The sequence below is a fragment of the Aythya fuligula genome, chromosome 1 (genome assembly GCF_009819795.1).
Source record: "Aythya fuligula isolate bAytFul2 chromosome 1, bAytFul2.pri, whole genome shotgun sequence".
In the NCBI taxonomy this organism is placed as follows: Eukaryota; Metazoa; Chordata; class Aves; order Anseriformes; family Anatidae; genus Aythya; species Aythya fuligula.
In genome coordinates this window covers 190,427,174-190,715,531 of record NC_045559.1, presented here as the reverse complement: position 1 = coordinate 190,715,531, position 288,358 = coordinate 190,427,174, and the positions used below count along the sequence as shown (strand labels likewise).

Sequence of the window (288,358 nt, the reverse complement as noted above, 5' to 3'; positions counted from 1 at the left end):
TCTTGGATTTTGTAAATACTTGCTCATAAAAAACATAAAAGATTTCAATGTCATGTAAGATTTCTAACTTGTAAGATTTCAATGACAAGTCTCCATTGAAGAAATCTCAAAAGCCAAATGAAACTATAGGGATGTTAATTTTGGCAAAATAAATAAATAAATAAATAAATAAATAAATAAATAAATAAATAAATAGGGTGGGATAGATGCCCCCTCTAGTGGTTTTAACGTTTTACTATAAAGAGACTATATCAGTCTTCAGGGACACTATTTAGAGGCAATCAGGAATGCTTCATGAATACTGAAGGGAAAAGAACACCTGTGAGAAAACGATGAAGTTCTAGGTAGGACATACCTGAGTGATACAAAGACCAAGTATCTTGCAGCTGAGTTGTCTTCTCTTCAGCTGTGAAAGAATGAAAAACAAAGCAACCCTAATGCCCAAACTCTGTCTCTTCCATAAATGGGGTGTTGTCCTGAAGTGCTTAGCAGCATACAAATGAAATCACTTGGAAACTTCTTGGAAATACTTCGGTTTATTGCAGGGTTAGAAGACTTCCAGAAGCCCTGGATGTCATCTCTTTGTTGTGCTACTGAGGGAGCTGTCAGTAACTCACCTTTCAAGTAGTTTCCCTTTCTCCTAAGCTGGAAGGATAACTGTGTTAAATAGCTTACAGGTGCTTTTGCAGACATCCCATATTAGCCAGATTCTGCCTGGGTAACCTGACATTCAGTTACATTTACATTTTCAGTTCTAGTAACTCAAGAGTTGCAAAACTACACACTGGAAATGTAACACAAATAGAATATGAAGAGCTACAGGCATGAAAGTAGCATCCCTGAATTGTATCTGCTATTCCAGGCTGCTTAATCTTACAGGATAGGAAAACATCAGCCCACTTCCCCCCCTTTTTCCCTGATGATATTTGTACATTTTAAAACTAAGTAACATAATATCACACAAATTATCATGCAAGCCACTTCCATTCTGACCAGTATGGCAAATCAATTTAGTGTGTTTGATACTAAAATTTGGACTGTGAGATTGTGAGCTCAAAGGCTGGTCCATGGAACTGTGGTGTCTTTACTATGTTTTCTGAACTAACTTTATAAGAAATCAGGAAGGTAGTCTTCTTTTCATGACCTAAAAAATGCTTAATGATCTGTTGAGTTACTGCTTAGCTTCTATTCTTGCACTTTGGTAAACGCATTTTATTTTCCAGTGTGTTTTTGTAATATTTATGTTGTATTGAACCTGTAACTTGCACTTACTGATAACTGTAAACATTAGGTGCAATTTTGTTTTGAATGTAGTTTTGACTGATCCCAGATGATTGATCATTTGTTGACTGATTAATTTTCTTTCTCCTTTATTGTATTTGGGGATGAATTCTTCACTCTAATTTAGACAAAACCTCTCCATCGAGGGATAAAAAGGGAGTCTGAAATTTGAACTGTTTTGGAGGCATCCATTGCTGTTCCTCCATGTCTCCTGGGTTTGGTAGGCAAAAACCAGCTCAGAAGTGTTAGCACACACCCACAACAGGAGCTGGAGAGAGGCAGAGTTCCTTCAGCACCAGGCATCGTCTCAAAGCTCTTCCCTCATCCACCTCCAGCTCTGTAAGGGCCACATCTTTAATTTCCAGATCACTGACAGTGCCTGAGCTCACTCCTCTGCTTCCCCAGTTGCCTCTGAACTTTACTGCTACCACCAGCTACACTAATCAAAGTCTGTTTTCTGTGGATATTACACCAAAACCCACATCCTAACATTTAAGAACCATTATTTTTGAAAACTGTGGATCAGCTCTTTTAGCCCATCTGTTAATCTTTCATACTGTGAGATAAATTTAAAGAGGTTCTTCAGCTTTGCATCACTTCACTTTAACCATCAGCCATCAAGGTTGAACACTGTCAATCCCTCGATACTCAGCATCTCTGGGAAGAGAATGGGAAGGATCAGGAACCAAAAACCAGTGCTCTCAGAAGTTGCTGACAATGGAAAGGTTCCATAAGGTATTCTGCAGAAATGCCAAGGCCAGCAGATCTTCAGTGATTATCTTAAGTACAGACTCTGTTATCCAATTATCCTTCAGCTCAAAGGGGAATTAATTCCTGAAATTTCTAAGGTTTCTCTCACAGGCAGAACAAAACATGAATTATATCTGTCTGGACTCCCACACAATGAGCCACATTGCCCCAGACTCATGACAAAACACCATTAAGTTGCCAGTTAGATAAAACAAATGAAAATATTATGTGGTTATTCTAACCCTCTTCAGACAGGATAGCAGCTGCAGCTGCCTAATCCCACAATAACCATGCATCCCAAAGAGCAAATCCAAGGCAGAAGTCCCTCATCAACCTGCCCCCCCTGAGTAGGTGTCTAACATGACCCAGGTCCCAGTCAGCTACTGTCCCCAACCTGGCTTCACTCACAGGCTCAAACACAAGGCTCTGCTTGCACCCTCAAAGACCTCCCTGCTCTCTTAGATCCCCCATTTGGTCTTTTTGTCAACCTGGTGCTTATTGCAACCTGGTCTAGCAAGGCAGAGATGAGTGAATGCAGGATTTCTAACTCCTTTCCAGCAGTGTTATATGTGAATTAAAGGCTCATCTTCTGTCGTCTTTCTATGTCAGCTAGAAGAAGATGTTTCACCTAGATATTCTGCATCCCCTGCTGCACTTCAAATTGAATCCCAGATAAATGAGAACCTAGGCAGGAAAAAAAAAGTTGTGCTGTTGTTGTTTGGCATTTTTTTGTTTTGTTTTGTTTGTTTGTTTTCATGGCATGAAGCTACTGCAGAAGAACTAGACTGAGCAGTTTTTGATGAAAAATAGGAAAAGTCCCTAGAGTCCACTTCACAACTAAACCTTCCTTTTCCAAAAAAAAAAGAATTTGCTACTTCATGAAGGATGCTTTTTTTCCACACTATACACTTCCTAGTCAAGCGTATGTGCTAATTATGGCTTCCAGACATACTTTTTGAGTCATCAGAATAAACTGTTTTCATGGCTGTAGCAGACTGGTTATTTAATGGGGCTTGGAGACCCTGTAGAGATTCAAGAGCAGCCAGCTGCTGCATGCTAAAAGCAGCCTACAGATGCTGGGGATGAAAAGAGTAGTATAAGTCTCAAGGAATGGACTCAAAGAGAAACCTGTAACAGACACAAGAGTGTTGTTGTCACTGTGTCTTACAGTTTTCAGGTGAAAGATATTTTCTCCCTAGGCAAAGGAAGGCCCAGAAACAGTGATACTGGTCATACTGGTGATGCTCTGCTACATGTACTTATAGACACTATTTACAGTTTTTATATCAAATTATTCTGCAGTGGCAAGTAAGAATTTCAGATGCTGACCAAAGTCTTTAAATATCTTGTCTAATAACTCACCGTAGAAATGTGTGAGGGGTAGCCACATATTAAGGGATCCTATCTCATGCAACCTCTTGAAGATATGTTTCTTTCTGGAACTTCTCATTAGGAACACAACTCTGAGTCAAAGGAAGGTCTCATTAGGAACACAACTCTGAGTCAAAGGAAGGTTTCAATGGTTCTTCACAGAGAATCAGGAAGTGTTTACTTTCTCTCACCAGCATATTTTTAGTAGTTTTACCCCTGGTTATTCCCTATTATTCTCTGTTGCATGGGGAATGTAGAGAGGCACACTGATTTCCTTGAAGTTCTTTAAACATGTCGCAGAACTCCTTGAAAACTACTGAAGAGGAATGTCAGCCGATTATTGCTCTGCATATTGGAACATACAGTTTAGAGATGTATGAAGACACACACATATATATGTATATACATAGTATATAAGGGCATTTCTGTTTCTACCCATGAATTCTATTTTTTTTTTTTAATCTCCCTACTTAATTATATTGAGTTTCTATTCAGGATGACTAGAGCAGGAAGCTTGGAAAATTCAGGATCTAGTGCATACAGGCTGTGTGAAAAAGAAAAACCGCCACAAAACACACAGACACACCGAAACAAACAAACAAACAAACAAACAAACAAACAAACAAAAAGACTTGATCTTAAAGATTTATTTATTTATTTATTTATTTATTTTCCCGGTAAAATTCTTCTAAGTGCAAAACTGAGCTGATATCTCTTGCTTCTATTTTTACTTCTCTGCCCAGACATGCAGATACTCTACCATTACTCTGCCTGGATGAAAACATTCTCTGCAGCACCCTGTTTGTGCTTTATTAAGCAAATTATGTCTAAGGAAGAATCAGAGAATTAGAGAATGAAGAACATGTCTGTATCCCTCTACCTGCAGTCAGTTTTGTTCCCATTTTCCAAGGACAACTACACTGCCAAAGACCAATCTCATGTTTTGTCTAATTTGACCAGTCATCCCAGATGACTGGTTTATTGCAACTACCGACCTGTGTGCTCTGTAAGGAGCACAAAACAAACAAACAAACAAACAAAAACTCAAGCTGTCACACTTGCAGTAGGAGAAGAGAAAGATTTTGATACAGTCCTGCCTCACTTTTCAACAAGTATTTTTGCTTTGTGTAGCAAAGTCACATCAGTTCTTTGCCATGGAAGGCTGGCATGAAATTTCTTCAAATACACAAACCAATGGGTGCCTTAATGGGAAAGTCGTTGAAAGTCCTCAGCAACTTCAGGCTCTGGTACTCTGCACTTGGCTTTAAGTTGCAGTAGTACAGGTGGGGATGGCACTGTGAGTACATGGTGCTCTCTGTGGAGAAACAGAGCTCCACTTGAGGGCATAGTAGGACTTCCTGCCATTAATAATGCCTCTTTTTGCTTATGCTCATGCTCTGATAAAAAACCCTACAGAGGGCAGCCATGCTTTTTACACTTCTTATTAAATCCTTTAGATAATATTACCTTTATTCCAATTCACTAATTTTCTATGAGCTTCTAATTTTGTATTTAACATAACTATTTCCTGTCAAAAATTTTTATTTGCCTGAGTCAGCAACATCAATAGCAAGAGAATAAGTAAATACTGCAACTTCACCCCCCGAATGGCATGTTATCTACTCTCCACAAGGCTAAATAAGGAGAACTCTGCAGAGACTTGGGGAAACTGGCATGAATAAAGGGACATAGGGGTTTGTATATTGCTCATACTGTCCGGTCACTAAACATTACCATATTTGAAGCCATCTCAGACATGCAACGTCTTCTTTTAATGAGCAAAACCCAGAATTTTCCCTTAGATCTCAGCCATATTTTCATAATAAATTCTTGAACTGGGATAATCAATGCCCAAGGGATTGCTCCAGGAAACAGATTTTCTTCCAAGATGCTCTGGGAAATAAGGGAACGTGTCCTTTGCTAATCCTCTTTACAAAATATGGCACATAGTCATTTATCTGTGACACTCCAGCTCTTTAGGCTGGTTTGGGGGAGAGTTAAATCTTTTTCTGTAAGAAAGCATGGGAGTCTGTGAGTCTTAATCAACTGACTGGTTCCCATAAATGTCCATGGTTCATATCATATATGTTTATGTATATAATCTATGTAAAGTTTGTATGTTTTCTGCCCTTTCAACCTTTTGCCCAACAGCACCATGCATGACAACATAATGCTGGCTTTCAGTGATGTATAATGAGTAAAGTTCATCCCATAGAAAACTTCATTAACAAAAAAAAAAAAAAATCAAAGCTAGGGCAACAGCTGCAGCATATTTTATCTTCTCTGTTTCTTTGCAGTTGTAAGCAGATTAGTATGATGATCTTCGGATAAGAGAATGTATAGCAGAGTTGCCCTTAAGTGCTTTTCTAATTTTGCTCCCTTCTGCTCTCCTGTGGCAACAGCATTGGTTATCACCTCTTCCCTGCCCTGCTACATGGAAGCCTGCAGCTCACAAAGGAGGGAGCTGGAGCTCTGCCTGCCCCCTGGGTAGCCTTGAGTCATCATCCTAAGCATACATAAACATGTAAGAAGTAAACAAAGTTGCTCAATGGGACTGAAAAACTAGTAAATTTTGGAGCTTGTTGAGGCTGTACAGATAAGGTCTGACAGGACACCAAAAATGGCCTGATTTGTCCAAGCTGGTAATGCTCAAGGACTCCCTGAATACATGGACAGAAGTCATGTCAGGACTTACAAACACTGGCCAAGAAAATGAAAACTCCTTCAGTCCTGAGTTCTTATCTGAATGCCAGCTATAACATGACCTGGAAAAAATTGGGGGTTCATTTTTGTTTCAAGAGTGATTGCATATTTGCAGAAGTAATAGCTGCTGGTATCCTCATGCTATGTGAATGTTTCATCTTTTTCTCTTCAAACAAACACAACAAAACACACACACACACACACAAAGTCTCAACTTTTCTAAATAACAGAGAAAAACTTAAAATGAGTGTATCCAGAAGGTGTATAATATACTAAATTTCTTATTTACTGTTTGGGCTTGTCAAAATGGAAGCTTGCATTGTTGGGCTTCAGCTTTCCCACAAGATTACAAGATTTTTATTCAGTTTCTGAACTTCTCTATGCCAACATCTCTGTACTGAAGCTGTGAATGTTATATCACAATTACAACACATATGAAAATAATTTTATGGGAATCTTTCATTCCTGTACAGGTTTCAGTCCAGATTTTAGTAGAAATTCTGGCTTTCAAACAAACAAACAAACAAAAACAAACAAACAAAAAATAAATACTTTTCTATAAATAATTTTGTTTTGTGCCAGATGACAGAGCTAAGAGAAATGAGAAACTTGCAGGAATATTTCAGTTACCAAAGAGTCATCTTATCCTTTCCAGTTCTGAGGACAGAAGAGGATTTTTTTTTCTCTTGTTGTTATTCCTTTGGAGAAAAAAAGAGGCACAGAATATGGAGACTAAACATCCTGCTTCTCTATACTGGAGATAAAAATGAACTCTTCCATCTTTTCATGAAAAAGGTCTGACTCTACATTTAAAGGAAATCAGCCTTGCTCCCTAGCAATTACCCTGAAAGCAGCACAGTGACATTTTTCTTCCGGCATTTACAATCCTCCATTACTGTGCAATACATATAGTATGTGGCTAGATTTGTACATTAACAAGAAGAACAACTGGAAGTATGGCATTTGTCTGTGCTTTCAGACATGGAGATGTTATTTTTTCTTATGAGGTTCTGATCATGGACTGAATATGGGAGGGTTCTTTCATGGTTACTGTCCGAATGTTCAGTCAATCATGCATTTTCTGGACATCAGTTCTTACATTTCTGACAAAATACCTTATGTAAGCTAAGATTAAGCTTAAAATAAATAAATCAAATAAGTTCAGCTTTTTTTTTCCTTTCTTTTATCAGGTTTTAGAATGCTGAGAACTACTGTCAAGATCTGTGACCACTTATAAACAGGAAAGCAGTGAGCATTGCAACAGCAAAGAACCAGCAAAGGTTTAATCCAAAACTCAAATTTCTTCTAATTTTGAATAAAAGAAAAGGATTGAAACAGTTTCCACCTCTAAGTCCAATTGCAACTAAAAATCTCATGAGATTTGGTAATAGTGGAAACTGTGACAGTAACTGCTCTCACAAAGTATTGTGACGCTTTGCTTATATAAGAACTACTCACTAAATTGTGTTCCTGTTGACAAGCCCAAACTTCACCAACATTGTTCCAGAAGTTCCCTTATCTCTTCATTAAACAGTAATGTGTCTAATCAGTACTCCGGTTATTTAATTTATTTATGTATTTGTTTTCTGTTCCTGGTCCCGTTGCTGTTCTTTTTATTATTTATTTATTTATTTATTTAGGAGGTCTCAGTGTGTTTCACTGTTACCTTTTGTTTATCAATTTCAGCTACCTAAAACACAGCCATCTGTCCCAGAATAGATTCTTGAGATTCATAGTATCACCGAATGGCTGAGGTAGGAAGGAATCTCTGGAGATCTAGTTCAACTTGTTCAAGCAGTGTCACATATTGCAGGTTGCTCAGGCCCATGCTGTTTGGTTTCAAATATCTCCAAGGAGGTAGTCTATAGTTGCCTCCCTCATTTATGGTAACTGACAGGAATTTTCACAGCAAGATTCCTCCCAGATGTATAAGACATTTGGAGGGAGGTTACTCACCCCTGGGAAGTGATGAATTCTCCCTGTGATTATGGAACTCTGTGATTTAGCCCTGATGAGAAGGACCTGGGGGTGTTGGTTGATGAGAAGCTCATCATGAGACAGCGATATGTGTTTGCAGTCCAGAAAGCTGATGGTGGGTTGTGACACACTGGCACGAGTTTCCCACAAAATATGGGGATGTCCCATCCCCAGAGATCTTCAAGACCAGGTTGGATAAGGCCCTGGGCAACCTGGTCTAGTGGGCAGCATCCCTGCCTATGGACAGGGGTGTTGGATGATCTTTAAGGTCCCTTCCAACCCAAGTTGTTTTATGGTTCTATAATTCTGGGGAGGGACTCATTGTCTGTGATGATAGTAATAGGACAAGGAGTAATGGTTTTAAACTAAAAATGGTAGATTTAGATTAGATATAAGGAAGTTCTTTACTCCAAGGGTGGAACGGGAACAGGTTGCCCCTCTGAGGAGCATACGCCATCCCTGGAGGTGTTCAAGGCCAGGCTGAAAGGGGCTTTGAGCAACCTGGTCTGGTGGGAGGTGTCGCTGCCAATGGCAGTGAGTTGGAACTAGGTGATTTTTGAGGTCCCTTCGAAAACAAACCTTTCTGTGATTCTGTGATTCTGTGACACTTTTAAGTGGGAGATAAATCCTACTGTAAAAACTAGGGAGAGGAGAGTGTCTGCACTTTGGCAAGACACTATCAGAAATACAAGGAGACAAAGTCTAAGCTTTACCCCTTCTGACACAGGCTTTCACTTTTTGAAATACTTTTCTTAGACTAACTATGTGACAGAGCAAAGCAAAACTAATTAAACCCATAGTGATTGACTGTTTCTTGGCTTGTGAAAGGGTCTGTTGTTTTTTGTGCCCATGAAGACCTTTACTTAGAATATTAAACAAGAACGATGGGTTTTGCTTGATCCTGAAGGTAAACAGAACATAGTTTCACTAAGGGTAGAAAAGCTAGGAAGTGAGATGAAAATGAAACAATAATTATTGATGGTAATCTGAAATCAAATTACACCAGCACCCTCAGAGTTAATTTCCAGTCATTCTGTGAGGGAGAATCATCTTTTCAACTCTTCATCTAAACTTGCAAGAGCTGCTCATTCCTGCACTCCACTCTGCTATGTACTGTCCCTGAGATGACCTTTATCACATCTCCTCCTTCCCACTCTTCCAATCTCATTTAAAAAGCTATTTAGCCATGCTTCTGCTTTTTTACTCCAGTCTGTTTCCATTATCTGTAACTACACTCCTTCTTCTGCACTATGAGTTGCTTGCCTAAAAAGCAGGAGAGAGAAATGGGTATTTATTGGGGTCACCAAACACTCCTCATCATAATTAGCCAATTTATTAAATGAATGTTGATGAATCCATCTATGCGCTGAACAGCCCACAGGTTTTGTAGGGAAAGCAACTTCTTTCAACACAATGATAATAAATGGCATTAAATCAGGCATGCTTTAGAATCACATTTGGCCAGACTACTCCAAGTTTTATAGTTAGTGAAAGAGGTATTTGTTCTTGGATTTTTCCACATTATATCTGCTTTCAGCATATTGTAAACCTTGTCGTATTCTCTGTTATGTTTCTTTGTTGGATGTTGATTGCTATTCTGTTGTTTGACATTATTTACAATACATATATTGGCAGTATGTGTCTCTGGTAGCACAAGCTGAAAGCAGCAATGTGTCTTTGTGGGGTTGATAGATATCCCCGAACTTATCACAGAATTACAGAATATCTTGGGTTGGAAAGGACCTTTGAAGATCATCTCATTCAACCCCCCTGCCATGGACAGGGACATCTTTTGCTCAGTAAGGTTGCTCAAAGCCCCATCCAACCTGACTTTGATAATGGGGAATCCCTAATGTCTTTGGACATCCGGTTCTAGTGCCTCACCACCCACTGAGTGAAAAAAATTCTTCCTTATATCCAATCTACATCTATCCTCTTTCTGTTTAACATCATTACCCCCTGTCCTATCCTTGTAAAAATCTTTCTCCAACTTTTTTATAAGCTCCCTTATATATTGAAAGTATGCAATGAGGTCTGCCCAGAACCTCCTCTTCTCATGGCTCAACAAACCTAATGCTCTCACATCTTTCTTCACAGGAGAGGTGCTCCATCACTCTGATCATTTTGTGTTCCTTATTTGGACATGCTCTAACAGGTCCTTAACTAAAATCTTATTTGTGATGTGGAGCAATGAAAATTCTAAAACCAAGGTGTACTTTCCTCCTGAATTTGATTGCTATAAACCTTATGAAACTTATTAGGAATTTCTGGTCTGCTACTCTTAATGGCTTTGTCTTTACTTGGCATATGAGTTAGAAGGTGAAACAATTTGGTCATGAAGAGTTTTCCGATCTTAGTATCTGTCATACTTGATATGCAGGCATAGCATATGTGTGAGAAGTCCCATCAAAAGTTTTTTACATAATATATATTCACCCTTTTTGCCGGATGAGCTCCATCTCATCACAATGTCTTGTAACCTGAAGAGCAAATGAGTAAAGGACCATGCAGAAATGCAAAAGGCAACATCCAGCAAAGAATGTTCTGGATACCAACTGCATCTGTGTTACTGACTGGCCTTAATATCAAGTGATGTGCTGCAATATGTTTAGAAATAAAACTATCATGTCCCATGGTAGTTAGGAAAATCAAAGCTCATTGAAAACTATTTTTAAGAATGCTTTTTATATTGTATATCCCTAATTTAAGAGTATTTGCAGTTAATTATCTCTAGTACAGCTCCTACTAGTGTTATTTGTCCAGTAATTCTGACAGTTGTGCTCGAGTTAGGCAGCTCTCAAGTGAGACTGCTTTTCATTTGCCTTAGCTTCAGTGTCTGTAAGTTGGCCATTTTAGTCAAAGAAAGCTACCCTAAAAAAAAGGAAAGCAAGTACAAGAGGACGGTTGATGAAGTTAATATGCATATGATGAACTGCTGTCTTGAACTGCTTATTTCTTTCCATGATCTATAATATTAGCATTGGAACAACATCAAAACAGACAGTGGAAACATTATTTCCCTCTCAGTATCTGTAGATGTTTACACTGAATATTCTGGAGACTCTATTTGCAAATTCATTCATAATTTTTCAAAGTTGATGGAAAAGGCAATCCATGATTTCAGTGAATGTGACTTAAAGCTTAGGTGACACCTATGAGTTTGCTACATTTGAATCCTCTGGCTAGCTCTTCTTGCTGTGAGATGGTCATTAGCATGATCATGAAAATCTTGCATTGCTAGGACTGAGATAAGCTAGGACTTCTTCAGATCCACTAAAAAGGCATTGGAGTGTTGTCCTTAGAAGAGGATCTGAAAACAAAATTTATGTTTTTCCTATTTTGGCTTTTAAATTTCAGAAATCACTCGTGGCTTCCTGTGGTCTTATACATGGTTTAGTGTCCAGCTTGCTACATCTCTGTCATTTTTCAAAAAATAATTTTAAAGTAGAGTTGGACCCAAGTTCTGATTAGAATTGCTTCCTTCAGATTAAAAGCCTTACTCTTTGCTTCTAGGGGTGCCAGTTTATGTTACCCAGGTAGCAATGTCACTCACCAGAAAACCAGTGAGCATGGTCAGGGAAAGATAGAGCATAATTTATCTTTTCTTTATATAAATATCTGAAAAAGTGCAGGAGACAGTGTATGACACAAAAATGCAAGCTTCTCTCTCTGAACTGTGCAAAAAGCTTATAATGCCCTGACATGTTCCACAGTCTCTACTTTAGGCACTGAAAGTTAAATGAGTTCACTTCCAGCATGACTGAAATATGGTTCTGCTGTCACTAGATGTGAATAGGCCTCTAGATAGTTTTCTTTGAAATGCTCCTCTTATGCCAGGGTCAGGATCTTCACTACATTCTGCTGATACTCTAAATTAATTTTACTTCTGGTAAAGTAGTGCATAAAAAGATAACACAGCAGCTCAGTGTTTGTTGCCAGCTGTCTCCAAGCTACACTGATTTGTTTTGTTACCCCTGTTTAAAGGTGCCTTTGAAGTCTGGAGCTGTCTAAATTTGACACTAATTCTAGCACCCGAGACATTCCCGCCCGTGAAGTCAAATTAGATGGTGTTTGTAATTTGTCACTGTCTTCATGAAAATGGATTCTCAGAAACATTTGCTGCTAGTCTTGGAAGTCATCAGGTATATACAACTGGAATAAAAGGAGAGGAGAAAAGCAGAAGCAGACTTGTAACACCTAGCATTGCTACTTTAATCTAAAACTAAAAATGAAAAGATGACCCAGCTTCCAGGTGCTTCTGAGCAAGAACTGTACACTTTTTATCATGGCTATAAAATTAAATCATCAATGTAAAAGATATTGTCCCTTTATTGTGGTAGGCAGACAGTATCTAATAGGGAATCAAAGATAGTTTGTACTTGATACTGTACAAATATCTGTATATTAAAAAAAAAGGTCCACCATCACTAGGCTGGCTGTCACTTTGTGTACTTTGGGCATCATTGTGTTGAAATATAAGAGTATGATAGTGTTTTAAATATTATTAATTTAACATGACACTTGTAAGTTATGTTCTGGAAGGTTTTAGCCCAAATTTGTCTAGCTGGTCATCCAGTCCTGCTGCTCCTGAATGCTACTTCCTTACTTCCTTACTGTGAACTTTGAAAAACTGCAATCAGTCCTGCAATTGGCTGAGAACAAGCAAAGTGATGATGAAGTGCTAGAGGATTTAAGGTCAAACAGAGTAACCAGTTTCTTCAAAAAGTGAAAAAAAAGAAATACAAGAAACTATAAGCCAATTAATTATTATTGATAGGTACGGTGAGGGAAAAAATAAAGACGGAATACTTGGTTTTAGTCAATAGGCAATATTGTACACAACTGCTGTCATTTTTGTTCAGCTAACAACTCTGCTTGGTGATAGGAACATTGACAACTTCTGCTAGAAATAAAAGATCAATAAAATAGGTAACAAGGGTCAAATTCCACAGTGCTTTGTAACTAAATTTGCTGTTACCCTTTTTATTCATGCAATATGTGTAAATTTTGTATACCTGAATTTCTTTATTTTAGACTTCATTATAATGAAACACAGTTGAAAAATAAAATTAATTGGGACTTTTTAAAGTTACTGCTTTAACAAACTGCAACATGTCAATTTGGTGCTGGCAGAGAATATAGGACATTTAGGTAACTATTCATGCATGATGGGATATAAGCAAAGCATTAGGGTTGGTAGACTAAGATTCAGAGAAGCCTGCATAAGGGTTCCTCAGGAGACAACTTCATATTCAGCAGCATTTACAGGTATATGAAAGCACAAAAAAAAATGAAATGAAAATGAAAGAGAAAGAGAAAAAGAAAAAGAAAAGAAGAAGAAAAAGAAGAAGAAAAAGAAAAAAAAAGAGAAAAGAAAAAAGAAAAAAGAAAAAGAAAAAGAAAAAGAAAAAGAAAAAAGAAAAAGAAAAAGAAAAAGAAAAAGAAAAAGAAAGAAAAAGAAATTGTTTAATTTCTTGATTAAAAGAAAAATGTTTATTAAAAAAAAAAAAAGAAAAAAGAAAAAGAAAATGTTTATTAATCAAGATACTGCAATAAATGCAAAATATTGTAAAGAGTTTAAACTTAGTGATCAAAACTGTTAGAAAACTGGGACACAGTCTTACTTCCTCCAGGAATGTACCAGACCAAGGGCAATACTGAGGAAAAACGTACTGAAACTGTCTCTTTCCCAGTGATCAAACTGCTGTCATAAAACTGAAGCCAAAAGATCCTATTTAATGAGCTCATGGGAGAAAATGACCCTTGTCTTATTTTTTTGATTTAGACACTCTCCTGCCTTGCCTCATTCACTTCTGGAAAGAATTCAAGTTTCTGAGTCAGTTTGTTATCTGTGGCACAATTATTATTATGAGAATATCTTTCTGGGGTTTGATATCATCAGGAATGTTGATGTGATATTTGATTTTTTCTCAGACCATCCTGTCTACTGTGATGAACAGCCCTGCATTTGACTTTGATTTCTCTATTTTTTTGTTCTTGTTTGTTTGTTTTTTTGTTTTTCAGTTTGCTTGTTGTTTTCTTTAAATAGCAAGTATTCTTTCAACTAATGTAGTAATAGCTTCAGGCAAAATGTGCCTGACCTCATATCTGGGGTTCTTTCTCCCCAACTGCATTTTGGCTACAAGATGCTACAGCCTGTACAGAGAAGAATGTGGAAGTGTCCCAGAAACATCTTAGGAGAACAACTGGCCACTGAACAACAGTGGACATACCACAGGACATGGTCCATAGCAGAGTGGAGCAGCTACCCCTGGAGCATTGCTGGGATCTGCACCAGATCTTCAGAGGCAAGAGACCAAACCTGCAAGAACAAGAGGCCATACTGGATTGAAATATATACATATCTATTAAGATATAATCCTATATCTCAATCTCTAATCCTATATATATATCTCATATATTGTATGTCATAGATGGACAATGCTGGAAACATGAGGCTTGGCAGCAGAGGACTGCAGACTGGTAGGGACAGGTTCAGTGTCGTGGGAGGTGACAGGGAGAACAATCTCAGTCATAGGAGTCTTCAGATTTGATCAAACTTGAACCAAGCATCCACACTAAAGGAAGTGGCAGGTGAGAGTGGTTAGGGATGCTCCTTTGCAGAGGACAGAGATGTTCACCCGCCATCCAAATATGCTATCACAGGAGGTGTGCATCTACATCTGGGATGCTGTGATGAGACTGACAATTTTATCCAGCCCTCAGCCTTGCCAACCATTCATGTGGGCAGTGATGATACTTCCAGAGGAAACCCTGAGAATATCATCTTTGACCAAGATGCAATTTCCTACAGAATTCTTTGCACAAAAAGCTGTTGAGGATACAGCAATACTTATTTATTAACTACAGCTGGGGCAGGAATATGAACTATGTGCATTGGTGAAGTGAGCCAGATACAGAACATTCTATGATTTTCCTTACTGTTGGTAACACCTCACAAACTACAAGCAAGCATTCCTCCCCTCTGATACTCCATCATGTTTACTGCTCACTTTGTCTTTGCAGGATAGCTTTAGACCCAGCAGAACTGGCAGTGTTTTACAAAATAAAGGCCACCCAAAGGAGTTGCATACAGTTCCATGCCAGCAGCGCATGAGACAATGCCATTCCCTGTGTCCTATGCTATATAGACAATGCAAAAAGGAGATCCAGGTCAAACAGCATGGTTCTAAAGCCACTAACAAGAAGAGATTCAATATGCCAAAGAAAAGCACTGAAAAACAACAGGTTTGGATTTTCTCTTTCCCTGTAAGGCATAGGAAATAGCAAAGAGCAACTAGAGTACAACACATGGACACAAATCTATGACAAAATTGGAGTAACTGAGCCATGGTGCAGTAAGTGCCATAAGGACGTGCTTAGACACTTAGTACTTCCACTTAATAGTATCTAGCAAATCATAACATTGAAAATAGACCCCCAAAAAAAAAAGCTATTGAAAAGGCACTGCTCCCTCCCAGCAGCATGGCACTACTGTCTCTGCAGCAAAGCTATGAGCTCCCTACCAGCTCTGTGGGTTCTGCTGCTCTTACACATGTAGGTGAATGAGGTCAATGTTGGTTAATCAATATGCTAAGTATGATTTAATTGTAACAGAGCAGGAGATGTGAGAGAGGGTTGCTTAGTTTGTGAATTCCAGGTCTGGTAAGGAAAAGAGCAAGAACCTGTATTTTTTGGCTCACTGAATACGGCAAAGTCTCTGAGCAGGCAGAGGAACATGAATTTGGGTGTAGGAATTTTAGAGCAAAAAGGCAACAAAGATGTCTTAGGCATTCAGGCAGATTAAACACCCTGTTTACAGTGTATTTAGTTAAAATAAAGTGTCTTTTTCACTAAGATGAGGTTTTCACACCTAATATCAATTTTAAGATCCAGTAACACTGGTCGGTGCATGCTATAAGTCAGATGGTGCTTTTCCATGTGTGACCAAAGAAAGTTGGTTGTGCTAGTCGTGTTGGTCGTGCAAAAGATGTGCTTCCTGAAAGGAGCTGTGTATTTCTTTCACATAAAAATGAAAATATATTCTCATAAGCAGAAGACTGTAAGCTAAAGGCCATGTCATGTCCTCTTCTTTGGCTCTCCAATGCAAAATCAGACAAATCTTATGAAACAACGCAGTGTATGTCTTGCTTTTTCAGAGTTGAAGAATGTGACTTTGCTATCAGTGCAGCCACAAGCAGAATGTACATGAGCCCTGGGAACATCTCAGAGAACAGAATTTATCAAGGGAACATAGGAGTCATAACAACTCCCACAGGACCACATCAACATTTAAGTGTTCATGTTGTGACTGGCTAGCACTGATGATGGAGTTTAAGAGTTTGCTTTTCCGTTCACAGTGCTAAGCCCTTTAAAACAAAATCAGTCTCCATATATGCCACAGGAAGATTACATCCAACTGATGTATGTTTCAGAGAAGATTCTTGAATTACCACAAAATTAGATATGGTCTAACATTCTTTGGTGCAGAAAACAATTTCTCTTCTTCTTTTATTTTCTATTCTATTTCTATTCTATTTCTTTCTTTTCTTTTCTATTTTTTTTTAATGTACCATTCTTCCCTGGAATGCTGTCCTTTGTAAACTCACAGTTTATCTGTAACCATGTAAACTCTGTTTATTTGAAATTAATATGGAAAGTGACCCAGATTATTTATCCCTTCCAGGCACATACCTTTCATAGGCTAACACTAAGAAAAGCTGATAGAATTATCTTCTCCACCATCTGGATCCTATCCAACTTTTTGTGAAGTCACTGGAAGGATTTCCACAACCCTTCAGGGCACCTGAGCTCCTGATACAAGAGCTGCGAGCTGTCTGCTCTTAGGCTTGTCCTGGTGCTCACCCAGCAAAAGCAAAACCAGACCACTGTAAATGCTTCACATACTGTCTGGAGTCTGTGATCCTCTTCAACTCCATTGCTATTTATAAGAGCCAACGATTACACTTCATTTTTTACACCCTGATGTTCCCAAAGGGCATTGCAAACGTCTGTTTGAGTAGAAATCTCTTGATCTGAAGCTGTTAAAATCCAGCTGGTACCACGCTAAGACATGGCAACTAACTGCTTAGCACTCAGAGGGGCAGAGAAAACTATGGCATCTTTACCTCTTAGACCCCTGGAAATCCACTGCTCTCTCCAGTACACTTTTCAGCATTTCAGACATCAGAGAACTTGGCTGGAACAGAAGTTCTGAAAATCAACGTCTGAAAATCACAGAAGAATCAAAAACCTGCAATGAGGCATGTCAATGCCTGTGGGCATATCAATACTGGTCATCTGCTCACCTGGAAGATTCCAGAAAAAAAATATCCTGAAGTATGCACCCAGATGGTTCTGCCCCTCCTTACTGGGACATCCTCCTGTCCACCTTTGAATTTTCTTTCCTTCTCATGTGACTTAAAATTTTATTCAGTAACTTCTGAACTCACTTCAAAACCCTTGTTTGAGGTAATGGTTATTCAGAAAGCTGTCCTGTATTGCTTTCAAGTCTTCCAGTAATGAAAACACCTCAGTAGCTGATGTTTTGTTTCAATAATTCATTATGCTGCCTTCAAGAAGACACAGCTTGCTCTTGCACTAAACTCAGTTAATGTCTTCTTTCAGCCATGAGCACACTGAATACATGGTTTTCAGATGCAGTTTATCTGCAGAAGTCTGCTTCAGCAGTAAACTTTTGACATCTGGTTTGCTTTATCTAGAGGAGAGATTAGAAAGCTGGTAAGCCTGTCTGTTCTTGGAGTCCTAGTGATAAATGAATTCAATGTTTCGAAAAAGAGGATCTTTTCTAGCTAATGATGAGTGTGATTTCTTAGATTAACTTCTGTCCAAGAATGAAGTTCCTCCCTTTCCTGGCATATTTGAACAGATTTATGGCATCTTTGTCCATGTCTGTATCAGGATCAGAAGCAAGTCCATCCTTGGGCTTGAACACTTACATGACCATCTATACTGTCAGATTTTCAGCACTCTTCTTTGCATGGGTTTGTCATGAGCAAGCTGTTTTCCCCTCACAACAGACCAACAGAGAGCAAAATTTCAGAAATCTGAGGGAGAGGAGAAGTCCACAATGCAATGCATATTAATTTTGAAAGACGCTGAGAAGCTCTCAGTGAGGCCACCCTAGTTGGACATACAGAGCTATCTGTGTGGGTGCAAGCCATGCTCAAGACAGTGGGCAGACAATGCCTTGTTATTTTATTCACGTAGTGTAAATACATCTTTTATGTAAGCCTAAGAGGTCATTATGGCACACTACTACAGTAGCATAACAATATAATGCTATTAGTCTTGCTCCGAGGGAGGTGAGGACCTCTGATACCTTTCCCATGGTGTGTGAGTCCCTGCAGCTTGTCTAGAACTGCTGGGGGAACATTTGGTAGGAGCTGTTAGATGTATGGTAGATAACAGTATGTGCACAGTTTATATTTATAACAAATGAGCAGGTTTTTTTATGCCTGCAGGACAGATCGGCCTCCCTGCTTGTGCACTCAGAGTACTTCACACTTGTATCTAGCTGGAAAATCCCAACTGCATGTGTAGTAGCCATAGGAATGCACGCAATTGTTACTGTCTATAATGCGTGTTAACATGATCAGTCAAAACATCCACTACATTTCAGTCTAATGCTTTATACATAACACTCTACTCACTTGTGTGTGGGGGATATATCCACAGAGGTATGAAGGTGCTTCACCACTTTTAGAAGACTAACTCCCCCAGTTTCAAGGGAAATAGGTACCTAAATGCCTTTGCAGAGTGAGTAGAATCCCAAAGGGTGAGTGTCTATTTTCTCTTGAACTATTCCTATTTTCTCTTTGTCCTTTCTTATTTCTATTGAATTCTTCTTAAACAAAACAAAGATTTTTTTTTTCCTGAGTTTGAATGAGTTGCAACATTATGTTGCAGTTGCAAAATATTATTGCTTTAGAGATCAATTTGGCAAGTAAAATTGCCCCTTACTTACTGTAATGAAAATATAGTACATTTTAGTATTCATCAGATATTTAATTTCTTGACAAGCTGAATATTTAAAAAAAGTTATTTCATAAAAATTAAACATAGTGCTTATTCAGTCATCTGTTGCAACCATCTGCTGCTGATATATTATTTTGGTTTATCATCCTTAGCCTGACAGGACCCAATCCTGTCCTAAGGAAGTAAATTGCAATTTTATTATTCCTTTCAGTCAAAGCAGGATAGAGACTTCATTCAACTTACTACTCAAGGTGAATTATAAGGTAATCTTCTTCCACTGCTCTTCAGTTAAGAGTTTGAAATTTCTGCAACAATCATATTGTGTGGTATTGTATTTTTTTTGCAAGGTCTGGTTAAACTTAACATCCCTGTCATTAATGTTTTCCATTCCCTCATAGGTTAATGATATTTTAAAATTCATAAGAAAAACCACCACTTCAGTATAAAAGTATTTTGAAGGGTATTATATGAAGGGAATTATAGACAATGACCTTTTTCAGGTGTCACTTTATTTGGTACATCAGTCACCAAGTTCATTAAATTTCTCCTCTCATTTGAATGTTTTTCTCAAAGAAATATAGTTGGTTTATGTTCATGCACTTTCCCTTGAGTATATTACCTTTTGTATCCTTGTATTTTATAAAGCAACCGCACATGAGATAGTAATTGGAGCTAATTGTTATTAACAAAAATGTATCTGTTATGACTATTTAAACTGAAATATTTTCCTAAAATCTTGTTTTCCCGGCTGCACTCTACAATTAGAAATGGAAACCTTGTGTTTGCAAATGCAAACTCCACATATTTCAGGTGAGATTCTTCAAGATTAGCTGCTGATTTTTCTAATAGAGCAGTGGAAGAATATTTTATATTCAAATATTTAAAAATATTTATTTATATACATATGCCTTCTTTCTATATGAAGAAAGATTATTTTTAAAAAATAAGGCAGTACTGCTTCAACTATCCATTTATATGTATGAATTCCATCCACACTGCAGACACACACACTTGCCTGCACATATGCTATCATTAGATACCTATATAAATATTTCTATTTTGACAGCAATACCTAATTTTTTTTTTTCCATGAAGTACAAATACTAAATGCCTCCTGACTTCAGAGACAGCGTTTTGAAGTATCTAACTTGAAAGAGGGCATGTTTAAACACAAATAAAACCTCAGCCATGAATACTGAACAGTTATAGGAGCTCAACCATTCCCAGAAACATTTACGGAAGTGACCAGGGTCAACAGCAATGCCATTAGCTCTCATGCAAATTTCAAAGCATTGGGTCTAGGTGAAATCAAAGCTGAGTATAAAAAATGAACACATTAAAACACACGTCTGCCCTTTATGATATTAAAAATGACTCAGTCTTCAGTATGTCACACCTTCCTACAGTAGGAAAAATGAAGATGACAGTTGTGTATAAATTAATGTTATTTCAAGTAGTTATTGTATATACACACACAGAAATTGGCTCTGCTTTAGGCTCTGAAGCACAGTTAAAAGGTACGTGACTAATGCTGCTGTTCTCTCAAGTGAAATCTGTCTGGCCTGTTAGCTACAGTCCAGATTATGCTAATAACTCCAAAATGGTTATGACCAAGTTATGGATCTCATAATGTATCTCTCACCTTGAACAGCAGAAACTGAGTGGAGCAGATTGCATTTAGATTCCGCATTTGTAAAGTCCTTGAAAGGAAGGTATCCTAGGGCAAAGAAGGCATCTGAGGTACTATAAGAAGAGGCATTACCTAACAGCGTGATCTCATATAACCTGCATAGTAACTGCTTTTATTGTGGTTAGCCAGAAGTTCAGTCTGTACTTCCAACCTCTTGGACTCTCACTGGGCAAACTATATGTATAAGTGAAATAAGTACAAAGTGTTTCTACTCTGAAGAAAAACTGAATGAGAATAATAATGGTTATGCCTCCTGGGTAAATTCATAAATTCAGACCAATGTCACTGGACATTTTGTTCGATGTATGTCCTTGATCCCAGGTTCATCTCAGGAAATGAATTTTTAATTACTTTTCCAGGCATACAGTTCCCTAGAATCAGGGAAAAAATAAGTTTGTTGGGGGAAAAACAAACAAACAAACAAAACCTTCCTATTCCTTCTACAGAGAACCTGTGTCTATCCACTGAATACAAAGAAAAGACTGATAGTCAGAAGAAGGTTGTCAACCCTAAATATGAGTCATCTGCATCTCCATATGACATGAAAAAAATCAAGTGTGACACTCAGTCACAGATTGTTGATGTCACCTCTTTGGTCAGGTTGGAAAAAAAATACTAGAGGCATTAATGGGAGAAGGTATATTTCAAGGTTCATTAATACAAAGATAAAAATTTTGATTCAGGAAACCTCTTAGCTGAAATGTGTCAGAAATTGGGAAAGTATAAAATGTTAGGTATGACTTCTTGTATTCCCCAACTCTACATTTTTCTCTAATGCCTGTTCCCTTGGAGCACGTTTCTGAGAATATGGAAGAGAGGAAGATGCCTGGGAACCATAAGCATGGATTTGCAAGAGCCAGACATGTTCAAACCAACCTTGTCTTCTGCAAAAACATAACTTGGTTGGTGAACAGGAAGAAAGCAGTGGATGTCATTTGCCTCAACTTTGGCAAGGCATTTGTTAACATCTCACAATGTTCTAGTATCCACATTTGGCACTGTGGTAAGGTTGAACTGGTAACTGCATGGGTAAGAGACTGGATAGGTATGCTGAGTATGCTGACCAGAAGAAAAAGTTCATGATGCAAAAGAAGCTAGAGAAATATATCTATATATATACATACTCACTCATATATATATCCATATATATCCACTCATATCCACTCATATATCCATATATATATCCACCAAGATTATGGCAGCTGGAGCACTGACCTTGTGAGGACAGGCTGTGGGAGCTGGTATTGTGTAGCCTAGAAAAGAATTTTTTTGGGGGAGGAACCTAACAGTAGCCCCTAGTGTCTATGAGTAGGTTTTTGATGATACAGAGCTGGGCTCATTACAGCCGTTCAGAGTGGGAGAATCAGGGACTACAAGCATTAACTGAAAAAGAGGGAGTTCAGCCTTAATATAGGGAAAACTTTTCCACAGGGGACAGTCAGGCAGAGGCACAGGTTTTGTACTTTCTGTGTCTCTGGAGGTTTTCAAGTCTCATGGATGAATCCCTGTGCTGGTTAGTCTGACCTCAGAGCTGAGCCTGCTCTGAGCAGGAGGTTGGACCAGAGACCTGAGGTCCCTCTCATCCTGAATTATCCTGCAAGCTATTGTCCCTGTCATCGTATCCAGTGTTCAAGACAGAATGCAAGGCCAAAATGACCTTTTGTCTGAGCCAACACCATCACTGAATTATTCTCCCGTAATAGATGATGACATGACGTAATAAGCAATTAATCATGAAGGTAGCTTTTCAAGAGTAATTTCCTCTCCTTGTTGGTTCTCCAATCCACATATTTTATTCCTTAGCATTATACTAAACTGAACCTAAGAACTGGAGAAAAACATGAGTTTTTGTTTTGTTTTGCTTTAGTTTTGAGTATTTTCTGTCATTTAGTCAGGAAGTTTCCAAACAAAAGGGAATTCTTGTCATGTGGTTTTCATGTACATCCTGTGTAGTGCTTACAATTTCCCCTAGAAAATAGTGTTAATAAGAATATTAATAGATGTCTTTAATTTCTCTGAGGAAAATAATTATATACATCTCTTCCAAACTGTGTGAGTAGCAAGCAGGTACATAGAAAAGGTCTACCTGAATAGCATATCTGATGACTGTGGTACCGATAATGTACTGAGATGAAGACTGAAACAATACTCTTTTCTTCTTCTGATCTCCTTCACCAGAAATTATAAGCTTTTTTGAGTTCTTTTTACTCTCTCCTTGAAATAAAATAATAACAATAAAAAATCCTTCAGGATCAAAGGAGTCACTGGTTTGCTGCTTGAATAAAAAATGTAATTAGAATTTAGCAACTGTGAATGAAGAAGGACAGGAAGAATTGAAAGCTCAAATTGCTATTTCAAATGTCAGGAAAGGCTGAGTGAATCTGAACTTTGGACACATTAGGTTTATGAGACCTGGGGGCTGTTTAACATAGACAGTGGGAGCTATAATCAGTTCTAATGTGAGCAGACGTAACTTTATTTCCATAAATGAAGCCAGAGCTGTACTTAGCTCTGTATCCCACTCACCCTCTGTGTTGTAGGCTGCACCTGTCTAATGTGCTGCGTTTTATTTCCGGCTTTCTCCACAATCTTTGGCAAGTACTTTGCCTTTATGGTTGGCAACTATTTCATCTAATTTTGTCTTTTTAAAAGTTAGGCATATATCATAAACTGCGCTCATTGTACAAACAATGGAAATTACAGCTTGAACAATTGCTTCCCCCCCCCCCCCCCCCCCCCCCCCCCACCGTAATAGCACATATCTCACCCACAGTGATTGTTAATCCTAGGGGAGCAAGAAGGACTCAGGCAAGGCACCTCAGACCCTCTGGTCTGACCTCCTTCCACCAGACGTTTGCACCAGCAGTTCCAGGGTGACCTTGCCTTGCTGCAAGCCGCTCCCCAAACTAATGTTCCAGTTCTCTGTGAGAATGCTGGTAGTGTTGACAATTAAATCAGATTACAGCTTCTTCTGCCTCTCAGATCACATGAGACTTTTCCACAGCTTTTTCATTGTCTTACCAAATGGATTCTCCTGCCCTTCATTCCCAGGCTCAATTTTTTTCCTTTCCAAAAGCATTATCTCACTCCAGGCAGTTTTAGAAATAGTTGGACTTAGGCTTTAAAAACCATTACACTTAGGACATGTTCTCCATTTTATAGCACTATTCCTATTTTAATAGAGAAAAACAAATGAACAAAAAACCCTCACAAACACAACAAAACTCTCACAAAATAAAAATCTATTAAGTCTGACCACTGTTCCTTCAGAGTTATCTCTTCTCTATATCAGGCATCAACAACAGGAGCCACAAATTTAATTTTTCCCTTCCTAGATGAGAGTCTGTGGCTCAACAACAAAAGGCAAAGGGATGTTGGGGACAATTTGTTGGGGGTCTGTGGCAGCGTGCTTGATCTAAAGGCTGAAGTAGATGAAGCTTTCATCACCATGCTTGGAGAAAGTTTCCCAGTTGCAGACTCTGGATGTTAGGGTGGATTTCAACAATCCAGGCATCTACCAGGAGGAAAGCACAGCCTCACACAAGCAACCCAGGGTGTTGCTATGCTTTGCTGGTGACAGTTTCCTGATGCAAATGTTAGCAGAGCCAATCAGGGATAAAGCTGTACTTGAACACTGCTCATGAGAAAGGTATGACCAGGTGAAAAAGAAGGGGGTGAACTGGTGATCAGAGTGGTCACAGAGAGCACTTTGGGCCGCAGTCACAATGATGTGATTTGGAGGAAAGCTGTGAAGGTCAACAGCGAAGTTAGGACTCCAGCTTCCTTAAAACAAACCTTGGCTTGTTAATGTCTTTGTTAGCATCCTTTGAGAAGCTACCATCAGAGGAAGGGTGATTAGCAGAGCTGGTCAATTTTAAACAATTAAATAGATAATGTCTTACAAAGAGATCAGGAGCAAATCAGAAAAATTTGGCAGAGGACCTTGGCTAAACAGGAAGTTTCCTCCTGAACTAAAATGAAAAAGCAAACAAGCAAAGAAACAAAAAAACAGCTACAACCCAATCTAATCCAAACCAAATAAATCAAACCAAAAGATTATGAACATCAGAAAAAAAAAAAAAAAAAAAAAAAAAAAAAAAAAAAAAGTCTGCAGAAATAACATAGTAAAGGATGATATTAACACGACTAGGATATTTCACACTTTTCTTTTTTTCTTCCTTTTTTTTTTTTTTCATAAATTACAAGCAAAATCTGGTCCCAGGACCTGGACAGCCAGTAGTAGCAGATTAACAGATTAGGATTACTACCAAATGAATGTTCTTCTCAGTTTGGTGCCTGTGATACCACAGCTAGGGTGATGTATTCTATCTTGGGCTCCTTGGTACAAGAAAGACACAGACTTAGTGGAATGAGTCCAACGGAGGCCATCAAGCTGATCAAGGCACAGGAGATCATCATACATGAGGAGAGGCTGAAAGAAATGGATTTATTCAGTTTTAAGTAGAGAAGGCTTATGAATAAGCTTATTGTTCTCTTCAGCCACTTGATGAGAGGGTACACAGAAAGTCTATCAACATGAAGGAGAAGAAATTACAGAAACAGGTTGTGACAAGAGAAATTCCAGTTAGACATGAGGAAAAACTATTGTTGCAATGGAGATGGTCAAGCACTATCACAGGTTTCCTAGGGAGGCTTTAGTATTTCCATCTTTGGAGATATTTTAGGCCTGACTGGGCATGGCCCTGAGCACAAATTTACCAAGGGAAAATAAAACTTGAGCAACCTGATGACCTTCTGTGCCTAAGGACTAGATAATATGGATGAGGAGGGTTGTGGATATGGCATACTTTGACTATAAACTGTAAGATGAGTGAGTGCACACAGGACAAACAGACTTTTGGGTGTGTTGAAAAATTGAACTACTGAGCTGAATAGTAGTAAGTCTGGCAATAGTCAGTGGCACAACATCCAGATGATATCTATTAAAAAGCTAAATAAACTGCCCAAGAGACTGATACTGGGAGAAACAATGTTTCATACCATCACGAAGAACCTATCCAGTGAAACATAATTAGCTAAGAATGATCAGAAAATACTTACCCATGGAGGGTTTTGACATGTCAAAATGTAGTGTGTCCCTCATAGCTCTATGGAATGTAAAAAAATGTGAGGACTGGGTTAACAGGAGGTCAAGCAGTTCAGCAGGTGAAATACAGAGTTCTGCACCCAGGGCAGAATAACCCTCTGCATCCGTACAAGCCTCAGCGGAGACAAGGCATTGCTATATCTGGTCAATGTTGTGACATGATGGATATCTGGGTTGGAAACATAATAAAGTTGTTTCCTACCAGCCACTTTGAAGTAGAAGCCTATTGCTTTCTCTTCGGTAGGATTTTTGGCAGTAAGCGAGTACTCTAAACCACTTATTTCACTGAAAATTACTGCATTTTTTGCATCAGCGAAGCATTTAACCAGGCTAAGAGGCATTGGCCTTTCTCTGAAGTATAGCGTTTTCCTCTTTGCTATGTGATGCAATCACCTAGAGATACAGTTATTAATGTCACAAACCTTTTTTTGAGTCAGCCACTGCCTTTTTCTTCATGTTTGCACAATAACTAGCAAAATCAGATGATGGCCTGTTTGCATCTATGGGACACTATTGTATATTGTGTGCTACATATACATGTATTATACCACGACACAGTTCTCCCTCAAAAGCTCTTTTATCTGTATTACAAGCACTTATTTTTTTCCCTCTTGCATGTTGGTTTAGTAAGTTATGGATTTAGAAGTATGAAAAATCAGACATATAAAATGACCTTTTAAAATAAAGTTTCCACTTAAAAGAGATTTTAAAATATAAAAAAGTGAAGTGTACCATTAAGCTATTACCCTTTGTGCATTGCAATTTGCTCTTTTTAAGTGTACTTTCACACTGATTGAAGTTAATGATTGAATCTTCTGCTTTAATTACATGTGTCAGAAGTAATTTATCAGCAGAGAAGTAATTAATCTATGCTTTAATAAGCAATATCTCATATGATGTGTAAAAGAATTTTTAATCTTCTTTTCTGGTCATTGGAAATCCCAAGGAATTTTTAAATGAGATTAAGTGAGAACCGTGTTTTCCTAAATTATTTGCTACAATTTTTTTTTTTCCAGCTTTAGCTTATAAAAATAAACTTGATAGAGAATCTGTAAATTTTAATGAAACTCAGATATAGATTTAATTCTTCAAAACAACATAAAAGTGTTCTAAACTTTTGAATCTTCAGCCATTCACAGGGTTCAGCAGAGCACTTTTACATGCAAAAATACAACCAGCACTGGTGCTATAGTCATCTTTGTTCATATAAATGAAATAAGAAAGAGGTTTCTTAAATTTGAGAAGATTATTCCAAGTTATAGGTCTGATTCATTAAAACATTAATGATGACGTTACATTGAAGATGCCACTCATTAGACATTCAAAGAAAGCGGATAAGATGACATAGTTTAGCATGATTACGGCTTTGTTAACCAACAACAAATAGGGCTTTTATATTGTAAAAGACCAATAAATTAAGGGTTGCTATAACACACACATGCCTTTAAAAGAGAATGTCATCCTGCTAGGAAATTCAATAGAGCTGGCTAATAACTAACTGCAATGAATAAATCAGAGATAATGAGAAATACTCATTCTGTCACACTGCTCTGCAAATCAGAAATTGCATTTCGTAGAATAACAGCATACTTGCTTAAATACTTCAGTGTTGCTCTCAAACGAAAATCTTATATTGTACTGAAGCAGTATTTTGCCAAAGCATTTCTAACAATGGGTAAACTCATAAAACATTTTTTTTGTACCATTCACTTGCAAAAAGCACCTGAAAAACATGCCTTCCTTGCATTTCCTTGTCAAAATGGGACACTGAAATTTAGAGACCACTCACTGACTGGACATCTAGGAAAGAAAAATGATGATAGAAAACATGAGTTTGGAAAAGCAGATTTCCATTTCCTGCTTTTGGACCTAATCAGACAACGTACTGTTCTAATATTCTCTTAACTGATCATACTGATTTCTGTGTATGATGTTTCATGGTGTGATAATCACTATTTCCAAATGGTTAAATGACCACCAATTTATTAATGCTTACCAAATATTTCATGAAGCTTAGCACAACTATTTATACTGGGAGAAGACTGGAAGTCAGTTTCTCTTTTGTATGCATTAGTCTCATCCTTTAAAAATGTCAGTCACAAATCATACACAGAAATTCTATGCAATTCAGAGGAAAACACAGTCAGGGGGCAGCAAGTAGGTACAGTGATTTAGTAAAAAATAAAAAAGACTTCCATAGGCTGAATTTTGTGAATAATATATCATCACACACACATGAAAGTATTTTTATTTTTTTTCCAGTTAATTATTCAAACATCAAAATCAGCACCATATAAAACATGAGTACTCCAGCTCTGTCATTAAAATTAATTTAATCTTTATGACACTCTCAAATTTCAAAAGGATATTTCTACTTCAGCTGAAGAAAGGGTACTAGTGTCAGATATACATGGATATTGACGTGGATATGGATTTGGATATGGATTTGGATATACTCTTCTTATCAGAGCTGTTAAAGATAGCCATAAAAAATCACTTAATGGTGACTATGTGGAAAGAAAGACAGCAAATCCTTACAATAGACAGAAGGAAAATGTTAACATCAGTGGTTAGTCAGCTGTAATTGGATGATAGCTATTTCATTTAATCTTTTTCTAACCAATCTGAATTATATGTGTGTGCAGAGACTGCAGGTTCACTGGCATATCATCTGCTTATGGGTTTCCTTTGTTACCCCAAAAGAGTTGATCTGTCAGTTACAGCCAAGTACAGAGCTCTCTCTCCCTGTTGTCTTCACTCACTTTGTCTGGAAAGAGATGATGCCATTTGGCAGTCATCAATCTGATCATGAGCTTGTCAAAATAATTAATTCTTGAATAGCACTCACACTCTATTTTACCTTCTCTGTTTTATGCATATTAAGTTTTCAGACACCTGCTATATTATATTTGATTATTTACTCCCTTATACGTATCCAATTCTCCCAATGCTATTTATATCATGCTTTAAATTTGTGTCTGTTCTACATCAGTGAATTACTCTGGCATCATTCAGTATTATTACTGTTATTATATCATTCAATTACATTGTTTATTGCAGTTAGATTTCGCAACTGCTACCAACTAATACTTCCTGTTCTCAGTACAAAAAGCAGCTACAACAACAATAAAAGTTCTAGCAAATATCCTATCTTGATCTTTTTTTCTTCTTGCTGTTAGTGCATTTTGATCTGATGAAATGTCAGCAAAGGTGAATAACTAAATGTGGTACTTCTAATGTCCCCCCCCAAAAAAAACCCACAGTGTTTTCCAACAGATGTGCTTTTTGTTAATGTGATTTAATTTAATTTATGGAGTTTTTTGTTTGCTACAACTAACTTGTTTGAAAGCATGGTGAATTTCATTTAATGGAGGATGAGTGGGTGAAAATGTAGGTCCTGTAAGATCTGAAGTGGGACCAAAAAGGACCAGCTTGAAGAAATAACCCTTTTACTGAGGGCATAATTGAGTTTAATTAGAGCAAAATTGTCTGAAGACAGGAATTAACAGGAGAAAGCAAGGAATTAGAGGAAACAGGTGTGTGAATAAGCAAATTAAATCTGAAAGAACAACCAAATCCTCCCTGAGAGAAAACTGTCCCGGGAGGGAAGGGTGTAAAATCTGTTTCCAGGTGCTGAAAGCACTGGGGTGCAACCCTACTTTTTAAGGGCAGTTCTGCCCCAAGATGGAGCACACAGAAACATCCATCCACATGTGGTAGCCCTGGACTATCTCAGATATCAGCTAGTTCTGGTAGCAAGTGCCAGAGCAGGGCAGTACGGGGAGATCAGGCCTGACTAACACAGAAATTGTCTCATGCTTACTAGCATGTCCCAATGTCTTGCTACAGGTCACCATGACAGATGATGGTTACTAAAGATATTTCTTTGGCTGACTTCATGAAAATTACAGCTGAGGGATTTATAGTAGATGCCTTTGTGACATGTTATTCTGTGCAGTGAGTTGCTTAAATATTATTTTTATTTCACGTAACCCACTCCATGGGTTGTGCACTCAGGGACCAGGCTGTCTCCTCACTGCAGAGTCCCCTTTAACCAACAGGTTGAAGGATACCTGGAGCCACAGAAAGCTCCTTCACTGCATGTGGTCTTTTCCACAGGGTTTCAGAGATCTACAGGATACTCAGCACTGGCCTCCAGAGCAAGATATTTCTTGAACGAGGACAGATGACAAATGGTGCCCTTCTGAGTATTCTGATGTTGGGGCTCCTCCTTTCCTCTGCCTTTTGCAGCTAAACTGTGCAACCTGCAGGTTGCCAAACTTTGGATGAAACAAGTTGGTTCTCACTTACTCTTTTCCACAGTAAAGAGCAGAAACTGAGTTCACAGCAGTCATTCATGTTCCTTAAATACGGTCTGATCACCTTAACATCAGTGATATGGATAACCAGAGAAAGAAGTTTGCTAGGAACTTCTGTTGGTTGCTTCATCATGTAACAGAGCCTTTCAGTCCCATAACTTCTTCTGTCCTGTCCTAATTCTTATGTCTGTACATGCCCTCATGCAGATAAGAAGGCATCCTTTGACTTTTAGCTTTTCCAGGTGTTCAGACAGTGAGGTTGTCTCTCTACATTCCTTCTTCCCTCCTCTTCCTATTTTACTAGAATGTTCCTTTTCTTGCCCTGTGACACCACTCAAATCAAAGGCAGTAACAACTGTCCCTCTCCACTGAAGTATTACACAGATATTACCCCTGTCAAACCCCTGCTGAAGCTCCAGAGATTTCAACACACTCATGATGTTGCCCTGAACAACCTTATCTACCCCTGTAAAGACAGTCCTGTTCTGACCAGGGGACTGGACCAGGCAACAGCCAAAGGTCCCTTCCACCCTGGAAGGATGTTCCTATCAAAAACAATGTTTCTAGTAGCCCTTGACATTGTTTTCATTTTTACTGAACTCCAATTTTAGATTTTTTTTCCCCTTGAAGATCTTTCACCAGGCCTCTTAAAACCACACACAATATATTGGCCTTAATTACCTTTTAGTGTGTCTGGATGGGATGTAAGGGGAAAATTCAGAAGATATCTCTCACTTAGAAACTCAGATTCAGAGTTATGGCAGAAGAACGTGAAAGGGACTGAAGCAGAGAACACTTTCTGTTGAAGTTTATACTTTCTAATATTTAATGCTATTCTTCTTTAGTTTAGCTGAAGATGGAAATATATTCTTGCCGCCTGGAGTGGGGAATTATTTAGATGCATGAAAAATGCTGGTGTTCATCATTGCGCCAGATGGCAGAAGTGCTGATCACATACAAAACAAGAGTTATCATTCCCATTATGCATGTTCTCATGTGAGATTAACATCACTTGGTGGCCAATCTCCCCACTGCACCCAAAAAAAAGGATTCTTTTCAAAGGCTCCAGTAAATAAACCTGTATGCACAGTAAGTCAAGCAATGGAGCAGGTTGCTGAAGGAGGTTGTGCCATCTCCATCTCCAAGCCCTGCTTGAAAACATGATGCTGCTGTGAGCAGGAGATTGGACCAGAGACCTCCTGAGATCCTTTCCAGCCTAACTATCCTATGATCCCAAGCCAACTCTTTTGCTAATAAATCCTCTCTGCTGAACCACACCTGCTTCTGCTTTTGAAGTTTGCCCCTCACTGTTCAGAAAAAAATCTCTCTTGTTATGATAACAGAGCTTCTATGAGCATGAGAGGGAGAAACATCTTGTATGCCTTCACATGTGTGAGCACTAGGTGACACAGAAAGAGAACTCAATGAAATCTGTTCCTCACCTTCTTATCACTTCATCAAAATGTTGACCCAGGATCTCTACCAGGACCAAATGCAAAACCTATTGCAGTCAATAAATTTGAGTTGGTTTCTTGTTCCTCATGCCCAGAATGTGTCAGGAGACAGGCTTTAGTCATGACAATGCTTCAGGGCTATGAGAAGGAACAGCTCAGTAGGGCTTAGCTGGTACATGTCCTGGAATAGAGATGTACCCACATTTGACATCTGAACAAAGTGAGGAGTTTGTAGAGGACAGGCTGCTTTCCCAAGGTACCCAGGAGACCTTGGTGCACTGGTTCTTTCTCCATCCTTTACTTCTGCTCCATTCAAGAAGCAATTGCTGTTGGACCTTTGTGCTCTTGCCATCACACCATCTCTCCTTGCTGCTCTAGCGTAACATCACCAATTATCTAGTTTCTGTTTTTCAGCCTTCTGCTCTAAAAGGCAAGGAATATCTAGCATGAAAAACAGTATAAAGCCGCATGCATATTTAAGACAAAAACAAAACAAAACAAAAACAAACACTCATTAGACTAACTGTCCTCTCCTATTTACTGTCTATGACTTCTGTACCACAAGACTGTAATTATTTTTTTTTAAGTGAAGATGAACATTCACCCCAGCCAGACTTGGATGCTGTTAATTTGTGATAGTTTTAAACAGGTTAAGTTATAAACTTTGCTCCATTTTATGAAACTTTTTCCCTTTCAATGGAAATATCATTCAAAGCTGATTAAAGAGAGAAAGAGAAAGAGAAAGAGAAAGAGAAAGAGAAAGAGAAAGAGAAAGAGAAAGAGAAAGAGAAAGAGAAAGAGAAAGAGAAAGAGAAAGAGAAAGAGAAAGAGAAAGAGAAAGAGAGAGAGAGAGAGAGAGAGGGGGAGAGAGAGAGGGAGAGGGAGAGGGAGAGGGAGAGGGAGAGGGAGAGGGAGAGGGAGAGGGAGAGGGAGAGGGAGAGGGAGAGGGAGAGGGAGAGGGAGAGGGAGAGGGAGAGGGAGAGGGAGAGGGAGAGAAAGAAAGAAAGAAAGAAAGAAAGAAAGAAAGAAAGAAAGAAAGAAAGAAAGAAAGAAAGAAAGAAAGAGAGAAAGAAAGAGAGAAAGAAAGAAGGAAGGAAGGAAGGAAGGAAGGAAGGAAGGAAGGAAGGAAGGAAGGAAGGAAGGAAGGAAGGAAGGAAGGAAGGAAGGAAGGAAGGAAGGAAGGAAGGAAGGAAGGAAAGAGACGGACTACCTTTTTGATGTTTTTGTTTTGTTTTCTTTATCTTGTCTTCTCACCACCACATTTAAATGGACACGCATCTTCAGATTCTCCTTCTCACTGAAACTCTCTGGGAAGTTTGGATGGGAAGAATGTGTCCTTTTTTAGGCCACAGGCTTGCAGGAGAAATAAAAGCTAGACTGGGAGGAGAGAAAAGAGTAGAATAATGAAAGGAGAGATAAGATCAAAATGAATGGCCAAAAATCCAACTGATTTTTGGATTTTAACTCTCATCTCAACCCCAAGGACATTGTGGGGCAAGGACAGCTCATCTGAATGAGTGAGGTGGGAAGAAGGGAAAAGTGAGTTGTTTTGCTGTAGGAAGAAGAGAAGGAAAAAGGACCAGGAGAAAGATTTCACATATTGGGAGAGGGGAGCATTCAGAGCTGTCTGAGAAAGGGGATGGGACAGGGAAATGGGATCTGAATAAGAACCATGAGGTGTTTGAGGGACTGGGACACATTTAGGGTGGTGGGAAAGGACAAGGATGCATTGGTGGAGGGGCTGCACAGTAAAAGTGATGAATCTCTGGGAAGAATCTCAAGACTGAAAAGAGCATTATTCAGACAGGGTGAGCCATGAGAGGGGAGATCAGGCCTGTCTGGCAAGGCAGACATAGATATGTTTTTAATTAATGTAAACTGCAGTCCCACCCCTTCCACAGAATGTATGTTTGGATATTCTGGACCCTGCTTCTTTTTGTGCCAACAGTCTCACTTATCCTCTTTTTTATGCTAGTTAAAGTAAATTCAAAATTACACATAATTAATAAGAGAAAATAACTCCACATTTTAGAAGATATGTTGTTTTATAAATATAGAAAGAATATAAATAAGGACTATCTATCTTGCCTAGACAACGTTTTGTAATTCAGAGTTGGTTGCTCTGGTAACTTTAAAAGATACTTTTTCCTCCTTAGCTGAGAAACAAGCTGAATTGTAAAGCCACACAACCAATTAGTTCAAGCAGCTGGTGAGTGACCTCAGCAAACAGGAAAAAAAATCAAACAGATTACTGAAATCATCTCAATATTAGGGCTACACCTTTCTTCCAGGTGCAATTATGCAGCACTTGTTTTATATCATTCACTGAATGCTTCTCCTCCTAAGTCAGTAATTTTGGTAAGAGACAAAGACTCCATCAGTATCTTGGTGTGGTCATATTTCAAATATCTTTCACAATCACATTGAGATTTCCCTGCACAGTACAAAATGTGGTCATTTTCCCATTTGTGAATACAATAGAGTTAGTTTTTGCGCTGATATTTCTGAGTGTTTATAAGAAGCACTGACTGAAGCTCTGGTTTTGTGCAAACATGCAGTTCTTGTGATGATTTTTAATGTAGCCCCTGTGTGTTCATGCCAGTTACATCAAAGAAGATAGGTAATATCCAGTGCATTTTGTTTTCATGGTCATTGACGTTAAAAACCTGTGAATGGCAAAGCTAATTTTGTAAGAAGTTTTGTATTTACAGCTAATGGAAGTGCAGAACTGTGAAATAATATTACTTCCTGTTTCTAACCTATTTAATGAACCTCCAAACCTCCAGAAAAGGTAGACAAATATATACATTCTGGTTTGGATGACTGTCACCTTCTCCTCATGCCTTGGCATTCAGGGTAGAAATAATTATAGATGGGTCTGAGACCTCTATTAGAAGGAAGACCTCTGTAGTAAAGAGAAACAAAACAAAAGCAATAACATCATTCAGCATTGAGTCTGGTCTTTGGATGGAGCAACAGCATCATGAAAACTCAAGAGTACTGTGTTAGATAGGAAGCTAAAACATAGAAGTGTGTGTATATGTATATACAAGTATAAAACTATATGCATATTTATAGCTACAACAAATCAGTTCATCTAGAGCTTTGCAATGTGCATGATCTTTTCAGTTTACACACTCCAACAAAGTGCCAAGGCTGAATTTTGTTTGCTATCATGCTGTCAATCACCAGTCTTGGCAGTTAGCCACCCATTTCTGTTTTTTTTTTTTTTTTTTTTTTTTTTTCTCTCTCTGTAGACAGATTCTGATCTGTGACTGCGCTGTAGTTCTCCATGACTGTTTAATTTCCTTTAGAATCTTTTTCAAGACATTTGATCTTTCTCTTTTCTGTGTTCAAATGAAGTGTGACTTTTAGCAATTTTTATTGGTGTACCCCAGACTTCTGGCAAAATAAAGCCACAAAGCATTTGTTCTCAACAGACTCTCTTGGAGTAGCTTCTCTTTTAGAAGTCATTCTGATTTATCTCCATCTCAGTAAGATATAAGAGCCTTGCCCAGCCCTGTTTTTAATATATTTTAAGACTGGATATCAAAATGTTTAAAGGACCTTTACTTAGAAACTAAGAAAAGCCTATATATAGTATCTTATCTTGTATTTTTATTGTATTCTAAGAAAGAAAGGCATAGACATTTTACCTTCTCTGTGGAAATATCCTACAAAATATTTTATGATGATATTGATATAAATTTATTGTTCAACACCCAAGGACTAGATACAGCTCCCAGCACTTGTAGTGAGTAGGAACTCTGTGCTCATCCTGTTCAGGATATGTCAATAGTAAAATGCAACTTGGTGTAAGTAATGACCTTATAATCAGGGCAAGAATAGTAAATTTTGTCAATCCAGCAATTTATTTCATATTTGTCAGAGGAAGTCAAAGACCTCACACCTTGTCAGGTCCCAGCTGTCCAATAGACCTTTCCAGTCCTTGAAAAAGTGATCTTAAGACTTGCCTTCCTGCTTCATAAAATTCTTCATTATAAATGAAATACATGAAAAAAAAAAAAAAAATTCAAATAAAAAGCTTCATAATATTCATAAAAATACTGTGTTCTGCTTTCCATTTGGTGACCTGGTGAAAGGTTTAGTTTCTACAAAAAGTCCCATCTGTCTCTGTCCATTGAGATGCAGAAAAATGCGTCTCAAACTGAAAGACATGGTCTTCAGAAACATATGAATACACCTCCATCGTTTTAGTGACTCTTAGATTATCACTAATTTAGGGTGACAATTTAATTGAAAATTAAGAAATGGGTTGCTGAAGCTAACAAAAGCATTATGTCATGTCTGGAACTGGCTTAATCACACACACAAAAAAAAATATTTCAAACTTTCAAAAGAATTCTTAATCAGACAAAAACTACATACAAGCCTTTAAAATGCATTCTTTGTACTTTTACAGTTCAGCTATGTCTGCAGACCTTTTTGTTCACTTCTCCACAAAAAGAAGCTGCAGGTAGTTCTGTGGGTTCTCAATTCGTTGGAGACAAGCTGCTCCTTGTAAGAATATCTTTTTTCTTGACTACAGACATGTAGTGATATCTTCAAGCATCAAAATGACATACAGGCAAAATTTAAGTTACTAATGTTAACAGAATAATTTTGGAAAATCATCCATACCCTGTGTTATCAGTGTATTCAGGAATCTACAAGGGGGTATAAAAAACTTTGAATTTCCTGTACCAGATTAATTCTGAATAAATGCTATATAATGAAAGAGTCACTCTTTTCTAAGCTCAGGTGTCAAAAAATTGAATAGTGGACTCAGCTGCTAATGAGCAACTGCCAGGATAAGTGCAAAAGCTGCAGTCTGTCTTTGTATTGTGTACAAGTAGGAAAGATAGACACCATGCTGGTGATGTCCTGGTCACAGATATCCCACTCTGATCTAGCACATTAGTGGTCAGCTCACTCCCATTCTTGCACACTGCTAGTCTAGCTTGCTCGTGTAAGACCTAATTTGAGGATCTCCCTCACATCAGGAGGGTAGGGCTATTTCCTCTATCCAAGGGCTTGAATTCAGGTCTTGAAGGCACACATCTATATCTCCTTGGCTGAGATTACATCAGCTGTGTAAAATACACCTAATCAAGACTGATAGTTCCAGTATTCAGATGGAAAGTCTGAATCTACAAATTTACAGCCCTGATTTAACTGTGGTTTGAAGTGTTCCTTATGATTAAGTTGGTTTTGCTCCATCTGAATTCATATATAACCAGTCTTGTATAGATGACACAAAAGTATTACAATTGCCACTTGTGTTTAGGAATATCAATGTAGGTACATACTTTTTCTCAGAAATATTGCAACAGAGTTGTTATAAGCCTCAGTGCAATTTGAAAACAAAACAAAATCAAACAAAAAACCAATAACAAACAAAACACATACACACACACACAAAAACAAACAAACAAACAAACAAACAAAAAACAACAGACAAACAACAACAAAAACAAACAAACAAACAAACAAAAATAATCCTCCTCCTTCTTTCCAAGGACTCCCCCTGATCTCCCATGGACAGTGTACAAACAACAGAACAGTTCTTACACCACCCTACCACCTTTTCTCTTTGGTGTATGAATCATGACTGGAAACATAGAAGGGCAAGGAATGGCCATGTCCCTTTACAATCTAACATATTACATGCCACTGAAGTCTGACAAAGTAATACCAAAGCCTATTTAGTCTGTCTCCATATCCAGGCATCCGTTTGGCTTAAAAGGTCTAGTGGGAAATAATCATCAAAATGCTTTTATCATTAGTTCTAAAAGTAAACTAGAAATTGGTTAATAGACTTCACTTGAATGACCACCAGAACACCCATCACAATGGCACAGGCATAACGTATTATAAATGGACTATTTCTGTCCCTCTGCCTGACCCAGAAAGTCTGTTAGAGCTCTCAATCAGGAAGGTAGTTCCTCAGTTCAAGAAGAAGACACTAAAGTTTCTTTAATCTCTGACATTGTCCAAGACTTCATTTGGAAATTGCAGACAGGAGGAATTACTTCTGCATGTAAATTTCATTTTACTGCTCCGGCAACACAAACTGGGCAGATTTGGACTCTAAGGAACACTTTGGAGATAGATATTTGGAAATGATAGGACATCTCTACAGCATGCCTTTTTGAAAAAAATCTGCATCAGCAGGCAAGGCCAGAGTTTATGACCCTTCAACCTGTTCCTGACAGTGAAACATCTCTTTGGGTTAGTGGGGAGAAGGAAGAAGGATGACAGTATTTGGCTGGGCTCCCTTCCACTGACAGCTCGCCAGACAAACACTAGGACATCCAGACACCGAAGCCATCTGTGTGTTGTAAATCTGTATATGTCTAGTGTCCACATATAACTCTTGTGTTGAGGATATGTGGCATATCTCCTTTATCTAGTATCCTTTGATAGAGCATGGAATAGCAAAGACCAATAGTCACATACACTTGTCACAGAGAAATCATTAGAAAACAACATGTCTGTCTTTATGGTTTGCACATATTCTGGGTATCCTTCTACATTATCCTTTAAAATATGAACAATATGAACACCCAAACTGGACACAGAATTTTCACTGATAAGTATACTATGCCAAGTAGAAACATACATCATATGCAAAAATAAGTGTGTGTAGTCTATCCCACATGTAAACATAGTCACATAGAAACACAGAATAGTTGGGAGAAAAATCTAGAGGTCATCTAGTCAAACTGACAGTATTTCCCTGAGCTGTCTCTTCCCCAGACTGAACAGTCCCAGTTCTATCAGCTTCTCCTCACAGGATAGATGCTCCAAGACCCCAGACATCTTAATAGCCCATCACAGTAACTCCAGTATGTCCACGTCTCTCTTGCACTGGGCAGCACAGCACTGGACCAAGCACTGCAGGTGTAGCTTCACCAGGGCTGAGCAGAAGGGAAATATTATCCTTCACTTGGCTCATGGTCAACTTGGTATTCACCCAGACCCACAGGTCATTCTCTACAAAGCTTCTTTTGATCCAGTCGGTACCCGCCTGTTCTGGTGCATAGGGTTATTCCTCCACAGAGGCAGAAGTTAGTATTTCCCTTTATTGAGCTACATGAGGTTTCTGTCAGCCCATTTCTCCATCCTGTTCAAGTCTGTCTGAAAGGCAGCACACCCATCTGGTGTATCATTCACTCCTCCCAGCTTTGTAGTCCGCGAAGTTTGTCTATGAAGATGTTATGCAAGAGTCAAAAGCTTTGCTAAAGTCAAGATATACAGCATCCATTGCTTTCTCTTCATCCTCGATGCCAGTTGTCTCATCACAGAAGGCTGTGTAGTGGGTTTACGTGGCAAGGTTTTGGTAGCAGGGAGCCATGGGGGTGGTTTCTGTGAGAAAGATCTAAAAGCTGCCCCATGTTTGGGAAGGGCCCCATTGTTTTCCAGATCTGAGCCAATAAGCGATGTTGTTTTGCGCCTCTGTGAGAGCATATTTAAGACAGGGAAAAAACGCTGCGCCAGACAGCAGCTGGGAGTGAGAAACAGCCTGCAGGTGCCAAGGTCAGTGTAGAAGGAGGGGGAGAGGTGCTCCAGGCGCCGGAGCAGAAGTCCCCTGCGGCCTGTGGTGAGGACCATGGTGAAGCAGGATGTCCCCCTGCAGCCCATGGAGTGCCACAGTGGATCAGGGTTCCACGCTGCAGCCCGTGGAGGAGACCACGGTGGAGCAGGTGGCCCTGCACTGACAGAGGCTGCCACCTGTGGAAGACCCCTGCTGGAGCAGATTCCGGGCCGGACCTGTAGCCCGTGGAGAGGAGACCACACAGGAGGAGGTGACCCGGCAGGAGCTGCTGCCCGTAGGGGAGCCAGGTTGGAGCAGTTTTCTCCTGAGGGATGGACCCCGTGGTACGGACCCATAACCGGAGCAGTTCTGAAAGAGCTGCTGCCTGTGGGAAGCCCATGTCGGATCAGTTCATCAAGGACTGCATCCCGTGGGTGGGATCCCACAGCACAGGGGACGAGAGTGACTGAGAAGGAGCGGCAGAGAAGAAGTGCTGTAGACTGACCATAACCCCCATTCCCCTGTTCCCCTGCGCCGCTCGGGGGGAGGAGGTGGAAGAGGGTGGATGGGGGGAAAGTGCTTTTGTTTTTTTTTTTCCTTTGTTTTCTCACTTCTCTCGCTTGTTAGTTGTAGGCAATAAATCTTACTATCTCCTTATGCCGAGTCTGTTTTGCCCGTTACAATAATTATTGCGTGATTTTCTCGTCCTTATCTCAATCCTTGAGCCCTTTTCACATATTTTCTCCCCATTCCTCTTTGAGGAGGGGGAGTGAGAGAGCGGCTGTGGTGGAGCTCGACTGCCCACTGGAGCAGAACCATGACAGGCTGTCAGGATAGTTACGCAATATTCTCCTTTTTTAAATCCTTGCTGACTACTCTGAAAAAAAAATCTAGTCCTTATGTTTGGAAGCAGCTTCTAGGAGGATTTGTTCCATCACCCTCCCAGGATTTGAGGTAAGGATGACTGGCCTTCTTGCCATTCTTGAAGACAGCCTCACCTGAAATACCATGTGCAGTTTTGCATACCACAATAAAAGAAAGACATACAACTATTAAAGAGTATCCAAAGGAGATCTATGAATATGGTGAAAGGTCTAGAGAGGAAGATGTATGAGGAGTGGTTGAGGTTCCTTGGTTTGTTCAGCCCAGAACAGAGCAGGCTGAGGGGAGGCCTCATGGCGGCCTGCAGCTCCTTCACGAGGGGAGTGAAGGGGGAGGCACTGAGCTCTGCTCTCTGGGGACAGCCAGAGGACCCAAGAAGTAAATAGGATCATACAAAAAAAATGTCCATCGGATGAAAATTTTACATTAACAACAGATGAAACCCAAGTATGAGTAAAAGGAAAAGATCAATACAGCAGAGCAGGGAAAATTCTTCCAAATTCACCAGCTTGTCCCTGGTTCCCTTTCTTCTTCATCATGAAACAACCACCTCTTCTGACCCCAGTGTTCAGCAGAATAACAGGTATGTCCACAGAAGTGGCAGTAGTTATGGCACCCCAACAGCCATATGAATATAAGGGACATTCCTCTCAACTTCTCAACTTCTGATGGTTCCCAGCTTAGGAGCAGTCTACCAGCCAGATGAAATGTGCAACACTTCCTTTTAGCTAGCAAATACTGCCCTGCAAGGATTGACCATCTTATTAGTTTTCCTCACAAGAACCAGCTGTAGATATTTTTTTTCTGTTGTTTACTTTATGCTTGGGCAGCTTGTTAATATCCAGCCTTCTTGCCTCTGATTTATTATAGCTTTTGAGCTTATTTTCAAGACTTCTTTAAGTCTTAAGTTTGCATTGGCTTATAGCATTGAAAATATACTCTCTATTGTCCTGAAGAATATTATTCTGACTAGAAAGCTGCACAGACTATTGCTGGTGAGCAGTACTACCTTGGAAAAGAAAAAAAAAAAGAGGAATGACTGTTTTCTCACCTATATCTACATTTATCTTAGGTTGCAGTCATGGTTGTCATGTGTGACTGATCATTTTAAATACAATACACAGTTAACTGTCTCACCAGAAATGCTTTAAAGAGATCTGATAGTCCCAGAATGTTTGTTAATTCACCTGCTGAAAATTAATCACCTCTAAGTTACCTTAGTAAGTAAGTAGGACATCAAGAAAGGGCTGCTCTGAAACACCATCTACCTTTGAATATGCCTACAGTAGCATTGCATTTTGTACTAGGATTGCACTCTGAAAGCAAATACCGTCTTGTTCCCAATTAATATGTTTTGGTTTGCCTTGTGGAATGGCCTCAGAGCATACCAAGAGCTCCTCCTGATGAAGCTGAACCAGAAGAGGAACTCACCTTGGTGTTCCATCCACCAGTGAGCCATGAACCCACAGAACAGAATCAGAGTTAGTTAGACCAAGTAAAACTTCCTGCACATAGTGCAGACTTTGGGTTCTCAAATCTGTTTGCTTCTCTAAATGGTCCCCAGTAAGCCACACTACTTCCTAGCCTAGACTTAGCTCTTGACAACATCCAAAATCTTTATAAGCTTTATAAGCTCGAAGGAGAGCTCTTTTTTTTTTTTTTTTTTTTTTTTTTTTAGGGGGGTGGGGGTGGGAAGAAAAGTTTTAAACTCAGGGACAAACTTGCTCCCAAAAATTCATCCTAGTTTTGCCTTTTGCCTTCAGGCATGGTTTAACAGTGGCTAACTAACCTAAGAGTTGACCTGGAGCATTTCCCAGCTCCAGCTATGATTGTATGCTTTGATGACATCCTGCTTTCATGTCACTGTGATACCTAGATATGCCCTATCAGGCAGAGAGGTACTGGTGGGGCACATGTATGTCACCCCCTTTGCATGAGTGGTGGCACCACCACTGCAGTGTACTCACAGTTCAGACACAGCCTTTGAGGACATGTGTACATTTCCCAGTGACACCAGCATATTAACATTTCACCACAGCTAGCTTGATCTTGATGGTGTACCCAAGTGTGAATGTGCTGTCGGTAGCGATTAACCATGTTTCACATGTAGGTACTTGGCATGCTGTTAAATGCCAGGAGTAGCTCCATGTCTGTCTGCTGCAGGGATTCAAATACTGCTAATGTTACTGGTGCTGCTCAGATGTCAGTGAGAATAGGAAACAACCCCCTGAATAAGTGAGAGTAGGAAACAACCCCCTGAATAAATAATACTTCTAAGTAGTCTCTGAGGTTTTTCATAGCATGGTTGCCCAGTGAGATGTTCGACTCCTCCACAGACCGGACTGACTAGCTGCAAGCATAGCCCGGGGAATCATCCTTTCCTCTGCAGAAGTTTGTGCTCTGCTCTGGACACTTGTTTCAGCTTTTGATGGCAGCAAAAAACAATGGTTTTATACTGTCAACTGTAGGGTCAACATTCAGAAGTAGTGTAAATTATACCACTGTAAATTAGTCCAAGTGAGTGTCAGAATATGTGTTTTAGTAGAAATGGAATATTAGAGAAGTAAAATGGCAGGGCTGAAGAAAAGGAAACAAATAAGATAAGGGGACTGTTATCCCAGAGAAGGACACAGTACTGACCCTTTAAAAAGACCCAGATATGTAGCCAGAGAATTTTATGTTGCCTCTGCAAGAGTTCACTTATTAATAAAGAAATAGGTGGTCATTAGGAATTTGTACCTTTTCCCCGTCCAACTTTTTTTCATATTCTCCCTCAAGGGAAAATATCTAACTACCTACTAACCTCCTAATTAATAATTTCCTTCTGTACCTCCATTGCTGGCAAATTTTCTTATATTCTTAGAAAATACATACTGCCTTATATCTGCATTCTAATATAGTATTTTCCTATGTAAAAGAGAACAATTAAATTAAATTTTCTACAAAGTGTATCAAAACATGAGTAGCTAATATAGGTAGGTTTCCACTAAAGAGTTTGTACTAGAACTGGTTTCTCACCCTATTTCCTCAGTAGCATTAAGCTAACAGAGATGTGAACTATTTGTACATATTTTTTTCACTGTGTAGATAAATCAAAATATGTAGGTAAGAAAAGCAGAGGGAGCTCTAAATGTCACGTTAGACTAAACAGTCAGATCCAAGCATGCATCACAGCTTTGCTTTTGTTCCATAAATCTTCCAAGTGAGAGTGTTCTCTGGAGCAGACTAATTAAAATTTCAGAGCCACATGTGTGCATATGTTTGGATATGTCACTTAGATATCCAGCTGTTGGCATATGGCACCCAGGATTTTCAGTGATCTTTGCTTGTGCTTTCAAAGGCAGAAAAACTCCTATCTTTAGCACCTCATAACACATTTTTAGCTTAGCTCAGTACCCAGACCTGACAGCATTATATATATATATATATTTTTTTATTCCAATGCATTTCTGTCAAATTCTCGTTAGCAGACAGAGAGAAATCCTGAAGAAAACCACCAAAAATCAAAATGAATATCTTACAGAATTTAGAAAAGATTTTCTGCAGTGGGAGTTCTTTATGAAGTTACTTTATGTACAGGGCAGAGCTTTGTCTATTGGTATAATTTCCTATGCTTGATCATGCAGACTTTATTTCTCTCTTGAATGTAAATAGGAGAGCTTGACACTACACAGGTTTACACTCTTTAATCAAGTAAAAATGGAAAGTATAAATCTCGTTTGAATGTTATTATGTTTCTAACATAAATTCTATTATGCATACTTAATTATTGTTAATTGAAAATTTTAACTAAAATGGATGTTCATGATCATGTTTATTTGTCTTTCTTTCAAGAAATAAAGTTTTTTATGTTTTATAAGTGTCTTTTGTAAGGATTTTATGGCTTCAGAAATAATTTTAATAATAATAAATGCAGCAATGTGCAGGGAATTTCAATAGGAAGAGTTCCTTGCTCATCTCATTTATATCAACAAGCATAAATGTACCTCATGCCTTTTATGTATACAGTATTTATATTGCATTGTTCTCTGACCTTTTCAAACATCCTGACAAGAATCATTTTCTGCTATTTTACAAATTAATGTCTGAGAAAGTGGTTTTAATAATATGCTTAAATCAGGCTAATATAAGACTCATGTAGTAGCTATACTTCCAGATTTTTCCTCTGAACATCTACAAAAAAGACATGGCAAGTTTTATATCCAGGTTGTACAGCCAATTTTGAAATCCCAGGCTTCCCTAAAAGCTCCTTGAAGTTCAAGTGATTCTTCCAGTTTACCTCTAAAGGTTTCAGAGAAAGATTTGATTGTCTCATTTGACTTGATGTCTTCACTGAAATGTTATTAAATAGGCTTACTTTAATTTGAACAGAAATTGGTGAACTTTTTGCTATGTTTAAAATCTTTTTGACTTTTAGGAAGTAGGTGACCAAACCCACAAAATTCTGTCTAGAAGCAACTTCCACTACAGATACAACTGGGGAAACAACAGAGGAGTTTGGCAGACCTTCAGTCCTGGCACCACTTCATCAGAGAATATCAAAGAACTGGAGATGAGGGAATTTTCAGGGTTATGTCTGGGGTACCTCAATGTATGAGCTCATTCCCTAAAGAAGTCAGTTCAGGACTCCTGTGTTTTATCTTCTGACCATAACTAGCCAATTCAAATGGCCACTAATACTGTTTTCCTGCCAGCAGGTGCTGAATGTTATACTGGAATAAACCAGAGTGGGGAGAAATTGCTCTAAAATTTGCTTCAAAGTTGCTAAGGAAACCATCTGCCTCCTATCATATAGGTTCAGCGTAGCTTTGTAACTCAGATTTATCTGCCAGATGTCTTAAAGAAGGGCTTTTCAGTGTCAAGGGAAGAACTGGAGAGAAGGAAAAAAACCATTTACTTACTACCAGATTACTAATTTTATTTGATTCTGGGTGAGTTCAAAGTCTAATTGGTTGTGTGAGTCATGGAGCTGTATCCTTGGATCAGACACCTATCATTTGACCCATGATTTTAGCTCCAGTTCACTGCAAAATTATTGTGAATAGGAAGACTGGAAGATTTTTTTCTTCTTCTTCTTTCCTGACCATCAAAGAGATTGCTGTTTCAAAACACAGTGAGCTTTCATTGCTTTTGTGTTCTACTTCTTGGAAACTCTACCTAAATTTTGGCAAATGCAGATAGTTATGGTGTCAGATATTTGCCTTGCACACTACCCAAAGGGCCCCCTAAAATGCTGTGAGATTTTTTCCTGAAGGAGCTTCTACAGCTCCTTCAGCTTCATTCTGAGAGAAGTGCAGAGAGAAGGAAAGGAGATTTAAAAAGTCATCTCAACCTCTTCAAATAAGATGGAAGCTTATTCTGGCTGAAGAACTGGATCCTTTTTAAAGTACCTACATGAAGCTGAACCAAAGTAACCTCTTAGGAATTCATCAAAAAAAAAAAAAAAAAAAACAAAAAAAAAAAAAAAAAAATTTTAGACTGGAGAAGTTAGATTAGTTTTCAGATGGGACTAGTAAAACACACAAAATCAAGAGATAGCGGGCTATCCATATTTAAAGCAAACAAACAAAAAACCAAAACACTTTCTTCTGGAACTCTGTTCTTGACACCAATGAATGGGTAAATATTATCATGATCCAGAAATGACAGGAGGAAATTTCACCTTTTACCTGAAATGAAGCAGGCACAGTTAGTAATAATGCACTTTCACAAAAATGTAGGTCCTGCAATGCTAGCTTCCTAAGTATCACAGACTGATCCTTCAGCCCTGGTCATAGTAAGGAAATAATGATTTATTTCTTGTCACAGAGCTGCCTGGCACACTCATGACAGTGTGATCCAAGAGGGGAGAATGAATCATATGATGAATTTGTTCTGTGAAAAACACAACTGTATCTCTCAACCAGTGTTCAACAGCAGTGAAAAAACAGCACTAGTCTTTGTTGCTTACATACTGACCTAACAGATGTTCACAGCCTCTGTTCCTTTTATTCCCCCCACTTGAATCTCTGCACCACCACATGGTAACTTGTCAGGGCATAAAGTGTTCTGTTCAGTGGCTGCCCAAAACTAAATCCTACTACTGTTCAGGATTCCTAACTGCTGTTAGAGATACTGTGAGAATGTTTCTATTTTCAGTCGCAGCCAGGAATGCTAAACAAGCACTCCTGTACTAGGCAAACAAAAGCTACTGTAGTAGACACCAGAGGAAAGAGCCTCCACAACGGTCCTGTCATCTAGAGTGTAGACACTGCTCAGCCCGTGGCAATGTCAGACAGATGAATAAATAGATAGGCGTTGGTTGGAAGGTGGGAAGATGATGTAATCAGAGATGGGTAAATTTGCGTAAATCAGTTTTAACACAGGATGTAGATGTCATGTTCTACATTAGCTCATTCACTCTAGGAAATCATGCTTCATATTGCTGAAGCCCATGTTTCACTGGTACAGATTTTGTATGCTGACTTGAGGAAATGCTAGATACAATTTCTGTATTATTTCACAGTGGTTTAAATTCTGTTGGCTATGTACCTTCATTATAAACATGCTTACTCTCATTCCTCCTTCTACCCTACTCTCAAAAGACAAAATGATCCTCATTTCTGCAAATTAAAAGTACAAAGTTGACCCCATCTAAACAGAGGCATTTTCCCAAGGTCTTTTTTGCTGCTAAATTGACATAAATGCAAATGAGCAAGCATCTGCCAAGACTTCCCATCTTTCCTAAAATCAAAGCACAGAAGCTTTGATGAAGGTGAAGGCTATTCCTGAAATCCACATCAAATATCCAAATGTTTGGGCCTATGTTTCTCATATGGCCCAAACTCTGCATGCCACAGGGGTCCGTAGGATTTATAGGCAGTTGGACCCTGAACTGTCTTTACACATTATGGTAAGGGAGAAATTGGTAGCTCAGGTACCAAGAAGGTTCCATGGGTCTATATTTGGGAGCACACTAAGAGTTGAACTAAGCTCTATCTGGACCATGTTCCCAAAGGCAGTGCATCAATAGCTCTGAAGCCGAGTTTGTTCCTAATTCAGATTAGTTTATTTATACTTATACACTTGTCCCCAAACTGTGATGGTTAAACACAGCATTAAAGCTATAATTAAGCATTCATAACCAAATGCAGTTATTAAGGCTGAGGGAGGCCTCCTTTTCTGTTTCAAGCAGTTTATCTCAGAGCCTGTGGCACCATGATACAGATTTTTTTCAAATGATTTTGAGTATAGCTCATCTTGTAAAAAAAAGGCTTTGAGTGACATGAATCATCACCAGCTAGGAGCTCCTTTCATAACACTATATTAAATTAAACAAAGGAGAACAAGGACCTGGATGAGACTTTAGAGACCACTGAATCTAATCTCCTGTTTTGCAGGTGAGAGTTTAAATGAGCTGTGCTGTCTTAATACACACTAGTAAAGACATCAACTGCAAGTTCCTAGAAAAAGATAAACCTCAGAAATTCTACCTCCTTGAAATCTGGGACTCTTGTCTTTCGGCGGGGAGTGATCCACTTGCTTGCTTTCCATTTGGAAATTAATGCAAAGGCTTATTGCAAAATTCTGAACTCAAGATGCTCATATGTCAGATCTTGTTCAGGTTTTGCTCCAGGTATTTCTGCTGCAATATTTGTTGTGGTACATGTTACACACAATATCCCATTATGGCCAAAAAGGAAACAGTGCTTATACAGAATCATATCATAGAATTATTTGTGTTAGAAAAGACCTTAAAGATCATCAAATTCCAATCCCCTGCCATTGGCAGGGACACCTTGCCTTGAATCAGAATGCTCAAATCCCCATCCAACCTGGACTGAAACACTGTTCCAGTACCTCACCACCCTTTGAGGAAATAATTTCTTCCAAAATATCTAATCTAAATCTACCCTATTTTATTTTAAAACTATTACTCCTTGTCCTGTCACTTCACCCCCTGACAAAGATTCCCTCCCCAACTTTCCTGTAGGCCCTCTTTAGGTACTGTAAGGCCACTGTTAAGCTCTCCCTGGAGCTTTCTCTTCTCCAGGCTGAACAACCCCAACTCCCTCCCAGCTCCCTCCTACGCAAAGTGCTCCAGTCCTTTGATGACCCCCCCGGCCCTCCACTGGACTGTTTCTAACAGGTCCATGTCTTTCTTGTGCTGGGGGCCCCAGAGCTGAATGCAGGGCTCCAGGTGGGATCTCACAAGAACAGAGCAGAGGGGGACAATCCCCTCCCACACCCTGCTGGCCTCGCTTCTTTTGATGCAGCCCAGGATAAGGTTGGCTTTCTGGGTTGCCAGCTCATGTTGAACTTCTTACCAGCCAGCACCCCCAGGGCCTTCTCCTCAATCCATTCTCCACCCAGCCTGTATTTGGGCTTGGGATTGCCCAAGCCCAGATGCAGGACCTTGCACTTGGTCTTGTTGAACCCCATGAGGTTCACACAGGCCCACCTCTCAAATCTGTCCAGGTCCTTCTGGATGGCATCCCTTCCCTCCAGCACGTTGACCGCAGCACACAGCTTGGTGTCATCAACAAATTTGCTGAGGGTGCACTTGTTTCCACTGTCCATGTCACTGACAAAGATGTTAAACAGTGCTGGTCCCAGTACTGAACCCTAAGGAACAACACTCACTTCTGATCTCCACTTGGACACTGAGCCATTGACTGTACCTCTTTGGGTGCTATCATCCACCGAATACCTTACCCATAGAATCATAGAATCATAGAATATCCTGAGTTGGAAGGGACCCTTAAGGATCATCAAGTCCAACTCTTGACACCGCACAGGTCTACCCAAAAGTTCAGACCATGTGCCTAAGTGCACAGTCCAATCTCTTCTTAAATTCAGATAGGCTCGGTGCAGTGATCACTTCCCTGGGGAGCCTGTTCCAGTGTGCAACCACCCTCTCTGTGAAGAACCCCCTCCTGACATCCAGCCTAAATTTCCCCTGCCTCAGCTTAACCCCGTTCCCACGGGTCCTGTCACTAGTGTTAATGGAGAAAAGGTCTCCTGCCTCTCGACACCCCCTTACGAGGAAGATGCCTCTCGACACCCCCTTACGAGATGGACCCCCATCGAGTGGTCCATCTGTCAAATCCATGTGTCTCCAATTTAGAGACAAGGATACCATGGGGGTCAATGCATCAAGAATGGTATCAAAAAATATGTATGTAATATGTAAAAAATAAAATAAAATAAAATAAAATAAAATAAAATAAAATAAAATAAAATAAAATAAAATAAAATAAAATAAAATAAAATAAAATAAAATAAAATAAAATAAAATAAATCAAATCAAATCAAATCAAGTATTTATTATCAGTGTAATTGACATCAATACAAATACAAATACAAAACAAAACACATTATTAGTCCATACCTAATTATTATATAAAAGAGAGAAAAATATAATGAGAAGTATACTATTATACAAGAAAATTGTCAGTAATGTTAACAAGACAATTAAATTTTTATACGCATTTCCTCGTTTTTATTCACCACTCCTTTTCCTGGTACTATGTTCATGTTACCACTGCCTCTCTGACTACTAAATTGATGGTTTCATTTTTGTGAGGGCAGTGGCGGTTCAGCAAATTGTCAGCATCCAGAATCCTCCACCAGGAGAAGTGGTGATGGTTTCTGTTTATTCATTTTAGGATTGACTTGGGTCATTTTTACATGAATGTTAAGTCACCCATACACTTTTTTCTTCTTCCTCATTCTGCAATGCTTTGTAACATGTGACTTTACTGTATATGGTGCATTTTATATAGGTTATATAGGTGCTTGTTTATATAGGTGCTTTTTCTTTGTTACCCTAAAACCAGTTTTGTCCAGTGTTGGATCTGCATTTCTTTAGTAGCTATTGGTGAGTTGTATATAGCCATGGGGTCTACATACTATACCCCATCTTTTTACCATCTCATGCCTACAATCCTCGCAACTTTGCTTTTCAGAGTCTCTGCTATCTTACAGATTAGAATTTCACCCCACTACGATTGACACAATGATATAAATATTTCATTCTACACAGAATGACAACCTGCTACTACTACCTATATAAATATTTTAGCTGTACTATACACAAGTAAGCAACAGTAAAGTTGGACATGACCAACTGATCATTAAAAAAATTGATGTTACAATCAAATGGAAACAAAGCTCTAGGCAGGTCAAGAAAAGTTCAGACAAAGCCCTGTCAATTCTCTGCAAACCCAGTGGCCCATTACTAGCAATGACAGTATTGCTACAGTGCTACAAATGAAACAACCGTAACATTACTTAATGATGGGCCTCTGAGCTTCATTTGCCATTTCATATAACTGCACCAATCTCTACTTCAGCTGTTAATGCTTCAACTGTTTTGGTTTTTTTTTGTTTGTTTGTTTATTTTTGTTTTCCTAATACTGTTTTTTTTTTTTTTAATTATTTTTTTCTGGCATTTTATATATATATAGATATAAAATAAATACCTGTGTAGCAGGACAGTTTTTAAACAGGAATCAAATGAATCCATTTTCAACAAAAGAGTTACATTGGGAAAGAACTTTGCAGCACGAGGTTTTAAGTTTAGCAGAATTTCTTTCCTGTTAAATCCCATGAGAAATGATATTAAAATGAAAATGAAGTAATGGATCTTGTAGAAAGATCTAAGTGGAAAATAAAATTGAATTAAGGAAAAATTAGTTGGTCCAGTTTCGATAAACACATGAACTTAATGTGATGAGCAAAGATCAGAGGCTTCAGTGTTCTCATCTGAGAACCAGAGAAAGGCTTCAAGCTATATTACATGCAAGTCAATCCAATCTGCTTATGAAAGAAAAAAACCTGTTATACCATTCTGTATGTTTCTCTGAAGCAATGGATATTAAGAATTTTTGATGTGTATGTAAGTCTTAAACACAAGACTTAAGCAAAGAATGGAAAACACAGATAAGCAATTTCTTTGGGTTTAGGTGGCTAGTTGTATTTATTTATATAAGGAGGAAGATGGGAGATGATGGGTAAAGGAGAGGATTTTTTTCTCTGCTTTAGCCTGTATGGGTGACACCCCACTCCTTGTGGACATGTTAAGGGGAGATAGGAAGAGAAGCAGCAGATCTGCTGGGTTTAGATTAAAGTAATTTGTTCCTCATCTGTTATTTCTAGCTGTGCATGATATTCACCTCAGGTTTCAGGTTTCTATTACCTGTAAGAAAATATACATAAAATAAAATATATATAAAATAAAATATAGCTTGGTATTCAAGCTATATCAGAATGCTTAAAATTAAGCACAAAAATACATCAGTTCCTATAAAAATACACAAATAAATAAATAAATAAATAAAAAGGTAACACAAGTCTTTGGCAGACTGCCTCAGGTCATTGTTACATGAAGACATAGATTCCATAATGAAATATGGATCTGCTCCAAAAAGTATCTCCTAATAAACTACAAGCTGTTCAGCAGCTTCATCCTTCTCTGAGTTGACATTTGCACAAATAAACCTTCAAAACCTCAAGTTTTTCCTGCTGGCAGAGTAGGCTGTAATCTTGTGTTTTCATAGAAATCCAGTGATCATAGAATCATTTTACTGTGGAAACCAATCAGATTGGTTAGGCATGATTTATCCTTGGCAAATCAATGCTAACTCTTCCCAGCTATCCTCTTGTCATCCATATTCTCAGCTAACATTTTCCTGTGGATTGAACTAAGGAAGACCATAGCTCTTGAGATTAATCTGTGTATTGGGTTTAAGTAGCAAGGGTTTGGTGGCAGGGGGGAGCTGCAGGGATAGCCTCTGTGAGCAGAGCCCAGGAGCTGCCCCAGGTCAGATCAGAGCCAGCTCCAGACAGCTCCAAAAGGAACCCGCTGCCGGCCAGAGCCAAGCCATGAGCGACACTGGGTGGGCCTCTGGGAGAGTGGATTGAAGGAAGGGGAAATCTGCTGTGCTACAGCAGCTGGGAGAGGTGGGAGAGAGCTGAGAGAGAAGCAGCCCTGCAGCCCCCAAGGGGAGTGCAGCAGGAGGGCAGGAGGTGCTCCAGGCACAAGGCAGCACAAGTTCCCCCTGCGGCCCGTGGAGAGGCCCCTGGTGGAGCAGGCTGTCCCCCTGCAGCCCATGGGTCCCACATGGAGCAGATCTCCACACTGCAGCCCCCCCATGGGTGGAGGAGCCGCCGGTGGAGCAGGTGGATAGGGTCTGGAGGAGGCTGCGGCCCATGGAGAGCCCCCGCAGGAGCAGGCCCCGGGCTGGAGCTGCAGCCCGTGGAGAGGAGCCCACGCAGGAGCAGGGGGTCTGGGGGGAGCTGCCGCCCACCCGTGGGGGACCCGTGCTGGAGCAGTTTGCTCCTGGGGGATGGACCCCGTGGGACAGAGCCATGTGGGAGCAGTTCCTGAAGAGCTGCAGCCTGTGGGCAGCCCCCGCAGGCTCAGTTCAGGAAGGACGGCATCCCGTGGGAGGGACCCCACAGGGAGCAGGGGCAGAGAGGGACCCTGAGGGAGCGGTGGAAACGAAGTGTCAGGGACTGACCACAGCCCCCATTCCCTGTTCCCCTGTGCTGCTCAGGGGGAGGAGGTGGAATACGATGGATGGGGGGAAGGTGTTTTTAGTTTGCTTTTAGTTCTCACCTCTCTACTTTTCCAGTAATAAGCAAAATATTACGTTAATCTCCATACACTGAGTCTAGTTTGTCCATGCCAGTGATTAACGTTATCTTCCTCTTTATATCTCAACCCTTGAGGTTGTTTTTTTTTTCCCTGTTGTATTTTCTCCCCCTTTTCCTTTCAGAGGAGGAGTAAGAGAGCTGTGTGGGTACACTTTAGCTAGCCATCAGCATGAAACCACTAGAGTTTGCTGGCCTTTTCTGAATGTGAGTGCAACGTCTGCTTTCCTCTGGTCATTGGGGAGCCTCCTCCCATCTCCATTATCTTTCAGAGATGACAGCGAGCAGCCTTGCAAGAACTGTGTCAGCAATTTCAAATCCTTGGATGTAGCCTGTCTAGTCTAGTGAATACACATTGGTCAAGTTCTTGCAAGCATTCCCTGACATAGTCTTCGTCTACTACTGGCCATCCTCCTCCTACCTGTACCCCTTCATAGGAGCTTTGGAGAAGCTGAGACAAAGAGGTCATCAAGTAATTCAGCTTTTAAAAGTTGTTTAAATGTCTACTTCAAGGTTGTTGTGTGCACTGCTACACATTCCTGTTGGTTGTGAAAACACTTAGGAAATCAGCAGTAAACATCATATTTTCAAGATAATTAACTTTGCATTATCTTAGTTCATGCATATAAATTTGTACAGATTTTTCACTGCCCAAGCACTGTGTCTGGCAGGAGAATGGATAATGACTTTGAAAGAAGCACTACAAGGTGCGGATTCATCAGTCAATATCTGTTTTCTTTGACAATATATTTTGTAGCAAAATAAATCAGAATCACAGAACGGTTGAAGCTGTCTTGTCATTGTCTGCTTGCGAAAAAAGTTGCTCTCCATTTTTTTCATAAGCCCCCTTTAAGTACTGAAAAGTTGCAATGAAGTCACCCCAGAGCCTTCTCTTCTCCAGGCCGAACAGCCCCAGCTCTCTCAGCCTTTCTTTGCAGGACAGGTGCTCCAGCCCTCTGAGCATCTTCATGGTCCTCCTCTGGACCTACTCTAACAGACCCACATCCTTCTTGTGCTGGGGGCCCCCGACCTGAACTCAGTACTCCAGGGGGGGCCTCACAAGGGCAGAGAAGAGGGGGACAATGACCTCCCTCCACCTGCTGGCTGCTCATCTGTTGATGCAGCCCAGGATGCAGCTGGCCTTCTGGGCTACAAGTGTGCACTGCTGGCTTATGTCAAGAAAAAGAAAAGAAGAAAGAAAGATCCAAACAAACAAAAAAAATATCCTTCTTTAGCTCTCTAGGTTGAAAAGCACATTTGCCAGTAGCTACAGTTTAAAATATGCACACATTTTTATTTGCTATGCTTTGGTTTTAGTCTCTTCTCATGGAAACCATTTTTAAGGGATCCCTGGAGCTATGTGAACACCACCTCTTATCGCACTGAGGGCCCACTCCACTAGTAACCTCTAAACCTGTTGGTTAAATTTAACTACAGTCAAACTGGGGGATGCATCATGTGACAACCAAGCACAAAGCAAGTTTTGTGAAAATCAACGGATGGTTGATAATGAGGGAGAGGAGAGCAGAATTCATTGTTTATCAATTTTGAGAGGTAATAGACAACTGACCATGAGTACCAGATGGCCGGTCAGTGCACTCGTCATTGCAACCTAGCTATAGGACATGGTTGTTTCTTGTCTTGAAAACAGTAAACACACATAGAAAACAGTAGTAAAGTGTATGGGTAAGGGGAATAAAAGAGATATCAGGCATATGACGAACTAGATGGAATCATGGGAATTTGGGGAATACACAGAAAATCCGAGGATATTGCCGAGGGAGCAGGTAGGAATGGATGTAAGACACAGTCCATGAGAAGCGAGTTTCAGTAGCTTCACTGCTTAGAGCAACATGCTGTCCCACACAGTACATCATGCAGTCAGCAACTGAAGTGCAATTGGCCAGGCTTCAGCCTGACAGCAAATGCCCTAATAGTTTCTGCTCTGCTATAGTGCTATAAAATCAGAATAACTCCCCCATTTGTTATTTTATTCCTAGTTATCACAAGGTGACCCATCTGTTTATATTTTCTCACGCAATACATGGTTATTGCAAATTGAAATTCTTATCAAGTCACAATATATTTCATATACTTAGTAACATGTAAGAAACCATGAGTTTCACAATGTCGTATTCCTGCTTGTCAAATAGAAGACTACCATCTGATTAACATTTTAAGTGTCAGAGTTGCTTAGATGACACATTTAGCAAGATGCAGAATAACTTCAGCCATATGTTTTAAAATACTCTAAGAGAGAAGGGAGAACTAAGCATAAGTAGAAGCCTAATCCATGGCCAAGACTTTCAAAAGATGGGTGCCTACATAAAGGTTCTGAAATCTGGAACTGATTATTTTCTTAAATGAACCAGTTTTCAGAAGAGCTGGTGAATCCAGGCTACTTCAGACCTTCAAACCTGCAAATTTATTGTAAGGAGAGCAATCTGACTTTGGATCACAACATTTTCTTAAGTTAGTTTGGCGGATGCTGGCACATGGAGACCTGGTGAAATCCCTTTGCTTTTCATTGGACAAGAAAGAGTGTTACAACTTTTCCTAACCTGTGAACTACTACGTAGGAACACATCCAGTAAGAAACACATAAAACAAATTCCATTCACTAAAGGTCAAAAACTGTCTATTCCATGTGTATCACAGAATCAGTTGTCAGTAGGTATGTTATAGGAAAAAAGTCTTGCTAGAGTCAAGACAAACAGCATCCACTGCCTTCCCCTCATTGACCAAGCTAGTCATTTAGTCATAGGACTTTATCATGTTGGTAAGGACTGATTTCTTCTGTGCCTCCATGCTGATTACTCTCAATAAAATTCTTGTTTTGCATATCTTTGAAAATGTCTTCCGGGACTATTCCATGACTGAATTGAGGTTGACCAGCCTGTAGTTCCCTGGATCATTCTTCTCATCCTTCATGAAGATACAAGTGGCATTTGCTTTCTGTCAGTCCCCAAAAACCTCCCCTGTTCACTATGACCTTTCAAAATAATTCAGAATGGCCTTGCAGTGACATCAGCTAGCTCCTTAAACACTTATGGCTGTAAACTTCAGTACTGGGTCTAGTCCTGTTTAACATTTTTAATAATGATTTGGACAATGGAGCAGAGCATACCTTCATCAGGTTGGCAGGTGACACACAACAGAGGAGCAGCTCATACACCAAATGGTCTTGTTGCCTACAGGGGGACCTCAACAGTCTGGGAAAATGGGCTGACGGGATCCTCATGAAGTTCAACAAGAAAAGTAAAAAGTTTTATACCTTTCAATCCCAGGCACTAGGACATGATGTCTGGATGGTATCCTGGGCAAGTGGTGCTAGATGGCCTTGCTTGAGCAAGAGCATTGTACCAGATGACTTCCAAAGGTCCCTTCCAATCTCTTCTTGTACCTGCACTTTTGGACAGTCTCTGTAACCCTTCAGTCTCACCTCTTCCTGCTTCAGCCTCTTGTTTGTTTTATTTTTCTTTTTAGAGTTTGTCATGAGATCCCTATTTATCTCTGCAGACCTCCCAATGATTTTGCTTGTCATTGTACACATTGGGATGGACCCTAACCAAGCCTGGAGAAAATGAGCTATATGGCATCCCTATAGCTTGATGTCTAAAATATTAACTCACAGATAACACCTTCTTGAAGAATGAAACAAGCTCCCTTCAGCCTCTTACATGTAAAGCAAGCAGACTATAGCTGCTCCAGAGTAGTAAATACTTCAGCTAACAAAAGTTTCCAAAGAGATGTTATAAAGCATGGTCTATTGGTTATTTATGTCATTTCCCTGTGAAAAGAACTAACAATTTTTCCCATCTTTTACTGAAAGAGTTGATTGTGACATAATCAGGAAAGGCTGCATCAGTAGTATTTTGTGAAAAACAATTTAGCTGCATTACTGTGTTCAGCTTTGGGTCCCTCAGTACAAGAAGGACATTGAGGCCCTGAAATGTGTCCAGAGAAGGGCTATGGAGATGGTGAAGGACCTGGAACACAAGTCCTGTGAGGAGTGGCTGAGGGAGTTGGGGATGCTTAGTCTGAGGAAGAGGAGGCTCACGGAAGACATTATTGCTCTCTACAGCTACCTGAAATGAAGATGTGGGGAGCTGGGGGTTGGCCTCTTCTCACAGGTAACAAGTGATAGGACTAAAGGGAATGGCCTCAAGTTGTGCCAGTGGAGGTTTAGGTAGGAAATAAGGAGCCATTTCTTCTCAGAAAGAGCAGTCAGGCATTGGGACAGGTTGCCCAGGGAGGTGGTGGAGTCACCATCCCTGGGGCTGTTCAAGGAGAGGTTGGAAGTGGTGCTTAGGGACATGGTTTAGTGGGTTACATTGGTGGTAGGGTGGTAGGGTGATGGTTCGACCAGATGATCTTGGAGGTCTCTTCCAATCTTAATGATACTATGATTCTATGATTAAAGCTGAAAACATCACCAACATAACTAAGGGAGTGTAATGAGGTTCTGCAGGGCATAAATTGGCCATAAGGACATAGTGAGGCCTGAATATTCTCTCAGGTGTTTGTGTAAATATTAAGTTCATCACACACTGAAGACTACTGCCAGACCAAAACCTCAATAAAGTTTCTACCTTCTGTTTTCTTCACTGTGAACTCTGCTTGCAGCTGTCAAATCTAAAAACAGCTCTGCACACTATTGATAAAAGCTGCACTGACTTCACTGGGAAAATGCAAATGAAGAAGGTTCCTTGCATGAGCAAAGGTTCAGAAAAGCAGATTTTCCCTTTAAAAAGGGAGCATAACTCTGTTTTCAGAAATATGTTCAGAAATATGTACATTTATGATGTTTTACAAATTTTGCTACCTGGAATATGCTTTTCTCATTGTTTCTTTTATTTTCTAATAGTTGTTTCAGTTGGATCTTCCACATACTTTCAACTTGGAGACACTGCAGCTAAGCTGGCTAAAGAGGAGCTAGACCTTCCTAGCATGATGGCCAGTGAAATAGCAGCTTCTCTTCCTCCTGCTAGAGAAAGCTACAGGGCTGCAGCTATTATTCCCAATACTCACATGCAACTGAGCGAAAACCTGAACTCAGAGTCATCATTTCCTAGGGACTTAGCAATTCAGTCATGTCTGGCCAGGTTTACTGAGCTCTTTGTAAAACAAATACATAAATCTGATCGAGTATTTAAATAATACCTAGAAAAATGTTCCAGAGTTCCAGGAATCAGCATAACTCCAGTAGTTTATCTGACAGTGTCATTTCTGTAGATGTGTAATACAATGTGCTTTTTTGGGCATTTGAGCAACAATATACATTACAGTGTTCTTTAGATTTTTACAAGGTTCCACTTATTCTCATTCTTTTTGTTGTCACATATTTAAGTATCCTTAACTGTAACAGACATGTTGCATCATATTACCAACATTTCTCATTATTATTTAATAAACAACCAAAAAAGAAATTTCAGCAGAATGATTATACGATTATACTTTCACATTTCACTGTACCAGTGAGGAGCAATTACACTGCAATCCAATAAAAAAGAACTATTACAATAGGTAGTTGAAAACACAAGATGACAGCCTAGGAAAAAAAAAAAAAAAAAAAAAAAAAAAAAAAAAAAAACATTGCTTTTCTGTAGCTAGTGCATACATTGTTTTTAAAATCATAATAGGATTTTTTAGCCTTCTAAAAAAAAAAAAAAAGTAGTAATAATTAAATGCATCACAGATCTGATAGGGTAACTCAAATCTGTAAGCAAAGCTCACCAACAGAAAATAGCTGTTGGCATTCAAATTGGTACAATTCTGCTTCTGGGAGAAACAAAGAAATCTGAGCCTGTGAGTAGCTCTGTGGGTAGACAGAAAAGAAAAGAAAAAAAAAAAAAAAAAGAAAGAAAGTGGGAAAAAGAAGGGATTGAATACTTTATAATTGGAAAGCAGGAAAAAAAAAAAAAAAAAGGAAATAAGAAGTGGGCAAATAAGAATATCATGTATCCACATCTTCCACATCTGGAAGGAGAGATTTGAGGGGAGAATAGAGAAAAACAGGACATTTCCAAAAATGTACCTCTTGCCATCTTAAAAATCATAAGACTGCTCAGATAGATGCTCTTGCAAAGACTCAAAAAAGGTTAACAAGTATGAAAGGCACATTCAAGAGTTGTACATTTGTTTTTTTTTTTTTTAAATGGATCTTCAGGTTTGCATTTACTTATATGCATATCTACGTACAATGATCTTTTATTTGCAATGTCTACAGATGCTGCTGAGCACAACAGCTCCTGGTCTTGGCCCGGGACTCTCCACGGTTACTGAAGAAGCCTCTTCCATATGCTCTGAAAAAAGAAGTGTTTACTGCAGAGAAATGTGTTCTTTTTTTTCAAATCTTGTATGTCAAAATGTTTATTAGATGTAAATAAAAATCAAACATATCGCTGGTTACCAAATTCAGGGGTTGGAATGCAAATTAGTTGAAGACACCTAAATTTAGATATCTGCATGCAAGACAGAAATTTAAGCTTTGATGATGGTCAATAAAGGTCTGGCCAGTAAAGAAAGAGGTTCTGGAGAGTTGTTTATCTCCTTTAGAACCAAATGCTTACTTTTGGTCAGGTAAATAGCTCTCTATACTCCACTGGCTGACTTGATTAGAGCTCTCTTGATTATAATGGGAGCTTAGATGTCTGGCTCAGAGGTTAAAGGTGTTAATAGCAGTCTTTTCACTATAATTAGTGAGAGAACAGCCATAGAACATCACAGAATTAGAACCCCCCAAGTTGTTTTCATGACTTTTCTAAAATGGCTTCCAGCTGGACCAGCACTGTGTCACATAACTGTAGGTGCCTGAACCTTGATCTGAATACTGCCCTTAAATCCACGAGTGAATGAGGATCTTGAACAATTCCTCATACAATAATAATAACAACAACAATAATAATTCTATTACCTAAGAATTTCAATTTCAAAACAAAAAAACACATGTCCAGTTCATTATGGTTGCGATTGACAGTAAGGACCTATAGTGAATGAGAAGGGGACTGAGAAAACTTACTGGATCCCCTGGAACATTGTCCTTAGGGACAAAGGAGCTGAAAGAATTGGCAGCTCCTAAGGGTGTTTTTCTTAGAACTCCCCATCCCTCTGTGTAGAAAGCAGGCAGGGAGAGCAGAAAATTGGGATGGCTGAGCAAGGACCTGCTGGTCAGACAGGCACAAGAAAGAAATGCACAGGCACAAGCAGGAACATGTGGCCTGGGAATAGCACAGGGATGGTGTTTGAATGTTCAGGGACAGGATCAGGAAAGCCAAGACACAGATGGAACTGTGCTTGGCAGGGGATGCAAAGAATAATGGGAAGGTTGTTTTCATCTGCTGAAAAACTTGACATAAGACAGCAGTGTGTGCTTGCAGCCCAGAAGGCCAACTGCATCCAACTGCATAAGCACAGGATAGGCCAGCAGGTGGAGGGAGGTGATTGTGCCCCTCTGCTCTGCCCTCATGTTCATCTGCCTGAGATGTTTAGAGGAATTTCTTCACTCAGAGGGTGGTGAGGCTCTGGAATATGTTGCCCAGGGAAGCTGCAGATGCCCCCTCCCTGGAGTTTTCCAAGACCAGGTTGGATGAGGCCCTGGACAACCTGATCTAGTGGGTTCCAACCCCATGGCAGAGGGGTTGGAACTAGGTGGTCTTTAAGGTCTCTTTTACAACCCAAGCTGTTTTATGATTCTATGATACGATTCTATGACTATGAAAAAAAAAAAAAACAACAACAAAACTTTCTAGATCCAAGGCTACTAAAAAACTTGGTAAGGCAAAATCTGTATGTTGGTGTTTTTTTTATTTTCAAATTCTCCAGTTTTATCCATTTTCAGATGTGTCTTCTAACCCGGACATGATACAAAGCTGTCAATTACACAAGGCACTAATATGTGCTAATCTTGCTGATTAGCCACAGGTCTGATGGACAGCATACATGTAAACCAGGTAGCAAAAAATGCACACAGTGCCAGGCCAGCTGCAGAACACTTCTTAAAAGCTACTGAGGCAATTCAGAGCAGTACAGTTTTACCAAGTGTCTCCTTCCTTCATTGTAATGCAAAGACTGCTGTGAATTTCTTTCAACTTACTCTAAGTCAAATGGAAAACTTTTGAAGTATCTCTACTTTAAAGCAACCTCCAATAATTTTCTGTAATTATTTTGCTGGCTGAAACAATTAGTAAATAATTAAAAATTCCTTTTTGACGCTTTTCATCATTTCAATTACAAATTCACAAACGCATTGTTAGTTCTGGCAGCTCATGATTATTTTTTCCTTCTTACTTCCTAGAAGGGCTAATGCTCCCAGAAGCAAGCAGGCACTGCATGTTAATCAGTTGTGAGCAATTGAGAATATTAATTTGTCAAAAAGTAGCATATATGAATGTGTTGGGATATAAGTGTTTATGACTGATGTAAAATCACGAGTCTTTAAATATCAGTCTTTCCCCTGACCTGTCACTAGCTGGGTGCTATTTGAGTCAGGTCCAGCTTCATCAAAAAACATCAGGCTTCTGTCACTGAAATACTTTACCAGGTGTCTGAATTAAGATCAGATGATAGGATGGTAGACAGTAATAAACATGGTACACCACAGCTCTGGTATAACTGGAACCATGTCAGATTGAATACTAAAAGAGTCACCATATTACCATAAGACCTCGGTTCTAAATGCATGTTACTGTGTCGTAATTTGGATGTCTTTCTTCCCAGCAGTGGAAGAAGTAATGTAATTTAGGAAAGTATTTTCACACAATTGCCTGTCAAGCTAGAACAAGAAAATCATAGGACTCAAAGTAAAAACATTCTCACAGTTCAGCAGATCTACAGGTTTCAAACCACTGGGATAAGAACACAAAAGACATCAACATCCAAATCCAAATAGATAAGGTGCATAAAAGTCTCTTCAGTGAACTATTGACATGGTTTCTTTATCTCATCTTCAGAAAGACAAGCCTTTTAGCGTCATTTCCTTTTTATTTATTTATTTACTTACTTACTTACTTTTAATTGAGTCCTTAGTGTTCTTATCATAAAAATACCATGCAGACATCATGGGATTCACCCAACTTAAGAGTCATAAAATGGCTCAGGTTGGAAGGGACCTTAAAGATCATCAAACTCCACCCCATGCCATAGTCAGGGATGCCACCCACTAGATCAGGTTGGCCAAGGTCCCATCTGGCCTGGCCTTTAACACATCCAGGGATGGGGCATCCACAGCTTCTCTGGGTAACCTGAGCCAGTGCCTCACCAGTGCAGAATTTCCTCCTTATGTCTAGTCTAAATTTATCCTCTTTTAGTTTAAGATCATTCCCCCTTGTCCTATCATTATCCACCTGAGTGAAGTCCTTCTCCGTCTTTCTATAATCCCCTTTTAAGTACTGAAAGGCCAAAATGAGTTCACCCAGAAGCCTTCTCTTCTCCAGGCTGAACATCCCCAGCTCTCTCAGCCTTTCTGCTCCAGCCCTCTGAGCATCTCTATGGACCTCCTCTGGACTTGCTGTAACAGATCCACATCTTTTTTGTGCTGGAGGCCCCAGACCTGGATGCAGCACTCCAAGTGGGGCCTCACAAGGGCATAGCAGAGGAGGACAGTCACCTCCTGGTGACAATTCTCCTGCTGGCCACTCCTCTGTTGATGGACGCAGTTGGTCTTCTGGGCTGCAAGCACCCACTGCTGGCTCATGTCAATTCTTTCATCCACCAGAACACCCAAGTCCTTCTCCACAGGGCTGCTCTCAATGAGTTCTTCTCCCAGTCTGTTATGATAAGTAACCCAGTTAAGGTAAAGTAACCCTTCAGATCAAAAAAATCAGATCAGAAAAGCTGGACCTCTGACTTAAAATATCCATTCCACATCATGAAGTTTGCCATTGTCAAAACAATCCACATACTTTAATCTGGAGTAACCTCGGGTTCTGGTCAGCTGGCATTTCCTTCCCAGTGAATCCTCAGCCTGGAAACCTCCCAAGTGTGCAACACGTCTCCTTTGTGTGAGGTATGTAGGAGGTAGCTCCGTCCCTGGTAGCCAACTCAAAAGATTCCTAAAGCATGACTCATTAGGTCTTCTTTCCAAGTTTTAGGGTATCAGTTGTTTGTTTTTTTTTTTCCATATGCAGGAAACAGTATCTTCTCAACCATGCTGGAAGCATTTTCAAAGGTTGCTTGTTTGGTAGAGAGCCTTTAGAGGAACTCAGAAGAAGCTCAAGAACAGAGTTACAACAAAATGAGCTGCAACTTTCTTATTTCCAGTGAAACAGGTTTTCACTGATTTCCCTGCTGTTTACAGGGTATTAGGAAATAATTAGTTAAAGGGAAAAAACAGACATAGTAGGGCACCAGAGAGAAACTAGCTCATAAGGTATCATCAGAAGGCATCAGAAGGAAGTGTCCACTAGTACTCCCAGTAATTTTTGTCAGCCTCTACCTCTAACACATGGAAAAGTCTTGACTGATCACAGAAACAGTATCTTGCAGAGGTTTATAATACTAATTGACGCAGCTTGCTGTTAAGGCTGTCTTCAGGTGTAAAGGCTATCCTTGTCAGCTCCACTTTGACTGGTGCCTGTTCCTCCTTGAAACTTGTATTATGTGTCTGACAGTGGGCATCGTGCCACCCAACAGATGGTCATAAGTGTAGGCATGCTGGAAACCTAGTAGGTACAGATCTACAGCCAGATTTCTACTCCAAATAGGAAAATTGTGTGGAGATTCTACGTTATTCGTTAGCTAAAGTCATCTCTACTTTAAATATCCACAGATACCTTCCAGTCAGAATGACTTTCAAGCTCTACTATAGGAGGATACATTATTCCTGACAGGGAAGAGGTATGGAGAGATGTCTCTACGTAACAAAATATATCTCTATATCTATAAAATGTGTGATGTTAGGTGAAAAATAATCGAACTTTGCTATAGTTTAAAGTTCCTCCAGAGTATACATAGTTCCTCCACACAGTATACACAGCATGGAAGAAAAGGCAAATTCAGTCTTATATGGAAACCTTGTCAGTTATCTCAAGACTTTATCCCTGTTGCAGATATATATTCTTCTAGTCTACTGTTTGCTATTCAGCATAGCAGATTTTTTACCTCTCAGATCATCTATGATAATAAAAAGATTTTTACTTTACATGGCTCAGAAGCTGAATATAATTTATACAATGCATGCAAAAGAAAAAAATAAATTAAAAAACTATTTTCCATTGACAGCACAGTAAAATCAACAGACCACTTTTTTTTTTTTTTTTTTTTTTTTTTTCCAGTACAAACAGCCACTGCAGGATGGTTCATATACCTTCTCCACAGTTAACATTTATTTAGAAAGAAATATTTTCTAGGAAATTAATCTAAGCTCTTTCCTTCTTTCCCTGGTCTTGCTTTCAGTTTTTCCTCGTCAACTTATAGAACAGAAAGTGATTTTCCTGTTCACTGATTATTGCCATCAGCCTTGTCTGTTTTATTGCTTTTCTATCTCCTTATTTCAGTACCAGTGTAACATAGCTGCTTCATCAACAGTCACAGGTTCTGTGTGCCTTACAGGTTTTGTTTTCAGTCTGAGTGCCCTTTCTGTTCTGCTAGTTGTCTACACTTCACACCACACATTGCCTCTTTCTCAAATGCATCTCTGTGATTTGATTTTCTCTGCTTTACCACTCTTCTGTGTAGCCAGTCTAATCTAATGTCAGGTTCTCTTGGCAGAAAATTGATCCTTCCAGGCTGCTTGGTGTCTTTCAAGGGGTTCTGAACAAATGAGTATGAGTTAAAAGGGCAATGGAAGAAGTCAGGACTTCTAAATATTTAGATCCTGTGTTGCTGTTTCATATCATTGTAAGGCAGAAGAAATCAAAAATAGGAGAAAGAGCAGGCACTTTCACTTCTCTACTTCATTTTCATTTCTCCAGTTAGCTTTCCTCACTCCCTGACATGTTCAACATCTAGAGCTTCTAAACAGCATGCCCATGGTAAAATAAATAAATAAAGGTACATCTAGAAGGTGTCAAAAATCTTAGACTGAGTATCAGCAGGTCAGTCTAGTAGCAGCCAATTTCATCAGGAATTCATCCACCTGAGAAGTAAAAGAAAAGTCCATCATTTTGCGTTAAGAGAGTCATATCTAGGAGCCTTAAAAGTTATTCTTCTTTCAGACCTTTGAGTGGACCTTCAGGGTCATCCTGTCCCTCTGCTTATGCCACTGTTGTGGGTTGGCAATTTCAGGGACAGACACAACTTTGAAATAAATATGATTGTGCAGCTGTGTATGGCACCAGTCATATCAAAAGATAAAGCCCTCCAACCTCCTGCAGGATATTCATGGCTAGAAACTTTTTATAACATCTCTACACAAAGGTCTGTGATAGGTAACACCAGGGTGCTCACATGCAGACTACAGTATATGGACGATTATCCCCTTTGTGGAAGAGACTATGCATGGTGGTTTTGCATTTGAATATAGTCATTGTACTGAGTGAACTGGAGACCATGCACGCTGTGAAAATTATTCTCTTATTGGAAAGTATGTGTTTGGTAGATGTCAAGCTTGTTGAGGTTACAGAGGCTCAGTGGTGGGTTTGACTTTGGCCAGCCACCAGGTCTCACCCAGGGGCTCTCTCACTCCCTTCCTCAACAGGGCAGGGGGAGAAGAGGAGATGAAAAAATAAAGAAAGGGAGATCACTTTTCATGTTTTCCAATGTCGGACAACTCTTTCAGTAAATAAATTGCTCTTAATATCTAACCTTAACCTCCCCTCATACAAATTGAGGCCATTTCCCCTTGTCTTGTAACTTGGTGTTTGGGAGAAAAGCTCAATCCCCACCTTGCTATAGCCTCCTTTAAGGTAATTACACAGCATGATAAGGTCTCCCCAGAGTGTCCTTTTCTCTAGGCTAAACAACTGCAGTTCCCTCACCTGCTCCTTGTAAGACTTCCTTTCTAGACCTCTCGCCAGCTTTGTTGCCCTTCTTTGGACATGGTCCAGCACCTCAACATCCTTCTTGTAGCGGGGGACCCAAAACTGAATACAGTATTTGAGTTGCAGCCTCACCAGAGCCAAGTACAGGGGGATGATCACTTCTCTAGTCCTGCTGGACACTCTATTCCTGATACAAGCCAGGATGCTGTTGTCCTTGTTGGCCACCCGAGCACAAGTCTGACTCATATTCAGCCAGCTATTGACCAATACCCCAGGTTCCTTTCTGCCAGGCAGCTTTCTAGTCACTCTTCCCCCAGCCTGTAGCATTGCATGGGGTTGTTGTATCCCAAAAAACACTTGCAGGATGCAGCACTTAGCCTTGTTGAACCTCATGCAGTTGGCCTCAGCCCATCAGTCGTACCTATCCAGATCTGCCTGCAGAACCCTCCTGCCCTTGAGCAGATCAATGCTCATGCTTGGTGTCATCTGCAAATTTACTGAAGGTGCACTTAATCCCCTCATCCGGATCATTGATAAAGATAGTGAAGAGAAATGGCCACAATACTGAGCCCTGGGGGACACCACTAGTGACTGGCCTCCAACTGCATTTAACTCCATTCACCATGATTCTTTGCCATATATTTCTGTTGTATTTTGATCTATGTCCATGGGAGAAGGAAGAAAAAATAAGTTTCTTAGTAAATCCTCTCCCATATTATCAAGTGTATGAAGCAGGAACGCTCCACAACTTGCAGGTGAGTTCTTGTTTCTTTTTCTAGTGAATAACAGATAGCACTTAAAATAAAATAGATAAAAATAATTCTTAAAAATCTCACTTTTAAAACTGTGCTTTGGAATTATTAGTGTCCCAGTGTGATAGCAACTAGCAATGCCTTTGAACAGGGCTGCTCTTAGTGTTTTTCAGAGTTTTTATTTGCAGTAGAATCAAAATTCCAAATTTAGAAAATATTTACAAACTTCAAATTTGGTCTTTCTGGGGAGAAGGTATGGAGATCAGATGCTTTTATAGACAATGCTTGAATTAATGTCTACTACATAGTAATCTGAAAATGCAGGGGACTTAGCTGGAAATCCATTTAGTTCCCTTTCTTTGTTCCATTTTCTGTCTGCAAGTTGTATTATTTGTGTGTAAATCTGTGGAAAATAGGAACTGAAGGAAATTGGTAGGTCTACTCACTTTAGGAGGAAGATAACATTCCCAGCACAAGAAAACCAAAATTAAACTCTCGCTACGCATGAGAAATAATGCATTATCACAGAACAAGGATGACACAAAAGAACGAGAAAAATTCTACCTACAGAATCTGTCCATGAAATTCAAAAGCTGATAAAGTTATTTAGGCTATTCAGAACATGAAAATAGGGGAAAGAACTTTAGAATATACTGATGTGAAATGTAAAGTTGATAAGTACAAAAAAAAACCCCACACAAGTACTTTTGCTTCAACAGATGAATTAGAAGTCTGTTGGGTTTATCACCTGGGGAAAAGGAGCTGCTTATCATTACAGATAGATCACTAGAACCTCTATTTAATGCATTACAGTGGTGAAAAAAAAAAAGCAAATGAGATGTCAGACTGCATAAAAAAATGGGCTAGGGAATAATACAATGAAAATAATGCAATTATTTTGCTAGTTTTACAATACCAGCCACCATTTTTTTTGAGAAAAAAATAAAAATGCACAGAATTATAGAGGGCTCAAGAGAAGGACATAATTATTAGAAACACAGAAAAACATTTAAAGGGAGATTGAAAAGAGGGGAATTGTTTCCTTTAGAAAGGAAATAAATAAGAGGAGATGAGAAATAACCATACCAAATAAAGGAATTTGATAGAAAATACAGATGAAGAATTTCTGTTTTTTCTCTCTCTTGTACTGCAAGAACAAGGGGATATGGGGAAAAAAAAAAAAAAAAAAAAAAAAAAAAAAAAGAGAGAGAGAGAGAGAGAGAGAAAGAGCGAGCCTAAAGTTGACAGAATGGAAATTGATAAAATCCATTCTCTACAGTATGTAATTGGACTGTGGAACAAATATATTTATGGAGGTGTAACTGAGGGCAAGGATTTTGCAAGGCTGAATGAAGTTTGAAGAGTTACATGCATTAACGCCAGGAAGAATGCCAGAGAAGACAAAGCCTCAGTTTTCAGGTCCAAACCAAGTCTCTAACTGCTGGGAACAGGCTGAAGACTCTCAGTACCAGGCTTTATTTTTCATATAAACTGCATTTTTTGCTGCTATTGGTAAGATTCCCACAGTATGGTCAATGGAATTTCTCACATAAGTCTATTTTACAGTGTTGTTCTGACTGCATTTTGGATTTGTTCACAGTAACATGACAGCACTGCAGATGGTGTAAATGCCTATCTCCAAAAAACAATCCAGTCATCACTTCCATTTTCAAAATTCAGAGATGAGTCATTTCCCTCCCACAGGTAAATGTATTTGTATGAACATCAAGCTCTATAACATTCTATGTACATCCTCTCGGTGAAGTAACAATAATAATAATAGTAATAGCAGCAGAGTTCTTCTCTGTATTGATAAACCTCAGGTTCCACTCTGTCGTGGTTTAACCTGGCCGGCAGCTAAACACCACGCAGCTGTTTGCTCACCCTCCCCCCTCCCTCTCTGGGATGGGGGAGAGAAATGGAAAAGTGAAGCCTGTGAGTTGAGATAAAGACAGTTTATTAAGACAGGAGAATAATAATAACAATAATAATAACAACAATAATGATGATAATAGTACCATTACTAATAATGTGTACAAAACAAGTGATGCACAATGCAATTGCTTACCACCCACTGACCAAAGCCCAGCCTAACCCTGAGCAGTCCAGCCTCCCGCCTCCTCCTTCCCCCTTCCCCCCCAGCTAGCCACCCCTAAATATTGTTTACCATGACGTCAGATGGTATGGAATACCCCTTTGGCTAGTTTGGGTCAGCTGCTCTGGATCTATCCCCTCTCACCTCTTGCTGCACCCCCAGCCTGCCTGTTGGCAGGACAGAGTGAGAAACTGAAAAGTCCTTGGCTTGGTGTAAGCACTGCTCTGCAACAATTTAAACATCGGGGTGTTATCAGCACTCTTCTCACCCTAAGCCAAAACATAGCATTCTACCAGCTACTAGGAAGAAAATTAAATCTGTCCTAACTGAAACCAGGACCTTAACCACTCTCCTATTCTGCAAGCGTTGTAATTCTAAGTACCCAAATGGCAGAACAATGCAACACAAGTTCATGGTAAGGGGTATAAGAAAAGAAGGTTGGTAAGTGAAGTAGTGAGAAAAGGGTTCCTTGGAGAGATAGACAGCAGCCATAGAGAGGTTAATCCTGTTCTCATAGGGCCACAAGATAACTCAGGCAGGAAGGCACCTCTAGTCCAAACTCTTCTTCAAACAGAGAACACTGAATTCAGACCAGGCTGCTCATGCCTTCATCCAGTCAGGTCTTGAAAAACTAGAAGTATGGAGACTGCACAACCTCTGTGAGCAGCCTTTGCCACTGCCTGACTGTCCTTTTGGGGGAAAAGTGTTTCCTTACATGCAGGCTGAGCCTGTTCTATATCAGTTTAATGTTGCTGTCCTTGTCCTCTCACCCAGCCCTACTTTGGAGATCCTGTCTCTGTCTCCTCAATGACCACGGGCAGTGAGGGTTGCTGTTAGGTCCCCCTGAAGCCATCTGTGCTCCATGATGACCAAGAATAACCCTCCCCCCTGCCCAGCCCCTCCTTACAGGTCCTGTGCTCAAGCCTCCACCATCTCAGTGGCCTTGCCTGAACTCAGTTCAGTTTATCAGACAGTCTTGCGCTGGGGGACCCAACAGTGAATTCATTAATCCAGACATGATATAACAAGTACTGAGTCGAGGGGGATGACCATCCCACTCAATCCCTGGCTTTGTCTCTGTTCATACAGCCCAGGTTGCTGTTGGCCATTGTTGCTGCCAGGACTCGCTGCTGGCTCACATCTCACTCGCCCCCCACCAGGACACCCAGGGCATTTTCTGTAGAGCTGCTCCCCAGGCAGTCACTTGGCAGCCTGTAAAGTACAGGGAGCTCTTTCCTCCCTGCAGCAGTGGCTGGTGTTTGTTCTTGATGAATCCCATGAGATTCCCATTGTCCCATTCCTCCAGTTTATCTGTGTCCTCTGGATAGAAGGCCTGCCCTTGTGCATATTGAATGGTATTGCCTTATGCAATCCCTGTAGTCTTCCAGGCTATTGATAAAGATTAATTAAATTGGACAGGTCCCAGGACAAACACTGTGGCACTCCCCTTGTTAACGGTCTCCAGGCAGAGGCATCTCATCAACCACTGTCTTCATCTAAGCCATCCAGCCAATTCTTTACCCATCTCTTTGTCCACCCATTCATACCATAACATCCTAAGAGGGATAGAAGATGCTGTGAAAAACTATATTGCTAAAGATAAATAAATGTTATCCACTGCTTTCCTCTTGTCCAAAAATCCAGTTATATTATCATGAAAAACATGTTGGTTAGGCTTGATTTATCCTTGACAGCCATGCTGACTTCTCCCAGTCACCTTCTTGTCTTATGTTTTCCCAGAAATGTACTCCCATGGGAGTTGCTCAGTGGTTTTCCCAGGGACTGAAGTGAGGGAGACCAGCCCATAGTCCTCTAAACTGCCTTTTTGGAAGACAGAAGATGTTCTGACTTGCTTTCTCCAGCTCCACTATTTCATGGCCTCTACAGCCAAGACTAGCAATGAAACATGAAAGACCCTGAATTAACACTGAGGAATTAAATCCCCACTTGTAGAGAAATTCAGAGGCCAAAGGCAGTCTAACAATGGAGTAGGTATGTATGGGTAAATATGTCAGAGACCTAATTCATATCACTTCTGTCTAATTTTATGCAGAAATTTTGATTTGCCTTTTAGCTGCAAATCCTAGGATGCACTGTGCTAGGTCTTTACCAAACATATCCAAACTTTAGGTTGTAAAAGTGGCCGTCAAGCATGAGACAGAAGAGAGCAGTCTCCTGAGCCAAAAAAGTACCTCTCTGTGGCCTGGTTAGCCATTAATGTAGCTAAACCCCATACTTTCCTTGTGCATTTCTTTCTAATTCTGATGCAGTCCTGTCCCAGAAAAACATACAGTAGAAAAAGGTATATCCTATTCTCTTCCTTCGGCTGCCAGAAACCTGTGGTATCACTGGGTCCTTTCCTCACCATTCCAGCTCTGGCTCTGCTGGTTAATCTGGTCAGTGACTATCCATAATTATATCCTTTGTGGTTGACTTTTCCAATCCTGTGTTCCTGTGCACAATTTGCTCATATGAGGACAAACACACAGACTTTATTCCCACTTCAAACTGTACCAGCAAACAGTGTCTTCCACCATCCATTGCAGGTTGCACAGGGTGAAAGGGCTCTATCTGCTACTTGTATGTGGAATTTAGTTTTAATATACATCTTGTGTGGAGGTTCAGGGCATGGTATGAGGACATTGGCAAGGCAAGCTGCATCATGGTGTTTTGAGGGAATATAAGCTGGTGGAGATGGCGCGTATTACCCAAACAGCAAGAAGGAACGGGTGAAGCGCACCACAAGGTGTTCCTGGCATCCCTCCATGCACCTCACTGCTATTGCAACTGGCATACATGCAGGCTTTCGCTGGGTAGTGCACGAAGCACCAGAAGATGTGACCTCAAGTGTCACACCAGGAGTGCAGTACCAAGGCAGCTGGGCAGGGAAAGCCTGGCAGGGAACAATTACCAGAAATCCTGTGTGCATGCAAAAGAAGGGTGAGCCACCTTGGAAATGTAGGTCCTAGATGTTTCTAGGAATGTAGATGTTCTCCCATCACCTGAAAAGTCATCATAACTCATTCACACATAGCAGAAGAAGCAAAAATGGTGCCCACTACTGAAAGCTTGTAGTTGAAGATGATGCCAGGACACACTGAACAGCCACAGTGTTTGAGCTCATCAGGGAGCTGGGTAAAGTGGTGTATGCTCTTTGGATAAAAATAACATTTCATTTTTACACAATATTACAGAAAACAGCTATTTGATTGGTCTCTAGTGAGAAGGCCTTTGACACAATTGAATTTCCAAGTCACAAAAAGCTGTGGGAAAAACAGCAGAAAGTTGAGAGCAAACTCCTAAATTTTGAGGAAAAAACAAACAAACAAACAAAAACCACAACACTTTGAATGCTTCTGCAAACCCTTTCCTGAAGACATTAAAATGCACTGAAATTCCTCATAGATTCTCCACCAAAACTGCAGATACACTGGACTAACACAGAGATAAATCTTCCCTTCCTCAGAAGAGGAAATGGCAGCACAGCTATATGGGACTATTTTCCCTGGAAAAGTCTGCAAAGCTTTTTTTGTGTATGTCTGTTAAGACAGTCTCTACATCAAAAACACACAAACTTATAGGAAAATTGTCACATTTAATTCTATGCTAGTTCTCTCTCTTTTTTTTTTTTTTTTTCCCTTCTACTTCCACATTTAGACCTCTAATATTGTGTATTTTTAAAATCAATATACCTCTTCCTTTAGCATTGTTCCATCTGGTGATATTCTAAGACATTAGCACAGAATGTCAATGTTTATTGCTACTGAAACTGAAATAATCTAAAACAATTGATATTTGTAGCACAACTGCTAATATCGACTGTAGTATTTTCACACAAACTCATTTTATCTATTATGTATGAACACTGCATCTGCCAATTTGTCCTTTTCAGACTCAACTGTGTGACTACTGTTAGTCATCACTTGAGAAATAACCTAAGAATTGACTACCAAGGATAACAATAAAACACAAATTTCTGAGAGCTGTATCCTAGCTGGGAAAGATTCTCATAGGTTTTACGTCACTGCTGCTCTTTCAAGAGAAAACAATGCTTTTTAAAGGATATCGGTTTCTTTGTAGATTGAAAAATATACTGCATCAATAGGAATCCTTAGGAACAAGATTAGATACATTCTCAGAGGTCTTCCAAATGCTAAGCCAGGTTTTTGTCTGCACTTACAGGATTTCTTGGTGCAGGTGAAATCAGACTATGTAATCAAACCCTCTTAGAAGAACCAGATCAAATAAAAGATGAGAAGCTTTTCATCCTTTCTGGTGGTATCTATATTAGCTATAGAAGACACACACTTGTTAGTATTTGGACTCATGGAGATGAATTCCACAAGTCAGTACTATCTCTAGTGCTGACTTTAATTGTCCATAGCTCACACCATTTTTTTCCACCTGCATAGTTGTGATGTTGTGATTCATACCATTGTCATCTCTACCTTTTCTACCCATGTCTGCCTGTCTGGTGAAACCACTGGCCCTACTGCCCTGTCTCATTGGACTGCCCCAAAGCATACCGAAAACTTCTGCCCTTCACCCTTCTCCCCCAGAACACCACCATAGGTTCTACAGTAGTACCAACCAGTTGCAAGTGATTTTATGATCAGACCTCTAGCCTATCTTCAGTTAGAGAGGTTGTGAACTTTCAAGTGCCCTCTGGGAATGGTTTCTGGAAAGAAGGGTAGGAGATAGCATAGAGCAAGGAGAGGACCTGTGGGTATATAATCAGTAAGGTAGAGTAGAGATATTATGGACAAATGATTCTTTGCAGCAGCCTCTGAAATTCCTTCTCACTGACACAGTTTATATAGGCTTTCACTACTGGTTGGTAATCTTCTCACTGAGCCTGACAACATTACATTCCTCCATCTTACGGCTGAATGATGGCTCTATGGGCCAAGAAAGGGTGAGAGAATAGAAATTAGTTATGAGATTTCATTATTCACCAGACAGTTCCATAGCCCTGCCTCCCAACTCCATCTGCTGGGTGTCTCTCATGGTCAGTTCATCTCCCTCATCAGGAGTTTTCAGGAACCATTTCACAGAATCACAGAATCACAGAATTTCTAGGTTGGAAGAGACCTCAAGATCATCGAGTCCAACCTCTGACCTAACGCTAGCAGTCTCCACTAAACCATATCCCTAAGCTCTACATCTAAACATCTTTTGAAGACTTCCAGGGATGGTGACTCCACCACTTCCCTGGGCAGCCTGTTCCAATGCCTCACAACCCTTTCAGTGAAGAAGTTCTTCCTAACATCTAACCTAAAACTCCCCTGGCTCAACTTAAGCCCATTCCCCCTCGTCCTGTCACCAGGCACGTGGGAGAACAAACCAACCCCCACCTTGCTACAGCCTCCCTTGAGGTACCTATAGAGAGCGATAAGGTCGCCCCTGAGCCTCCTCTTCTCCAGGCTGAACAAGCCCAGCTCCCTCAGCTGCTCCTCGTAGGACTTGTTCTCCAGGACCCTCACCAGCTTCGTCGCCCTTCTCTGCACCCGCTCAAGCACCTCCATGTCTTTCTTGTAGCGAGGGGCCCAAAACTGAACACAGTACTCGAGGTGCGGCCTCACCAGAGCCGAGTACAGGGGGACGATCACCTCCCTAGCCCTGCTGGTCACACTGTTTCTTATGCAAGCCAGGATGCCGTTGGCCTTCTTGGCCACCTGAGCACACTGCTGGCTCCTATTCAGCCGACTATCCACCATCACTCCCAGGTCCTTCTCTGCCTGGCAGCTCTCCAACCATTCCTCTCCCAGCCTATAGCTCTGCTTGGGGTTATTGTGCCCCAGGTGCAGGACCCGGCACTTGGCCTCGTTGAACTTCATGCAGTTGACCTCAGTCCATCGGTGCAGCCTATCCAGATCCTCCTGCAGAGCTTTCCTACCCTCAAGCAGATCGACACACGTACCTAACTTGGTGTCATCTGCAAACTTACTGAGGGTGCACTCAATGCCCTCGTCCAGATCATCGATGAAGATATTAAAGAGGACCGGCCCCAGCACCGAGCCCTGGGGGACGCCACTAGTGACTGGCCTCCAACTGGACTTGGCTCCATTCACCACGACTCTTTGGGCCCGGCTATCCAGCCAGTTTCTAACCCAACGAAGCGTGCGCCAGTCCAAGCCAAGAGCAGCCAGTTTCTTGAGGAGAATGCTATGGGAGACGGTGTCAAAAGCCTTGCTGAAGTCAAGGTAGACCACATCCACAGCCTTTCCCTCATCCACCCAGCGCGTCACTTTGTCATAGAAGGAGATCAGGTTTGTCAAGCAGGACCTGCCTTTCATAAAGCCATGCTGACTGGGCCTGATCGCCTGCTTGCCCTGCAAGTGCTAGGAATTTGCTAGGAAGTTTCTTATTAAACAGTGACAGTAATCCTAGCCTCTCTGGCAGCTATCCCACCATTTCTTTTATCTCATCCCAGCTGACAATAGCCAAGTATTTAGCTTCATCTGGTATGGTAACTTCTCTGTGAAGATTTTGTGGCTGTTACAGCTTAGAGACTTAAACTTCATCATTACTGAATATATATATATATAAAGACACTCCCAGCATGCATAGCTTGAACCAAATCTGCAAACTGAATGACCCCAAGCAACTAATGATTCTCTCAAATTTTATTCTGTCGTCAACAGGAGGGTTTGTTTGTTTGTTTGTTTTTAATGGCATGACCATATCATTTTTTCAGGCAAAGGCTTTTCATAGACTTCACAGTACAAGTAAAACCTGGTAACATACACCACTGAAATGCTCACTGGCTGTGTATTTTCCAAACACTGCCCTTTTCCAGGGTAAAATTTATTGAAGCCCACTTCTTGTTGTGATAGACACTTCAAGATTTCTGTCTGAAGAGAGAGAACACATTTCAGCTCAAGTATAGAGTAAACTGGGTCTATGCTTTTTAACAGCAAGGCAAAAAATAAGATGTTTCGTATAACAGGGTATTTTTCATTACTGGATGAATACTATGAAGTTTAATGTGGAAGAAAATGTTGAAATAATAATTAGACTTATTAGGGAACTGTTTCTCTGCTGTAAAACAAGGGAATCACTTAACAACCTGTGAGGAAGGAAAGCACCCACTGTTATTTACTAAGGCTTTTGAAATGAATTATTTTAAGATGATTATTGCATCTCTGAAAGACACTAGTTATTTTTAGTGTTCCACCATAAAGACTTTATTTGTTTTCTACATGTGAAAATAAGACTTCTGCCATAGTGATGCACACACACACACAGACAGAACATTTGTTAAACTAATTTATTGAGATCTTTACACAGCATAATACTCACAAGGGAAATTGAATCTCTCACACAGGATAGTCAGCTGCTGTCTGGTTGGCAACAGGGGTTTGCAAGGGGCACTGCAGCAGCATCTTCAGCTGGATAAGGTAAGACACCCCAAACTGCTGTCGTGGGGATTTTTTCTATCCAGATGGGTTATGGTCCTACATGATCACTCCCACACCAACAAAATCTATTGCTACTGATTTTCTTCAACTATGCAAAAGCCTTTTATGTCTTAAATATGTACTAGACTCTCCTATGTGACCATTTCTTCTTCTGCAGGAACACTTTTGACTGGCCACATAGGTACCCTGATTACATACAGTTTGGTCAGTTCTGCCTCAGGAATGGCCTCAGGGAGTCTCTTGGAAGGACTGAGTTTCCACCCAGGATGTTACTCAGCATAGGGAGGCCAGTGGTGCCTATGCAGCAGCAGCTGCTCAGGGGTACTCTGGAGGGCTGCTCAAAATCTCCCTCTGAAGACCAGCTGTCAAATTTGGTCAATTGCCTCACAGTGAAGCCATCAGGAGTTTGGCCAAGCACTTTGTTGCATATTAGTCCATTGAACCAAACCAGTCCGATGTCTCATCTATGCAGAGTGTCTGGGGAGTTCCTGGACATGCCAGGGAATGAGTGACTAAGTGTACTGGCAATGTACACAGGCAGATCCCTGCTATCACAGCTATAACTACATGGCAAACTTCAATTTCATTTTCTTATCAGACTTATAAGCTAAATTCTGTAACTCTTGTGCCAGTGGGTATATTTGGTTACCAGAACTTCAAAGGAAGGACAGAGATCAATATCTGAGTCTTTTTGTCAGACTCAATCTACTAAATTACTGTAGAACAAATTTAATATTTCGGTATTATAATGACATTCAGTCTGCTTCAGGATGTTTTGATTTTTGAGATTGTCCTCAGGTTTATTTTTGAATTTTCTTGTCATTATGAAATGCAGAAAAAATGCAACCCCACCACAAGCCCATTGCTGCTGAACGTATCTGAAGAGAATATGCATTTGCTTATGTCAGTGCAAAGGAAAATCAAATATCTCACAGCTCTTCTTGCAATTTAAACTGCTATTTATTTCTCTGCATATTTCTCTGCCACTACTTCTTTCCACTATGTTCTTATTTGCCTTGTTTCCCTTGTTCTACAGCTCATGCATAATTTCACACCTGCATAATTTCTGAAGAACTAGGATTTGGCTTATCAATTTAAACAATAAAGACAGACCACTGAAAGAAACACACAGACAGCCTCTTCACAGGCTGAACTGAATGGGCCCGGGCTGTTTATGCCAACAGAGATTTCCTGTTTGCAGCTGTCTGAGAACTGTTGTACTCTTAATAATGTTATAAGACTCACAAAGCAAAAATCAAGTGTAAAAAGTCCCACAAGAGATAAGAGGAAGAGTTCAAAGAATTTAATGAAGTAGCGAAGCACAAATCGAGAATGTGTCCTGTGATGAATACTAGGCAGTTTGAAAAAAAGGACTTTTCTAAGAAGTCCTTCAAAGGTAGGCATGATGTTTGTTTTCTACAAACAAGTCCGTATACACCAGGTTGGTGTTTGGTGAAGCATAGCACAGATTATGTGCAAACCTTCCTATCTAATCCTTGTAGCATCACTTCAGGAAGGTAGTCAACATACTGGGATGGAAGATGAGATTTCACAGAATTGCAGCATCGGCCTCTTCTCACTGATAACTAGTGATAGGACTAGAGAGAATGGCCTCAAATTGCACCAGGGGAGGTTGGAAATGAGGAGACATTTCTTCTCAGAAAGAGCAGTCAGGCATTGGGACAGGTTGTCCAGGGAGGTGGTGGAGTCACCATCCCTGGGGCTGTTCAAGGAAAGGTTGGACGTGGTGCTTAGGGACATGGTTTACTGGGTGACATTGGTGGTAGGGGGGCAATTGGCCCAGATGATCCTGGAGGCCTTTTCTAACCTTAATGATTCTGTGACTTAAGTTGGAAGGTACCTCTGGAGGTCATCTGGCCCAATGTCTTTTTCCCCGTGTTTCGTACCACTATCAGGTAAGGCCTGGTGCACACCCAGTGATGCTGCTGGGAAATGGATGATGGTCAGGCTGGAGATCAAACAGAGGAGATGGATCAGCCCCTCATAGATAAAGAGCAAGGCAAGAGCACTGCCATGAGCCAGAGATTTAATATATAAAGAGTCAGATGTGCCCTTTACCAGAAATAAGCTTTAAGCTGCAAGAAATAGGCTTAACCTCAGATTTAATATAGGGGTGCATCTCCATCTGGAAAGTGATATTGCTGGTGTGACTAGGGGAGGAGGGGCCTGAGCAAGAATGTGATACCAGGCAGCAGGATGAAAGGAATCCTCTAAAAGCCGCTGTGCTCCCAGAGAGCAGCTAACCTGACATTTGCTTAACTGCTTCCTGGTATTATGCATTGTGTGCAAGACTGTGGTTTCCAGTTTCCAGTTGTTTCCAGCTGAGTATACTTGACACAGTGCTGTTTCTCCAAGGACCAGTGCCATCTCAAAGAACTGAGTTTACTCCCCCAGGTACAGCCAGATTCAGGACTGTTGCCAAAGGGTGTTAAACATCAGAGCAGCTTTGGACAGGAAAGTGCAGCCTTTGAGATACTCTTCTGTTTATCTACCCTGCAAAGCTCTCTAGACTGTCCCAGGAGAGGGGGTGGAAGTGTAAAGCAGATATAAGTGTAAATCTAGAAGTACAAATCGGATTCTATGCCTGCCTATTCAGTGCAGTATAGGGAAAGCATTACACATTACCAAGACAAAACCCCAAAGAGCTTCCTGAAGCTCCAGTTAGAAATGAGTCTTTCCTTTTCTGGAGCTCAATAAATGGCTGAAACTTTCTTGGAGATGCACCAATGGTTCCACGGCTTTGCTACAGTGCAGCTAATACTGTGCTGAAATGGGATCATGACATATAATAGAGGCACAGCAAACCACATGAGGGTAGGTCACGCTATTGCAAAATAATTTATGCAAGGAGCAGCATCATCGGGTACTGTGGAGGCAATTATGTTTATTATCTGCGAGCCCGTGGTGACAGTAAATGTGCGCTGCAATAGCTATATCTCACCAACGCAGTAGTCACCCATGTTGCTGAAGTGGTCATGGTCATTTTACCAATTACAACAAAGCAATATCTCATGAAAGTTATTAAACCTGCTAACATAACAGTGCCTGCTACGTGGTTTTAATATTCCACTATTTATATTTTAGTTTATTGCAATAAGAAGTCTGAAGTATCATTATTTTCCTACTGGGGCTCAAGGCTGTGCATAGGCTTTTTCCAGCCCTGCAGGGGAGGACAATTACATGCTCCAGGTTAAAACCTGATAGACCCATGTGCTGTTCAACAGGTTGAGACCACAGTGGTTTTTTTTCGCCCCAAAGGTACAGTGTCATATTGCAGTGGAGTGAATGCAGGAATTATCCTGCCATAATACAGGTTTAGAATTAGAGTGTTTATATGGGACTGGTTTCTAGAAAAATGAAATTAAATGTGCAGAGCTCCATGCTAGAGCTTTAAATCAAGTCTGGATTTCTTTCGGTAAGTCATTTTCTGCTGAGAAGGGAAATACGGTCTTGATGCAAAAATTACTAGAGCGGGATTTGCATCAAGAGTTGTGATGATCAGACTAAGTGATAAAAATGGATTTTCCTGTTGTAAGAATCAATGAGGATGTCAAAGCATGTGATATCTTTGGGTTTTGCTGACATCTCCTACTGCTGCATCCACCCAGCATCCCAGTGTTTTTTGTCTGCCTTCTGGAAATGAGCAGACAGTACAGAAACAGGGCAAGGAACTGAAAAGGTCCCAGATATGGTCCCTAGGCAGATAACTTCCCAGCTGGTCTACTGGCAAATCCAAAGGGAAAAATGGGTGTGCTCCCAAGGCACCAAAACTTCCAACACTTTTTACTGTTCATTAAAAGGTGAATTTGTGCTCTGGAACTTTTCTTAAGTTATTTTGTCTTCATGCAAGTCAGATCTTTTGGCAAAGTTTCGTGAAATGTTGCATCAAACTCTAGAATCTCATGCAACACATTTAAACCAATTGCCTCTTTGGTTTGCCTCTCCTGGCTTGTAGCACTGTGAAAGCTGCCAGTCATGATGGGAGTTCTGTTGTTCCTGTTTACTTTTCACAAACTGATGTGGTCTGCTTTTCATTGCTCTGTTATTCCCTGGGCTCCCCGGGGCTATATTACTCTATTTTTCACTGGCTAAAGCTACATCTCTTTGGATCTCATTCTTGAGTTCTTTTTTTTTTTTTTTTTTTTCTCTTCATTCCAGTACATCCTCTGTACACTTTTATTTTTTCCACTCTCTGAGTATGCCAAGAGAAGAATCTTTCTGTTTCTCCCCATTGTGAAAAATGAACTATCTCTGGCAGACTTATTTTGTACCAGAAAAGGTCATCAAGTGAGTCAAACTGTGTTTCTGTGCTACCATTTGAAAAACTGCAGTCATGAACATTTGAAAAAACATCAGGGGCTGTCTTGGTCCAAATGTTCTGTAAACAGTCAAGAAGTCACCTTTTAAATAATAACAAAAGTAATTTTGGTGGAAGTTGCTACAAAGAAATTTAAGCAGTCTCAGCTCAGTCAGGACTACGAACAGCAGGAAAAAAAAAAAAAAAAAAGGCTGAATTATGAACATCAGTTCTGTGTGAAATGGAAAATGAATGTGTTAAAAAAAAACAATGAATCTACACAACAGATCAAAGCATGGGCTTCCTTTCCCTAGGAGGGCAGCCTTCCCTGCCTTCATGTTATCTCCCCGTCACTTTTCCTCAGTACAACATGACCAGGGAATAGTCTCACTGGGGAATTGCCTTTTCCTTGCTTGCTGACTGTACTTCTCCTTGCTATCTCCTTGCTTTTCTAATTCCTTCAATAGACACTGTTCAAATAGTCCTGATTAGTTCTGCATTATTTCACTTTGGTTAACTGGATCCTTCCCTCCTCTTTTTTCAAATATATTTTGTTTTTTTTTTTTCCTACCATTTACATAAATATTTACTTCTTACTAGATTTCTCCACCACATCTCTCCTTCTAAGACCATTGTTTTTTAGGTCCATTTTTCCACTTCTACCATGCCTTCTACAAAAGCGTGGAGGGAGGGAGGGAGGGAGGAGGAATTCACAAACACTCCTAAAGTGCCATCAATGAGTTATTGCACTAGTCTATTCATTCCTGAGTGAGATTCTACCCTTTTCAAAATTGATGACATTGGAGCTTAATTAAGGAATTAAGATCCTAACTGTATGCAGTGACATTGAAAATTGTATCACACAGATTAAAGAAGTAATGCAAGCTCATGACATTAATAATTTGCATAAGGGGAGAAAATGAGTGGGAGTACTGCTACAATTAATACAGAGAAGTCCCCACTGGACAGTAAGAGAGGTAATGAATTTATTTGCTTGCATTTCATTAACAACAAAGGTTGTAAGGAGTATGTTGCACTATTCATGTGTGGGCAGTAGTGAATCCACCATTATATTTTGTGGTGATCTCTGAATAGTAGCTGCTTGAATCCTCTTTAATCAACCAAAAGTTGTGGCTTTAACCATTTATTGGAGACGAGAGACAGTGGAGTGAGAAGTGTCTTTCAGAAAAAAAAAAAAAAAAAAAAAAGAAAAAAAAAGAAAAAAAAATTGTCTTTAGCTCAGTGTTTATTCTAAATGACAGCTTTTGTACCCAGGAGCAGCATGGCTGAGCTCTGTCCAGGTGCATCATGGTGCCACTGCTCCTCTTGCTTTTCTCATCTGTTTTGTTGATATCTGATGAAATATCTCTGGGGTCCTCCTGGGCACACACCCGTGAACAGCTTCGCTGGGTCAGCCTGAGGGTTCATGCAGACTGGTACCCTGTCTGGGGGCATTCTTTATGTGCAGTAGAATAGAGTTTGAGTGAGAAAAATCAGTGATTTCTCCAGGTACATGCTTGTCCTGAATAATTTCCAAGATTCATGTACATGACCTTCCCTACAAGGCCCAGGAACAGGTACCAAAATGATGGTGGAATGTCGATACTCTGTGGAAAGGCAAAATGAAGCACTAATCAGTGTCAGCACACTTCATCTAGATTTTAAAAATGCATTAGAAATAATAACAGCTGTGACAATTACAGCTCCCTTAACAGAAGTATCAAACTGAGTTTTAAAGTGAATTGGACATTACTATTCTCCTGGTTTAAGAATCATATGTTCTCTCCTTTGGGTCTTCTCCACAAATCCAAAAACAAACAAACAAACAAATAAATAAATAAATAAAAAGCCTTAAGCTGATACATTTATATTTCATATATATATAAATAAATAAATAAAGCCCTAGTTCCCCCGATGAAGACAGAAACACTAGCTTCAACCCACTGCTGCTGCAAGGGTAAGAGAACAGGACCACTCCAGCCCAACCTTTGTGGCCTCTGCCTGCCTTCTTCTAGGGTAGTTATAGCCACACTGTTGGCTTTAACAAACATTAGGGGGTTATCTTCCTTGACACCCATCACTTTTTAACCCTTTCATACTACTCATCACTTCCCAGTTCCCCATGCCTCACTGGGCATCCTGTCCTTGCATGTGAAGGCACAGCAACTTGTAGTAAGGCCTTCCACAAGCACGTGAACTCTCTGTGGTGTTCCTGTCAGCAATTAGTTGGCCATTTTTAAGATTCAACAAGCATTTGCTCTTACAGACTTTGTTCTGCAAGGAAATTATGATGTCCCCAGGGATGGAGATATTGATCAAACGATGTTGCCAGGTGCCGCAAAGCCAGGAGAGACTTGGCATGGCATGTTTTAGAAAAGGCAACATGACACTGTTCATGTTGCTAATTCCCCCACAGACTTGGCAAAAGGCAGTCACTGGAACTGCTTTGCAACTGTCTGCCTTGACACCAATACCTGGGATGAGCAGCATTGCTGCAACCTTCCTGTGATCACACTGCATCTGTTGCATTGCTTCAGGCATGCGTGTTTTGAGATGGGCTTGCTCACCTTCTGTTAGTGGTGCTGCCTCAGCACCCACTGGCTCAGGGTACTATCGAAGCACAATCTGCCCCATAGTCGACACCTTACTAGTGGTCACCCAAAATACTTCATGTGGTGTAAAAATTTGCTTTCTTGGCCTCAAAATCATGCTGTGAAACCATATAACTGGTTGTGGCTGCGGGATCATAGAAAATAGAATCACAGAACGGTTTGGATTGGAAAGGACCTGAAAGACTACCTTATTCCAACCTCCCTGCCATGGGCAGGGACACTTCCCACCAGACCAGGTTGCTCAAAGCCCCATCCAGCCTGGCTTTGAACACTTACAGGGATGGGGTATCCATAGCTTCTCTGGGCAGCCTGTGCCAGGGCCTCAGCAACCTCACAGTAAATTTTCTCCTTATATCTAATCTAAATCTACCCCCTTTTAGTTTAAAGCCATTAGTCCTTGCTTTGTCATTCCACTCCCTGACAAAGAGTCCCTCCCCAGATTTCCTGTAGGCCCTCTTTAGGTACTGGAAGGTCACTTTGAGGTCTCCCCGGAGCCTTTGCACAAATCCAGGTAGATGATGTCAGTTGCTTCTCCCCTGTCCACTAATGTTGTAACTCCATTGTAGAAGGCCACCAGATTTGTCAGGTATGATCTGCCCTTAGTGAAGTCATGTTTGCTGTCACCAGTCACCTCCTTATTTTCCATGTGCCTTAACAGATTTTCCAGGAGGATCTGCTCTATGATCTTGCTGGGCACAGAGGTGAGACTGGCTGGCCTGTAGTTCCCCAAGACTACCTTTTTTCCCTTTTTAAAAATGGGAGTTATGTTTCTCCTCTTCTAGTCAGTGGGAACTTCACCAGACTGCCACGACTTCTCAGATGTGATGGACAGTGGCTTAGCAACTTCCTCTGCCAGTTCCCTTAGGACCCATGGATGTATCTCATCAGCTCCAATGGACTTCTGCACCTTCAGATTCCTTAACTGGACTCAGATCTGATCTGCTCCTACACTGGGTGGTTCTTCATTCTTCCAGTCCCTGCATTTGCCTTCTGAGGCAGAAGCCGTGTGGCTGAAGCTCTTGCTGGTGAAAACTGAGGCACAAATGTCATTGAGTACTTCAGCCTTCTACATATCCCAGGTGACTAGGTCTCCTGTTTCCTTCCAGAGAGGGCCCACAATTTTTCTAGTCTTCCTTTTGTCACCAATATACCTATAATAGCCTTTCTTGTTGCCTTTGATGTCCCTGGCCAAATTTAATTCTAACAGGGCTTTGGCTTTCCTGTCTGCTCAGACAATGTCTCTGTATCCCTCCCAGGCTCTCTGTCCTTGCTTCCACACTCTGCAGGCCTCCATTTTCTGTTTGAGTTTTCCCAGGAGATCCCCATTCATCCATGCAGGCTTCCTGATTTTTTTTTTTAATTTTTGCCCAACTTCCTCTTTGTTGGGATGCATCAATGTAGTGACCTACTATAGACACTTATAATTGATGAGGTCCATTTTGATTTTCCAAAGTATCTGAGAAATTCATAGATTTTACTGAGATAGAGAAGAATTTTTCTTGATTCAAATGTAAAATGAATCACCCTAAATTGAAGAATAATCCTTCCTTTTTCTACTAATAATCTCCTCTTTGGTAGCAGAAAAAAAAGTTACTTCTTTGAATGCCAGCAGGGACACAAAGAGATAATTCTTTTCTCCTTATAATCTACAGTCTCCAATGCTCAAGCTAATTTTAAAACCCCACTTATCCTAGGATTCAAGATTATTACTACTGCTATCAGTGGTTGTTCAGCAGAGCATTTATATAATGGACTACAATATTATGCTTTTGTGATTTAAACAGAAGCTCAGTATCTCCTGACAGTAGATTTCTGAATGGTTTTCTACAGGTAATAGCAGCATCTGTCTTCTTCTTACCTCCTTAGGAAGTCCTACCTAGCCTAGCATCACCTTCCATTTTCCATTTTTTCTAGAACACTGTTTTTAGATGGATTTGTGCTCATTTCAGTTTAAGATCTGTTCTAGATTCTAGCTTAAGACTGTTTTCGTGCACCATTCTTGAAAGACACCATTACTATATGAAGAATTGTAAAGCAAAGCTTAGAAGTAATACAAGTACACACACAAATAAATATTTAAATTTGACAGACTACAAAAATAAAACATATATTTGTTTCACATTACATGGCCAGGATTTCCACTGTAACCTTCTCAAATAATTCAGTTATCCCAGTGTTTTCTAGAGTCCTCAGAAATGGAGGTATTCAGTATTAGTATTGCCTATGCTTCCCTCTACTAAAGGTTTTATAAATGAGGACCTAAAAATCTGCTATGCAGAACTTACTGCATATGTACAACGTGCAAAAAATTGCCTTATTTAGAAATAATGCTGTTGAAAAAATGCAGAATAAGAACAACATACAGCTTAGTTTCATAATATGTTTAAAAAACCAAGGCTTAGTATAACTTGCAAAAACACAAGTGCCCACATCGTTCAAAGCATGCTATTCCCACTTCTGAAAACATAATCAAAGACCTTAATGGGAAGATCTTTGTCCATCATAATAGCCAGATGCAACACATGAAGTTTTTGTGAAATGTCCTTTTACAAAAAATGTCAACTAACTACAGATTTGTAATAAATGAGGCAACTCAGAAAGAATGAATGGTGTGGAAGGGGATCAGCTCACAATTTATACAGATATTTACATGAGAGGAATCATTTCTGACTACAGATTGGCCTCTCTCACCTGAGATGGTCAAGTCTATACTGTTGGGGAAGGAGCATAGTGAAATTTCAGAGCATTTTGACAATGCACTGAGCCTTTTTGCGTGCCTCTGTGTTAGTGAAAGGGCTGGAGAAGCTTTGAGCCCATTTTGGGGAAGAAAATATTAGAGTCTGCGATATCTAGCACAAGATGTCTTAATCTTTTACAGGGATGCTTTTTGATATTCTGATAATGTAATATTTAGTAATGTAAATGGAAAAGCAAATCCACTTCTCTCACATACTGGTGTCTTCAGATTTGAAAGAACCTATGGGTCAAAAACCATAAATCTATCCTGCACACAAGAATGGGAGGTAAGAAATGAAGCTAAACACTTTGTCATAACCCATTATGCAGCTAAGCTATTCCCAAGGAAAATATTGGAAAGAACAACAACAACAACAAAAAAGTATTTTATAGTCCTAAAGATTATATGAAATATTAATAGGTGTACTGGAACAGGTAAATAATGCCATTAACAGCATGCAGAACCTGCCCTATAATGACTCAAGTGCGTGACAACAGGTCTATTTCTCACCTGACTCATGGCCAGGCTGCTGGCACTGTTGAGGGACCATCTAAGGTTCACAGGACTCAGACCTGAGCAGTCACATGCAGTCATAGGATTTTCTGAGAGAGAATTGAAGATTGCAATAACAACAAAAAGAAGAAAGCAGCCAGTCTTTTTTGGCTGAAGAGCGTTGTATTCAGCTTACCAGTCTGCTCCAAGGGTTTCTGATTGCTACACTGATTTTATGTGCAGCATAATAAACTCTGACAGCTCCAGACAGACAACTGAAATAAAAGCACTATTTGTTCTTTCACTGTCACCATAGGACAAGCAGTCTATCTGGATCTATGCACTGTAGGATTTTATTGATTTTCTGAAAGTAATTACAAAACAGCATGATATACGAGAAAAAATAACAAGTGGCTACTATTACCAGAAGTAACAGAGATAGGAGGAAAAAAATGCAAAGAATATAATATTCTGTCCATTTCCATGGACTTTAAGAGACATTTCCAGGTTCAAATGAAATAAATCTGATCACAGTTCTCACTTGCAAATATAAATACTCAAATCATTGTATTACAAAGTTAGATATATTAGCAGCTTGTTATTCAAGTTTCTTTTAGTATTTTTCTGGATCATATATAAAGTTTTATCATTTGTGAATGATAAAATGATATGATATGTGAATGATAAAATGAATGATTCCCCTTCAAAGAGAGTGATGTATTCTTTTCTTTTCTTTTCTTTTCTTTTCTTTTCTTTTCTTTTCTTTTCTTTTCTTTTCTTTTCTTTTCTTTTCTTTTCTTTCCTTTTCTTTTCTTTTCTTTTCTTTTCTTTTCTGGGAAGACAATGCTGACCTCTCAGCATGAAATAACTAATTCAGCTGCTCAAATACTGTATCATTTTATAGTATCTAAGAGATTGATGTGGCATTGGTAAATGTGGCCCAGGATCTACAGGAGACCTTTCCCTACTCAGAATCTAGAAGTCAAGCAAGATGAACCAGGGCATCTCAAAAGCAGAAGAGGTCCGTGTTTAGGAAGCCAAAGCAGTATCCCATGCACAGTTATTGATAATTAACTTTCTTTCTCACATTTTTAAGAAAATTCAGTATAAAAGTGATGGCTGAAGGTCCTTTACTTGTTAGTTCTAGCACCACATAAAACAAGGAAGGGTACAGAGAATCACAACCCTGATCTACTGAGAGATATGCTAGATGGCAACTCAGTCATTTCTATTTTTTGGCTATATTCTTAAGACGCATTACCTTCTGCCTCCTTAGTCTAGCAAAGCAGCAAACAATGCAAGCCCTTAAAACATTTTGATGGTACTGTATGCTCAAAGACATACCATTTCAAAGATGCACTTAAAATGTCTAATATATGTTATTTAAAAGATGCATGATCCACTAGAACAGAAACAGGTCAATGAATGAATTATATTTCCCTTAGGCTTTACATTGCCATCAGTCACAGGAATATATTACTTTCCTGAATGCAGATAATCAGAATTATACACAGCATTCCAGATACGATCCCACAAGTACCTCATGCAATGACACTGATATTTCCTTATATCTATCAAAAACATCTCTCTTGTGGTTGCATTTGATTTTCTCATATGACATTAGTGGCTATAATCATACACTTCTCAGTCAGTACCCTTCTATCTCTTTCTTCTTCTGTCATTTCTAAATTATGAGTTTCCAGTTATTACAGGAATACCTGCAATTAATCCTGGCACACATTACTTATCCTTTCATCCTACTTCTATTTTATGTCTGAAGGCTGTTCCATTCTTCCCTTATTTCATATGGCTATTACTGTGTTGATAAGAACTCCCATTTTTGTGCCATCAACAGATATAATCACTCCTCCTCTGCACTAAGATCTTTAATGAAAATATTGAATAAAACTGGTCCTCAATTTCAGTTTCCATTCCACTTAGCCTGTGCATCTCACACATGCCTATAAACTAGGATGCTAGTAAAACAAAATTAAAGTATGTGATATGCTGTTATATACAAGTGAAGAAAAGCATTTGCTTGTGTAGACTACAACAGTAGGTCCTTTACTCAGAACTATTTTTTAATTTTCCTTGCCTGTGTACTGAAATAATGGAGGATGTAAGAAAACGTAAATAATCATTTTTGCTTAGAGCTGTTATTAAACACATCTCAGACTTAATCCTGTGAGATTTTTGCTCCAGGAACTCTGGTATACTCAACACATCAAGAAGTGTTTCCCACAAGAAAATGTTGAAACAGCCCCAAGTCCTTGTAACACCAGTCTTGCCCTATTGTCTTTATCTTCTTAGTCCACATGTTTTTTTCTTTCCCAGGAACAGGAAAAGTCTGTCAAAGATCGCATGAAACTTGTTTGCATTGAGAAGTTTCAGCAGAAATCTACTTTTTAGATCTGTCCTTGTAGGAACTCATCAGGCAGTCTTTCTTTCTCCAGCCAATATCCTGTGAATGCTCCCAGAAGACAGCTCACTTCTTTTTCCCCTGATATTAATGCTAATGTCCAGTCTGTGTATTGTTTTTAACAATAAGTTACCAGTACGTTATGGTGTTGCATCCTGGTGCTGGTATTACTTTCAAATTCTCTTCCTACTATTCCTCCCCCAGCCAACAGTTCATCCTGGCCTCTCTTCTCCCAGTGTATCCCATATAAGAGTATATACTCTTATAGAGTATGAAAACAACCTTTTCAGATCTCTTGAAAGGTCCACCAACCCAACAACCTGTCTGCAACAACATCCAGTGGTGAATGCTACTCTAGGGAGAGCATAACAAGAATCACGAGACCTCGCTGGTACGCTCTCTGAGACTCCTGAACACAAGCATTAGTGGCTTACTGAGCTGGCAATAGCATTCAGTTCAACGTGTTTAAAATCAGCTGATGAATCTAGCCCCCATCAGCTTTTCTAATTGCTTCTATTTTAGTCTCTGAAATATTCTGTTGGCACTGAAAGCCACAATTTGATTACACAGTCTGTGAAAAAAGTACTTTCTCTTACATTACTTTTTTTTAATATGCTGCCTGTAACTTCATTAAATGCCCTCTAATTGTGGCATTGTAAGAAACACAATAATCATCTTCTATCCATTTTCACCATAGCGCTCAGCGATCTTTATCATAGCCATGTCTTTTAAAACCTGAGCAATTCCTGTCTATTTAATTTCTGGAAGATATGCAACATTTTTCATAGCCGTTGTCTTTGTCTGCACCTTTTTTTATTCCTCTCATATCCTTCTCTGCTGGAATTGTTTGGACTGCTGCTTTAAACTGAAGGCAAACCTTACATTCATACAGTGTCATAAATGTATTTCATTCCATAAGGTGAGATCTCAAAAGGCAATGTTATTGCTAGAAGAGTAACTCCTCTAGCCAGGAAGAATCTGAGAATTGTCTTTCTCTTAATTTCTTGGTTGGGATGCAGTATTCCCTAAGCTATGGTGATCCAGAACTGACTCCCACATATCATTCTCAACTAAATATTCTAACATATTTTGGAATAATTTTAAGGAATAACTTTAAAGACAGGGATAGGAAACCATCAGTTTCTTTCTTAGAAAGTGTTCCTCCACCTTAAAGCTAGCTGTGGCAAAGGGCAAAGAACTCTGAAATACAAGGATGGGTTAGACCTTATTCAGGTTTAGCTTAGCTTCTTAAAGTCAAACATATTCAGTACTGAAATATCAAAATCAAACTCCCCTGCCAACATTTGGAATTATCTGAAATTCCATTTTTTCCTAAGAACACATTCCACAGAAAAATATTGCAACCAATTCTAGTTAATAGTCTTCAGTAAAAATAAATAAATAAATAGATAAATAAAAATAACAGAACTGAATGAGTCATATTCTCAGTTGGGGATATAGAAAAGCTGAAGAAGGAATGAAAAAATGGGCAACATGAGTAGCATTTGTAAGGCTGATGACGTTATAGTGTGCCAGCTTCCTTTGTTCTTGCATGGGTACCGATGAACTAATGTCGATATTTCATTGTAATGTCACCTGATTTCAAACTCTGTACTTCAGGACTTAAATCTGGTTCTTTTCCATTTTTCTACCAAACAGAGAACTGAACAGTCACTGGAAGAAATTCACTGTTATAGTATCACCCAAACCAGACACTTCCTTTCCAACAATCTGTTAGATTTCTTAAGCAGCTATGTCTCAAAACTCTAAAAATTCAGTCAACAAAGGCTTTGGTAAGGTTTTTATGTGGCAATGATCATGAAAACTGAAGCTTTCATAACAAGAGATATATACAGTGTATATTTAACTATCTAACATTCTGTTATAACATATTTTCCTAGTTTTTTGTTTAACAATACATTTGGATTTGTGGTTGAAAGTGAGGTTTGAGAGCTAGGGGTGAAAACAGGTTCTTTTTCTGCAAATATCTTCATTGACTTTTGGGACTCTTTCCATTGAATTGAGTTTTACTATATTTTAATTCTGCTTTTCATGGGTAAGCTGTCAACAGACAAAGGGAAAATTTCAATGATTCATCATGACTTTTAATAGACTTTTGCATGATTTATTGATGTAAATATGCTGCAAATAACTGGGTGGACATTAAAGAGCAAATGAAATGTTTTTTCTTTAACAGACAATTTGGAATTGAACAGTATAAATAGAACATAATCATCACCACTTTATTTTATGTCATTCCAATCTACAGTCAAGTTCTTTTCATTTACAAATTCACCTTTTTTGTAATCTTGAATACCTAGGAATCTTGCATAATGAAACATGTTATTTACACTGTGCGTGACACACAAATAATTACAAATAAAATGTATACAAAATGATTAAAATGCATCTTTGCATGAAAAGCAAGGAAGATACAGTAGATGTTCAGATTACCTATAAATGCTTACATATTTGTACATATATTTCTAATCCAAAATTGCTAGGTGATCAGGAATACTTGTTCTTATGCCTGTACTACTGGAATGGAAGCAATATTTCCAGACATAATGAGCCACTTATGAAACATTTATGAAACTGCATAGGATGAAATGTAGTAATTTTAGAAAACAAAAATAAAGTATTTGACATTGTAAAACATAAGCAATTTAATCATGCCATACAGATACTTTGTATATTAAACCAATACTGTAAGATGGCATTGTAAATAAACCATAACAGAGCTTTAACATTTTAAAAATAAGCAATTCACATGGCATTTGTATCATAAAATAGCAGTTGTACAATATTATTTACATTGCAAACCAAAGAGATAGTAACCCCATGAAACCGCAGCAAACAAATTGGTCAAAACATTGATCACAGACCTGATTCATAAAATGTGTACGAATGTGTGTAGAATGTATGGAAAAATAAGTCCTTAGATATCTGAAATGCTGCATTAGGTACTGGGTGTGCAACTCCCATCCACAACCACCCGATGAGGTATGACCACAGTCCCACCACCCTTGCTCACAACATTTCCAGAAGGCCTGGCCAAAGCAGGCTGTGAGGCCCTCAGCATCCTTTATGTTACCTGTTTACTTGAGCACATGCAGGACTGCAGCCTAAATGGCCCGTGTAACTAAGCTTTAAATCCAGGTGCAGGTCAGGGGAAGGAGCAGTCTTGCTCCTACAAGGAATGCTTAACACATCGATGTGCCAGGCTATGGTTCTGTTTGCAGACTAAGCTTTACCCAGCAAATGTAACATCTGCAGAATCATACCACTGATGTTTTGTACAGCAAGGAGTGTGGGATATGGTTTCAAACCTTTTTGCAGACTTTTAGCCCAAAGACTCCTATTGACTATAATATGAGCCACAAGGTTTTTCTTTGCAAGCAAGGTGGTGGAAGTCTGCAATTGTTCAGAACACCATGTTTCTGGCATGGCAGATGGTTTTGACTGTGCTGTAATAATCTGATTTATTAGCAGAGGTTTGGGACCACCACAAATCACTGTTGATGCACAATAACATTCAGAATTCCTACCAAAAAAATGTTGCTGGAGAATGTTGCTTGATGAATCCCAAAAGGGTGTTTGGGTATTGATCATTTCAACAATGAATCTTTGAACAATGTTTATTAAAAAGGACAGTCACTTCCTGCCCCATGGCAGTATTATAGCTACTCAGTAAATATTTACCTCATAGATATAACGTCTATGAGATGGATGATTAGAGTTGACTACTGCATCTTTATGGTGTTAGTTCCACACGTGGAGATAGCAAATGAGATTTAAGAGAACATAAATTTTGATAAATGAGCTCTATGTCACAATCACCCTCATTTTTTTTTTTCTCCGTATCTTATACTGTTCCAGGCAGTTTTCACAAAACAGCAGAAAGTACATGGTAGAAATCATGTACTCCTGCCAATGTTTGAAATTCCAAATGATGCAACTTCTTTGTTGCCCCAGGTTTTGCCAACTGAAATGCATGGTCATGTGTCTGCACTAGGTGAGCAATGTGTCAATGTGTGTTGTGCCTATACACAGGAACTCCACCACATGAGATGAGTTCAGTGCATTTGCAAAGTTGGTCTGCTACTAGCAGGAAATCCAGCTTACCCATACAAAACTCTTCTCATCTGGGATACAGAATTTTTCTGCACATTTATAGTGTGGCATTTATCCAGGATTTCCAGATATTTGGCAGCCCAGTCAGAGATATTAATATGGTTGAAGAAATGTCAAAAAATTCAAACAGACAGACAAACAGACAAAAAAAAAAAAAAAAAAAAAAAAAAAAAGTATCACAAAAGTAATAAAGCAGCTGCTCATTCATTCGGTAGCATGGGAAGGCAAGTTTGCAACTACCAGACACACTCTCCACCTGTAATGCAGAAACATATACTAACTATTTGTCTTTTTAAATGATGGGAGAATAATAATAAATGCAGTCTGGATAGTATCTTGAGCACCTGGCAGTGTAACTGAAATGTTACTTTTCAGATCATGTTATTGCAGTGCTTAGAAAACTAAGCACTGTCAATGACTTCCATAGAATAAACTACCTTTTAAAAATCAGTTTGGATGTACCTGGCAGGTGAATTGCATTTACTAAATGATTGGATAATGCAACCAGGTCAGTTTGGGGTTTCTGTGTGTGTGGAGAGTGGAGGTTGTTTCTTGAAGCTCTATTGGTTTCAAATATGAGAATATGAGAGAAGAAATAAATGTTTCATGGGGGGTTGCTATGTGATTCAGCAAAGTTTTTTTTTTTTTTTTTTTTTTTTAAAAAAAAAAAAAAAAGAAGAAGAAGAAGAACTTAATAACTTCCCTATTGTATTTGTGTGTGTTTGAAATTTCTGGATTTATTTATTGTTTTATTTGATCATCACTTCAATGACCTCTCTGATATATAAAATAGAGTTATCCTGGTCACAATCAGGAGCAAAATGTTCTTTAGTGTAGTTTCTCTGGAAAAACAATTTTTTTTAAACTGAATACTATATTACTAATATGGCAAAGAGTAATTAGTGTGAGCTACCTACCAGAAGACTAGGTCAAATAAAGCAAAAACTGTCCTGAAGGAAGCTCATGTGATTTATTTGTTTTTTAATCCAGATAATTTCTCCATTACATTAGACTTCCAGATAAAATGGGAAGCAGAAATGTGAATAATTTTTCATGAAGGCTGGCGCCAGTATCCATGGCAAAAGCTTCAGAAAATTTGTCTGCTATAATGACTCAAGAAATTTTGAGAAACTGAGTAAGTAATGCAAGGATCTTCAGAACATACTCAGCTGAACTTCAGGGGTACTTTTGTTGTTTTGCTTGTCACTAATAACTCATAAATGAGATTTTAGATTTATTTATGAATCAGGTACTGTGCAAAGGTCATGCACTGAAATAGCTCATTACTTTTCTCTTTTAAATGCATTTATGGGGATTCAGAGTAGGATGGAGCCCACCACAAGTTAACTAGAAGCATGAGAAAAGAGTAGTTGTTGAATAGAAATGTTGTTAGTGTTTAGACAACTGTTAGTATTAAGACAAGGCAAAACTTCTTTGCTTGGTCCTGTGAAGAACAATAAAACCTGTATTTTGTTTATAAACATTTATACGAATACTAGTCTAAAACTAGAGGCATTGAAATAGAAGATGTACATAGTATATTGTATATTGCTTTTCTTATAGAGTGTACCTTATGTTTCTAATATGGTGACAAACAGTAAATTTTTTTAGGACAACCTAAAAGGACCTTATTGTAACAAACAACATTATAGCAGGTCACATTATGAAAGCAAGATGTGAAGTCACAACACAGTGCAGGCATGTCACTAAAAGATAATTTGGAGTGCTCTTAGAAGGCTATTTTAGCCTTCTACTCTCTGTTAACAACATGTCTGCACGAGTTTGTAAAGTTTCTTCTTCTTGTTTGAGGCCTTTAGTGGCTCTGGATAAAGGAAGAGTAAAGAAGGCAAACTGCCCTCAGTTGCTTACACTCGGAAAGGTTCATATTACCTAGGTGAGAGGAAGCAGAACGAGAAAATCAAGTATCAACAGAAGTTAAATAGAAGAAGGCCATTTAACAAATGATTAGTTTCTTCTAAAGAAGGCCGAGGCTTTTGGCACTGTTTGCTTTAAAAGAAAAGAAAAGAAAAAAAAAAAAAAAAAAAAAAAAGGCAGCAACTCATCAGGAAGAGATTCAGGACAGATAGCATCCTTTTTCCCAGCAACACATGGAGAAAGACCCCTTGCTCTGTGGAGGCCCATGTAAACAATAACTCACAAAATGGCAGTTTTAAAACAAGAAGAATAAACTTTATATTACATATTTTTCAGAAGCCTGAAGGGTCACAGCTACTAAGATATACATTCCGTTATAGGAAGAGCAGTACAAATGTTAAAGCTTTTAAGACCGTATGTAATTCACTGAACACACAATTTTCCCATGTCCTACACATATGGCACATCAATTTATTACATAGACTTATGTTCCCACAGAGGGATTAATACTGAATTCTGCTGTGTTACACCAGTGCTGCAGCCTTGAATAGTTCTTGCTCAATGACACAACACAGGTTTGGTTAGTACATACATTATGCACTTCAACTGTTCCCAGTCAAAGACATAAATGGCAAAACCAAACTTTACTGTTTTGTTTTCAAGTAGGTAAGTCTTTGGTTAGTAATAAAGTCAGTTGTTTGGGGGAAGCAATCATAACTGAAATGCTAATTTTCAACCAGAGGTACTTACTGTAACTTCCAGACCACTAAGACTGCCAAATGAAACGCAATAAGGAAAGTGAAATGCAGCATGAGATGGTTTGTGTGGATTCTGCTTCTTTTGGCAGGTGGATTCATTTGCTGAAAACTAAGAAAAGTAACCAGACAGGATTTTGCTGTTACTTTGATGGTTTCAGCATGGGAAGATCTTGGATTTGCTGAGTTTTCTGTTGTCCATGTGAGCTCACAGTAGAAGTCTAACCTGCCACATCCTTTCATAGTAGATTGCAGGGTGCAGTTTTAAAATAATATCCAGATTTATGTAGTACAAAAATTGATCTCTTAACCATTACGTTGGCAGAAACATCCAGATCCACCACCCTACTTCCTCTGTGTATTACTGAAATGGAAATACTTCCGTTAATTAGGTTATCCTTATCTCTATAAGAAATTCTATACAAACTGCTTCAGTTCACAGACATCACAGTGCTCCAAACCCTGACAGAGTGCTAGTATTATTTAGTGAAATCCAATGTTATTTTTACAGTAAGTATCCTTTGTTGATAGTGCAAGGTTGTAATCTCATTATTTAGTGCAGAATGCTTGTAAATTTGCAGTACAAGTTTCCTCAGAGTAACTTTATAGGCCACAGTAAAGTAAAATCATCAAATTACACAGAAATCATTTGCACCCAGGGAAGATTGGCCCATTACACAGGACAGCAGACTTTGATCTAGTCAGTCTTCACATTTTAGGACAACAAATATTTTTATCCAGCTTGCAAAACAGAGAAGTTAGAAACAAGACAAGAAGTAATTCTCAGCATTCAGAGAGTGGAGGGTAAAACTGAACTCCTCCTTCCCTTTGCTCAACTCAGAGTAAACAACAGACCACCTGGATGGAGCTGATAACTCCTAATCTTAAAAATTCCTACACCTAAAACTGAGCACTGTGGACTCCGGTGAACATCCCCCTTCCTACAAGAATCCAGGTTTCTTACTCATAACTACACCTTACCTCTACATGTCTGGTCCTTTTATTGGAGATGTTTGTGAGCATCTCAGACAATTACCTTCAGGTTTTACTTTGGGAACTCTGAAATCAAAGGGAAAACCATACGATACAGTTCTAAGGCATCAAATATTAATCGTTCTAGAATTACCTGCAGGGTAAACTAAGATGAGCCTGAATGAATTGTCATTTAAATCTCCAATTTCAGAATTGCATCAGGCTCCTGGAAGAAAGTGAAAGATTTAAACAAATAGCAGAAGCATGAGGTTTTCCATTCATGGTTTCATAAAATTCACGGTCTTTCCATTAGATGGTGGAGTCAGGATCACTGGGGCAGACAACTGTCAAATTGTTATCAGTTCTTCCAGGACAGATACTGCATGCAGAGCTCAATTTGTTCTCAGAGGCTTTGGGAGAAGTCTGACCTATGACTTGATGGGCTCAGGCTGTGAAGTTCATGCCTATAATACTGATGTATTTTGCAAAAGTCTCACAATCATGAATTTATCCCACGGAAAGAATTATAAACCACAAGAAGATTATCAGTAGCATTCAGTTACTTCTCTAAAAGTTGCCTGTAGGGGGTGAGCAAAGTAGCAAAGAGAATAAGGAGATCATTTGTGACTGTGAACACTGGCTGTACTCCAGACATTGTGTGTCCTCTGCTCCAGGACACCAGTGGTATAAGACAGTTTAGCATCTGTGTGTTGCACCAGTGGATCACACAACCAGATGTACAAGGTCTTTTAAACACTCTGTGGAACCCTGCAAAAAGGAACTGCAGAATCATAGTAACCTGAGAAAGGTTAAAATCAAATCAAGAAGAGATGAATGTCAGCCTCAGAAGTAGAACCCATTAGTAGAACCCATAGGACTCAGAAGGAAAATAAATAAAATAAAATAAAATAAAATAAAATAAAATAAAATAAAATAAAATAAAATAAAATAAAATAAAATAAAATAAAATAAAATAAAAATCATCAGTTCTCTTGGCTGGCTGAAAACATCCTGTCTGTGTTATTAATCTCTAAATACACCTGAATTTTATCAGCTTTAGGGCTGGTGATGACCATATCTCCCACTGAAGCAAGGATGGATGCCAAGGATGCATGACAGTTCAGAGCAATCCCAAAAGTAGGAGATAAAACCATCTACTATCTCAAGATAGCTATCAGACACTGCAGTGTCCACATATTGTGTATCGTTTTTATTACTAGCTATTTCTCTGTCTGTTTTGTCATATTCTGTTCTATAATATAAAGAATGCCATGAAATGTGTGCAAAATGTGTAGAACGTGCAATGTAGATAACTGCTAGTGCTGCTTGTCCTGACATTTCTATTTCACAATCAATCCCTCACACTACAGTAATTCTGGTACACAGTGAATTTCAGGCAAATGGCAGTGACGCTAACTAAATCTTAAAATCAAAATTAATCTTGGCCCTTTTTAAAATGACGACCAAAGACTTCTGCAAGCACAGAATTTACAAAAGAACTGTGTTTGCTTATATCTAAAAGACACTGAGCATAAATGCTTTAAGTATTTTTCACAGTGATTTCATTCACTGACATTAGTTATTTATACCCTTTACTGAGATCTGAAATTCAGAGATTTTATAAAATAGGTGTGCAGAAAACACATATACTACAGGAAAAAAAAAAAAAAAAAAAAAATTCTAAAGAAAGTGGTGAAAATTATTCCTGAACTATAAGTAGATCTGCTTCTAAATATAAAAGTAAAAAGAATTGCTTAAGTCATAGTACAGACTGCATGCAGCTACTGCCAGCTGTCTTCAGCTGAGATCCAGCCTCACAAAACTTTTCACCTTGACTATATGGGCTGAGGCTCTCTTTCTGTAGTGGATGCAGCTCTTTTAGAGTCACATGCAGTACAGTGGAATTTCTCTCCTACTGAAATTAAATAAGGATTAAGAATAAAGAATTCCTTCCTTCCTTCCTTCCTTCCTTCCTTCCTTCCTTCCTTCCTTCCTTCCTTCCTTCCTTCCTTCCTTCCTTCCTTCCCTTCCTTCCCTTCCTTCCCTTCCTTTCCTCCCTCCCTCCCTTCCTCCCTCTTTCCTTTCCTCCCCTCCACTTTTTTAATCCAAGCAGGTAGTAATACTAATTTGCAAACTCATAGCATAACAGAGTTTTATTTAAAATACAAATGTTTGATGTAATGAAAAATAATTATCCACCTTTTAGTAAAGATAGGCTGAGCTTTGAAAAGTTGCTTTCATTGTAGCTGTCTTATTAGATTTGGGATTTGGGAGTTTAATTTTTATTTTTCAGTGGAATAAGTTTAGTGATAAACTAACCCCTTATCCCCCCTCTCCCTCTCTACCCTTGGAAGATAAAAATGTTACATCAATGAATCTTCTTTCTCACTATTCAAAAAATGCCTTTAAAATAATGACTTTCACTGCCTAATGTGAGGTACTTGACTTTGAAAACACTGTGGCCAAACTGATTGAGCTGATAAAGCAGCCACTGCGAGCTGGATCAGGGAGGTGAATAAAACAGACGTAATACTAAGCCCTGTCAATTCTTCCCATTGGCAACTCAGATTATTTTGAGATTATTATGGCTAACTTGCTTTGTGTTGAGCATTTTGTTGTTGCTTTTTCTCCACGTTATGACATTTTGATTTTACCTTCACCTCTGTTACTGAATTCATGCCTCTCTGGCAAGCACATACTGTCTATTTTTAGCTCTGTGAGCTACTAATCCAGTTTCTCTGACAACTGCAATTTGTTGGAAGAAATGACTAGTGTTACGTTGTCTCAGAGCTATGAGCCCATTTGAGAAATTAGCTTCTTAGCTGACCTTTAAAGTAAGTGAGAATAATGTGCCTGCAGTTCTGTGGGGTTTGGATTTCATTATCGCAGCAGCTTGTATGAGATGGGATGCCCCTGCTGCACAGCTTTGCCTCTGTTTTGTTTTCCTGGTAATTATAGAAACTGTTTCATGTTTACTGTACATGAAAAATCTGCAAGTTTTCTCAGCTCTTGAGGACAATACTATTTGTAATTCCTTTTCTCTGGAGAGAGTGACAGTTCACAGTGCAAAGGACTGCTTCTTCCCAAGAAGAACTTTCCCACGGCCTCCCAAACCAAGACTGCAATGGAAATCGCCACAGATGTCTATGGATCAGCATGGTGATAGCAAACAGAAAAGAGAAGTATGGGACTTGTATGGCAGCACAGCAGCTCTGATCTTTCCCACTCACCTCTGATTCAGCGCTCAGCCCAAGACCCTTTGTACTTCTGTCTGCAGCCTGGCCCTTGTCCCTGGCATGTTTCTCCACGTGTATATCTGCTTTTCTATCCTTTCACATCCTCCCGTTCTTATCAGCAGGGGATTGCATCTCACCTGCAGTGGGGCAGCTAGTCTGAACTAGTCCCCTACTAGTCCTTCTAGTCTAAACTAGTCCCCCATTAATCCTCCACCTCCACACTGCAATCACTGGTGTGTCTCAGGAGGAGAGCACATGAAAGGCAGCGGCTTATCCCACTGCAAACATTTTATCTGGGAACTGTCACCCTCCAAGCTGCCAGGATGTCCACACTGACTGTAGAGGGAGGCAGCTGGACTAGCTCAGGCCAGACATAAGTTTTAAATACCTAAATTTAAGTTGGAAGAACTTTACTCAGTCTCGCAGCAGTTCCCAAAATTCTTCATGCTCTAAAGCCTATTGGGTCACAGTATAACGTGGGCAGAGTGAGGTACAAGGATAATAAGCAATATTTCAGTATCAAAGGTGTTAATGGCTGCAACTTAGAGAACCACTAATTGTTGCATGAGGCTATATAAATGCCAAGTCTTGGGATGGGAATTGTGGCTGCACTGGGCTTTGTTTAGGCTTCAGAAAAAGGCATGATGCTGATATGTTAGGAGTGTGTTTAAAGCCTGGCACTGGGACGATGTATCTGTCTTAGTACACCCTAAACAAGCTGAGTTAAATCTTCAATCTTGGCCTTACCTAACGTGTAAGGCATTTTTACAGAAAGTACTTGGTGAAGTACTGTTCTTTTTGAAATTTGCTATAAATGACTTTTGGCTGCAAGTGCTTCTGAAAACTCCATATACAGGATTGTTTCTGAAGAAAGAGTGTGAACTCTATGTCATAGGTTTTACATCTTTTTGTTTTGATACAACATTTCTAAACTTGCGGTTTAGACATTTCTAAACAATATTTACTAGCAAAGCATAAAAGCTTCCTTTTTTTAAGCGCTCACATATAAGAACCATACCCCTACACACATTTTAAAGGCATTCCTACTATCATCTCCAAATTTATACCACTTGGCAAAGTACTTTACTTGTAATATTTTACACCTACTGACAGGTTTTGCATTCACCATCTAAACTTACAGAGGAATTCTGAGTGCTACCTTTAGAAAAGTCAAATGATATAAAAAAGAGGGGCATTCATCATTAATTTTTGCATTTAGAATTTTTAGACTCCTTTTTCCCCGCAACTTTTCTCTGCAGCTAGAGACTGAACTCTAATTTAAATATAAAGCAACTTTCTTTCTTCCCAAATTAACACATTTCTCATGCAACTTCACTAAAACTCTAAGGATAATCAACTCTAAAACTCATCCTAATGCCATGATAGTTCATGACATTATGTATAACACATTCTTGCATTTTGCCACAAACCCAGAATATGGTCTGGGTCATCCAACTTCCAAACACACAAAAGCTGAGAATCAGCAGCACACCGCAGCTCTGTCCTACACACATACTTCCCTTCACTTTCCTCAGATGCTTTCTCCCTGTTGGTTTCTTACCCACACACTCTCAGGACCTGTGAGAAGTTTCTGGAGAGGAATGCTTACACACTTAAACACTAGCAAGCACTTGATACTTTTTTTTTTTTTTTTTTTTGAGATGTAATGGGAAAGTAAATCTCAGACTCAGCTTACTCCAAACTACTTCAGTAGATGAGCTAAACTGGATGGAGCTGCCAGGGCAGAGCTCTCTCCCTTAGGGTTCATCACAATATTATAAAGGTGGGTAAAAAGCCTCATTCCCACCGAAGACCAGAGCATTTATATGCTCACAGCAACACATCTTAGAGCATCACCTTGCAGAAAGGTGTAAAATATGTAGAATACTGCATAGATTAGGAAGAACTCCAGATTTCATCATCCAGCACAGGTTAGCACTAGGAAAATGCACTTTTGCAGATGTTTAGATATTTAGAATTTGCTTCCATACATCATTATGAACAGTTTTTCAAAGGAACATAAATGATACAGATTTATAATCCACATTTCCTAAACTTATTTAGGCATTCAGAACCTTGGGATATTGAGCAAAGTTAGGTTCAGAAAGAGGTTGTGTTTAAACAAATAAAATGGGATTGAGGAATAAATCCCCTGAGACTTTGAAAATCTTACCTTTGTATTACAAATGTAAAAAACCTAAACCAGGCAGCTGTGTTTTAATTATACAGTTTCAGAATGGTTTTAATCAATCAGAAATGTGACATAAACCTTTACAACGAATATATGTCTGTACCTCTTCTCTCTTTCACATATGATCTCACTTTTAAAAAAGCTCTCCTTAATAGTTATTAATTTCTAAGCATGTGCCTCTGCAATAATCTCAGAAACTCTGATATTGATTCAACAGTGTGTTCCAGCTTCATTAGGGAAGGGAAAAATAATACCTTAGAGGTATGCTGATAATAAACAAATACTAAAATGAATTAAGCAGAATTCTTCTTCTCTAGATCTTATTCAGTCTTAACATCATTTTACCACTGTGTCAAGCAGAACTTATCCCTTACTTATGGATATTCTGGTTTTAGTGCTGATATTTATTATTCTTGGGCTTTTCTTACATATGGTACTGTTTTATTTATTTATTTGTTTATTTATTTGTAGGATAGGAGACCAGTCTTACTCAGTACACAGTCTTTAATGTATTCTGTTTACAACTGAAAGTGTTTTCTAAGTCTGATTTTGCCCTTGCTTAAGTAGCAACAAATATTTTTAGAAAACTAGCAAAGAGACAACACCTCACAAAATGAAATTATTCCACTACATACTCTTCTCCCATGGGGAAGAGGATGAAAGGACAAACAATACATGACAGGTTGTTAGTATGTCATCGCATGTTCTGCTAAAAGCTGCTTTTTTAAAGCAACAGGTGTTGTACAGGAACCTACACAGAACAGATTAGCATGGCTTAATTTATTGCTTGAAGAGTAGTCATGAGAAAGTATTGCTAGGGAATAAGACTACTGTCAAGAAAACAGGTAGCTCAATACATGACCTTCTGCTAATAGAAAGTTAATTTTGGGCCTACAAATTCACAAAAGCAAGAAAAATGTACATTAATGATAACCTAGCAACTATCCCTCTGTCCTTTAGAATTTATGTACATTATCATCATCTTTACAACAGGATAACTAAAAAGGCTTATATAGGCATTCTGGAATATATTTCACGTAAAGATGGCACAGATGTTTTGCATAATTTGGCAAGGAGCTCAAAGCCCAAGAGCTTTTCTAAATAACATTCACAATGGCATCCAGAAGTTGCAACTGGCAGCACTCGTATCATATGTAAATGGTTCAGGCATCGGAAGGAAGAGATTTCCAGGACTGTAATAGCCCCTGTTCTTGATAGTCACCATGACTACCATATCAAACCTCTATTTATCCAGGAATATACTTATATATCCCTCTGCCACTTACAATGCAGAACTCTGAAAAGCAGCACAGACCAAAAGGTTTGAGACACAGCATTTGGGCTTGAGAGAGATTAATTCAGCGGGATCAATCTCACTTCTCTTGGACGTCTTAAAAAGTAGATCTAGTCTAAGTCAGCTCTCTGTGGTCAGTGAAAAACAAGCACACTCAGGGATTCAGGCAGCCTCACGCTGTGACTAGAAGAGGGGGGGCAAGTACCTGAAGTGTTTACCTGTCCCCCAGTCTTCATATGAAACTTGATTTTTGGAATGCTAAAGCAGAAGTGGGTTAAGGAGCCGACAGCAGAAGCAAGCCTTGCTGAATCCCAGTGCTCCACTCCGCTCCCTCTCTTCTAACCATAAAACAGGTATGACACTTCTTTCTCTGACACCCAGTGTCTTCTCTCTTTGTCCCCAGATGAAACACGTTCTGCCTCACTTTGTCTTTGGCAACTAAAATCCCAGGAGCAGATGGACAGTTTAACCTCTGCCTGCACTGATCTTTTTTCTAAGGCTGCCAACACAGCTGCCACTTTGCACCATTTACAATATCGGCCTCTATAATATGAACCTCAGTCCCTAGGGAAGCACTCACGCTGGGATACAAACCTGGACCACAGACAGTTGGAGGTTAATCTTCCTAAACCACAGGAACATGTAAGCCTGTGCAAAGGTGAATGATTTGTGGCCTATGACTGAATTGCTATGTTCCTCAGCTTCACTGTTTTGCTTGCATGATTAATAGCCAAGTCACAAAAGAACAGACATACATACGAGGTTAAACAGTTTATAGATTTTTGTTGTAAAGTTTCTCATACACTGCAAATTAATAACATTGTTGAGGAATAACTTCTAGCTGCATGGATAAACTTAGTGTTTACAAAAGTCAAAGACAGACATGCAGCAGACTGTTACTGCACTGACTTCACCCAAATCCCCTAGTGAAAACTTGCACTGTGGTTCTCCCCCTCTCTACTGACATGTGTGCCTGCTCTGTCACTGTAGCAGTTCTGTCTGCTGCAAAGACGACTAAGATCAGCCCTTTAATCCCACTTATTCTTTAGATATAAGCAGCCATGTCAACAGATGCTAATGAGAACAATAATAAGAATTACTATCTATGCCACATACAGGCTGCAAAACAAAGGAGAGTGGAGGTCTTCTGAAGAACAGAGCAGAAAAGAACATGCAAGGTGATGGAAGTATGAACAAGAGCAGCAGCAGATCAGCTCCTGCCTCTCAAGTCTCCTGCACAGTCTTCATCAGCTCCTGCAAGCCTGTCACTGGCATCCTTAAACCCAGTTCTTGAAGGAAGGGAATCAACTGTTTCTGGGTTTGACAAGCTTTCTTTTGTTTCTGTTTTTGTTGCTAATTTAAGCATGTTGCTGTTTCCAATATTAAAAATGTATAATTTTGCAAAAGACTACCAGAATCCAAAAACAGTCATAAGTTTTGAGACTTAAGACAGGTAATTACTCTCCTCAGTGAGCTCTTATCACTCAGCAGAGGTGAGGTAGTAGCTTCCAACTGGAAGAGAACCCAGAAAATGCAAGAAATTTGTGATTCTGCAGTTGGATTAGATGTTGGCAGGACGGACTGCATGAGGTAAGCATGTTTGACAGGTTGTGGAAGCTGAAGAACATGAAACCTGTTACACTCATCCCAACGACTGACACAGGTTTCATGCTAATTTGCAATTCAACACAGCAGTTTTGTGGTGGTATTTTGTTTTGTTTTTCCCTTCATTTTAAAGTCTGCAGGGAGAAGAATCTGGTCACAGCAACAAGTAGGTAACGTGAAATCAGTTAGCACAATATAAGTCTCAGGGCAGTGCCATGATACATTTAAATGTATGCAACACATCATGGTTCTGCACTGTTTGCTTTATACAGGAAAAAATAAAAAATAAAAAAAGGAATGTTAGTGGAAAACAGAGAGAAGGTGTACACCTAATGCCTCTGCTGAGCACGGCAGGGACCACCATGAGCACAGGAGACAGCACCGTGAAGAGGCACATACACACATGAACTGCAGCAGGGCTTGTTAGTAACTCAACTGAAAAGATTTCTTCTTCTGAAGAGGCAATTCTCACAGAATATTTCTAAAGTTTCAAAAGTTTGGTTTTCTGTTTGCAGAGGCTTGTTTCCAGGCTCCAGAACAGCCCTCTGAACAAATTCGCATCTGAAACTGTATATGGGAATGAGCAATAAAGCCAAACCCACAACCACAGTTAATGACTATGGGCTCTTTGGAATTAAAACAGCAAAATCCTGTGGGATTCTGCAAGACAACCACACTTTTAGAATCCTAGCTTACCAGCAATTCTCCCATGCCGTGGCTTTTGCCTTTGTATGGCTAATATTACGAGTAATACTGAACAAAATTTAATCCACCCCTCTACCCTTTCCATCACTGCTTCCCTCTTACTCTGACTTCCTGACCTCTATGCAGTGCATCACAGAAAAGGCTGTGTGAAGGGGAGCTTCAAGATTGAGAAATCTGACACAAAATCACTAAAAAGTTCTCCGAGAGGGTAACTGCTGCCTTTGTTTACTTCGGCCTTACGACTTTTGCACTAGAAGTTGGCCACTGAGTCTGCCTCTGCGGTCAGTCCCTGGTCTGCAGACTGAGCCTGGAGCAGAGGGAAGGTGCACAGAACAAGTCTGTGGCACAGGAACCGATGACCCCAGATAGGGTCCTTGTCAACCTCCTCCCCATACAGGCACTTTTCAGTAGATCTCCTCCCTTAATCTTCAGAGAGGGTGGTTTTGGTTCTTACATAACCTCGAGCCAGCAGGTGTTGCTACTTGCAGCTAAGCAAAAAACCATAGGTATGTAACTTCTTAATCAGAGGAAAAAAATCTATTTTATATGAAAGAAAATATCATAAGGAAATTCCAACTACAGTATGTGATTTCTACATCTATTTCAGCACCTCTGTCCTCTCCACCTCATCATCCCAAGGTAAAAACTCTGAAAGCCCTTTTATTTATAAAGGCAATGACAGACAAATAAGAAAGTTTTCTGTACCACTAAAAAAGTAGTGTTGGAGAAATGTTTAATTTGACTATGATCTAACTGACTTCACAGCATCAACCTTGCTAATGAACTTCATTTTACTTCATAAAGGTGTCCAACAAAATAAATTTGTAACCTAATATTACAGGCAGCAGATACAACCACTAAGTTAAACAATGCTGAGAATCATTCACACTTTTCTCACACTGAGATAGAAAAATGCCTCTAGAGAGTCTACACTTTTCCATTAACTTCACTTGTCATAACACAGGAGCAAATAACACAATACATGGTATCAGTGCTGAAGTTTTGGATGTGCTACCTTTACACAAGCTTACAAAAGGCAGAGACTATATACTTTCATACAATAAATCTACTCTAATCTGGGGAGCCAGGTGATTTATTGGCAAACATTGTCTTTGTCTCCATGGTGATGCTGATACCAATTTTTAGCTTTTTTCAGTGATCTCATATTCCCTTACAGAATAAACAGTCACTTGAGAGGATGAGGATGGTGCTACAGACTTTTGGATTGCTTCTCCAATTTACTAGTTGAATTACCTTTTAACCTCAACTTTTCATAAAATGTTTCCATGGATCTACCAAGATCACTCACAAGATTAACCTAGACATTTCCTATTGGCAACTGTGAGAGAAGGGATATTGAGCAATAAGTATGCTTTTGGTATGAACCTCTGTGTTTGTTGTCTTCACAGAGGACTGTGGGTGGTGAGAAGAGAAACAAGAGTTTGGCCAGAGAGATTAGTAATCTGACATCAACAACTACTGAACAATGAGGATGTGCCAGTAAATAAAGAATGAAATCTCATTGTATTGATAGCTGTTATAAAAAAAACAAAATTAAATTAAAAATCACTCTAGGGAATTAGTTAATGACATCAAAACCACAGTTTTATTAGCTAGGAAGTAGTGTTCCAGTTCCCATGGTCAAACTGCAACTTTGCTCCATTTATAATTCTTCCAGGTCTCACTGGTGTTCACTAGAAAAAATGCATGCTACATCCTGTGTATACAAAAACTAATGGATTTAGGCTAAAAAATTGTCATCCAATGCAGAAACTTCTTGGATCTGTAGTTTGGATGGAAATTCTGAAACCTCAAGCTTGAACACTTTTCATCAAGTCATTTTTTCAGATAGCAGAGCTGCAGATGCTGTTTATCAAGGTAGACAGACGAAAAACTCCTCCAATCACAAAGATGCTGTAATAACTATGGAAGAAATCTTTCACATCAGTTCCTCTAGAAAGCAAGGGAATTTCCATTTAAGTAATATTCACAGAATGGTTTGGGTTGGAAGAGACCTTAAAGATCATCTAGTTCCAGCCCCCCTGCCATGCCGATGCAGCTACCCTCTTCATCAAGAAAAAATACTGCATAATAAGTTCAGGTTTCCTCTACATGCTGAAGTCTGCATAGATTCAAGATAGTCCTTTCTCATCCAGACAGCCTTCATGGAAAGGAAGCCTGAAATTTGTTCAGCAACAGGCTAGTAGTGACACACTGATCTGTTCCCATCCCAAGCTGGGTCAAAAGGGAGAAATACAGCACTGTCATTGCCTCCACAGAAAGATCTAACAGGATAATTTGGAAACACGGAGAATGGTATTTACTCATTTTCAAAAGGTGCTTCAAGTTTTGATTACTAAATCCATAAGTAAGATCCTAATCTCTGGTATGGATTATAGAAATGCTGAGCTTCTCATGCCTTCTTGTGCTGTTGAGAGTCTTGACTTTGATTTCTCTTTGAGCAGGCCCATGTAAAGCTAAGCCACTTTCAAATCACTGCTCTGTTTGTCTACTAAGGTAGAACAGAAAAATATTGGCTCACTTCAGTAGGACCCAAAGGGAAGTACACCTGCAGAAGAAAACTTATTACCATTATTTTTGAAAAGGAAAGCCAAAGAAATAAACACTGTCTGAAAATGTGTCTACTGGGGGACAGATCTACATCTTGTTTCTTGTTTCTGTTGGTTTCACTGAAGAAAATAAAGCTATATTAATTTTCACCAGGAAAGAATTGGGCTGTAGTTTGATTTTCTTTTATTTTTTTATTGATATTGATGCATCTAAATTTGAACTGCCATTTGCATTAAAACTAGGGAATAATTTCCTCACTATTTTCAGTGGTTTTTGGCCTACAGTTGATAAAGCGGGGGACCTTTCATTCTCTCCAACAGAGGAAATTTCCAAAACAACATTTTAATAACAGATAGAATTTTTATAATCTAAGTAGAATAGGAGCACAAGCCCTTTTAAAAAATGGAAAACCAGTACCCAGAGAGCTTTCAGTGTTTGCTGAATGCTCTCAGAGTAAGGTTTTACAAGATCAATTTTTTAATAAAGGTCCAGGACTTCTACCAAATACCAGTTTGGCTGCTACTTCTGTGGGAAACAAGCCCCACTGTGTATAACAGAACTTTTCTGTTAACAAATTGATCTTTTACATTTTGTTTGCTTTGTCCTGGAAAGACTGGACACGCAAGACTGTAGGACAAATACCAAACATTATTTTGTATAAGCAAGACAATGCTCATCTAAAGCTTTAGCATAAACATCAGGTAAATAGGTTTACCAAAGTGTTTTTCTTTTTTTCCTTTAAAATATTGATATTTTGCTGCCAAAAAGTCAAAAAATGACTTCTTCTTATTCGTATAACAATAAGATCTGATAGGTAGAATATATGAAATATACAGTAGCTTCTTCTGAAAAGCTATCTAAGCTCACTCAGCTTACAGTATGTGGAATGTAATTATCCAGAAAGTGAAATATGTATAAAAATAGGTAAAATCCCTACAACATTTATACTGAATTATAATTCCTCCTTTCAGGAAGGTTACAACAGCTCTACAGTATATGTATGAAATGTTTGTTCATAAAGTTAAAAAACATCATTACTTTACTGAAGAACACATTAAATGTAGGAATGCATAATCAGAACTGACTCCCAATTCTGCTTAGCTGGTGCAAATCTACAAAGAACCATCACCCTTTCGGCACAAAACAAAACCAACCTCTAATGTGAGTTGGGGGTTTTGTCTTGTTTGTTTTTATTTGTCATAAAGGGGCCAGACTCAAGTTTATGAATGAAATTCCTCTGGACGTGGAAGTATGTTTTTTAAATGTTTGTTTTTTTGTTTTTGTTTTTGTTTTTGTTTTCCCTGTCTCCACTCTGTTTACTGACAGCAGTCACCCACCTTTTAAAATGATTATTGCCTGACATTACATGAAGCTTTTACTGCTTGTTCAGGACAAGGCAGTGAAATAGAAGAACCTCCAACTCCCCTGTCATGACCCAGTTCTGGGCTTGTGCTTTTTTGATGAGTCTTTGATCTGCAGCAGGCCTCATAGGCTAGTCTCCCGGAGGAACATGGTGCCAATGTTGTAAGAAACTTTTCTCACTCTGGCAGATGTGATGGAGGATTTTGGCTGCTTCTGACCACTTCTGACCTCGAGGAAGTAACAGATCCCAGGAATTTCCTTTGGAAAGTTTTCTGGAAGCTCTTCACGGGAACGAGGGATAAAAATAAAATTTTCTTCCTTTTTCAAAAGCCTGAAAAAAAAGAAAAAAAAAAAAAAAGGAAACAGAAGGATATAAAAGTATATAAAAAAAATAAAACTGTACAGACACATCTCTTTGAAAGATACTGATCCTGTGTGACCCCAAATAAAAAAAAAAAAAAGTTAAAAGTATCATGTAACATCTAAATTATCCTGTGCCAGGATCCCCAGCCAATACATATTAACCTAGCATTATACATATTAACCTAACTTCAAGGACCTCTGTTGACTGAGATCAAATGAGGAAATGGCCCAAATAAACCCAATGTCTGACAAACAGTGTCAGCATTCAGAAAGACATGTGGCAGAAAGGGAACCAAATTCATAATGTCAATTATCTATAACATATGAAACGCCTCACGTAAAGCACTCTGGTCTGGCCAGTTGTGCAGAAATGAACCTACTGACAACTACCACCAGGTCTCCTTGTGGAATGTAGGAACGAAGGTGACAGTGCCTGGGAGCTCTCACATGCAGGGTGATCAGTTTGACCCCTTCTCGTACTAATAGTATTGTATTTGTAAAATAGATCCAAAACCAGAAAATACAGCTTCAGTGAGAAACAACTGAAATCTGCTACTATCCACCAAAAGTACCTGTGGGATTAATATAACTCATTTTCCTCATCTCAGCAAAAAAGAGTAATATGAGAAATATTAACCTGGGACATCTGGCTGGGGTCAGAAAAGGATCCAGGCTCATAGGAGGCATGAAGCCATCCCTACTTTCTTCCAGTCATGCTATGCAAGTGGTACAATGTCACAGCCTGACTATACTGCCTACTGACATTTGTAGCCTTTCTCCACAGTGGAAAATCTCTGTCTGGATAGATCTGATAGTTTGGGGCCTCTTCACCAATTATCTTCCCTGAAACCATCTGGAGCTGTTAAATAAAGAAAATAAGTCTACACAATTTTCTTTTTGTTTCCAGTAAATTAAGTTAGGGGTTTTCATTCTCTTGCAGAACTGAAAAGAGAAGTTTTGAGGTAATAATAAATTCTCAGCACAGTTGGATATATGAAAGTAGTCTTAGTCTTTTCCCCTCTCAAGATACTTTTTCTTTTTTTCAGTCAGCACTATTTTAAACTCAAAAACATCAGGAGAAAGAACCTTATTACCTTCAGCAGATTTTATAATAGGTTGTTTATTTAATATCTCTAAAACTGATTTCTGAGAAGTAAGTGAATGAATGAATCCCGTTGCTGGATTCTCAGCACATTTAATGGAACTTCCTTTGCTGAATTTTTTTTTTTTTTTTTTTTTGGCTGAGGGAATCCATGTGAGCTCCATACAACTCATTGAAATATAAAAGCATTTTCTTCCCAGCTTTTATCAGATGTTTGTAAGTCCAACAATGTTTCTGCCTTTGAACTTCCATGGTGGTCTTTGTTTACCATGTGGTTTGAGTGCCATAATCTATTTTCCAGGCTGTCAATTTTATGAGGAAATACTATAATCTTTTCTAAATTGGGTGAGAGTTTGCAGAGGCCTCTGCAGAGAAGCTTCTCTTCTTTCATCTCTTCAATGCTTGCAGTAAATATCCTGCACTTTAAAACTACTGGTTTAACACACTGAAGCAACTGTTCTCTGCTTCCAAAAGTAGATTTTTGCAAGCAACAGTTGAAGTCTTAGAGCTTTCAGAGCTAAATCCATAAGCGCTCAGTGCAGTCTTTCTTCCCCCAAACTGACTATTCATTACAGAGCATCTAACCTTCCTAAAAATCAATGGTTCCCTCTTGGAGCCCAGCATTATCTAATTGTAACGACAGTTACACAAGTCTGAAACTGTAATAGATAGATAGATAAATAGATACATAGATAGATAGATTTAATTCAGGGCTTGCACTGAGTTTAGGTGATATTTTCACACTATTTTTCTCATTGGGCCAAAGTACAATATATTAATTAAAAGCCTTATTTTCACCTGTTTTGTGTATTGTAACTTGGTCACAATGAAATGCTCTGACAGTACCAAAGGTGCCAGGAGTGATGGGTAACTAACCCATTAGTCCTTGTACAGCTATTTGGAAATTTGTCCACTACTATGGCTCATGATAGACTCCACATCATTATATTAGGTGCACTATTTGTATTAGCCTCTCACCTTCAGAAATTGTCTAACTGACCTTTACTTTGATAAGATTTCAGCCCCCAAGCAAGCACAGCAGGAAATCTTCCTCTTTAACAAATACTAATGGAAGATACTTGCAATCATATTATATGCTCCTTACTTTACTTTATACACTCAAGATATATATACATACATATATATATACATGTATATTTGCTGGCTTTTATTAGAAAGACTTTAAACAGGACAAACATTGTCTCTTTTTAGTCCACTTCTAAATAACAGGTTCTTTGTATTCCCTAAATATACTGGTCCTGGCACCTGGTTTCTCAGACTGTGAATGAAATCGGGTTTCATAAATTGCCTTTGATTTCTTATAGCTCTCTGTATACACTAAAGAAGAAGCTATCTACTTACCCTCAGTGCTTAGCAGTGAGGACATTTTTCTCCAAGAATCTTTCCTCCTATATTATGCTACTGGTGATGTTAAAAAGAAAAGAGTACCAGCTGATGGCCACAGCCCAGATCTTCAGCCCTTGCTAAATTTCTTATCTTCCTCTTCAAAGGTACAAGGAGCCCCAAAAGATGCTTCTGCCAAGAGCCGAATAATAGTGCAGATACTCACTGGGGGTAAGGGTGAGCCACACAGTCAGTTTTTGCATTTCCCCTCTGACTCTGGGGAAGAACCAGTGTAAAACCTCCTCATCTGGAAGGCGTCCTGAGTGGTGGCACCCGGGTCTGGTTGTTACTCTTACCTTGCAGACCATTCTCAGAGCATTTTGTTGTGACCAAGTCAGACTTCCTGCTCTGAAAGTCTGAGAGCACAGCCCATCCAGATCCTGAGAACAGAATCTATCCTTCAGCTTCAGGAAATTATCTGATGGCTTAAACTCTACATAAGGTATTCCAAATCCCCACAGTGTCCCACAGTCATAGAGCTTGATTTGAAGTAGCACAACCTCAGCAGTTCAGGAATATGCATATAACAACTAGTCTGAATCTATTCCAAAGCATTTGTCTCAGCTGTCTTTCCTGCATCACTTCTGTGTGTTTCCCTTGAGAGCACTATTGTAAATGACGTTCCTGTAGTAGGTTATTCACACAGTCAGAACTCTGGTTTCCACTCAAGTAGTTGGATAAACAATTTACAATCAATGATTATATTGTGAGGGTCAGGCTACTCAAGCATGCCTATAAATTGCCTGGAACCAGGTCTGCTCTCAGCTTGTCTTTTTTGTTGATGTTTCAGAGGAGGAAGAATTTCTTAAACACTGACTTGTAGTTGATTAATATGACAGCTTCCCCTCCTAACCTGAAATCTTCCAGAACAGTCTAAATTCTTGTTCTATCCCTTCCCTGATGGGAAAAGAAAGGGAAAAAAGAAAAGGATGTCAGTACTGGAAACATTTTTTCTAGTAGAAACAGGAAGCATTTGAAGCATTTGAAGGACGTCTGTATGTTAATTAAAATTGGGATCACACTTAATGGGAATTTTGTAGAAACTGAAATGTTTTGGCTCTTCTCTTTTTTTCATAGATGTTATGATAGGAGAATTATATTTCAGACTATTTTGGCAGGAAATAGTTACATCTTCATCAGCAAGTGCCTATACTCAGAAAATGAGCTATCCATGTATGGATTTATCTGTTGCAAGGCTCTCTACATTAGGGGCAAGCTTTGCACCATTATTCTTTTTCTCTCTGTGCACATTGGAAGACAGTTTCACCTCTTTTATGATTTTACAATCTATTTATTTACTTATTTATTTTTGTGAAAAAATAAACTGCTCCATTCCCTCCCAAACAAGACACTTCCACAAGCTGAAGCCTCTGCCCAAAGGGAAGAATAAGATGGTAAGAGGAGCAGCCACTTAGCAGGCTGGAATAGCAATTCCTCTGGAAATATGAAAGAGCATGTCCTTTGGAAATACAAACAATTATGTTCCTTGAGAACTTTATTTCCAAAGCAAAAGAAAGAAATTATGATCACGTGTGCTAATTCAACTCTACTTGCTTTGAGAAGCAACAGTGCTGAGGAAGTAGTACTTGACTAAGCTTCATCATGCTCAAACACTTTTCACCCAGAGGATACACTGACCATATGGTGCCTGAAAACCTATAAAATATTGAGTAGTGCTTGCTGGATAAGGCTGACAGATTGCCATGTAGCAGCAAACAGAAAATGAGACTGAGAAAAAAATGACTATGTCTGGTTCAAATTATTTTCACGTTGTACTTAACTATTTTTGAATTTATGGAAGTTCATGTATCGGTGTTTTTCCTTCATGTAGACCAACTTTAATAAGATTATGAGAGGACTCATCCTGTTTTTTTAATGCAATATGTTGTATATCACATGCAGCTCTGCGTGGTAAGTGCCTATCACTGACCTTTAATACCTTAATTGCTTACCCAGCTAAGCAATTAAAACTGTATCTGCTCTCTGTTCAGAACATTAGAGAATTAGGCTCAGTGAATAGGATTGTAGCATCACAAGTGAAAGGCCACAGCCTTTGCCTTGACCTAATAGTGCTGGCCTCAGGATTTGCCTGTATTTGCCTAGTCTTGAACTTATTTTAGTTCTACCAGATTTCTATCAGTCATATTGCAAAAATAACTTGTTAGCTGTGTGGAATTATGTGGTGTAGCGTCTACTGTTACCTACCTGACAGTGATCTAACAAGTCCTTCTGTGTAGCGTGAACTACCTATAATCCTCAAATGAAAATGGAGTGCAATGGAGCACAGGCACAGGCAGAGAACAGAGGCCCAGGACCTTAATCACAAATCAGTGACCATGGGAGTGCAGCCTCATGGAGGCAGATGACACAGGTTGTAGGAACAAAAGGAAATATTAAAAAACAGGAATAAACTGATGTGTTTGGAAGTGACTTTTAATGCTTTAATTAGACTAACTGATTTTTTTTGTGTGTCCACATACAAGCTGTGTTCCCTTTTTGTCCACACAACTAAATTGTCTGTCCAATAATATGTCTCATGGAAGCACATGCAGTGAACTGAATGATGTAAAAAGAAACAGCTTTTTAAAGGATTGTCAGAAATAAAATTTAAAATAATCTGAAAAGGCTCTTGGAGGACAAATCCATGTGTTTGCCCATGTGATATAGAAAAATACAGACATACATACAGCTAGTAGGAAAAATAACTTGAAATTAAAAGTCTAAATAAATGTATACAGATTTAATTAAAAATAAAAATATTAATAATAATAATAATAATAAACAGATAAAGTGAGTTATATGTACTTCTTAAATACCTAAAAGTACAAATGCTTCCATACAATGTCATAAATATTCAAATTATGTACAATTTTAAAGGCCGAGGGACAATTCAGGCAGGTGAACCAGCAGGGACTTCACCTAGCTCCATGCAAAAGCACCCCTGGTTTCTCTCTGTCTTAATCAAATAAGGAGGAGGGGTACAGGCTGCTCATCTTTGCTTAAACTGAGATATATTAACCATATGTATTGCTTAGCATGTGATAACAGAAAGTATCTGTACCCCATAACTGATGCCTAAAGTACCTTCTTCATAAGATAAATACGTACTAGAGAAGGCCAGAGGTTGAAAGAAGAGGCAAAAAAAAATATTTTTAAAATACAGTTACTTGACAATTAACAACAACTATATTTATATGCTTTTGATAACTGCTTAGAGATCCCACGGCATTATATTTTAATACCATTAGGGAAACAGGATGAATGTAGGTATATTATGTTAATATCTGATAGACATTATTCAAGGCTGAAACAAATAAAAATTATTTCATCTTTCTTCTTTGCTGAAGAAGAGACTCAAAAATCTGACTGTGTTTCCTTCCTGAGTATGGAAAACTAATTTTATTCAATTCAGGATAATATAGATGAATTAAATAAATCTACAGCTGGATTTTCAAGTGTGCTAAAGGAACAGGGAATGTGTAATTCTTCTTCTATTCCTTTCTGGCCACATGTTTAACAGGGACCAGTCTGGGATCCATTCCTCCCTCTGCAGTTTCTGTGTGTTTCTCAGGAAGTTTTACCAGTGCTTTTCAGCACTTTAATCTTACAATACCCTGTGATTCAAAGCCACCAGGGCTCTGTAGTCCTTCTGTCAATAGACCCATCTGAGTCAGGAGAAAAAGGTATTTTGAACAGAAGTGAGCTTCTATCCCCAGTAGATTCAAAGGACACTTTTGTAAAAGGCACTGTTTTACACCGCACAGCTCTTCCCTGGCAGGTGGAACTGGGAGCAAGGCTGCCCCAGGTTCAGGGCTGCTGCTAAGCAACACCACATGTTATATTTATATTTTAGACTCTGCTTCTTACACAGGCATATTATGGGCTCATGGGGAAGTGTCTGAAACCAATAATAGGCATTCTGAAGTGTTATTATCACTTTGAACACTGATGACATTTTGTAATGCATAATTTGTACTGTAAAATGAAAGCTGATAAGTATTAGACATGTTTCCAATATCTACATACTTTGTAAGCACAAAATATGTTATCAGAATTTTCATCATGAAGCATGGTAGACACAAACACATTATGATAAATGCCAGGAGTTTCAATTAATCGAAATTCTATTATTTTCATACTGATTGCAGAATTATCTACTTAGTAAAACATTGCTTCTTGGATCATAAAAATACTAACTGGGTACACAGCAGTATGTCATGATCAAATAGAAATGGCAGATAAGGTCAGCCATAAAGACATTTCAGTTTGCAATGAATCACTTCATTTGTACACAGCAAATTATATATTCATGCAAATTCTATGTAAGAAAAGTTGTATACAGGTGCATCAGATTATTACTTCTTTACTTGGATAGTACTGTTATATTATGTTTAAGCCCCCTGGATCACCTTCAGGAGCCATGAATAATACTGTTTTATTGAATATTTCACAATTGCAGTCTCTTCTGGCCACTGTCAGCCATGCCGTTTCCTGATTTCTCCCTTACCAGTTCTCATGCTTTCAATCATGCCAGAAGGTATGGTTTGGAACAGCCTTTCTAAGTAGCCCCATGCACATTCATTTTATTTTCTCAAATGCTTTCTGTAAAAAGCATGTTGAATAAACTAGTTCAGTTGTTACTTTCAGCCATTCATCTTGAATGATAACTGTCCACGTAGTACAATAATGCAGATAACACATACCAAAAATTCTATGTTTTGTTGTGTTTTGTTTTGTGGTCTCTTTTAATAATATTATTGCATCATGAGTAACTTTTCTACTACCTTTCCTTTTCTGAAAGCATCAGTCAAAATCTGTAGCTTTGTAGAAAATAAGCCGTTTGGCCATGGTGAAAAAAGGACCCTTCATCGATGACCCAGTGTATTCAAGACATTCCCACATATACCAGAATGTCACCTCATACATGGCTCCTCTCTGATTGCTCTATAAATTGTTTGCCTGTAAATGGCCTTCACACTCAAGGAGTCTACCAATAACACAAGCCTGAACTGTGAAATCAGTATATGTTTTCTAGGGATGAACCAGAAAATTAAAACTGCAAACCATTCAAATGCAAACTTGATATGAAGAACTAAAGTATGGTCTTTTCTTTTTGCCTTTTACTTTTTCCACTATGACTGTTGCAAAAAAGAATATTTCTACTCAATGAAAGTCACTATTATTCACCCAGCTTCAAAAACTGTCAGAAGTATACCCAATATATGAAATTACTCTAGATTCACAGGTTGATGCTGCAGCAACAAGCAGGACATTTTTTCTTTTTCAGTAGAATGTGTAGGTCAGTCAAAAAATATTAATTTCTTCATTTAGGTCTAGAACTTCAATTGGCATTTAAGATGAATGTACAAATGGACACATTAGAGACTTATAAAATAATTCACGCTGGAGAGCACCTAAGGAGCTCTCTAGTCCAAACTCTTGCTCAAAAAAATGTACAACACTGAATTTAGACCAGGCTGCTCAGGCCTTCATCCAGTCAGGTCTTGAAAATCTACAAGCATGGGGACTGCACAACCTCTTGGGCAGCCTTTGCCGCTGCCTGACTGTCCTTACGGGGGAAAAGTGTTTCCTTACATGTAGGCCGAGTCTCTTCTGTGTCAGTCTCTTTCTGCTGTCCTTGTCCTCCCACCTAGCCTCACTTTGGAAAGCCGGGCTCATTCTACTTGACAACCTCCCCATGCATACTGGAGAATGCTTTAGGTCAATAAAATTAATATATATTTTCTATATATTTATAGAAAATATTTTTATTTAAATGAACATGCCTGATAGTAGCTTGCGTCTGCATTTCTCTTGCATGTTAACAGAAAACTATACGAACCTGCTTCTGTGCACATTGCAAAAGTCTGTTCAGTTTTTCTGCATCTTTTTCAATTAATTCCGCTTTGCACTATTCTGCAAATTTGATTTCAAGTGAAAGGGCTCTTTAGATGAATGTAATTTTATACGCTAGTTTTAATTACTTTTTAACTTTCATTTCTGACTGCTTTGTATTTTAGCATATCAGAAGTTTTGATTCTTGGATGAAGAAATTCCATTTGAAACTTTAATTTACATAGTTATGGGAAAAAGTAAATACGGAGATTCACAGTTCTGTATTAAAAAAAAAAAAAATCAATATTGTATGAATGATTGCTTACAGATTTATTGTGGAGGAACAGAGTCCAAAAACCTGAGCAAAACTGTACTTCAGAAAATTACTTGAGATACAGAATGTAGAAAAAAAGAGTAAGATCTAGATCTCCTGCCAAAAAAAAAGCGAATACATCAGTCACAATCCAAACAGAAGAAACTCTTATTATCAAGCTGTCAAATTTGAACAATAAGGAACACCTTTTTTTATTTTAGATGTTCCTCATGACCTGATTTAATCAAGCCCTCTCTCTATTTGCATAATTACTTCAAAGAGGTGGTGATAATGCTTTGCCATTTTCAATCTTTTTTCTTATATTAAGAAAAAACTTCTATTAAGTGTCTCTTTACAGTGTTAAATAAGAAATTTTGTTTCCAAGAAAGCACAAAAAGTCTTTGAAAGCTTGGCTGCACTCAAAAAATTAACTCTTTCCTGAACTAATGGAACCATGCTTCTCTTCATCAACAGCATAAAATGACGACACAGTGGGAGACAAAATCATAGAATCATAGAAACAGAGAACATCCCAAGCTGGACCCACAAGGATCACTGAGCCCAATTCCTGGCTCTACCCAGGACCACCCAAAAAGTCAGACCATTTGTCTGAAAGCATTGTCCAAACGCTTCTTGAACTCCTGCAGACTCGGTGCCATGACCACTGCCCTGGGGAACCTGTACCAGTGCCCGACCACTCCCTCAGTGCAGAACCTTTCCCTAACCCCTAGCCTGACCCTCCCCTGTCCCAGCTCCAAGCCGTTCCCTCGGGTCCTGTCGCTGTCCCCAGAGAGCAGAGCTCAGCGCCTGCCCCTCCGCTCCCCTCGTGAGGGAGCTGCAGGCCGCCATGAGGCCTCCCCTCAGCCTGCTCTGCTCTGGGCTGAGCAAACCAAGGGACCTCAGCCACTCCTCATACGTCTTCCCCTCTAGACCCTTCACCATCCTTGTAGTCCTCCTTTGGACACTCTCTAATAGTTTTATGTCCTTCTTTTATTGTCACAGCCAAAACTGCACACAATACTTGAGGTGAGGCCAGAGCAGCACAGAGCAGAGCAGGACTATCCCGTCCCTTGACCTGCTAGCCTTGACCTGATGCACCCAGGGTATGGTTGGCCATTTTGGCTGCCAGAGCACACTGCTGGCTCGTTCAACTTGCTGTTAACCAGAACTTCCAGACCCCTTTCTGTGGGGCTGCTCTGCAGCTTCTTGACCCCAGTCTTTACATGCAGACTGCGTTGCTCCTTCCCAAGTGCAGAATCCTGCACTTCCTCTTGTTAAACATCATGGGGTTAGTGGTTGCCCAGCCCTCTAATTTGTCAAGATCTCTCTGCAAAACCTCTGTACCCTTAAGGGAGTCAACAGTTCCTCCTAATTTAATGTCATCTGCCCACTTCCAATACACATTTTTTATAGGCAGCCATGGCAGCCTGTCCCGTTGTGTTCCCTTGCCTCCACTGCCTGACTTCCTTGAGCATTCTGATGCAAGCCTGCAAAGCCTGAGAACCCCATGCAGTCCCTCTTTCCAGTTATCCTGACACCCTGCTGACTTTCTGCTGTAGCTCATGTGCTGAGTGAAGGCAGTGCCTGCTATAAGATCATGCTGAAAACAAACTGAAATAATAATAAACAGTATGAAAAGGCTAGCAACACTTACTGGTACGTGGTTGGACTGACATTGATGCGGCGTGGGTGACTTCCTGACTCGAACTTGCTTGCAAGGGTGACATTGTTTCCAAAGAGACAATAACGTGGCATTCTTACACCAACAACGCCGGCCAGCACTGATCCTGAGTGAATGCCTATCCTCATCTGGAAAAACATGAGAACCATGTCAGTTGTCTCTCTTGTGCTGCCCGTGTTAATGTCATTAGCACTTATGTACAAGCCAGCCACAGCTCCCCTTCAAAAAAATAAAAAATAAACCTAAGAAGGAAGGGTGGGGAAAAAAAAAAAAAAAAAAAAACAAGCTCTGCCATTCCTTTAGCTTAAATCTGATGCAATTATAATAAGGAAGAAGAAAAACATGGTATCTTTTCACTAAAACCATTTTTGTCTGCTGCTTCTGTGCATGTTTGCTGGAGACTGCCACAGTCAAAAACAGGAATTGCAAACAGAACAGCACAGGATGACCAGGTGGTATTGCAATATCAGTTACCTAATTACACACAGACAATACAGAGTATTAATTTTTCCGCTACTTTTAACACAGGCTTTAAACAAAGACCCACATTTTCTTAAACTGTCATGAAGAGCAGTAAAGTAGAGTGAATAATATATGGTACTTTTTTCTTCTTATTATTTATTTTTCTCCTCAAAGTCTATGGCTGCTTTTCTTTCTTTGCCAGTCTGAGAGATATTGCAATGACGAAGATGCTGAAGATTAAGGCATCAGTGCTTCTAAAAATAATTTTACTCCCCCCCCCCCCCCCCCCACACACACACATCCACACACACATAAGAAGGAATAAATCCACAGAAAATGTTTAAAAAAAAAAAAAAAAAGTCTATTTCCCTGAATATTTCCCTGAAACTGTCTGAGGTGTGGAGATTACGTTGATCTGGAAAGCTTGGGGTCACCCTCCCAGTTTCCTTCAGAGTGAACAAACAAACAGAGGATTTATTCATAAATTTTAGCAACCTATTATGTTTGCCAATAAAATCATTTTTTTATAAATAGGAAACTCTTTTTTTCTTGTTAACTTTATTACGTTTAAAAAAAAAAAAAAAGAAGAAGATATTTATATTTATAGCCTGTGAGGATACTTTTACTCACAGCAACTGTACTGAGATAACATGCAGAAAAATAAATACCTACTCAAGCAGACATATTAATACAACCCTCAGGTCCTTTGACTTACTCAATTAACAGTCTATCTATCTCTGTTTTTCTTAATAATAGTGAATGTTTGCTCAAATACAAATTTAAAAATAAAATTACTATCTAATTTGATACGTCCCAGAATATACTGTTAAAAAATCACTGTTAGCATTATATCCTTGATGTTCTTAAAGTTCTATGAACATGTAGGTCCCACATTATTTAACAGACTATAGTTTTTCCTGTGTGTCCAAGACTGTTACCATGCAGCTAAATAACCTTTTCATTGCATTCCTGTCTTACAAATAACTGACAGTGGGTATGGCTTTTTATCTACCATACACTAAAGCCATGGCTAACCTATTAAGATGTTGTTCTGCATTGTATGATACAACTTTCAGCATTCCCACAGTCACCTCATAATAATGCTGTTAATTAATGACTAGGATTTAAAAAATAAATAAATAAATAAAAAGTGAATAAATAGCACTTGAATTTCATTGAGCTTTCAAACCTTTACTATAGTTTGGAAGGCAGCTACTGAAATCCTTCAACTACTCTATGTTATTGGGCTGGGAAGTGCCAACAGACTTGCTTTGGCTGAGAACAATATCTGTGCAAACCCATCTACATTATTTTGGTCATAGTTTTGTTTGTGTTTGGTTTTGTTTTTCTTTTTTTTTTTTTTTTTTTTGGTTGGAAAGTTGAGATGAGAGTATACTTTAGACCAGAAGGAAACCTTGTTAGCAGAAAATATACTAATAAAATAAAATTAACTTTTGCAATATATGCAGTGAAAGATAAAGTTGTTTGTGGTTAGTTTTCCACTTTCACTCTTCAAGTGTTTCCTTTTATATGTCTACATGTATTTTTTATCATTCAGTGATTAAGTAACAACAGACTTTAACTGAGATTTCAAAATTCTCAGTTGCAAAAGTGTCCTGAAGAACTAAAACCCCATTCACACTGTAAGTGATTTGAAAATCTTTACTTCCTTTCTTATGATTGTTTCACTGAAAAAGACACTGGGGAAATGACTTTTCTACACGTGCCAAGGAAACGAGTTGCAGACCTTAGTGTAAGGCTTGGTGAATTTAATGTGATATACAACTCCTAATATCAAATATTTTCCTTTGCAATGTTAGGTTGTTAGGTGAATGAATTTAAAGCCATGCATGCCAGCTGCCACTGGAAAAAAAAAAAAAAAATGAAGAAGAAAGGGACAGGAGAAGACAGGAAAGGGCTTTGTATTTAATAAAGTGTGTACCTAAAGAGATTATGCATAAATAAATAATAATGATGATGATGATGATAATGATGATAATAATAATAACAACAACAACTTAGCTTGTCTGTTTGGCTGAATAAATAACATTTTGTATTCAAACTCTTATAGGCCTGTACAGGAATTTGTCTGCCTAATTTTTGGTGACCATTTAAAATGTTGTTAGCTGTAAGGAATGGGGTACTTAGTCTCAGTGAAGAAAATTACCATCCTGTAGTATCTTTGTTGTTGTTGTTTGTTTGTTTTTTAATAAAAACATGTTCCTACAGTAAAAAATATAGATGTTTTCACAAACACAGGTTAAACTACACAGAGCTATCAAACAGTGTCAAATCTAAAATTTTCATCAGGTGCAAGGAAGTTAATGTATATTTTCTCATTACACCATACCAATAAATGTCTGATACAAGACAAAAGGATGTCTTGAAATAAAGCTCATTTTATGCTTCATTATTTGGATTTCTACAAGAAAAAGCCTGCAACACTGATGCTATTTCCATGAGGCATCCCTTAGTGTATCAAGACTAGCACTTCTATTGGTCATATTTTATTTTTAGTGAACAAAGTTTTTTGTAGCAATGCCTTTTCAGGATTTCATTTAATCTGCAAATAAGCTATTCTGGCTTTTTCCTCACTGAGCTGACAACTGTTGTGTTAACAATTTAAGGATTTTTTTTCTATAAAGGAAGAAAATGTGTGATCAAATTATTAGCAACAAGGCACCTATTGAGGCACATAGGCCTCTCATATTAACTTTGCAGCAAAATAACATCTGCAAAATAACTTGAATTAGAACAATAATCATGGTTATATATGTACAGTTATAGTTCCCAGGCTACATCATATATCCAGCCCTTATCAGTACTTTTCCATAACAGTTACCATTAAGGTTATTAACAACATATGAAATGGAAATTAGGTGGCAACATTAGGATGCATTATTTGTTCATCATAGCTATATTTATTAATTTATGTACATTACATTTGTGTGATATACATTATACATTTATTACCTATATTATACTTCAATTGAATTATTTTAATAAAATATATGCTCTTCATCTGTGCTGACTGCTCCTTTATATGTCCTTGATTATTTGGCTAATGATAAGCTGGCAGCATATAACTGAGGCTGAATGTTTAAAGACATTCCACATAGAAATTGAAAGAAAACTCTTTGGGAACTATCACAAAGAGATGACAGCCATGAAGGAAAAAACAAAAACAAAAACAAAAACAAAAACAGACCCCAAACCCCATAGTTAAGGAGCATTGAAGAGATGGACAAAGGCAAAAGCCATTTCTACAGAATACTTGAAAGCACAATGAAAAATGAAACATGAACAGGTGTGAAAAAGAGCAAGAGAATCGTGAGAGGCCTTTTAGATAAAAAGAATCAACTTGAACTGGCTGCAATGTAAAGATTCAGAGTGGAGAATGACAAGGAGAAGAAAGATTAATTAATTTAATCTTTGCAGCAGCTGTGGTAATAGTGAAGTGGGAATAAGCTGATGATGAGTGTCAGAGGTGTAAAAGAAAAGCAGCCTGATTGAAAATGCTGATTGATGCAGGACAAGAGTAAAATCATAGCTATGTGAAAAGGAAAACAAACTTCCAGAATTTTTAAAGAAAATGTAGCAACATGTGGATATTGCCTACAAGATACAGCAGAGGGACCAGAAAAGGATAATATCTGAGTGACAAGAAGTATAGTGGTTTTGTATGATATTATAAAGGTTCATACGGAAAGACAAGGAACACTAGTGCTACAGTCATTCTCTGGCAGTTTGATGGGCAAACATGCCAGAAGTGGTATTAATGAGACCTGATAGACCAGACTGGATTGAGAGAAAAACCAAGAACAAACAGGACCAGGGATGACCAATGTCTTTTGGTTGTTGTTGTTGTTGCTTATTTTCTGAACTGAGAAAGTACACACTTCTGTTACTGTGTTTTTCTGACATACTAAATCTAAGAAGTTGTGTTACACCTTTACAATTCATTGTCAAAACATGATTTTTCTTTCTTGAAGATAAAAGTGCTGATTTTTATTTTATTTTTTAACTGCTATGCAGTTTCCATCACTTCCAAAAGTCCCAGTGCCTTCTCAGGTACCATAGCAAAACCTGTTCTATTCCATCATAATACAGCATCTTGCAGCTGAGAACAAAATAAATGCAACCTTGAAGACTCACAACCCGTATGTGGTCATTTTATGGTAAAGAGGCACAAGTACTTACAAAGAGTAAAGAAATGCAGTGGCATTCCTGAACTGAATTTTACCATTGCTAATTAATACCTGAATAGCTTTCTCTGGTAATCAGTTTGTTCACAATAAGCAAATCCAATCATTTGATTTATGTTCAAAGCTCTTGAGTTTTTTTCTCTTCAAATTGTTGAAAAATACATTCTCCTTTCCATCTCCTCATTTCCCCACATAAATAACGAGGGAAAAAAATGTTGATATTTAAAAGTAAGTTCAAGAAATACTTTTCTCCTCCACAACATTTTATAAAACCTCCTCAAATCTAAGATTTTGACTAACATGTCTGCACACTGACAAGTAAGAGAACACATTAAAATCTTTTCCCTTCAGTCAAAACTGAGACATTTCATTACAAGACTTAAAAAATCTTCCTTTATTATTTAGAGGACAAAACAATGTCTCAAACTGTAAGGATTTCTGAAAGGAAAATTAACTATTTTTTAAATTATTTGTTAAGCTTCTTAAGTATGTGATGCTGTGCAAAAGTATCTGCAGATCCTGGTTAAAGGCTTACTAATCTATTTCAAAAAGACCTACACTTAATTCAGAAGAAGAGAAAGGAGACATCAGAGAACACCAGATAACTTCCCTGGTAGGTGACAGCATGAAGAATTGCTTGAGGACACGAAAGGGAAGAACAAATATTGAGCTGAAAATAAAGGCTCTTTTTGGACTGTATTGAAAGGCAAAGCAGGAAAAAGACAAGTCTGTGGGTATCTTCCTTTTTGCCTACTGGTAAAGAATAGTTGATGTTGTAACATGCAATCAGACTTTCTCATTCAAACTTTTTCATTCATGGTACATGTAATCTGTCTCCTGATAAGCACAGGGCAAAAATATATGATGATTTAAAAATAAAATAATAAATAATAATTAAAAAAAAAGACTCTCTGTAACCAGTAATCTTTATTTTCTGAGCCAAAAGATTTTTTTTTTCTTTTCAAAAGAAGGGTGTTTGTTTTTCACAGTTCATCCTCAAATGCAAACCATGATAATATTTCCTGGGAGTGGTAGGTTTTACAATAAATAGTACATGTACACATACTTCCCACCACACACACAGAGAAAAGGACCTTAATGCACAGTTCTCACACTCTGAAAATAGACTCCTGGGCTAGAAAGAAAAGTCTCAGGTTCCCTGTCAAGTTAACTGCATCCAGGAGGACTTAAAATCCATTTTCAAAGAACCGCTTGCCTCACACAGATCCTGACAAAGAGCAGGCAGGCTGAGAAGTAGGTGACAAGGTTTCAGAAGCAGCTATGGGTAGGAGCAATCCCCCACTCAGACAGCCCAGAGGACTTCAGGCCCTAACAATGTGACCAATCAGCATCTGCTCAAGACTTTGTGCTGAGCTGGAAGCAGAGCTCAGGGCCTGCTTGAAAATATTTCCATAAGAGGCATGACCTGCATGAAAATATTTCCAGGCATATGTATGTCCCAGGCCAGCAAACTTTTAAAGACAATCGTAAGTGTTCTGCTGGATCACAATTTTCAACATCAATTTCAACATATTTATGCTACCATTTCTCAGACAAATAAAGCACTCCACACTTTCTGCCCTAACATACTGAGTGATACTCAGTGTTTAAGCAGGAACTTTCTACCTTTTGTCCTTGTAGTCCCCTTCAGAAAGGAGAAGGTCACCTCTCACAGTGTCTTAGGCATTAGTCCGTGACCCACTGCCAGATCCTTTCAAATAGAAAATGGCAAATTCTGTAAGTCCTTATCTTCTCTAATATTTGTAGTAGCTTCTAACAACACTTCTAACTCTGAACCTCAACAAATGCCTTACACAGGGATATTTATTTGTAAAATGTCTTAATGCAAAATAGACTCTACAAAGCTCAGAGCTCTAAAATCAGGGCCATGCACTGGTGAGTCGATGTGTCTTTCTGCTCCTTCAAAGAACTGCAAGTTGACAAGGGCTGACAGCTATGCCATGACATATGCTTTAGTGTGTGGGTTATCCGTATTCTTAGATAGAATTATAAATATCACAGTGTCTTTCTGGAAAGGGACATATGACAGCACAGCTCACTACAGAATTGTTGCCAAGGAACAGACCTGCTCAGAGGAAAATTTAGATCCTTTTTAATTTCACAAGGTGTTCTATTGAACGAAACTACAGGATATATTTCCCCTGTGTTTGAATAGCACTGGGAGAAGTGAACACAGCTTTTTCTAATGAGAATTTCCTAGATTTCTTATTCATAGACTTATAATTATTCAGCCTGTCTGAAGTAAAAGACACAGAAAATTATTCATGGGAAATGAAAATACAATAATTAATAAATATTGAATTCCTTGGGATCAATATACCTATTTTAAATAGTTATGGGTAAACCAAGTGTGATTTGTGTGAAGGACACAATTTCTTTATAACGAGCATGCTGCACACTACATATGTACATCCCTGGGCTATGATCTTTACTTACAGCCATCTCTACTGAATGTGAAACAAGGAGCTGTGAAACATGACTTTGTAAGGATGCCTCAGATCTGAAGGACGAAATTCCTTTTCTCATTCCCTTATCTTCTTCTGCTACAATCTACATGAGCCTTGCTTTGAGTAGTGGTTGGATTAGGTGACCTCTAGAGGTTCCCAACAACTTTTTTTTTTGGTAATTATATATTTCACGCCCTATAATGAAAATCTATATCATTATGAGTGCTCAGCAGCAGCATGGTGTATAATTACATGAAGCAAAATTCAAAACCAAAGGCTGAGACTAGTTTAGGGGGCTCTTTAATTCTAGCACCAAAATTATATTGGGCAAAGTGTTCTGGAGCCAAATCCTGTTCTGAGGTACTACCTGAATTCACTATGGGATTTCTCAGGTTCTCTGTTAGAAGAGAAGTTGGGTCATTTTTAAGAAGACATCTGACCTGAAGTGATTTACTACAAGGGGGTCATGGTGGCACAGGAAAGATAAAGCCTATAGATGAGAATTTCTAGCATTCTGAACAGAGGAGTAAGACCTATATCCATCCCCTAAGATAACAAAGAAGAGAGATTAGTGTTAATGTGCTTCATAAGCTACTTCTCCTTCACCAATAAAATGTTGTTTTTCATTGTTGACACAGGATTTAATCAAAACCATTTTTTATTGTTTTGTTTTTAATAGTATTTCTCACAGCATGAATTTAATTGCTATGTGAATCTGTGCATTCAGGCACTTAAAAAGAGCTAATCATTCAAGCAAACCCACATATCAGTGGAGGATTTTTTCCCGGCCTCCTCTCCACTGACATCCAAAAAAGGAAAAAAATCATCAGAAAATTCTGTTTGATCCCTAGTGTAGGAGGACATCTTTGTCCCACAGTGCCATCATATGACATACACTGAATGGATTGGGTGATATTTTAATGAAGATAAATGACACATGCTCAAAATATTTAAGGGAACAAAAAAAAAAAAATCTATACTAAAAGAAAATTTGGGCATAAGGGCTTGAACTTTAAGAAACAGTCTTCCATGCTTTTGCTAATTTTGTCACTTAAGGTAGATTTCATCCAATTTCAACAACCTTGAATTTATGAAGCTCATTTAAATTAGATTTCTAGACTCTTTCTAAACCAACAAGGTAAATATCTCTAGGATGCAGATCTTTACATTCCAAAACTGGCACCTAGGAAAGTCTGGATCAATCATACCTGGAGGTGCACTCAATAGGGAGTTTAGCCTTAACACCTGACACATAGCTAAAGATAAGTGAGGTGAATCCAGCTCTCGGACTGATGAAGTTGACACATTTTCATCTTGCTTGCTTAAAATGAGCTATACCTCTTCGCATAAATGATCAAAGAAACAGATTTTGATGGATAGGACAATGTCAGAAGATCACTTCATATATAGAACAGCAGAATTTTCTTCAGATGTTTAATCATAATGGTCTTTGAATCTAGCCTGCAATCTTCCTTTTTTGTTATTTTTTTCAGTGGAAAAGACCTACTCTGTGTTTTGATTGTAGCATGTGCTTTTCTGCATGGATGACATTCATGTCGATCTGCTTTGAACCTATCAGCAAGGAGCTTGGAACGTATCAGCAAGGATCTGCTGCATAATAGTTTTTAAATCTACAGAAACCATTGACATGTAAGAACCTTGTGGTTTTATTATGACAGGAAACCTTATCAGCCTATTGTACCATAATGATGAGTCTGCATTAAGTTTCATCCCAAAGATAAATTAAAAGAAAGATAAATTAGCTTTTGAAGTACAGGAAGTTTCCATATGACAACTGGGGCCTACAGTTACTTTATACCGGGCAAGTTCCAATGTTAGAACATCTCACAATATTAGATTACCCTTATACACATCACCCATCTCTAAATCAATAACGATTGTGTTCCATTGTTTATCGTTTCTTTTCTAAGAACTTCAATGTCTATAAACTTAACACAAGACAATATAAGAGCTAGATGACAATGAGGATTTTAGTAGAATTTACTCTCCTCTTAAGTCTGGAGCAACTCTCCACAGCTGGCAGCTAACAATTAGCCTAAAAGGCAATTGCTATTGCATACAAAGAGAAAAGAGACTCTGTGATTCTGTGTTTGTATTCTACAAGCAAGAGTCCAAACCTTCACCTTGTATGTAATTGGGAAGGAGTTTATTAGCAGTCCTTATTGACCTTTGTGCTTCACCTCCACAGAGCTTCAGCTTTATGTATGGGGAGTTCCCAGACATATTCCTCCTCAGTGAAATCAAAACACATATTCTTATACGATGATTTTTTTTGGAAGTCTTTCACACAGGCAAAGCCACTGAGTTGAGACAAAGTACTTCAACAGAGCAAAGGGAAGGAGTATGAAGCCAAATGGTGCTCTTTTATACTGAACAGAAGACTTTTGATTCATGTATAGCCAGTACTTCAGCAAGTCAATCAAACTTTCTTGACACTACAAAACAAATATAATAACAATCAAAATTCACATAGTATCATGTACAGCTCTGTTCCCTTCATTGAAAATCTGGGTTAGAAAAGAAATTTGTAATTAAAATGGTTAGTGAAATCAATGAAAAATCACTGTGCAACTAATATAAAATGTAACAGGTTCTACTCCTATATTTAAGTTGCAAATCTACAAGCAATGTGTGATGATGATTGTATCTCAGATGTGACATGAATGGCAATAAACTAGCAGATTACTGTTTATTTCAACTGCTTCAGATAAAATACTCAACTTCACTGCAAATTTAGATGAATATTTAGTATAATTTTGAATGTTTCGGTCTTTTCATGGCTAGAAAAGATTTCAATCTTATTTTCAACCTATTTTTTCAAAGCAATTAGCAAAGACCTGATGATGTAAAGAATATGGCAAAATCTAAACATATGGAAAAAAATTGCTCTGAGATGAAGATGAATCACTTATGGTAAGGAAAGACTTCAACGTGCAGTCTAACCACTTTTCTTCCTTTCATTCAGTGCCCTTCCCCTTTCTGTCTCACACTCATCCCTCCTTGGAGAAATTAAACATTTTCTCCCTTGGAGAGATTTTCTCCCTTGGAGAAAAGAACAAAGCATGGGAACATATAATTCTGGGTTTAGCATGTGTGTCCTATGAAAGAACGAAAGAAAGAAAAAAAGCAATTTTAATACATATATAATAAATAATAAATTTGTTTAGATGTTATGAATTTTGTAAGTACAAAAACTCAAGTGTTAATATGCTTAGTCAAGATGACCTCTGACCATCTGCACAAGCTTTTATCAACAAATTAATTTTTCTATAATCCACAAACATTCACACACACTCAAATAAAACCATATTTATATGTGTGCAAAAGACCAAAACAGAAAGACAAAGAGAGTTTAAGCCTCAATTATTCTTGCATGTTCTTTTGAAAAATGCTAGACAAATTAAACACTGATTTAGTTTTGAATGCAGAAGCAGATGATAGTGTGACATGTCTATAACCTCATTGTTGTCACTGCTGCCCAGCCAACCTTTAATGCTGCTAATTGGGTGAGTTTGGCAGCAGAAGGACACAGATGCCTAGTCCTGGATTTTGCTTTACCAGCATTATCATAACTTGATTCTTTCCTGCTGTTGCACATTTCTGATAGTGCTTTATTTGGAACTTTTCCAGTCAACTTTTTCCACCAAAGCCATCTCTCTTAGGTCAACCTTTGTTAACTCCTTTTGTCTTTTTGTCTTATTTTTCACTCCTTTCCTCCCAGATGCAAGTAAGATATGTTCTCTCAGAAAGAGTCCGTCTATTCTCTGGTGCACTGAATTTGTCATAGCGCACATACACATCATGTACATAATTAGTATAATTGAAAAATAGGAGTAAAATATACAAGTTCTTTTCCCACAAGGAAAAAGAGCAACCAACTCAACAATCCATCTCCCTTAAATTGCTAAAAAGCAACAACAAAACATATTTGTTTTTAAAAATTAATTTAGCCTTTATCAGATGATATATAATCAAATCAATCTGAGAAAAGAAGCAGAAACAAAGTGACCATTCGATCACCTGAAATAAAGTGTTTCCCCCACATAGTACTTTTAAAATTAATAAACAAAAGAAATGACACCGGAAAGCTAAATATAGTTATGATTTTCTAGAGAGAAAAAACAAGAAAATTAGACTTGATGTTATTGCTTCTTTTAGCCTTAAGAAATTAAGGGAAAACAGTCGGAGAGAAAAAAATCATTAGACTTTTCAGAGACTGTAGCTGTGGTTTTATGAAGATTAAATCATGCCAATTTAGTCATTTTTATTTGTATTTAACTTGAGTTGAAATTAAGTGGATAAATGAAATAAAGTACATGAAATATGTCTGAAGTTTATCTTGCTTGTACTTTTACCGAGTAAATAAAAATAAATCATGCAGATTTTTTATTTAATGTGTTCATTAATGACCTGCAATAAATAACATACATTTTAAGTTTACTGATCACACAAACTAAATACATCTAGGAATATAACCCAAACTAAAAATGCACAATTCAAGAGAGAAAATTGAAAAAACCTCTGAAAGGTCTCTTGACCTTTCAAAATGAACTTTAGTTAACATGCAATCTAGTCACATTAAAAAAAGTAAATGCAGCTATAAGCATCACATTACACACTGAATAGTTCCTTCCTTCAGAATTCCAGTTCAACTACACCAAGTGAAAACCTAGGTACTGTCAACAGGAGTGGTTTCAGAAAAGATCAACAATCTGTTCGAATCCTTGAAAGGATCTGTTTAAGGAGGAAAACTAAAACAAAACAAAACAAAACCCACTAGATATTCACAGCCTGACTAACTATTATTCAGTAGGGATATCAAGATAATTATCTACAAATAACTGCAAGGTGTTAATGTCAAAGACGGAGATATGGCAAATGAGGACATAACTAGAATAATAAAATGGAAATGAAGACACAGATAAATATCCAGAGAAGCTTTCTCAGATCTACATAGACTGTATGAATGTCAGCAGACTCCTGAGGCAAGTATGTTAATTTATATTATACAGGTCTTTTTTTTTTTTTAGGACACTAGTAAAATACAGTAAAACATACAAACAAGCAACAACAACAAAAACATCATAACAATGTTGACAGTAAGATGGACAGAATGGATTAATAGATATCTTTCCTAACTATGATGTCCAGCATCATACTTCATTTAAGAACAACTAATTAAAAAGTGGTGATACTTTTGAGTGTTTCAAATGATTGCCGAAAAGTTTGTGTTTCTGTCATCCTTAATAGCAGGTGAGCTAGGTGATTTTTTTAATATCTTGAAACCGCTTAAAAAGACAGCAGAATTTTGAATATCAGTTTGAAATTAAGTGCAACTCTGTTCACATTCTCCTTTGAATTTCATATAAACTTAGTCTAAACACTTGGGCTGAACTAGGGTTTAGCATTTTGAAAATACCTTCCAAAAGAACTTTGAGAATCTGCTTTATTTCTTTGAACAAATCTAAGTAAAATGAAATCAGTGCTCTGAACTTAGTACAAAGAACACTCAAAAATAATTGAAAACAGTCACTGAGATACAGAGTTGTGTCCAATATTGGAACATCTATTTCTATGGTAATAGGAAGGTGTGAAAATATTAAGAGGAACACATTTATTTTTATTTTTCTGAGAAAATAAATTTATGACTTTTAGCAGATGTCAGGTTGGGAAATATTAATAATAATTAAACATTTTGGAAAACAGATGGATCCCAAACTCAGAAACTTCAGCAGAACTAGGTCTCACAAGGTTTGTACTTTTTCAGGTCCTCAGTGGGCAAAGGGGTGTCTTCAGAGACACTGGGGAGCATGTAAACTGGATCTTAGATCTTGGATCTTAAGCTGGGAGCATGGCAGGGAGACTTGAAGCCTAAAATTTTTTGATATGAACTGGGTGCTTGTAGACTACAGTTCTAGTAGGTGAAATGGGAATGATAGGAGGCTTTCAATCCCTGGAAAGCCATAGTCTACACTGGTCATAAAGAAAGCTGTCAGTATATTCATTAAAACTCATACTGAAAGACATCTTTGGTGTCATTGAATCAAAAGCTTGTTTTGGCAGAAAACTTCTAATCAGATTAGGTTATAAGATTGAATAAGTGACTAGAGAGGAAAATGGAGAATGTACTGATTACATTGAATATATTTTATTTAGAAAATTAACTCAGATTTTTAACACTTCTTTAAAATGATAATATGATGATCTATGTTTAACAACATATTTTTCAGTATTGAGTACACCATATATAATGAATTAGTTCAGTCTTGTCAGGCAGGAAAATTAATAACATTTTTGACAGTCATCTTTTAGGAAGCAGAGAGTCAGTTCTGCTAAAAAAATGCAATTTTACATTGAACTAGTCATTATTTTGGTGTTGTTCTGTTCCTCATCACAGTCACAGTTAAACTGTAGTTTGATGGTTAATATTCAGCTTCATGTGAAAAAGCATTAAAATAAACCTTTTCAGAGGAAATATTTAGGGAGTTGCACATTCAGCCTGCATGAGGATGAGAGAATCACCTCAATAAAAGGTAGCAACTTCCAATGTAAAATTCAACTATATCCTACAGTGAGTTTCATTCAACGAAACAGTGCAATTTTGAAGGAAGTTCCCCTGTTGTCGCTTCTTACTCTACATTGCTTCATTTTAACAAGCAGTTTATGTGTTTGTGAACTAGATCCCTGTCAGATGAAATTAAAGCAGGAGCTGTGCTCAAGATGTACACCAAAAGCAAGAAAACCCCTTATGAGGTTTATTAGGGCCTTATCAGGGTCCAAATCAGCACTTGGTCTTTCAGATCACGTACAGTGGAGGCATTCAGTCAAAGAAACAAAATTAGTCCAAGTGAAACCTCAAAAATATACATTGACTGTAGATGTAAAGGCTTCATCCACTGATCCTTTTCTGTTGCGCTGAGCTACTTGATGAGCAGGCAAACCTATTGGATCATCACTGACAGGGGCAAGAGACCAAAACTAACTATGTAACATTAGTCAGCCAAGCCTGCGATCATGCATTTAAAAATGTACTTTCTAAAATTCAAATCAGCAACTGACATTTTATAACAATTACTTCATTACTAGGTTAAAATGTTATGGCTGTATTAGAAATGTTCAGGACTGAAATGTAAAATGAAAACAATGACATCTTTAATTAGAGTTGTAAGGCCCATAAAATTAATAGATTCGCTTATATAAAATGCTGTAGATGAACCTTCAATGAAATTAGTCAAAACACATTTAAGATTTCTCTCTGCAAAATTTTTTAATCCCAGAAGCTTCCCACATTAAGGGTTTGGCTTCATACATTTCAAAGCTGTTGCATGTTAAATTCTAATTACTTTATAAAAGGTAGGCAGTGTGAGTACAAAAGATACTTGCAACAATAGACTGCATTATGGTGTGTCTCAAAGCTCATTATAAAGCAGCTACTACAGTGGACTGTGTCTGATAACTCACCACAGTTTTTCTTCATTTAGTCTTACTTAGAAATTGATCTTGGTCTGTAAGCAAGTTCAGAGAATCCTAATGCACTTCTAATAATCCCCATGGGAAAGATGAATAATATTCAAACTACGTATTCCACAGATAACATTCCCTATAGTAGAAATGTGGAAGAGTAATGAAAACTTATTTTCTCCTCTCTGAAGTCAAATAATTATTTTCTATAAAAATAAACAGGAGCTTTATTCACACCGGCGACCATCCAAAATCATGTAGCTGAACTTAATAAGTGAATGTGAACAAAAAGAAGTAAATCTTCTTTAAAATGTACATTTAATTAATATCCCTTTAAATTATAGAACATAGCACCTCAAAAAGCATGAAGATTTTTTAAAATTACACCAAAGTGTGAAGAACCTGTTGACAAGAAGTACACTTTCATAGTCATCACAAACAAAGTCAAGCAAACATGAAAACTTTGTAGTTTTTTTTTGTTGTTGTTGTTGTTTTGTTTTTTTCCAAACCAAGAAAAGATATTCCCATATTAGGAATATTTTTAAAGCCATATCCGCACTTTAAGTTTTCAGTGAGGCATAGAGACTCCAAACTTTCTTAAGATGTGCTTGCCTCAATATAACCATAAAAGCATGGCATTGTAACTGAGTCAGCCCAAATGGCCTTAAAGACTAATGTCCTGGCTTAAACCATGGAAGTCATCAACACCTATGAAAAAATACCAGAAAAAGTCAAGCACAAAGGGATGCCTTTCCAGGTTTCTTTGCTTTTAACTTGTTGTGACATGGGGCCTTCTAAGGCAAAAGACAAATCAACTCTGCTGAGTGCATATCCTGTGATGCTTTCACTAGACTCTTATGGACACCCGAGCTAACTGGTGTAAAGCTGGAACACACAGCATTTGATATCTGCCTCTCCCTTAATTGCCAGTGTATTTCTGGTCTTCTGTCTTTGCTATTTTTTTCAAAGCTATGCAGAGGGTGGGTTCCTCAAAAGTTCATTGGATTCAATTTGTTGTAGACCACAAGCACTAATTAATGGCAGCATACTTCACTGCAGCTCTTTTTTCCTTAGTCTGCCATCCTATCTGTAAGGACAATAAAAGAACAAAAAAAAATCTGTAAGGATAATAAAACTGTCCTTAAAATGTGACTCAGCAGCAAGTGTCCCTCCTCCCCTCTACATGTCCTTGACATTATTTAAACAAATTGATTCACTAGAAAAATGTCATACAATAGATTTTTAAATACTTTTTATAGGAACAGAACCTTTTCTTCTTAACCTGGAGAATCCTGGAAACCCTCCCAAAAAATTCTTTCTAAAAGAAGCAGTTTTGATAACATGCTGTTTCCGTGGAGGTCACAAATGCTATTTCTGACATCACTTCAGTCCAGTCCAACAAAGTTTAAAACAGAAAGTACCATCACATCACATGAATTGGCTGCCTGCATTTCCACCCAGTTACCCCGTGCTGACACCAATAGCTGACAGCACACTGCAGAAGGTCTCCTGAATTGCACAAAATTGCACAAAAACAGTGTCTGACCCATTTTAATTAACTCTCCCTGACACAAAGTTTTTCTGAAAAATTATTTAGGTCAAAGACAAGGAAGGATAGCAGAGAGGAATGCAAGCTGGTGAGTGGGCAGTATGCTGGGGGCTGGTTATGATGCCTGAGTTTACAGAGACGAGCTATAGGGAAGGGAGGAAAGGTTGTAGCAGTTAAGGGTACAAGACAGAAAATAAAATACAGGCCTCTTTCACAGCATTCATAGAAAGGATGACAAAGCCTGTTAATCCATATTAATCTATGGAGATTTTAAATGCTGGAATTTCCCAGACCTAAAGGCTATAACCTATGTGCCTGCACATAATCACATGATGTAAACAAGAATTTTGCTTGCAGAAAACACCTCAAAAATAAAATTCTAATACAAGGCAAAACAAAAGTTTGGGAGAAGAGGAATGTAGAGAGAGGACCAATGTTAAGCTAAATTTTAACAATCTAAATCCATAGTGCAACTTACAAGCAACTACAAAGATGCACAACTCATTTACACACCAGACCTCCAGATGTGTCATGGCAAACGCAGGAAAAGTATAATGGCTATAATGACATCGGGCTATAAAAGTTACACCTTCTGCTAGCCCAAAGTAATGGAAAAACCTATTAGTCACTTCCTCAATTTGGAACCTTGTCCCACTAAATTAGAAGTATATTCAGGAAGTAGCTGCATCAGGATGTGAGGGCATTATTCATAATATTGTCATTACTGTGCAAGACACATCAGGAGATGGACTTTTAGAAATGTCTGCAAACAAAATGAATTAAAATTCTCCATTAAAATTTCTCCATGGCAAAATAAACTACACTCACATCTGCATCATCCCCACTTCCTGCTGAGGAAAACACAAGTCTAGTTAAAGATTTGATCATGTGTTCTTGGAAAGGAAGCAGCAGCAAAACTGGTAGCACAAACCCCTCTCACATAAATTTCCACACATTTCAGTGCTTTCTACTGACTGTTGCATGATTCTTACACACAGGGAATGAATTCAGTTCTAAAGGTATACAACCACTAACCAAGTTTTTCCTGTTGGCTTCTTTCTGTTTTTGCTTTTTTTGTGAGGAGTGATGGGAGAGTACGGAGAATGATTTTTAGGAAGTTGTCAGGGTTTCACGTTGTTTTTCTGTCTTCAGAAGACCAAATTAAAAGCAGTCTGTTGCAATTTGGTCCTAGTTCCAAACAAAGGCATTTACAGAGAGATTTTTTGGGTTTAAGATGTCCCTTACATAGACAATGTTCTCAAATATATGCTTATTTCTAACTAGATCTCCAAGAAGGGAGACTCCACAACATCTCTGGGCAATCTGTGCCAGTGCTTGGTCACTCTCAAAGTAAAAAAAAAAGAAAAAAAGAATAAAAGAAAAATAAAAAATCTGATGTTCAGGGGGAAGCTTTTGTCTTTCCATTTGTGCCCATGGCCTTTTGTCCTGGCACTGAGCACCACTGAAAGGAGACCAGATCCGTCCTCTTTGCAGCCTCCCTTCAGGTATTTATAGACATTGATAAGATCCCCCTGTGCTTTTTCTTCTCCAGGATGAACAGTCCCAGCTCTTTCAGCCTTTCCTTATAGGAGAGGTGCTCCAGACCCTCCGTTATCTTGGTGGCTCTTTGCTGGATGCAGCTTCAGCTGGCTCTACTTACAGAAAAGTTGAAAAACAGAAAAAGAATGATATACCTGACTCAAGCTTCTACATCAAGGTATGTTGAGGTCTGTAGGATGACTGCAGAATACCATGGTAAGCCTCACTGAAAACTTGATTGGAAACTCTTAAGTATATTACAGTTTGTAGATTATAGAGTGTGGCTTTATAAATTTGTTTAGCTATAACTAGAGAGACAGTTCTACTATGAGAATAACCTTTATTAACCACTCTGCAAAAAAAAATAAAATTCATTTTTACAAACAATCATTTTGATTCTGAATGATAGTTCATTTCTTTTTAGTGATGAACACTCAGAACTAAACGCTTTACTGGTGAACAGATATTTACAAAATTAATCTCATCTTCTGTAAACAATAGTGTTTGTGTGTGAACAAGAGAAGTCTTTATTTAGCTTTTTATCATTCCTTCTCAAGCACTAGAAGGTTTTGCTCTGTCCAAGGAGAAAAGATGTCACATAATTTAGGTTACCAATGCTCACAATATTCACACAATGCAACAAATGGAAAAAATCAAGGAAGATCTCATGAAAAACAAAAAGGCTAAAAATTCTTTGGCATGTGCTCAGAAATAATGAAAGCTTTGAGAACAGAAGAAGGATGTCATAGTCTCCTCAATATGTTTATACTTAGCAATTTCACAAGCTCTCTACTAAGCCATTGGGGAGGAAATGGCAGTGCATAAGCAACCATAAAATGTTGTAGGGTAACCAGACTGAAATAGATGCCATGACCTCAGTCAGAGCACACACTTTTTTTTTTTTTTTTTTTTTTTTATTATTATCTCAGATATCCTAGCCATAAAGTGTGTCATGTCTTCAGAAAAACAAGCTGACATTTAGCTGCAGAGGTCTCTGACTAGGACTAGGCAATATATTAGATAAGAAAATAAAGACAACTATACTGTATCAAACCAAAAGACCATCTAGTTCAATACTGTGGCCATTAAAGTAGATGCAAGACTTGAAGAATGAGCCCAGTATGTAGGGACAGTACCCTGGAGACAAATGGGGTTAAATGAAAGACTCACTGGAGCCTGTGAAAATTTTCTTTTCATTTTGGCAGAGAAAATGTTTTATACAGTGCCAAACATAATGTAATCATTCTTTGTTCTCCCCAAAAATTTAAGAAAAGGGAGACTGTAAATTTGAATATCAAATACCTTCCTAAGAGATGTGAGGTTTTGTGGTAAACACATAGAGAAATATAAAAACCAAACAATCAAGCAAACAAAATAGAACAACAACAAAAATTCCTGAATTTAAACTCCACAACATATTTAATTTTCACCTTTGAGAAAGTTCTTATGCACACGTAGCCCAGTGAAATGGAGACTGGTGGTTTGTAGTTAAAGATAGTGGAACTGCCTTCAGCCCGCAACAATATTTCAGTGTTTAAGATATCTTGTCCATATTAAAATTAGTATTTGTTGAAATTTAATTAGTGTTTGAAAGTATATATAGGGAAAGACTCAGTTATTTATTTTGGAGACATTTTCATGTTGCCTCAGTGCACAGAAGCTAACACAGTAAGGTGACATCTACAGAAAATATCCATCACTGTATTTTTTGAAGCTGTTTCTCAGATTTCTCAGGCTTCCATAGGCTTTACAGTTGAAATTGCGATTATCCCAAAAACTACATGTAAATCAAAATTGAAAACACTGTCTGAACTGTCTGAACTCCCATTCTCTTGAACACATGCTATTGGCTTCTGTTTTATAAAATGTAGCTCCACGAACATATTTTTAAGTTAACAATTTTATTTTTTTAAGTATAACTATCCTACTGTGTCTGAGCAGTAAAGTTACTGAGATTTCCCAGCATGATATGTTAAGGGCAAGTTCTGTACTGTAAGTGTCTTGAAACGAACTCATCCAATAAACCTTGATTATAGTCTGTTTCAGTTCATACAGATTCAAGGGATTACTGAAATACATTTTCCCTCCTAGATTTTAATGTTATGGTATTTGTACTTCCCTTTGATATAAGCATACTCTTTTAATCATAAAACACATGAGCTATTGAAAAGTGGCAAAATTAGACATTCAACAATCATTCTTACTATTAACCATAACACTAGTCTGTAAGTCTATAAACTGCTCATGTGGGTGCACACCAGTCACACGTAGGTTTGCTGAATCTGGCCTTTCATTAAATACCTACATAATATATAGATGTGGAATACTTATGTATATTTAAGGAACAATTTCAATTTGTTATGATGATTCAGAGTTTTTGTTGTTATTACCTAAACCTAAATATAATTATGTGTGGGACATGGACTTGGATATTAACTAATTTTTTTAGGTGAATATCTCTTAGCATTCACTTCAGTAAGTCCAGAAAGATAGATGTTTACAAGTGAATCAAAAATAGAGCAGTTTAGAGCAAACAAGTATCAGTGAAATGCATACAAGCGTGAAAGTCTACAGTGATTTGGTAGATGCAAGTCCATCATTTTTTAATTCAACACGACTATGGTAGTTCTTATAAAACACACATTCCTTAAATGTATTCATAGTTGAATAAAAATGTGCAACTGAAATAAAATTTATTTTTAAAACATACTCAACACCTCAGATAGTCAAGTATCCTATAAGCAAAGGCTCTCACAGATTGGATTAAACCTTCAGAGTCATCTATTTACACCCATAAAAGTAAAAGAGAGAAAAAAAGAGAAATCCAGAGACTTGCAGATAAATTATGGTTCATGCTAATTTTAATGCCTAAGAGACATTCCACACTTTTTTGGTTTTACAAGATGGTACAGTTCTAACACTGTGTAAATTCTTGAACACATACATATTTGTTATGCAGATACAAAAATTTTAAGTCTTTATATATGCCTTCCAGTATCTGCAAACTGATATTCAGAAACAGCTTCACCTCAGAAAATCAAAGGCTAAACAAAGGTAGATAAGTGTAAAAGATTTTCTACTCAAGTCAAACGACTTGAGCTAAGGTCCCAAACCACTAAGATTCACAGATGTATAGGTAGCTAACCTAGTTTAAATTGTTTCCATTACTTATAACCTATGGACTATTTTTGCTAAAATGAGTAGGAATTGTGATCAAACCCAGAACTGACCAGCAGTGTTATTTTCTAAGTTTAAGCAAGCAGTGTTTTGTGAGATTATGATTTTTAAATAATATTGGGAAGAAAGTACAATAACTAGTTACTGAAGTTGGTGTATAAAAAGCTCTGCAAACTGGAAAAGATAAAAAGTCAACCACAAGCTGAAAAAAAAAAAAAAAAATCACAAATAAATACCACATAAATAAAGACCACAATTCTATAACCACACGTCATAAAAACACCTTTTACAATTGACTATACACAGTTTGGAGTGGGTAGGGATTTTAATTGTCCTACTTGAGGTGTTCTGCAGAGGCCTGATTTTCAGACCACAAAACTCAACTTTTTATTAACAATAAGACCACCTTCTGATCACAGCTTTTTTTTTTTTTTTTTTTTTTTTCTTTCAGAAAAACACTAATATTTATTGGAATAATTGGAAAGATGTCCATCATTTTATATTCCTTTTTGGTCATTGTCACTGTCATAGAGTACTCAAAAAACAGAAAAGACTTCTTGAAGGTAAGGTTCAATCTGTGTCTTTTAAGTAAAACAGACTGATGCTCGCAACAGATACAAATCTAATTCTGTAAGGAGTTTGTAGCCACAGTGTGATTTCTAAAAGACCAGCCTGTAGAAATAACAGTAGTAAAGTAGTAACAACAGCAGTTAGCTCCTCACCAAAAGAACAAAAGAACTCTAGAAACTGCACAGTCAAAAATAACCTATTTTTTAAACTTTTTTTTTTTTTTTTTTTTTTTGGTAAAGGTAGTTTTCATCCATTTTCTAAATATATCATCTACTACCAAGCAAGCTGTAATGGAATGAAAAATAATATTTCATAGAAAGACAACAGAAAAGACACAATTTTAATAAGGTATTTAGGGATTTAATTACTCACTTTCCATTTCAATTCATGTAAGAGATGTCTCTACATCCACAGAAGACTGGAAGCATACCCTTTTGTAAAGAGTATCTTATGTTTCCCAGATGAACACCAAATTTCAAGAATACAAATATATCATCACTGTAGATAAGCTTGTTTTAATCAGTTTCTGTCTCTTTAAATTTCAAGATAATGGTGGAAACTTTAGGGTTATAATCTTTATCTGAATGTCAGGATTATCTTGTTCACTCTAAGAAAACTACATCTCAGCAAGAATAGGAATGAAATTATCCAACGCATTGTGTTTGCTGGTGTGGATATTTACTTTCCCTGAATGAAAATGAGATCTCAGAGATCTATCATTTCTCATCTTCCTCCTCAGGGCTGATTCTTTTTCCTGTAAGAAAGTTTCAAACCCACATAAGAATCATGTCTTCCTGCTGGGTAATAATCTTTTGGATCCTTCCAAGTTCTGCCAGCTGGGAGAAATTCCAGTACAACCTAACCCATCATCTTTCTTTTTATTCCCCTAATCAAATGGTTCACATGCTATGAAGAAACTAAAAAGCCCCTATCTGAACATCCTTAAACTATTTTACCTTGTTTCTTCTTTTCCATTAAAAACTAATGTCTCTCCTCTCCTCTCCTCTCCTCTCCTCTCCTCTCCTCTCCTCTCCTCTCCTCTCCTCTCCTCTCCTCTCCTCTCCTCTCCTCTCCTCTCCTCTCCTCTCCTCTCCTTTCCAGTATAAATGCAAAACCCAAAATCAGACACAAGATATACCAGAACATACAGATCATTTTGTCTACAGAAAAGTTCAGGTTATTCAATATAAAGCCTCTGAAGTCCTTTATTTACATTTAATGACTTTTACTCTAGTTTAAATTTAAGGACGACATTTGAACAGAAGAAGCTGTCACAAGTTCCTCTGAAGTATTAGCATTTTTTCCAAAATGCTCTGTCTCATATGAAAGGAAGCTGAAATACCATTAAACGTTTAGTTTATGGATTTATTTATGACAGGAAATACATTCTTCCTCAGGGAATGAAACTATTCTAAAACAGTTGAACAATGTTTCTGAACTTGTCAGCTTCAAACAGAAGGCCAAGTATTATCCTTTGGCATCCACCCCCCATCTGAACTGTTCACTCAAATATAGCACAGAATCATGACTCACTGTTTAGCACAGCATAATGACAACAGATATGTGATAGAGCTTTCTAAATGGTGCATAAAACAGCAGACTTTGACTTTTACTCTCTGAGGTGCGTGTGTTGGAGGAAATGGAGGAAGAAAAGTAGTGAATTCTCATTAAAAAATACAACTGCTTTGCCTTGGTCTTGCAAAGGGATGCTAGCAGCTGCTTCTAAAAATCCCCTAAATATGGAGTATGCAGCCAGAGCTGTATAAAGGTTAACATGTCTACGGGATTACCCAGTGGGGCTGAGAAAGACACAACCCAAAAGCAGCTCTTCTGGGAATCTGTGCAAGGCTCTGCTGTCAGTTCAGGGCCAGAAAAGACAATGGTTACCAAGGTGCTCTTCCTCACAAGATGGGAAATCTTTCTGTCGGCAGGGCTGGTAGTAGCCCTTTTCTGCAGTGAGCATAGTCCTCCCAGCAAAATTATATTAACAGATGGAGAAACCTGACAAAGGGACAAGGTAACTACACCTTTTCAATGCATAACAGAGCATATGCAGTATAAAAAAAGTAGGCATGGAGCAGCTCAGCTCCAATTTTTGTTGTTTTCTTTTTAATTCTTGTGGACCTCATTCAAAAGTATCCATGCAGTAGGAAACAAAAGAGAGGGGAGAAGAAAATGTAGAAGAGGACCTCTAATGTGATTTTCTCTCCTATCTGCAGGAGGGTGAAAGAGAAAGGAGATATGCTAGCACCGTCACCTAGCACAATGAATGCCCAAGTTGCATCATCCAGGAGGATGTGTTACTTCTCCATATCAGAGGGCTTCTGTGTACATACCATCTTTTGCTTACAGAATAGTGTCAGATAAAAGGAGGCTGATTTGCCTCACTATTTACTGGCTCATTATGACCCCAGATAAAAGCAATTGGTTTAGGCAACTCCACTGTTTGGACCCTTGGAAAAAAGAAAGAAAATGAAGGGACATTGGTGAAGTACTGGTGGTTCTGAAAATAAAATACTACACAGCCTGGAAAATACAACATATGTGACAGAGGACAGTAAAGGAGGTTCCTCACTCCTATCACTAGCATGGGCCAGAAGAGGCTTCCTTAAGAGAAGCAGACCAAAAAGCAGGTGCAGACAGCTTGGATGCTGAAGCACAAGGAGAGGCAGATGCTGTAGCAATACAACACAGGGCAGCAGCTGCCTGGCAGTATCTCAGCAGCTGGAAACATAGACACCTAGGTAAAGACCACATCTACAGCTGTAAAAAGCAAAGTCTTCTCCCCACTAATTCCCACTCAGAGGTCTTTGTCAGAGCACCTGTGTCTATTAACTCAGTGAGGAAGCAATTCAAAACTTGCAGCGTTTTCTGTGGCTGGACTCCACAAAAGAACTATTTATACACAAAAATCTGTGCTTGCTTCTCAGTGTACTACTATTTACTTTCCATGAATTTTCATTCGCTTGTGTATTTTGTCTTATCAATACTTAGGGTTTTGTTTTTTTGTTGTTGTTGGTTTTTGTTTGTTTGTTTGTTTTTTTAGCATTTTCCATCTCTTCTCCATCTCAGAAGACAGGAAAAATACTCTCGTAGCTGACAGTGGAAATCTGTCTTTTAGGTCTTATATGACAGAAAGACACACTTAAGGGAAGAAGATATTCAGTGACATAGACTCCTGACTTACCAGAAATAAAAGCTCAGTATTCAGCCACCCTGGGTTCCTTAAACCAATTCTTTAAATTATATAATGCTTTGACCTTTTTTTTTTTTTTTTTTTTTTTTTTTACAAATCCATATTATCACTATACACATGTTGGTTTTCACTTTGTAAACATTTATTGTTGTTTTCTTGAAGATATAACAATGTCAACATCCTAAATTTCCAGCATACATCTCAGATTTGATTATTTTTCAACCTAGTTGGTTGGTGGTTTGTATTTATTCCTGTTTTTTTGTTTGGTTGGTTGGTTTCTTTTGCCTGAATAAAAAGTTTAAGAGTTGATGACAATAATAAGAGTTGAAAATTTCAGCCTCAACATGGAAGTACTCCACTGAGTGGAGCAAGTCTAAACCAAAATGTGTAATTTCATAGCTGTGCAAACTGCCCCAATACAAAATGTTTCTCATAGGGTAGCTTCCATCCATCCTCTATAGCCAAGAAAACCTTTTTTTTTTTTTTTTTCCCCAAAGGATACGGACACTACTTCAATCCTTTACTCTGTATTAATTCCTGTTTTTTTTGTTTTTGTTTTTGTTTTTGTTTTTTTTTAAAATCTTTTTCAGGTGATTGTCCTAGTCACTAATCTATTTGCTGTTCTGTAGCAAAAGAAAAAAAATATCTCATAAAATAAAAAATTTATGTTCTTGACTTATGACAATGTGGCCAGGCATTTCTAAGGAGGTTTTTGGTTCTGATAATTTAGTGTTTGCAGCCAAAAACTGCTTTCCATGGAAAATTCCCGACCAACTCTACTACGAGCCAGACATATGGTACATTACTTGGAGGCGTTTGTGTCTGGAAAAACCACTGAACCGTGAGAATCAGACCGGTGACCTTAAATCTAACCCTGCAATCCAGATGCACATCCTGTGGCCACAAATCCCATGCAGGAATTAAATCTTGAAACCATCTCTTGTCTTTCCTCTGCAATTACTTATGTTAAGGGAAGGAGGTCATGAATGCTCACTGTGAGGCACATGGACAAACTTATGAACTAGGTACATCCGTCACAGCAAGGTTTTGCCTGCCTTAGTGAACAGGCAAATCTGAATTACATATGCTTTTGTAGTCAGTAAAACCTAAATCCTGTGAATCACAAACTGCTGTGAATGTGGAATAGTCAATGTGAACTAATAATAGAAAAGTCCACAAGGTGCCCTGGGTACGTACCCTGTTTTTTACAAGTATGTTTCACTTTTGCCGTGGAGACAAGGGTAGACAGAATAGGGCTTTGTGTCACCATCACTGGGGGTTTAAGGAAAAGTTGGATGTGGTACTTAGGGACATGGTTTAGTGTATAATATTAGTGGTAGGGGGGCAGTTGGACCAGATGATCTTGGAGGTCTTTTCCAACCTTAATGATTCTGTGATTCCTGCTCTTAGAAGAGCAATGTCAAAGAAAGCAATCCATGAGAGGAGAATGCCTAGGTCCAAAGGCAAATTCTCTTCCCAGTGATCCACACGTTATTAATTAGCTCTCTGCTCATCTTTCAGGTCTCTTCCTCCCAGAAGTCAGAAAAATAATATCTTCATAGCCTTGTAATTAATTCATTCAGCTTGGGCTTACATTGTGTTGCCAATCCTGATATCATGTTTCTGTGCTCTGCAATTTCAGCCACAGCAGGCTGACACTCGTGCTGTGGAGGATCAAGCTCTGGTAGCTTTAAAAGTCTACCTTTATCATCTACCACAGATTTTACCCTGCTACCTGATTAAAGCAAGAAATGCATGCCATCTAAAATAGCAACCAACCCTTTGGGCAACATCCTTCTTCAGCAGAATAAATATCTGTCTGATTTTTCAGACCAACCTCTTCCACAAAGCTGCTGTTGTGCACCTAGTAGTTATATTAAACCCCACTTACCCTTGTTATTACAACACATATTCAGTAACATTGTCATACAGTGGGTGTAACATATAACTGGGTATGATAAAATTCCTTCCAAAGAATGGAAGTTGAAAATAATGGGTGTGGTTTTTGAAATAAGAATAAAGATTATTATTAAAATCAGGCAAAAGGAAGCACTTGAGTGAAAATGATTGGAGGGCTGAGGAAGGTTTAATTTTTCCCCTAGGATAGCTTAATAAAACCTGCAATTTCTGCAATTTCCCAGAAGCCTAGTGAGCCATGGAGACCAGCTTCTCTCACTTCGCATTTCCAAAGGCAGGTATAGAGCAGGAACTAAAACTCTCCTCAAGTCCAGGGAACTGTCTCCAGAGCTGGCTTAGGCTCTCCATTTCACTTAGCTTTGCCCTGAGACGTGCAGCTCTAAAGGCTCCCCAAAGGAGTAATGATGCCCAAATGTTGGTAAGCCTGTAAAACCATTGCACTGTCTTCCTCAACCATTTTTAGTCAAAATATTTCTTAATGAAGTGTTTCTTTTGTGGAACTGTTTAAGATTTTTTTTTCTTTTAACACAATGAAATTAGTTATTTGAGGCTATCCAGCCTGAAGTAGGATATTATATACCTTCCAGAGGCTGATTTAGACATTAGGTACAAGGCAAAGTTGCTAGGAGACCACAGATGGAGCTAGGAGCATTGCAGTAACACCACAGCTATTCATACACGGCTGATGAGAATGCCTGCATCAGCAGTCATCCTTTCAACAACTTAAAACAAAGCAGACAACCTGTTACTGCTTACGTAAAGATGCACATTTGGTGAGGACCACTAGCTAGCACACCACAATCTAAATTAAAACAAGGCAAGACACACTGAAAAGGATTACACAGATAACACTCACTGGAGTACTCTCCTTCATTGTATGTTTGGGAATGGCTGCTTCATTTAGAAACTCATAAAAAGCATATATTCAAGCAAATGTCAGTACTTTCACTCTACTTGTGTTCTGGGCCCAACTGCCATATTACCATAATGCAAAAGGGAACACTTAATGAGCAGGCAGAAGATGCTACACACACTAAAACTCATTGCCCATTGCCATGTGTCCCTCTTACTGTGGGCATGAACAGCACAGAGAGACCTTTTGTCTCTTCACACCTTTACTCAAGAGCCAGAGTTCATGCTTACTAATAGTTACCACTTCAGAAGCAAAGATCAGAGGTTTATCAAAATGAGGCTTTCATTGTTCCAGTCACTACAAACACAGGCATATAAACAGACAACACAAATTAAAACTAATGCAATGGCATGGCTCTAAAGTCAGACAACTTAGACGTGCTGCAGAAATGGGTTTACTTGCAAAACATTAGCTCTCACCTATATTGTACGTTTAGGAAGTTAAAGTATGGAATGCCTGGAAAACATCTAGAATTCAAATGGGAAGGCTGTGACTGAACAAAGATTTGAACCTGTGTTTCAGTCCATCTCCCTCCATTGGGATAATCCATATATCTGAGAGCATATTAGCCTGCTCACCCTGCAAGTAGGACTTACCTGACAAACATACATTCAAATATTTCATTATGAGGTAGACACTGAAAGCATGTCAGATAAGTATAGACTAAAATACCTATATTCTCTCCTTTTACAGAGGGAGCTATTTTGATGCATTTTCCTACACTGTCAGTGTTTGAAATTAGATGAGGTTAATCCCAACCTCAATATGAAAATCTTCCTCTGCCATGCTGTTTTTCTTTTGCTAGCTGAAAGACAAAGACAGGCTCTTGTGTTAATAGTGTGACCAGACTACATTGTTTGAGCGTGGTTTATAAATCCAATAGAAAAACAGGTTTGGCAATGCACATCTGAAAGTTAGAAGTTGCAAATGCAGAGTATCTTGATAACAAAGAAACAATTGAGCCAAGGACTAGACTACGTGCCTTGCAATCACAGTGAATACAAGGTCCCACCTACTTCACCTGAGAATTAATTAATCCAGCTGAAGCCAGCATCAGCTAGAAAACCTCCTCCACTTTAGATTATTTCATGAACTGGTTGTTAGCAGGTAAACAGACAGAAAACTGAGGGTATGTGTTTGCTTCAGTTTCTGATTAAAGCATATACAGGCCTAATTCTCATGTTATTATTAACATGAGAATTTGAAATATACATGACAATTTTCTGCTGTAGTGGAACATCTTTTAAAACATCTTTTAAAACATGTTGTGAATTAATTTTCAAAACATGTTTTGAAAAACTGTATGTTTTAGTTAAGATCACCTGTATACAACAACTCTACATAACTGCAGTTAATTTCTCCAGCTTCATGTAAGTCATTCACTCTTCCTCAGTGTGTTCCCAGTTCTGTATCTCTTCACAGCCCTACTAGGACCACCTTCACACAGTGGGGAAAAAAAAAATAAAAAATAAATAAATAAATAAATAAATAAATAAATAAATAAATAAAGCTGGCAATCTGACAGAATAACCTCTTGTGAAAATCTCATTAGTCAAAACTAGGTATGTTCTGCCAGACCAGCCTTTTTAACAACAAACTGCAGAGGAGACCTTTCTGTGTCTTTAGGATACACACTGCTTATTAAATAATTGGGCAGGATTTGAAGCATGATAAAAAGTGATGCCATTGATAATATCTGATGGGTTGAAACACATTAAATGAGATACGCTTTGTGACCTTTATCTCTAAAGGTTTATGCTCTGGAGAATTCTTCTTACAGCATTATCTCTAGCTATTAAAATTAACACGCTTCCACTTTATCTGAAGAAATACAGTAAAATATGAAGAATATCATAAATTCAAGTAATGCTCACTTAAATGTAGGAGGGAATTTTAAATCAATATTTTCAAACTACAGTCATGGGGCACTACATATAATTAGTGGTGCAGATGCTAAATCATATGAGTGCTTCTGGACTAAAATACATTTTGGCAAAAGGATAAAAACATATATCCAATTCTACAAGCAGTGTCAGAGCCAGAAGTCCTTCTTTTGTACTAAGGCCTTAGCTCATGTTATAGTAATGGGATTTTGCCTCAAATAGAACTGAGTAAAAAATATGGTATCCTCCATCACTCACAGGAGAACTGTCAGCCCATTTTCCATTACAAATATTTCTTTCAAAAGAGAAGACTGTGTTACAACACTGATGATAGGACTTACGGAGGCTGCTATAATATAGCCCACTCACTCTCTCTGCAAAATTTTTTTCATTACTGTGCAAATCACAGGCTATTCACACTGGTATAAGGAGTGCAGGCCTGGGGTCTTCATTCTGTCTGTGCATTTCCACTTCCCTTGGCTATGCTGGAAGTGACAAATACCAGAGTACATGTCAGTTGCACAGTGCCCTCATCGGCACACTAGGAGCTCTGACTCACAGGGTGAGACCAGGGGCTGGACCTGCTTCTTATATCTTGTCACCATCCTGAGGCCCATCAGTGTTTGCTAGTCACACAGGTCCTCTGTCCTCTAAGAGACAGATTTTTCATAAAGTCTCCAATGAATACTTTCAAATGATGACTGTGAACCCAGATAACAAACCTCATTTGATTGTCTGCTAATGCACGTTGTGGGTGAAAACCTTATCCTAAATTCTCACTTATGTGTTATAGTATTTTTCATTCATTCATTTACTTTTTCTCCCTAACTTCCCAAGTCCCTTTCTGGGGATGTGTAATTGTCATTCAATAAGATGTCAATAAAGCTGTTATCACAGGGGATGATCATTTCAAGCAGTACAAAAAGTAAACATTTACATTATGGCAAATTCAGTCCTGAGATGACAATGAAATATATTCATCAAAGTAATTTAGAAAATATATATATTCTGTTAAGCATAATCATAAAGCCAGATGTATCTAATCGAGTAATCATCAAATAAAAAGCACTACATTTCATAATTGCCGTTAGGCTTCCCTAGAGCTGAAATCTTTGCAAGCAGGACAACCTGAAGAGATTCCTAACTCAAGTCTGCCTTAAAAAAAAAAGAACATTGCCTGTGTAAGAAATTGGCCATCTTAAATGTGCATCATGATCAGTCACACCCCCAACAAGCTGAGGGATAACTTCTGAACTCATTTCCCATTGCTGAACTCAAAGAACTTAAACAAGAGGTATGCCTCTGGAAAAGAAATCCAGTGCAAACACCAAGACTTTAGCGTGTTTACTTCTTATTAGAAGATGCAGTCAGAACAGAATAACTGTTCTATAATAGTCTGCCTGTTAACAGAAATCAAACTTCAAGTTACTGTGGTGTCACATATTATATAAAATGGCTGAGAAAAACTTCCTCCTATTCAGTCAAGGTTTATCAGCCAGTTTCGTGGGGGGGGAGAACTTGAGAAGACTGTTACTCCTGAGATCAGAAGGTCCCTTATTTTTAGGAATTACATTTTGAAAATTTGTCTCAGAGTTGGTGAAGTAATTGTTGTTTTGTTTGTTTGTTTGTTTGTTTGTTTGTTTTGTTTTATTTTCAAAACAGCTAGTTAAACCATTCTGAAGAATGAAGGCCACAGTTGTTCATGGAAACTGTCAAAAATATCAAAAAGAGACTTCAGCATGAGGAAAAGTGCCCTCGGATTTCAAGTTTTCAAATATCTAAACACTGATACAGGCTTTTCATTACAAAAAAAAAAAAAAAAAAAAAAAAAAAAACAAACCTGCATCAGTATTCTATATGTGAAACACTTGGCAAGGACTCAAGGAATGTAAATTGATCTCAGTAACATGAGTCGCAGATATGAATTAAGGTCAAAATATAGTCAAAACACTGCACTTGTTTTGACATCCATATCAATAGGACCAGTTCAAAGTAACCACATTACAATACATTGTAGTTCACTGTTTAGAAGTGAGACCATTTTATAGCTCACGGAGTGTACTTCATATCTACTGTTATATAATAGTTAATATATTAACTATTTTAATGGTGAGGCCTAATTGTAAAGTCTGTGAAGCCATAAGTTTCCTATTAACGGTCCTGAGCTGAGTCTATCATAACATTTACACACACTTAGGGGTTCCTTAAACTTCAGGTGGATTATGCACATTGTGTATTTGTTAAGAGGAGTCTGTGGCAAAATGGACACCTTCACAGTTTTGTGAAAAACTAATGAATACAGGGGCCACTCTATACAACTCAGCATTGGCTGGAAGTTAGTCATGCCAATTCAATTTAGAAGTAGTGCATACACTTAACTGTGACGATCATTGACATAATCAGCAAGAAAACTATGCATTATTTGCCATTTGTAGGAGGATTCATCTGACAGAGTGTAGAAGCTTTCAGTGTATTTCAGTAGCCACATTTAGGCTAGGTCTACAGACTTCCCTTACAGACAACTGAGAAAACACACAGTTTTAGGGTGTGATTCATCTCATACGAGAGAAGATACCTAAAGTAGGACAAATTAGAGTAGACTTCTCCAAAAGTCCTTATTTCTATAGCTTTTACGGAGTAGAAATCCAGGTGAGAGAAACCCTAACCCTGATACATTTAAAATCTAGTCAAGAAGCCTTTCTAAATGATACATTTTTTTAAACATGAATTAGCAGGCTCAGCACAAAGGCAACAATAATTTCCTAAGCTTTTGTCACCCTGGAGATGTGATTAGCTGGTATCACCAGCCCTGCAGCTTTGAAATCACTCACACTTAAAACTGAAAACAGGATAACTAACGCCCACTGAGGACCTTCTCAGTACCTCTACTTTCAGCATAAGTTATGATGAACTGATAGCTCTGAATTCAAAAGGAAATTCATTAGGACTTTTTGAACATATGCAGTTATTCTTAGCACTTTCTTTTTCATGCATGCATATTTGCTATGCATTGTCTTCATATTCTTTCTTTTATAGGTTTTCTTATGCAGTCACTGAAACCATAAATAATTTTCCAAAAGAAAAATGACAGTAGAAATGAAAACAGCCACAAACTGTGAGTCTAAGAGTAAAATATACACCTTCAAAATTTCCCTATGATTGCAGGAATCATTCATGAGAAAGTAACAAGTTGGAGAGGATCTGGAAGGCAGTGTATGACAGTTTAGATAGAATGCATTAGTCAGTTATAGTCATTGGAAAAATAGAGAAATCATCAATCTAGAAAATCTATTTTGATTGGAGTAAATGAATACCAATTTCATGAATTGGTAAATGATTACCTACATCAAAACTTAAAATGCTATCTCTTCTTCAGTCTTTAGAAAATATTTGTCTTTTAATGCTTGTTCTGTGTTTGATAAATGCCCATGTAAACTTTTCCAGAATTTTTGTTCGACATCCATAGTCAGCCCAAGGCATTTTTACAAAAAGTTATGTTTTTGGATATGTGGACATTTTGCAGTAATCAAATTAATATTTTCTTCTGGAATTAAAAATAAATAAATAAATAAATAAAAATCAACCAAACCAAAACCAACCAAACCATCAATACTAAAAAATGGAAATATTTAATCCAGAACATAATATATTTTCATTTTAATATTGTGTTGCTATATTTCATAGAATTTCTAGCTTAGCTGAGTGCATCCACACTTTCCTTTCTCCTTTCAGAGCATAACAATTCATTTAGATTAAAGCTCTCTTGATTGAACTCTTGACACATAAAAAGAGTTCAAGTAATATAATTGAAGATTTGATTTAACTAATAGAGAAAGGTTGGAACTTAGTAATATTCTCATTGGTCAAGAAGCATCTCAGCAGCACTGAATATTTGAGTTTTATTTATTTTCTGTCAAGTTTTAAAACCTCAAAATGTCTTTGAATTCTTGGAAAAAAAATAAAAATCCATGGTTGCAACCCTCATTTTTAATAGATAAAAGAAATTGCAGTTTGCAAAGTGCAACTCAACAATGATATAAATTATCCCATGGGAACTCTGTCCAGCCTTCTTATCCAGCTACATATGGCTTTTGTTATAGGCTTTAGACAGTGTTGAATTATTGTTCTAAATAATCCCTCCATTTCCTCTGAAAACAAAAAGTTTGTGTTAAGGGAAGAACAATTTAACCAGAAACAGGACACATAATAAAGACAACATGTGATCCAAACCTTGTAAAAGAAATGCATGGATTTTTTTCCCTGCTGAATTTCTATCTTTCACTTCATTATTACTCATTCCAAATGCTAGCAACTACAAGGTCAGTGCAAGATCAAAAGCAGCAGAACAGCAGAGTGGAACTTTAAAATAATACAAAATGGACATGTTTTTCCACCTCCTGCTACCTCCAATATCAACTAGTAGGAAGAACTTGAGTTGTATGGGAAGGAAGTACATTATCACCAAGAAAGAGCAAGTAGTCCACACACTCTTTTATTCAGATCAACTATTTATAAGAGACATGTGCCCCTCAGAGATGCAGAACTGAGTGCCTCCACAACAGTGCTGAAGTTCACATCAGGAGCCTACTTCTGAATGTATTTCCAAATGTCATCATGTTTTGGCTTGTAGCACAGGACATTCCTGAAACATGTGAACTATCTTCTCACACTAAACTGAACTAGAAGAAAGGCTCCAGAAGTGCACCTATTTGTGCATAATGCTACAAATAAGCATATGACAAAGTGACAGCTAGTCCAAAGTAGATCCCTACATTTACCAAAATGTGCATAATGTGCATTTTAGGTCTCTGCTGATTTTGTGTCATCTGCTGTGTTTACTAAAGTAGCTGTGATTGTTGATGGACACCATCCACTTTATATGTTCATAAGAAAGACTGTGAAATCTTAATGCAATTTCAAATTCTCCTGGCAGTAGATTTCTACCAACAGAAAACAGTGGAATTAATCAGGCCAATGTACCACTGACCAGCTGAGAATAAAGAACAAAGGGGTTACCTTAATAGGACTCCCATCTGGAGTGAGGACCTCTTCTGAAAGCTCCATCATCTTCAGTGCCATCAGGGCAATGGCTTTAGCATGACTAAGGCTTTTCTTATGGAGCCCTGCCGCAACGCAGTACGCATCACCTATTGTTTCCACCTGCAGCAATCAGACAAATCAAATGTTAAAGTACGATAATGAGAAGAGATCGCTACCATTAGTTATCTGCAATCAAACAGCATTGCTTAAAAACATGTGAGCAAAACATCCATAAAATAAGCAATTAGACAACGGAGCATAATTACCTGAGTTTGCAAACAGGTGCAGTCAAAACCTGACAAGCAGTTGCATAGTGGTTCATCAACATTATAAACAAAGAAGATCATTACGTCTAGAACAATGTATGCCATCAGCTGAAATATGACATTTTCCCGTAGCAGTAATGCAGAAAACTCTATTTTCCTAAATGAGAAATTGCTTGCAGCTTTGGTTGGCACTATTCCGGTTGAGTTTGTTGTTTGGTAAGAATAGTACCACATGATTATAATTCATAATTATTATTTGCTCTGCTAGAAAAGTACATTAGGAAGAGAATTAGAAGAAGCAAAATGTCACCATAAAAAACAGTCGACAGTCTATGACTTCTCATTAGGAGGGAGCTCTTTCTGGTGTAGGGGAGAATTTAAAAATAGATGTTATTGCTACAGACTTCTGACTGCATCTGCCTCTGTTATTTTCAAATAAGAAATGCTGCCTCTCTCTACTGTGCGGGCAACCTGACTGTGAATTCCCTACCTTCAGGCATCAAGTTCAGCAGACTGTTCCCTCTGGTCTCTTCAGACAGGCCTTACCTATCTCTCATCCTTGATTTTCTTTAAAGAAAGCTGTCCCTCAGGAGGAAGAAGGAACAAAGGAAATTACAGAAGCCCTCTGGCTTTGGATGAAGGAAGCTTGAGAAACACTGATGCCCTTGAGTTCCGCAGCTTTACTGACAGCATTGTGTTTTGTAGTCTGCATCATGCTCCACACAAAGTCTGTGAGCACATGCCCAGGCAGACTCAGCCCTGAAGGTTTAGTTTGGTTTTTGCTACATACCTAACTTGGCTTTCACCATGCCCACAACACTACAGGAATGGCAGAAAAGATTTTAGCGAAGATTAGGGTGAGAAAGAAGCATGCATTAAGCAAGGAGATACTCAACAAATAAATACAGATGATTCTTTTTTCTGTGGGGACTCTACTAATAGTAGGAGACCTGGACCTTTGCAGATTAATTTCCAGTGTTGAGAAGTAGAATTAAAGGTAATATCTTGAAATGTAAGCATTTATATGTAAATGTGTCCAGAGCAGGAATCTAGGACAGCAGTATGAGCAAGTCAGAAACCGTTACAAGCCCATTGCCAAGTTTGACTCCTTAGTCTTTCCTGGTGATCATACAGGAGGATATACAGCAGCAGCTCAGGATTTCTCATGACCTGAGAGCTGAGGCATCTGCTAGCCATCTTCACTTTTAGAAGCTCCTAATAGTACTTGCATGTAGAAAAACATGTGGGAGCAATCAATACCCCTGTCTGTCTGCCCATTTTACCCAGTCTATATGTCAGGATCTCTGTCCATGAGAAGCAGAGACTGACAAATCCCTGCAGTTTAGGTCATCTTTTCAAAGATGTATGGATGGGCAAGCACAATACAATGGGTGGGTGAAAAATATACAAACTGGAGAACAAAACACATGATCACAATAAGAAAAAAAGCATCAAGATAAAAAACACACTCTGGATGGATAAGAAATGGATGGTAAAATTTTTTCAACCACAGAAGAAAGAATCAACAGAAATCCAAATAGATGGATGTTGTCAACCTTAAAATTGTGGATGAGCATAACCAGTTTGAACAGAAATTAATGTATTCAGCTCTCTCACAGAGAGCTGAATCTAGGATGACAGATACAAAAAATGAAATACAAATTTTACTCTTTGTTGAATGACTTAATTTCAAAATGACTTTTCCACTAAAGTTTGTTGCATTACACCACTTTAAGTAAATATAGATCTGAGACCACATACTGTTCCTGCAATATTCAGGCAGACCTACTTATTTCGTTAGCATCTTCCCCTTCAGAAATTTCCATAACATGTAAGCCAATTTAACAGCTAAATTGCAGTCACAGAATGAGTAGTATCATCAGAATTGCATCATATATATCACAGTACTACCAGGAAAAAGAGAATCCAGCTTCCTCATTTTAACTTTACTCTAAAAATATAAATTATAATAGTACCACTGAAGGATACCCTTTAAAGTATATGTCCCTATGATACTCCTCTGACAAAAATACTGGAGTAGCAGAGGAATGATTAGGACAGCTGAGACTGACCTGCTAGTTAAGGCCAAATGTGATGATTACTGATAAGGTGGTCCAATGTTTTACCATTCTGTAACTGGTTTCAATCTCTACTAAGATTTTCTCTGACTAAGCATTTAAACTGGAATTTCCATGCTAAATCTTATCCAAACTTTAACCTTCGTTCAGTCCTCCTTCAAAATCAGGTTAAGCAAATTTTCCATTTCTCAATGTTTATTTTTTTTCCCAATTATTTCTCAAAAAGCTCCATGACTTCTTATAATTCCCTAATTAGAGTAAATGTCAATAGCATTAGAAGAAACGGAAGGTACTACTCAATGCAGCTAAAAATAGCAGCCTTCAGCTCTACTTAATGTTCTTCAAGATGACTGTAGAATCATAGAATAGTTTGATTTGGAAGGGACCTTCCAAATCACTTAGAAGATCATCTAATTCCATGTGCCAGGACACCTCCCACCAGACCATGTTTCCCAACGTTCCATCCAACCTGACCTTGAACACCTCCAGGGATGGGACATCCACAGCTTCTCTGAGCAACCTGTGCCAGGACCCCACCATGTTCTGAGTGAAGAATTTCCTCTTTATATCTAACCTAAGTCTATCCTCTTTTAGTTTAAAACCACTCCCACTTGTCCTATCACACCACCCCCTGACAAAGAGTCCCTCTCCAGCTTTCCTGTAGGCTCCCTTTAGGTACTGGGAGGCCATTGTAAGACCCCCAGAACCTTCTCTTCTCTAGGCTGAACAACCCCAGCTCCCTCAGCCTGTCTTCATAGGAGAGGTGCTCCAGCCCTCTGGTCATCCTCATGGCCCTCTTCCAGACTCGCTCTAACACATCCATCTTCTTCTTGTGCTGGGGGCCCCAGAGCTGAACACAGGGTGGGGTCTCACAAGAGCAGAGCAGAGGGGGAATATCCCCTCTCTTGCCCTGCTGGCCTTGCTGCTTTTGATGCAGCCCCGGATATGGTTGGCTTTCTGGGCTGCAAACACACATTGCTGGCTCATGTCAAGCTTCTCATCAACCAGCACCCCCAGGTCCTTCTTCTAAGGACTGTTCTCAGTCCAATATCATGCTAATCAAACTAAGCACAGTAATAAAACTTCATAGGAAATCTCTACCTGATGCTAAACTAACTTCTGAGATTTTGGCTTTGTAATATGAATATTATAATGCATTAATATATTTGATTGTCATATCCTTCTAGGAAGGTACACAGGCAAAGGTATTTTGCTACTGTAACCATGCAATAAGTTGTTTCTTTTAAAAAACAAAATGTCCTCTGTTGAATATTTCAGCCATTTTTTGCATATGGTTGACAGCTTTACCTTTATTAATATTTAGTATATTTTAGTTCTATTTAAAGATTTTTTTCTTAAAAGTCTTAATATTTCTAGGCATTCATTGACAGCTTGGCCTACCATTAATCATTTTTCATCCTTTATGACTAATTTACACTCACTTCTGTCAGCTTCACTGGATTTTTCATAATTGGGAAATAATATATATTATAACATAGAAGAGAAGTGAGGTTGAAAATAGATGTCAAAATTAGACCAATCTATAAAAAATACAGGATATCATTTTTATATTTAATTAACAATGAAAGAAGCCAGTAATCATTGCAGCTACTTACACTGCTATACAAAGGTCTTTTCTCAAGCCTGCTGTAACTCCTTGCCAAATCATTGAAAATGTCCAAAGGATTTTTTGTCAGGCCCCACAACACATCAAAGATTAAGATTCATAAGTAATTGAAGTAGTTGTGTGCACTCTGCTGTTAAGAAACTGCTTCTTGATAGATACGCTCAGGCTGCTGAACACTGTATAGTAACAATGCGTAAGACTCACTGCAGATACAGTTTGCAGGTTACAGATATGAGCAGTACATTTTATAGAGATTGAGCTCTACAGTAATTATCTTACAGTCACTTACTTATCCTTAATTCATATGGATTTTAGATGGAATATGATTTGCAGATGAACCTAGGAGCCCAGCAGGCAGAATATCATTTCTCCAATAATGTTAGCAGAGAACAGAGGTTAATAGACTGTCCCTGGGGCAACTCCAGTGGGTCTTTTCTAACTACCAGGAGCTAAACCTTCTGTTACGTTAACTGAAAAACTGGAAGTTGTAGCTAAATGATGTCCCCTTGTTATAAAGTCAGGGTGTTGATTCAGTGACAGTTCAGAAGGGAAAATGTGGTACTTTTCCTCATGAATAAATGAAGGTGCACCAGGAATTATATGAACTTCTCAAAGCAATGAAGGCTCTGAAGTGTCACACATAATTTCACAGTCTTATACACACAGTGGGGGTGGGGCAAAAGATAATTTTGAAAGCAAAACCTGTAATGGCAAGTGTAAGATTTTCATCTAAAATACTCAGGAATCACAACACTCAAAGTAATCTTACTAGCACCTTTTTCAAAGCACAGCTAGGAAATAAGCATCAAAAATGCAATCTTGGTGGTCACTCTTGTGCCAATTCTGATTGCAAATTCCTACAGCAATCACAAAAATTTAATGCACTGAAAGAAGCAGGTGAACGGAGAAGTGGCTTTAGTTGTAGACCTGTCTCTCTCTACAGGTTTACTGTAAAAGCTTAACAGATAATTTGGATTATAACTGTTACAGTGGAGTGCTCATCACCTTGTTTTTATCAAAGGGCTGAAAGTAATATGTGTGTTTGGGGCAGGTATTCCTTTTTTATGCATTACACGATGAAAAGAAGATTAACTATACACAAAAGAATGGGAATGAAAGTTCAAAAATTGCTGCTTTATTTCATGAAGAACATCTACCTTTAGTGGCTTGTCCCTTGTAGATCCTTTGTCTTCCTCTGAAGGGTACTTGTGTACTATTGTTCCTATCTCCTACATACTCACAAGTTTGTGTAGGTATTTATTATATCACTCCATAGTGAATATCTACAATAAAAGTAATTACCCTAAAATAATCCATGCCAGTGTCTCTACAGACTGTTACAGTCTCTTTTTCCAAATAAATAAATAAATGGGAAACAAAAAGTCATCTTGACTTCACTTTAGAGGTAAACACAGTTGAAGTATCGTCTTTACCTCAAATTGTCATCCAGAAATAAAAGCCCTCAATGCAAGTCGCACTACTGATTTTAGTTAATGCTGGCTGGCTGTTTGAGACAAAAATGACTGCTAATGGAGCCCTTATCAAGCCAAATTAATTCAAGGAACATTCATACTTTAGCACCTTACGTTTATATTACTGTATCACACCTATAGACTTTAATACTCGAGGCCTATTTACAGCAAATTGATTAGTTCTAGTGGGTGACACTGTCTATACCTCACCAGATGATACAAAAAGGCAATCTAAGTTTCATTTTTACATTCGTTTAATTCTTGTACTTATTTGAGCAGAGCTAATCCACTCAGGTCAAACCACTGTAACTCATGAAAAAACTCACAGAAAATGGCCACCACGAGAAATGGGGGCAAGGGCATGCCCATTTTCTTCCACCTACTTACTCTTACTTTTTACTGGGAATGACAGAATGACAAAAAAAAAAAAAAAAAAAAAAAAAAAAAAAACTGGTGTAAGAGGTCCTTGAGCAGCTTCTTTTTTTTCTCTGATCTTAGACCCTGTGCCACATTTAACAAGGTATTATGGAATATGCCAAGTCCTAATAGAGTAACCAGACATAGGTATTCTTCAGCCTTTTCCAGGTCTTTGATTTCTTATCCTCCCTCTATAGAATAAGAGATACTTTTTCAAATTCAGTTGCGTTTCTAAATGTATCAAATCCTGCTTATGGTCTCATGTGTTTCTGTTATTTTAATCACCAGAAATATTTATTTCTGCTTAAGTAAGTATGTATTTTATAATTTTAAGATGGCAGTAAACTTGGAATATTAAACAGTTTCTCTACACTGCACACCCTGTTTACAGCCACAGCATTTAAAGTGTATATGCTATATTTAGCTGAAGGAAAGCTTATTACTAAACTGTTTCTTATCACTTATGAGCAGTCTGCCAATAGCTAGAAAGTCTCCAATTGCTGAAAGATATTCTATAAAGTTTCATTTTATAAGATTGAAATAATAATGAACAGCAGTTGCAATGATATCAGTTTCCTCTTAAAGAGCTTGAGAAATGAAAATACAGAAATAAGCAGCAGGAAAAGGCATAATGACTTAGATAATTGTAATTTAATGTTCTTTCCTTTTCTCCCTTGACTCTTCTCACTAAGAAAACTAACTCTGCTTGTGTGTAATTTTTTCCCCACACAAGTGTTATTCTTCATCTTAAAAAACTTGGCTTTCATTTCACCTGTTGCCTCTTCAAGTTTTCTCTCTGTCCCAGTATACAGACACACTGATCTAGGTGCCTCCATAAAGAACACAACCTTGCATTTCGTGGCATAAATTTCAAAATGAAAGGCTAAAAGGTCTGACATATTTCATAAGTAGCTATTATGGCTTCTTGTATTTCTTCAAGTTTCCACATTCACTACTGTCAAAGATGGACCATTATAGTGTTCCCCTGACAATTAGATAATTGAGGTTATAGTGTAGCTACTGATTTTTCCCTTTGTTACTAATTTGAGGAAGAAAAATTGCTATATAAATTACTTTTCATGATGTATGTTTAAATTGCCCAAAGAAACCTTAAAGTCATGGAAAAGATGTTTATATTATTTTTCTCCCATTGGCAATAATGAAATCTGTTTGTTGTTGTTGTTTTTCGTTTGTTTGTTGGAGGTGGTGGTGTTTTTTGTTTGTTTTTTTGTTTGTTTCTGATTTGTAACTTCCCATGGTGAGGAGAGGAGAGGAGAGGAGAGGAGAGGAGAGGAGAGGAGAGGAGAGGAGAGGAGAGGAGAGGAGAGGAGAGGAGAGGAGAGGAGAGGAGAGGAGAGGAGAGGAGAGGAAGGGAAGGGAAGGGAAGGGAAGGGAAGGGAAGGGAAGGGAAGGGAAGGGAAGGGAAGGGAAGGGAAGGGAAGGGAAGGGAAGGGAAGGGAAGGGAAGGGAAGGGAAGGGAAGGGAAGGGAAGGGAAGGGAAGGGAAGGGAAGGGAAGGGAAGGGAAGGGAAGGGAAGGGAAGGGAAGGGAAGGGAAGGGAAGGGAAGGGAAGGGAAGGGAAGGGAAGGGAAGGGAAGGGAAGGGAAGGGAAGGGAAGGGAAGGGAAGGGAAGGGAAGGGAAGGGAAGGGAAGGGAAGGGAAGGGAAGGGAAGGGAAGGGAAGGGAAGGGAAGGGAAGGGAAGGGAAGGGAAGGGAAGGGAAGGGAAGGGAAGGGAAGGGAAGGGAAGGAAAGGAAAGGAAAGGAAAGGAAAGGAAAGGAAAGGAAAGGAAAGGAAAGGAAAGGAAAGGAAAGGAAAGGAAAGGAAAGGAAAGGAAAGGAAAGGAAAGGAAAGGAAAGGAAAGGAAAGGAAAGGAAAGGAAAGGAAAGGAAAGGAAAGGAAAGGAAAGAAATCTGCATATTTTATTACAGATAACTTTACTGCTCAGCTGAGCCACAGAGTTGCATTGTTTGGAGCTGTAACACGCTGGTTTCCCTGGTGATCAACTAGTATATTAGCATCTGCCAGAATGTCAGCCTTTCTTTATCTTTCTGTAATGATTGTCAGTGAAATTACCACCTCAGTTTCCTTGGTTGATGAAATACCATTTATATTTCTCTTCTTAGCTAAAAATGAACAGAATCAGCATTAACATTAAGGGCCCTTGAATACTCCATTGCCTCTTACAGTCAATCCCAGACGTTTCTGATTGTTTCAACAGGAGTATGCAATACTTATATCTTTGCACAAAGATCATCATTTCCATTTGTAAAAGTCATGGAAAGTCAAGCTTTAAACTAATCTGTCAAGTATTCTAAGGGACCCTACTGAGAGACAGAGCAATGCTCAGTGGTGAAGGGAGTTACTCCAGTGTCAATATAACATAAAGCAATGAAATTTGGAAAAACATAAATTTGGGTTGATGATGATTGCATGAGAGAAATTAAAATGCAGTGAAACTTCATTTTATTCAATCAAAATACACTCCGTGCATTATATGACACTAAATTAGGGAAGATAACATGATTAAAAAAACATAACAATAAATCACATGAAAAGGAGATGACAGTAACAGGGAAGAAGCAACATTTCAAGCACATAGGCTGCAGATAAGTTGATAAGGTGAAGACCAAGTGGGTGAGATTTGGCTCACCTAACCTGAGACATCTTTAATGTAAAGACAGTATTCTCTCTCTGTTTAGCTTGTAACCCATGGACAGAACTGGGGATTCTAGCAGTCATCTGACCTGTGCTAAGCATCTCCTTCAGGAAAAGATGACTCTCACACTAAAAAGATGAATCTCACACTAAAAAAGATTCATGCTTACCGTATAAAATCATATTTCCCTCTGCTGACTGTGAGAACAGTCTAGATAACTAGTTCTTTGTTGTAAACAGTATAGTTTCACCTTCTCTGTCTCAGAACCATGTAAGAGAAGGCTCTAACAAGACCATGGGAAGAGGCAGAAGGGCAGACTGAACAAGGTCATAGAAGCAGGTGAATTTTAGAAGTAGGACAGGGAAAATTCTGGGAAACCAAACAGTCCTTCAGTAAAGCTGATCCCTAGAAATACAGATAAGCAAGTGAAAAATTCTATCATTCTATCTCTAGAAAGATAGATGAACAAATGGAAAACCTGCATATGCTCCATGTGTCATGCTCCTTTCCACTCAAATCTAGGCTCAGAACTATTCATACTGGAGAATATGAAGTTTCACTGATTCCTATGATTACACTAACAAAACAAACAAACAAAAAATCTATAACTTTAAGCTTTTTAATTTGTTCTGAAGACCTGGAAATAATTTCTCAATGAGCACTGTCAAGGTATTTCCCTGACTGTCTCTTCATTGGAGTTAAATTCCATGCATACTCCTCAACCTGTGACTACTGGAGCACATCTCTACTTCCTGCACACCTCGTTTGCATTTCTGTGGGAAGGTACAAACATCTAAGGAGGTTGTTTCTCAATTGCCATCCCATGGGACCAGGATTCAGGATGGGAATGCACCTGGAGTAGTAATCTGGAAAGTGGTCTGAGGTACTGCAGTACAGACCTATGCCTTCCCAAAGTTTTCATTATCCTCTTTACCTATATTTCATTCCAACTGCAAGACTAAATTACATAGTACCTCGAAACGACATATTTCTTTTATGAAAGCTGAAACATATTCCATTTAAAGGCATACTGCAAAATTCATCCTTAAGAAGAAATTCTCGTATTTGACTCTATAAAAAAACTTTGAAGTCATTAGGATCTCCCAGCGGGTTTTTCTTTCATCTGTTTTCTGCCCTTAGTTGTAGATCTGGAAACTTAGGGAAAGGCTATGGTATATGGCAATGTGGTGTTCCACACTTTTCATTTGGATTTCATTATTCCTGTCCATGACTTCTAGTTCTGTTGCAAATGGAATACCTTTTTAATAGATATAGGACAAAGACTGAAGAAAAGGGAGATCTTCCCCATTCCAGTTTTATATTAAGGCAGCAGTCTCAGCACTCACCACAGACAGAAATTTATTTAATGTCCATATTCTATATCATTGACTTCTCTCCATGTCTTTCTACCCATACCCTTCTCCCATATACATCTCTGTAAATCAGTAATTAACTTACAATATTGTCATTTAGTGTGGGACTCATACTACCCAGCTTTGGTCACATTAAACTTAAGCCTCTAATTTTAACTATTCAATCATAATCCTTCTGTTGTCAATGATGAGAAAAATGAACTTCCATGGCGTGATTTATTCCATCTTGAAGTCTAGAAACATCATTTTTTTACCCATTTACTACAACAGGACCCAAAAATTCATGTGTTCACTTAATTGCTTCCATGCCCAGCCTGCAGTTTAATATAAAAAAAAAATGCTCCCATGTTATCATCATTTTTTTTCCCTGAGAAACAGCTGAAAAACAGATTTATGTGGGTCAGGATCGCCAAAGACTTGGATGACTTAGTTTGTGAAACTCTTAGAAGACCCTGGGTGAGCTGTTATCTTCTCATGCACCATGTGCCTTTCAAAGTGCACTACAGAGTGCATGTTCCTGCCCCCAGAATGTACTCTATAACAGTAAAGAGATTGCACAAGTGTGTTGGCTGCTAGTGCTGAGACACTGTCTGTCAGCAGCAATAGCAAAATCCCGTTTAGCTAAAAAATAAAATTAAAAAAGTAAAATTAAAAAAATCCTGTATTTTGCCATGCATAGTTTGGCATGCAGGTCGAGGATGGTATTAAATCAGTCAAGGGAGGAGGAAAGAGGTAAAATATTTTGGGCTGTCTATGGTAAAAAGATAAGAACAATTCAATATAAAATACAAATCTCATGAAAATAAATGTTAAACTGACATTGGAGACTGGAGAGAAACCGGATGGGTTATTTCATGGAGAGGCCGTGTGTGTGCTCTTTGGAATGCATTTCAGAAAGGCTGCTACTGAGCATGGTCTAAGTATGCTTGATCCTTGAGGATCCCACAGGATCCCATACCTGAAGTATTGTGTCCAGTTCTGGGCTCCCCAGTACCAGAGGGACCTGGGCATACTGGAGAGACCCCAACACAGAACTACCAGGACGATGAAGGCACTGGAGCATCTCTGCAGTGAGGAATAGGCTGAGAGAGCTAGGGCTGCTCAGCCTGGAGAAGAGGAAGCTCAGGGGGATCTCATGCGTGTCCCTAAATCCCTGAAGAGATTATCTGTCTATATAACAAAGATAGAATACTAACCTTTTCCAAATTAACCAAAATGCATGTGTTTTCTTGATGTGTGAATAGAAACCAAAGCTTAGGTCTGTTTGCATTTTCAAGTTTTCTATATGATTTTCCACCGCACAGAAAAGCTTTTAAATGCAGTTCGATTGTATGACATTGTGAAGCTTGAAAACATGTGTTAGCTTAAAGTACTTTGACCTGTTTTTTTTGTTGTTGTTGTTGTTGTTGTATGTTTGTTTGTTTTTCCAGAAATGAATTTTACATTTTGGATACAGTATAATTTATAGATTTCCTCAAATCTTTGGGATACTTTAAGAAAAATCCCATTTTTTAAAGGCTGCAAGTTTTCAAAATAGCATTCAGGAATCATCTTCTTAAGTTTCTTAGTGTTTGGCTCTCTTAGCTTGTGCCTTTCAATTTTTCAAAACTCCTAAGCAATGAAAACTTATTCCTCAGTTTCAAGGTAACTCTGCAATGCTTTTGTGATGTTGAATTTTGCTTTTGGGAATAGTTCAGCGTATGGAAAACCCCTCCCAAGTCAGCAGAAGTGGATTCCAAGTGCCTGTCTATGAAGTTCAGTTCATCTGGTAAAGCTCATTTTTAAAAGAAGTATCTTACTACAAATCCCAGCTCTTTTCCCAAGAGTCTAATTATGAATCAATTGCTCTTACCAGGCCTGAGGGCATTTTATTTTTAGTGAGTTTAATGATGCCACATGCCAGCAAGTTCATGAGCATATTACCAGAAGAGTTTTATTCAAACTTCTTTCTCTAGCACCTACTTAGCAGTTTTAAGCCTAAATCTTACAGTATCCAGCATATGGAGGAATTCTCTTATCTACACATTGATTCAGAGTGCTGTTTTCTTTATGAAAGGAAAATAGACAAATGGTTCTTGCTGTGTAGCATCTAGTATTTTAAAATTTGGGTGTGGGTTTTTGTTCTTTTTTTTTTTTTTTTCCCACTAGTTAAAATACAGACATGCAAGAAGAATTACAGTTTACATTATACCAACATCAGGTTTGCACACAACAGTCATGGAACACATAAGTCAGTGCATAAATGATTTCTCTCTTTTGTGGGAAGTATGAAGCTGCAAAAATCACATTGAATGTTTACGATGAATAAAAAATGTTCTGGTTGGCATTCTGCCTTATGTGAGGTAGTTACAATGTCATAGTAATGAACTGTCTAATGAAATAAGCAACCATTAAAATAATCATGTATAACTTAAGACACACATTTCAGTTTAATGTGATAGGCCTTCTCCAGCAGTAAGAAGGGTCTTAGATTGCTGTAGCTACCCTTAATATTAAAACTACCGCTGAACAGCAACCTCATCAAGATTATATGAGCTTTCATTTATCTGTCTTGAAATTTCTATATTCTCCTAACTTCCCTAAGTATCTCCCACATTCATTTCAGAAATTAGGGTACATCTTATGAATACTATTTGAAAGAATGAAAACATTGCATCATGGAGGGCTGATGTATATGAAGGGCCAGCCTTAAGTTGTCAGGATTGTGCTAAGTATCCTCTAGGTCTGGGACAATACTGGACTGTTGCAATGGAAGTAGTTTAGACTGATGGAAACTGAAATTTTCAAGTCCTTCAGAGGGACTAAAATTTAAATGGCTGATAAATGTGACACGAGAAAACAAAGGACTTAGCTATTAATGGTGGCTTTTAAAAAACATAACATCGGGGAGACTTGCATGCTCTAACAGGGCACACTCCTGGCCATGGTTCTTTTCTAGACACTGCAATTGGGCTTTCTTCTCAGCATGGAGCAGGGAGCCCTAAAGGAGGATAAACTTCTGGGTGCTGCCCAAACAAAAAGGATGTAGCTAGTGTCCACACACAAACTGAGGACATGGGAAGCACTCCCACAACCAGTGAGCAGGACTTAGGCTCTAAGGCTCCCAGACAGTCTGAGGGAAGTGGAACGGTACACTTAAAAACAAATATGGGCTTCTCAGGTAAGAGAAAAGTGGAAGGACCTGTACATTTCTCTAAAAATAGAAAGAGAAGGAAACATATACAAGCACAGTATTCCTGAAGAAATCGTACACAGAAGCACAAGTCCTCGACTCTTAAGAGGATTCTTGGGTGATTAATTGCCTAGATCAGGGGAATGTGCACAGATGTTTTAGGGCTTTGTGCAGGTCTGTATGTTTATAAAGTAAAGAATGACTCTTCTGGAGCCTGCATATCTGTTTACCTCATTTGTACATCTCCCTAAAGACAAAAAGTGTAAATCCACCACAAGGCTGCAAAACAAATACAGGCTTAAAGTAATGGGAGGTCTTGAAATATCCTGGAGCTCTCTGGTAAAAATAATGCAGATGTGCAGGGTGATTTCACACAGAAAAGAACCTTTTGAGTTTTGTTTTTTTAAACATAACCCCCAAACAGTTCTGATTTCCCCCCAAAGTATAGGCACCCCAGCATTGCCCTGTCTCCAGAGTGAGATGCTCTGTGTGATAGCAAAGTCTATGCAGAGGCAGATAGCTAGAGAAAGTCAGTGATATAGCCTACTCAGAGCAAGGAAAGCAAGAAGGTTCATAAGTTCTCTGTGGTGGGACCTGAACAGAGCAGTCTGCTAAAGGACAGCTCTACACATACGGGTGGCACCACAGAGAGAGAGTTTCTGCATGATGGGGATTTTCTTCTATTATCCAATCTAGCCTGACTTTAAATTAACAAGAAGAAGCAACACTTGCTGCATCAGTAATCCCCAAACTTGCATCTATTTATCTTTAAATAGGTATATCATAATATTTTCTGTATATACTATCACTCATAGAAGAGTATCAGTATAGTTTATACATTTTAATTGCATTTCATAGAATCTTAATTCTGTAGATGCTTCTGCTGAAGCTAAAAGAATTTGAATCCCTTTCAAAGTAGATAGGTAGTTGCATTGAACACACAAGGTTAAAACCGAGGAAGTGATAGAAAGAAGACAAAAGTAGTAGCCATAAATTTTACATGAAAACTTGAAAAGAAGGTTTTTTAACTTGTGGAACATTAAGCTTGCAAAACTTCAGAACAGTCTGAAGCTCATGAATCCCTGTCATCACAGTATTCTTTAGTCATTATAGCACCAACAATAAACTTAATTACTTATATGTGATTGTGTAGAAGTATCTTACACCAAGGAGGATAGTTAAGGAAGTAGGAAAGTACTTAAATTTCCTTTTTGTTATAATTTGTTTTGTTTTAACTAAAAATGAATACTGATTTCTGCTGGTTGAAAATGCAGCAGAATCAATTATACAACAGAAGATGTACAGCAAATAAATTTTGTCATCTGACAATAGTTCATTGCCCAAAACATTTAAGACTGCTCAGTTATGAAAAGTGGGACTCATCATTTCACAGAAAGTGAAGTTCAGGGCTGGGAGAAAATCCACCTTGGAGAAATGTCTTCAACAACAAATGTTGCACTGTCCAGAGAAAGGACCAAGAAACCCAGCCAACATACACAGCCACGCAGCCAATGAATGTACGACCAAAAAACCAGCCACAACACGTGCTGTCTTTACTGTACACAGCAGTTAAAAGACAAAGAAGAGAAATGGGTTTGTTTCAGGAAAGTAACAGAGGGGAAAAGAGTTAAGAAAGCAGGCCTACCCAGGCAAAAAGACACAACACCAAAAGTATCTAAAATGAGCCTATATCAAAGACATTATTTAGAGAGAGAAACAGAGGCTGCAGGAAGCTTGAACATGGAAGATATCAGCCTGCAGGGATAAGTTTTAAATGCTAGCCATGGCTGCAGTATATCTAAATAGTTTTTTCAATAAATAGGTGGCTTAGCTGAAGCATCATTTCCCAGCTCTTGGCTCACAAATGACAGGAATTCAGATACAGAGAAAAACAGGTCAAAACAAAGATACAGTCAAGTCAACCAGTATATACTTTATCCAAAACAATTGCTTTCAAAATGTATTGAGATCTTATCTTTCTTAGTACTTTTTCTCCTGGAGCCCATGTTTTTATCTGCGTGTCCACAGACATTGACTTACCAAGCAGCTCAGGTCTTCAAATCTGCAACTGCATTGCTATAATTTGCACTCCCTGCTTGACAGCATCCTTTTCTCCCACTCCTCAGTACCACGCCAAACATGATTAGCTCAGATAGTCAGCAGCACCAGTTCCCAAAGGCATTGCCAGGTCTCAGTTCTCTCGCATCCTCTCTCCTTTGTGATTACCCCAGGAGTGTCCCTATTCATCTTTTTATCAAAGCTATATGTAAGCAGATTCTTTCTAAAGTTTCACTCTCTAAAACACAAATTGCTAGAACTGTCACCCAGGCTTGTATCATGATGCATCTCAATTACTGTGATGTTCTTCTTCAGCCTGTAGGAATGTAATCTGTCATCCCTAGTATCCATTTAAAATTCTTCTGTGAAGTTGATTTTCAGAGCCCGTCATTTGCCTGTGTCATTCATACCTGCACATCCATCCACTGGATACCCTTTCCCTGTCTCATCAGTTATAACTACTTACTTTCATTTCCAAGGTATTTCAAAGTCTGATTCATCCCCCTTCAGCCCTCAACAAACATTTCTTATTCTTCAACCAACAGATCATTATGCTTGCCCTCCATGTTCTACTTGTTAAATACAGGCATCTTTGTTCTTCTTTCCGTGTCATACTTCTCTGTAAATATTCCTGAATGAATAGTGTGAGACAATTGAAAAGTATTATGTTCATTACATTCATTGTCTGACTCCAAAATTAGAAGCACTGAGGTTCTGAATTTAAAATGCTGTAACAGTAAAGCTGGGTGAATAATTTATGGCATGGAATCTATTTAATGAATTTTGCTTATTTTTATGTTTACAAAATGACGCGTTTGGTATTCAAAAGTACTCTCCAAATAATCTTTGCAAATTATTCTTTCCATGTGGCTTCAACACAAGCAAATTTGAAAATTGTTGTGTTTTGATGTATATATAATATAGGTCACAAGATGAATTTCTGTAGCCTAGTTACAGGACAATATCTTAGAGGCAGGCTGCAGGTACAAACACTGGTGATTACATATCTAAAATTCACTGCTTGACAATAACTTCTAAAATTATAGTTGTGGTGTTGATCATACTTATTAATAAAATTAGCTTCCAGAATAACATCTGAAACAAATGAAAAATGTAAACACATGAGCTATTTTTATTTAAAAATGCAAATGCTTTTTCAAAAGGAATTGTCATTTTATTTTAAGACTGTTTCTCTAAGGAAATAAAAGAGGGTTCGGAGGGTTCGATGCCTGGGTTTTCTGTCTTTCTGTAATGCTTAACTGAGTCATTTTCACCTAACCTCACAGTAACTTTCTTAGACTCCTAGTTAAAAGGAAAAAGGAAAAAAAAAGGAAGGAAAAAAAAAAAAAAAAAAGTAGAGATTTCAAAGACCGAGTTCTCACAGGTTGGGAGAAGATCCATGACTGGATGGATGTAGGAGATTCAGAACAGTGTCCCCAGCAGTGGAACTGACTGTCGTGTGAGCCCGTCAGCAACACGATCTCGTTGGCACTCTGGGCTCAGCGATCAGCAAGCAGGGCAGGCACACACAGCTCCAAGTAACCACAGCACACATCATCCTGCTCAGTGGGAGGGGGGCTGTGGAGCAAAGTCAGTGGTGGTGGGGCTTTAGGGATGCTCAGGGGAGAGTAGAGAGATGAACAAAAACCTGGGATGAAGTGATCTGAGGAAGAACTAGCTCCATTAAGGCAGTAACAGTGGGGAAAGGGTGTTAGATACCCTTCCACAGAAAAATAGACTTTGTTTATTCCTCTGCTCATAGAATTATGGGGCGAGGAGGGTAATTTTCTTTGGAGTACTTGTACCTTTTCGGGATGCACAAATCTTACTTTGCCTATCTGAGCAGCCATCATATTATTTCACTGGTCAGGAGGACAATATTGCTGTGCAGTAACATCTTTCATCCAAAGTGGCGCAAAGCTAGGTGAAGGGCAGTAATACATGGTCTAAATGACATAATATTTGTGAGTTATGTAAAAATATTCCTTAGAATCATAGAATCATTAAGGCTGGAAAAGACCTCCAAGATCATCTGGTCCAACCATCCCCCTACAAGCAATATTACCCACTAACCTATGTCCTTAAACACTACATCCAACCTTTCCTTAAACACCCCCAGGGACAGCAGATTCAGCTTGGATTCATCCTGCATAGTGTTCTCACAGGACTCAGCCAACCTTCCTTCCAAACAGGTCAGAGAGTATGGGATACTTTACTTCCTATTGCTATGCAACTGCAGTTTTTAATAAAAAATGTCCTGAATGCCTCAAAACAGTTATCTAAAATAAATCATCTGGGAAAACACTAACTACACCCATGTACCAGATACAGCATGTGAAACAGGGTCACTAGATATGGCGCACAGCTGTGGGTCAGAAGTCTCTCAAGTCACATTCTCAGAATTGGCTTGAGAACCAGTGCTTTAACAGTAGATTAATACAAACCAAGATCAAACTTCCAATCTTTTCCAGCTATAACACCACAAACATTTTCAAATGATGGTCACTACCTTCTGTTGTAGCCCTCTTCTAGTATGTCATTTGGCTTTTGAGCAGGGGTGAAGGTGTTTTTAGTTTTTTATTTCTCACTGCTCTAGTCTGCTGGTCAAATGCAATAAATTATACTAATCTCCCTATGTTGAGTGTGTTTTGCCCATGATAGTAACTGTTGAGTGATCTTCCTGTCCCTATTTCAGCCCTTGAGCCCTTTCCCTCATATTTTCTCCTCCGCTTTCTTTTAGGACAGGGAATGAGATTTGTAGTGGTGTTCAACTGCCATGCATGGTAAAACCACTAAAATGGAAAACAGCTGTCTTCTTCCTTGTTTTCAGTGGAAGTTTAAATCCTTTATTACCATCTTTTTAAGTGAATGCCTTGTTCTTTATGAAAATTTCTAATTTATGGAAAATAATAAATTAATAATAAATTAATAAAAATAAATTAATAGAATTAATTTATCGAAAATATAAGTGTCTGAAACTGAAAACATTCAGGTTTCCACTGAAATAGAAAATATTTGAGTGCCTTCCAGGAGATGCATTTTGGGCTAGGATCATCACTATGGACTTCATCACCCTTACTATGACCAATGTGTCATTTAAAGGAAACAAGACTATATAACCAGACTATAACACAGGAGGTGTATGTCCCTGTAAGAAAACAGCAATATGGCATATATTCCTATGGGAGAACCACAACGACTTCTCATTATCAAAGTATTTGATCTTCAGTGGATATATTTCAAATTTATTTTTTCCTGTGAAAAAATAATTGCCTTTCCCATTTTTATAGGCAAAGTCTGTAATTTAAGAAGGTGGCTACTGGTAAGTTTTTCTATCTCAATTTCAATTAGATTTTTCTAACTTAGAGCTTGAGCTGTTACCTTGTAGATGTCCAGGAATCCACACTGATGGTCAAACCGTGTGTAGAGTTCATTCAGCATGCTGATGACCTGCATGGGTGTGCACTGTGCGCAGATGGCAGTGAAGCCAACAATGTCTGAAAAGAGCATGGTGACATCATCAAATTTCCTGGCCTGAACCTGCTGCCCCTGCCACAATTGCTGAGCCACTTCTTCAGGGAAAATAGAAATAAGGAGATCTACTGTTTTCTTTTTCTCCTCTTCCAGGGCTTGGTGTGTGCATTCTAGTGTTGCCTTCAGCTTATCCATTCGTTTTTTCAAGCCATCCTGGGCCTTCGCTTGCTCCCCAACCAGTATGACATCGCGAGTAGCATCGTGGATAGGAATGTCTGAAAGGTGGAGGCCTCGGCCCATCAGTTCATCCAGCTTGTCCACACAGGGGGATCCCAGAAACAAAATTGAATTTGATTCTGGCACATGAATCATTTGTCCTTTAATTTCCATCACCTAAAAAAATAAAAATAAAAATACTTTAGAAAAGTAAAAATCAGCTTATAGGTGGATCTCCATTCTACCTTTCCCCTATTTACTCTTCAGATAAAATGATCTACTCTTATAACACCTATTCAAGTAATGAGACTCACATAGTCTACCCACTAAGGTGAGTCATAAAATATCCTATACTCACACAAAAATATTCCCAAATCAGATGTCAGACTCAATTCCAGCCCAATTAAATATGAAAGCAATCACAATTACATGTATTTCTCAGAAATACTGTTTCTAAGTTTTGCTCCTAGAATGTACCTCGTCTTAAATCCAAATTCCAGAATAGCTTCTTCTCTGTTAATTAGATACAAATTCTAAAACTATAAAATGAAAAGAAAGATACAACCATCTGAAAGCAAACCAGTTAAATAGTGAAGTAGTTCTTTTTCAGCAAACAGGTACTAATTCAAATGTGGCCATGCCATTGAGTAGTAAAATAAGAACAGACATGAGAAAGAATTCTATAAAATAATGAATGGCACGGAAAAAGTGCACTAGTGCTCCTATTTCTATTTGCCTTCTTTTATATGCAGAGTACTTGAAGAGTGATATTCTGTTAGAGTTTGCAGATTTCTTGCTGACACAGATCTGTATAATTTGTATTTGCAGATCAGAAGAAGGAACAGTAAGAAAGGAGTACCACAAAAGATCGAGGGGTCCATTGCACTGTTTTACTGATTTTGCATTTGCCTGCTAAATGGCAAGGCGTCCCATCTTTTGAATGATGTCCAGTGATTGATAATGAATGAGGTCCTTGCTTGTTACCATTTGCACCAAGACAGCAGTTCAGCACAAGTTCAATACCAGATGGAAATGCACAATGAAACTCAACTGTAATTATATATTTCAAGTTTGGGGCTACATACATTCTGATTTTTATCAACTTACTCAGGTCACACAAGAGAATCTGTCAGTTATGGCACTATTTTTTCACCGGATAATAGAATTATAAATAAATAAATAAATAAGATAAACATATTTTGCTTAAGCAGAAAAGAATTAAATAGGGTAAAGTAGCCATCTTTGTAAACACAGCCTCCCATAATCTTGGCCATGAACCATATTCACTGTCAATGTTTTCATTCCAGGAGTACACAAAGAGCAGGGCAGTACTGAACTAGGTGACCTAAAAAAATACAGACTTTAACCCAAGGATCTCAGAGTCAAAACAGATGCAACAAACACACTTCGTGCATCTAAGCAAAGAATTCTCATAAGTGTTAGGCACCATAATGTCTTAATTCTGTATTTTTATATTCCACAAAATCCCTCCTGAAACAAAAAGGTCTCCTCCAGTCACACTTTCATGCTTCATGCAGACATTTTCTCATCTTCACATGATTCAACATTTAATCCGCCTTCCATCCATTATCCCTCTAAGCAAAATAGGAAAACCTCAGGCAGAGAACCCAGAGGTATCTGTAATAGCAATGTGATTTAAGCATCCAGAGGTCTGGAAGCTCCTGCTGTGTTGACAGCTACTCCTGCATGGGACCTTCTGTGTTTGGGGGAGAAGTAGGGAAGCTCCTGTTTCTATTAGGAATTTACTACATCAAGTAATATGCTGTTATTGCAGATCCTACTGCCAATATGAGGACAAGCCTATCCTGTCCCCATGTCTCTCTGCTTCCATTGAAGCATACCCTATCCTGCCAGCAACCCAGCACATGCAACTTCTGATGTCAGCCATGGAACTCAGCAAATACAAGAAAATAAAAGAAATTAAAAATTATCAATTTCCCAAATTTATATTCCCACATACCTACTAATATCTACATTTCTAAGCCTTACTTCCTAAACTTTGTTCTGGGAGAGCAATCTCTGGGAGGAAGCTGATCAGCTACCTAGCTGGGCAGATTTTACTGCTCCAAGACTAATTGTTCTTTTTAATTTTTAAAACATATGGCTCCCTTCTTAACACATAAGGGAAATAGATGCTTTCTTCATGCATGCAGCCTCATGCTGTCAAAGGACACGCGAAATTGTTTTAACTCTGAAGTGCAAATTGCTAAATGTGAAATACATAATATTCCTACATTATCTAGATTTCTATATTTTCTTCTTACTTTTTGACCCTTTCCAGAGAGTTTTTCTTTTTTATTTATGTCTAGAACATCACCCGTGTACAAAATAAATGTACCTCATATTATCACTTCTCTTTTCCACCTCCAGGTGAAAAGAGGCTGTCAGTTCAGAAGGTAAGAGTGTGACCACAGCCCCTGGTTTGCCTGACCTGTCAGCAAGGCAAGCCACCTGGCTTGGAGCCGTACTTCTCCTCACAACCTGCTGTGAGACTAGAAGAAAATTAATGCACCCCTCTGTGCTCCTGCTTCTCTTTTGTCAATTTTAGGTGTTAAACTCTTTGATGTGATCTCTATCTGTGTGAATATATTGTGCCAACCATCCCTGAGTGGCTTCTTCCCCAGGAACACTGATCAAGTGACTAACGCAGTAAGCGGACACTCCAGAGTCCTCTGCTCTGCCTCTGGGTAACCCCAGGCAAATTATCAACTCTGAGTGCTTATTTATGCTTTCAGCACAGCAGGAACAATGATATCGACCTCCCTATAACACATTTTGAGACTTCTGCCTGAGAATCAGTGAAAGACAAGGGCAGTTCTGTAAAATGCCTAACTAATAATAGCCTGTTCTCTGCCCAAGTGAGCTGAGCCCCTGCCTCAACAGGGTTGAGGGTTTCTACATCATGTTGAGAAACATCTATGAAGGAACTGCTCAGTTTCCTAAAAGTGTCTGTTGCAGTTTAACCCAGCAGAAAGCTAAGTACTACACAGCCACATTTGGATGGGGAACTGGAAAAGAAAAGGTAAAACTCATGGGTTGAGATAGAGATAGTTTAACAGGAAAGAAAAGGAAGGGATGATGATGACAATAATAATGATAATGATAATGATGATGATGATGATGATAATAATAATAAAGAATATACAAAGTAAGTGATGCATAATGTGATTGCTTACTACCTGCTGAGTGATTGCTAGCTAGTCCCACAGCAGTGGCTGCCCCCCAGCCAGCCCTCCCAGTTTTATTGTTCCCTATGATTAGGGAAAAAGGGATGTCCTATGATTAGGACATCCCTTTGGCCAGCTCCTGGCTGTGTCCCCTCCCAGCTCCTTGTGCAACTCCAGGTACCTTGCTAGCAGGGCAGCACCAGGAGCTGGACAGTCCTTGGCTCTGTGTGAGTGCTGCTCTGCAACAACTAAAAAAATCAATGTGTTACTAACATTATTTTTCTCCTAAATCCAGAACACAACACCATACCAGCCTCCATGGAAAAAATTAACTCCATCTCAGCTGAAACAGGACAGCGTCAAATGTTCAATGTTATTTAGACTTTACTCTCTGAAGATTTTTATCATTTGCGCTGCTTAACAGGAATTGTTGATACTTTCTATCATTCTTTGCATGTCATATTAGTGATTTTAGTGATTTTTGATGTTGGTTGTTTCTTTTTTCTTTCTTTTTTTTTTTTTTTTTTATTTTTTCAGACTATCCTGCTAACCTCTTCAAGAGGATATGCAGAAAAAAAGTTGTCCCAGCTTACCTGGGGAGACACACCTTCACAAGGCACAGCAACAGAGAATAGCAAAGACTACATCCTTCTGCTCAGTCTTTACAAAGTCCTCTCCCTTCCAAAGAAGTTTCAGAGATAATTCAGACCTATTATAGTGAGCTTTGAACTGCAGCTATGATCCAGCAAAATCTTCTTTCTTTCCTTTGGAGTGCCTCACCACTTCTCTGTATCTCGAAGTATAACTGAACAAAATGGAACACGGGGTTTTCTTGAAGTTAGCCATAGCAAGTTGCACTTCTAGGCAGCTCCCCAGAGCTGGACAGCTCTACACCCAGACCATAAGCCTACAGGCAACCAGGATTACATCATCTATCTTTATTGTAAGCAAGGAAAGATTGAAACACTTCTGTCATCTGTTATATTTCATTACCACTACATTTTATTGCTTTCCTGTCTCTTTAATTATCTTCTCACAGAATAAAATGAGAATAATTCCACTGTTTTCAGAGGACATTTTCTGATCTAGTGGTATAATGGAATAGGAAACATTTTGAAATGAGCAACTGCATCTAATGTTTTACAGGATTACATTGCTGTGAAATCCTAAGTAGCTCCAGGAAATAAATAATAATAATAATAAATGTTGCTGTTTTACTCTCACTGCAAACCCACTGCAAAGAAAATGGAGCACACAAAGAAAAGTCCCTGATGCTCCAGAACTCTTCCAGCCTTCCTCTCCCAAAAGACCCACCCAGCGAACACTGGCAGACTAAAGCTGCTGTTTGACAACATGAGACAGTCTCCTGCTGTGCTGTACACCAACAGCTACCTCAACAGGTACACATCATTCCAGCTCTGCAAGCTCTTGGTTCACACCACACTACGATTAAGTATAGATCATCTGCAAAATACTAATGGGAACATGAGGCAGTATTTTTGAGAAAGACCCAAGGGTTTAAGAATTAATTTTCTTTGCTGTTAGGCCTGGCCTGTATTCTGCAGCCTCTGCAATCTTCCCACAAATTTCAGTGGAGCTTCTGCTCTGACTTTGATCAGTACATAATCCTTTCTGAATTGTTATAAAAGCTTTCTGTTTTTAGGGTTCTTTTCTTATTAGGACTGGGTTAGGAAACTCAGAGTGCTGTGTCACACTTTTATAAACAGTTGCACTCACATGTTTGACTTCACTCAATGAACAAAATCAATGACAATAAACAGACCTTCTTTTTTAAAAGGCATATTATTAATTAGAGGATTGGGGTACCTGAGGGAAAATCAGCTTATGACAAAGAAGCCTGGACACCATCACACATTTCAAGGTAAAAAGAAAATAACAAAAGCTCATTAAAAAAAAAAAAAAAAAAAAGACCATTACTTCATATCGAGAATGAAAGTATAAGGTAACTTCTAGAAAGGTGAATTAGCTGCTAGACTAAAATCTAAACCAGCTGTGTTCACTTCTTTGAATACCCTCTTGGATATATGACAGTGTCTTATGGACATTTACAGCAAGATATTCCAAAGTATTTAAGCAGTTAGGGGGTTAAGAGAATTTCGTGAGCACTGCACAAGGAAGACAGTAACTTGTCAAAAACAAAATAATGACTCTGGTTGGCATGTTTCCAGGTGATGCATTTAGAAGAATGGCTGCAACTACAACGAAGACAATGAAATTCAAAAAATCTCTTAAATTGGAGAAATGGGCTAAGAACGGGATTCCAAACAAGGGCAATGAATAAACTAAGACAGAAATAATCAAATACAAAAATAAATGCAGAATAACAGTTTCTAAGAAGATGTCTCGGAGTCTACAGAGTAGAAGATAAGAATGTAAGCCAACAAGTCATGCTGTCATTAAGAATGAAAACATTTTACAAGGCTATATAAACAATTACATAGCTTGCAAAACATAGGAAGTAATCCTCCTCTGACCACCAGTGTTCAGGTCCCAGATGGATGAATCTGTTAATGTTTGGCACAACACTTAAAGAAAGAAATAAAGAGATGGATCAATTGGAGATAGTCCGTATGAATTTGATGAAATGTCTAGAAAATATGACATTTAAAAAAAAAAAGGAAAAAAAAAAAGGAAAAAAAAAAAAAGAAAACACAAATGTTTTACCCCAGAGAAGAAAAGTCTCAGGATTGGGATATGAAATTCTTCAAACATACTAAGAGCTAATGCAAAGAAGACAGATTGTTTTGTGTTTGTACACATCCAATGGGAAAAACTTTATAGAGAAGGACTTGGTGTTCGTGGTGGACACCACGCTCAACATGATCTAGCAATGTATCCTTGTGGCAAAGAAAGCTAATGGTACCCTGGTCTGCATTAAGAGGAGTGCTGCCAGAAGGTTGAGAGAGATGATCCTTCCCCTCTACTCAGCACTGATGAGGCCACATCTGGAGTACTGTATTCAGTTCTGGGCTCCCCAGTACAAGAGACACATGGACATACCAGACAGTGTCCAGCAGAGAACCACAAAGATGATGAAGAAATTGTGGCACCTCTCCTGTGACCCTTCTTTGTGGGTTCCTTCCATCTCAGGGTAGTCTATGATTCTATGTTTGGCCAAGAGAACTGGGATGCTTCAGCCTAGAGAAGAGAAACCTCAGGTAGGGCATGATCTTATCAATGTCTATAAATACCTGAAGGGAGTGCACAAAGAGAAAGGAGTCAGGCTCTTTTCAATGGTGCCCAGTCACAAAATAAGAAGGGGCATGAACTGGCACACAGGAGGTTCCCTCTGGATATCAGGAAGCATTTCTTTACTATGTGGGTGATGAAGCCCTGGAAGAGGTTGCCCAGGGAGGTTGTGGAGTTTCTCTCCTTGGAAATATTCAAAAGAACTACGAAAAGTCATTACAACCATTTATCCCTGGAAGTCTTCAAAAGACGTTTAGATGTAGAGCTTAGGGATATGGTTTAGTGGGGACTGTTAGCATTAGGTCAGAGGTTGGACTCGATGATCTTGAGGTCTCTTCCAACCTAGAAATTCTGTGATTCTGTGATTCTGTGAACCTTCCCAATACTCCAGTTCTGCTTGTAGAGTGGGGTAAATCAAAGTAACAGGCAGTAGAACTAACTGTGAAGAAAGATTCGTGGGAATAAGAAAAAAATCAGATTCAAATGAAAACCAGATCTTATCTGTAGGCACAAAGAAAGCATCTAAATTCAATAAATGAATCACAACAAAATATCAGCTTCCAATATATATATCTTATGTTGAAAAAGAATATATATATATATATATCATCTCCACAGAAATGAAAAAAAATATATAATATTTTTTCAGTCGATGCTTAGTGCAACTGCATAAATGAGGCAGTTTGCTCAGCACAACCCAGGAGGTTCTCAGGTTCTTGTTGAAGCAGAACCCTGAGCATTTGCTTATGAGCTTGGATTTCCAGCTCAATGCATTGTCAAAAGAACATGATTCCACACAGCAGCAAAGTGACTGTTAAAAATTTTTGGTTATTTATAGAAGTCCCTGGGGTGTTACGTAATATGCAGCAGTACCTAAACCAAAGGGAGTAAATTTAACATTTTATGTGTGTTAGATACTTCATAAATATAGAATGGCAGCATGAATGTTGTACTTTGTATGAAACTTTACTTAATTGTAAAGTACAAAACTTAACTTAATCCCTTAAAACTGCTGTTAGGTCTCACACACTTGGATTAGCATAGTAGTTTCTTAGATATCAATAACACATCTCTCAGCTACTTCATTAAAAGACGGGATATGCAATGCAGATGTAATGCTATCCACCTTATTCTAACAAGATAGGGTTACAAACTTACAGCATCAGGGTTAAAAAAAAAAAAAAAAAATAATAATAATCTCTTTGTCAGGAACAGAGCAATGAAAACAGTTTTCTGGGAAACAACCATTTGTTTAGCATGAGATTCTTCTCCAAATCCTCTGATCAGATTTTTTTTTTTAGCACTTAGCAACCCAGTAGAACTGGCCTAGCTTTTTCATGGATTATGGTTGTAGAAACAGTAAGGATTCTGCTCTTAGACCAGCACATAGCTCCTGAAGTTATGGACTTGAGAAGCCCCATGCAACTACTCACTGAGATTTATATTCTTGATATAACGTTTAAAGTAGACAGAAGGATTAACTGCTGTGAGCTGTAGATTCTGAGGAGGCTCCAGCTTATGGGTTATTTCACAGTTTTTTTCATGTAACTCTAAGTCAGCCAAAAGCCTTTTAAGAAGACTCCAGAAAACCAGAAGACCTACTTCTCAACAAGAACTCTGAGAACTGTGGTAGCTATAAACATGTTCCAAACAGGAGACCCTCAAACCACACATTTGTATTAATTTTGCATTTCAACCAAAGAAAAATTCAGTGTTTTGTACTAATGATCCCATCACAGTTTGGTTACAACATGGCCAAACCAACAAAATTTTAAGAGAAAATTCTCATATTTAATATTCTCTCTGTGTTTAAGTAAGATAAAAGGAATAGAATTAAACTATGTTTCCAATGAACATATGTTAAACTACTTTGTATAATAAGTCTTTCCTGAGAGAAAAATGGGTTATTTTTGTTACATTTTTCTTTCCATTTTTAAAAAGGGATGGAGAATGAGAAAACAAGAACATAGCATTTGATAAAGTCATTAAAGCTTTCTGAAAAGTTGGTTCTTCGGTTCAAACATGTCTCAGTCTGGTAAGGCAGTGAGGTGGAAGATGACGCATATAAATGCATGTTCAGTTTGCCAAATTCACAGAGGTAAAAAATCATATTTGTTGCAATTATTATACCTGAAATAATGATGCCAATTTAATAGGTATGGTATCTAATACAATGCTTTTCTTGTCTTTTTTTTCTTCTCCTATTTGAAGGACATTAACAGAACTTTATGGATTATCATTTGTAATAGTCATTGACTTCCTGAGGTTTCTTCTGACTTCCAAAGGTTTCTTCTGTGAGTAACTCTTAAAATGTACTCAGTTAAAAGAAAATCTGGTATATCTTGTCGTAAAATTATAAGCCTCAAAGAAACATATTAATATATTTTGCTTAGCCAGGAACCATGATTTCACTTTCTGACTCCTGGAGAGGATGTGAAAACTCCACAGCTCCTGCCCCAGGAGCAAATCCAAGAGCTGTACCACAGCCTGGCCAGCACCTGTGTGGGTGTCCATGGGGGTAAACTTTACACACATAGTGGCAAAGTTGTGGCTCACCTCTGGCTTTGATTGTGTTCATCAGCTCCTTAGCATATCTACCTTTAAACAGACAGCTCTGGATGTGCTGAATTAAGAGCAAAGAATCCCACTTCATAATAGATGATAACATATCGTCATTAAGTACTTCCTCTTTTTTTTTGGAAATTATCACACAGAATAGTGTAGTGACCAGCACCCAGGGCATGGTAAATACCCAGTACATTCCACTTGACACAATTTAACAAAAGGTCAAAGCAATCATAGAGAAATCTTTTTATGATATACTTCAAATATAAATTAATAAGAATAATTTGATTGCATTTCAAAGGGATTTTGAAAAAAACATGTCATTTTATTTTTATCTTTTGTTTGCATCACTCAAACCCAGCATCAAAGACCTTTCAATTCATTTTGAATTATTTAACAAAAAGTTAAGAATATTTGAACTATGCAACAACAGTCGTAGCTGACTGAAAGAAACTTAAGGAGGGGCTCAGTGGCTCAGTTCTTCCTGCAGCTTAAAATTCATCCTTTTCCATACATCCAGGCCTTCCACTCTGAATTGGGCCTTTTCTTTCTAAATGTTCAAACACACCAAATCGCACCATTCCTTTTCCACTGACTCAGAATGACACAAGTAACACCACCAAGACTATCTACCTGGTTGAAACCAGAAAGGCTTCATGCATTCATGTGATCAAAACTTAAATCACCTTATGCCTGCAAATGCCTTTATAACTGACAACTGTTAGTTGTAAGTTTGTTAAAGACACATTTTTAGTGATACCTATCGATGTCAACCAAGCAGAATTACAGAGGAACTTGCCAGTGCACTCTGAAGGCAACAGAAAGGCTCACATTTGCCAGAGAACTGTTACTTCCGGGACTAGTTCCTACAGTTTTCACCACAAGATTAGAGCAGCTTGTATATTTGGTTTACGTGGCAAGGTTTTGGTAGCAGGGGGTATGTGGGGGTGGCCTCTGTGAGCACAGCCCAGCAGCTGTCCCACATCAGATCAGAGCCAGCTCCAGATGGCTCCAAAAGGGACCCACTGCTGGCCGGAGCCCAGCCGTGAATGATGCTGGTTGGGCCTCTGGGAGAGCAGATTGAAGGAAGGGGAAATCTGCTGTGCTACAGCAGCTGGGAGAGAGGGGTGAGAGCTGAGAGAGAAGCAGCCCTGCAGCTACCAAGGGGAGTGCAGCAGGAGGGCAGGAGGTGCTCCAGGCACAAGGCAGCACAAGTTCCCCTGCGGCCCGTGGACAGGCCCCTGGTGGAGCAGGCTGTCCCCATGCAGCCCACGGGTCCCACATGGAGCAGATCTCCACGCTGCAGCCCCCCCATTGGTGGAGGAGCCCCCGGTGGAGCAGGTGGATAGGGCCTGGAGGAGGCTGCGGTCCACAGAGAGCCCCTGCAGGAGCAGGCCCCGGGCCGGAGCTGCAGCCCGTGGAGAGGAGCCCACGCAGGAGCAGGGGGTCTTGGGGGAGCTGCCGCCCACCCGTGGGGGACCCATGCTGGAGCAGTTTGCTCCTGGGGGATGGACCCTGTGGGACGGAGCCATGTGGGAACAGTTCCTGAAGAGCTGCAGCCTGTGGGCAGCCCCCGCAGGCTCAGTTCGGGAAGGAGGGCATCCTGTGGGATGCTCCCCCAGGGGGAGCAGGGGCAGTGAGTGACCACGAAGGTGCGGTGAAGACTGCAGCTTGGGGGGAGAATTTGGAAGGGGGTGGGTGGGGGGAAAGGTGTTTTTAGTTTGCTTTTAGTTCTCACTGCACTGGTCTGCCATCATTTGACAATAAATTACATGAATCTCCCTATGCTGAGTCTGTTTTGGCCATGACGAGAGTTGTCGAGTGATCTCTCTGTCCTTATCTCAACCCTTAAGCTCTTACCATTGTATTTTCTCCCCCTTTTCCTTTGAGGAGCAGGATTGAGAGAGCGGTTGTGGTGGTGTTCAGCAGCCCAGCAGGGTAAAAACACCACACAGGTGCACAAATCAGTCCTACACCTAATCATTCCATTAGTGGTCAGCAGCTCCTAGCAAAAGCTTCTCATTTGAACATGACCCATCCCAGCTATCTAAGCTGACCTGCTATCAGAAAGTGCTCCTGCTCATTCTGTGGTATCCTTTGCTAAATATCTTTCCTTTCCAGGTTAATTTATTTCTTTGTGGAAATTGTTTTTTATCAAAATGTAGGGAAATGGTTAATGGAGAATATCTGTGTATTCATGAGAACAGCAGACAATGAGCGGTAGAAGTAGCTTTCCCCTTTGATCTGTGCAGAACAGGTATATATAGCAACCATTAGTAGATGTGAAGTTTCATTACCAGTCTAGGTATCTTTAAAATCCTGTGATTAAAAGATCTTTTAGACCATTCAATATCTAGCTCGCAGACATTTTTCTCCTTTAGGATTTGTATGTTCCAACTCCTTCTCTGTTCTATTTCATCTTAAATATATAAATCTGCTCCAAATTCCTGCCAGCACCACACCAAGAAAACTGATTAGAGGTAGAGTTATCTAATGTTATTTTTACTTTGTTTTTCTCTTTATTACTCCATATATCAAGTACTTTTTCAGCTTTGATAAAAGACTTTACCATTAGAATCTGATATTGAGATGAATCAATTCTGATCTTTTGTTGCAGTAAGAATTTTCAGAACACCATGACAAGAAATTTCTGCTGTTCCCAGTTCAATCATTCTGATGTTAGATATAATTAGAAAGAGCCATTCCAGCTTTCATTGAGGTCACTGTAAATACATCTAGCTGATTTTAGTAGGAATTGTACCAGACCTTTAAAATTAAATTTTCTGTATTTTTCTTAGGATGATTAAATTTCTTTCAGCATGTTCAACACAATGTATTGTACCATGAGTAGACCTTTCATCCACAACTTTCTTTAGTTACTATATTTGACCTGAACCAGTAAAACATAATCTTCCCATGGAATCTCTTTCAGGCCATGTAAAAGATCTGAATTTGGGAAGAACACATTAAGGAACCTGCTTTGGAGGGGGGGTTGGACCCAATGATCTTTCAAGGTCCCTTCCAACCCCTTCAATTCTGTGATTCTGTGAATAGTTCCAAAATTCCACAATGCATTTTTTTTATAACCCATCAAGAAATAAAAAGCAAATGCCTTTAACTTAGTTATAATTAGAATATGGAATGCGAGAAGGAACAGCCAGGATGTAGTGAATATGCACGTCTGTATGTGTTAAAATATTTGCTTAGCTTCCATTTTGTTCAATGCAACTAATTCATTTTTCCTTGAAATAGTAACAAAGGAAATTAAATTAATTAGGTGAAATGTGGTATTTTAAAATCAAGACAGTCTCAGTTACCTTACTATTCTAGTGCAAGATGAAGAAAGCAGTTAAAGTGTGTTTCTATGACCCAGGCTGACAAGGAGGGAGAAACACAAAGTTGTCCCCAAGGTTTTATCTGCACAGCATTGCCGCCTAGGGGCCACCAAAGCCCAGAGGTAGCTTGGTCCTTCAAGTGCAAAGGGCTGGGGCAAGTGTGAGGATGCAAATGGGAGGTCCAGCTGTTAGAGCAAAGGAGGGAAGTGATCAGCCTATAAATGTTAAGAACTGCTGCCTTCGGAAACTCCCAGTCAGCTTGCAGATTTCTGTCCACAGATACCTCAGGGGAGGTTTGCACATTTGGTCAGTACTTGCTGTGAGTGGGCAGACCGCAGCCCACAGCCCAGCAGCCACAGGACTGCCTTAGAACAGTACTCTGCCTCAGCTGAAGAGCCCTGCTGAGAAGCAGAAAATATTTGCTCAAGCACAGCATGATGCTAACACTGCTACCTGGCTACTGGATTGGGGCCAGCTTACCCTTCACAGGCTGAAAGACCAAGTGAAGCTATTTTGAAGCTGTCTGAACAAACACTGACAGGACCAACTTCATGCTATTTATACAAAACCTGACCTGCACCTAATTTGGAGCTAATTTGGAGCACTCCAATCAGCATTTTTACTTCTACGATTCTTTGAGTACTAAAGCCTTTAAGCATAAAATCCTGATGTCAAAAGTCAGTTTTAAGAACAGGATCGAGGTGCCTTTCAAAATCTCACCCACTGTATTGCTGTTCCCTTCAGAAGAGTCAGGAGCACTTCACTTCTTATTCATGACTTCTGAGTCCCCCCACACTATTGGGTGGAAAATTTTTTAACAGGTCCCACTGTATTGTGTTGTAAATACATTTATATAGGTATATATGAATGAAAAAAAATATTATAAAAAGGTCCTTCTGAAGTCTAAGTGCATGAAAATCTGAAGGGAATTCCTCCAGGAGCTGAAGTCATCCTGCCACTGCTGAGAGCAGGGCGCTGATTATATTACTGCTCCACATTCAGCAGCCTCGTTACATACCTCATCTCAACAAAGACAATCAAACTTAACAAACAGTCCTCCATGCTGTCTGATGGAGATAGAAAGCAATGTTTGCAAAGTCGCAAACAGTTACATGGCATGGACTACTCAAGGCGGGTGACTGACAAAAGTTTTCCAGATATATCCAGGCTAGATGTAATGTTGTTGATGAAAATGGAAAGGGCTGATGATCCTCCTGCTCATCATGCTGTTTACAACCAGCACTACATCCTGAAATGTTGTTGCAGAAAACAGATTCCTAACAACATCCTTAGCTGTAATCCAGCAGTGTGTGCTTTGTAGTGTCACCAGCAAGCTTCCCCCAGGGCCTCTCCCCAGCCCTTGTCGGGGTTATTAAAGACCCTGACTGAACCCTGGTCATAGGAGCAGGGGCTGTTTGCAGCTTCTCCTTTAATAGCTCTTGGAATAAAAAACAAGGGATCTTGTCCCAGAATCTCTTGTGAAAAAGACCCCAAGAGAAGAGTCTGAAAGAAAACAGATACTCTTGTCGGAAATTTATTTGCCTGGAAGTCTGCAGCCTTCTGTGGTGATGATTCGCCATAAGGCTGCTTTGTAACTCTCTATGGTACCTACTTCTGGCACATGTGTTTTCACTAGTTGCACTGCATTTTCCTTCTTTATTTGTGTTTTGCTTTATACAGCCTGACACCAACTCACATAAAATTATATAGGATAGGCTTATTTCATTTACACACACAGGCATGTTCATAAACACTCAACTCCTTGAACAGAAGTCATGATCTACAAGCAACAAGGCCTAGTAATACACTCTTTTGTCTTCAATTAATTTGCACTGAGACTGTAGTCGTATGCTGAAATGTAGATTTTTTCTTACATTTACACTGGAAATCCCAACCCATACTCTCTTCTGAGTATTGACTGTATTGACTGGTACTCAAAATAACACAAACACAAAAGAAAAATAAATCTTTCCCTAGTTTTCAAATGTAAGTTGAAATATTTGGCTAGACATGATGTCCTACAGAATGCTTAATTTCAATCATTTTATAATTTTGCATGATCTCTTACTGAAGTATTAGGAGTATGTACAATACTTTAAGGAATATTAAATGTTACTGCATTCTGAAGATTCTATGAAATAAAGTTCTGACCCCCAAAATGACACTGGTTGATGCACTGAGAATACAAAAGACAGGACCTCAGCTTCTTGTGTGTGATCATATGGTATATTTATAAAGTCATTATAAGTAAAAATAAGCCAATTCTCCTAAATAATCTATTCGTGCACAGTATTCCATCAAAAGAATAATCACCAAAATAAGTAACAGGAAAATTTAGTAGTTCTTAATCACACTGCAGCAGTCTTTTGATTTAAATCAATGGGATTATTCAGAGATCATCTGACTTTTTTAAAAAAGGAGAAACTGTTCCTGTATTAACATGTCTTGTAAATTAGACAATTCACATTCACTGAGGAGAAGAGAGAAAATGAAGACAATTTCCCAGTTTCAGGTAAGAAGAAATGGAACAGAAAAGCAGACCAACCACTGTCTGTTTCTTTGTTAAGACACAAATGCTCCCACAAGACAGAATTCTTTTGTTTAAAGAAGGTTTCCAACAGCTTTAAAAATGCCTGGCTCTCCGGGAGAGGTGCTCTTGATCCATAGCAATGAAAAGGCCTAATATGAGTTAGATGAAGCTAATGGGGAGGCTGTTACTGATGGCAGCACATTCTAGGACAGGTAGTTGTAAATAAGTGGAAAATCCCTCCTTTCTAAAATGATCAAAATACATTCATGCATTTTGTATTTCATTCATTTTATTGGAGGAAACAAGATTCTGGGTTATATCTACTGATATATACAATATGAATATATTGTGCAAGTTTATTATAATAAATTGAAATAGTCTGGCATAAACAACTCTCTGATAACATTTGTGAGAGCCAAACAGTGTAACTAGCCATTTTCCCCCAATTCTTCCCACACAAAGGAAATAACACCATTTGCTCAATGAGCAAAAAAAACAAGGTATTGTTTACCAAAACTCATTCTGATGGATTAGTGATTTGTGAGAAGACAAAAGAATAAAATCTATTCTTCTCCCTTCTGCTTTGGTTGATGGCCCCTCAATCAATCTAAAATACCTTTATTTTTCACACAAAACACATCTGAAATATTTTAAATGACCACAGGTCACCAAGGTACTTCAATTATAGCTAGGTTCTCACAGCAAAAATCCTGACCTAGTAACATAAATTGCTAAACAGACAAATCTAATAGAGAAAAGTCTACCACAGGCTCTTCTCTATGCTACAAGATTATGTACTATTTGAACGTTGATGACCATACATAGAATACACCATCTCTGCTTGTCATGAATGTTTACAACATCCTAATGCTTGTATTTCATACAAGCAGCTAACAAGTGAAGTCAACAGAAAAATTAAAGTCTGTTCTGTGAAAGCTTGCCAGAGAAGAGCTTTCATATTCCCAGAGCTGTGTTGCTAACTTCAGATCACCAGAAAGCTAAATTCCATTGCAGAGCAACATTAAATCTCAGTTTCTCATGTGTAAATCACCACAGTCAGGAGGATTGTCTGGACTTCACACAAGAAGGACAAAAACATAGCTGACTCACAGTGCCTAATCATTTAACCTGTTATTATGAGGACCTACTTGTTAGATTAAGTTCCTAATCTTGTACTAAAACCAGATTAAACTAAAAATACAGAAGAAAGGATAAGCTTTAGAGATACAAGATTGTTACAAACATTTTAGTTTGCAATACACTAAATCTTCCAGAAATAACCCTAACATTGAAGTTCATTAGTAATCAACCTGCAAACTAATCCTTCTGGAGTGAGAATTGTAATCAGCAATATATCTGAGAAATATATTTTTAACTTCACTTTTTGTCACATTTGGTGATATTTTCATATTCAAAGCTGTTACAGCTACACAGATCCAACAATGTTGACTTTAACTAACTCTTCAGTTGCCTTCAAATACAGTCCATCCCTGAGATAACACTGGTAGGTGTGTCCTTAATACTTACAGTGACAGACGGTGGTCATAAATATTCTGGCATTATATCTTTTTCTGTCAGGACATTCAAGGAAAGCAAAATATTTCATGGGTATACATTAACTAAACCAAATGTGGAAATAAAATATGTATCCATGTGGGCTCAAATTCGAATCTCTTTAATTCCATCATGAGTATAAATAAAGTGATAAAAATTAAAACAAATAGGCTTATCCTTATTGAAACAAACACTTTCAATCTTGTTGAGAGGAAAACACTGCATACAGTGATTTTTGTTTGTCTCAAAAATTTGAAAAAAATGTTGTAATATTAGGTTTTGAAGGAAAAAAAAAAAAAGAAAAATGACATGGCAGAACTCTCTCTGGTTAAGGAAATTGAAGTTTGGATTATTTGTGATAAATAAGGGGCATTAAAGGATCACACTGTCCGCTTGAGGCACTATACTATGAGCTCTGACTAGTAGAAATAGTTTCTCATAGTTATAGTAAAAAAACAAAACAAAAAACAAACAACAAAAAAAGTGGAAATGTATTACTTGAATACATATTTCCTAATAAACAGGCTACGAAAATGGAATTAACTGATAGTTTGATATTATCAGATTGAAATTAGGTTTGGGTTGTAAATGTTTTGATTATATATTGCTTTGCGATATTTGGGCCAAGAAGAACAGAAATCTTTCTTTCCTGATGGAGCACAGCATGCTTACAAAAAATCCGTCTCAAGGTCTGGACACTCCTTTCCACTGGATATTCTTTAGCAAACCTTACTGCCATACTGCTAACAGGACCTGACTCAGTTTCTTCTGCTCTACGATGCAACACCAAAGTAACCTCCCCCTCCTCTGCTCCATCGTGGCCGCTGTTCACATCCACACCTACATCTATCAGACTATACTTTTCTTAGTCGAACCAGAAACATTACGTGACATGCTTTCTTGTGCTGCTGCCACTATGCTGTTATTCTGGTTAAACAGTTAGTTCCAGGAACAGCCTGTCTCTGGCAAGCTGTATTAGCTTTACATGCTTTTTGACAAGCCATGCCGATATCCTAACACAGAAGTAATGATCTTTCTGTGCTTTCTTTTATACATCATCTTTGGAATACTATGTATTCTTTTTAAAAAGAGACTGATAAGGTACTTTTGTGTTGATACCGTGATAACACAATGATTACTGTACAAAATTAGCCATATTAGATTAGCCTGTGGTCCTCCTACTCCTGTGCCCTTTATCTGCTATTGACCAATCAATACCAGATGTCCCTATGGCTGCTGATGTATTTTGTTGCTGAGGGAAAGTGCTTGTTTCTGTGAGTTTTCTGGATGTTTTTGTTTCTTTGTTTTCTTCTGAGAGCTATCCTGAAGAAGTCCTAAAAGCTGCTGCTTGAGATGGGGAGGAAAAGATCAGGAATTCAAAGTGACATAGGTAGAAAACAAAATACTCAGCCATAATCCTATGGCTGAGGCTAACAACATGGCTAACAACAAATTTACACAGGGAGCTCTGGCACAGGAACACCCAGCTTTTTTCCCCATGTTAAGCTTTGCAGTGAGAGGTTCTCAACTTTGTTTGAATGCAGGTTTTTTTGTTGTTGTTGTTTTGTTTTGTTTTGTTTGTTTTGTTTTGTTTTTTAATTGCTTCCCCCTTCTTATAAAAGCAGATGTTGAACTCTTCAGTGAGACTACTGTTGTTAGTCTTTGTTCAACAGTGGAAGTGAAGAGTTTTTACTCTGGCTCATAGCATTTCAGGGTTTCCTAATGCTTTCAGAAAACCTAGTTTCATGTCTTTGCTTACTGACTTCTCCATGTGATCCAAGGCCAATTTCCAAATATCTTTTCTCACATATTGGTGAAACAGCACCAAATCACCAACACCAAATCACCAACACCAAATCACCAACAATCTGCTCTCTATTTTTTTTGGGGAAAAAAAAAAAAAAAAAAAAAAAAAAAAACCTCTTTAATCTGGAAAGGGAACTTGCTTTTCTAACACTATTCAGTTTTCATACTTCTCTCCAAAGCCTGCCTTGATTCTTTTTTTCCTTTTTTTTTTTTTTTCATATCATTGACAATAACTGGCAGTGCTTAAACCAGGACTAAAGAAGACTAGTAATCCTAGTTTATTTATTGTAATCTCTTGACATTTGATTTAAACATTTATTTTCTCTTTTTTTTTTTCTTCATATTATTAAACTCTCTCTTTCCATTTTTCCCCTTAAGATAGTGATTTCAGGAAAAGTCTTGACTTCATTTTCAGCAGTATGAATTTAAAATACTGCCCGCTGCAGAAACCCAACTTATTCCAAATGTACAGTGGTGTAATAAAGCAGCACTTGATTTATAGCCCCTTCCACAAATTGACTGTGAACTGCCATCAGACTTGAAGCTTTTTCCTTTCTTCAAGCAAAAGACAAAAGGAAAAACCTTTCTTACCAAGTTTCAGATTGATTTTCTTTAATACTTAATTTTAAGTGCCCTGAGAAGTATGAATGTTCTCCAGAATTCTGACATTTTACATAATTCTCCTACTTTCTACTTCCAATTGCAGAGCATAGAAAGCCCTTTTAGTGGATCTGCAACTAAAAAGTACAAGATCTTCTCTATTGCTTCTCTAGCCAGAGACTGTTTCCAGTTACTCTAAGAACAAGTCTCATTTGACTCTAAGAGAACACGTGCCTCTACAAGGAAGATGGTCATAAGTACTGGCATGCCAAGATATATATATATAAATATATATACATATATATTTATATATTTATATAACATATATTTATATATTCATATCTATATTTATTTTGTGTGTATATATATATATAATATTTGTATTTCACCTTTATATTCTTTGCAGAATTTCATATCAAGAGTGATGTGGTCATGATAAGAAATATGAAATCAAAGAGCAGAAATGAAATTTATTTTATTTTCCTCTTTGGGCAGAAAGACTGCCTTATTCATTTAAGAAGAAGGGACAAAATTAGTAAATTGGATTTCTAATTAGGAACAGTAAACATTTTTGTGTGTTTTAAATTATATAATCTGTAACATACTTTGGAGTCAGTAACATTTTTTTTTCATTTTCAACAAGTATGAGTGTTTGTTTTATTGTTTTCCACAGAAGATCAGATTCCATAGAGGGAAGTGCACATATTGTCTTTAAAAGAAAGTGGAATAAAGAAGGATTCAATACGATAAGCTGAATGTGTCTAGGAGTCCTTCCCTTTCTATCTTGGATGATTCAAGACTATATTTAATTTGTTTTCCTAATTTTCCAGCATAATTCCTCCTTTTCTGGAACCTACGCAATATCAAGTGTAAACAGATATACTAATAAAATGTAGTTTCTGACGCACTTGTACAGTAATGTAACAAATCTAAACTTCTCTTGATCATCTTTTCTTCCCATATCTTTGCATATCTTCCGAAAGCAGCCTCAGTAATTACTGACATCATGTGGCACAATTATGGACTTTGAATCAAAACAAAAGGCAGCAGATTGCAATAATTTTAGATGGTAATGAATCTAACATTAGATTATCAAAACCCTAATGAGAACCAAGGTGGTTTGAAATGGTATGCTCAAATCAGAATTAAATTTTGTACTCCTTTTGTAAAGATGAATAGTTTAAGCTTCCTGAAAGTGTTATAATATCTAAATAATAAGCAGTAATGGCTCTTCCCTCACAAATAACATCAGGAAGGACATACAAGCTTAATTAACGTTGCACAAATTCTTGGAACACGTGCATATAGAGATGTAAAAGAACCAAAGAGCTAAATTATAAAGAGATCTGCCAAAAATGAAAGAGGCATGAAGAAGAAAAATCAGTGTCAGCCTTAGTTATTTTGTATATCAGAACTTACCAGAACAACATTATCTTTGTCCCTTTTTTATTACTATAATATATTCTAGATTTCTAAGCATGGTCTAAGCATGGTCCTTTCTTGTTTGGAGATACTGCAGTAAAAATAAATATGTCAAAGTTCATATGAAAAATCCATGCCAAGTAAGTTCTTGGCTCTAGAATGTAGCAAATAAGATTGCCTGTGAGCTCCCAGATTATCACAGCACCCACTCAAAACTGATTTTCCACAAAGTTAAACAATATAAGCGGTTCTTTCCAAGATTTTATGTTGACACCCTGCTCTGTCCAGAAAAGACCCTCTCCTTTTCTGTTTTCTTTTGACTATAGCACAGAACATGTTATCTAAACAATACCTTTTTTTTTCAAGCAAAAATCCACCTTCAATGTAACTATAAGCATGGAAATTTTTACTAATTTTGCTTTTCTTTTATCTGTTATCATCTTCTCATTTTTCACTTTCCACTTTATTAGACAACTGTGAGTTGTCTAAGATGCAAATGCTGTGTTCCTAGACCTTCTATCTATAGCATCTTGTGGGTGCTATAAAAAATAGACACCTTGTGTATACCTCTTATTTTAGCATTCAACCCTTCAAACAGTTACGATTCTGTCAGCAGTCACAACACCTAGGACAGTTAAGCAACAGCAAATGAGCAATGGATAGCAATATCCATTAGCACTTTGTTGCTATTTTTTAATTTAAGGATGAAAGATGAAAAGCTCCAGCCAAAGGAAAACTTTTTTTTTCTGGGATACTGTACCTTTCATGTGTGTTAGAGAATATGATATATTCCCTCTGTTTCCATACATAGACTAAAAAATAAGTTAATACTGAGAAAGTCTTATTGATAGGGCCAATTATATAGTACATTGCCTCCCTAACAAGAAGCATTAATCGAACTAGGACAAATACTTCTCTCATTTATACAGATCTATAAAAAATATAAACCCACTCAGTCAATTCAGTTATGCCAAATTTATTGAATTGTGATTGAATGTAGAATTCTTCTTTGTTTTGGATGAGTGAAAGAGGATTTGGCAGGAGAAAACAATCATAGAGCAAATTCCAACTCTAGCTCTTTTCTTATTGAAGAAGTCTCTTTGACTTCAATGAAAAAAGGATCAAACCAGCATTCAAGCTTGATCAAACTGTTCTTTTTTTTAATCTAGCAATTATTGTCACATTGTCTGGAAAAAAACAGCCATTAAAAGATTATAAATGCTCAAAGAAAAATTATAAAATATAATCTCTGCAGCCATAGAAAAGGAACAATTAATTTTCTTTAAACTAAGTCTCTTCAAAAAGCAACTAACGAAGAAAAAGAATTGCTAAAAGAATAAATATACTTTCCCTCAGATGCTAATATTGTCGATATTTTTCCTCTTGACTGAACTCTGAAGGTAAATTTGTACTTAGCAGCCATAATAAAGCAAAAATGAGAAATTATATCATTACTGTTAGCCAACCATGTCCAATTTCATACTAGGTTTCATACAGCAGCAAGTGTGTGCCCCTTAAATTAAAGAAATGGAGTTAATTTGGCACAGCCTGTAGCATGTCTTTTGTCTCCTAGGACAATGCTGAAGCCATCTATTCCATTAGCCAAGGGGTTTAAAAATCCAGAGACTGCTGGTTCTGTAGTTCAAATTGAATAGCCTAATTAGGGAGTTAAAATGCATGACAACATGGAGAATGTCGTTCAGTAGCCTGCCATTTATAGTATGGGCTGCATGATGGGAACTATATTACAAAGTACAGACTGATTTTATTATAACATCCCTTTGTTGTCCTGCTGTCACTGATTTACAGAACTGAACCAAGTTGTTTTTTGTCAGCATATGTTTTCTCTCTATTCCACAAAGACTGCAGCTTTTGAGAAGTGATCTACACAAAGTCATAGTCTCTGTGATTCTTTTATTATTATTCTGATTAGCCAAACAGAATCAAGATCCAGCTTCAAAGAAAGGATTTAGATACCTAAAAGAGGACTTAGCATCCCTTCAGCACAAGTCCTAATCTGCAAGATAGGAGGTTGGAGTCACACAGTAGGCAGGAGACCATAAGCTCCCTGCACATCTCCCTGTTGGTCCTAAACACATTGCAGGTTCCTGCATACACATCACAGGGGTGCTTCAGCTGGGACCCATAGTGGCCAACCTCCTAAGATACCCTGGGACTCAGAAAAGCAGTAAAGCCCAGCCTCTAGCCCTGCAGAGCCTCACAGGACAGGTACCCTTTGAGTATACCTGCTGGCATGGACAGCACTGATTTCTCACTCTCAGACACCCCTATTTGAAATATATGGCAGGGGTGGTCGTTATGCAGTGTTTTACATAGCACTCTTGCTGGATGCTTGCCTGAATAGATGTGGGCTCTAGCTGTCATCGGTCCATAGGGATTAAATTCACATCTGTCTTTCCAAGGGAATTCTGGTTTCTAGGTCCTAAACTGTCTTTGTCTTTTCTCTTCTTGCTCTGATTTATGCCCTCACTTCCAGAAATATGAGACATTTCCAACGATGCCCTTGCAGTCTGCATTTCCTATTGCTTCTCAGCCTTGCAACAAAGGGCTCATTTTGGACTCCTCTCTGTCCCCTCTCCCCGGGAGCCCAGGCACTTCTCCCAGGTCATCCCTCTGACAACTTGTCAGAGCAGGTCAGGTCTGGCAGAACCCTCTTTGCCTTTCCCCTAGTGGAGCAGGGGCAGCCCACTCCCAAGTGGGCCCTTCAGGGTGCAAGGGAGTGACTCTGCGTGGTGGTTCTGCTCTCATGTGCACATACAGCAGAGGAAAGGTATCACAAGCATGGGACGAGCAACAAAACAAAGTAAATATTTTGGGCAATGATAAGTTCTTTCTAAGCTCACTAATGAGCCAGTTACCATGATCTTGGGTATGAAGTAAATAAAATTAAATAAGCAAATGATACCTCTTCCTAGCTGATAGATCTGCTAATTCCCCATATTAACCAATCTGTAATTACTCTGAACATGTTACTAGCTTTGCTTGCAAGACTCACCTAATTTTAATATAAAGTTCTCCTGAGCTAATCAAGAAAATTCATCAAACCAGGCTGCTACAAAGGAAAAATAAAAACCTTGGTTAACAGTGTTTTTATGGTACATTTAACAAATGTATTGCAGTTTATCTCCTCTAAAACTAAACCGATATTCCCATAGATAACAATAAGGATTCATTATAGTCTCTGCTACTCATATCAAGCCTAGATGATTTTGTAATGGTATTATTGCAAAAATATATTTTTTAAATGTCACCATTATTTGGTTTTGCTGTGGAAGTGAAGTATGCCACAAATAAGTGTCTCACTCCATTTACTCTTCATAGAAAATGAAATATGCCAGCCTGACACTTTCCAAACATGCTGTTCTGTTTGATTCTGTCATTAATAACAAAGATTGACTAGTGATTTGAGCCTATCACTTGCTAGTCATAACAAAAATTCTATTATATTTTCTGTAGGAAATAATTTAAACATGTTCTGATCTGTCCAGTTGATGGAAGAGTCAACACAGAGGAAATAATATTAAAAATCCTTAAAGTTTTGGTGTATTCAGGACAATTCATCCCTTCTCAGAGAAACATGTAAGCATATGCCAAGCTTCAAGGAGGTACTTAAATCTAACAGATCTACTGATGGGTAACAGTACTTCACTAAAATCAATACTAGGCTGAGGAAAAGCCAAACTGAAGCAAATGAATGGATGTTCTGCTTTTAGAAAACATATTTTAAAGATCAAACATGTTTAAAAAATCTTTGCACAGACTTCTTATATCACTAAAGGATGTCCAAAGAGCATCACAGAAGTCTTCAATCTTCGTGATGTTCATACATTTATTTTAGATTATTACAAACACTAAGAAGCTATTACTCAGTATCTCAGTGGTTGATTTATGAAGCAAATGTCCTAGCAAGGGAAAAAATGTACTCTAATTTTAACAGAATACTAATGACACTGTATTTTAAAAACGGTGGGTTTTGTTTGTTTGTTTGTTTGTTTGTAGAATAAATCATTTTAGTAAAACAGTAAACTGCTGCTAACCAGAAAAAAAATAAAATAAAAAAAAAATGAGGTAGGCAAGACTCAGAATCCAGCACTAGAACTATGATACTGTAAATAAGACACTGCAAATTTGCATATTAGTGAAGGGTTATTAAACTGAGGGAGGTTTCCTTTATTAAAAATAATAATAATAACAGATAATAGCCACCAACAGAGGATACACATGAAAAAGGCATAAGCAAAAAAGACACTTTGACAGTCATGAACATGACAAATCCCTACTAACCACTCATTTGATTGCATGGTGAATCTTCATCACCATAAGGTGTTATTTTATGTTGCAGTAGCACGCAGTCGTATTTCACAGTCATACACTACTGTTTTCAGCATTGCTAATTGCATGAGTTTCAGGGTGACGTATAAGTAAGGACTTACATATCTAATAGTCATGGTGCCACAAAGCATAAAACGTAGGCATTCAGAACCTGATGAGAAGGTTTAATTCATTGGATGACGCATTGGTATTAACATTTGAGGTGCTCTGTGGTATCACTCTTGGCTTCCGACTGCTGCTCCAAAAGAGCACAGGTCTCCCACACTTCCTGCTAGCCCTGTGAAGACTTCTGATGTGCTTTAGAGTACCACAGTCATACTAGATGACATAGCATAGACACCTGAATCAAGCCCTGGGTGCCCATTTATCTGTACAGGAGCTGGCAAGATACACGTCTGGAGAAGACAATTGAAAAGCCTGCATACTAAACATATAGCTAGGCTGCTAGGATCAGTGGTATATCCAAAATTTAAGACTTCTGTTTGCAGACACTCCAGCAAGGTGTTTCAGGATTCAGGAATAAGCATTCACAGATTTTCTTGAAAGATTAGTGTTCGTTTGAACTAATTTTCTGCAACTTTCACATTGAAATTGGAGCCTGCACAGAAAAGGATGAAAAGTTCATAGTTCAATAATTAATAGCAAAATTAATGCATCATTTAATTGTTTAAGTAAAATCTTAGATTCAGATGAGATGGGTCTATAATAGTGTTTTAATTTCATTTAGGACTGCACTTCAGAAGCAAACCCTAAAAGAACAGCCTTGGAGACCAGACTGCTCTCCAGAAGTTACGCTGCTAAACTTCAGCCTCCAAAAGGCAACAAGTCCATGGGACTGGGCAAAAGACTGTCCACAGTAAAACCCACAGAAATACAAATAATGTAGTTGTTGAGTCCAGAACACTAATTGTTTCACTCTCTAGGCCTGTTTCTAGTGCTCAGCAGCAATTAATAGCGTATGTAGTCATCTCTCATGACTGGTTCTGTTGCTGATCCAATGCTTATATTGTAGAATGTCATAGAATGCCTCGGGTTAGAAGGCATCTAATCCAACATCCCTCGCATTGGCAGGGATTGCACCCACTAGACCAGGTTGCCCAGGTCCTCGTCCAATCTGTTCTTGAACACCTCCAGGGATGGGGCATCCACAACCTCTCTTGGCAACCTGTTCCAGTGCCTCACCACCCTCTGAGTAAAGAATTTCCTCCTAACCTCTAATCTAAATCTTCACTCTTTTAGTTTAAAACCATCTCCCCTTGTTCTGTCATTATGTGATTGAGCAAAGAGATGCTCTCCATCTTTTTTATAAGTCCTGTTTAAGGACTGAAAGGCTGCAATGAGGTCTCCCTGGAGCCTTCTCTTCTTTAGGCTGAGCAACCCCAGCTCTTTCAGCCTTTCTTCATAGGAGAGGTGCTCCAGCCCCTTGATAGTCTTCGTGACCCTCCTCTGGACCCACTCTAACAGCCCCACATCCTTCTAGTGGTGGGGGCTCCAGACCAGGACACAGCACTCTAGGTGGGGCCTCACAAGGGCAGAGCACAGGGGCACAATCCCCTCCCTACATCTGCTGGCCACCCTCTGTTGATGCAGCCCAGGATGCAGTTGGCCTTCTGGGCTGCAGGCACGCACTGCTGGCTCATGTCAAGCTTTCCATTCACCAGAACCCCCAAGTCCTTCTCTGCAGGGCAGCTCTCAATGAGTTCTTCTTCCAGTCTGTACTCCTGTCTGGGATTGCCCCAGCACAGGTGCAACACCCTGCAACCTCTTTAGGTTCACGTGGGCCTACTTCTCATGCTTGTTTGGGTCCCTTTGGACGCCATCCCTTTGTGTTGTATTAACTGCACCACTCAGCTAGGTGTCATCTGCAAACTTGCTGAGGGTGCACTCAATCCCACCATCTATGTCATTGATAAAGATATTAAACAGCACTGGTCCCAGGACAGACCCTTGATGGACATCACTTGTCATCGGCCTCCACTTGGGCATAGAGCCATTGACCACCACTTTCTGGGTGTGGCCTTCAAGCCAACTCCTTATCTACTGAATGGCCCACACATCAAATCCATCTCTCTCCGATTTGGAGACCAGGATGTCAAGTGGGACTATGTCAAAGGCCTTACAGAAGTCAAGATAGATGACGGTGGTCAGTCTTCCTTGGTCAACTGATACAGTCACTCTGTCATAGAAAGCCACCAGAGTAAAAGCCACTCAGGGTAAAATTAATTAATAATCTTGGAAGGTAATTTCGTGTATACCAAACTGTACGTGCCCTTTTTGGCATGCTACTTACACTCCCTGAATTATGCCAGCCTAGATTTAGGCCAACTTGCTAGTGTATGTACATACATGTAAAAGTAAACTTGGAAACCAGCTATGTAATTGTCATGACCCTAGTTCTTTCCTGCCTAGAAACTCAAAGAATCGTCTCATTCAAATGCTAACTGAACGCGGCACATTCCTGACAGACTGAATGTCACTTTGCTCAGGTTTGAATGGCCACGACTGATCTGCAGCACTGAGAATCAGGCCCTGCATCATTTCTGGCTGTCAAATAATCACATTGTCAGCTACCATTAGCTAGTACTGCTTACCTATCACTAATATAAAACTGCTTTAGAAAACCATCTGAGATCACTGCTTTCTATTAGCTTCACAACACAAACTACAGGTAGAATCTTCAAAAAAAAATCTTTATTTAGGAGTAAAAGTCCTATTATGCATCAGTTTGATCTTTGTTCTTAACTTAGCAGCTTCTGAAAATGCTGTTGCATTGCCACACTGCATATAGATTTTGGTCCTTACCTTCAAGTATCAATTTGTCACACCATGTTCTGTGGTTGCAAATAATAAAAGTAGTTGGTATTATCTCCTGAAAGCCAGAAAGCTCTGCAATTCCTGAACTATAATGAAGCCCATTATAAAGCCGTGGCATTCAGTATTTAATATTTCAGCCCTTTGGCAAGGCATTAAGTTGAGACATGGCAGAGTATTTTTTCCACATCACATACAGGTTTATTTTTCAGTAATAGTAATCTATATAAGTTTAAAAATATATATAAAATTATAGAACAGAAATTATAATTCATCATGTCTCATATGCTTTTATGCTTCCGTATGAAGACTCAGACTTAACACCCGACAGTCTACTTCTCACAGTGCATTTCACTAAGGCGGAGTGGATATAAAATGCTTGTGGCATTTTGTGTGCACTTTGTAGTCCTTTTCATTAGTTTACTTCACAGGTCATTAAGGATCTGTCGCTTAATTTTGCCCAGTTCCATGCTGCTGGAGACAATCACATCATATAGTTCATTTTCCTAAATATATGAAGTGCCATTTTTGAAGTAGTTAGATTTTTGAACACATGCTACACGTCAGCTCCACCTGCTGCAGCCCTACAGGAGACCCAGGCGAGCTCAGACATGATAAGGATTCTTGCTACCATAGCTCCAACAGCCAGGTATGCCCACACCAGATGGTAGGCAGCTTTCCAAATCACCCAGGTGAGTTTCTTCATTCTCTCACATTTCTATTTGTGGAAGGAGCAATGAATTTGTAGGTCTACCACAACAGCATGTGGTATAAAGCATTAAAACTCTTCACCAAAGAGAGTAAGGACATTTTCAGGGAAGTAAGATGATGTCTTTGTAGTAATTTCTTTCACATAAGGGGTGCTAAGAAGATCCTGATGAAAAAGGCACAGACAGAGAGATATGTCAGAGGAGTTGGTACTGGAAAAAAATGGATGATTAAATAGCAGCAGTCAGCAGTCTGGGAAGGTTCCCAGTCAGGGGTTCTGTAAGCTGTTAAGATACCAACTTTCAGCTGATTTCAAGAAGAAATTGATTTATTTTTTTCCTTTTTTGCAGCAGCTCAATCAGCTATAAAGCTTTGTCTATAACTATAAGAATTGTAGGTGGGTGAAGCTTTTTTTCAGTCCTAGGCCAGTTCATTCATAATGAAGTGAGTAAAATAGAACTGCTGTACAACTAGAGAGGTCTAACAAAGTAAATTGGACAATGTTCCCAAAGAAAACATAACCTTTTTGAAATAAACGTGCATCAAAAGGAGAAAGCACATGTAATATTTAGAAAGCCCTTGACAGAGTTTTTCATAAGAACATAATAAGGATGTGTAACTGCTGGATAGGGTACTATTCTGTCATAGCTCACAAGTAGTGTAAGGGAAAGAATTTGTTTCTTCCTTAATGATCTAAAAACAAAACAAAACAAAACAAAAACAAACAAAAAACAAACAAACAAACAAACAAAAACGCAATGATGTTGAGGTGTCAAAACTTATAGTTAACTGCTATAAAGTAGAGCAACCAGAACAGCTGGAGGGGATCTGTAATATAGACATTAAAGGTATTAAGCTTGTAAGTTTAATGGTCCTATCTCATAATGAAGGAGGAAGGCAATATTCAGCACTAGAAGAGAATTAAAATCAGAAGAGGGATATTCTTTTTATTTAACAGTGAACAATAACCCTGTTCAACTCTCATAAAGAATCACACAGGAAAGGTTTTAGTAAGTGAGAAAACATTTAGTCCTTTACATGGATAATGAAAACATCCCCAGTTAATTCATACTAGATAGTCGCAACACTTTGCACTAGATGGAAAATCAGAAAAAAAATCCCCAGCAAATACGTTATTGTACATTCCATCTTTTAACTGTCTGCAGTTATACTGCTGTCTGTCATTGAGAGAGACAAGATCCTGGATTAAATTGACCATTTACATAGCAGAGTCAAATGATTCAGAAGTGCACTTGTTGCTGTTTTTCTTAATGGTATTTACCCCTGAAAAAAAGTAATACAAAATGAAAATACAAATGCCTGTTTCCTAAGGATGCTCACACAACTCAGGTATCTCCAGGTGTCTTCTTGGTATTCAGAAGACAGATTTACAGTAATATTGGCATTATCCTCATTGGAAGGGGAGAAATCCCAGGAACCTTGGACTGGAAAGGACTGTCAGGAATTTAGACCTCACAACTGCAGAGACCTGTGTGACAGGTGCCAATTCAGAGAGGCCCAGAGAACATGCTTCCCACCTGACACTAGGCACCACATAATGCTGCTTAGAATTAGAATTTATAGCCTCTGGTTCTTGGTTCCTTCCTACACAGGAAGAGAGCAATATGGATGAAGTCATCATCTTTGGCCTCAAGGAGATTTTCATCTGTTTTTCTCCTCAGTATCACTTTCTAAGCCAGCTTTCCCATCTCAGGCAGACATTTTAAGCTAATGTCAGAAGCACTAACAAAACCATCACAGGCTCAGATGTGGAGATCATCTTCAGAGAATTAAGGCACTGCAGTGAATATATTACATATAGATGCACATGCTATCTTGCTGGTGACTTTTTTTTTAATGTGAGGAATTCCAAGTATGAATGTTAACATGCAACTGAGCTATCAACACCTAATTATCTGTTTCCCTGCACCATGGGAAAAGTGTTTTTTTTTCTCATAAATGTAACCTAAGCAGATGGCAAAGGCCATAATCTACTTAATTATACCTGTAAAGAACTGTTCACTGTCATGAGCCAATGCCATCGCATTTCAGTTGCATTACCCTTCACATTTTGAGAAAGTTAAAAGTCAGTGTATAAAAGCTGTTCTGTCTGCATCATAAGCAATGTTACAAGACTCTTTGCTACTAAACATTACAAACATTTCCAATTTCCATGAAAACTTGGTCATATTTGAACAATTCAGGCTGAAATTTTCCTTTTCTAATGTCTCCCGGAGGCCATCATGGCATTAGAGAATTTGGACCAAAATGGTTTGGGGCCTTAAAAAAAAATATAAAAATAAAAAAATGACCAAGGTTAAAGCAAACCAATCCTAATGAAGTAGAGAAAACAAACAAACAAACAAACAAACAAAAATCTTGCACTGGTAATTTCTAGTACTTTTGTGCATAAGAGCATAAGTATCATGTGGTCTTGCCATTCTGTGTCAACTCATCCAAATTAACAAAAGCAAAGACCCTTTAAGAATGTGTTTATCAGACAGCTGGTAGCAAATTTTAGCAAATATATGCTCTGTGGCTCCTATAGTGAAGGGCTGAACCTGCAATTCCAGCTCTGGGATACTACAGGCATTGTTGGGAGATTGCTTACTTAAAAAAAGGCAAAATAAAGAAAGAATCTGTTTTATCAGCATACGGAGGAAATAAAATCTCTCTTTCCCAAGGCAGGTATTTATAAGACATATTTCCAAATAATTTAGGGACTTCAGTTATCTTGGGTATGCTCAGCAGCAAGCGACTGTTCTTAACATATGCTAATATTTATATATTTGGTAGTTAACCAGGCAGTGCTCTAGCTTTCAAATTTCTATCGCTTTACAGGCAAAAGCATTCCAGACTGAAATCATTTATTGAAAACATTTACAGGTAAAAATATGCAAGACTTATTAGCAAGAATAGCAAAAATGAAGAACTGTTAAGAGTATTTCCAAAGGCACATTAAGGACCTACATTAATTCCAAGCTTTCAACTCAAATTTTCAAGGAAATTGGGTTAATAGAGTTAATTACAGCAATGATCCATCTGAAAACACTAAATCATAACAATATTTGAGAGATTTGACAAAACCATTGTTCTTTTCAAGATTTTCCCTATGTTAGATAGACACTACACCTCTTTGTAGTAAATTCTCAGTCCTGAAATACAGCAATAATAGAAATTATTAGCCTTACAATGATTGCAAAAGTACCAAATACCAAATATGTTGTGACAGAAAGCCACTTTTTCCAACTGATTGACAAAAGCCACTGCCAGTTCAAACTCCAGAAGCAGTCATATATAATATACATGACAATATGACTATATATATGTTTGACTATACATATAGTCACATACTATATTAAGAGTTTCAACAAATACCAAAAAAAGAAAAAAAAAAAAGGAAATGCCTAAATGCCTCTCAAAAAAGACAGAACTTTCACAGAAAAGTTAACTGTGCTGCACACTTAAACTATTCCCAAGTTCTTATGCAGGCATCAGTAGGAATAATGATTTACATGTGCAATGCTATCAGCACCGCAATACATCTTAAATAGAAATCACATAAGAAAGATGGCTAAATGAAGTTGAAAAACAGAATGAATGAGTGAATTCTTCAAAGAGAATAAATAAAAAGAAAATGTATAGGTAAATAAAACTGTCATGCTATTATACCACTGGAGGAATATTCTCTCTTTTATATGTATTAGAATTCTCTCTTATTAAGAATTCTCTCTTTTAAAATGCATTACAAACTCACAGAAGCATCACATTTGGAGCCAAGTCAGGTATAAGAATGATTATCATAAAAATTTACCATGAAGAAAGCAAGCTGACATCCCATAACCTACACTGGAGGCCATGTTTTACCTTTCAGTGATTCTAAGGTATCATTCCCAGTGCAGGTTGTCCAAGTTACTTGACATTTCCCAAAGAATAGCAGTTTCCAGGTGAACTGTCAAGTTAGCATAGTGTATGCCCTACAAATCAATACTAGCTGCCTTGTGGAAATATTTTCATGAAGCTGATTCATGGTATCATGTAGCTGATCCTTTTACCTTTTTACTATGGTCCCTAAAGTAATATAAATACATGTGAGTACTGTATTCACACACATGAAGCATTTACTCAAATTATAATAAAGCCTTGAAAACATTTTAGAGTTAAGAGCATGGCTTGTAGAGTATGCCTCTTGTGCCAGAAGTGTCAGGCACTGCATGCAGAGAACAGTAACCAAACCATGTTCTACAGAGGTGAAGAAATATGGACAGAGAATCAGAAACCGAACAGGAACTGAAAATTCATGCATAATGACATTTAATTAAGACCCTTCTTGAGTAAAAAATTAAATGCACAAAAAATGCTTTGTAAAAATATATGTATACACCAAAATTTTGGTTTAGTCTTATTACAAAAGAATTGTGAATGGGATGTTGTGATACCACCTTATCTTCTGAAGGCAAAGATGACAGAGGGCAATGCAAGGCACATAGAAAGATAATTAGTGGTATCACCATAGGAACCATTTTGCAGAAGCAAGTAGGAGCAAAAGAGCCTGAGTGATGGAAGCATTTAGTGGGGAAAATAAATAAATAAAATAAAAAACCCTGAAATATAAAATCAGCTACAATGTACTATGACTGGAAGACAGCACCACATGGTGCCCGATATACAGGCAAATCAAGATTAGAATGAAAGTGTTGTTCAGTTCAATGCAAAGACATTGCAGATGCAGAGTGAAATATGCAGTCATCACAGAAGGAAATTTTAAAGCAATCCAGAGGAGTACACAATGAGAAAAATACAGATCTTCCACACATGGTGAAACCAACTGGCAGTGGAAGCAAGCTGTGTTTCCTTGGAAACATCAAAACAAAAGTTATGTGACTTTCAGTCAGCAGTATTTTCTGACACAGTAGTAAGACCTACATTAAAGGCTTGATCTTTGTATTATGTACATTTTATGCAAAACAGAGTAATTACTCTGAAATGAGCAGAGTCATACTGTTATAAAATCAATACAAAATCAAAGATGTGTACTTCAGACTGTAAATATGGAATTAGTTTTAATCACAAATACTTATTTTGATTATTCTTTGTTTTTTAAAATGGGTCTATTCCAAGACTTAATTTTTGTAGATAATTACACCTCATATCCAAACTGAGATTTTCAGCCTGTATATAGAGCAGATCAAATCAAATGTCTTTGCTTTTGAGCTACGCTGAATATCACCAATTTAAATGTCAGGGTAAAAATTTTTAAGCTAATTCCTAACAATAATGAAAAAAAAAAAATCTACGTATGGAATGTGGTTTTTAAAAAACACTGCAGTAGCAGCCAAAGAAACAACACAATCAGTCACATACTTAAAGCAAACCATCTAGAATGGCAAAGTGATACTCAACTTCTGAATATGTCATTCTCAAAGCTTTGAGCTTTCTACAGGCTTAATGAGTTGTGATATAAAAACAGTAACGAATAAGCTACGATTAAACAGAAGACAAAAAAAAAGAAAACATCCCCCTTGGTCTCATTTCTCATCTGACAATATTTTATATTAATGAAATCTTCCTCTGCCTACAGCATGGCCATTCATATTTCATACCTCCTAAGAGAGTTCCCTAGCCATCAGGATCTAGATTACTGTGGGTTAGGAGTACCTTCAACACTCTCTGCACAACAATAAACGCATGCAAGCTAACAACAAATAAATGTAAACAGGAAATTAGAAAACATCTCTGACTGTCAGGGGCATAAATATTGGAAAAGTTTTGTAAATAAGAAAATGGGTGGTAAAATAAAATCTAACTGATTGAAAATGCCACTAGATCATTTTATGAAACAGTTCTCTGCAGTCACAGGAAATTGGACCCTTTAAGTTCCTAAAAATATGCACTCTTGCTGAAATTATAATGAAAAACATTCAACATAAAATGAAAAAAAAATCATTTTATCAAAGTCAGAAGTATCGAAGAAAGAATTTTTATAGAGGATCAAATGGAAAACTAAAACACCTGGAACACTAGAGGAGTAAATTACAGATTGGTATAATAGGAAGACTACATAAAGGTACTAAAATAGCTGAATATAGCCAAAGGATAAAGAAATGAGCTGAACATAATACTACGATTTCTTAGATATGTTACTTACTCACCTCATAGCTCTGAGCAACTGATTTACTCTCTCCAAATTACAGCTTTGTTAAGTACAAGTGGGACTAATGCCCATTTTATTAGACAGAGCTGATCTGAAATGTAGCTAATGTCTCCAAGGTGTCCCATCAGTCTCCTATCTGCTACAGAGAAAATTTAAACCAAAGCTCCAGATTTTAAAAGGAAGTATTATTACTTCTAATTATCAAAAATAAATAAATAAAAAATAAAAATAAAAATAAAAATAAAAATAAAAATAAAAATAAAAATAAAAATAAAAATAAAAAATCTCTTACTAGAGGAAATACAATGACCTTACGTAAACCATAAATGAAATTTCAATCATAAAGATCTCCGTTGAAAGGGTGCTGAGTGTTTTATCATCTGGAAAGAAAAAAGGGAAAACACTTCTACATCAACTGAGATTACTAAGAGCAATGTAGTATCCTAAAATTCTAAGGCAGGAAAAGTGAGACTTTTTTTTTTTTTTAAATGTGGCTAGGCCATAGAGCTCCTGAGATAGGAGTATGATGGAGTCATAAATACTCTTTTGAAAACAGATTCAAATGCAGGCACAAATGCGATAAAAGGAAATCCAAATGAGTAGGCATGTCAGCAGAGTTACACCATCCTGATGGGCATCCCCAGTGAAAACGGTTTCACTTAGCACCCCAAAATGCCACTTGCTGATACCCAGTAGTCAAGAACACTGCTAGTGTTGGTGAATTTTGGTATGAGGATGGAAATTTTCAACAAAGCCCATGGATGATGCCTTCCTTGATTCTAGTAAATAGGTGGTTTAATCCATTTTCTTTTTTTTTTTTTTTAAACTCTTCAGTGTGCCTAAGAAACAGTGGTTCTTTAGACTGGTGTTTGTTGTGTTATATAAACACAGAGAAGAAAGACCATGCTGCCTCAAACAATAAAAATCCGTATTGTGTTTTTTTCTCTGTTGAATATGAAGTTCTTAATTTTATGCTAAATTTTAGTTGTTACTTTGCACTCTGTCTGAAATGGATCATGCTCCATGCAGTCATTAATTATGATTCAAAAATATTCTGTATTTCATTAAATTAATTCAACTTGAACAAAGAATTAAAGGAGTCACTTCTGTTCCAGCATTTCATACTTACCCTGGCAATATCTATAAACAGAATTTTGTTTTATGCTTCTAAGACTCAACCTCACTGTGAGAACAACACAGACCACCCCCTAAGCTGTTAGGGGTTGTCTCAGCAGGTCCCTAACCACAAAGCCTGCAGATAGCTGGGATTAGCCCATGCCCTTTGCATTCTCGGTGCAAATTGAAAGCTGAGCTACTTTAATCCATGAACAAAAAAAGTTATTTGTTTCTTCACTTCCTTCATCCCTTTCAAAATCAATGGTATTGGAAGAAAAATGCAAAATGAGATAACCATGGGTTAAGGTAATAGTTTATCTACATAAATGATAAATCTAGACAGTGCATTAAGAACTAAATTGTCAAGGGGACAAAAAAGGATGCACGTATGTCTCTGCCACTCCACATCATTAGTTCCTCACACTAGACCAAATATTCATGCGAGAACACAGAATAGGATATTGCTATGCTGATCATGATTTCAGATGGTGTTTCAGCTTTTAAAGGCTTGCCCTTGCAGACAGACCTGCAAATGCTATATACAGAGACTGTTTATACTTTGTATTTTGAAAATTTTAGATACAATTTCATTATGCATATTTATTTAGTTTTCTTTTGTCTTTTTTATTTTTTATTTTTGACAGATTCAGTTCTAAAGAAAGACTGAACAGCAGCCACTTTTATAAAATGCATTCAGCCCTTGCCATGTCTGTCTTTGGCTGAAGTGCTTCTTTATGTGGTATTGTTTTACACTAGGTCTATCAGTGACTTAAAACATCTTTAGTTTTTTTGTTTGTTTGTTTGTTTTTGTTTTTGTTTTTTTGGGGGGAGGGGAGGTTTGGTTGGTTTTATTTTATTTTTTTCCAATTGTTTTTAGTCCTTTGAGTCTTAAAGGTTATATATATATATGTATATATATATATATATATATATAAAGGTCATATATATATATACGTGTATATATATATATAAGCCTTACAGTGTTTACTGTGTTAAAAGATACTGTTAATAGTTTTTATTAGAAGGGTTTTCTATTGTCCCAGCAAATAGATTCAGTTCAAGGTCTTTGTTGACTGGATCTGAAAACAAACTATAAATGGCTTGGACTGTGAAAATGCTATCAGGACTGCTGGCTTGGCCTTATGTCAACACATAGCATGGCTTATCACGTGATGTTGTATTTAGCCAACAATGTCATACCAAAACAAAGCAAACATTTTGTTCTTATTGGATTTCTGAAATGGTCAAACACATCATCCCAGTAACATATTTATTACTATAGCATATCTTCTTTGTGAAAGAGTCCTTTAATATACAAATAACACTTGGACTGCCACATCCTAACTGACCAAACACATAAAATATTAAATGTTATAACTTCACTCCAGTCATAAGGTATATGAGAAAAACTGCATCATTGAATTTTTACCTAAAGGCTCAGTGAAAATTCTAAGATACACAGCACAACAAGGCAACTTATGCCAGACCCCTGCAATATGAACATAAGTAAAAAAATAAAATAAAATGAAGTAAATTATCTTTCACAAGGCTCAGCTTTCTAATTTGTGATGCACTATCAGGTGCTTGCAGCCATGAGGACTGAAGTGTTGTTGAAGTCTCAACAAATCCTCACACCTGATGCTTTACAGACCATGGGCTGCCCCAGAGGGCTAGAGCTCTTTTCTCACCAGTCCTTACTCAAAAGATGGCAGGATTGATATAAAAAGGCTCAGGATAGGTTTTTTTGGCTTTTGTTTTTGTTTTTCACATAAGTAATGTTTGTTTATATCGTGATTTAGATTTGAAAATAAACTTATAAAAGCTCCACTCTATTTAGTGTGGTGCAGTGTCTAATATAAACAGCCAGTTAGTGACATACACATAATTCTATTAAGAACTTCTTTCTACAAGGAAATTCTATGCTAAATGGCATATATGAGTCAAGAGACTCATATTTTAAAAAATAGCAAAGAAATCATTTTAAGTTTCTAATTAAACCCACCTTGCAAAAGCATTAGGGAAATTTACCAGTGAATACCAATATCAATCCAAACTGGCCTTGTATGCCAGCTAATAATGAAACTTCAAGTGCAATTCTAGATTTCAAGAGTGCTTCCTTCAAGGCCTACCATCTTGAACAAAAATCTAAATTACTGGTATGTAATATTCTATTTTATCTAAAGAATACTTAAAATGAAGTACATCTCAAATGGCTTTTCATGTTCTAAATATATAGGAAATAAATAAGATTCTATTTAGCAGGACAGCACAGGAATTTTTTCATTTAACGCTGACAGGGAAACACTTCAAAAATAATTGTTTGCAAATGTCTAAACAGGACACAGCTACACTACACATCCCTGCAATGTGAACTCACAACATCTACATCAGTGAATTTTCTAATATAAGCATGTTTAATAATTATGTTTGTGGTCTCAGAGTCCAGTGTACAGTTTGGTCATGCATTATCAGAATATCTGCAGAAGGTGCACAGTGTTGTGGTGTACACATGTTACAATTACCTAAAGGGTATAGTATAAACACTGATTGCAGATATTATGTTTTTTTCTAAAAGTAAACACGGCCATATGCCATATTTTACATCAACCAAAATAAAAATTTCAAATATTATATTAATATGATTTATAAATTCTTCAATTAGAAAAAGAAAAAAAAAGTTTAAAAAATCTGAATTTCCAAATATCAATGGTGGTATAATCACAATGTGTGCTGTATGACTTTGGTAATGTGTTCCTATTTACTTAGCAGACATTTTAGAAAATGCAAACCCTTCAATGATAAATTATAAAGAAAATCAAGCGCTCTGGTACTTTTAAAGATAAGTACATTGACAGGGCATCAATAGCATTACACCGTGTGAGCAAAAATATATTTATGTTTCTCCACCTTTTCTTTTCAGACTCCCATGTAGAGCAGATAAGAAAAGCTACTAAATAACTGTCCTTTATCTCTTAAACCAAATGCAAGGAAACAGAAACTCAGACGTTCTGAATTACAGTTTGACTTTCTGCTTTATAGATCAGTGTTTCTTCCGTGCCAGCAGTGGGCTACTTGAAGCAATGAATTTTTGTCTGTAGTCATCTTACTGAATGCCTTAGAAACAATGCTGCTTCCTTTGAAGTCATTTGCACAAATCCTGCCGAATTAGTGGAGATGGGACTTTGCTACCTACGAAGATCACCTTCATCAATTACAATTGATGTTTATTTGCATCAATTCTTTCTTCTAGTGCCATGTCAAGTACCAGATTCCGTTTGGCTATCAGCCTCTTGTTTTATGTCAGAGCTCATTTGTTTCCTACAGCATTTTATCTCTACCCAAATCCCGTTGTTTTAAATAAATATTTCTATAACAAACCTATTCACAGTAAATGGGTTCCAGTAACTAGGGCACTCAGATAAACTTTTCAGGCTGTTTCTGATCCCAGTTTAAAACAAACCTCCCCCATCCATTCCTCTGGGAGAGGCTATTTTAAATCTAGATCATTTTCATGGACAAGAGCAGAGAGTTATCTTATTAGGCTCTCCTCACAGATCCACAGTAGAAGATTGGCAAATATCTTTTATTGATACATTTCTTTAGTGAATAAACATAAAAATTAAACTCATTTCTCATTCTTACTTCTGCTAAAGGGAAGATAAGTTTACTGGAAGTCCTTTATAACACACTGCTCAGCAGAATGACTTATTTCTGTTCATTTTCTCTCACTCAAATGGGAAAGCACCAGGAAGCCTTTAGGTGGATTACTCCCTACAAATACAAATGCTTGTAGAATTACATGGGAAAAGATCTGTTAGGCTTTGAACTCCCAAGGCATTTTTTTATGAATCATACAGCACTTCTTTTAAAGCAGTAAATCTCATATGCTTTTTAATATATGCAGAGATCAGATGTTTGTTGTGTTGTTTTGTTTTGTTTTGTTTTGTTTTTTTAACTCTACAACAAATTATCAAATACTGATTATCTGTACAATTTTCAGTTTGGCATCTGCAATACACAAACACATGAAGACACCCCAAAAATGTTAATAACATTTCAGCTTCTTAAAAAATGAAATCTGCTTTTCCTCTGCATGTAATCCTTCTGCTTCCCCAGTCATGTGCAAAAGCTCTGTTTCAACAGCAACCACTAACGTTTGCTGTAATAATACACCACAGAAAGCAATTAACAGAGGGAAGCAGAAGGCTGTCTCTAATCTGGCAGGTAGCTATTTCTGGCACGTGTCTGAATATCACCCAGCCAGAAAAAGTGCCACACTGAAGTCACCTTTCAGGAAAGGACCCTAAGCAGAAAAGTGCTCATGCTTAAAGAAGCCTCCTTGGCATCTGCTACTGTGAAGACTATACAAGGAGGTACAAATTTACAGTGGTGTGTCCATGAATTCAGATGACTCACTACAACAAAACATCATTTTCAGATACCACGCTGACATGACTGAAGAGCTGAGACTCCTGAGTGCGAGCATCAAGCAATGACAGTGCAGTAGCTAAAAGTGTTGTCTAGGATAGATGGTAACATATTGTGTCAGCTGCCTTCAGTTGGTACAGTGCAGGGGCACAGAGCAGCACACATACAGAGGCAGGTATATGGAAAAGCCATCCCTGCCTGCACAAACCTGCCTGCAGAACAGCAGGTTGCCCCTTGCATCTGCAGGAGCTGTGGGGGCTGCAGGTCCCAGTCTTTCCAGGTGTTTCTGCAGGAACTCTTGGATCCACACAACTGAACTCCTTCACCTTTCCAAACAGACTGGTCACATGCATAGTCCTCCTGAGAAATGTGCCCTGCCCATGCTAACTCTTGACCCTCACCCAGGAAAAGTCTGGGAGATTATTAACTTGCAGTAGCCAAAATCATGCCAAGGAGTATCTCACAATTAAGACTACAAACAATTGCTTCACAGAGCCTCTGGATGTTTCCTGTCAGTGCCCAGCTTGCTAGCCAACATACAGTCAATTATTATGTGGTCTGACCTCCACAGTCCAGCTGTGGACATAGAAATGTGGTTGTGGTGGACTAGATGAGAAGAGCACACAGCAAAAGAAGAGCGAAGTCAGTATCCTGGTCTGCAGAGGCTGTCATGCAGGTGAGGAGAGCACAAGAATGGGTGAGAGGGATAGTGCAGGGTCCCATCAGGGCACAGGATAGACATGCTGTTTATTTCACATGTAGCCCGATCATTTACTGATTAATAGAGTTCATTTATAACAATACTCTACAACATGTTGTTATTCTCCATCTCAGCTCTGTCTTTGGACGGGAAGTAGTGTTAGCTATTTGCTAATACAGATGACTGATTTCCTTCAGCAATGCTCAGCTGCAACAAGGCTGGGACTGGCAGAGCTGAACAAAAGCATTTGTGTAATAATTAGAGAAAGCAACAATTCTGCTGCAAGATTTAGGCAGGCAGCAGTGGTCTTCACTCAGCTGAGATACCAAAGGCTGAGCTCTGAAATGGAGCTGTCTGATGAGAAAAAAAAAAAAAAAAAAAAAAAAAAAAAAAAAGAGTTTGTCCAGATCTACAACATCCCTTTCTCAGCCTAATCAGTCTGGAGGCAGCTAAACTTTTGTAAGGGCATTAACTTTTAACCAGCAGCTCATGCTGTGGGAGAATTTTGGATAATTTCCATGCCCCAGGGACCCTTGGGAGGTTGCCTTCCTGCTGACACTGCACAGGCTTGTTGTCCCACTGCAGGGGAAAGCTGCAGCACTGCTCAACCACAAATAGCCCTTGGCACCAGCAAGGCTCGGGCACTGGGTAGCACTAGCAGCAGTGACTTGGCTCCTTGTTCACAGCTGGTCAGGCTAGATCAGGTAAGAGGTTGAGCTAATCCACATTTTGCAGGAAACACCCTGCAGGGTATTTTGGAGTTACCTGTGCCACTATTATGTTTCTGGACAATACTTAAAACAGAAAGCTCAATATGCAGTATGAAAGATCATTAAAGTTTCACCCAGCATGACTATCCCCATATCAATACATTCTTTGAATGAACATTTAATATCAAGAGCTTTGGTCACAGAATATTTTGTAAAGGACACTTTTATGTGTGGAAACAGACCAAATGATCTGCAAGATATTGTCATTTTCATGAATTTGGACTCCTCACTCAATGTCTGCTTCCCTTGACAGATTGCAGGTTAATTCTGTGTATATTTTCAAAGAAAAACAAGCACATGCACACTAAAATTATTTTTTTAATGAGATATTAATATTTGCATTAAGGTAAGATTAACCAAAAAAAAAAAAAACTACTTTGATTAAGATATCTTGGATCTGTCTCATTTTCTTAGTCATTTCTTGGTCAGATTCTCATTGACTCCATACAAATTTTTTATTCTGACCCAGTGGTTACTCAGACTGGCATCTGATGATTTCACTGTAAATCCTGCCACTGAAAAGAGACTAGGACTTGGCTGGCCTACAAATAGCAGTTTGAAGCTGAAAACATATCCAGAAATAAACATTTGAGGGGGTATCAATCATTTGCCTCATAATTTTGAAGAGCTGTACTTTGTCATAGGTAGAAAACAATGTGTTAGTCATTTCTTATTGTCAATTCATTGGTATTTTGTGGAAATTCACCAAAATGAATACTACAGTCTCTACTTCCACAGTCATTATAGAAATGAATCTTAAAATGTCAATCAAATTAACACATGCAAAAAGAAAGATTATAGGTTTGTTTAAGTCACAGTTTGTTGAGTGGTAAATGAATTTTGTATAGGAAAAGAAGTTGTGTGTTTGTTTGTTTAAAAAAAAAAAAAAAAAGAATTATTTATGATAACCTCTTAAGAAAAAAAATAAAAAATAAAAAAAGCAATACGATATTAACAAAGTTAAAGCCTCCTATTCAGAAAAAAAAATCTACTTCCTTGAACACGCCATATGGACAGCTTCTGTTACCAAAAGAGTACCATGCTCAAGACATTTGTAGGATCAGTCACCAAATTTATTTTCTGCAATTTAACATCAAATTAAAGACTGTATTTTGGTCTCCTTACTCAAAATAATATTTCTCCCAAAGTAATCATATTGAAACCAGGCTTATGAAAACTGGTAAGACAAATCAGGAAGTAAAAATGTACTTATCCCACACAAAGCTATCAGATGTTGGTTTAACAGTATCAGTATAATATACTTAGATCAGAATTTTAACTTAATTTATTTTATCAGTTTATCAGGAGATCCTGACCACATCTGCTGGCACTTCTCTTTGCTTTTTACTCTTAGACAAACCTCACTACACCAACACGCACTAAATGATTTGTAGGGTTTACATTGTTGTGGTTGTTACAGTAGTTCCACAGAATATTCTACTTAAAACAAATTTGAATTTCCAGACAGCACAACGGGCAGGCTGGCAGGATGATCCTGCAAGTCTTGCTAGTCCGCTATGATATCCCTGTGTGTTGACCACCATCAGTGAGCCCATATATGATTATATGACACCATGGGAAAAAACAGAATCAGAGCAAATAAGTCAGCTATTTTTAAATACTGTTTATGGATTTGTCAGTGTTATTCCCATGTCCCCAGAATTCTCAGCGGAGTTCCCCATCACCCAAAATGGCTCTGAACGCCTTTCAGGACCCTCTGATGCTGCTGAACATAGCTAGGAAACCTCTCAGATAGTTCTGCATTTTTGGCTGACAGAAAATATTCTCAGCTATTTTATCCCCGTATTCCCAGGAACAAATGCCAGAAACTCTATGTTCAAGACACAGAACAGAAGTTATCCAATAACTGAATCTGAAGCCTTCATGAGCAAAGAGGAAACAGACTGTATCATCAGTCTACTGAGATGAACGAGAAAAATTGATGCCCTTTTAATGATATGCTTTATGCTTCTTCCAAGTGAAAATTTAACAACACTGTACAGCACTCACATCATTGCCATAGTCAGTATTTTACAGCACATTTTTACTTTAAAATGAAAAAACAAATACTATTCATTGAAAAAAAAAAAATCTTTCAATACCAAGTATCTCCTTTTATATTTGCTTTTATATTTGACAAGCACTAGTATTTTTCCCCTTAGGTTTCAGTGGAGCTGAAATAAGCACAGACTTTCCTGTTCTTTTTTTGGTAGCTCTCCTTTAATTGGTATAATAAAACTCAGGGAATAGGGGATCTCTCCATTCCTTTTGCCTGACTTTTGCCAGGTGAAATGTCCATGAAGGCAGAAAGTACTTTCAACGGGGAGTCATCCAAAAACCTGCACTGCAAATGCCTCAGAGCCACAGCAAGCACAGCCGAGAATTATCCCCAGGCGTAATCCATTCAAACATTCCCTCGGCTGGAAGCCTTTAGGCAACAAAGCAGAAAGCACTGAGGGTTTATGGAAAAAAAAAAAAAAAAAAAAGCATAAGCTCTTTTATACATAAGTAAATATATAGAGAAGGCCTGCATGGATGAACAAGGAGCTCCTGGGCAAACTCAAACAGAAAAAGGAGGCCTACAGAGTGTGGAAGCAAGGACAGAGAGCCTGGGAGGGATACAAAGACCATGAGCGTGCAGGGATCAGGCTGGAAAAGCCAAAGTCCTGGTAGAATTAAATTTGGCCAGGAACATCAAGGGCAGCAAGAAAGGCTTTTCTAAGCACATTGGTGATAAAAGGAATACTAGAAATTTTGCAGTCCCACTCTGGAAGGAAACAGGAGACCTGGTAACCTGGGATATGGAGAAAAAGGAAGACTTGGAGAACTACAGGCCAGTCATCCTCACTCCTGTGCCCAGCAAAATCATGGAGCAGATCCTTGTGGAAACTATGCTAAGGCACATGGAAAATAAGTAGGTGACTGGTGACAGCAAACATGGCTTCACTAAGGGCAGATCATACCTGACAGATCTGGTGGTCTTCTGCAATGGGGTTACAGCATTGGTGGATAGGGGAAGAGCAAATGACATCGTCTACCTGGATTTGTGCAAAGCATTTGTCAATGTCCCCCATGATATCCTTGTCTCTAAATTGCAAAGACATGGATTTGATAGATGGACCCACGGGTGGGTAAGGAATTGTCTGGATGGTCACACTCAAAAAGTGACTGACATATTGGCCCTTCAACAGACACTATTATAGGTCTCTGAAGTTATCACCACTTGAATTCTTCGCCCCGTAAAATACCTGCTTAAGGAATGGATTTATTAATAGATTCCTTGCAGATTTGTGATCATTCTTCAAATTCTCTCAAACAGCAAAAGCCAAACATTTTTATGCTCTAAGCTTTTATTTTATGAATTTTCAGGAGTAGTTATCTCTGTAACCTGTCAACATATGCCATCTTTTTTAAATACTTTGATAATTATATCTGTGCTGTCTTAAGGAGGATCCACTAGAGCTATATTTTCATCAGAATGGACATTTTAAAGCTACCAGTTCAACATTTGAGGAAAGTACTAGACTGAAATACTAAGACATAATCAGATTCTACCAACTCCAGTCATGAATACAATCTACTAAAACCACTGGCATATTCATAAGAAAATACTGTGGGAAAAACATAGCAATTACTTGCTAAAATCTTTTTTTATGAAGATCAAAGTATATCCTTACAAGCACAACGTCTCTAGACCTATGACTAAGGCAAAAAGGATTCAATCCTTAAATTTTCAAAGAATAATAAAGGTGATGCAAAAAAAAGAAAATGACATGTATATTCTTGTTAGAGCTGCACAGATCCTGTTTTGCTAGTGATCCCACAGCTGAGAATATTTACTAAAAAGCTGCTGTACATCATGAACAAGCAGATCAATTCCAGCTCTTAGAAAGAGTGACAAGTATAAAATAAGTTATCCTCACAAGGGAGATAGGAACTGTATTGGTCAAAGTGTTCAACATAATGTTTAAAAGCTTCTTCACCTAAGATTGAATTTTAAAATGCTTACCTCTGCTCAAGGTCTGAAAGTAACGAATGTTTATTATTTGCTTGTACTCACAAAGAGGAACAAGTTCATTCTGTTTTGAAACAATACAGGGGGAAAAATATGTCTTAGGAATATCTCACATCCCTGTCCTAGGTCTGTGGAGAAAGGACGTTTGATTTTCTTTTCAGATATTCATTCTCAATCCTCGCTTATAAAAGCCAAAAGTTAATTTCAGAAACAAATAAAATACATATTATTTTATAGGTTAACTGATTTCAGTTTCTTTAACCAAAATGACACTGATTTTTTAACAGATATTTCTGGCTGAAGAGAAGGTGAATAAGCATGCTTATAAAAAGCAGACTAAAAAAAAAATATTGAGACACTACAAAAAAAAATGAGTCAACCTCAAGACAGGATTCTGGATTATTTTATTCTTTTTTTGCCTATAACAGCCTAGCACAGTCAGGAAAACCTCAACACATCCTTGTGTTCCCTCTAAGCAGTAATTTTGTGGTTTATATAACTCCTACATCTAGTACATTGGTTACTGAGATAACTTCTGTCTTTTTTGTCTTACCACATCCTAAAAACCCACATGTGATGCATGGACATTCCCACATCAGCAAATCCACAGGCATCCTCGCACTGGTCTCCCTGGCTGGGCTGCACATTTGAATGATGACTCCATCCTCAGCAGTGTAAAGGGCTTACCCTTCCTGAGAGAGTACTCGTGGCTCCTCAACATGCTTTTTCATCACTGCAAAGGGTGTGCTAAAATGCTGATTAGAACTGCTGGCAGGGACTGCTTGCCTGGCAACAAGTGATCTTCTGTTATTGAGACCACCAGCCATTGCCCCTATAAGACTGAGGAGAATAGAGCAAGGTAAATATCACACATTTCTGGTAATACTGAAAGGCAGCATACATGACCCAGTCAAATTCATTCATATCACACCACCTTCTACTCTGCATCCACTATGGTTACCATCACTGCTCAAAGGTAAGAGCAACACTGCATCTAAGTATTAGCAAATCAGCACCTGCCTTCTGCAGATCACATCTGCAAGTCTTGACTTGCAAATCACTATTGTCTTACTCTTTTATACAACTGCTAATTGTACTTAGTAGGGCAACATGCAAACTAACCTAGGTGTTACATCGTGGTAGCATTCCTTTCAACCTTACCACCTCAAAATGTATGATATCTCATTCAATTACATTCCCAGAATGGAAAATGAATCAAAAAGAGGTGCAAATCACATGCAAAGAAATTTGCTGCCAGATATCTAATCTTCTTGGATCCATGACCTGGCAAAAGAGCCACGAGGTTCCTGTTCTGTGGGGAGTCCCAACACTTCAGACCTTTGCTTCATTGGAAATAAAGCATGCTCAAGATGCATGAACAGTGAGCATGAGAAAATTAATGTATTTAGAATCACTTTGTGCTGTCTACTACAACACAAACTCTGAAGACTAAATATTTAGAATAACAGAACATCCGAGTTGGAAGGGACCCACAAGGACTATCAAGTCTAACTCAATGGACTCAACGAACTCAAATGACCATCAAGTCATCTATTTGTAAAATAAGATGTGAGGATCCAAGCCAAATGGTGCAAAACAGGTCCAAAACTATTAAGCCACACTGAAAATCAAATAGGAAGGGAATCGCATTGTCCTCATTTGAGATGACATCAAGCTTTCCCCTTTCTTTTAAAGGCCACTTCAGCCTTTGCAAAGAGACTTGGAAAAGGAGCCTCTGCTTGAGTACACACATTGTCCAGTTACAACTGGCAGGACAGAATGGAGGAACGTAAGGAGTGATTGAACATCTTTAATTCAACTATGCCAAGGAAAATTGCTTTTTTTGACATCTCACCTATCCAGATTAGAGGACTATGATGCCATGAAAAACACAGTCACTCTTGAACTCATGAGAAAATGAGAGAAAGGATAAAAATACATTGTAAATCACCAGTAATTCAGTTTAGTCACCAGAAGAAACGGGTAGAAAAAATGCATTCCTGAAAATCAAATGAAGTTGTGCCTGAGTATTTTGATTATATAATGTAAAAATTAATGAAATGCTTTTTTTTGTTTCAGTTATGACAGTGTGTAATTTAGAAACCTATTCAAAAGCTTTCTATCAATTAGAGAAAGGTGGTCATTTTCAAATAAAAGTAGTTTTCTTATCATGAAAAAATAATGCAAATCATAAGACAGGAGAGTTCACTATGGAGTCAAATTGGTTTAATAGCCTCTTGACTCCAAGAAATAATTTCCAAACAGCTTCTTTAGTTTTCATCTAATGGAAAGGAGAAGGGAGAATTTTATCTTTAGTTAGTTATACTTCTACAGTCCTATCACTGAAAACATTTTAAAAATGACATTTTCATTGGCTTGTCTTCAAGAAGAAATATTAAAAACTCTGGGCCACTTTCACATTGTTATTAAAGTTCTCCAATGCAGAGCCACTAGTGAGATAAGAAAGTCATGTCATCTATTGTTTCTCATAACCCATAATGGTCCCTAGTAGCTGTCAAGACAGCCAATCCAATTCATCTTGGAAACCATCAAAGTCTAAACACATTTTGACAAGTAAACGGGTGGGATATTAGCCTCAGAAGACAGTGAAGATACAATTTGATTCTGAGAGCTCCAGGAGTCTACAAAGCAATGGGAGCTAAGTGTCAAAGGCTGACTGACTGTGAAGAAATCAGCTCTGTGAAAAATTAGAATTTCTAGATCATAAGTGACAGATGTCCCTCTTGCTAGAATGATTTTCAGGCTACTTCATTTGAATTTCATTAGGAGAGAAGGAAAAACACTGTTATAGAGCAAAAGCAAAACAGTTCAAGACTGGGGGAGCAGGGATGGTGTTTAAATTAGCCTCCCAATGACAGGACTGATCATTTCATCCACTTGGTCCAGAATATAAATAAACAGTAGCAGATAAATAATAGAAACATTAGAAAAAAAGGGGACAAAGTACTTCCTGATTTTTAAAAGTGTTATTTTTTACACACATTTTCTAATGGTCAACAAACACAAAAGGAAAGTGCTGTGTTGAAGCAATAGGCAAGTAGACTTATAGCACACAGTGTCCCCACTGACCTAGATGAAGGCAGCTAGTGCCAGCAACCAGAGAGGTCTCATCCTCATACAGTTTCTGGTAAATCAAATCTCACTCCCACAGGATGCTATGGGAGCCAACAGTATAAACTTCCCGTGGTTCAAACAGGGCTAAACAAAATTATCGAGGAGTAGTCCTGCAGAAGCACCACCATCTGGATGCCACTGCAGTAGGGTGTGCTTTCATCCCTGGGGAGCTAAAAGCTGGAAGAGTGTATTAAAGAAAAGAACACTGCAAGCTTGAATTTTTTCGTATTTTTTTTCATTAAGCATCGTCCAACAGTCACTCTGAGAGTCAGGTTGCTGGACTGGATGGACTTTTGTTCTGATCACACGTAGCAAATATATAGAGCTAAGTGACTGAAAGGAAATATGTGACCTAAAGACAGCAATTCCTCAAACTGTGGAAGGACTAGAACTACTCCATAGTTAAACAGGACAATGGAAATGAATGGGAGAAATTGAGAAATTCCCACTGACCTCTACTGAATCAGCCTAAATTTTAAAATTAACAGTTTTTTGTTAATTAACATTTTAAAAATTCTGGCCATTTACTGCATGTCTATCTATGCATTTTAGAATCTAACTTTCTGGATATATATATATATATATATTTGCTATCTTGGCTCTGGACTGATTTATTTTTATCTATTTATGAATTTATTTAAATCAGTACACTGGGACAAATTCCTCCTGGTGCAGTCTAGCTCATCTACCACAACCATCTCCTCCCCACTAACAACAGGTGAGGTGCTTGCTTGGACAGCCTGTGTGATGGGTAGAGCTATAAAAAGCTGATGCTTCCATTTTGCTGGACATTTTATCATTACAGAGTTGGTGTTTCTTGAAAATCTGAATAATACGTAGTATGTGGAACTTCTTGTGATACAAAATTTTCAGAGGATGTTTTTTGTCGAAAACAATGTTTCATGTTTTTTAAATGTTATTGTGTTATAATTTATAATGAAAAAATACATTTCTTAATAAAAAGTCTAAAATAGTTGTCTAAAATAATTTAAGTCTAAAATAATTAAAGAAAATATTCTAACACACACACACACACACACACACACACACACACACAAAAGTTAATTTCCAGAACAATATTTTTCCGAATTCCTGGGGAAGTTGTCATTTTAGTAAAATGGCATATTCAAATAGAAATCATTCTGCCAGAAAAATTCTGGCCACTTTATGTAACACAGCTTTATAAGGCAGCTTTATTCTTAATAGTTCTCTGAAATAAAGAGTATGCAGGCCTAACAGTAAGTCAAAGGCCAATGAGTAAACTTATACAAAAGATGGAAAAAGGCTGTTAGTCTGATATGTGGGTGCAGACACCCCCTGTGCTTTGCATGAGCATCTCTAAGTGCTGCCCCAGCCAGATGCCTAGCAGGCAGGACCCAAGGAGGGCTGGGCAGAAAGGTGGCAAAAAATCAAAAATGCATTTTGAATTGTTACAGTAAATGTTTGCTCCCGGAAAGAGAGATGTAGAATGAGTTTCCTTAGAGAGGTGAAACTGCAATATTTATGATCTTGTTGTTTAGGGACAATAACATGGAAAATGTCACTGCATGCAAGTGAAGCTCTCCGGTTTAAAGCAAAAAGATAGTAAGTAAAAATAAGTGTGAAGTGTGAAATTTAACAGAATGTTAATATAAGTAGAGCAACAGGGCCCTAATACTCCTTTTCGCACCTGGGAAGTACCATATCATAAATACCAAATATTAATAAGAATTTTGTTTCATGAGAAAAATGGAAACTTCAGATGCCAATCACATAAGTTCTTATACATCTAAAGAGTTGTATGTATACAAGGAAATCCGATCTAAAGACAGTCACAAGTGCTCATACAGCAAATTTTGAGCAAAATAAGATCTAGAAGAAAAACAAAGCATTAATGTGAGTAACCTGAGCACTAGAGACAACAAAATGGAAGGAGAGAAGAAGGGAGGAAGGAGGTAAACCATCACATTCTGTCTTATTCTGTATTAATTGGTATGATTCAGTTCTTATTCTGTTATTCTCCACATACTTACAAGGGTGTTTGCAAACCTACAATAAATTCAGGTAAAGTCAGTGAGACTGCTGACCTAATAAATTTATACAATTGCTTACTGTTTTACAGGATAAACATTTTCACTATTCACATGTCCTTTAAATGTGTCCATTGTATAATGGAGGCTGAATTATCAGCCAAGAAACATCAAAATATTAGAATTATTGCTCAGAAGTATGGACTGCGTTGAAAACTGGGATTAAAGCTATAGTGTCCACACTGTTTCAGATGGGTAGTTCATTTTTCTGTTTGGTCCGATTCAGCTGGTGACACATAAAATTAATAAAACTTTGCTGATATATTGATGCATTTTAATATCTCTGTGAAATCCTGAGTAGAATTTAGACACTGCTTTAAAAATTCTGATCTCATAATGTTAGAATACAGTGAACAATGAAACAAAACATCAGTAACAGGAAAAAGAAAAATCTCTTAATGGAGCACTTACCAAATATAACGTTTGTTGTGAAAATTCAGACAAACACTGTTGGATGCTTTAAAAGACTAGAAACACTTTTTTGCCATGAGTAACATTGCATCTACGCAAGTGAAACAATACAATTAATCAAATACCCTGAGGAGCTAAACCCACCACTCATGCATAATTCTGCAAGTTGTTTTTTAAGAATTTTTTGTTTGTAAGCTGGAAGAAGTATGCATTTTCTCCAGAATCAGCTGCTAGAAGACAGCAAAGAAAATAGTAGTGATTGGTCGGAAATTTAATAAAATATGTTTCTAAAAAAAACCTATTTTTTTAGTGAACTAATGTTGATAACAAGATGTATAGGTAAATTTTGAATACAACAAAGAGATGCAGGAGTCATTGTTCTAAGCCAGAAAACATTTGCAATCTTTACTTTGTCCCCTTTATTCATAATTTATAAATCACTGCTTACAAAACCCTCTAGGAATCAGTTGAAATCCAAGCTTGCTGTTGCAAGTTCTTGAAATCCAGTTCTTGCTGTTGCTTTCTTTTGACTATCTTAGGCTGTGCTTTGGCAAAGGTGCATTTGCAACTCAGCAGCAAATTCAACCCATTGCCCCAAAGCTCACAAGCCATAGCTTAGAGGTTTAGCAATCCAAGCCATTTATTTCAGTGGTTCAAACCTCGAGGGTTGTAACAGATGACCTCCCTTCCAACCTAACCATTGTGTGATTCTGTGTAATAGCAGTGAACCAAAGTACCATTTGTATACAAGAGACAAGTACTAAGCATCCTGAAAGTCAGGACAGGTGTGTTTTTTTAATTTGTCTTCCAGGTGCTGAGTTAAGGAAAGATCACGATCTGTGACTTAGTTTCATCTGAACACAGAGCTGGAGTCAGAACTAAATGAAAACTATTTTGTTATTCTGTCTTTCTCACTACAAGGCTTAAAAAAATAATCTAAATTATGTACTGAAATGAAGATAAAAGTGCTTTGAAGAGAGGCTGAAAGGTCTTGTGTTCATCACAAAGCCTTTTGAAACATTTTTTTTTTCTTCTTGAGGGACTACTGACATATCTGAGCAGCTTAAAAACTGGAGCAGTCATCTGAGCTGCACCGCTTCAACTGATATTTAAAGTAACCAAGTCTGAGAACTGTTGAGGTCAGAGGAGAGTCAGAACTTTCTAAAAAAGATAAATAGCTGTAAGTGGGATGCAACTCCAGTAAGAACTGAATAAATGTGTGACAGAAAAATAGGGAAATATGTAAACCAGTCACTGCCAATTTTTTTGGTGACCCGGCTTACAGCACTGGCCTACTGGTCCAACACTCAGCTTCCAAACAAGTACTGAAAAGTTCTAATATGAGCTTCTTGAGTGCCCTGAGCTCTGGGAAAACGGCATAGTATGAAGTTTCCAAAGCTCAGTCTATTTTATTTTATTTTTTTTAATCCAAGAGAAAATTAAGGACTTGAGCATGAGGTATTGCCATGTCATTCCACTCAAAATCTATGAAAGCAAGGCAATTATAACCATTTTGAATCTGTGCAACCTCTCATTTTGGGGGAAAAAGAAATAGAAAAAAAAAAAGTATCTAGCAAAATACATCACATACTGAACTTTGTTTAATTGCATAACTACTCCCAGAAACGTTTAGAAAATACTTATAAAATGAGTGACCCAGAAGAGAATATCTCTAAACTGATGTTCTCAAATTAATTCCCATGCCTGCAGCCCAACATTTACCCCATGTCCCCTGCACCTTGCTATCAACATATTCTCTTTTATTTACACCTTAATTTTCAAAACACAATTTTTCTCATAACTACTGGCAGAAAAAGGATTTATTTTACTGATATTGCCTTTTTATTGTCTCTACACATAACGTTAAGATGGGGAGTGTCACTTTCCTGAGTGGCACTGCTGAATCAATGCATGACTCGCCAGTAAATACACATGGTACAAAACAAGGAAATAATGCAATCACAGAATCACAGAATCGTCTAGGTTGGAAGAGACCTCCAAGATCACCTAGTCCAACCTCTGATCTAATACTAACCAGTCCTCCACTAAACCATATCACTAAGCTCTACATCTAAATGTCAAGGATGTGCAAGGATGCACTCAAGTCAGCACAGCTCAATGGTACAGAAGCTTTTGAAATCTGAGTTGCTTCCTAAGCCAGCTGCTACAACCCACCTCCAGCAAGCTCCACTTCCTGCCACCTCTCCTGGGAGCAAGCCACAGGTGTACAAAACCTGTCCAGCTAAGAAAGTGAGTTTGTTTGTTTGATTGTTAACTTGCAATTAGAAAAACTATGAGTTAGCACAGACATGCACCCTGTCCTTCTCCTTCCTCTTCAGAGGGATCTAGAGCAGATTCTGGGAGAGCAGAAGGTTGACAAAGAGCTGGGACTCTGCCTCTGGGCAGGAGAAGACAGCTGAGAGGGATGGCTCAGGGAAGGAAGGAGCATGGCGCAAGCTTCTTTCAAAAGAGGCTACCATGCCAAAAGGTAGCTCAGAACTAACACTTCTGCACTTTTCAAATAATGTTTCCTTTTTGTAATTACAAGTTAGGGTGATTTTGAGGACAGATTCTGAAAAATAAACTCCTCTTGGTTTTAAGCAGGTTGAATCACATCAGTTCACACAAAATGAGAAGCACTGGTTTGCTTTGCTTGAGGGAACATGTTTTCAGGGAAAAATGCAGCAGAAACTTGTTTATTGGTGCCAAAAGCAGTGCCAAAGAGAAGATGGAAAAAAAAATACTGCTGATCAAAGTGCTCTGTTTCGAAGAGAGACCAGAAGTCAACATGCAGTTATCACAGGAGCCATTCTGACTCTGTCCCAGTATAGGTTGCAAAACAAAAGTGGAATTTCTCTAGCCATATCCACATCTTCTGAATCGCCTATGTGCCACCTGTAGGCAGAACTTAGGTGTCTCAGTGTCCGGTGTGATTAAAATTGACTATTCTTTGGCACTTACTCTTTAAAACCTTGAAAGTCAATAATTTTTTCACTTGGGCAGCAATATTTCCAAGGCACCCAAGCATCGGCTTTCAATGTAAGAACAAAGTAGAAGTACTTTGGTGGTAAAGATGGAATCTAGCTCAGCACCAAAAAGTTTTCCCATAATTCAATGATATATATAATGATAGAAGGCAAACACCATCCAAGTCTTTGTAGTCTTTGTGGAGGTCTGATCTAGAAGACCTCATCTAACTCAGCTGGGATGCACTGAACTCCACATAAAGCCCACTAGTTAAGTAACTCTCTTCTAAAGCATTGAGGGAAGAGGCAGAGTAGAAGGACAAATACTTATTTAAAAGACTGGAAAGCATTAAAAGTGGCATAAGTGATACTTGGTACCATTTATAGCTCTGGTTCCCTTGAGAGCAGGGTGAGAGATACGAAGAAACACAGAAGAAAGCAGCATTTCCAAACAGGGAAGCAGGATATAATAAAGTAGCAGTGTGAACCCTGCAGCTAGAGTCTTTCAGAAAACATAGTGAAAGCTATTCCCCAGCAAATGGCTTAATAACTATTATTGTTATCATAATATAGCTTGAGTAGATTAGATATGGGCATTTTGTAAAATTCCTCACCCTTTTGATTTAAACAGTACCATGCAAGTCCACAAAACGGAGTTTTCTGAATGGCAATGTCATGATTTGATACAACTTCATAGGCAAAGCTTATAAATAATTTAGGAAAATACTCACTCTGCTGGGGAATACCACTTAGCCCTGTTTGGAAAGCATAAGTGAGCTTTCCAGAGTACACAGTACTTGAGCTGCTTCTCTCTGAACAAATAACCACTCCTTTTGCACACATATACACACGGCCTTCCAAATTAACGTTCTTACCTTGTCTTTACTTTCAGAGCCAGAATCCTCAAGTTTGGTTCGAATGACAAAGGGAGTAGATAATCTCAGGAGGACTCGTTCAAATGTGGCACTGATCTTAGGAGAAACTATGTCAAAGCAGTCCTGGAATTTCAGAGTTTTATGAGTGTCACATCTGAGCTGCTTCCTTAGACCTTCTCCAAGCTGAAGAACAAGCATGTTTGGATCAAACATCAGGTGAAAGGGGAATGCTCTGCAGAAGGTGCTGATACTAATCCTCAGGTCTAAGGGGGACTGGGAAGTTCCTGGTGGAAATGCTTTTGTGATGTTTGCATTTTCATGTTCTTTGATAAGGAAAGTCAAACAGCTGCAATTACCTGTGTTCGTCCCCTCTGAACACAGCTTATCATTAGTCACCTGTTCTACTTCTACTTCCAAGCGGTAAATCTTCTTTGCTGCTGCCTTTATCATTCCCATCATTGCAAATCCCACAATTTGATGTGGGTGGAAGTAATGAAGCATGAGATTGCCATCGGGGAGCTCTTTGCATAGGAAAGAAGGGGATTCCAGGGTGGCCTGTCTTCCAAATGAAGTTCTAATGTGCTCCAGCAAAGCATCAAAGCCATTGAAGAAGTCTTGAAGGGTCCCACCTACTGCTCGAAGAACTCTTTCATTTTCATCAAAGCAGACGTTGAAGAATTCTTCCCCAAATTTTTCTTGCATTTCCTCAAACTTCAAACCTATAGGAAAATGAGATACTCATGTCAACAGCATAATACTGCTACCATGTCACATCTTCCTTTTGCTGTCTTTTTGTGCAGTATTTTTCCAAGTCATTAAAAATGGCTTTCCTGCTGGATATTTACCTACTCTGTTTTCTGTGGTGGCTAGGAATAAGCCTTGGGTGCCTGAAACACACTGCTTCATTCTAGCAGCCATTTTTGCCTGCTATTTTAATTCCTCATGGTTTCAGCTCCCTGTCCCTGCCAGCTATATGTGAGGTTTATACTTTTCCCTGTCTCCTCTTCCCTGATGAAAACCAGAATCTACTACGATTTCTCTAATTTTTTCATGTCACAACCAGTCTATTGTCTGAATGTACCCAACCAAGGGTGTATAACTTAGATGTGGATAAGGCTTCTACTTTTACAGCCTCTTTCTTCACTGCCTCTGAAAGAGATCTAGCTCTTACCAGCTTGAAAAATAAGCTGCTGGGACTCAGGCCTTTGGTTTTCAATAAAAAGTGCAAAGGCCTTTGGCTTTCAATAAGTAGCATAAAGCTGTACAATTCATTCACAGTAGCTGTTTAGTAGCTGTTTTTTGTTGGTTTTGTTGTTGTTTTCTCAGACAAAATACTTTTCTCATTATAGGTACTTGGAGCTGGCAGAAGATACAAAGGAATAATTACTTCTTTTTTGTTGCCTAAAAATGAGAGCAAACCCTTTCTATTTTAGGCACCTACATTCATCCACCTTCCAAAAAATCCCTGTCCCTTGGATCTTTCTAAATCGCTATTAGATGGGATAGCCCTGTGATAGTTCTAAATGTCACTTCAAGTCTCCACCAGAGAAATTCAAAAGGTTTTGATTTACAGTGGTGATAAGGCTGGTGTTGTACAAGGAGGGGGGGGAAATATCTGTAATTGAATTCTCTGGATCTAAATGTGCATCAAATGCTACTCCAGTTTTTTATTTACATTTTGAAAGATAAACTAGGGAAAAAAAAAAAAAGAAAAAAGAAAAAAAAAAAAAAGGTAGTTATTAAACATTTTCCTCAGTCTTATTTTAGAAAGGATATGCTCTGTTAAGTCTTATCTGATATAATCTCTATATCAAATAGCAGAGTTACAAAATTCATCAGATATGTTTGTGTTGTGCTAAGCTGTGATAGAAGAAAAAGAAGTATGAATCAACTGCATGTGAATTACAAATATTCAACTAGAGATAAATAACACAGTTCCTCCGGAGTATTGAAATCTATTTTTCAATGTAGTGAACAAGTCAAACACCTTAAAATCAATCCTGAATTTTAATGGAAATGAAGAGCAATTATTTATTTCCTAAGGGCACAGTAGGACCTTTATTTTAATATGTATTCCGCATGCTTTATAACATCGATAAGATCCCAGTGGATTGCCAAACTTATCACTTTTTAGATTGCTTGTAGACTTTGCGATTTGGAAGAACAGTGTAATGAGGGACTTTCATGCCCAAGAGGTATAACAGGGGGATAGAAGAAGTCATTCATCTGTTGTTTGCAGACAATAACCTTTGATCATCTCAAGGCAGTGTCTGAACTGCCTATACACATAGGCATAGTTATAACGACCAATATTTGCAAGGGATTTGAGTGTTTCATAGCTTTGCAAACAATCTGCAATGACAGTTTTGTTTGGACCTTCAACATGATTGATAGCAGACTAAAATTCATAAAATTACATATATAAATAGGACAACATGACAGCATGACAAAGCATATTTTATAAAAGAAGTAATAGCAATAATTTGGGAAAGTTCATCTGAATGCCATTACTCATAATCAAATTTGGTCACTAAACTAAGTTATTACAATAATATTCCCAGGATCTTTTATGACCACAGATGGTCAAAGCTGCAGCTAAGCCAAAAGTACCTCTGGTACACAATGCCCCCCTAATATCCTGACTCAGAGGACAGTGTGCCAACTTCTGACTCATTATCACTACGTCTACATAACAGTATTGTAACGTCTTCCTTAAAAATGCTCACTATAACTCAAAAGTTAAATTAAATTCCAACCCATACCAATAACATTGTCATCACTGAATATTAATAACAAGGAATAAAGAAATTATCATGTGCATACATATACACAAACACATATACATACTGTTAAATCTTACTGTTCTATAGAGTGAACTGAATAGCTTTAGAAGTATGTGTGTAAAAGTGAGCAGTCACAAGACTTTAGCAGGGGCACCCAAGGCTGTAAGATTACAGAGGCCTTGAAAGTATGGGAACATACCTATGCAACATGTCAGATCAATAGTGTAGGTGGAGCTGTCTTTCAAGTATAACATTACAATAAAATCGTAACTTGCCCTGGCACCACTGACTGAAAATAGGGTATGCAGAACTGATCACTTGATACCCTGCAGTTCACTGCTATGCATGTAAACCTTGTCTTACTATCATTGAAGGAAGTTGTATCTTAGTATTTAGCCTAAGATTTTGCTGATTGTCTTAGATTGGTCTTATCATCTGCCCTGGAGGACTGGCTGTTCAATCTGGATGTAACATACTGATTCCAAGCAACATGAATTATCCTATGTCAATGACCTGGCTCGAGGACGTGCCACTACTTTTAAAAACATTTTAGCTCTGAATTCAGTTACACACAGTAGCAGCAGAAAATTAGATTAGCTCAGAATAGAAAAATGGATATGCCCAAGCCAGACGAAACTGCTGGTCTGTCTTAGCCAGGAATTTTATCTCTAATAATAGACACTATGAAACACTGAGCAGATTAAACAAAGTCAAACCACCTTCTAAAACAAACAAGTATAACCTACCTATTGGGGAAGTTTCTTCCTAAGCCTCTCCAATTGGAGGTAAAATTTTGCCTGAAGCATGATGATTTTTTAAAAATCAAAACCTTTATTTAAATTCCTACTATACAAGAAAATACAATTTTTTTTTTCCTGTGTTTGCTCTTGGTCTTGTACTTGTATGAAGTTGCACTAAATACTTTATCTGTATTTTCAGTGAAGCAATCCTGACTCTCCAATTGGAACAAATGATGAATAGAAGCACAGACACACCTTACATAAAACATTAACTCTAGATATCTTTCATCATAACTTTTTATTTTGTACAATAAAAATGATCCCAATTTTTTGAATATCTTCTGTGTAGTTTTCCCCTCACCCTTTTCTCTGTAGTGACTGTATAGGTTTAGCTACAAGAAACGATAGAAATGATAATCAGTACACCAGGCTGCTATGTAGCTGCTCAAAAATATTGTCCAGCAGTGCCTGGTATCAGATGCTACAGGGAAAAAAAAAAAAAAAAGTGAAACCTGCTGAAAGATCATGAACAAACATATTTTTGAGAAAGCTTCTCCCTTACTGTTACGGTAAATATTTGTCTTAGTGAAAAGGAGGGAGCTACGAGGTCAAGAGATAATTTTATATGTTATAGAAGATCCCACTTTTTAAGAAAAATCCACTGAATTAATTGTCTCTACAGTGCATGCTTTACTACGTTTGGAGACTTCCATAAGCTAATTGTGATCTTTAAAAATTAAATCATTAAAACATGAATCATACATTCATATGATTTCCAATTTCAACATATTCAGTATTTCCTGTTTTTTCTTTTATTTTAAGAAAAGACAAATAAAATTTTCAAAATAATCTTATTTATAACCTTCAAGTTATCCATCTGCATAAAAAGTCTAATCTTTTTACCCTTCTCACATGATATTTTTTCTGTGCATCTTCATTTTGTTTTCATTTAAAGTTTACAGGTGAGTAATTCACATTGAAGATGGCCCTGAAAATGTGAGTCAACTTTCCATTTATCAAAATGGAAAGTATTTTTCACTGTGATTTACTACCCCTTTCTGAAAAGCTAGTATTTTCATTCTTTCTTTTTCACTCTGGCATTCTAATTAAATATACATATATTCAGCTATCCAGAAAAAAAATATTTTTATGTTTGAGATTTGTGTGTGTGCCCAGCACTTCCAATTACAGAGGCTACTGCACTTCTATACTTCTTTGTGGGTGGCCCCCATCAACACAGATAGGGCTTCCTAACCGGCGCAAGCCTGCAATCATTAAGTAAGAAAAAAAAAATGTTTTTGTTTCAAAGTATCTTTTATTTTCACCAAGACTCTTAACTAAACAGTAGTGACACAAGATAAACCAAAATTCATCCCAACACTCTCTTCTGTTACCCAACTGAAGCCATTTGATCTTATATTGAGCTTCTGCTATTTACCAGCCTTCTACTGGTATACTCAATGAAATTTAAGAATTCTTCAGTCTAATTTACTTTCCCCTTTGAAAGTGATCTACTGTGTTCCTACCACTTAAACCACTTCTACAAGAGGACAAATCATATTCTGAACTTTAATACTTTTTTTTTCCATAACAGTTTCATTTTTGTTGCTTTCTCTTAAAATGCCATTTTTTACTCTAGTGTGTGGTGGAGAGAAATTAGATATACACTTTTTAGAAGGAAATTAAAAGGCAAAGCAACTTTAGAATGAAGGCACTATTACAAACTATTTTTAGACCCATGATAAAAGTTCTAAAAGTCTGTTGTTAGCCTTTGAAAATGTGTCTCAAAGATGGTTTTATCAGATGATCTTTAAGGTCCCTTCCAATCCAAACCATTCTATGATTCTATGGCTCTATAAAACTTAGAGAAAAGATTTTATAGTTGTGAGCCAGATCAAAAATGACCAAAGTCTTTAAGCATAGGATCAAAGCAGAAATTAAGTATTCCTCTGAACTGGAGCAAAAATAGATGACTTCATCCCAGAGTACCATGCTAGTAAAAGGTCCTTCTTCATTTTCTTTTCAGTAGTTCCTGTAAATTGTGAACTCACAACAAGGAACTAATGCCAAGGAACTAATGTAGTATATCTAAGCAATTTGTAAATTACTGTCTGGAGAAATTAGATAGAAATCTGTTCTCATAAAGGAAACCACAAATCATAGTCTCTTCAGAAACAAATAGAAGATGAATGATGTGATAAAAACATCAAAGTAATCAATTCCATTGCATTCCACACAGAAGCAGTTACAAGCCATCCAACTATTCCTTAAGGTAAATCATGAACACAATAGTTGTGAAGTGGACAGCATCTGAAAGCTTTGGCATAGAAAAATACCCTTTTTCTGGGATACACGTTAAGAATATATAGATGTCAAATATTAAGGGGATAGAGCAATTCAAAGTGCAAGTCCAGAACTCATACTGTGAACAAAAGCAGAATCTGCCACCTTCAATTATAGGGAAAAAAAAAAAAAAAAAAAAAAAAAAAAAAAAAAACACTCTTTAATGTTTTTGGATTAGCAGATTTTGGGCATGATTGTGATCTTTTCTTTAAACAGTCTTTTGGACAGAAAGCCAGGTGGCAGTTTAGGATTCCAAGGCATAATTTAAAGACGGTAGGGAAAGCAACATTTATTTTCTCAATAAAAAAAGGCTTTGATGTGTACAGGCTAATGCTGAAGGTACGTTAGATGGATCATTTGGCTTGTAAGTGAGCCTAGTACCAGTATGTAATTACTGTAGAAAGGGCTTTGATCTTACTTGATTATTGTGATGAATTTGTATCATTCTAGGAAGCCAGACAGTATTTTTCATACTACCATTTTAGTGCTTTTATATAAACACAATAGCATCATCTTATGCCTTTACATACGCTTTTGACACAACTGTGAAATTTGTAATACACTTCTCTTACAAAACTATACAGAGCTCACATATCTTACATTTCATAAAATAAAAATGAGAATTATTGAGAAAAAATATTCTTCACACTTATAATACTTGCTTAATCCAATTTTTAAAGAGGCATTTTCTTTCTTTGCTAAAGTCAGGTTCTTCTCTAATAAATTATGCTTAGAAATATCGTTATAATTACCACCTCTCGGTGACATCCCAGTCACCTGTTCTCAGCCTATGCCTAAAAGATTCTTCTCCAAACTACTGACACAAGAAGCTCAACTAAGCTAAAAAGAACAGGCAATGATGTGTTTTTTCCCACCATCCAGCACTTTCGGCACCAGCCAATTCTGCAAGCAAAAGCAAGCTGTCTGAAGCAAGACAATCATCATTTGATACCCCCATCTCGAACTGGAAACTTCACTGCTTCTATTTGCACACAGTATATCTAAAGAAAATTGCAGTCGGTATGTTGATGATTCCTAAAAGTAAGGCAGAACCATTTTGTTTCATGTTAACTCTAGAGATCAAATAGCAATAAAAAAAAGAGTTTTAAATTTGCTTTTGCATTAAATATATATGTCATTGAAACCACATAGGGAGCAGAACTTCATTTCTTGGAAAGAATAAAATTGCCATGAAATCTAAAAACATTTCCTGTGAAATGCAAAATTATCTTTCATAGTTATTCACATATATAAAGGGATAAATTCAGCTGATTAAATATATAAATCCAGTGCTGCTTGAGACTTCATAAGGCATCCAAGACATCTACAAAAGGACTGATAGATAGTTACATCTGCTAGGATATAGGACTTAAATAAGACCTACACACTTTTGAGGGCTTGACAGAGGCCACACTAGGTACACCACAGCAGCTAAAATAACGGCAAACTCCTACAGTTAGTCAATGAGTCACACCCAAAATGACCTACTTTATAAATAGACTTCTACAAGATGTTAATGTACATCATATCTTGAAACTGCTCACTAGTAGTTCATCTGCTTTGTAACAATATCTAGTTCTGGTTTGACAGTGGGAAGTATAAGGCCATTTGATATAAATATTTGTTCTTTCCTAATTTAGATATATTCATCTTAGTTTTAAAATCACATAAATTATGTGATTTTTGTTTAGACTACTTTTCTACTGACAATGTAGACATCTGCTAAATAATAGGAGCCCTGTGTGTATAGCTTAGACCCCCCCAAGGATGGAGTTCCGAGTATTATTAAAATCCATTAGTGTTGCCAGTCCTCTGGGCCATGTAATGGTTCCTTTTACACCATTTGTAAACCAACCACTTTAATTATAAATAAGGCTGTTTATCCTAAATTAGTTGCATTCTAATGACTATCTGCACTTCTTAGCTGAAAGGAAATGGAAAGTGATACTAATTTATGTACCTTAAATATATAAGCATTTACAGTTTTCAGGCACCTGCTGAGCAGTCAGTGTGCCAAACCTTTCTCCATCTTGCAATCCCAGACAGAAGCACAGACTGAGAGAAGAACTCATGGAGGGCAGGCCTGCAGAGAAGAACAGGGGGGTTCTGGTGGACGAAATGCTCAACATGAGCCAGCAGTGTGTGCTTACAGCCCAGGCCAATTGCATGCTGGGCTGCATCAACAGAGGGGTGACAGCAGGTGCAGGGAGGGGACTGTGCCCCTCTGCTCTGCCCTTGTGAGGACCCACTTGGAGTGCTGCAGCCAGGTTTGGGGCCTCCAGCACAAGAAAGATGTGGGGCTGTTGGAGTGTGTCCAGAGGAGGGCTACAAATATGATCAGAGCACTGGAGCACCTCTCCTGTAAAGAAAGTCTGAGAGAGATGGGGATGTTCAGCCTAGAGAAGAGAAGGTTCCAAGAAGACCTTGTTGTGGCCTTTCATTACTTCAAGGGTTCTTATAAAAAAGATGGAGAGCAACTCTTTGCTTGGGCAGACTATGACAGGAATGGTTTAAAACTAAAAGAAGGAAGATATAGGTTAGGCATAAGGAGGAAATTCTTCACTCAGAGGGTGGTGAGGCCCTGGAACAGATTACAGAGAAACTGTGGATGCCCCATCCCTAGAAGTGTTCAAGGCCACGTTGGAAGGGGCTTTGGGCAATCTGGTCTAGTGGGAGATATCCCTACCAATGTCAGGGAGGTTGGAATGAAATAGTTTTTAAGGTCCCTTCCAACCCAAACAATTCTGTGATTCTATAATCCTTTCCAGTTACATAATCTGGTCTAATCTCACTGTAGGCTGAAATCTGCCCTTGCATCTCCTCTTCAATGTATTTCTTTTCTCCTCAGATGTATCATTTCTCAGCAATTATGAACCATTATTATTAAATAGTTACCAGAAAGATCTAAATGTATTTCTTTGTAACAAGAAAATATGGGTAAAAGCTGAAACTTTCTTAGTTTCAGATACAAAGATCTTCAATTTTGACAAATTGAACAAAAGAACAAAAGACTTTTATAGAATGATGTCCTTTGCACTAAGGAACAGACCTGCCAGATGTATTTAGGGATGAAGTGATTCACTCATTATAAAGTTGCCTACAGCACTTATCTTCTTTGGTGGTGACATGCAAATCTCACCCAGAGCAAGAGCTCTCTAAACCCCTGCACCAACAACAGATTCCACCTCTTCATCAGTGTCTTGGGGTTGAATGATTGATTTATCTCCCTGATGGGACAGGGCTCTGGGGTGGGATTTCACATTCATCGCTGGGACATCTGTGAATCCTTGTCTCCATGGCATGTCATCCTCCAAATGGAAAATGCCCAAAAAGATATTCACTTAGAAATGAAAGAGGAACCAAGTACTCACACCATTCTCAGAAGTAAAATCAAGAGGATGAGCATTATTATTAACCTATAAGTTAAAAATGTCTAACAGGAACTTTTTAAGGAAATTTTTAAGAAAAATTTGGTTATTGCTCTAAGATTTTAGAAGCTAAATTTTTATAATAGATGAAAAATAATTGTTTTGCATAAATTAATATATTGAATAAAAGAAAAGGAAGACCTGTTTTTCTGTATCTTAACCAATTGATAGGTGCAATTATTTCTCCAGGCCTCCTTACTGAAACAACTATCTGATATGAGTGCATTTTTAACTTCAGACTGTGTGCCCAAGGTGGTGCAAAAGTGTTAATTATGCAGTATATATAGCACAGTGCTGCAGTACATACAATGTAGATACTCTATTCTAATACGCAAATAGACTTTCAAGACATTTCTTCCATGTCATTAAGGACAAGACTTTGCACAAAATAGCAATTTTTTATAGATATTTATGCACTTAGGTTACTTTCAATTAGCCTTAATATCAAAATTATGACAGATTATACAGTTGCTGCAAAGAGACTAAAGGAAATACCGGTGGCATTTAAAGGAAAACAGGTAAGTCCCTTCATGAAACTCACTTTTGCTTTGTGAAGGCTTGAAATAAGAGTGTAGCTCATGTCCACAAAGACTGAGTTAATTGTGTGCAGTGTTTGCAAAGAGTGTTTCAGGGATGTGAGGTGAAGGCTGATGTATCTAGTTTGTGCAATTGGTATGTTCAAAAATATTGTGATATACCAGAACTACAAAACAGGGATGAAAAATGAAAAAAATAGGCATTTTTCTCTTGCTTCACAAAGCTCTGTAGTACATACCTGCTTAGAGTATCTGTCCAACAGATAAGTAGAAGACAGGTCAGGAAGGATTTATATCACAGCATAAATTCCCTACATAAATTCTTAAGTAGGAATTATACATACTAGCTACTAAAAACATTTTCATCCTTATTTTCCTGTATCCAAAGTTTCAATCTGCACCTCCATGGAAATCCTCTGCTGTACTCTGAATAGCTGCAATAAGTCCAAATGCATGCTGCTCACTTGAAATAAAATTATTTTAAATTACGGGGATAAAAGCAGTCCCAAACAAGATTTGACCATCATTGCTCAAAATGCTGAATATACAAATGGTTTGAAAACATCTTTGCTTTGAGAATGTTAAAATCTAACCAGCACTGACATATAGCTTAAAGGATTAAAAAGAAATTGTTATCTCCGCTATACAGATGGGAAATTGAGGCACAGAAAGAATAAAAACTTGCCTAAGGTCAAACAAGAAATCTCCTTGGATACACTCTTTCTCTCTAACGTACCTCAGTGTAAATTTATAGTCACTTAATATAGAAATGTAGTAGTCATTCAGATAATATACTTCATCATAGGAATCTTTTTCTTATCATTATTTCTGAAGTAAGTTCAGGCTAACGGCACAAATCTGCTTGGAACAGAGTATAGCTAGCCTGCTAAAGGCATTATCTGAGTCAACAGGATAAAACATACCAGCATTTAGTCTTTGCAATATTTTATTTCAAACTATAAACTTTATCATGCTAGCCTTTAGAGACTAGGATTTCTCTTCTCTTTTTGCCTAGCTTCCAATATATTGATATTTGTTTTTCCTTTGGATGATATGCTTATGGAGGACACTGAAAAAATTACACATGCACCAATTAATTAAAGCAGAGCTTGTCATAAAGCTGTCTGGACTATTTTGAAAAGGATACAGAATTAAATATTCCAGCCACAGAAGCTGTCACCACAAAGGAAAACTGTGTCATTGATCTGATATCAAACATGGTTTACAGTATTTAAGCATGATGGACTTGGCTCCCTTAATTACAGTGGATTAAAGCAGGAAGACTTCTATTGATGTCTGTAGACTTGTAGCAGGAATAACTTACTAAGGAGACAAGAATCAGGCCCATCCACTGCAGGAAGATAGTGTCACACTTTAGTGACGACTTGACAGGAGAAAAATTCCAGTATTCATGCATGATAAACCACATGTATCACGCTGAGTATACAGCATGCAGTCAGTACGGTGCTGTGAGCAGTGTAAGCACCAGGACCATGGTGCGAAGCATCTGCTCCCAGTCTTCCAGACTTACTAATGACTTCAGCCTTCACTGTCTTCTGATGAATAAGGAATGCTAAATGACTATTTTAGAGGCAGTTAGAGGGTCAGGAGAGGTGATTCATGTTGACATTATCTAAGGCAAGAGATCATGAGATTGCTTCCAAGCACCTTTAAGAAAACACTTCCTTGCAGCCCTAGACAGCAAATCCCTGTTACCACTCATATAAATAAATCAAAAGCCAGATTTGGTTCAACAGATTCACTAGCTGCTGTCACAGTCAGATTCATTCCTGTCTCCAATCCCAGGAATGTCAGTTGCTCCAATTTCACATCTATGTGGTTATGTTCTTCTTATATAGAAAAGTCTCTTACTAATCCTTATTCAATCAGAAAAATAACTATGCACATGAAAATTAATTACACAGCCTCCATTAACTATTTACTTGTTGTGACAGGAGCTAAAAATTAAAATGGGGAATTGCTCAGAGATTTACCTTTTTTTATTATTATTATTATTTTATTTTTTTAGTATGAACTCGAATTTGGTCTTTAAAATGCGAGGTTTTCCAAGAATAAATCTCTACAAACTTATTTTCAACAAAATCAATAATTTCCCAAGACAGTAATGCCTAGTTGCTACTCCTACACTGTGATTCAAACAGCCTGTTCTGTCCCTGACATGCATAGACTGTGAAAAAACCACTGAAAAACCAGGCTGAACATCACTCAGTGATGCTAAGGGACCACAACTAACATATTGATTTAAAAGCACTCTAAAGACAAAAACATATTCATAACTATTTTTAGAACACTATTTTTTTTCACGGTGATGTGAGTACTGAATATCTAATTTGTTGGGTTTCATCAATAACATTAATACATAAACAGTGTTACAAAAAGTCATTATTTTATATTAGTCCTGCCTTATCACTCACAGTGCTTGTTTCTGGGAGTTAGCATTCAATTATTAAAAAATACAAACAAAATATTCTATAACTAATACTGGATATATTTACAATTTAATGTGTTCTTAATTCTCTCAGCGACCCAAAAGTGGAAAGTGCCAAGCACAGCCTCTTCCCATGGCTTTGATCAGCAGCAAAAGGCTCTCAGAACCTCCCTGACAGTCCTTAGCATCTTGCAGGATAAGGCAGTTGACAAAGGAAAAAGCACTTTGACCGACAGGAAAGCAGAGTCATCTCTAAACTAGAATATATTAGTCTGATTAACAGTTTAAGATAGAAAAGATAGACATGCAAATCATATAAAAATACGAAATCCAGAAGGATTTTTTTGTCAGTAGTACACGGTGGTCCAGACTTTCTGTGGGCAGAATATGACCTACAGTATTCACCTGACAACGAAGGTATATCACATCTCTAATTATCATGCAAGCTCAGACTTCAGTTCTGTGCGTCATTGAAGAAAGACTCTCCAGCTGCACAATGCCATACAAATTCTGCAGGTTTATCCTGTATATTACCAGGTCAGAGGAAACCTACAATGAACCAAAATGCCATCTTTTGTACTTTCCACCCTAATTTCAGCAGCTTACTGAGGCCTGCAATAGAGTTTAGAGCAAATAAAGTTTAGACATTATAAGTACAGTCCCAACTGTTCTGAGTGATATATAAAAGTTCAGAAAAAAAGCTCAGTACTCAACTAGCAAAAATGTCATCACAGTATCACCCGCTGCTTCCTGTTAGCTGTGTGCTGGGCCAGAACCAGAGTTTTCAAGCTGGGAGAGATCCCAGAGGTTGCCAAGTCATTCAGACCAGGTTGCTCAGGACTTCACCCAGTTGTGGTTAAAAAACACCAAGGGCAAAGACTGCACAACCTCTCTGGGCAACCTGTGCCACTCCCTGATTGTCCTCATGGGGAAGAATACTCAGTCTGACCATCTCCTGTTTTAATTTAGGCCACTATCTCTCACTCTCTGCACCACAGTGAAGACCCTGGCTGTTTTCCCCACAACCTTGTAGGCTCCAGAGGTTTCAAACACCATCTCTGCTCCAGGCTGATCAAGCCCAGCTCCCACAGCCTCTTCTCACAGGGTAAGTGCTCCATGTTTCACCATCTCAAGGGCCTCAACTCATCTCCCTCAGTTTATTAATTTATCCATATTTATGGGCTCCCGGTTTGGATTTTGTAATGCAGATGTGGTCTAACATGTTCTGAGTAGAGGGGGGCAAGCACTCATCTCAATCTCTATCTTTGCCCCTGTTCACGCAGTCTAGGCTGCCACTGGCCATCATTGCTGTTAGAACTCACTGCTGAACTTACTATCAGGACTCACTTGCTGCCCATCAGGACCCCCAGGACCTTGTTTGCAGAGAAAGAACATCAAGAACTCTCAATTTCAGACTCCCATGAAAGTAGTGGATAATAAATGACACTAGACAGCAGTGGGCACAGACAGCTACAACAGCTCAGCCACTGAGCTGCAAGTGGGTAAGTTATTTGACCTCCAGACTGAGCCCAAACACACATAATGCTGATAAACTCACATCAACCAACAACATGACCACTGGTGTTACTTTATTGCTAGAAGATGGCATGATTGTGTATAATTCATATATAAGACCACTTCATGTCTTAAAACATAATGAAAATTTTATTGTCGATTGGTGCAGTCCTGGAAGTAGCGCTGTGTAATATCACCTTTTCTACTCTGCAAATGACTATCACAAATAGATCAGGAAATTCTGCTTTCAAACTATTAACTTTAAAAGCAGTTTCTAGTTTTCCTCCTTACAGATCCCTGTAAAATATAGATAAATGCCTAATGGTTAAAGCTTGAGCTGTAAAGTTTACTCTAAAACAAGGAACATGATCAGTTTCATAGAACTGAAACAGTTAAAACAACCCCAATACAATCAAAATTTACATTCTCAGTGTTGAGCTCTGCATCTTTTTCATCTTTTTTTTGTGTGTGTGTCTTTCTTGGTAGATTTGCATCAGCAACACAGGTCTGACTGAAAACTAGTAAAACTTAGTAACAACTAGTGAAGAAGAGTTATATGGATATATAATAAGTGGATGCAAATAGCCAGCCATTTAGTTTTGACACCACAATTTGAAAGTACAAGTACTTGTTTCATTAGCTCCTGTATACAGCTCACCAGAACTGCTAAATGAAGCCTTGACACCTGACTGGAGCTATCAGCACAAAACAGGTGGCTTCCAGTGACACTACAGAGAGAAGCTCAAGCTCGCCAGGTAATTTTCAGGAGTTTGCTGTGTATTGTTGGTGTATCCTAGTAAGACAGTTGCATTTCAGTGATGGATGACACCATCTTGACATGCAACATTTCTAAAAGTTTCTTGCAGCAAGCATTCTTTAGTGTGAATGTCAGTTTCCAAAATGTTTCATGTCATCCTGCTCTGTGTTTCTCAGGACCTCTACGCATCAGGTCCATAGACCCTAAGAGCATCTGTTGTTCTGTAGAATCTTAAAACACTTTTTGAAATAATTCCAAGACCCAGACCTGGACAGATGCAAATTCACTTCAGCTCAAACCCTGTGAAACCTCCCTAAACACTGACATCAACCTGAGTTGATGTATCCCTACTGAATGCACCTCCACTGAAAAATCATTCTACTCAAATGTAGAAAATATGAGTTGAAAAGGAGACACGAGATATCAGTACACTGATATGTAGCTGCCTACATCCTAAATTTCCTTTGTTAGAACTAAAATGCCTTGTTTCACTGCTGGTAATAAGATGGTCAGTATGCCTTTCAGCTGAAGGTAACAAATTCCCTTGAAAAAATACATACCAAGTACATTAGCTGTACACTGGAGAATTCCTGAGACATCTTCAGCTTCTTCATTGCCAGAGCAATCTGTATAGGAGCATCTGTTTGATATATTGTGAAAATTCTTCTCTGCATCCCTGTAACTACAGTAAAAAATAAAGAAGTTATGGCATCTCCTTATACAAACGCAAGATAGACAAATACCTTTCAGAAATGGTAGTAGATAATAGACCCCCTTGTCTCTTCCTTCTTTCCCCCTCCATCACCCCCTTCATATATATTCCCACACAGATGACACATTAGTAGCTTGGGCTACATTAGTAGCATTATACTAGAATCTGGAACATTACCTGCAATGAGAATAAATGCATTTAAAACAAAACAAAACAAAAACAAAACAAACAAAAAAACAGTATCAAAGGATTCAGGCATGAGGGAAGGGTATCAGGCGTATTTGTCATACTTCATTCCCACTTGGATCCTGTAACAAAGTTTTACAGTAAACTCCAAGTAGAATGTTTATGAGGCAATGGAGAGTATCTAATAAGAAGAAATCTTCAATGCCACATTATGTTAGCACTGCAAGTATAAAACCTAGCTTTCTCTGTGGATTATCTGCTGAAGAGATGAAACTTGTGTTATAGCTTGTTAAAGAAAAATTAAAAAAAAAATCCCACCTGTGCTGAAAGGTACAGAGTTGTGCTCAGACTAACAAGAAAGCAGCTGACATCTAAATTATTCTATTTGATTTAGCCTTGCCGCATTGGTTTTCCTTAATTCAACAGAAACAGAACAGAACCTCAGACTAAAGCTTAATACTAAGCTTTATGCAGGTGATAATGAGGATGGAGGAGGAAATGCAAGTAAAGAAAGTGTTACAACAGAATGATAATGCACTTGGCAAAATATATAATTGATTTAGCTCAATGCACAAAGATTTTTAATGAGTATTTTATTAACGGTTTTGTTATGCTTTCATACTTTGTTTATACTTCATAAATCATGAATAGCAGTTTTAAGGACTGGACTCCTCATCTGACTAACTTCTGAAAAAAACAAGTGCCTGTTTTGCCAGCACCCATGGAAAAGGCTGGAAAGGATTCAGACTGTACATCTGGTTACTCCAACAACAAACTGGTTTTCCATCTGGAGCAAGGTTAAAGGTTGCTGGTCCACAATGCAGTGACCACTCACCACTCAGTGGCCCTTGGTGACACCAGGCCATGTTGCAGAAAAAAAAAAAAAAACTTTATCCTGCTTCAGAGGGATACCACATCCTGACCCACTGCCTGAGCTCAAAGTCATAGCCCAAAGCCAGAACCAAGCCTGGTGGCCAGGCCTCCACAGCCAATAAATACCACAGGCTTCCTGGAATGGTACCACGACCATACCTCACATCTGCTCTTGACCGAGATAGGAGATTTAATGAACATTTTGTAGAATCATAGAATGGCTTGGGTTGGAAGAGACCTTAAAGATCATTTAATTCCAGCCCCCTGCCATGGGCAGGGATACCTCCCACCAGACCAGGTTGTTGCCCAAAGCCCCTTCCAACACGGCCTTGAACACCACCAGTAATGGGGCATCCACAGCTTCTATGGGCAGCCTGTGCCACAGCCTCAGCACCCTCTGAGTGAAGAACTTCCTCCTAATGTCTAATCTAAAACTACCCTTTTTCAGTTTACAACCATTTGACTTTGTTCTATCACTACTAGGAGTAGGACTGGAGAGCAGCCTAGAAGAGAGGGATCTGGGGGTCGTGGTAGACAGCAAGTTGAATATGAGCCAGCAGTGTGCCCTGGCAGCCAGGAGGGCCAACCGTGTCCTGGGGTGCATCAAGCACGGCATCGCTAGTAGGTCAAGGGAGGTGATTGTCCCGCTCTACTCTGCGCTGGTGCGGCCTCACCTCGAGTACTGTGTGCAGTTCTGGGCACCACAGTATAAAAAGGACATGAAACTGTTGGAGAGTGTCCAGAGGAGGGCTACGAAGATGGTGAAAGGCCTGGAGGGGAAGACGTACGAAGAACGGCTGAGGTCACTGGGCCTGTTCAGCCTGGAGAAGAGGAGGCTGAGGGGAGACCTCATCACAGTCTACAACTTCCTCGTAAGGGGGTGTCGAGAGGCAGGAGACCTTTTCTCCATTAACACCAGTGACAGGACCCGTGGGAACAGGGTTAAGCTGAGGCAGGGGAAATTTAGGCTTGACATCAGGAGGGGGTTCTTCACAGAGAGGGTGGTTGCACACTGGAGCAGGCTCCCCAGGGAAGTGGTCACTGCACCGAGCCTATCTGAATTTAAGAAGAGATTGGACTGTGCACTTAGTCACATGGTCTGAGCTTTTGGGTAGACCTGTGCGGTGTCAAGAGTTGGACTTGATGATCCTTAAGGGTCCCTTCCAACTCAGGATATTCTATGATTCTATGATTCTATGACTACACTCCCTGACAAAGAGCCCCTTCTCAGCTTTCCTGTAGGCCCTCTTTGGGTATTGGAAAATTGCTATAAGGTCTCCCCAGAGTCTTCTCTTCAGGATGAATAACCCTAACTCCTTCAGCCTGTCTTCATAGGTGAGGTGCTCCAATCCCTGGATCATCTTTATGGTACACATGAAGATGAATACAAAATTTATGCTATGTTATGCATAATTGCCAAGCCCTGGCAATGGGGCTGCAGGGGCCTCTGTGAGGAGAGGCTGGGGTTGCCCTGTGCTAGTCCCAGACAGTTCCAGCCAGTTCTAGCCAGTCTCAGATGGTTCCAGGTGATTCCAACTGGTTCCAGCTGGTTCCACCTAGTCCCAGCCAGCCTCAGTGGCCATAATGCAGGGCATGGCTCGACACAGCAGCAATGCCGATGGTGCCTCTGAACACACATTTAAGAAAGGGAGGAAAAAAAAAAAAAAAAAAAAAAAAAAAAAGGAAGCGTGAGGGATGAGGCAAAAATGTCCAAGAAAGAACTGCATGAGCAGCATGGCCGGCAAAGAAAGAGAGGAAGGAGGTGCTCCAGGCACCAGCAATGGTGTGTAGCTGCATACCCTGTAGCCAGGGGAGGACCCCACGCTGGCACAGATATGCCCTGAACAAACTGCAGCCATGGACAGCTCATGGTGGAGCAGAGCAGAAGTGTGTGGAAAAAGAAGCAGCTGAGAGGTACTATTGTTGCTTGACAGCAACCCCCATTCCCCACCACCACATGGAGGGAGGAGGAAAAGGAGCTGGGGATGAAGGAGTGAAGTTGAGCCTGTGAAAGAGGGACAGGGTGAAAGGTGTTTTAGTTTTGTCTTTGTTTCTCACCATCCTACTCTATTTTTACTTGCAACAAATTAAATTAATTTCCCCCAAGATGAGTCTGTTTGGCCCGTGACAGTAAATAGCAAAGAATTTTTCTGACTTTATTTTAACCCAGAAGCTTTTTTGATCTTATTTCTCCCAACTGTCCTTTTGAGGAGAGAGAGTTAGACAGCAGCAGGGTGAGGCCTGCAGCTGCCGAAAGTTAGCCCACCACAGTACGTATCAGCAGTATAGATCTCCAGACAGGACAAATATACGACATCTAGAGACAATTTTGACTTTCACTGACTGAGTTTTCAGTTTTTTCACTGACTAAATTTACATTGGCATTCAAAAACTTGAGTCAAAGTGTGCCAGAAGTTACGGGAATTACAGGTTTCCGGAGTGTCCCATTTTTAAACTTTGCCCATTAAAGTAAGGATATGTAAACCACATGTGGCCATAAATTAGAAGCTGCATTGTTTTTGCACACATGCCTTTTGCAAGGCACTGTTTCACCCACTGAAGTCTTTTAACATGAGAATTCAACCAATGCTTTTAGCATCTGAACAAAGTAGCAGACAAAAGGCTTCTCCCTTTGCCTGTTCTCTGGTTGGTATCATAATTATCTGCCAAGACTGGCTCCCTCACTGCCCTCAGGTGCCAGCCAAATCTGCAAACATTGCAAATGACATCTACCAAGCTAAGGCACCCTTTGAATTTTAACCAAACATTGAGAAACATGCAAGGACAATTTCCTCCAGTGCACTGAGCTTCAAAACAATGTCATAAATTCTGAAAAGACCCTGAGCGCAGCCTGAAAAAAAAAAAATTCCCTTACATCTGTGTAATTAAATTCAGAGGACAGCATTCTTCATTTGTCACATGGCACCACCATTTAAGGGCTATAGACATGCAGCCATTGTATTCTGACTCTGTTAGAAACGTGAGCTGTCTGTGACAATAAAATACTTGTGCAGGTAAGAAAAAGCTTGAAAGGAGATTATTTTAATCACTGGGAAAACGTCTCAGGTTTTCATGATGATAATTGCTATCACTTCCCTTTTACTCCTCAGTCAACTCTTAATTTTCTTACTAAACTCTTAGGAGGTGGTTTTCTGCCCTGCTTCTGCAAAAAAACTGCAAGTATGGTATGCAACCATGCCAGTGTATATAATAAGAAATAATGTAGGACTTTGCAAGACTGGGGCCTCAGGTCATAGCATAAATACATTTTCCAGAAATCTCATGTGGTTCTACGAAAAGCAAATTGGAGTAGATCCTATACTTTTATAAAAAGATTCCTTAATTCTCCTTATATAGGAAATGTCACTGTTAGAGGAGCAGTCATGCTGTGATGGAATTGAATGAAAGCAGAACTGAACAGCAGTTTATCACTAACATCTCTAATGTGTACTGCTACTGCAGAGCTTCCCTAAGAATTTGTGATAAAAATTAAAAAGCTTGTCAGTCAAGGCCATAGCTTTGAAAGCATAAGGGAAAATACTCCATGCAACTTTCACTACCTCACATTAACACTTACCCAATAACTTGATGCTCAAAATACTGCAGTGTCCTTTGAAGAGTTTGCCGAATAGTCTGAGGCTATGGAAGAATAAAATGAAGAAAAAAAAAAAAAAAAAAAAAAAAGTAAGATTATGGAAGTATAGCATAGTTTAATTAACAAATCTTCCAATACACTATTTTTCCCCAGTTTTACTCCTTAAAATCATCTACCTGTCAGGTGCCAATCATGGCAATAGCAATAGATAGGAAATATTATTCATTCCTTGTATCTTACTTCACCATTTAATTTTACAGTGAGACATATAATTTATACTGCTAACAAGACTATTTGTGCATAACAAAGAAACCACTTCACAAATAGCTCTCCCAAGCTATCACCTACCAATTATCTCATTACTTTAAAATAATTAATTTAAAATAATCTGCAAGAAAATGCTATTATTTTGTGGTGAAAGTATATCCAAGAAAAGCCATTTGGGTTTTTAAACTTTGTATGCTCACTAGAGCATTTTGCATTAAAGAAGATTATAAAGACATAATTTATTTTGGCTTGCTTTCCTGACAAGTTGTAACTCCCAAGTTATCTTTTAAATCATCAGGAAGCTCAAGTTTATCAAAAGAAAATCATGACATGCTTCAAGCATTTATATACTGTTCCACTATAACAGGTGTTCACCAAGCAATGTATGTGCATATCTGTGTTTATTTTCATTATTAATACCACTACAGTATTCACCAAAATACATATGTTTATATATGTGTTTATCTTCCTTACTACTACTGATACTACTACTAATACTGCTGCTACTGCCAGTGCTTCTGTTCCTATTATTTTGAATTAATACACAAAAAATCTTTGGGTAAATCAAGCAAATGTAAAATCCAAGTCATTCTCTTTGGAAACAGGTCTATTTTAGAAACCTGTTTGTTCGGAAATTTGAGCTCTTTCATTCTTGAAAATAAATAAATAAATAAATAAATAAATAAATAAGTTAAAGTGATTTCGTTTGAACTAACATCAACTTTGAAAGTCTCAGATTTTGCTGTCTGCTGTGCAGATCCAGCACTTCAAGACCTGACCATTCTTCCTAACGTTGTTCGTGAGTTTGCAGAAAGAGGTATTTGCTTTGATGATGGCAGGAATGCAAAAGACTATACTAGGTTTGTGCAACTGTAAAAAAAATAAAAAATTTAAACCATATTATATGAACTTGTCTTCCCTTTTGAATTTAAATGTGTAGAAATGTATGCATTTGCAAAAATAAGCTCAAAATACATGTCAACCTTGAAATAGTTTTTGTGGGTTTGTTTGTTTTTTGTTTTTTGTGTTTTTTTTTGATAGTACTTCATCAGATAATTACTTCACATCTCTGCAGGAGCTAGGTTTCCTGTGCTAAAGGGCATTAAAAGTTATACGCTCTTTTGCAAAACACAGTGGAAGTGTCATACGAATGAAACCACCACATACCAAAAATTCATCTCTCCTTAGTTGTATGGGAGCAGTTGAAGTCCTTAGACCTTATGGACTACGAACTTATTTCACGGCATGTTCTCGCAGAAACTCAAAAGCTTTCCTGTACTCAGTAGGCACAAAAATCCATTCTTCACATACAGAAAATATATATTTTCCCACTCTAGCAACCAGGCAAAGTAAAATGGCTTTAAATAAGCAGGTCTAGACAGCTGCCATCTCCTATTTCCATACTGCATTTCCCTCAGTCCCACTTCTACACACAGAACTTAAGTACTCCACCAGGACCTACTTTGACATGAAACATGGAACGCTGGAAATTTTTGATTGTTAAATTAGATCTCCTTTCTGGATCCCCCAAAGTACTTTTACAGCAAGCATATGAAAGGCAGCAATGCTTGGTTCCATAGTGAAGAGGAAGAAAAACAGACTTTTTCTGTTCTCAAGAACTTTTGCAGCTTGATGACACTTCAGCAATCCTCTGGGGATTGTCTTTCCCCTTCTCATTCTTGACACACAGATGTTGCACTTTTTATCCAGGGAAAAACCCTTTTGAATACCTCAAGATTAGACCATATAAGCAACCTCCAAGTTCTGAGCTTGATTTCATCAATCACCTCCCTTCCCCCACAGTGCTGAATGAAATAAGAATAGCTCAAGTACTACTAACTCTCCTCGCTAAGCTAAATCATCTGCTTAACTATTGTTAGAGAACTTTATACAATCCCATACACTCATATACCTTTCTACTGGCACATCCTTCCAAATATTAGAAATTAATTTACAATCTACAAATATTATAAATTAAAGCAAAAAGTAGGATTTCAGATTAAAACACTGGTCATAAACAGAGCTCTGTGCAATATACCCATAGTTAATATGAAAACCAGCCTGACTCACAGTTTTTCTCCATTTCTGACAAGAATGGCATGTCACTGTACATGGTTAAAAAGCCACTGTGTTCAACTTCCCAGTTTATTGTAATCATTGGTGAATGTACCTTTGCTATAGTTGTAATTCTGTCACTATGACCATCTTGCCATGACTAAATAAAGGGAGAGGAGAAAAGTGACACCTGCTTACAGCTGCCTACATAGGCAGTTTGGTGTTCTACTTCTTTCACTACTGACTATACATTGCCTATGAGAGAGGGAGTGGGTAGGAAAACATTTCTATCTCTTTTCTGCATCCAACAGCAGGACTTGATGAAGACAAAATAACTAAGCCTTCTAGTAGCATAACACACATCATCTCTCAAAGAAGCATAGCTTCTGCTGTTAGGGGAGATAAAAGACGTATAATAATGCACGTCCTCCACTGCAATCAATGCAAGTCTGTGCCATACAGGTACCCAGTGGACCTTATGTACTAAGGTTTTAAAGCTTTAAGACCAATTAAAATGAAAATATATATATATATGTAAAATAACAATAATTACCTAAACCAGTAATTTTTAATAATTTATTTTGATTAGAATGATTTATTACTATTTTGTTTGCATTGCAAAACAGTTACATCAGTTCAGGTTTCTAAGGGCAATTCAAATTTAGACATGCCAGTACTGCTATTTTTACGTGTAAATTAATCCAAAAATTGCCATACCAGATCATGTCCAAGCTCCATCTAGAATGATAAAGTAGAGGGAACCACTGTAGATGATGACTGATCTTTTGCATAGCAGATGCTATAGGACTTCCCTGAAATAACTCTGAATCCAGATAGCAAGCCATGGCTAACCCTAATATATCAAAAGAAACGGTAAAATAAAATAAAATAAAATAAAATAAAATAAAATAAAATAAAATAAAATAAAATAAAATAAAATAAAATAAAATAAAATAAAATAAAATAAAATAAAATAAAATAAAATAAAATATAAAATATAAAATATAAAATAAAAAATCACAGAATCACAGGTTCATATACATTTGAAGGAACCTTTGAAAGTCTCATTATTCAATGTCCTGCTCAGAATCATATCTGTTAGAACTGGTTGCTCAGATACTTCTCCAGATGAGTTTTAAGTGCCTTCAGCAATGGAGATCCAAACCCATCCCAGTATTTAACTTAAATATTGGTCTGGAACTTCCCATTTTCAATCTTTCCAGCCTCTCATACTTCCACTGTGCACCCCCGAGAAAAGTCCAGTTCTGTCTTCACTACATCCCTTGACCAGGTATCTGTAGACTGCAATACAGCTCAAGGACGTCTCTTCTTAAAAGCTGAAAAAATGCAGCTTTCTCAGCCACTCTTCAAATGTCACTAGCTCAATGGCTTAACCATCCTGGTAGTCTTTTGCTGGCCCCATTATCAATCCCTGAAAAAAATGCAGAGGTAGTTGGTTGATAATTTGACTTTGTGCCACTGATCACCACCTACTGAACCCAAAGATCTTGTCAATTTTCCACCCACCTTATCATCCACTATGGAGTCCATATCTCACCAGTTTGTCTCTAAGGACACCATAGGAGACCATGCCAAAGACCTTTCCAGAGGCGAGGTAAACAACATCCCCTCATCCATTGAGCCAGTCATCTCATTACAGAAGTCAATCAGGTTGGTCAGGCACCATTCATCCTTGTTAAAGACCATAAAAACATATAAAGGGTTTTAAATGGTGTAAAGGGTTAAAATTTGGTCTGGCTGGTCCCAATCACCATCTTGTCCTTTGTTGCTGTTGTTGTTGTTCTCAGAAAAGGTTTCTAAAATGATTTGCTCCTTCACTGTCCCAAGGACTAGGGTTAGGCTGATTTGTCCATAGTTCCCTGGATCCTCCTTATCCTTCTAAGTGCTGGAAGTGGTATTAGCCTTTTTCCAGTCATCAGCTACCTCCCCTGATTGCCATGATGGGGAGGCTTTCCTATCTCCATCCTTGCATGCTCAGGCAATGCCTCTGTACTCTTCTAGGACAGCCAATCCCTGCTTCCAACTTCTGTAGACATCTTTTTTTTGCATTTGAGCTCTGTCCTGAGGTACCTCTTGACCCATGCTGGCCTTCCATGCTTATTTGACTTTCTGCATACCATAATCAGTCATTCTGGAGCTTTGAGGAGGGTGTAAAAGGGTCCCCAAAGATAAAACAACTTCCTGTGTCCCTCTGTCCTCCATGCCAGGTGCCCGTTGGATCCAGCCAAGATCTTTGAACAAGCCAAAATCTGCTCTCCTGAAGTAGGAGGCTGTGATTCCACTTAATCATCTTTCCCACTTCTCTCTGTTTTAAACTCCAGCATCTCATAATCACTGTAGCCAAGGCTTCCATCAACCTGTATGCCTTCAACCAGTTCTTCATTGCTTTTGAACAATAGCTCCAGCAGAGTATTTTCCCTCCTTTCCCCTTCTCTCCCCGCCCCCCCCCCCGCCCATCAGCTCCAAAGATCTCCTGCACCTCTATTGCCTTTCCAGTAATGTTGGATTGGCTGAAGTGCCCCAGGAGTATTAAGGCCCTCAATTTTGAGGCTTTCTCCAGCTGTCTCAGCTGTCTGAAGGTTTCCTCTACTTTCACTTCTTGACCAGCCAATGCATAGTAGACGTATCAACACACTACCTCTGCTAAACTATCCTCTGCTCCTGACCACAAACTCTTGGCCAGCTTGTCCCATCAAAAGACTACTGCCTGCACATTTTGTTGACTCCTTTGCACAGAGCACTGTTCATGCTCCTCACCTTCCCAGACTGTCTGCCATGAACATCCTGTGTCCATTCCCTGCAGCACTGCTGTCCTGAAAGCCATCTCACACAAGGATGTGTGTGCTAACGCATGAGGTCCAAGTTCAGTATCACCTATTTGTTCCTTAAAATGGGCCCCTGGTCATCTTGCTTTCACAAAGTAAGCACAAGAACCTGTTGTGCCATGTTGTCCCCCAGATATTTTTCACTTCCCCCCTCTCCCCTCTCCCCACCTTCTCTTCAGACAATGTAGACCCTTCGCAAACAAACATAGGTTGAAGATAAGATAAGGAAGCCTGTTGTCAAAGACATCCTCACCCCACTTTGTCAGATAAATCCCTTCTTCCTCAGTAGTCTTTATTCCTCAGAGAGTGAGTGCATCCACAGAGATCAAAGCATTGCCAGCAACACCAGCTACAGGGGCTGCCTCACTAAATGTGTCCACTACAACCTTAGCCCTTCCCCCTCATCATCAGGATTAAAGAGACTCCAACTGGACCCCCAGGCCTTTGCCCTTGCCCTCAAAGCCATGTAGTCACTTCTGATATCCTCAAGGTCTCCCCTGGCTGCATTGTTGGTGCCCACATGGACGAGCAGCAGGGTTCATAGTCAAAGGCCAGACAAGCCTTGGCAGCCTGTTTGCAACATCATGTCTGAGCTCCTGGCAAGCAGCAAACCTCCTGAGGCAGCAGGGCAGGCTGGCAGATGAATGCTTCTGTCTCCTCAGCAGACAGTTTCTGATAACTGCTACTCTCCTTTTTCTTGGAGCCTCCAGCAGTTGAAGCTCAATTGGCTCTGATGCCTCATGGCAAATAGGTCATCTCTCCCACCTCTTTCCAGGGCACTGCATTTTCTCCATAACTGCTGAACCACGGGTGGAAAAGTGTGCCTAAGTGTGTTGCCAGAAGTGATAAGCCTCCAGCCTCCCCCATCTCAGGAGTTTCCACCCTTGACCCTCAAGGCTTTTTCTCTAGTTGTCCCCCTTTCCTTGCAACATGGGGCTCAGGATCTTGGCTCTGCAGGACCTCTACAAAGCCCCCTCACCACTTCCTACAGATCTTCTGTCTGGCAACTCAGCAGCGAAACCAGAGCAGGATGCTGTCACACAGCAGCAGGCAGTGGTTCTGGCCATGGCATCCCACCATGACATAGCTGTCATAGCTGTGACTCCACCAGCCTGCTCTGTTGCAGTGCCCACCTTGCAGGATGCCCTTGGAGGGAAACCTGCCCTTCTCGCTTGACCTCAACCTGTTCTACAGTACTGCAAAACTGTTTCAAGACCTGAAGCTAGAGTAATAACTTCAGAGGTGTTTTTAAGACAAGCTGAGGAAAATGTTTATGAAGATATTTGTCTAAATGATCTTGAAGTACTCAATTTGATTTTTCTTACTCAGACAACTTCCTTTGAAAAAGCATTCTAGTTTAAACAGACATTGTCTGGAAAAAAAAAAAGAAAAAAAAAAACTTTTTTTATTAATTTTCTTTCAACTTAATTGCCTTAGGTTTTGAAGACAAAGCGGAAAAGACTTCCACTTTAATGCATCCCTTGCTATAAATGTCTTTCCCAAGGCAATCAAATGTAAGCTTTCTCATCTCTTCTCTGAGGACAGAGACTTTGGCCTATTGCCTAACCATTGCCTGTTGCCTCTGAAATGTCTCTCACTTGATTGCAATGCCTTTGGAAGTAAATGGCCAACTGTAGGTACCCAAAAGTGCTGCCCAACTGTAGGTACCCAAAGTGACTCATTTCACCTTACTGTTGGCAACTAATACAAGACTCAGTCTTTGGAAATACTTGTTTCTTTTGTCTACATAGAATGTTGAGTGATTGTTTTAGACTGACACATCTTTTAAATGCTTAAGTGAGGACAGACAAACCCCACCATGCAGTGACAGTACTGCGCAGAGTATTCCAGATGACTCAGTTTAAATTTACATAAATGCAATTTCATATTCTCTGTCGCATTCTTTTTGCACCTTATGATGACCAGATAGTACTGGAGAAGAAAGGGACTGTATGGAATGGGAAGCTGAGAGAACAGCCAAACACACAGTTTCTCCTTAATCCTAACATGGCCTCAAAGATTTTCCCTGATGAAAGCTAAGTGGCTCCTAGCTGAACCTCAGAAGTGGTTTAACAGTCATGCTCTTAAGAACTTGAGTGCTACAAATTTTAAACATGAAAGTTGCACTGAAGAGCATAATAGTCTCAGCTAGAAACCACTTCACTTCTATCAGAATTTCTTCAGGGAAGTCTGTAAAGTCAGGGGGCTCCTCTAGACTCCTCTGCCATGGGGAGGTGCAATGTCCCTCCTAGAGGCATCACATACAGGAGAGACAAGTTACCACAGACCTCAGCCAAATCAGCACTTGGATGCTGAAAGCTTTAAGTGTTTCAAATTTGTAATGTTCAATCACTAATTCAGCAGATGTGTAAGATTTTAATTGTCAGCTTCACTGCTGGGCATCTCTCATTAATGAAAAACACTTCTTTTCTCATATTTCAAAACCAGCTCTAGTGAAGTTTCTGTGCATAGGTGATTACAGAGTTCTAAGCACACATGATTAAGTATGCACCTGGTCCATCTGGAAGGAAATAAATGGAAAAATAGCCAGTTTTATATCTGTTGGGTTTTTTGTTTGTATGTTTTCTTGGTTGTTGTTTGTTTGTTTGTTTGTTTGTTTCTTGTTGTTGGTTTTGTGTGTGTGTGTTGTTTTTCTTTTTCCAGTATTTACCCCAGGATCATGAAAGCAGTGGAAAGCTGTTCTTTCCCTATTCTTCTGGTCACCCAAATATTGATGTTAAAGAGGCAGTAAACAAAGAACCAAGGCTCCAGTTAAAGACAAACATTTATCAACATTTCCCAAATGTCAGGCATGCAGAGATAAGTATTGAAATTGCTGCAACTAGGGAAAAACAGAACTGAAAAATGAAAGAAGAGTTCCTTTGGCATCTGACAATTTTTATTGATGATGCAGAAAGGAGGCAGGCTCCCTAGCAGGTCCTCACAGATCCTGTACAGGTAGGAACCTTCCCCATCCCCTTCCCAATAGCTGAAGAATGGAATGAAAAGGCACAGGAAAAAAAAAAAAAAAAAAATCAGAAATGGAGAAGCTGAGACCCAGCATAAGGAACTATTTGAGAATTTTAAAAGAATCATCTTTGGGGGTTTAACAGTGCTTTAGATAATCAGGAAAAAAAATATATATTTTTTTGCTCTCTAGCTTCTGAACCATTAGGATACACACACTTTTCTTCTCTGTAATTGTGCAAGCTAGAAGTTTATTTTTTCTTCATGAAAACCAGCTTCCTGATTCCAGAATTTTGTGATTTATATAAAAGCACTGATTGCTTGTGGATCAGCATGACTACAGCAGCACGCAGTGATCCAGATGGGATGAGGTAAAGGTACAGCACTGGAGCTCGGGGTCACTTTGCCTCTAAACCTGAGACCATTCTGCTCCTCAGTTTGTACAAACTGGGGTAGTCTTCGCAACAAAGTACTTGTTTGCATCAGAGAAAACACATTAATTTAATAAATAACATTGAGACCAAGAATTTTACCTCATACTATTTAATTGCAATAACAATGCAAACACTCCAAAGAAATAAAACAGAGATAACTAATAATTAGAAATTATAACTCCTGCATCCCCAGCTGCCTTTCAACTAGAAGCATCACAGATATTATGGATGGAAATTGCCTATTAGTTCATCTAGTCTAACTCCTCGACAGTGAGGGATAAATATCTCAGGGTGCTATCCATTATAATACCATCTGGGATCGCTTTGTTCATCTTTTGAATTTCAGCCATGTCTGGGAAGAATAGAAGATCCATTCTGTGCTGCAGAAAGAATACATTCACTAAGTGAGAGCATAATAGATAATCTACCTCCAATGCAACCTGTTTGATTTTAAAAGCAACTCACATCTACTACATAAAATCATTGGTGCTATGCTAGGAGACACGTAGGAAATAAAAGGCTTTACACATCAGTGCTTCTCAAGGAATTTCTTCTGCTGCACAAACCGACTGTCCTCAGCATAACAGGACCTAATTTCATATGCTCAGCTGCAAAGGTGCTTTGAGCTGTATGGAAGAACCACATTTTTATTTTCTTGTTTTTTAAAGTTTGCAAGCAGACATGTCTAGAAAAAAATTGGATATGAGAACTATTTCTTTTCCTCATGGCATAATATAACAGCCCTTAACATTAGCACAATTAGAAAGAGAGAGCTTGTCTCTGTGTTGGCTTTCCAAGTTTCACCAGGACTACACTGAGCTGCTGTGAAGCGGTACTTCTTTGCTCAAGTAGTTGAGGATGATGGATATTCACCCTTGTTTTGATGTAGCTATGACTGTATACTGCAATTTAGGGGCATATATTGATATGGTATCTGCTTCAGGCAGCAGAGATGCCTTCAAAATATGAATGTTTTCAGAGAAGTGTTTTTTTCCAAGCTCTGTAAAGTCAAGATTTCAGCTTGGGACTATACAAACATTAAGAAAGCAGCTATCACTATGGACAGTCTAAGTACTAGATGTGAAATATTCAAGGTCACCCTAAACAAAATTTCACCAAGGTCAATACAAGGCTGCAGTCCTCTGGGTACAGCTAAATTAATTTAAAAAAATATTTTATTTGCTGAGGCTGAGATGAGATGCATGAGATGTTTAGCCACCAAACAAGACAAACAAACAACACCCATCATGATTCTAATATTAATAACATTTCCCAGAATGTTCCCCGGCTCTGTTCCACACTATGAAATAGCAAATTGACTAGCTACAGGCTGCACATGTGGCCTCGTGTATGAGTTTTTTTTCTCTCTGGTAAGTTGAAAGTCTGACTTTATTTGTATTTTGAAAAATTAATCCTATTTGCTTCTTGAAATTAGAAACTGAGTTTCTCATTGGATGTGCCTTTCTCCACCTTTTTCAAGGCATTTTTTCCTTTGCACCCATCTTCCTGAGAAGGATGTTACTCACATAAAGCTCATCCAACATGGGCTATTAAGTGAATAAGCCAGTCACACTGCTGATATGGATATCATTAGCATTATCCTACTTCATTCACAAAGTTAGGCAGAAGTTATTCTTACAACAGTAAAGCTTAGGTATACCCGATGACTTAATGTGAGTCATAACAAGCTCAGAAGACTTGTGCAATCTTTTTTCAAACTTTCATGTAAAAATCAACACTACCTCTTGTACTAGTGGCAACAACTTGTTATTGCTCCCAGCAAGAGTAGTTATTCTTTAAGAGTAACTGGTAGAGGCTTATGATGAAACCGGGCTTGATTTGAGCTGCTACATTTGCACTTCTCCACCAAAACCCCACCTCCACTCACTGGAGGTTTCATTTGCAATTAAACAATTTGAAGTTTCAGCAGTGACAGAATTAATAGCATGCACACTAACCTAAATGATAGTCTTTACATTCTTTTTTCTCCCATTGTCAGGAAAAGGAAAAAAGACAATTCTTAAATTCAATCTATTTGGCATAAGCCAGTAGCAGCTTCCTAATTTAAATAGGAGAAAAAAATAAATGTTCTTAATTTAATGTATCTTCAACTGAGCCTTTAAAGGATATCAGGAATAATTCTTCATGAACAGAAAAGTACACCAGAAGTGATTTCCACTTAATAATGTTTACAGTTCAAGAGAGATGTTACATAGGCCATTCAGAAAATAAAATCAACCAGAAATGTAAGTCTGTCTAATGCTGTGTCATACTGTAATTCTCTTTCCAGAAAGATCAGCACAGCGCTTCGGGGTACACAGTCTCCTCTGAATGCATGCCCAATCACTCTCCACTCCTTCAGGGTAGTCCATGCCCCTCAGATAGGAGCAGAGTATTTGACTTTTCAAATCAGTGACAAATTGTATTTTTTTTCTGATTTTGATTCTATTTTCAGCCTGGTATTGGATACAAGTCAAGATAGAACTGGAGCAAATGTGAAAATTGCTGCAAGGAACTAGAATTTAGTATGATAATAAAAGGCATTTCTAAAGAATAAAACTGCGTCCACTGGTGCCAGGATACCATTCCCATACAGTGGAGCCCTTAAAGGCAGAAAAACTGAGGATGAGAATAAACAGGAGACAGTATCATCGTCTGTAGTTATAATTAATCAAAATTTATGTCACTGTGGGTGTAAAAATCATCCTTTAAAATAGAACACAACAATAAGGCTGGAACTAAAAGAAAACTATATCATTAAATAATCTTGTGACATACATTTATTTATTGCAGCTGATTTCTTAAAAGCAAGGGCATAAATCAATGTACCTACCGAGTTCCTAGCATTTTATTATTTATCTCCAAAAGTGCGAATGCAGCCCAGTAAGAGGGGCACCTACTTGTCTTGAAAGCTGCTGGATCTAGCTCATATTTCTCTGACAAGGTATAAAAGCTAAAATTCTTCAGTGGTGGAGGTTCAGAGGACGGAGGACAGCAGGGATGTCTGCCCAGCTAGGAGCATGATTTAGGTGTTTGACTGCCGTTAGGGTGGGTAGGAGCTGCCTACACAATTACAGGCTCCGCTTTGTGGGAACATCAGAGGGATGAAAAGCTGTGAGAGGGCAGAGCCAACATGGAGCAATACACATTGGCCATGATCTCGTGAGATAAAGGAGCCACAAGAGCAGAGTGTGTGCAACACCTGGACCCGGGGTTTCTCATGCTGAGTGGCTGTGTTTGGTCCCACAAAATATCACCTTCCCAGCCAGGTGCCAAGCACAGCCTATGCCAGGCACAGCTGCTTGTCCTGAGTCTTTGGGCTGCAGCACCCGGCTGGCCAGTGAGCCTCAGCCCTCCTGCTGAGTGCCACAGCTCGCCCGGTGAAGCTGGCCTTCAGGTGGGACGCGGGGCAGCAGCTCCAATAACTGTTTGGTATGTGCACAGCTCGCCTGCTCAGGGAAGCTGCTGCCAAAAGCTGCCTCCCTCCTCACATCCACACTGCTCTGCTTGCCCTTCCCCTACAAGCCCTACTCACAAACAGCCGCAATAGGGTATATATTGAGCTCTGCTCATCCTCCTCACCACCAGATTCTCTTCTCTGAATTATGCAGCTGCTTTGGTGGGAGGTGAACCTTGCTATCCTCTTATTTCTGGCTATTAAAAAAGAGAGTGTTTGGGGTAAGCAAGTTCCAAACGAACAGCGTCCATCCTTCAGCCATCCAGGCATGTCAGAAAACCTTTAAGAACCTACAGGAATGTAAACCGAACCTGTGGTGATTGAGGATCAGGCCCTTATATCGTCTAGAATAACCACGTCAGGAAAATCTCTAAAAATGCATTTAAGAGAAAAGTTGGAAGATCATATGTGCTGGAAAGTGCTAGAAGCTGTCCTCCAGGAGCAAGCAGAAGAGGCTGGATTGAAACGTGCAAACCTAAGGTTTCACTTTTTAATTTTTTTCCCATTGTTCCACCAGAAGTAATAGTTGTGCAATCACGCTCACCTAAATTTGAGAGCAAGATTGCAAGTGATACAGAATGTAATAACTTCTTTTTCACTGTATTTGAGTATAAAATATCTCAAATACTTCGTTACAGCATTTTAGTCTACAAAATCTGCCTTTCCACTGACAGTATGTTTGTACTCATGCTCATGAATGCATTGCACAGAAGATAATATTTTCATATTCTCTTTTGCACTACTGCTCCTCATAACATCTAGCCTTCTTGCACAGCCCTCTTGCCATGCTGTCCTATGGACATTCCTTACTGTACAGCTCCTTCACCCCCTGGATGCTCCTCCTGCTCAGATCAAGATTCTGAGCATCCCCGAGCAGCTCCCTGCTACTGAGACTGAAACAACGTCACCTCTGCAGTATTAAACACACAGAGAATTTTTTTTTGGTGAAAACACAAAAATTAAATTTTAGTCAGTATCTCAGTCCTAGCCATCAGCAAAGGAATGCACAAAATTAAGGCTAAGTATGAATATCAGGAACCTGTAGCATCCTTCAACTTTGAAAGTGCTCAGCACTGGGATGGGGACAGATTACTGCAGCATTAATGCTGGAAGTGAACATATCAAACCATTGCAGGCAATACATATAGCATGTATATTCACACACACTTGTACGTGCATCCATACATGCTTATATAATTAACAGGGATCTATTTTTATAGAATTATGGAATAAAAACATATCTACACCTATAGAAAAGAATTAAAGCTGTTCATTCAGAAGGAACATATGTGACTGCACCCTTCAGACTTGCCTTTTAATTTTAAAAATAGTGAGTGACTCTCATTTGACACTAATTTTATAGGAAAAGTAATTTTTTTAACTTGTAATTGAAGTTATTCCTGATTTATATTAGCAGATGCTACAAAATAATCAGATTTGAAGTGTTAGACAGATGGTAACTCAACTTGTTGCAAGAAGGCAGATATTCAGCAGCACAGAAAAGATTCTCAACAAGGGAAAAAATGCACGTAAATAGCAAAGCACCCGAAAAGTGATTTCTCAGAGTCAAGAACAAAAGAATGCGGACCAATTCTTTTCTTACACCATCACTGTGCCAACATGACTTTTCTGACTTGAATCACGTTAATTTATGTCAAAATGTGGAAGATGGGAATGAAGCAGTAGTTACAATGCCAAGATATAAAGGAAGGTTTTGAACAATATGTATCATATGAATCCCATATTAAAATAAAATAAAATATGCAGATTTCAGCAATATGGGCTGTTATAATTATCTCTCAGGGAAGCCAGTGGAAACTATTGTTTGGGACATCAAGGCGAGGTTGGAAGAAATTTTTGCATTCTTATATGAAATTTCTCTGAGAGCACAAAGGAAAGAGGACTGTAAGACCTATCAAAGTTTTTCTCATCTCTCAAGTCACAGAATGTGTTTATTTTTCAAACAAATTCAATAACACATCAAAGCTGTAAAGCTGTAGTTGTCTTTTATAGCATTTCCCTACATGAGGTAACAGTCAAAGCTAGAAAAATACAAATACTAAGGTTATCTAAAAATACTGCACTGAGCTACTTCAGAATACTTCAAATATTTTGGGTAACACATGCTCTAATTATACCGTTGTATTATTATCAAATTAAATAGCTTCATTTTTTTTTTGTACTAAAACAAGACAAGCCACCTGAGATATCGTCTATTAATTTCAGCACTACAAGCCCAGATTCCCAATAGAGAAAAAAAAAAAAAAAATCAATGGGAAAGAAAAGTCTTTACTGAAGCCGGATGACTATTAGCTATACAATGCACTGCTAACTTCTCCCCTTAAACAGCTTGTCTACCCTGATCTAGCTGGTTCAAGCAAGACTGAACAGAAAAGAGTACATTAGAACCAAAGCAAACCAATAGCAGATGGTGACTCGACTCGTAAGTAATTTCTGAAGCTGAATAAGAACATGCCAAAAGATATTCCAATGCCACAAAATTTAGCAGATGCAGTTGTCTAACAGATTAAACTACTTGTTGCAATTAACATTTTATGCCTTTACATGTTATCTCAGAAAGCAGCAAGCATTCAGTTGCAGCTGAAACTTTATGAGGGAAAAGTAGTGATGGCCACAGAGGTACAGATAGGAGTGTAGGATGACCGTGATGGTAGGGCTGGAGAACAACCTTCTGTCTGTTCTCCATGAAATTACCGGGATTCCTGAGCCATTGCTTTCAGACTCCCAAAGCAATGCCGAAGTACTTGATGGGTTCAACCCAAATTCACTCTTTATTTTAGCTTGCACAATGCTTCACTGACTCTCGGCTACAGGTGTAACTATCGAGATAACCACAAGTCATGGATTTCAAAGAACACTTACAAGAAACTGATGCCTCGGGAATGCCTGTGCATCCGTGAGGCACAGGGCAATCTGTTGCTAAAATATTTCTGACCGGCACGTCAAAACTTTCTTTTTACCTCGCTCGGTATGGGAAAGCCCTGTAAATGCACCAAGTTCACGTCTCCTGTATGGAAGAACGAGCGTGCCACGCACCGTGTAAACGCACGCAACTTTTCACCCCGAATTGTCGCTCGCACCATGTCGCGACAAGAGGCTCTCACGACCCTCCTCCACGCATCAAGAGGCTGCCAGGACATGCCTCATTCCCCTCTTCCCCTAAAAACCCTTTATCCTTCACCGGTCCCACGACCCATCGCGGGCCCGGCCGTGGGCAGGGGATGCTCCGGCAGCCCGGGACAAGCCGAGCGGAGCCCCGCAGCCACCGGGGGGCTGCGAGGCAGGGCCGGGGGGTCGCGGAGCACTCACCGCGGGGGCGGTCAGGCGGCGGATGCTCTCGCCCAGCGAGTCCAGGTTGACCCGGCGGCGGCGAGGAGCGCGGCGAGCACCGGCGCTGGCCGCGGAGGCGGCGGAGCCGGCGGCGGTGATGGAGATGGATGAGGCTGCCAGGGACGGATCGGAGGGGCCGGGGGGGCTGCGGCTGCCGTTCCAGCAGAGGCGGGACAGGGGACACTCGCCCTCCTCCTCGGGGCTGGTCTCCGGGCAGTCGGAGCCCAGCGAGCTGAAGGACTCGGAGGAGATCTTGCGGCGGGACATGGTGCCGCGGGGCGCCGGGGCTCAGCGCAGCGCGGCGGGCAGCCGCGGCGGGCAGCAGCGCCGAGCCGCGGGGCGCCGGGGGCGGCCGCCTCGCATGGCCGCGGGGTGCCCCCGGTCGGGGGGGCTCCGGGGCCGGGGTAGGGGTCGGGGCCGGCTCAGCCCCGCTCCCAGCTCCGCGCTCGGCCGGGGGCAGCGCGGGTGCGGCGCCGGGAGGCTTTAAAGCGGCGGCCGCTGCCCTCCTCTGCCTCGCCGCCCTCCCTCGCTCTCCCCTCCCCCGGCTCCCTCGCTGCTCCGCGGGGATCACGTGTTGTTTGGAGCCCTTTCCTCCTCCTCCTCCTCCTCCATCTCCATCTCCTCCTCCTCCTCCGCCCGCCTCCCCCCTCCCCGCCTCTCGATGCCGATGTCCCCCCTCAAGGGGCTGGCGGACACCCGGGACCCTCCCGCTGCGGGCATCCCGACCCTAACCCCGACCCCAAACCCGACCCCAAACCCGACCCCAAACCCGGCCCCGACCCCAAGCCCGGTCCCGCCGCCTGCCGGCCCGGCGGTGCTGGACAGCTCCCTGCAAAGCTCCCCGAGCCCCGGCTGGCGGCGCCTCCGAGGGCGAGGGATGCCGGCCCTCCGCGCCCGACAACTCTTCCGAGCGGCTTTTCGTGGGAAAATCACGGTGTTTGAGGAAAAAAAAAAAAAAAAAAAAAAGGAGGCTGCAGCGCGCTCGTCAGGTTTCAGAGGCAAAAGTTGCTGCCGTCTCCCTGCGAGCGCTGCCCCTGCTAACGCTGGGGTCGTGTCTGCAAAAAGAAAAGGGCTGCGTTCCGTCCACAGCTCTGTGCTCCGAGAGGGAAAAGGAGACGGGTGGAGGAAACTAAGCAGGGGAGCTTGGATGTAGGATGACACCCCTAAAGACTATGCAAGGGGTCTCCTTCCCTACCCAAGCAGGCAGGTTAAAGGAACCTGGAGAGTTTCTTGGCAGCCGTGTTTGTCCCATGATTGTAGTTCTTGGCAGAAAGGCTGCGAGATGTGATCTCAGTGGTGTGGTTCTTCCTGCCATCCAGCCCGTCATTGATTTACCTTCAGTTAAACAAATCTTGTTTTAAAAGGCAGTCTTTTTAGGATAGTTTTTACTCTACCTTTCCCCTATATTAGGGCATACATTTTACCTCTTCATCCTGTTAAATGTTTGAGCTTAGCCTAAACAAAAACTCAATGAGAGACTGGGAAGATCTCTACAGGCATGGAGCAGCCCTTGAGCATGGCCCGAGGCAGCACAAATGCTGTGTCTGCATCCAGAAGGGACACGGGGCTGTGGCTGAGCAGGCTGCTTTTAACTAGGACAAGGCAGCCCTCGCTGGGGTATTTCAGTGTCATCATCCCTGGCTCTCTTGGCTCACCCAGTTTCTATTTCGATTTTCTTCTTTCTATAGGAATATATATGGAGTGAGAAAAACAATGGGTCTCCTTTTGCCATGGCACAGTTTTTAAATCTCTGCAGCTTGAAGCCTGAATGTTGAAAGGATGTATAATAAACTCAGGGTGGTCCCTGCTGCCTTCTGGTCTCTTATAAATGTTACACTTGGGATGACAGACAGACAGACTTTCTTTTGCAATCTTGGTGACCCCCTGGGTAGCATTGGGACAGGAATCATAGATGTCTCCGCTTGAAAATTAATCCACACATGAACCTTCAAATCTGTTGTCCTCCTCTGTCTTTCCACTACTGAATAACAATATTCATCAGTACCTCAGCCCATAGAAGACAAGTTTTAATACCTTTTCTGTATTCCCTCTAAAGAAATGCTCCCTTTGCAAGAGTCTCTGAGGCCTGGCTGCACTCACTGTGCCTGCCCTCCACACCAAGCTCCTGTCATGGAGGGGATTTGGGCATTTAGGATTTAGCATTTTTTAGTGGCTGGGAGGTGTCCTTTTGGTGCTAACCACTCACACAAGCACAGGACGCTCTGTGTTAAGGTGATAACTTCTCTCTCATGCTTCAGGTTTCATTACTTATTTCCTTCTGGTAGACCAGTCCTCAGCAAAGGAAGCTTCCACTGGTTTCCTGGAGGCTGCAGTAACAGGGAAAACTGGGCAAGAGCTATATGGTTTAGTGTTGAAAATGCAAATGCATATTTATAAGCCTAAACTGCTAAAATACCCAAGTGTTAACTGGTTCCATGTGCAGTACTTCAACTGTAGGACTAGGGTAAGCAACTTGCTCGTGGGCATATTTGCATTTTATTCAGCCCTGGGGAAATACACTTGCAAGAAGACAAAACTGACATTTTTAAGCCTTCCGTTTCCACTTTTTCTTGGAGCAAAGTTTAATGTAGCAGTTCCCAGTGCAACTTATCATTGGTGTTTGACAGCACTCTGAGTTGCCCTTGCAGCATTAAAAATGACTTTCTTTATGCCACTCATGGCCATATTCCTTTGGTGTCTGTAATGTGGTGACCCTGAAATGGGAAGGGAAATGCTTTGCTTCAGTGAATGTTCCTTAGGTCAGGATTATTATAAATGAATGCACTCATGTACCAAAGCAATTCCTTTCAAGAATATAAAAGGCATTTCCCTTCAGCATCTAAACACTGGAGTTGACCATTCAGAGTAAAAGATGCAATTAGGGCTTCAAGGCTTCTATTGCTCCAGCTGAAGCAGCCTTTTGGTTAAGCCTGGACTCAGTGTCGCTGTTCACTGGCTATTTTGCTCAGCTTTAGTCTTTAGCACTCATGGAAGATATAGCTGCTACAGTCAGAGATGTCAGTGATCTGCCTACTGCAACTCTTTTTGGGATTCCTGATATTAAAATACATGAAATCAGTTAGAGACACCAGCTGGAAAAGTACCAAACACCATCACAAGATGTCTTGAGCTAAAGAGGAATGGCCAGCAGAAGATCCAAGATGATGGATCCAGGTCCTGGAGGTCAGCCTGGTGAGGCCAACAAGTCACTGAGACCCTGGATAGTTTTTTCTCATTTTATTCCTTCTGATCAAGATACAACCTTGGCAAAAGCTAAATACCACAGAGGGCTGCTTCGTCAGATAGTCAAATGCCTTTGACAGCACATAGACAGCTACAGCACGTAAGAGAACAAATGTTCTTCTTTTATACATGTCTTACCAGCCTAAATTTGCAGTTGGCATATTATTGGATGAACAGCAGACATGTCTGTAAAATGTATAAGGTTCACCAAAGTAGCGCCTGTAAAACTTTTCTATCATGCCACAACAGAATGCAATTTATGTGTCCCACATGTCTTGCAGACAACTTGGAGAAAAATACGAATATTTTTAATTTTTGTAAAATCTCTACCATATGATAGTTTCTAAGATATTGTTTTTAATGCACAAATCTTTTCTAAATTTTTTTATATTTTCAAATTTTTGTCTTGGTTCTAGTAAGCAAAACTCACAAGACTTTGTTCAGACCTGACATAAAACACATCATCTTTAATTTCTGACATGTTACTTCATCATTATTTATTCATGATTTTTACTTATTTATTAATAAATCAACATTTCTTACCAGATATTTCCCTCCAGCATCACATGCTAGAGTTTTGATATCATTTTTATTTTCAAATGCTGTCTTTTGGCAGTTCAAAAAGCCTTAGACAATTTAAATGATAAAAGCAACTTCATCATCATGTGTTTCATTGTCCTATCTGCATTTTTTAAGGATATGCTAGTTGCAGAGCCAGCAGAAGAAACTATTTCAATGAATCCCACCTAGGGATTACTTGCATATATCACATATATTACTTAAATATTTCATATCATTTCACCTAGTACATTATATGTCTTTTTATAATAATCTTTTTATAATACTGCTGAACATATAAGTACTTAATTTTCCTTTAATAGAAAAGATTTTTGTCCCAGGATCAATGTCTCCCACTGAGAAAGTAAACATCTGTTTTGCAAAGCATTTCTGAAGCAGCAGGAGACCATTATCCTGTGACAACATTCTATTACAATTACTTTATTGCAGTCAGGCAAAATGAGTGATGTGAAGCAAATTTATTCTTTTTTCACATTCTGCCAAACCTTTCTGTTCTCTATCCAATGACTTCCATCTGGAGTATTGCCTGGAAGGACGGCTGGGGCATTCTGCCATTTGTCATTAATGATCTGTTGAATTACGATTGGCTTAAAGAACAGATCAATTTTATGTTTCAGCTACTCAGAAATAAAGTTCATCTGCAAGACAGAGTGGATTCACATTGATGAAAGCTGATGTTCTAGTAATCAGGTATATTTGAGTCCATCATGTTGCAGTGTGTTACTGAAGGAGTATATAATTAATCTTGTACTGTGGGATGATCCTACATAATGAAAGCAGCAGAATCTGGACCTTAATGGTCATAAAACACCCTAGTCTTAGCACACTCTAAAAGTAGAGTTTTCCTCTTATGAATGAGAAAAGAAAGTACAGATGAGTGATTCCATGATTCTCACATTACATAGCAGATCAAGAGCAGAACTGGGAAAACCTTGTTGCCTAATCTAATTTCAAGATAAAGTTACTCAGAATCAGTTTCATTTGTTCTCTTATCTCATTAAAAATGTGGGAGGAAACTACTGAATGAGTGGGGGGGGGGAACGAAAAAAAAAGGAATGCTCAAATAACAGTGCTTTGACTCAAATCATTAAGTCAAACTGGGACTGCAAATATCAGGGAGAATTTCTGAGGGCATACAGCTTCAACTAATTATCTAGAAGGAACACAGAGATGACTAAACATTCAGTTTTTAAAATTTATAAATTGTAAAAGAAAAAATATAGTGTGGCACTCACTACCTCTTATTTCCATTTGACTTGCACAGAGAGCCACATTTACTGAATTCAACACGGGGTGACATAAACTGAACCTTTTCTTGATTAGCAGCTCTTCTGTATCTTGAGGTTTTTACCCTGAGAACAGCAGGTAACTGTGGCTTCTGTCTCAGAGTTACCTATGAGCCTCACCAATATTTATTTAAAGCTGCAAAACAAGAAGATGCTGATGGGCTACTACATGGTGTATAGCCACCTCAGCCCAGCACTCTGTAGTTTAGTCAAGCCACTATTTATAGAACAGCTCCCTACAGAAGTCACTTGTTTTCACCCTTGCAATCACATTTATTCCAGATAGATTTCCTACTATACACAGTTTTTATTGAGGAGATTAATGTCATCAATCAGATCAGACCAACAAATATATAATAGTAGCTACATGTGAGATTAAAGCTGTATTGTATTGGGAGTTCAGACATTTTTTGAGACTTCTGGAGCAGCTCCTTGCACTCTTCACAGACCACATGAATCCAAGTCCACAAGGACTTTGAGAACTTCTTGTGTGCTAGGCAGAGGCTGAATTAAACCAAGATGTCCATGTTTTCTGAAATGGCTGTTTGGGCTGCCTCATCTCTTGAGGGAAGGCAGAGTTGATGCCCATGAGACAGGTTGCCCTTCATGTCCCAGGGCTCTGACTTATTTGTAGAAATTCCCTTTGGTGGTCTCTCACACAGCACATAATACCTTCCAGGTATGACTTGCTCCCATGAAGCAAAAAAAGGAATAAGAGGTTTATTTATATATAGCTTTAGCAACAGTAGACAGAGAGGGGGAATGTGCTCATGCATATAGATTTAGATAATAAGAAACAATTTGAATAGTACATGAGAAATAAAAATTATATACAGTATCTACCAACATGGTAATACCATGTTGGTAGATACTGTATATAATTATTATTCTCTGAAAAAGTCAGCCAAAATATTGTCCAAATTAAATAAATAAATAAATAAATAAATAAACAAATAAATCTTTATTTATAAATCATATAAAATCTATTGAAATAAAATTTACTCTGTTTCACCCAGAGATGGCAAATGAATGGAAAAGTAATTTCTGCAAGCAGGTTTCCAAACGAATGTTGCTCCTTAAAATGCTGGTAGAACTGTCCAAGCCTGTTTAACTAAGGATGAAATTCTTACAACTAAGGTTGTAACTTCCAAGCTAACCTAGCACTGTAGCATGGTTTTAAGCACTTAGTGGTGTTCAGGAACTTCCCAGATGTTCATCTCTCTAACCTGTTAATGTCATAGCTACTTGTAGAGAAAGAATCTTAAAAAGAGAAATTTTTACAGTAGCTGCAAAATCTGGTGGCTGAAGTTTTAGCATCTGTCCAGGAATCTATCTATTTCTTCTGTTTTCTTGCATTTTTAGTTCTTCAAAATTTAGTTGCACTTTTTCCTCATTCTTCTCTGTCACTTGACTCCTTATAACATGGCTGCAGGTAAATACTAAGGTAAATGTTTTTCCTGTCATTTGGTTCCTGTCACTTTGTTTTAGTGATGGAATGCAACCTTCAAATATGAGTACTTGTGTTACTCAGAACACTGTCACTCTGGCTGATGTTACTTACCATCAGGGCACCACGATTTCATATTTCAAGGTTCCTTGTGTTCTTTGCAAAACAGATCATCATGTCCCTGAGGAACATTTCTCTGCAGAGAGTAGCATGAATACTAACGGGAAAGCTATACACTGAGAGGGTTTAAATAATATATCTTCAATGTTAACACAACTGGAATCAAATATATACATACATATATACATGTAAGCAGTGCACACTTGCAGTCCAGAAGGCCAATTGCATCCTGAGCTGCATCAACAGATGAATGGTCAGCAGGTGGAGGGAGGTGATTGTCCCCCTCTGCTCTGCCCTCATGAGGCCCCACCTGGAGTCCTGCATCCAGGTCTGGGGCCCCCAGCACAAGAAAGATGTGGGGCTGTTAGAGTGGATCCAGAGGAAGGCCATGAAGATGATAAAAGAGCTGGAGCACCTCTCCTGTGAATAAAGTCTGAGAGAGTTTGGGCTGTTCAGCCTGGAGAAGAGAAGGCTCAGGGGTGACCTCATTGCAACATTTGAATAATTAAAGGGGGCTTATGTAAAAGATGGAGAACAGCTTTTTACTCAGGCAGACAATGACAGGACAGAGGAGAATAACTTCAAACAAAAAGAAGGGAGATTTAGATTAGAGGTTGGGAAGAACTTACCTACACTACCTACTCAGAGGGTGGTGAGGCCCTGGCACAAGTTGCCCAGAGAAGCTGTGGATGCCCCATACCTGGAAGTGTTCAAGGACAGGTTGGACAAGGCCCTGGGCAACCTGGTCTAGTGGGTGGGATCTCTGGCTATGGCAGGGGAATTGGAACTGGATGTTCTTTAAGGTCCCTTCCAACCCAAGCTGTTCCATGATATATATAATTTTAGCTTCGTATTTGGTTTGAACTGACTAAAATGTTCGGAGTGGTGGAGGTGGTGGGGGGAGACCAGAAGAAAAGGAAAATATGAGGAAAAAAAGCACAATTCTTCTCTTTACAAAATATACTTATTTGATTCTCAAGTTATTTTGTGCAAAAAGATCTGACAAAGGTAGGTTAATATGAGGGAATCACACATCGGGGGGAGCTGCAATGTGTTTGCCATAACATCACTATTTCACTTTCGTAGCACGCTTCATTACAAACTTCTCAATGTGATTTGCAAGCAATTACAAAGCAAATGCCTGTAATGTGAATAAGGCTGAGCAAACATCTGAGATTTCATGGTAGATTTAAAAGCATTGTGGGCCCAATCCAGTAGGCAGTATGCAGTTTTCATCACTACCAATACTGTCTGAGGCACTCAGCACCTTGCCGAAGGACCTTAGGACTTCTCTGAATCAGTCCCTGGGTGAGTCAGACTCAACATTTTTACGGCGAAAAAAAATCCACAGGCAAGGTGAATATTGCTGTAATAGGAATTTAACTGCTTGTGGTAATGCAAAAATAAAGTCTAACTACAAACAACACTTAATGCTAAAGGAATAATGTTTTAAAAAAATGTTCTCTTTAGGTTAATAAAACAGATGAGCAAAGTATTTTTACTGCAAAGTGCCATTAAGGGTCTGAAACAATCGAACTGAGTCTTAAGAGAATATCTTTAACATTTTGCTTTTAAAGCCAATGCGTAAGCTAGATTTATGGAATACCTCTCTTAAAAAGACAAAGTAGTTCTAACCTTTCACTGTGGGGGTGCACCCAAGTGCCTGGTTTGCAAACAGAGTGAACAAGACGGTTCTGGTCACCTGTCTATTAAAGTTTGCCATAAAATCAGTTTTTCACAATTATTTTGGTTAAAGTCAAACCACAAAAGTGAAAAATATCTTTTGCAAAGCAGTGAGAAATTGATTCAAAACTAAAAATGAAAGTAAGTACTAATATAGCTGTCTTGAACTATTTTTAGTACCAATCTGTGCACAATTTGAAGCACCTGTAAAATATCATGCCCTGTTTTTACCATGAACTGAAATGTATGCCTACTGCATCATCTCAAATTCACTATACTGTTTTGTCTTCATGCATGAGGTTTTTCTTCAGATAGTGTCAAACTTTCCATCCATTGACAATAGCTTAACACTTTATATGATTCAACATGAATAAGGTGTCAAAAATGTTAAAAAAACAATTTCTGTGTTAGTTGGATACAAACACAACACAATGAAAATTCATTGCAGCAGAAGGAAACAGATTAACACTGAAAACATCCATACTACCTCAAACAGCATTTCTCTGGATGTTGAGAAGCATCTTGAACTTGCAGATCAAAAGTAGGAAAATGTTCATGGCATTGCATTGTGGTATGTTCGTGGTATTGTGGTATTAACCTATGCAGTTCATTATGCATCAGAAATTACTTTTTACTTGTCCCAATTGAGTTACAAATGGCTTAATGTGGGCAAGATTTGAAAATGGAAGAGAAAAATGTGAAATCACATTAAATGAAATTATAAAGACATGAATAGATGTTGTGGTTCTGGCTGGGTTATAGTTAATCATACAAGCCTCTACGAAGAAAGATAACTCTAACTCTGAAATAAGAAACACTGCCATTGCCATTTGTATGAAAATAAAGAAACTTCATATATCAAATAATTAAATTTGTGTTAACATTAACATAACCAAAAAGTTCCTAAATAAACAACTTTTTAAAGCTGGAAAATAGTTCATGGAAGCACTGTGCTACTGTCTGTGTCTGCTGCTGCCAGTTATTCTTAAACATTTAAAATGCCAAAAATTTTGTTTCTTCTTCTTTATCATCCTTTCCTTCCCTGGTCTGTTCACCCTTAATTACAAAAAAAAAAAAAAAAAAAAACACAAACAAACAAACAAAAAAAAACCAGTCAATGTATAGGTCATTAAATATTAATAACAGTAAAATCTCGATTCATATAAGGGTACATGCATATAAAACAGCAGCAAAATGCTTCTTATTCTCCTATTGGTAAGGCAAGTGTACCTGTTAATATGGAGCAAAGCAGTTTCATCACAATCTGAGCACTTGAGACATATCTGGGAAGAGAAGAATTTTCAGGGTAATTGGGTTTTAAATAGTGTGAAAGGTCTTGTGAGGAGACTGCTGAGAGAAGTTTCAGCCTTGGTGGAACAGAAATGTAGGTGTTAGAGACCGGCACAGAAAAAGATTTAATGTCACAAGAGGCAAATTAGAAATGGACAGGTAAAGGAGTCAAATATAGATATATGACTTACCAGAGCAGAAAGTTCTGCCAACTATAACTTGCCCACTTCAAGCTCACTTTTCATGTCTTCTTTGGATATTACTGAAAGATCCAGAAAAATTCTGGTTTTACATGAAATGAGAAGTCACTCCAAGGAAATTTCTGCTTCTTGCAAACTGCTCATCATTATGTACTGCTGAGTAGCTGTATGCAATTCCACATTAAGAAATTTAACAGTATAAAACTTCACTTTGCTAGGAAATTCTGGCAAAGGAAACTTCAATCAACATTAGAAGTCTTACACTCTTCCTTAGCTTTCTTTGACTTAAAAGGGGGATTTGACTAAGAGAGGACCACAAGATTTGTGTTCTTCATTTCTTCTACTGAAATCTTTTGGTCTATTTCACTGTTGATGAGACCAATGTGTATAATGCATACATAAGACTCTACATTGAAGACAACACTAATAATAGAGTTTTATTATTTTAGAGGAGGGGGATTTATTGGTTTTGAGTGCTTTTTGTTCCAGGTAAGAAAACAAATATGACTAACAGAAGGAAAATCAGGCTCTACTGGGAACAGTAGAATCATAAACATGAGAGCAAGAGAATTTTAAAAGGTGAGTTTATAAATATCTTACTGCTGGGGAGACCTGTGGAGAGTTTGCATAATCTTGGTGAGAATGAGAAGAGCAACAAGCCATTATACTTGCAGGAAAAAATGTCAGAAGCAGCAGTATTCACCTTGAAATCTAGAGGAGGAAGTAGAGAGAGTGGGGAGAGGAGCTCCCAAGGTATCAGGGAGCATCACTGCTCTCCTCAACATCACAGTCCAGGGCTGAGGAGACACATTTACTTGGACTCTATGATCCATGTAAGTTCCTTCCAGCTTGCGATATTCTATGATTATCTGATTCTCTGTTAGAGCTGCTCATGCTTTAATGGAGCTCATGGGGTGCAAGCCTGCCCCGCCATGGCCATGCCTGTCCCCTGCTTGTCCCAGCACCCAGCACCTTCCAACCACCCACTCAGCACCCTCACAGGCACTGCAGCTCCCAGCTGTCCTGCAGGCTGCCAGGCTTGGTGCAACAAAGAAAACTAGGGGGTTATCACTTCAGCACTGGGGGAGAAAACACCAGGACTTCTGCCCATCCCTGCTCAGCAGCTTTTCTGCACCTTTGCAACTGTCAGATGAACTCCACAAACCTTACATCGCATGCCTCTCCCATGAGGGCTGCCCACTGGTGTGAGACACACTGTATGGGATCCCATGGTGGTAGCATTACTCATCACAACAGCAAAGGATACCTCCTTTTCAAGTCTCAATTTCTGGGAAGAGAAAGTGACTGAAATATACAGTAGGGAAAACTTTCCAAGAACTGTCCTCTTCTGAAAAGGATTGCACAGAAAAAAATAAAGGTTTTAGTTGCAAAATTCCATTATTCATTATAGGAGGATTGGAAGTGGAAATTAAGAATGACCATGCAGCAGTGTGGAAGATCAGTCTTCTTTGAGAGGCCATTAAACAAAAAGAAAATAAATGTCACCAATGACCAAACACATGTTAAATCCTTGATATTTTTCTATCCACTTAGAAGTCAGAGACTTCCTGAGGGCATAGCAAAAGGTACACGACATTGTTACAATTCAACTACATTCAAAGTCTTAATATTTGAATGGCTCATAGTAATTATTTCATTTAAAACATTTTCAGAAAATAAAATAAGAAAGGATTCAAAATAGATGCAGAGAAAAGGAAGAGACAAAGAAAAACAGGGAAAAGAGAAACAGAAGATGAAGACATGGAGAACAGTGATGAGATGGGCAGCAACAGAGCATTCCTTGGCATAAGTATATTGCCCAAAAACCTCAATTACTGTAGTGTGAGGGTACAAGTCAAAAATAAGTAATGGTAAAAGCTAAACATCCACTGATTCATTTGGCCAAAAGCAAAAGCCTGGAATGTAGGCATTTGCCTTTCACCTTCACTGCTCTTTATAGTCAATGCACAGAAATAGGCACTTCTGCAGGAAGGGGGGAATTATTTCATCCCAAAATAGATGGCTACAAATAGGTCAAGTGAATCATTTCTTGAAAATACCTACTTCTCTTGATCAACTCTGAAAAGAACCTAGGGTTAGTCGTTTTATTGTAAATGTTTATACCATAGATAGCTGTAATTAAGTGAGGTGATCCTTTCCCAACCACTATGCAAAGATGAGATTACTCTCTTCATCTTTGTATGCATCCCCCATCAAGTCAGCGACAGCTCTTCTGTGGATTTTTATTCCAGCTCACAGACTGGATTTTGGTCCACTGCACCTAACAGATTGTATTATGTATGTTTCTTAGGTAATACAAAGTTAAATTTACTGCAGTCAAATACTAAAGTAGAAACTGAAAAACAAAATAAATTACAATAATGCCTCAGGAGGCATTATAGATCAATGTAAATATAACTAAATAAACCTACATAACCTGCAATGATTTTAATAGAAGCAGTATAAACACATGGTATTATTGTGTTCAATATTGAGAGAGGATAAGGTTTGAGACTTAAGCATTTTTAAAATTTCTATGAAGTGAAAACAAGGACATATTGGAAGAGTGCCAGATATTGAACAATATTTTGACCGTTTGCAGATGTTACATTTTGACATCAACACTTGCATATAGAGACTGATGAAAAGTATGAAAAGGAAAGCTGCCTGAGGGCTCCTGTACTATGCCATGGCTTACTGAATTTGCAGATGTACAAACTGCAGCAGTTCTACTGTTCCCTAATTCTAGGAATTAAACAAAAACTGGTGGGAAGCAGTATCACTGGAGCAAAATTCATCTCCTGTGCTTCATCCCCATTCAGCCTCGACAGCCCAATGTTGACATAGCTTGGTTTGGAATGGCTGGGGTGTCACTCCAACCTACCAGGTGAAATTTTACTGCTCCATTATTTTGATTTTGTATGCTTTGGAAGGACACAGCTCAAGTTTCTTCTTGTGGTGAAAAGGAGCTCTTGGAGAACCTGAAACCTCCACATCCCATCGCCACTGTCCCTCACAGCAGCCCTGGGCAGGTGGGAAGGAGGACAGGTAGTCACCAGGAATTGCACATGGGCAGAATCCCACTGCGGTACATGTAGTGTGGAAAGCCAGCTGCGGACTCTAAGACCAACCTCAGAGTTTCACATGGAGCTGTGAGTATCATGGCTAATTAAAAATAAAACAGGCCTAAGCCTCAAACTTTATCAATGTTACTAACAGATTATAATGACCATCACACAAAATGGACTTCTGCCATGAGAAAGGCAGTCAGACATTGCTCAGGCTGTCATCCAGCACCATAGGACACAGTGCAAATAGCTTCACCAACAAACATGATAATTGGCACTGTATCCATATTACCAGATCTGAAAGTATTTCTTGATGGAAATTCCAGCTACAACTCAAAGTCATGCTAGGGACAGACCAGCTTCCATAACTGTGCCAGTCACCACATGTTCCTGTCACCTCCCTGGGCTGGAGACCTGCTGGAGTAAGACCCAGTGAGGGTGCAGAAAGTTATGGCCGGGCAGCCATCATGGTGGAAGAACTCGAGAACTGGTCCCTACCAGTCTTTATTGTCTGAGCATAACAAGATCGGTGTCTGCAGGATTCAGGTGATGACAGCCCTTTGACTCCATCTTCTTGGGCATAGTTTCTCAAGTATCACCTGGAAACAATCTCTCTAATAGTGGACTTGCTTTTATACAAAAGTGTGAAAAACAAACTGAATCTGTTATATCTATATCAGAAGGAAGAAATAGTAAGTTTTACACAGTAGGATTAATTTTTCTTTTTGCCAAAGTTTGTTGTTTCAAAGCTAAAGGATATGTTTAGCCTTCATAAATTCTTGCAACAAAGGCAGAGATTTAATTTTCCCTAGTCAGATGAGATTTCCTGAAAGAAAACATGTTATCAGGAGTTATTGTTCACATGTGCCAAAATCCTGCTGGGTTTTCACCCAAGTCTCAATCAGGCAGATAACACATGTACCAGCCTCCAAGAAAAGCTCTTGTAAAAAATGGTAACTTGTTGGTCAGAGGAATGCTCCAAAATGCAAACTATGTCATGCTCATGGATCTTTTTGTCTGGCAGATTTAAAAGAAAGTAATCATATGGCAAATGTAGATATTTTGCTGTTTGATAGCCTTTCTAGTTAGCAGTTTTGCTCACTGTCAAATCATACATCCCTGTCTGGCATGCCGTGAATTACCATCATCTGTTTGTCTCTGGGTGAGTGTCCTCTGCCTTTGTGACTGACAGAGTGCAGAATACCAACAATGAAACAAATACCTAAAATAGATTGATCTGTCTTTTGCCTGCAGCAGCTAAAAAATCAGCAGAGAGCTGCAAGTCCAGCAGCAACAAAATGAATCACAGCAAAACTCCCTGCAACTGGCAAGAGATACTATTTTCTCACCTTTGTGCTTGGCTGTTTTCTGCAAAGCACTTTTCACTCCTAGCTGGTTTTGACACAGAATTATTAAAAATAAAGCCAACCAGCTACCAGCAGCAGTCAGCAAACTATACAGGCAATGAGTTGAGAAAAGCAAATGCATTAACAATGAGGGAGTCATTGCCATCATCCTGCCACTCACAACCATGTTAGGCTGATGTCATGCTTTTGAGAAAGAGGATGTCAGGTGAAAGCAGAGCTCTGCCCCTTGTGGTGCATAGTCCAGCGTGACAAACCCCTGGGGTAACTTTTAATAATTCACTGGCTTGCTCTAAACATGTAAAATATCATTTAACAGAGTATAAAAACAAATCAAGGGCAGTCAGCAGGCATTTGCCTGCTGAAGGCAGGGGTCAGTCCTGTTAGCCACCGTGGCACAAGCTGCTCCTCGTTACATTTGTTCCAGTTTCTCTCTGTGCTGGGGGAATTCTTCGCTGGACAAAAATCAATTAAATGGTCTCTCCAGCATGGTTTTTCCTTCCAACTGATCATTTTTCCTCCTCCTGTGCAGTTCCTGTTCACATCCAGATCTTCCCAAACTCCTCTGTGCTCATTTTCTGTCCCACCTCTGTGAGCAGAGCCAAGCAGCTGCCCCATGTCAGATCAGATCCAGCTCCAGAAGGCTCCAAAAGGGACTTGCCACTGGCCAGAGCCCAGCCATGAGCGACACTGGGTGGGTCTCTGAAAGAGCAGATTGAAAAAAGGGGAAATCTGCTGTGCTACAGCAGCTGGGAGAAAGGGGTGAGAGCTGAGAGAGCAGCAGCCCTGCAGCCCCCAAGGGGAGTGCAGCAGGAGGTGCTCCAGGCACGCAGCACAAGTTCCTGTGGAGAGGCCCTTGGTGGAGCAGGCTGTCCCACATGGAGCAGATCTCCACACTGTGCCACTCAGGCGGAGAAGATAGAAGAGGGTGGGTGGGGGAAAGATGTTTTTAATTTGTTTTTACTTTCTCTCCTGTCTAGGCAATAAATTACATTACTCTCCCTATGCTGAGTCTGTTTTGCCCATTACAATAACTGTTGAGTGGTCTCCCTGTCCTTATCTCAGTCTTTGAGTCCTTTCCATCATATTTTCCCCCTTTTTCCTTTGAGGCGTGAGACAGCAGTTGTGGTGGAGTTCAGCTGCCCAGAAGGGTAAAACTGCTATAACTAGTCTCCAGAATGGCATCTTTCTCTTCTCTGAGTGTTTTGAGTGCCTAAGTATCAGTTGCTTATCAGACTTTTGTGCTGACAAATCAGCAAAACATAGATAAGAGCTTGGGGAACAATTCCTCTGATGGAGGAGAAGCCTCAAATGATGTCTCAGAACTGAGGCTGACAAGCTCTGGTACCAGTCAGAAAAATGCTTTTCTGCTAATTCACCCTGCAACATCTTACAAAGTAAGTCTTGGGGCAAGAGAATGGGGCTTGGAGAGGGGAATAAAGAAAGCATGGACCACAGTGGCGGCACACTAGAAGGTTACCTGCCCATACAGGTTGACAGAAACTGGAAGTTTGAGAGGATTCACAAAGTTGGACTAGAAGGCAGATCCTGTGGATTTCAAAGTGGAGATAGCTACCAACTGCTGGCCACATATGACATAAGATGACTCACACCTTATTTTCTGTCTACTGCTACTGCAAGAACAAGAATGTGGTTTCCAAGCACATTTCTTCACCATAGAGAATTTGTTCTGGATTTCCCAAGACCAAAAGACCAGATGCCTCAAGTGTTCATGCCCTGTGCAGCATTTGGAATGGATGGATGAGTAAGTAGAGATGATATGATAGCTGGACCCTTCCTCCATTAAATTTTAGTAGCACACAGGTAATAATTCATAGCCAACACATTTAGAACAATAAGCTGGCCAGACTTCTCGCACCTTGGGAAAAAGACCATGCCATCAAAATCATTCATTTGAGCCATAAGGACTAAATTTAACTAGAGTTTTAATTCTGAAATCCCATCTAAGAGCTTTGCATGTTACAGCAATAGCATTTTTATTAGCCTATTTTTCAAGGAAGGTGTGGCATGTGCTATTACACTGTCTGTGTGAACCTCCTTAGGTCTCCTCAGTGACTTCTGAACCCATTGGCCAATTTTAGACAAATATGAAGTGTAACGCACACAAAGACTTGATGAAAAAGGAAGTTTGTTAGAAGAGGGAGATTTTTTCTGGTTGCCCTAAGGTGATGGGAGCACTGAGGTCTCATGCATTACTAGCCACCACAGAACTGTGTAAAATCAGTCTTCCTCTGTTGTTGTGCTTGCACTATTGTTTTCTTGTTTTGAAGACGTGGATGACTGTGATAGATGGTCTATGCCAACATGCTATCTACTCTGATCACCCCCAAGATGCATTAGTCTATCTTCTAGTCAAGTTGCATGGATATTTTTAATTTATTTTATCTGATCAGTAGGCTTAGATGATATCTCTTATGGGCATAAAGTTACTTGTGATTCCCGTAAAAGGGTCAGGAGTGGCCATGAGCCAGGGGTACATAGAGACTTGTAAGTGACATGCACAAAGACAGCAAGGATAGAGTAACCTTTACACATTACTCATTAGATCATATTTCATGTAAAAATGAGCAGTGTCCAGAAATATGGCTTTTGGTGGCTCCATATACCCCAAATTTGGAGCCCCTAGAGCTCCTGCTCTGTGACATAGCTAAATGCTAGGAGGGGTAAAGGAAAAAAGCAAGGAATTCTTGGGCAGGCTGACATGTCCCATGCCATAGTTATATCAGAAGTAGGGACAGAGCTGGTGACATAGGCTGTCCCAAGAACCAGACAAGACTAGTTTGTCTAGAGAAAAAGTCACCACTTCACAACCCACTGCTAAAAGGATATAATGATGAAGCTTTCAGCTTCATGTGGCTGTCTCTGATACCTTCAATTATGTCAATTACCTTTGTTTACTGAAGTGAATCACACCATAAATCACTCTAGGTCAAGGTCTCTTCCAACCTAGAAATTCTGTGATTCTGTGATTCTGTGATTCTGTGATTCAATGATCCAATTGTACATAGTACTGGTTGAGATGTATTTATATGCTTTTATCTGGAAACAAAACTATTTAGAGTGTCTGCAACATTGCAGCTATGACCTAGATTGCGCCCTCCATACTCATCAGGACCCATGTATGTCCTCAAGGCCCTCCTAAAAGCCAATCCAATTCATTTTGCTGGCAAACACAGCTCAGGCAAACATACATGTGGCTCTGACATCACTGAAGCTGCAGCTTACGCGGCCAGCGTCTTCTAGGCACATCCTCATCTCACCAGATCTCACATCCTCATCTCACTGAAGGGAGGGTACAGAGAAGACGGAGCCAGGCTCTGCTCGGTGGTGCCCAGTGCCAGGACAGGAGGCCATGGGCACAGCCGGGCACCCAGGAGGCTCCCTCTGAGCACCAGGCAGCACTGCTGTGCTGGGCGGGTGACGGAGCCCTGGCACAGGCTGCCCAGAGAGCCTGTGGGGTCTCCTCCTTGGGGATCTCCAAAAGCCACCTGGATGTGGTCCTGGGCAGCCTGCTCTGGGTGTCCCTGCTTGGGCAGGGTTGGCACCAGGGGCCTCCAGAGGGCCATGCCAACCTCAGCCTTTCTCTGATGCTGTGATTCTCTTTTCCCATAATCTATAAAAAGATAATAATCTGATATAATCTGATCTGCTATTCCTGGGCCAACAGTGAAAAACAGACCAAGCAAATGCTCTGCTGTAGGCCTGCTTCTCCCATTGCTTGCTTAGATCTTTCTGAATTTTCTCCCTTTTGTTTGAAAACAGGGATAAAAGTATGTGCAGGCTGTAACAGACAACTCCCACTGTTGAAAGAACTGGAATATTACTATTCATTAGCATATTCTCTCTTATTTTACAAATTACCTAGAGTCACAGATTCCAAGAAACTATGATTTATTTTTTTTACCAAGAAACTATGACTTTTTAAAGCAACAGCAGCTATTCGGTAGTGCCTTTCTTTAACTCTGATCAGCTCCTCACTACAGGCCTTCCCTGCTCTCCTGATGAGCAGAAAGGCCAATACCCAGTAGAGCTTGGCCAGCTCTTCATCAGAAGCTGATAGAGCAGGTTTGCAGACAGGGAATCTCTCCTGCAATTTTGATAAATGAAGCCTCATACTGTGGAACATCTTCTGTAGCTGGGTAAATGAGACCTGGTTTGACTCGAATGCACAAACTCTTCAATTAAATCCGACTAGGTTTGCATACACCCTATGGGAGCCTCATATTGAAAGTGTAATGCTATATGATATTGTAGAATTGTCTTCCCCGAGCTCTGCTTTCTTTCTTGATTGGTCTGTATTTATTCACTCTTTAAGTGCATCAATGTGTCTGAAAATAGAATGCATAGACCATTTCCAAATTAATCTCCAGACTCCAGTTAGCCTTTAACTCCAGTTCAAATAATTGTTCATCACTATCCAACTAATGTAGTTAAAGTGTTCTTCGTCCTTCATTCATGTCATTGCATCTTTGTAAATGCATGATGATATTCTCAGTGAGAAGTTTAATACCACAATCCAAACAAGAATAGAAATAAAGCCTTTCTAAGAAAATCCAAGTGTACGCATTAAAAATCACTGTTGGTCCATTTTGAAAAGTGGTGGCATACTTTGTCTCAGAAACAATTTTGTCCTCTTCAGAATAAATAGATAGATAGATAGATAGATAGATAGATAGATAGATAGATAAATTCTGCACTACCAAAAATCAGCAGTAACAAGGAAAGAATGATGGATACCTTTCGATAGCAACACATTAGACACAGTGGGATCAGTTCATTACTCTGCTGAATCAGGGTAATCTTGGCACAGCACTGCTGGAGCCAGCTTGGTTATGACTAGGCAGTTTCTGCAGCCCCCAGGCTTCACTTGTCCATGGTTGCACACACTTGGCAAGCAAGGAATGGTAAGCAACATCAGACTTTGCTCTGTCAGCATCATTTTCTCTTGTACTTTTCCTGAAGCCGAGAGCAATGGTGAAGAATCTCTCTGGCGACACAGTGCTCACAGTTGGTGGGTGGAGGGTTGTAAGTCAAATCAATGTCCCTACAGTACTACAGTGTTCAATATCCATATCAGTCTCCAGGCTTGTAATCAATAATTGGCATGCCGGCTTCTAGCAGGTGATTTTAGTGGAAGTTCTGTGACCTGAAGGGTAAGCCGCAAGTGAGGTTCTCCCCAAGTTGACCTCTGTTGATTTGCTCACACACACAGGGTAAAATTCATGCTGAAGTAGCTACCATTAAGTGGTTGAAGGATATGGGATCATGTGCAATCAAAATCTGGTTCAATGTTTTTACAACTCTTCACATTTTTACACACGGAAGCATATATATATGACCCGTATCAACTTAGTATGGTTTTTCATGAGTATTCACAAGTTAATAGCTTTAATAATATTAAAATATCAGTATAATTATAGCACAAAATGTATGAATCTCTGTAGGCCTTTTCTTGTCAAAATTTCCTACAACCCTGGGTGCTTTATTTGTGTTAAATGTGAACTTAATTAGTAATCAGAATTCTAGGTCTCTCTTTTTAATTCTAAAGCTCTAGTACCAAATATTTTAATATCTTTCTTTTCTTTCTTTGCAGTATGCTAAATGAAGCATTGAAAATTCAACTTTGTACTTGATAGATCTTTCTAAAAAATAATCTGAGAAGGCTATAATTATTTAAATTTCAGTTCATAAGTATTTAAACTACTTGGAAAGAAAAGAACTCAAACTTAATTAATCATATTTCAGTAACAAAATATTGTAAAAGGTGATTTATATATGACTATAAATGGATTTATTGGTAATTTATAGAAAGGGAATGGTTTTGAGTAAGGATCAAGTTTAAAGGCACTGAGTGGCTATGAAAAGGAACAAGGTAAAGCCTTTCAGTCACCAACAAGCCTTGAATCAGTCACGTTTACAACGAGGTGAGCTCAGCCCATGGGAGTGAGGGGGTCTGTCATTAAACCTGCACATCATTCCCATGCAAGGGCAGAAAAAGCAAAGCACCCCAGTTAAAAATAGTGCTAGGGCACCTTGGCATAACATGAGCAGCTACTCATAAGCTGGAAATGACAATGAGCTCATGCCTACATTAGGCATAAAATGTTTTAATGTGTAAAAATTTTTGCCTTTCTTCTTCTTTAGTCATGCGTGTTGAAGTGAGGTGACAGAGCTCACAGCAGCTGAGCAGCTCACATGGACTAATTTGTTCAGAGGGATAGAATAGGATTCTTTTAAGTGTCATTTTAAAAGCATTACATATCACAAAGCTGCATTGGTCAGGGAGTTACGTACCTGGCAATGAGTGTCAGCACCAAGAGCTGCTCACCATACCTAGGGCAGATGGGAAAGTGGGTACACACCACTGCTGCCTTGGAGAAGGCACTTCAACAGGTCCCAGTTGAGAGCAGGTCTACACTGATGCAAGGTAAGAAATGTCTACCTGTAGTTACAGACTGGAATCGGCTGTCTAGGGCGAATCTCCACTAGGGAACATTTTTAAGAGTAGGTTGGAAACCCAGCAGACAGGCAGAATTTGGGCACAGATAGTACTGTATAGTCTAAGCTTTCCTTAGAGCAGTATTTTTTGACTGCATCACAGTGCTGCTGCTCAGGAAACACAAGATGTGTTCCATCCCACTCAGAAACATCCCACACAGATACTTACACTTCTGCAGACCCCCAGGGGAACATCCATGTAAAATAACAGTGAGGTCTGCTACTAAAAGGAGTAGCTACTTTGCCTGTAAAAAATGATGACTTCTGCACAAAGGGCCATTTTCAAGAAATATCTCAGCTTGATGCCCTAAGCAGCCAAAAATACCGTAGCTGAACTCTTTGGTCGTCTTTTCTTCTCATGAACTCAGTGAATTATGACTGCAGAAATCTCTGTTCTTACTAATCCTGTGGTATGGATAGAACATATGATTGTACTCAGTGCAGCTCTACCTCAATCTTCTCTGTACAGGTTTGATCAAAGTTTGATGAAAATAACTCACAAAAGAAATATGTCATTTATGAATGTTTCTGATGGCTCTATATTGGAAAATATACTGAAAAATATCACTAGCTCAGGAAGACCAGAGAGGTAACAAATCACAAGGAACTCAGTGATTCTCCTGAGTGAAGAGGTAGATTATGCTACGCCATGGGAGATGGAGTGAAGTCAGGGATTTGTATGGGGCTGTAGGGGTGCCAGCCCTCCACAGTGCAAGTCAGAGATATAATCATTGTAGGACACAATTGGCCACTTTTCTCAGACCTTTGCTTTTTTTTTTTGCCTTTTTTTTTTTTCTTTCCCCACACTTCTTTCATATTTACTCAGAATTCTGCTAATATCAGCCTTCATTTCTGGATTCCTCTGGGATCCAAATTACCTGGTTTTATCCTTTTATTTGAAGGAAATTTAGTCCTCTGGCTAGGCTTTTTGTTGCCAGAGGCCTCCCATATAATTCATCCCTGTTGTCCCCAAGCCACCCAACTGGTCACCTTCTGCCTTCCCTTGGAGGCAGAAGTCATTGCTATCCTCCTGTTGGTAGGACCGGTGTTCAACATGCACTCTCCTTACTTCAGCGTCAACACTGCTCTCTCTCTCTCCTAACCCACCTTGCACACAGGCGTATTTACCATTAGTGCATCTCCAAAGAAAATTCTGTTCTCAATAAGCACCCAAGATATTTGTATAAGGAAAAAAAAAAAAAAAAAAAAAAAAAAATGACCGATCTGTCCAGGTGAAGTTTGTAAATTGGTGTTTTTGTCCTCCTATTATTAAATATGCAAGGAGATTAAAAAAAAAAAAAAAAAAAAAAAAAAAAAAAAAAAAAAAAAACAGAAAAATTCCTCCTGCTGCTACTGACAGATGATTAATAGTCATTTTCCCACTGCTCTTCAACACAGTAATTTAAGGGAGAGATAATGAAAATTCTCCATTAGCTTAAGTGCTGGAACTGCTCTTACAAGATCTAAAGTGTCATTGGTCAACTCGGTCCCAGCAAAGAGAAGTTCTTTGTAAACAAACTCACAGAAGAAAACCTGAAGGCAAATAAGAGGAGCCTGATAAGCACTAATTGCATGTCATTTTCTTAGGTATAAGTTTGTGAAATTCTTTAATTTGGGAGTTTGGAGGAACGGCATAAAGGAGCTCCATGAAGGAGTGGCAGAGATGAAGCGCCATGGACTGACCACAGCCCCCATTAACTGTTCCCCTGCACCACTCAGGGGCAGGAGGTGGAAGAGGGAAGGTGGTTTTTGTTTGCTTTTTATTTCTCACTTTTCTAGGCAATAAATTACATTAATCTCCCTATGCTGAGCCTGTTTTTCCTGTGATGGTAATTGTTGAGTGATCTCCTTGACTTTATCTCAGCCCAAGAGCTTTTTTCATCACATTTTCTCCCCCTGTCCTTCTGAGGAGAAGTGAGAGAGCACCACAATGGTGCTTATCTGCCCATTGGTGTTAAACCACCACAGTTAATTATATAACTTGCCATTTCAGTTTCAACAACATGGAATTTTATGTATATTTAGGGAAAGTGTTGTTTTCACATTTCCCTCCCTCTGCATGCTCTCTTTTCCCCAAAAAGAAGGAAAATGTTTTGGAAATTTCAACATTTTGGGAATGGCATTTTTTTAACAAAACATTTCATGTTTTCAGGAGTGTGCAAATAACTGATCACTAGAGATTTAATACTTCCTCTTTTCCTTTTTTGGAAAAAAAAAAAAAAAAAAAAAGAAAGAAAGAAAAAGAAAAAAATATATAATTCTTTTACAATTTTTTACTTTCACAAATACTCTCCTATTTCAGAACCTTTGGAAGCTAGAATGCACAGGAAGTTTGGGGTATAATTACATGAATTCTACATAACCAATCCAACTCTTTTTTTTGTTGGCTGAGATTCGCACCAGACTTATTCCTTCTTGAACTGTGAGAAACAGCTGCACTGAGAATCAGCTTTCTGAAGACAGATGCTATGGGATGTTCAGCCACAGATGTAGACAGATCCCTTGGAATACAGGCTGAATACAAGATATTATTCCCTTTCCCCCAGACTGAGTGCCCTATCTATGAGATTTAAGAAGTTGGATCTTTGTGTCTGTTCTCTGGCCCCAGAAGCATTCAAGTACTGACGCAAATTGGACCAGCTACACCAGGACAGATGAGAAAAATCCACCCCCAGTTCTGACACTTAAAACGTATCCTCAGGATGCGGTTGACCTTCACAACAACTGAATTCTGGCCCAGACAGAAAGGAGCCTTGAGCCCAGGCTTCCTCAATCATTCCTCATGACCATTGTTGTCATATCAGGACACTCCATTCTTACATGATGTATTTTTGATTTTCACTTTTAACATCATGACTCCAAATCTTCATGAGAGTTAACTTTGGAGTGGAGGGATGTGAGCCCTGACCTTTGCACCAGGAAGTTTTTGGCTTATATTACATTATTATGCATTTTTACCCAGTTTCTGGGTAAAGTGTACAAACAGGCCTTAGTGTAAAAAACAAAACTCAAGACTCTTCCTCTCCTTTTTAATGATCCGATTATTTAGCAACAGAACTATTCTTACTTTCATGCTCTGAGGTTTTGATCCAATTAAGTTACAGTGTTTTTCTATAGAGGTACACAGCTTCAGGGAGGGATGGAAAGTAATTTCCACAGCTGAGCTTATAGTCTGGTAGTTATAACAGTTTCCTTCAAAGGGTAAAATGCAGATTGGATCCCTCTAAGGAATCCTTATGATTTCCCCAGCATGAGCAAGATATCCACACAGAAAGCAACTGCATAACACACAGAAATCCATTCTTTGATGTAGAAAGTAATATTGTCTGCTGCTGAATTTTTTATAGGATGTAATTCTTCAGAGGCTGATAGATGTGGTCTATCATGACAAAGTCTAAAAAACCTGCTAAACTGAACCTCATAGGCAAATGAAACTAAGGAGCTCCTGTTTTATATCTGTGCCTTAGCATTGCTGTTGCCCATGTTCAGACTTAACATTATGCAGGCACTTGGCTTGAATCATTCTCCTCTGGCTTATGTGAACTGGGTCTCTACCACTCTACATGGGAATGATTTTGGTCTCTCCCTGTCCCCTTGTACTTTACATATCACCTTGACAAAGCTTTACTCTACTGGCTGTCTACAATGCAGGACAGCCCCTACCCCCTCCTCAGCACACTTCATATAACAGGGCAGTTATCTCAGATTTTCATTTTGATATCAAGACCAGCAGATGTTACCACATCTAGCAAATAGAGGTAATCAGGAGAAAGGACCAGTGTTTTAAAGAGTCACTGAAGTGATAAGAAGAAAACTTGATGTGTTTGGATTCTCACAGAAGTCAAGAGTTCTGTAATTCTGTAATCACACTAAAGATTGTACTTGTTAAAGATGTGTTTTTACTTATTGACTGCATGTTCTCCCTATAATCAAAAGAATAAAGGCCTAAAAAATCTGCCATTGGAGATGTCCCAGGATAACTAAGACACCCACATGAAGCTGCCACTTGTGCTGCAAGACCTGTTGAAAACACATCCTGCTGAACTGTCACCTGAAGGGTTGCTTATCTCCAATAGTAATAGACATCTATTGTGTTCAGTTACACTCAAAGTATATAAAATTAGTGCCCATTCTTCTCCCTTGACAGTAAAGGTGATCTATATCTCAAACTTAAATGTATATTCCTATCCTGTAGAAGAGAACCTCAGAAACAGATGAATTTCACCCAACATACCGGTGGCCAAGACAAAATATCAGTTAGTTATCCCTCTACAGTTGTTAGATTACATGCTTTAAAAAAAAAAAAAAAAAAAGGAAAAGTTACAATCGAAAATCAAAACAGGATAGTGACAGAATAGTTTAGCAACTTCTCTCTTATCTATTCCTATCATATCAGGAAGAAAATACATGGCTAATGTATTTGTTTTCCTGTAGTGATGATAACAAGATGACTGATAGATTTCA

At 38.6% G+C, this 288,358-nt stretch overlaps 1 protein-coding gene across 1 annotated transcript; it reads right to left on the bottom strand.

Annotated features, from left to right (window-relative positions):
• Positions 1-107,280: 107,280 nt before the first annotated feature.
• Positions 107,281-263,362, bottom strand: GUCY1A2 (guanylate cyclase 1 soluble subunit alpha 2). The gene is made up of 8 exons (XM_032204322.1): positions 263,075-263,362; positions 247,701-247,762; positions 242,913-243,034; positions 227,802-228,520; positions 172,772-173,257; positions 154,247-154,390; positions 119,843-119,997; positions 107,281-109,502 (listed from the first exon to the last, which is right to left on the bottom strand). Exons 1-8 carry the CDS (start codon positions 263,360-263,362, stop codon positions 109,295-109,297), a joined length of 2,184 nt encoding a protein of 727 aa, XP_032060213.1. The 3' UTR covers positions 107,281-109,294.
• Between the last annotated feature and the right edge of the window lie 24,996 nt (positions 263,363-288,358).

What these genes read in the sequence shown, in the direction of transcription:
- GUCY1A2 (XM_032204322.1), bottom strand. Translation starts at nt 263,362, where the DNA reads ATGTCCCGCCGCAAGATCTCCTCCGAGTCCTTCAGCTCGCTGGGCTCC. An exon ending in GCTCTGAAAGTAAAGACAAG is followed by an intron (nt 173,258 to 227,801) that starts GTAAGAACGTTA and finishes TTATTTTTTTAG; the next exon opens with GTGATGGAAATTAAAGGACA. An exon ending in CAGATGGGAGTCCTATTAAG is followed by an intron (nt 119,998 to 154,246) that starts GTAACCCCTTTG and finishes ATGTTTTTCCAG; the next exon opens with ATGAGGATAGGCATTCACTC.